The sequence below is a fragment of the Bombus vosnesenskii genome, unplaced genomic scaffold (assembly GCF_011952255.1).
Source record: "Bombus vosnesenskii isolate JDL3184/JDL3185 unplaced genomic scaffold, Bvos_JDL3184-5_v1.1 scf7180000014540, whole genome shotgun sequence".
NCBI lineage: Eukaryota > Metazoa > Arthropoda > Insecta > Hymenoptera > Apidae > Bombus > Bombus vosnesenskii.
In genome coordinates this window covers 424,618-678,129 of record NW_022883508.1, presented here as the reverse complement: position 1 = coordinate 678,129, position 253,512 = coordinate 424,618, and the positions used below count along the sequence as shown (strand labels likewise).

At 41.7% G+C, this 253,512-nt stretch overlaps 10 protein-coding genes and 3 pseudogenes across 22 annotated transcripts; 9 read left to right on the top strand and 4 right to left on the bottom strand.

Moving 5' to 3' along the window:
- Positions 1-10,474: 10,474 nt before the first annotated feature.
- On the top strand, positions 10,475-11,868 carry LOC117240076 (annotated as a pseudogene).
- A 4,825-nt stretch (positions 11,869-16,693) lies between these two features.
- LOC117240075 lies at positions 16,694-19,566 on the bottom strand. Its single transcript, XM_033505931.1, has 4 exons — positions 19,492-19,566; positions 17,838-19,227; positions 16,913-17,636; positions 16,694-16,775 (listed from the first exon to the last, which is right to left on the bottom strand). The coding sequence occupies exons 1-4, from the start codon at positions 19,564-19,566 to the stop codon at positions 16,694-16,696; spliced, it is 2,271 nt and encodes a 756-aa protein (XP_033361822.1).
- A 20,356-nt stretch (positions 19,567-39,922) lies between these two features.
- LOC117240074 lies at positions 39,923-41,503 on the top strand. The gene has a single exon (XM_033505930.1). The coding sequence runs from the start codon at positions 39,923-39,925 to the stop codon at positions 41,501-41,503; it is 1,581 nt and encodes a 526-aa protein (XP_033361821.1).
- Positions 41,504-46,173: 4,670 nt separating this feature from the next.
- On the top strand, positions 46,174-50,545 carry LOC117240072. The gene is made up of 3 exons (XM_033505929.1): positions 46,174-47,296; positions 47,834-49,566; positions 49,805-50,545. The coding sequence occupies exons 1-3, from the start codon at positions 46,174-46,176 to the stop codon at positions 50,543-50,545; spliced, it is 3,597 nt and encodes a 1,198-aa protein (XP_033361820.1).
- A 15-nt stretch (positions 50,546-50,560) lies between these two features.
- On the top strand, positions 50,561-51,700 carry LOC117240071. Its single transcript, XM_033505928.1, has one exon. The coding sequence runs from the start codon at positions 50,561-50,563 to the stop codon at positions 51,698-51,700; it is 1,140 nt and encodes a 379-aa protein (XP_033361819.1).
- A 14,633-nt stretch (positions 51,701-66,333) lies between these two features.
- On the top strand, positions 66,334-67,044 carry LOC117240070. The gene has a single exon (XM_033505927.1). It carries the CDS (start codon positions 66,334-66,336, stop codon positions 67,042-67,044), a length of 711 nt encoding a protein of 236 aa, XP_033361818.1.
- A 2,265-nt stretch (positions 67,045-69,309) lies between these two features.
- Positions 69,310-70,311, top strand: LOC117240069 (piggyBac transposable element-derived protein 4-like). Its single transcript, XM_033505926.1, has 2 exons — positions 69,310-69,430; positions 69,560-70,311. The coding sequence occupies exons 1-2, from the start codon at positions 69,310-69,312 to the stop codon at positions 70,309-70,311; spliced, it is 873 nt and encodes a 290-aa protein (XP_033361817.1).
- Positions 70,312-101,793: 31,482 nt separating this feature from the next.
- On the bottom strand, positions 101,794-104,907 carry LOC117240083 (annotated as a pseudogene).
- Positions 104,908-106,672: 1,765 nt separating this feature from the next.
- LOC117240068 lies at positions 106,673-108,649 on the top strand (annotated as a pseudogene).
- LOC117240087 (retinol dehydrogenase 14) lies at positions 108,354-111,491 on the bottom strand. 4 transcript variants are annotated; one of them, XM_033505959.1, is made up of 5 exons: positions 111,245-111,491; positions 110,081-110,348; positions 109,103-109,342; positions 108,651-109,033; positions 108,354-108,560 (listed from the first exon to the last, which is right to left on the bottom strand). In XM_033505959.1, the coding sequence occupies exons 1-5, from the start codon at positions 111,332-111,334 to the stop codon at positions 108,456-108,458; spliced, it is 1,086 nt and encodes a 361-aa protein (XP_033361850.1). In that variant the 5' UTR covers positions 111,335-111,491; the 3' UTR covers positions 108,354-108,455. The 4 variants fall into 4 exon arrangements, with proteins under 4 accessions (XP_033361850.1, XP_033361851.1, XP_033361853.1 ...); XM_033505960.1 differs by lacking the exon at positions 111,245-111,491 and adding an exon at positions 111,087-111,238 and having other exon boundaries at positions 108,456-108,560; XM_033505962.1 differs by lacking the exon at positions 111,245-111,491 and adding an exon at positions 111,087-111,220 and having other exon boundaries at positions 108,456-108,560; positions 110,081-110,246.
- Positions 111,368-113,110, bottom strand: LOC117240094. Its single transcript, XM_033505973.1, has 4 exons — positions 112,958-113,110; positions 112,591-112,878; positions 112,307-112,516; positions 111,368-112,211 (listed from the first exon to the last, which is right to left on the bottom strand). The coding sequence occupies exons 1-4, from the start codon at positions 113,073-113,075 to the stop codon at positions 111,931-111,933; spliced, it is 897 nt and encodes a 298-aa protein (XP_033361864.1). The 5' UTR covers positions 113,076-113,110; the 3' UTR covers positions 111,368-111,930.
- A 453-nt stretch (positions 113,111-113,563) lies between these two features.
- LOC117240090 (proteasome subunit alpha type-2) lies at positions 113,564-114,851 on the top strand. Its single transcript, XM_033505970.1, has 3 exons — positions 113,564-113,685; positions 114,043-114,375; positions 114,446-114,851. Exons 1-3 carry the CDS (start codon positions 113,573-113,575, stop codon positions 114,774-114,776), a joined length of 777 nt encoding a protein of 258 aa, XP_033361861.1. The 5' UTR covers positions 113,564-113,572; the 3' UTR covers positions 114,777-114,851.
- A 217-nt stretch (positions 114,852-115,068) lies between these two features.
- Positions 115,069-244,993, top strand: LOC117240085 (RNA-binding protein Musashi homolog 2). Of its 10 annotated transcripts, none has more exons than XM_033505958.1 (6): positions 115,069-115,293; positions 143,556-143,621; positions 171,974-172,095; positions 214,943-215,159; positions 230,650-230,890; positions 232,141-244,993. In XM_033505958.1, exons 5-6 carry the CDS (start codon positions 230,657-230,659, stop codon positions 233,014-233,016), a joined length of 1,110 nt encoding a protein of 369 aa, XP_033361849.1. In that variant the 5' UTR covers positions 115,069-115,293; positions 143,556-143,621; positions 171,974-172,095; positions 214,943-215,159; positions 230,650-230,656; the 3' UTR covers positions 233,017-244,993. The 10 variants fall into 10 exon arrangements, with proteins under 10 accessions (XP_033361849.1, XP_033361846.1, XP_033361839.1 ...); XM_033505955.1 differs by having other exon boundaries at positions 115,074-115,293; positions 214,943-215,216; XM_033505948.1 differs by lacking the exons at positions 143,556-143,621; positions 214,943-215,159 and adding an exon at positions 115,692-115,753 and having other exon boundaries at positions 115,083-115,293.
- The last annotated feature ends 8,519 nt before the right edge of the window (positions 244,994-253,512 follow it).

Sequence of the window (253,512 nt, the reverse complement as noted above, 5' to 3'; positions counted from 1 at the left end):
ATTATTTATTCTTATACCTTTATCCCTAGCAAAGTTATAAATTCGATTATTTAAATATTCTTTACCATTATCGCATCTTAATATTTTTAACCTCTTGCCCGTTAAATTTTCGGCTTCATTTACGAACTGTACGGAAGAATCAAAGACCTCATCTTTTGATTTTATACAATAGATCCTAGCTATTTTACTATAATCATCGATAAATGAAATGAAATAGTTTTCTCCATTGAATCCGGTAGTCTTAAAGGGACCACATACGTCCGTATGAATAATTTCCATTATTTCCCTAGCCTTAGTTCGATTATTTTTGAAAGGTAAGTTATGCATTTTGCTTTCTATACACACCCTACATTTCAAAAGTTCCTTTTCAAATTCATTCGGTATGCCAGTCACTAGCTGCTCTTTACCCAAAATCTCTAAATATTTAAAATTTACGTGTCCTAGCATCCTATGCCATCTTTCCTTTTTACTCATACCACTACGTTCGGCGCTGTTTACCAAGTGCTTCTTCCCTTTCAATATACTTTTTATTCTATATGTCCCATTCTCTTTGAACGCTACAGCTGTAAGTATATTATCCTCGTCTATTACTTTCGCAATATTTCCTTTGGAAATAACCGTATTCTTATTGTCTGTTAGTTTACATAAACTAATCAAATTTGCGGACATTTCTTTCGCGTACAATACTTTCCTCATATTTATTTTATTTTGTTTTCCGAATGCTTCAAAATAACTTATAACATTCCCAACTTTTGTCGCTATTATCGATCTATCATCGCCTAAATATATATTTACCGGTTCTTTTAGGTCGACAGATTTATCGAAATAATTTATATTATTAATTATGTGATCGGTACAACCGCTATCTAATAGCCACACTATTTCGTTCTTACTTATTTCATTCGTCTCACTGCTGTTTGCTGCGTGCGCCGTTGCTGTCCATATGCCTGCTCTTGAGTTTCCATGCTCGCCCGTGCCGGTTCTTCATTGACGATGAAAGTTTCCACGTCCTCTGCTCGTATTGCCTTCGTTCCCTCTTCCTCTGTTTCGACCACGTGTTGGTGTTAGGGAAGTGATACATTTATACTGTACATGAGAGTGTGTGTGTAAGGGTTAGAGGGCGTCAAGGTCTTAGTGGAGACAAAAGACTGTTGCCAGATGTTAGAAGAATCGAGGATAGTCGGTTGGCGACCAGCGTGCGTGCAAGACGTTCTTCAGAGAGTAATATAGTTGTATAACTGTTGTGTGGGAAATATAGTCAATTATTTGTATTCCCAAATCCTCGAATTTCCTTAACATGGTAGCAGAGCGTGGTTACTAGTTTTGCAAGATATTTAGTGCGTGGTCACGATCTTGCGAGTGAGTTTTCAGTAAAGAAAAAAACTTTCAGAAAAAAAAAAGAAATATACTTCGAGCACGTAGGAACGCTTGAGTAAGAAAAGAAAAAAAAGAAGAATCAATTAAAATGGAGAGATCGGAAATCATGATACCTATATTCGATGGTGAGGATTATGGAATGTGGAAGCAAAGTATCACGATGTTTCTCAAATATAAGGAATGCGAGGTTGTTACAACTAGAATGAAGAACGAAAGAGACGATGAAGACTGGGACAAGAAGGACTTGAAGGCAATTAATATAATTTATAGTGCAATATCGAACAGACAATTGGCGTATGTTAGGGAAGGAAAAACGGCGTATGATATAATAAAAAGGTTCGATGAAATGTACTTGAAAGAGTCGACGGCACTGCAGATCGTATGCAGAAGGAGATTGGAAAACATAAGACTGGAGAACTACAGTGATTCAGCATCATTCTTTAACGATTTCGAAAAATTAATCAATGAATTAAAAAGTGCGGGCGCACAAGTAAGTGAGAGGGAAAAGCTGAATTACATGCTGAATACGTTACACGAAGAATACAGCTACATAGCGGACATAATAGACGCATTGAAAGAAGAGGATCAAACGGTAGCGTATGTAAAAAATAAAATAGAGATAGCAGAGAAGAAAAATAAATCCAATCGAGGAGAAAGGCAAATCAACGCCTTTTCTGCAAAAAAGGAAGGATGCTTCAGATGTGGAAGATTAGGACACTTTGCGAGAGAGTGTCAAAATGGCATCCAAGCGGGAAGCAGTAACGGCTATTGGCATGGGCCAACACGTGGTCGAAACAGAGGAAGAGGGAACAAAGGCAACACGAGCAGAGGACGTGGAAACTTTCATGGTCAATCAACAACCGGCACGGGCGAGCATGGAAACTCTAGAGCAGGCATATGGACAGCAACGGCGCATGCAGCAAACAGCAGTGAGACGAATGAAATAAGTAAGAACGAAATAGTGTGGTTATTAGATAGCGGTCGTACCGATCACATAATTAATAATATAAATTATTTCGATAAATCTATCGACCTAAAAGAACCGGTAAATATATATTTAGGCGATAATAGACCGATAAAAGCGACAAAAGTTGGGAATGTTATAAGTTATTTTGAAGCATTCGGAAAACAAAATGAAATAAATATGAGGAGAGTATTTTACGCGAAAGAAATGTCCGCAAATTTGATTAGTTTAGGTAAACTAACAGACAATAAGAATACGGTTATTTCCAAAGGAAATATTGCGAAAGTAATAGATGAGGATAATAAACTTACAGCTGTAGCGTTCAAAGAGAATGGGACATATAGAATAAAAAGTATATTGAAAGGGAAGAAGCACTTAGTAAACAGCGCCGAACGTGGTGGTATGAGTAAAAAGGAAAGATGGCATAGGATGCTAGGACACGTAAATTTTAAATATTTAGAGATTTTGGGTAAAGAGCAGCTAGTGACTGGCATACCGAAGGAATTTGAAAAGGAACTTTTGAAATGTAGGGTGTGTATAGAAAGCAAAATGCATAACTTACCTTTCAAAAATAATCGAACTAAGGCTAGGGAAATAATGGAAATTATTCATACGGACGTATGTGGTCCCTTTAAGACCACCGGATTCAATGGAGAAAAATATTTCATTTCATTTATCGATGATTATAGTAAAATAGCTAGGATCTATTGTATAAAATAAAAAGATGAGGTCTTTGATTCTTTCGTACAGTTCGTAAATGAAGCCGAAAATTTAACGGGCAAGAGGTTAAAAATATTAAGATGCGATAATGGTAAAGAATATTTAAATAATCGAATTTATAAATTTGCTAGGGATAAAGGTATAAGAATAAATAATTGCCCAACATACGTACATGAACTAAACGGGACAGCGGAAAGGTATAATAGAACAGTGATGGACATGGCGCGTTGCTTGTTAGCGGAAGCGAAAGTACATAAAAGGTACTGGCCGGAAATAGTTTGTACAGCGGCATACTTGAAAAATCGAATATTAGCGAATACTATAGAAAGAAAGACCCCTTTTGAAATATTCTTCGGGAAAAAACCAAGTGTTAAAAATCTACATCTATATGGAAGTAAAGTTTTTGTAAGAAGGCCAGAACAAAAAAGAGTTTCCAAATGGGACAAGAAGGCAGATATGGGAATTCTATTAGGATATAGTGAAGTAGGATACAGAGTCTTATTAGGTGGGAAAATAACAATAGCTAGACATGTGGAGGTCATAGAGACAGACACTAAATGTATCGGTTTTGAGGAAAATTCATCAGAGGCAGATAGAAATGATAGCGAAGATAACTATTCATTGGTCGGTATGGATAAGGAAGAGTTAGAAGGTAGGAAAGATGAAAATAATAGTAGTATTGAAAGCTCAAACACTCCTAGGAGATCTACACGTATTAAGAAAACTCCAGTAAGGTGTCCAGAAAAGGAAAATATTTGCGAGATGCATGCAAATTATTGTAAAGTAGATATCCCTCGTACATTTGAGGAGGCGATTTGTTGTGAAAATAATGAAGTTTGGAAACAGGCTATGGATAAGAAAATAGAATGTCTCTATAAGAATAAAACTTGGAAATTGGTAGAAAGGGTAAAAGGCAAAGAAGTATTGATGTAAAATGGGTTTACACGAAAAAAATCAGAGGACAGGTATAAGGCTAGATTAGTGGTAAGGGGATTTCAACAAAGAAACGTAGCCGATGACATATATTCTCCAGTGGCGAGTAATCAGACCTTTAAGATATTGCTATTATATTGTTGTCAAAATGGATTAATAATTGAGCAAATGGATGTAGAAACTGCCTTTTTAAATGGTGAAGTAAGCTCGGAGGTATATGTAAATCAACCAAAGGGATATGCGGACGGAACGAATAGAGTTTGTAAATTATCGAAAGCGCTTTATGGGTTAAAAGAAAGTCCGAGGGACTGGTATGAGTGTTTTGATAAGTATGTGACGAGATTAGGTTTTAAGAAGAACAATATAGAGCTGTGCCTATATACTTATGGAGAGGGAGAAAGTGTTGTTTATTTGTTAATATACGTAGACGATTTGTTGATTTGTAGTAAAAACAAAGGGAAGATACAAAGTGTAAAAAAATTATTAACTGATAAATTTGAAACGAAAGATTTAGGTGAAGTAAAAGAATATCTTGGAATAAATATAGAGTATGATTATTTAAAAAATGAAATGAGATTAAGCCAAAAGAAATACATAGAATCATTAGCAAACAAATATAAATCACATAACAGCAAATTGTACTGTACACCTATGGAGACCAACTTAAAAATTGAAAAAGCTGAGATAAATAGAGAGGACATTGGATACAAGAATTTAATTGGCGCATTGCTGTATATTAGTGTAAATACCAGACCCGATATAAGTTATAGTGTGAATTATCTGAGTAGATTTCAAGATTGTTGTAACGAGACACATTTTAAATATGCCTGGCGAATATTGAAATATTTGTACCGGACTAGAGATTTAGGGCTACATTATAAAAGAAATGAAAAGTGCGAAACGATAGATTGTTATGTGGACGCTGATTGGGCAGGAGATCATATAGATAGGAAATCGACTTCTGGGTATGTAATTAGATGGTATGGAAATGTAATTGAATGAAAGTCTAAAAAACAAAGGTGTGTGACAAAAGCCTCGACGTATGCAGAGTATGTTGCTCTATCGGAAGCGGTGAGCGAAGTAATGACTGTCAGAGAACTAATGAAAATCTTCGATGTAAATGTAGACGATAACCCTGTAAAAATCTATGAGGATAACTCTGGAGTAATGAGTATAGCAAAATACGGAACTTTTACAAAAAACTCTAAACACATCGAAGTTCATTACCACTACGTTCACGAGTACGTAAAGGAAAATAAGATAAACATAATAAAAGTAAGTACAGAAGAAAACACTGCGGATATTTTGACGAAGGCACTGTGTAGAGAGAAATTTGAAAGGTTTAGGTCATGGATGAATGTAAAATAAGAGAAATGTAAATAAAGCGATAAATGTTAAATATTTTGTTAATTCGACAAGTATGTAAATAAAATTAAGTGTACAGTATAAATGTAAGGAGGCGTGTTAGGGAAGTGATACATTTATACTGTACATGAGAGTGTGTGTGTAAGGGTTAGAGGGCGTCAAGATCTTAGTGGAGACAAAAGACTGTTGCCAGATGTTAGAAGAATCGAGGATAGTCGGTTGGCGACCAGCGTGCGTGCAAGACGTTCTTCAGAGAGTAATATAGTTGTATAACTGTTGTGTGGGAAATATAGTCAATTATTTGTATTCCCAAATCCTCGAATTTCCTTAACAGTTGGCCCATGCCAATAGCCGTTACTGCTTCCCGCTTGGACGCCATTTTGACACTCTCTCGCAAAGTGTCCTAATCTTCCACATCTGAAGCATCCTTCCTTTTTTGCAGAAAAGGCGTTGGTTTGCCTTTCTCCTCGACTGTATTTATTTTTCTTCTCTGCTATCTCTATTTTATTTTTTACATACGCTACCGTTTGATCCTCTTCATTCAATGCGTCTATTATGTCCGCTATGTAGCTGTATTCTTCGGGTAACGTATTCAGCATGTAATTCAGCTTTTCCCTCTCACTTACTTGTGCGCCCGCACTTTTTAATTCATTGATTAATTTTTCAAAGCTGTTAAAGAATGATGCTGAATCACTGTAGTTCTCCAGTCTTATGTTTTCCAATCTCCTTCTGCATACGATCTGCAGTGCCGTCGACTCTTTCAAGTACATTTCATCGAACCTTTTTATTATATCATACGCTGTGTTTCCTTCCCTAACATACTCCAATTGTCTGTTCGATATTGCACTATAAATTATATTTATCGCCTTCAAATCCTTTTTGTCCCAGTCTTCATCGTCTCTTTCGTTCTTCATTCTCGTTGTAACAACCTCGCATTCCTTATATTTGAGAAACATCGTGATTCTTTGCTTCCACATTCCATAATCCTCACCATCGAATATAGGTATCATGATTTCCGATCTCTCCATTTTAATTGATTCTTCTTTTTTTTTCTCTTCTTACTCAAGCGTTCCTACGTGCTCGAAGTATATTTTGTTCCTCTGAAAGTTTTTTTTTCTTTACTGAAAACTCACTCGCAAGATCGTAACCACGCACTAAATATCTTGCAAAACTAGTAACCACGCTCTGCTACCATGTTAAGGAAATTCGAGGATTTGGGAATACAAATAATTGACTATATTTCCCACACAACAGTTATACATCTATATTACACTCTGAAGAACGTCTTGCACGCACGCTTGTCGCCAACCGACTATCCTAGATTCTTCTAACATCTGGCAACAGTCTTTTGTCTCCCCTAAGACCTTGACGCCCTCTGGCCCTTACACACACACTCTCATGTACAGTGTAAATGTATCACTTCCCTAACACAATTATCCCGCGTTAGGTTCAATCAGGTTAGTCCCACGCGAAATTGATCCAACCATGCGAAAACGAGTGTATTCTGATTTCTGTTGCAGATACTTCTGGCTTGTGCATTTCTTTTCGCTTTTCGTCGCTACTTACGACTCTTACGACTTACGTCTTACGACTAGGAACATGTATTGCAGTTTGAAACTTTACATGAGAATGATGATGATTGCGGTCTGTATACCGCCAGCATTTCTTTTCATCCTTCCATTACAGACTGGTAAGTTGATACTGATTAATTATGCGATCGAAATCCTATATAATGGCTACAAAAAATAATTGCATCATTATTCTCGTTTCCTAATGAATCGCTGTTTTAATCAAGTTTTATATTGCATCAAATTTCTGTAGTTACACGAAAGTACTAAATTATAGAAAACTTGATATACACGGATTAAATTAATTGATAAATTAGTCAATATATAGGCATTATTATTTCACGTGAAATTTTACAACGTCAAAAACCTAACATTCCTGTACGAGCAGTATTAATCACAAATTGTGAGAATGCCTACTGATAAGGAAGAAAGATAATATAGAAAACGCAGACTTATGGAAAGAGAATCCCTGACATTAGACACGAATACGCGATTTCACGAAATATTTTATGGTATATCTAAGATAGAGAATATATATAGAGTACATATAAGTATATATAGAGTAAGAATATATATAGAGTATATATAAGTATGTCGGAGATGAAAGAACACCGGAGCCTTTGGAATTTTGGATAATCCCGCAACATTGTAACCTAGAGTCTACTATAGCTGTAATTGAACAATTGTAGTTATTCAACCCGATTGTAATTATTCGAGAATTGTGATAATGAGCTTGGGCTCGAGGCGACAGTCAGTCGCCGAACGTAGCCGCGGTTACGGGATGAACGCTTTGTTTAACAAAGGTATGGAGTAATTCTATAGCTCTCCTTAAAAGAAATATTCGTGGCGACACGCGACAGTAAACATTCCAACGGTTTCTGTCCCGTGGCTCTCCACACGCAGACCCTATTCTTCGAGTAAGATGATTGCCAGATGTCGATGCGTCTCCGCAGTGCATGTTCGGCTAGCCCGAGGGCCCGTTATAAATCTTAAGGTTTAGTCAACTAAAGTCCTTCAAACAGACAAACAGTCTTTGTCCCAACTACGGGAAGATAGGGGAGACATATTTATCAACGAGCGGCGTCTCCCACTAGCAACTTTCCCTCGAGGGCGGCTAGCATCTTTTTCTAACCACCGATATGGAGATTGACCAATTAGCAACAACGTCAATTTCCCTTACTTTCTGAACGAAGGCTTTTCTCGACGAATCCGATGATCTCGTATCCTTAGACACACCCCATTATAGTTTTCCTCTGTGGCATCATCGGGACGGGAAAGGCATTCTCTCGCTCGCGATCTCACTGATGAAAGGAGTAACTCTTTACGACCAGTGAATATTACGCGTCCGACTTAGATTTTGTGAGTACGTTCATCTATCATCCCGTCGACCGCGGATTCGTTATTGAACCTAGGATCATTGTCATTAGTTTCTCGAGTACCTAACTACCACGGTTACTTGTCCGGTTCTATAATAATCGTATTTACACTAGTCAATGTCTTCTGTATTGCATAACGACAACGTGTAACCCAAACGCAGATTCGTTTCAAGCCCCTAACCCTAATTCTAATGTAAACCCTACATATATGATATGTAATTTATAAACAGAATTCATTGTAATGATATAGATAGATTTCTTAGATAGTTAAAGAAGGTAGTTGTTCGCAATCATGCACTTGACAACATATTCAAAAGTCATTGAAAGCGGAAAAGACGTTACGGTTCTATAGTTTCACCCAATCAATATTTATTAATCATAAACGAAGTAGCTATAAATCTTGACAATTCCCAGTTAAACTTAAAATAATTATTGCATTTTTAAAAATAATGAAAATTTATTATTTGCATAAGCGATCTAATGCTCATTCTTGCGTTCTTCATTGTAAATTAAAATAAATAAATTATACACTTTACTTTGTACCGCTTCGGACTGAATTATAACTTTACCGAAACAGTGCAAAGCATTCTTTAAAATTCTCTAAAATTCATTTGCATTCATCTGATTTATATACATATATTTATACATATGTTGAGTTGATAGTAAAAAGTACTTCAATGGAAATTATTTAATAATAATAATTATCTACTGTGCCCTGTTCTTTAAGGATTAAGTATGTAGTAGTTCCTGTGCTCACAGTTAGAAAATAAATTATCTATCTTGTCTTGTGCGTTCGGTTCCTCATTGTGTCTTTTGATGCCGTTGATGACACATATCACTTCATAGTGAAAAAAGCAACATTCAATCACGGACCAGCAACATACTCGAAATCTTATAAGGAAATTCAAGAAATTCAAAATAAAATAGAGTCGAACTCAATCCTAAAATCAAATGGAGTTATTATTACTCGACCGAACTATTTTCAATCAACTCTCATTGAGAATTATAAGTAAATTCTTTTGGCGTGGTACTGTAACAAGCAAAATTTAACATAATTTTGAGACGAAACGCGAAAGTAAATCGATAAAAAGGAGGGAGGGTTATATTTCCTCTTTCCTTCTTGAAAATAGGCCGAAATCACATTGAAGCGGATCAAATAGTACATATATACAATTACATAGTCAAATAAATACTAACAAAAGGGAAGCCAGCACCAATACCTTGGGCCTTGATATATGTTGACAAGGACACACTTCTGATTAACTTCCAGAAGATTTTAGCCATCACTCGTTAGTCCTTAAAAATTTATGAACAGAAGCATATTGCTACTACTATGTACAGCGTGTTAAAAAATTTATTTGTCAAAAAAGTGGAACGCCAAATTTCCTGAATGTTGAAATGGTTACCACTTCTAAGAAAATTCTACATCTGGTCTTTTTAGTTTTCTCAAGCACTGAAGCCATTGACAGCGCGTAGACAAAAGACTGCGACGAAGTCAGGCCATAAACAGTAGACAGGCGACGTTGGCTTCGGGGTTTTCAGTTATTGGGTAATGTCACGACCGGCATACTTCAAATCCGACGGACTGACGATAGAGATAAAGATGTGGCGGCACTCGGCGACAATGTATATCGCTGAAGTGCCTAATGAACCATCAACATCCCAACGGTCCTTCCACCGAAGGTTCTAGAAGAAAGAGCACGTGGCAACGATCGCGGACGTCTAGCAAATGCATGGACGGTGGGGATGTTGAGGGATGACAAAAGAAAGTAATCGGATCCGATCGAAAGTAAAATCATAAGAGTCAGTCATAGAAAGTCACGCCTAGAGTTCGGAAGTAAATTGTAAAGTGTATTGATGTTAGAAAAAAAATAAAGTTTTCGTTTTTTATTTTTTACCTCAAATTCCTTTTTTTATTTTGTTATTTTACATTTTGGCGATCCTGCCAGGATAGTGAAAAGTGTTTGTTCGGAAACCAAAAGACATTCATCATCTACGGAAGATCGAATTATTTGGGACTACGGTCATCCGCAACAACAAAGTAACTATCACGAACCAAGTGAAGTAACAATAAAAGGTAAACTGAATTCCTTTGTACGTTACCGTGAAAGAAAATTTAGCTTCAGTAGCCAAGACTCGTCTTCGTCTGAAAATTATAAATCAGCGCAATAATGTCTAAGGCAAACGAATCTCAAACTTCAACCTCAACTGGCCCAATGTTGCGAGCAATATGGGACAGTATTCAAAAACAGAACGAGAACATTGCCCTTTTACGAGAGGAAATGTTACGTTTGTCTATGCAAAATGACGAAGAGAACAGACACAGGGCAGCAAAAATCGAGAATCTCGGGAAAACCGTCGCAGCGCTACGGACTGGGTTCGGATCCCCTGCGACCGATGAATTTGCTTCCATTATCACCGAAGACAATGAAAGTGCGTCGACAGCAATCAATCGCACCGTGAATATGGCAAAAGCACGCAAACTGTCAGGGTTAGCAGCTCCAGACACCCCACTTGTCCACCTCGACATCGAACAACCCGAGGTGGAAGAAAGAGGTTATTTTCCGCCCGCTGCTCCCACTATACGAGCTAAGGATGCAATACGCTACATCCCAACGCTCAACGGAGATGATGATGTAGGAGTTGAAGACTTCATCAAAGAAGTGAGAAGTATGAAGGATCGCTGTATGGAGCAAGATCTATTGCTAAAAGCAATAAAAGTGGAAAAAATCGTGGGGAAAGCAGCCCAAAGTATTCGCAACATTCCTATTGAGTGTTACGGTGATCTGTACGACGCACTGAGAAATAACTTAGCAGCACAAGTGACTTCGGATGAGTACCAAGAACAATTACGAGAGTTGAGACAGGGACGCGAGGAATCAGTGCAAAGTTTTAATATTCGGTTTAGAAGAATACTCAACCGTTTGCTGTACGCAGTAACCAATGAGTACCCACAACCACTAACACGTAAAATTATGACTGAAGAAATCACGAAGAAGACTGTTCGTGTGTACCTAAAGAGGGACTCAGACGCGACATAGGGCGAATACTATTAAGCAGTGAACCCTTGAATCTTCCGGAAGCTGAAAAAAAGGCAGCCGATGTAGAACGCTACTTGCGAGAAGAACGACAACCTAATTGGTCATGTAATCGCTTACCTTCGGTTAGTAATCGCCCCGACAACCAGCATATGCAGGTAAGACGATCTAATGTACCATCAAGATCGCCTAACACGCCAGTAGCTCAGAAACCTGCTACATTTGACCAAGTAGAAAATAGATCACCTGCTGAACGCGCGCAGATGAAGTGCTTCAAGTGCGGAAAGCTGGGACACATTGCCAACAAGTGTCAAAATTTTCTACCACCGAGCCAGCGCGATCGACCACCCGCAAGGATTCAGGCAGTCCAGGAATGGGACGAAATACAAGAAACAACATCGAACCAGGAGATGGACGAACCGTACGAGACATACGAGTCAACATCGCCACGGAAAGATTACTCGCAATACCTTTGTCAACCCGAACCGAAGAGCGAGTATTTCTGGTCGACACAGGAGCAGGGATAAACCTGGTGAAACGTAACAAAACTGTCAACGCGATACAAATAGGGCCTAAACAAAAATTTTCTATGGGACGAGACAAATACGAAACTAACGAATACGTAACGAAACGAATTTTTGGACAAAATCACATTTTTCACATAGTACCGAACAATTTCCCTATTATCGAAGACGGAATCATTGGGCTACCATGTTTAGAGAAGTATAAATATTCAATATCCAATGACAAAATCCGATTAAACGACAAAACCATTTTATTTCAGAAACCAATACATTTGACTCCTGGAGAAAACAGAGTTCAAACAATCTATTTGGAAGGCAAACCAACTAAAGTATGTTTTATCAACACTGGTGAGCAAAACGTTGAAATTTCTAGCAATATTCAAAATTCTCATGACTTTTCCAACGTATCAAAACTAAAAAGCCTAGTGAGAACAGATCACATTGAAAAACCAATCCGTGAATCCATCGAAAAGATTATCCTGCATTATATTGACATCTTTAATTTAGAAACCGATCTTTTACCCTGTACTAATTTAACTCAGCACACAATTTCGTTAACCAAAGACAAAATTATTAACACACGATCGTATAGACCACCGGAATGTCACCGTGACGAGATTTCGCGACAAATAGGAGACATGTTGAAGAAAAATATTATAGAAGAATCCGAATCCCCTTATAACTCTCCGGTATGGGTAGTTCCGAAAAATTAGACGCCTCAGGAAAACAGAAATGGAGGATAGTTATCGATTTCAGGAAACTAAATGAACTCACAGAACAAGACGCTTACCCTTTACCTGATATAGACGACATTTTAACACAACTAGGAAACGCAAAATTCTTTTCGGCACTTGATTTATCCTCAGGATTCCATCAAATTCCAATGAACGAGAAATCTAAAAAATATACCGCTTTTTCGACACCGCAAGGGCATTTTCATTTCAATCGAATGCCATTCGGACTTAAAAACGCACCCGCTACCTTTCAAAGATTAATGGACAGAGCCTTAGCTGGACTTGTAGGAAAATAATGCTTTGTTTATTTGGATGACATAGTGATATTCGGAAAAACGATTCAAGAACATAACGAAAACCTCGCGATAGTATTTCAGAGACTCAGAGAATTAGGACTTAAATTGCAACCGGACAAATGTGAATTCGTAAAACCGGAATTAGAATACTTAGGCCATGTAGTTTCATCCAAAGGAGTCAAACCAAACCCCAAGAAATTAGACGCTGTAAAAAACTTTCGATTACCCCGCAATGCCACAGACGTGAAATCATTCTTAGGTTTAGCAGGTTATTACCGCAAATTTATTCGAAACTTTTCCAAAATCGCGAAAAGCCTTACAGACTTAACAAAAAAGGACACACCATTCCATTGGACTGACAAACACCAGATTAGCTTTGATACTTTAAAAGACAAACTCTGTAATTTCCCAATATTAGCTTATCTAGACTTTAACAAAACCTTTACCTTAACTACCGACGCAAGTAACGAAGGACTAGGAGCAATACTGTCGCAGGACGGTCATCCTTGTTGTTACATTTCAAGAACACTGAATCCACCCGAACGAAACTATACCACGACAGAAAAGGAACTCTTAGCCATCGTATGGGCCGTGAAAAGATTAAGACAATATTTGTTAGGACGACGCTTCATTATTCGAACCGACCACCAAGCTCTTAAGTGGCTACACAATTGCAAAGACCCTTCTAGCAGACTGATTCGTTGGAGACTTAGACTCGAAGAATATGACTATGAAATCGAATATACAAAGGGTAAAGATAACACAGCTGCAGACGCTTTATCTAGAGTTCACGCAGTAACTCGCGACGAAGTAGTTAACCTCGACCTAGTAATTGATCACACTAATTCATTCAACGCATGGAAAGACAACAACGAGAATCCGAAACTCTTAGAAATTAAATCAAATGACCAAACATTTTACCAATTAACTCGAAACGACTTAGGAGAATACGACGAGACACTTTGGATCAGAAGACTTTACAAAATTCTTAAAGATACAACAAAAATCGGCATAGGAAATAGCGATTTCACTGAATTAGAGAAAACACAGATTAAACTCATGCTAATATATTTTAACGACACGTATAAGAAAATTACTTATGCACCTAATCCCATCTTAAAACTAGACGAAAACGAAATAATACAAGCAATAAAGGAAAATCATAACGACACCGTAGGACATTTAGGGATACAGAAAACGTATCAACGGATCAAGGATAAATTCAAAATTTCCGGACTTTTAGAAAGAGTAGAAAACTTTGTGAAAACATGCGACACATGTCAAAAGGAGAAACTAACACGTATCAGACCCAAAGAATCCCCACAAATCTCAGACACGCCACTTAACCCTAACGACAAAATCGCTATGGACATCATAGGACCGATGACGAAAACCAAACGCGGAAACCAATACATACTTTCAATACACGATGAACTTACGAAATATCTGATACTAGTTCCCCTTAAAACGCAACGAACTGAATCCATAATTAACGCGCTCATTGAACACTATATTTACATATTTTCGGCACCAAAAACGATCCTAACAGATCGGGGACAAAATTTTGTTAGTGATTTAATGACGAAATTTGAAGAAGCTTTTAAAATCAAACACATCAAAACAACTTCATTTCACCCACAAAGTAACGGATCCCTCGAAAGAACGCATGCCTCAGTTAAAGATTTAATTCGTACTGCATTACACGACAATGACAAAGAATGGGATGAAGTACTTAATTTCATTTGTTTAGGGTACAACACCGCGAAACATGAAGGAACAGGATTCTCTCCCCTTGAATTGACCTTTGGGCGAAAAGCTAACTTACCTTCCGCAATATCCAAATTTCCCACACTTACCTATGATGATATGTACTCACTTTGGCAAAAACAGTTGATTAAATATTGGGAAACAGCTCACAAAACACTTATTCAGAATAAGCAACGATACAAGCGAGACCAAGAAAGAAAGATTGTTAAAACTCAGACTGTGTTTAGGAAAGGAGACTTTGTTTTAATTCACAACGACCATAAAAGAGATAAGTTGGACATTGAATGGTTAGGACCCTACAGGATTAACGATGTGAAAACTCCTTATTACATTATTTCTATCGACAATGCTAAGAGAAAGACACATGATAACCGATTGAAAGCGTACTTTTTTCAGGATAATGCTGACCCTAGCACTAGTAACAATACCCTTAATTAGTTGCCTTAAATTCACGGGATAGGAATTACGCTTTGTATACAAACCCAACCAATTCACGATCGAAAACTACAACATGATTACGCCTCTGAAATTATTAGCTTCTCGAACACTAACAAATATTGTAAAATTGCTATATTTAAGATTAACGAAATAACTTTTGTACCATCACATGCAGAAAATCAATTCATAGCGATCCCTGAAAAAAAAAAGCGTAAACATATCCTTTGATCTACATTTAAATAATTCCATTCTACTACGATCTTAGAGGACCAAGATCAATCTAACCAGGGGGGTATGTCACGACCGGCATACTTCAAATCCGACGGACTGACGATAGAGATAAAGATGTGGCGGCACTCGGCGACAATGTATATCGCTGAAGTGCCTAATGAACCATCAACATCCCAACGGTCCTTCCACCGAAGGTTCTAGAAGAAAGAGCACGTGGCAACGATCGCGGACGCCTAGCAAATGCATGGACGGTGGGGATGTTGAGGGATGACAAAAGAAAGTAATCGGATCCGATCGAAAGTAAAATCATAAGAGTCAGTCTTAGAAAGTCACGCCTAGAGTTCGGAAGTAGATTGTAAAGTGTATTGATGTTAGAAAAAAATAAAGTTTTCTTTTTTTATTTTTTACCTCAAATTCCTTTTTTTATTTTGTTATTTTACGTGACACCAGCGTCCAAGCCCGAACCCCATCAGGGGGCGCGGCCGACCCAGCACGCTTCGCCAACGCCACACGGAGTTCCCAGGCGATCATCCATCCAAGTACTCTCCGTGCCCGGCGCTGCTTAACTTTCGTGATCTGACGGAACGAGTGCTTTTTTTAAGCTGTTTATTTAAAACCCAATATACAATTTTGAATACATTATAGTGTTCACAATAAACGGTGAATTTATATAATGGTATCTTAGGCAGAGGTACCGATACGCAACGGTACTACGTAGCCATGCTGTAATATGTTGTTGACGCTTTACATTTTTCGTGTTGGATATATCTTTTGGTTTAAGCCGCTGTAGGAGCGGAGCTTCTATGTGATTTTGTTCTTACTTGTTGTTTTTGTCCTGGAAACTGGGTCGCAAAACAGGACGCTTCGGTAGTATATTTTTGGGTGCTGTGGTGTTTGGGGGCGGGGTGGGGTAAGGGGAGGGGGAGGGGGAGGGGGATATTGAATAAATAAGTTTCTTTTAAAAGAAGGCGAATTGCAGTGATTACGATGTTTGCACCTGTGTTGTACGGGGGCAGAATTGAGTTTTATCGGTTTAGAGGATTTTCTCTCTTATTTTATTATGGATTCGGTATCCACCAATATTTTTTTGAATTTTTTCTGTGTTTATCTTTGGTGTCTTTCAGAGGGAGGGCCATGTTGTATCTCCATCTGGTGTCTGCGGACTGGCCATCTAGGTTTTCTTCGTAGAGTATAGTTTGGGTCCCTATTTTCCTTTTTATATGGTAGATTATCGGGATGTTATTTTGGTCTTGTAGGTAGTTTTTTCCGTCAAGGTATGGGAAAGCTTCTGGCGGGATGTAGCCTGTTGTCAGAGTGCTTTTGTAGTATGTATCATTTGGAAATAAGCAACTGAAGATTAAACTATTTTCTTTTATCTTTGCCGCTTGCGCGAAGTGGTTTCGTATTAGCTTTAGGATGTGGCAGTCTATGCGGTGGACGTGGGCTAGGTCGTATATTGTTTTGTTTTTTATATATTTTTTGAATCCGCTGTGTTCGGATCTGTAGGTACTCAAGCAGGCTCTGATGCATTTTCTTTCGAATATGCGAATTTTTTCCATTTGGGAGGCTGATATGTTGTACCAGATTGGGCAGCCGTAGGTTATGATCGGTCTGATTAGTGCTTGATAGCATAGAATTTTTACTTTCCTGTCGAGATGTTTGGAGTGGAATAGATTTTTCATTTTCCAAAATGCTTTATTGGCCTTGGTAAGTTGAATTTCGGTGTGCTGCTTGTAATTTAATTTGTAGTCTATGTTTACCCCTAAGTATTTTACGCAGTTTTTGTGTGGTATGAGGGCCCCTTTGTCTGTTTTTTCTCTTATCTGAAATTTTTTGCAGTGTTCTCTTTCTGTTGGGCCGATTTTACTTGACTTGGGTCTAAACAGTATGGTTTCGCATTTGCTTATGTTGATCTTTAGTTTCCATGCGTGGTAATAGTCGTTTATTTTCTCAAAAAGTTCTTGAAGTTCCGTTTTTATAGTTTTGGTTTTGCGGCCTGTTACGTATATGATTAGGTCGTCTGCGAAGGCTATGGAGCGTTTATGGGTGGATGTATTGAGATCAAAGAGGTTTAGTAAGTCACTGTTGTAGATACTGAAGAGTAACGGGGAATTTACTGTACCTTGTTGTAGGCCGTTTTTTATGGAGAATTCTTTGCTTGATGAGTGTGAGCCTTCAGTCATTACGAATGTTCTGTTTGTGATCATGTCCCAGACCATTTTAGTCAGGTGTTTAGGGAACTTTTTTTTGTTCAGTTTGTATATGAGACCTGGGATCCAGACTGTGTCGAAAGCTTTTTCGAGGTCTATTAGACAGGCGGCTACTCGTTGTTTTGCGTTTAGGGCCCAGCAGATGTCCGACGTGAGTTTGTTTATTGCGTGGATTGTGGAGTGTTTGTGTCGGAAGCCGAATTGGTTCTCTGGGATTATGTTGTTTTTTGTGCAGAAGGAGGTTAGGGGGTTGTTTATGGTTATTTCAAATACTTTGCTTATGTTGGGGAGGAGACTTATGGGTCGTAGGTTTGCGGGCGAGGAGCCGTCTTTGTTTTTTTTTGTTATGGCTATCAGTTTGGCTTTTTTCCATTTTCTGGGGAAGTATGTGTTGTTTAGAGCATTGTTGAAGAGTACCGTGTAGTACCATTTTATTTTGTTCGGTAGGCGCTTGAGTAGGGTGTTTGGGATGCCGTCGAAGCCGGAGGATTTTTTGTTGTTTAGTTTGGAGAGGATTGTGTTTAGTTGATTGTAGTTTGTGAAGTAGTTTATTTCTGGATCTGGTTGTTTGGGATTGTCTGCGGTGTTTTCGTTTGAGAATGTGCAGACTGTTTTGTTTAGCATTTTGTCTTGTTCCATTTCATTTTTGAGTTTGTTTGTTTCGGCGATGATAATTCTGTTTAGTTGTTCTCGGCCCATGTGTTCGTTTTGCGTATGTATTTTGGAAAAGTGGGTGCCGATGATGTCTAGTTTTTCTATTGTTTTGGGTATTATGAAGTTGCCCTCGGTGTCTTTGATGGTGTTGTGTATCGTTATACCTGCTTCTTGGATGAGGGGGGCATTTTCTGGGGGCAATTTGAGAGGTGGGGTGGGGCCCCGTTCCTTTGGTCTAAAGATTTGATTTATTTGTGGGAACATGTTGGCTGAGTCGTTCTTGGAGATGTTTTTTATTTTGTTTGTCCAGTAATGGTTTATAGAAGTTGCGAATTCTTGTTTCAGTTGCGTTTTTATTCTGTGTAGTAGGAACTTTAGGAATTCTAATTCTTCTCTTTTGTCGTAGGAATAGTTGAGTTTTATATTGTTTATTTTGGACAGTATGTAGCTTTTATCTCGCTGTAGATCTTTTATTTTATTGTTTATACAGGGCTCGCATGAATTTTTTTGTTTTATGATTGGCACGGATTTTTGGAGAGCGATTTGTGTGTGTTTTTCTATTTCGTCTAAGAATGAGTCAATTTGTCTGTTTGTTAGGTTGACGTTGTTGTAGATCTTTAGGTCGCAGTTTTGTTCGAGTGTGTTTTGGAACTTTTTCCAGTCCGTCTTTTTGTAGTTGTACCTGGGTGTCTCGGTCTGGGTTTCGAGTGTTAGGAAGTCAGATGTGTTTTTGTTAATTTGAAATACTAGGGCGTTATGGTCACTGTCATAGGCTAAGGTTTTTACGGTATTATTTGGACGTAGGTTTTGGAATTTTAGTCGCGCATCTGCTAGGCATATGTCCAGGTATGAGCCTCCTTTTGGGTAAGAGGGTAGCTCGGAGCTGTATAGGTTTGTTTTGTAGTGGATGCTTTTATTGTCTAGCCAGTTTCTAATGAAGTTGCCTCTCGTGTTGTTTATTTCGTTTTTCCAGCTTGTATGTTTCGCGTTAAGGTCTCCTGCTATTATATAGTAGTTTTCCGGTTTATTGAGCTGCAAGAGTTCGAAGAGGTTATTGAATTCGCAGTTAAATTCTTTCTGGTTTCCGTGGGTTGCGTAGGCTGCAGTGATGAATAAATTTTCCTTATTGCTTATTTTTATTTTTATGATCGTTGTTTCTAAGGTTCTGAAACTTGTTATTTTATCAATTTGGATCGTTTTGTGTTTTATGGGGTTTTTTATGAGGATCGCTGTTCCTCCTCCTTGACTGGCGTTCGGTCTGTCGTGTCTTATCATGGTGTAGTTTTTGAAGTGTACCTTGTGTCTTTTGTTTAGTTTTGTTTCTGAGATGAGTACCATATCGGGGGCTTCTTTATTTAGTAGGGTTAGCATACTGTATCTTTTTTGGTTTGAGATTAAAGAGTTAGCATTTATTGCGATTATTTTCAGATGTTTTAGGTTAAGTTTATGTGTTTTTTGCTGTGATTGTTGGTTTGGCGTGTTTTGGTTATTCGTCGTCTGTGCTATTGAAGGTGCTGAAGATGGCGTCGAACCTTTCTTCGTGCGTTGATAGGGTGTTTTTTATTTCGTTTAATTGCATTTGTTGTTCTTTTAACGCTTGGAGGATACCTTTTTTAAAGTCTTCGATAACGTTTATGATGTTTAGATGGGGGGAGTTATCGGTTGTGATTGGGCTTTGGCTTGAACGCGGATCTAAGTTTGCTGATTGTGGGAAGATTTTGGTTATTTGATTTGGTGTTGTTTGCTGCTTCGCTACGTCGGAGAACTTTAGTTCTGGGATGTATTTGCGGCTTATTCGGGCAATCCGTTGTGTCTTTGCTTCTTTGTCTTTTTTGATTTTGTCGGCTAGCTTTTTACGAAGCTCTACGAGTTTGGGGCAACCTTTGTATGACGCGGGGTGTCCGTAGTTTTTGCAGTTGACGCAGAATATTTTGTCCTTGGTTACTGCGTTTTCCCTTTTTATTTTACAGTCGCCTGGGCCATGGGGCTCACTGCATTTAACACAGCGGTAGTTTAGGTTGCAGTTTTGCGCTGTGTGGCCTAGTCGCTGGCATTTGTGGCATTGAGTTATGTCATCCTGTTTTTTTATTATTTTTTCCCATTTTATCTTGTAGTAGTTAAAATGGTTTATTTTTAGTAGCTTGCTTATATTGCTGTCGGGGGATAGCTGTATTATGTAGATTGGGAGCAATATATTGTTCTCCCTTGATTTTTTTGTCGTAAATCGTGAGACTTTTGTAAACTGGACGTCGTCTATTTGTAGAGCTTGTAGGTCTGTGAGTATTTCTGTTTCCGTGTAGCTATTGTCTAAGCCTTTTAGCAGGTATGTATGGTGTTTCTCTATTTTGGGTGTGTATGTGTAAAAGGTTGTGTTCGCTGAGAGGAGTGTTTGCTTCGCTTTATGGAAGTCGGGTAGGTTTTGGAGGTAGAGTGCGTGTTTACCTGCGTGTATTCTTTTGATGTGAAATTGTTTAATGTCCGCTACTTTCTCTATGAGCGTTACGGTGTCCTTGGGGTCTTGTAGGATTATGTTGATGGGTGGCGGCCTGTTGTCTCTTGTGGTGGGTGGGGTGCTCGTGCGTTCCTCCGCGGAGCGTCCGGTGGGGCGTCCGTCCGGTGCTCGGTCCCCCCTTGGCGGTGTTGGAGGCGCCGGGCCTCCTAGGTTGTACGGTGGGGTGCGTCGCCCTTGCTGCGCCGATTGTTCCGGTGACGTGGTGAGACCGTGTCTTCCCGTTTTGCCTCGTAATGTTTCGTTTTTCTTTCTTATTTGTTCTAGCGTTGATTTCCAAGTGGGGTAGCTTGATGGTCCCGGTTGTGGATGGGGCTCTGGTTCAGCTTGTAATATGCTGAATCTATTTTTTGTTGCTATCGCTGGAGGCGAAGTAGCTCTTGTGGGCTTCATGTTTTTGGTTTCGTTAGCCTTTTCTTCTTGGTTGGGGTGATGATCTACAACTGTGTTTCCTGGGACGGTTGCTAGACTTTTTGCCCTGGCAACCAGGTTAGGTTGTGGGTTGAGTTTCCGCGTCTTTTGCGCGGGGAGTCTTAGGATACTGTTGATTTCCCTGGCTGTTTTATGTATAATTATTTTTCTCTTGGAGGCTTCTTTCATTGGGTCTACGGTGGGTTCCGTTTCGTTGCTCTTGGCTTCATAATCGGTGGCTTTTATTTTTTGGTACAGTTTTATTTTGTCTTATCTTATTTTATTTTCTTTTTGTTCTTATTTGTATTTATGGAGATGATGTCGATGCCGTATTTTTCACTTTTTTGTCACTATTTTATCACTTGGTCCTTCTACTTTAGTGGATGTTAGTCTACTCCGACGCGCGCTCCGAGGGGTCCGTCCTGACGGAACGAGTGCACTCAGCGCGGCATGGGCGTTGGCCCAATCCATGATACTACAGTATTTTGGGTGGGTCCTTAGGTTTATTGATGGTCTGACTAACGGTCAGCGGACCCTTAGCGGTCAAATAACGAGGGACGTCGCACGGTTTATATCACGCGACGTAACAAATACATTTCGGTAGTTGAAAAATGATGTCCACACTAAGCAGAATATCATGAATCTATGACTATGAGTTGGTGGAATAATTTGAAAGTAGAGGTGAAAGTAGAGTCCAAGGCTGTTTTCTGTGTATCCATTTTGCTCTCGCTTCTAATCGGATTAATACATGTATACGTGACGAAACAGTGTGGATATGTGTATTCGGACGAATTTGCGTTCTGTCGAATGAAATGTCCAAATACACTCAGAAAAATGTATACATATAGATATGTAACCTGACTAGATTGATATATTCCGTCACACGTGAATTCATCCGAATCTGCATCCACCAAGAAAGTACTCATGAAGAAAAACGAAAACTGGATAATAGTTATCTGAGGAAATATAGGGAAACCTAAAATGTAAAGGCGCGATCGATATATTTCAAATTTCAGTTCAATCGCAGGCAAAGACGCAGTGATTTTTACCGTTTCCTACACGCATACTGCCCGTATAAATAAAAATCTCGGCTCGATCATCTTGATTATATTTTTAATACGGCGAGTACCATATCAAGCTATCAGTTTGTAAGAATTCGTTCATAAAAGAGTATAGTACAGTATTTAATAAATCTGTACTAATAAAAATGGAAACGCATGATTACATGCATTTTGTAATAAAAATAAAAAAAATGGACTCACTATACCAGTAAAAGAAAAGATTTGTGAATAGGTTTACCTGAATTTTATAAAGTCCATATATAAGTTTCTGGAGACCCAAACATCGAAAGCCCTAAAAAATGACAACAGATCAGAAAAATTAAATGTAAGTATCTAAATTGAAGCACAATTATTTTGTAAGAGCACAGTTGAATTATATATTTTATACCTGTAATTAAGTTAAAATTCTTTACTATTCTTACAGTATATTTATTTATGAGTTATCATTCAAGTTATCGCTATAATATTCAAGAATCTACATAATATTACATCTGTTACATTTGTTAAAAAATTTTAATTTTTCTGTAATTTGCATGATTTAAGCAGATCCCGTTGTTACTCATTCATCAATCAAATTGATCATATTCTTAAAATCTGAATAGTTCTCAAGCTTATCCTTGATACTGTTGAAGTATTCGAAGGTTGTTCTACCCTTCAGTGTAGCCTGCTAGCGTTCTTGCCACTTTTCAATGGCTTCTCTGACGATTGCTCTCTCGTTGTTTGCTTCGTCTTGTCCTCTTATTTTCTTATAACATTGTTCTGTAGGCCTTCGTCACTTGGGGAGTGCCATCCTCTGCGACCTTATCAGCATGTTCCTCGTTTTCCCATTCAACAGGTCGCTCCAGCAGGCTACGGCATATGTGGTTATCGGCTCGAACACCCATTTGTACAAGGTACGCATGGCTGAGTGTTCGAGTCCCCATTTCGCCTTGGCCACTCTTGCGAGGCTGCTGAATCCGATCCGAGAACATCACGTACTCGTGGAAAATGGTCGCCGTCCTAGTAGCCATCAGTCTTTCCAGCAATTTGCCCACCATAGAAAGCAGGCAGATTGGCCTGTAGGACTTTGGACTACTTCTGTCCCGATCCGGTCCCTTCGGGATAGTGATAACATTCCCCACTTTTCATCTTCTCGAGAAGACCACCCAGGTGAGGCAGCCATTCATGAGCCTAAGGAGTTCTTGATGAATCCCCCACCCAGGCGCGTTGTATTGTCTCCGCTTCGATTAGGTCGTGACCAGGACAAATTCCTCTTCGTCAACCGTTTCACAGCGCCGCTGAGTTCTTCAAGCCGAAACTCTGGGGTGTCTTCGACATTCGGAGGGGTTGTCGTGCTCCGCCTGATCTCTGCGTGCTCTGGCGTATCTGCTTCTTCTTGGTCGTCGGGTAGGAGGGCGGACAACATCGCCGCTGCGATCGTTCGCCAGTTGGAAGTATCCCCTTGTGGCGTCCGTAGGGTCGATACTGTTTCTTTTCTCCTGAGTTTGCCCATGACCGTTCTATATTTGATACCCCAGGGTTCTTTGTTACTTGTTCGATCGCCCTTGAGTTGTCTCGAATGTATAGGCCTGCCCTGGCAGGTTAAGGACGTGGAGGCCGTATTGAGCTATAATGGCCTCTAGGGCTTCTGCTCTGTCGTCTATATTCTTGCTGCACCACAACGGTGATTTTGCTGTTGGCGGGTTGTATTTCGATGCTCGACAGGCGATCGCGACTCCTGGTCCGAGTCCAGGTATCTTTTCGTCGATGCTGTATAACTCTTGCATCAGCAAGATTTCATCGCCATCAGCTTTCATCTGCGTCCTGATCTCGTAGGGGACAGTTTTGGATCGCTGCATGTTATCCTGCAGGATCCGTATTCCCCTTTTGCTCCCATGTCCTGTTCTGTTCTTGTTTATGCTTTTTTTTCATAGTTAGTCCTGGCTATTATTGCAGATTTCGTAATCGACGCGGCAATATTTTGGCACGTGCCCATAGCCTTGGCATTTATAGCAGCGGCTGATGGCAATAAAATCGCGGACCTTGCATGCATTCTACGAGATATACATCTTTCCCTTTAATAGCTTTTCTCTTACCTGGGAGGGGGGGGGGTTTACTTCTATTATCCAATTGGTCTCCTCGGAGTCCCTGCGGCCCGTCCTGATAATTGTTGCGGCCTGATCCTTATTTATCTTCTTGCTTGGGTCAAGACAGAACGTTAGGACCTTTCTTACTATGTCCCCTGCTTGCTCACTTATATCAGGTATCGTCCTGATTGTATCAGGTGCTGGTCGGGATTCCTATTTTGTTTCCTTCTCTTCTTCCTCAATCCTTTTCCTTTCTTTCATTTCTGTGCTCTGTTTCTCCGGCGTTGAGCCCTCCGGCTTTTGCGTCCTCAGAGGTTGCAGCACCACCCGCGGCTTCTTGGCTTACGCTCGACATCCATCCTAAGTCATTGCCATTATCATATCGTGGAAATGTACGGCCAGGTCACTACCGGCCGGCGACCTGCTAACCGTGCTCGGCAGTTCCAGATGGGACTCACGTAAGCGGGGGCCTCAAGGTACAAAGTACCCGGGAACTTATCCTGACGGTCCCATCTTTGGCATCAGGATCGTGAGTGCGTTACTACCCAAGGCTACTGTTCGCGGTCAACGGAACGCGAATCGCAACATACGGCACCATTGTGATTAATCTAAACATGTCCCTAAGACGGGCATTTCGTGGTAGCTGATGTTCAAACGAACATCATCGGCGTGGATTTTTTTTTCTTTTTTTTTTTTTGAGCCACTATGGGTTGCTCGTGGACCCGCGAAATAGACGACTCCTCGACACGATAACCCAATTGTCATCAAGGGGAGGAGTGGGTGTGTGTAAAAAGTTTAGTGGAGTTTGTTGAATTACAAGCGTGAGAAGTGTAAAAAGAATTGGTGTGGAGACAAAGAAGAAAGGCAGCCATCTTTGTGACGCGCGACGGTTTCGCCGCCATGGTGTCCCTCGGGCGACTAATGAACTACTGTGTAGTGCTGGTAGTAGTAGTGGGAACTGCGTTATCGCCGACGGGAAAATTTACCGATGGTGGGCATTTACCGGCGGTGGGAACTTACCGACGGCTATAGAAAACGGAATTAACTTCATCGACGGTGAGTACAGGGTAAAATTCACCTTTGTCGACGGTAGAGAAAAAACCGGCATCAGAAAACCGGCGCTGAGGGTGCTTCTCCAGCCACTCAGAACCCAAAAGCTGGAGGGTAGGAATCCCGAGCTGAAGAAGAGGAAGACGAGCGAATGTGAGGAAAAGGAGAAGGAAGTGAAGCAGCAGCCATCGTTGCCACCAGTAGAAGAGAAGCCCAGCTCTGTCCGCAACTTAAGAGCACAGGCAAAAGAAATAGAGAGAAGCATGTTAGCCTTCTGTTTAGACCGAAATAAAAAGGTAAATAAAGAACAAACCGCAATTATTATGCGCTGCTTTACAGACATGAGGGGTTATTGTGGAGGAGCTTCTCTTCCACAACAGTTACCTCAATGATAAATTAGTGGGTAATTAATGGTAAATAATTGGATAATAAGTGGGTAATTAGTGGTAAATTAATGGTAAATAAGTGGGAACGGCTTGGTCGTGGAAACGACGAAGCCGGAAGGCCTAAGGGCGTTCACGGAGAACGCGAAGTTAAAGGAGGCTGGACTAAAAACCAGCACGCCTCAAAGGAGACTACCCCGTGTAATATTATACGACGTACCACGGGAAATCCCGGAAAAGGAACTATTGGTCTGCATCAGGAAGCAAAATCAGGACAGATTGACAGAAGAGGATGTTGCAGCCATTCGATTCTGCTTCAGAACTGGCCGCAAGGACTCTGAAGAAACCAATTGGGTACTGGAAGTACCCCCTCCCCCCTCCCCCAGGTAAGGGATAAATTAATATCTAACAAGGTATTTATTTCCTCGAATGCCTGTAAGGTTAGCGATTACATAGCCGTTAGCCGTTGTTTTAAATGCCAAGGATACGGCCACGTAGCAAAGTATTGTAGATTAAATTATGAAATCTGCGCACACTGCGTAGAAAGACCAGCAATACCGCGAGCACTTGCAGATCTTATTTGAACATTTAACCGCTTACGGTGTAGTTATCAGCCTCGCAAAATGTGAATTTGGCGTGAACGAAATCACATTTTTGGGATACACCGTAAACGAGAAGGGAATAAAGCCGCTAGCCGAACACGTCGACGCCATAGTTAAAGTACCGCTTCCCGCGACCGTTAAAACACTACGTACGTACTTCGGTATAATTAACTTCTACCGTCGTATCATACCGGGGGCCGCGAAAATTGTCCAACCCTTCAATGACCTGCTAAAAGGGGCGAAAAAGGGTAACGCGCCCATTGAGTGGTCGGAGCAATCCGAAATTAGTTTCCGCGTCTCGCTAAGGCCGCGATGTTAGCGCATCCGATACCTGGCGCACCTGTTAGCCTCGCGGTAGACGCATCCGACTATGCATTAGGAGCGGTTCTTCAGCAACGTGTCGACGACATATGGCAGCCGTTGGGCTTTCTCATCAAATCTTGACCCTCACGCAGCAAAAGTATAGTGCGTACGATCGCGAACTACTCGCTATGTACACCGCGGTCAAGAGATTTCGACACACCATGGAAGGGAGAGATTTCATGATTTTTACTGACCACAAATCCCTTACGTATGCGTTCAATCAAAGTCTCGACAGATGCTCGCCGCGACAATTCCGACACCTTTATTACATCGGACAATTCACCACCAACATCCGGTACGTAAAGACCTTCTATAATAACGTAGCCGACGCTCTGTCACGCATCGAAGCGATAGGGAAATCTGTGGATCACCAAACTCTCGCCGCCGCGCAAGAAAACGACGACGAATTACACGACATCGTCAACACCAGTATATGCGCGTTACAGTTAAAGAAGATACGTTTTCCTGATCACGACGTAGAAATACATTGTACGACCGTGCGTACCGAAATACTTGCGGCGCGACGTATTTAATTCGTTCTACGGACTTTCCCATCTTGGGATATGCACCACTCAAAACCTAGTGACGACGCGCTTCGTCTGGCCGTCCATAAACAAAAATTGCCGAACATGGACACGGCAATGCATCTCATGCAAACGATGCAAAGTCACAAGGCACATAGCATCACCAGTTGGAACATTTGAAGCGTCAGCAGGTCGATTCAAATACATACACATACACATACACATTATCGTGATGCAATATTCGCGAGGCTACCGATATTTTCTAACGTGTATTGACCCGAAGTGTATTGGCCCGAAGTCATTCTCATCGTCGATATGGAAGCGGCAACCGTTGCTTCGGCCCTCCTTTCTACGTGGATATCCTGTTTCGGCGTGCCTTTTAAAATAATTTCTGATCAAGGACGACAATTCGAATCAAAATTATTCGAGGAATTATGCCGGTTGCTGGGCGTCAATCATCTGCGCACGACTGCCTATCATCCCGCGTCCAGTGAGATGGTAGAGCGCCTACATTGACAACTCGAAGCGGCGATTAAGTGTCACTACACGAGCAACTGGGTCGAAATTTTGCCGATCGTTTTGTTAGGCATTCGAACCGCTACCAAGAAGGACCTCAATGCAACGGCGGCCGAAATGATTTACGGCATCGGTATACGATTGCCGGCAGAATTCTTTTTACCGACGAATCAACGGGCCAATTCGGAATACACGAACCGGCTAAAAGAACAGATGGGGAAAATCAGGCCACATCCAGTTACGCGACGTGGCGAAAAGAAAATCTTTGCTTTTCGCGAACTAGAATCATCGCCGTATGTATTCTTGCGCCATGGCGCGATTGGAGGCCCTTTACAGCCGCCTTACGACGGGCCGTTTAAAGTGGTCCGAAGAGGCGAAAAGAATTACACGTTAAAGATAAATAATCGCGATGTGACGGTCTCCGTAAACCACTTAAAGCCCGCCTTTATCGTATCGGAGGACTTCGAACAAAGAACCGCTGATACTCGTAACGTGTTGTTTCCGGTGAAGCTTCGGCACGAACAAGACGCCGATCAAACGAACGCCCGCGATGAGAGCGATGCAACCAACGACAACCAGACGAACGAAGAAAACAACCGGAATAGACACGTACGCGACCAGGGCGTAGAGTCCGATTCTCCGATTGATTTTAGGCAGGTTTCGGCTAGGCCGTAGTAAACAATAGTCTTTGGAAACTGATTTAGAAAAGACATTTGTTGGGTCTGAAGGACCTTAGCAGGCAAGTGACTCAGGTTTATGACGGGTGCTTAAGGCTATTGAGGGTACGCCGTACGGAAGAGCGGACATCTGGTGTCCGTCTGGCCCGCGGTGTGTGACCTGGGCCAGGCAGAGAGTCGCCCGGCGTAACAAGGAGTCTTGAATAAATTTCATCTGCACGAGTCGCGAGTCGAGACGTGTAAAGAAGCCATTAGTCGAGTTAATAAACACACTATTAAATAAAACTTCTTGGGTACCCTACGAGTCCTACTACCTCACGTTACACTTAACCAATCGAAAGAAAATAGGCAAACTGTTCATTCCTACGAGCACTGTGCTCCGTGTACAGTAAAGTATTTGTTTTTTTTTAGCTCTTGTATCTGATGATTAGCTTCGGAATTGTTCCAGTCATTCTGGTAAGACTTATAATAAAACAAATATTCCAAAGAGTCTCTTCACGAATCGATGAACGTTGTAATATATGTACTTGGATCGGTTCGAAAATTTCTGTTGTGATTTCTGTAAAACTATTCTATTGTAGCTATAGAGACAGTTGCGTCAGGTTCAGAGAACGAATCAGACTGCGTGAAAGCTTAATTCTTCGCGAGTAAATTCTCAGATCGACTCTCCTTCACCAAATTGTTCTTCGATTTTACATTCGCTTCATCGGTGTTAATAGTTAGATCATTGGTTGACAATTCGCTCCAGTGAATTGATCAAATTAAACAAGACAAACAGGGTCTTCCTATGTTCTTTGTTATCGATGGTCTTTTGATAGTCAGTGTATAGTGCATAGTCAGTGTATTTCATCATCTTCCTCATGAACTTTACCAAGTCTTTCAATTGCGTACGCATCAGTTCGCAATATTTTTTGGTCTTTCCGTTTACTTGGCACCGTATCTCTATAGCGATATCCCGTTCCGAAACTAGCTTCAGTCACTGTATGTAATCGACTTCCTTCTTCATCTCATTTTCCAGTGGCACAAGGTTGAGTACATAGCCTGTCATAGTTTTTCATGTGTACGATCTCGTCCGTGTGACATCAATCTCATTTCAACCATGAGATAGCGATCCCGAGCTTTGAACTCCTTTGGACACATCACTACCTTATCATCATAGCCTACACAGAAGCTATGACACACCTTAGTCCACATCATAGATAAGGGCTTCGACCCCTGACCTCCGACGCATCATCGGCTACACAGAAGCTATGACACACACACACACACTTTTCGGCTCACATACTCTGGCCTCTCGATTGCCACTCCTTGAAATATGGAACCGTACTTCTGTTTTGACGCTGCTTATCTTTTCTCGCGTCACTGTTACTAGGCGCTCTTGGATGTAAACAAACCACGAAAGACGACGTACACGGTGTTTTCTAATTTCAGCCGATCTCCAATCAAAGCTATTCTACGATATTACAGTATTGCATTTAGTTTCCGTTAAATAAATATCGTTTTCTGTCCAATTTATATTTGTATATTCAATTTAATATTAATAAATTGTAAGCAATCGGGAAAAATTTTCTATCTTTATTTTCCGATATTACAGTTTTATAAAGGAAGATTAGTAGTTGGGTTACGACTCAGCTTTCTTACTATAACCCAAGTATCAATTTTACGTGACATTTTGGCGATCCTGCCAGGATAGTGAAAATTGTTTGTTCGGAAACCAAAAGACATTCATCATCTACGGAAGATAGAATTATTTGGAACTACGGTCATTCGCGACAACGAAGTAACTATCAACGAAACCGGAAGAAACATTCATAAAGCATAAAGCATCTACGGACACTAGATCCCAGGATTGTGAAACATCGCTTCGTCTGGAAAACAAGGACATCCATTCCTACGGGAAGGACTAACTTGGACTACGGTCATCCTCGGCGACGAATTCTTAATTCATGAAACCAGAAGGCCTTTGGAACTGGAAGCATCTACGGAAGCTAACAAATCAAGGTAAACGCTGGATTCATTTTGCATATAGAGGCAGACTATCTAGCTTCGAACAAGACTCAAACAAAGAGTTAGAGACACTTAAAACGATGTCGAAAGATAAAGCAGGCACTGGTAGAGACGAACAAAGTATTGAGATATCAAACCATCTACAAGAACAAATCACGCAAGTACAAAGACGCCTGGACCTTTTGGCCCAACAAACAAATGGAGAGAACAAGCAAAGGGCCGATACATTCTCTCATACGTTGCTCGTAAGGTGGCGAGGCCACACATCGCCGCCGCGAACCACCTTACATGCGCATCGTGACCCGCTAGCACCATGCGTCCAGCTCTTCCTAGCCACACAATACGGATTCGATCACCTACCCACGTGCGCGTCTTTACAAAATCTATTCTCGTTCTGACAATATCATGCCATGCCACAAGTGCAATCTTGCTACCAGCACTAATTCAATTCATTATTAATATTCACTAAAACGCTCAATTAGCTATCTCTACGGTAAGTAACAAAAGCGTGTCCCATAAAGTGTAACGTGTGCGTTCGTATACTCAATAATTGATTTATAACGCACAACCACACGTCCACCAGCAGCTCACTTTAATTTATAACATTTATTATTACAACCACAGCTCTATACAGCTATGGAAAGTTTACTGTTCCCAGCTGTACTTGTATAACAATCTATTAGAGGCACATAACCTACTAATGTCAAGCAGAAGCATAACTGAGTCAAGAATAGCCACCTCAGTAAAACTACTACATATTCTTATACATTGCCAATATATCCCACTAAAAACAAGGTATGTATCCAACATGCTTCAACACCCGATAAACTATCTGAAATAAATAAATAAGGTATTTATTTCCGGATAACCTCTGACCCATCATGTGTCACCGTTGCCGCAAAGAATATTCCTACCCCAACGCTTATATATCTTCCCCATCAGATCAACACTGTTCTCTCCGAACTCCGGTAATAAGCTCCATCATACTATCTCAATGGTCAACTGCTTTAAATAATATATCCACCTTTATAACCTATATCCTAACATATGTGAAGAGTTAAAAGCCTAATTCGATAGTCAATAACTATATAAAATCCATAGTACTATTTCCCTAATCATCTACTATAAAATAATAACTAGTCCCCATACCTAATCCATAGTCCATCCTTATAGTAAAATAGTGAAATGAAGTAAAATAAACTAAACTCTATAGTACTATCCTGGAGGTCACTTGCTAAAATAATATAAAATCCACTTCATAAAGTAATCATTTGATACCTACTTTCAACATCAAAGCCTCATTCGCCTAACACTACGCGAGCATCAACTTAGTTCTCCCTACCTCTAGATGTAAGTACCTCCCTCTTATATGCCAAAAATAGAGAGTATATCACACCTAAAGCAACATAGAAAAATATGTGACAAATTTAAAAGCCTCCTTCACAAGACAATTACTAGTAATATACATCCATCGTACTATCCCAGCAGTCAATTAATATAGATAATATACTAATACATAGCTAAGTAAACTAACTCCATAGTACTTTCTGATTTCCAATTGTTAAAATAATATACATAATATAAGATTCACTTCCCAAAGTAATCATTTGTTACCTACTTTTAGGTATCGTAACCTCCTTCGCCTAACACTACACAATCGTCAATTAGTTCTCTCTACCTCTTAAAAATAAGTACGTCCCTCCAAAAAGCTTATAGTAAATAAAAAAATAAATAATAAAACAAATAATAATAAATAAAATTAAATACACATAAAAGTAGTTAATAGTTATAATGACATATAATCACTATACCTAATTCAAAGTCACTGTTTATAATAAAATAACCTAATATATAAATAAAATAAACTATACTCCTTTGTACTATCTTAATGGTCAATTATTAAAATATATATGGTACAAAATTTACTTCACAAAGTGTTCATTCAATACCTACTTTCAATAATGAAACCTTCACCTAGAGCACGCAATCATCAACTAGTTCTCTTACCTCTTAAAAGTAAGTACGCTCCTTCTTATATGCTTATAATAAAATAAACACCTAAACGTGCATAAATAACTACCTAAATAAGTAAACGACATACCCATTTTATTCTTACTTGTAGGTAACAACTCATCAACATACAAGCACCAAGCAGGTATTAACATTAAAATTCCTCCACTGAAACTATCAAGAGCTGCAGAAAGAACACAACTACATCCCTATCACGGCAACTGTCTGTCATTATAAATAATAATATTAATCACAATGAGCATATCACGTGGCTAGCTGCAAGCTCATCTCACTAGTCACCTACTGTTATAAAATAAGGTAAAATTCATAGTACATATACAGTATCAATCAACCCACACAATCAGAATAATCAACATAATAATCACCCTGTGCCTACTTCCAGGTATCAATATAACAAACCCCTCTGACACTCTCGCCCTATGCGAGCATCGATTCCACTATCTCTCACTGTTAGGGAAGTGATACATTTACTCTGTACATGAGAGTGTGTGTGTAAGGGCCAGAGGGCGTCAAGGTCTTAGTGGAGACAAAAGACTGTTGCCAGATGTTAGAAGAATCTAGGATAGTCGGTTGGCGACCAGCGTGCGTGCAAGACGTTCTTCAGAGAGTAATATAGTTGTATAACTGTTGTGTGGGAAATATAGTCAATTATTTGTATTCCCAAATCCTCGAATTTCCTTAACATGGTAGCAGAGCGTGGTTACTAGTTTTGCAAGATATTTAGTGCGTGGTTACGATCTTGCGAGTGAGTTTTCAGTAAAGAAAAAAAAACTTTCAGAGAAAAAAAATATACTTCGAGCACGTAGGAACGCTTGAGTAAGAAAAGAAAAAAAAAGAAGAATCAATTAAAATGGAGAGATCGGAAATCATGATACCTATATTCGATGGTGAGGATTATGGAATGTGGAAGCAAAGAATCACGATGTTTCTCAAATATAAGGAATGCGAGGTTGTTACAACTAGAATGAAGAACGAAAGAGACGATGAAGACTGGGACAAAAAGGATTTGAAGGCGATAAATATAATTTATAGTGCAATATCGAACAGACAATTGGAGTATGTTAGGGAAGGAAAAACGGCGTATGATATAATAAAAAGGTTCGATGAAATGTACTTGAAAGAGTCGACGGCACTGCAGATCGTATGCAGAAGGAGATTGGAAAACATAAGACTGGAGAACTACAGTGATTCAGCACTCACCTAAGCATAAGTAAGTACATACCTACTATAAAACTATATTAATAAATAAATGAATAAGTATCTAGCATAACAACACTGTAATATCATACTTGACTCAATAGCTCCTGTAATAGTCAATTGCTTAAATTAAAAATCTTTTATTAAAACTTGCAGAGAGTTGCAAGAAGGATAAGAACTACGTAATAATATCTAACGTATCACCAACCAGATGTATCCTACGAGCAATATCCCTATCACGGCAATATTATAATTGTAATTATAATTAGCAATACGAAATATAAAACATATAACATACCTACCCTTTAAATGGAAACCTAACCTATACCATTCATCATACATCCTATAATACTGTACTTATAATTGAATTGCAAATTTCTATCCATTATCTTAGCATTAAGACTTACATACTAATTAATAACTCAGCACTGTTAACACCCATATTTATTAAATAATTACTTCCATATTTAAAATTTAACACATATCCTATCAAGTTTCATACAAGTATTAAAATAATTATAACTTAATGCACTTATCTATCGAGTTAAATCATAACGTCCATTCCGCATCTAAATTACTCCTCCTTTTCATTTTTCATCCTAAAACATTCACAATTACCCCTCAGTCACTTATAATCTAATCACCTCAGTGTAACACACCAAGATACCACGTTACCACATATTACATCTATCACTCCTACTTAAGAGTATAAAACTCCTCTTAATAAATTAACTATAATAAAATTACATTACATTTATACATCGAAAAAATTTATACATCAAATTACTAACTAAATCATCCATACTAAAAATCTTGTTATACAAGTATCAGCTACAACAGGACTATAAAATATTCCTTCAAAATACAGTTAACATAATTACACCTTGGGCTTACTTATGCAACTTAATTACGCCAACACGCCAATTTATACATCAACTGCTCTTGCAATCACAAAAAAGTTCGCTTTATCAAGTGATTTCCAAATTAACGTTTATTTACGCTAGATACATAACCGCCTATAACCTAACTTCAAACTTTTTAATTTCCACCATTTATTAGTGGTTATAGGCGACTAATTGTCTCCTCCACATCACGAGCATATGCCACTGTCAACTTACTGTCCACTAAACAGTCTATTGTTAGTTATTTAATATATTTATCCCAAATTGTCCCTCCTCATCTGTCATAACGACATCATATATTACTTATTTGTCTTATATCTGCCCTCCACTTTCATTTCACTGTTTTAACACATTAATAATAGTAGTCTTTACATTTGTGTTACTATTACGTACTCACACGTCACCCTTAATTCTCAATAATTGTTAATTTCGGGAGCGCGTCACAAACACGTCCGCACACGTTAACGTCTCGAGCCGAACAACCTAACTATGAAACCTTAGGTACTATGAAATTTGAGGAAAAGTTGAAGAGTTCGGACAAGGAGGGTTGGTCCAACTGAAGTAGCAGTGCCTGTGAGAAAAGGTGTAATAGAATTCGATCTCACATCTACATATTTATGAAGGTAAAGGACACACCTAAACCTCAAACGGCGCCCGCTGGCGATGCCCGCGTCCCTTCGAAGGGGAAACGTGCACGGTTGCCACCAAGGTGGAAGGTCAAGGAGTGGGACGAAGATGTGCTTCGGGCGGCCGTAACAGCAGCTGCCTGGAGTTGGGAGGCATCGACGACGACGACGGAAAGAGAAGTGGAGGAGGAGGCCGACAACCTCAGACGAGTCGTGACTGCAATATGCGAGGCTTCCATGCCGCAAACCATGCTGGGCACCGGACGAAGCAGAGCCGTGTATTGGTGAATTCCCGACATCGCGGAGCGAAGGACGAGATGCGCTCGCGCCCGTACACGGTACCAGAGGTTCCGCCGCAGACGACCCCGCGACACCGGAGAAGTCTCCCTGTGCTACCGGGCGTACCGCGAGCTACGGCGCTCGCTGCAAAAGGAGATCAAGATCGCCAAGGACCGTGCATGTTCGGACCTGGTCGAAGCAGTCGAGTGCGGCTCATGGGGAAGGCCATAGAGGACGGTGATGCGAAAACTTCGCGCGAAGGACTTCCCGGCTACGACGGAGATGGAGCCGGCACTGCTACTGAAGGTTTAATCGCTGCAAGTCAACAAGCGACTTATTTATTTATTTAATCTTAGTCCGTGCCTTTCGGCTTTGGGCGACTTCCTGATTACATCTCTTATATTGCCTTTACTTATTTCTAACGCTTATCCTTCTTTGCCTTCTATCCTCTAACCTCATCTTTCTTTTCCTTGCTCTTTTCCCTTCTTGGCCCGTTCCCCAGTTCCTTTCTCTCTCCTTTATACATTCCTTTACTAATTCCTTCTTCGATTCCAAGGCTTTCTCCTCATACCTTACTGCTCTTTTCAGTGCCTTTTTTCTAATTTCCTCTATCTTGCACTCTTCTCTCAGGATCTAGTTTGGCGTTGTTGTGTCTAAGCCTAGCAACCATCTCACGTATCTCCATTTTACCCTGTCCAGTCTCTCCTTTATGTTCCATCCCCACACCTCAGCTCCATACAGCGCTACACTCTCTACCAGTGCTCCAAACATCCTCATTCTCTTCTTGTAGTCCCTTTTAAATATCCTTTCTCCTACGCTCCATGTCTTAGCAAGCGACTTAAAACAACGGTTAAGAAAACTGCGATGGCTGAACCAAAGCAGCCCTCGTACGCGGAAAAAGTAAAGAGCGGAAAAGTAAAGTAGCAAGGTCGGGTAGATAACAGTAAAACCACGTAACAGTAAAAAAAACAGTAAAAAATCTGCGCACACTACACAGAAAGCGGGCACAGCACGAGAGCGCGCACAAGCAAGGACAAAAATGCCAGCTGCGTAAACTGCAGGAAGGCAGGGAAGAAGGGGGATCATGCGGCCTCCAACGTAAACTGCCCAATGTACAAAACGGAGTTGGAAGCGACAGTTGCAAGAACAAACTATGAGTAAAGGAACAAATGAAAACAGAAGAGGACATAGGAGAAAAGGAGGAATAAGGATCTTGCAGCATAACATGCAGCGATCCAAAACCGTTCCCTACGAAATCAGGACGCAGATGAGAGCTGATGGCGACGAAATCTTGCTGATGCAAGAGCCACACAGTATCGACGGGAAGACACCTGTACTCAGAACAGGAGTCGCGATCGCCCGTCGAGGACCGAAATACTGTCAATGGCGGGAGTAGGCGTGAAATCAGAACACATAACGCCACTCGAAGTCGCCGGACTCTGTACAACGCACTGCGTATATGTGCAGATAAGTGACGGAGAAACGGAATTTCACATGATGAGCCACTACTTTCTGCCGACCGAAGACATCGGAGTCGGCATCGAACAACTGGATAAAGTACTGAGGAGGAGGAGGGGGCACGAAAACCATCATTGGCCTAGACTCAAACGTAAAATCGCCGTTGTGGTGTAGCAAGAGCATTGACGACAGAGGAGAAGCTCTGGAGGCCGTTATAGCACAATACGGCCTCCACGTCCTTAACCAACCAGACATACAACTGCATACATCAAGACAACTTGAGGGCGATCGAACATAGGACCTAACCATGGCGAGTCCAGAGCCAGTACCACTCGTGAAAGAATGGAGAGTTCACGAGGACGGAACCTCCAGTAACCACAGAATACTGGAGACGCGCCTGGATTTCGAGGAAAGAAGTACCACGCCGCAGCTTCAGGAAAAAAGGTACAACATGCAAATTGCCAACTGGGAGGTGTTCCAAAGAGTTGTCATGGAGGAGAAAGAGGCACTCCGAGAGACAACCCTCCAGCAGGCTGAGGACGCCGAACGAATGGCCGAACAAATGCAGGCAGTCCTGATAAGAGCCTGCGATGCGGCCATTACAAAGAAAAAATGGCACTATAGGTCAGTACCATGGTGGATGCCCGAGCTCACACGAGCAAAGAGGAACACCTACCGGGCAAGAAGAAGATACCAAGGGGCTAAGGACCTCGCAACGAGGGAAGAAGAGAAGCTGCGGTATAGGGAAACCAGAAAAGAGTACATGAAAATGATCACGAGAGCCAAGGTCCAGAGCTGGCAGAAATTCGTAACAAAGGAGGGTAACAAAGAACCCTGGGGTATCGCATATAGAACGGTAGAGAAGAGACAGTATCGACCCTACGGACGCCACAAAGTGATACTTCCAACTGGCGAACGACCGCATCGGCGATGTTGTCCGCCCTCCTACCCGACGACCAAGAAGAAACAGATACGCCGGAGCACGCAGACATCAGGCGGAGCACGACAACCCCTCCGAATGTCGAAAACACCTCAGAGTTTCGGCTTGAAGAACTCAGCGGCGCTGTGAAACGGCTGACGAAGGGGAAATTGTCCTGATCACGACCTAATCGAAGCGGAGACAATACAACGCGCCTGGAGGGGGGGGGGGGTCCATCAAGATCTCCTTAGGCTTATGAATGGCTGCCTCACCTGGGGGGTCTTCCCGAGAAGATGGAAAGTGGGGAATGTTATCACCATCCCGAAGGGACCGGATCGGGGCAGAAGTAGTCCGAAGTCCTACAGGCCAATCTGCCTGCTTTCTATGGTGGACAAATTGCTGGAAAGACTGATGGCTACTAGGATGGTGACCATTTTCCACGAGCAATATGGCTTTTGCCCCGGAAGATCGACGGTGGACGCGATTACCAAATTCCGCGAAAAAGTCGAGCAAATGAGCGAAAAGAATTGCGTCCTCACAATTGCACTCAATATATCGACAACGTATGGTGGCCGAACGTAATGCATGAACTGAAGAGAAGAGGCTACCCCAACAACCTGTATCGATTAACGAGGAGCTACTTTTCAGACAGAATCGTGCAAATCGTCGGGAAAAATGAAGCAGTCAGCAAGCCCGTCACGAAGGGATGCCCGCAGAGATCGATGTGGCGGCACGGGCCACGGAACTTTCCAACGGCTCTGGATACAAAGCGCTACGCCGTCAAAGCGCAACACCGACGTGCCCAATGTGCCATCGATATCTTCACGCTCTTTCCGCCGAATTCTCATACCGAAGAGCATACTCGTGCCAGCCGCGGCGGCACATCTAATGAACGCACGTTAGGGGAGGATATCGATGGACAACGAAGGGAAGATCCGTTCGATCCGGAACAGAAGGACAGTCAGTCTGTCTTGCGCCGTGAAATAAATAAGTCCTCAGTGACATTGCATAGCAACGCGTCGGTTGAACTCTTGGTGTCAATTGTTAGTTGTTAATCGTTACCAGTTATTTGTTGATCATATCTGTTACGCCGGGGGACTCTCTACCTGAGCCAGGTCATACACCGCGGGCCCGACGGACACTAAACGTCCTCTCCTTCTTACGGCGTATCCTCAATAACATTAAGCCCCGTCATAAATCCCATTAATTTGCTTGCTAAGACCGAACTCCTTTGCTCCTGCAGACCGAACAAATATCTTTCTAAATCAAGAAAGATATTGTTTACTACGGCTTGACAAAGGAAAGTTGGGTTTTTCCGCGTACGATGCTTCCTAATAGCAACTTTCTATCGAGGGCAGTTAAGATCCTTGCTAGTCCACCAGCCTTCGTTTGACCAATTAACAACGAAGCCTATTTCCGACACACCCATCACGAGCTTTTCTACGACACAGCATCGTCACTGTAACTCACTGCTCCTACGACCTCAGGAGAGTCAAGTCAAACTTCTTCTACACCGTTGGAAGAGTCAACTATACCGCGAGAAAACTCATCAACTAAGTCCAAATCTAACGCCTAAGCACGAGCACTCACTTCCTCTACTAAGTATCCTCTAGTGCTACGTCCACTAACATACGAAGTTCAAGTCTAAGAGCCTTGCTCCAGCGTGCATATCTATCGTACCTTCGGGCTACAAGTTGTCATCTAGGAATTGTATCTACTCAACAGTGTAACTTAAGTGTTGAAAATAAAACCTTATAATTCTGTGAATCACAGTGTTATACTAATTCAACCACCCCTATTCTCCTAACAGAAATCAGGGGATCAATCAACTCGTGGTGTCGATTGCTATAATCGTAACGGGAATTTACGACTCCCGTTGACGTCCCTCCTCGTGAGTTCGTCTCCTCGCGATTGGTCGAAAATACAATATCTGCTAATTTTTATTTGTTGATTCTGTGTGTTAAATCGTTTCTTAATGAACTATCGTTCGTTAAACATCTGAGTATTCTTTTCGACATCCTACCTATCACGACATCCCACCCCAAACTGGTGACTACCGACGTGATTTAACGTGATATATAGTGAAAGACGCGACAGTGATAATGCTGTCGCCTTTTTTTTAACCACCGATTTTGAGTGCGCCGCGATGATGGAAAATAATACTCAGGGAACTTTAGCCAGCCAGGTGGTCAGCATGTCTTCACTGCTGCCCACGAACACGGCGGCATGGTTCGCCCTTCTGGAGAGACAATTCGAGGCAGCGCGGATTACGGAGGACAACATAAAGTACGTGACGCTAGAAAAATGCCTCAACGATCAACAGCTTCAGGACGTCGAAGACCTGGTGACGAACCCCCCAGAGACCGGACGCTACGAAAAACTGAAACACGCGCTCATTCGCATATTATCCGATACGGACGCGACCCGGATAAAGAAGTTGGTGAAAAGCGAAGAGATGGGAGATAGAAAGCCATCTCAGTTTTACCAACATTTAAAAAAACTTTCCAGCCCGTCCACGCCCGATGATTTTACCCTCACGCTGCGGAGGAACCGATTACCCGCCCGCATCAGGCGTATCCTTGCTGCAGTCGACGACGCGGACCCGGGAAGGTTATTGCGGCAAGCGAATCTGATCGCTGAAGAATTCAAAGAAGATTATCAGCGCACCGCCCGAATAACAGCAGTAATGGACCCACCAACGCAAAGCGCTGGAACATACGAACCGATGGCCGCCGCAATCAACGTGTTGAGCGAGCGAATGTCACAGATGCAGGCACAGATAGACGAGTTGAGCATCACTAATCATCGTCGACCACGATCACGCTCGCGTTCGCGATACCACCGACGTTCGCGCTTCCGAGATCTGCCGCGGCAAGACGCGGTCTTTTATTTCTACCATGCAACGTTCGGAGAACGCGCGAGGAGCTTCTGTGGAAGTCGGGAAACGAGACCAGCCATCCGTAGACGCGGCAGACGACGACGGCCTAAGATCCCGCCGCATTTTCGTTACGGACAAGGGAACGAAGATCTCTCTTTCCTTGTAGACACCGGCGCCGACATCAGCGTATATTCCCGCAGTAAAATACATAGACACGTCAAGAAAAACGCGTACGAACTGTTCGCGGCCACCGGGACGCGTATCGCAACGTATGGTACCACTGCGATTTGCCTTAACCTGTCCCTAAAACGAGCCTTCAAATGGAACTTCGTGATTGCTGACGTTCAAACGCCTATCATAGGTGTAGATTTTTTGAGCCATTATGGGTTGCTCGTGGACCCGCGAAATAAACGACTCCTCGACACGACAACCCAATTATCATCAAGGGGATATGCTGCCATGACAGAGGAAATATCCATTAAAACCGTAATCGGCGAATCGGTCTACCATCGACTTTTGGCGGAGTTTCCGGATCTAACTCGTCCACCGGTCTTTGGACGAGAGAAAATCCGACACAGTGTGGTACACCATATTGAAACCACATTCGGGCCACCCGTCTACAGTAAACCCCGACGTCTCGCACCGGATCGACTCAAACAGGTCAAGGCGGATTTTGCAGCAATGATTGAGCAAGGAGTGATGCGGCTATCGAAGAGTCCATGGGCATCACCCCTGCACGTCGTCCCAAAGAAGGACGGAAGTCTACGACCATGCGGCGACTCTCGTGCGTTGAACGCTCGCACCAAACCCGACAGGTACCCCCCACCGCATATCGAAGATTTCGCGTAACATCTGTGCGGTAAGCGAGTCTACTCAAAAATCGACCTTTTCCGCGCTTACTATCAAATTCCGATCACGCCCGAAGACGTTAAGAAAACCACGATCACGACACCTTTCGAACTTTTCGAAGCAGCCAACATGATGTTTGGGCTTCGAAACGCCGCGCGAACGTGTCAAAGATTCGTCGACGAAATTACCCGTGGTCTAGAGTTTGTGTTCGCATACATTTCTTATGCGATTTCGCATGCGATTTCTTAATCGCCTCCGAAACCGCAGAACAACATCGCGAACACCTACGGATTTTGTTTGAACGTTTAAACGATTATGGCGTAGTCATCAACCCAGTAAAGTGCGAATTCGGTGTGAACGAAATCACATTCTTGGGACATACTGTAAACGCCGACGGGATAAAGCCGCTAGCCGAACGCGTTGACGCCATCGTAGAAGTACTGCTCCCCGGGACCGTTAAAGCACTACGCAGGTACCTCGATATGATTAATTTCTACCGACGCCGCTTCATAGCGAGGGCCGCAAAAATTTTTCAACCCCTAAACGACCTATTAAAAGGAGGAAAAAAGGGCAACGCGCCCATCAAATAGTCAGAGCAATCCGAAACTAGCTTCCGCGAGTCAAAACGCGCCCTCGCTAACGCCACGATGTTAGTGCATCCGATACCTGACGCACCTGTTAGCCTCGCGGTAGACGCATCCGACTAAGCAATAGGAGCGGTCCTCCAGCAACGCGTCAGCGACTCTTGGCAGCCGTTAGGTTTCCTTACCAAACCGTTGAACTCCGCGCAGCGAAAGTACAGCGCATACTACTCGCTATGTACACTGCGGTCAAGCGATTTTGACACGCCATAGAAGGGAGAAATTTCGTAATTTTCACCGACCATAAACCCCTTACATATGCGTTCAATCAAAATCCCGATAAATGTTCGCCGCGACAATTCCGACAACTAGATTACATCGGACAATTCACCACCGACATAAGATACATTAAGGGGTTAGATAATAATGTAGCCGACGCTCTATCACGCATCGAAGCGATAAGAAAATCTGTGGGCCATCGAGCTCTCGCCGTCGCGCAAGAAACCAACAACGAACTAAGCAACATTGTCAACTCCGGTACATCCGCGTTATGGTTAAAGAAAATACGTTTCCCCGATCACGGCATAGAAATATATTGCGACGTATCAGGTGACTTTGTACGACCGTACGTACCGAAATCCTTTCGGCGCGACGTATTTAATTCGCTCCATGAGCATACACGTGCCAGCCGCGGCGGCACATCTAATGAACGCACGTTAGGGGAGGATATCGATGGACAACGAAGGGAAGATCCGTTCGATCCGGAACAGAAGGACAGTCAGTCTGTCTTGCGCCGTGAAATAAATAAGTCCTCAGTGACATTGCATAGCAACGCGTCGGTTGAACTCTTGGTGTCAATTGTTAGTTGTTAATCGTTACCAATTATTTGTTGATCATATCTGCTAATTTTTATTTGTTGATTCTGTGTGTTAAATCGTTTCTTAATAAACTATCGTTCGTTAAACATCTGAGTATTCCTTTTGCACCTATCACGACATCCCACCTCATCGGTATTGGGTCCAAGTATTTGGAAACTTATATTCGATGACCTGCTGGCTGAGTTACCGACGAGCGCGATAGAGTGTGAACCTATCGCGTACGCGAACGACATAGTGATCCTAGTCGCTGGAAACGCGAGGATCGAACTACAGGAAAAGGGACAGGAATTAGTTACACGCGTTTCTACCTGGTGCACCAGGAAGAAACTATCGCTATCGGCGCGAAAGGCAGAAATGCTGCTAGTCAAGGGCGAATTGGACGCGGAGAGATCACCGGTCATCAAGATCAACAACAGGCGTATTAGAATGGGACAAGCGATCAAATACCTCGGAATGTACCTTGAGAGAGGCCTAAAAATCAACCGATATATGTATAAAGCAACCCATAAGTCCCAGAAACTGTTCAGCAGCCTCGCAAGAGTGGCCAAGGCGAAATGGGGACTCGGACACGCAGCCATGCGTACCTTGTACAAAGGGCTATTCAAGCCGATAATCACATACGCCGCAGCCGGCTGGAGCGACCTGTTGAATGGGAAAACGAGGAACATGCTGATAAGGTCACAGAGGATGGCACTCCCCCAAGTGATGAAGGCCTACAGAACAATTTTATAAGAAAATAAGAGGACAAGCCGAAGCAAACAACGAGAGAGCAATCGTCAGAAAAGCCATTGAAAAGTGGCAAGAACGCTGGCAGGCTACACTGAAGGGCAGAACTACCTTCGAATACTCCGACATTATCAATGATAGGCTTGAGAACCACTGTGTAAGACCCGACCACTACATGACACAGTTCATCAGTGGACATGGAGATTTCAACAGCAAACTCAAGACATTCCGTCTGAGCGAAGTGGACTCGTGCGACTGCGGCGAGGAAGAAACCCTTCATCATGTCCTAGAAAATTGTCCAATTTTCAATGTAGACAGACAGAAACTGCGGAACGCAATACAAGAACTGGACTTGCACTGGCCGGAAGAAAAGTGGGAATTTGTAACAAAGGACGTATACCCCCACTTCCGTCAGTTCACAACGAGCGTTCTGCAGGCAAAGGAGCAGAAGAGAAGAATCCTACGAGAGATGGGGGGTACATCGCAGCAAAGACGACCCCCAGAGAGAAGATCGACACAACCGGGTGTGTAGACAAGCCAGCCTCCAAGACGAAGCCCAAGGCTGGCCCGACGGGCACCCGAGCAGAACAGAGAAGAAGAAGAACCTACAGCACCGGAAGAAAGAACAACAACAGCAACAATAACGACAAAGACGACAACGACTAATAGAAGAAACTCCACGAAGCAAAACTCGGAACAACAAATAACACAGGACTCAAGATAGGACAACAAACATGAAAGAACCGGAAACAATGGACAAAGAACCATGGGAAAGAAAAATACGATAAGTACGAGTCGGAGAGGAGAGGAGAGGCGGCGCCATGCGTGTGTCACAAATTTGACTCCGATAAGATAGTTAATCCTAATTATTTTATCATGAGTCACCGCCAGGGTAACATCCAGTCACTCCAAACATGACCAAAGTCCAGAGTAACATCCAAACATGATACGACCAAAGTCTTTCTCCCACTCCAACCACTAAACTCATATAAATACTCCTCCCAAAATCACTCCAGCACTCTGCAGTCTGCAATACTCAAAACCTACCCAAAATCTTATCGTTGTGAACCTCGAATATAATAAAAAGTTTATTGTATAAGTGTGTGAAAATAAAGAGCTCGATCTCCTGTTTTGAGATCGACACTTTGTAATAATTTGATAAATTATTACGCTACATTTTGGCGATCCTGCCAGGATCCATTCGGTTCAGGGAAAACGAAATCACGATTTCGGCGTACGCGCATCATTGAAGATCGAAGGATCAGCGGACCACTACGAATCTTTGTTACTACGTGTTACGCCGCCTAAAACATCTGCACGCCAGCCCGCGCGACCGGACAACAACCGACCTGCGTAACGGCACTTCGACCCTCAATAAACCTAAGGACCCACCATAACTTTCACTTCCCTGCATTGTTTCGCCATATGTCTTCAATCCGATTGTCTTGAAGAATTGCTAAAGCTTAAAAATATGCTCGAAACACAGTCGGTTTTAGAGGTGTCCTTGGGTTTATTAGTCGCATTTAAAAACACGGAGAAAGCGGGTATGCACCCATTAGGAAAATCCGAATAGCCCTGTAATAAAACAAGCTAGGTTTTTCTCACGCACACAGTCATTTACGCACCACGATGGTAGGAGACTCCCTACTCATCCCTTCGAGCAGTAGTGCAGGTCATGACCAATCGACACCGCGGTTCGTTACCCTCACTTTTCCTAACGAAAGTGGGACCAACGAATCCGCGTTCTTTAGGCACAGGGGCACACCCACACCGAACTTTTCTTCCGTATTAAAAAAAAGAGCGACAGACAGTCTACCAACTAACGCCTAACGCAGCAGTCTACACATAGCGCGAGAGTTGCATACTTCACGCACATCTTTTGTCGGTTCTCGGTGTTGTCGAACATACATCTTCTCTCCTAAACATATCACAGTGCTAAGTCCATTGACACATTAATTTCCATTATAAGAGCCCTGCTCTAGCGTACATGTCTATCGCATCTTCGTGCGACAAGTTGTTAACTATTTATTTCTCTACGTCAGTGTAACTAAGTGTTGGAAATATATACTTTATAATACTGTGAATCCCAGTGTTATTCAAATTCAATCACCCCTTATTATCTCAACGGAAATCAGGGGATCGATCAATTCGTGGTGTCGATTGTTATAATCGTAACGGGGATTTACGACCCCCGTTGACGTCTCTCCTCGCGATTACGTCTCCCCGCGATTGGTCGAAAATACATGGTCCTTCGAGCCGGATTTCGTGCCACCAAAAAGTGCACTGACCAGTGACTATACAGTGTCGCGTGAGATCCAAGTTCCAATCACTTAGTCAACTGATCAAGGGAACCGCCATCGGAGAGAAGCATCTCCGTCGCTCAGCATCTACACGAGCCCACGCCGCATCGTAACGATTATCAACCGAATCCCAGATCAACGTCCATTTGATCAAGGTAAGATCGTTCATATTATCAAAATCAAATATGGCCCAAGCTGAATCACTCAGCACGTTACGGCGGAGACGAGGCGTCCTAGCCCGTCGACTTGCAACCATAAGGCGCGAACTCGATGAATACGAAGCGTCTGGGAAGGGAAACAGAATCTTCCTAGCATCTTGCCGCAGCTCGTTCGATGAGCTTTGGAGGAGGATACTCGATGTTCAAGAAGAGTTAGGTGTGGTAGATGAGGGGGAAGGTGCGCGGGTAGATTCGTTATCGCAAGAGCATCGGGAGCTTGACATGCGGCTCCGAGAGCTCTTTGAGCAAATATCAGCAACAACCCCGTCGACTACAACAAGAGGTGAGACATGCCGGAAACCAGAGCCGACCACCGTTCCAGAGGTCCGCGTGCCCCAATTCGACGGTGCCCTCGAGAATTGGACCTATTTCTACGACACGTTCTCATCCATAGTGGACCGTAACGAAGGTTTGACGAATGTCCAAAAGTTCCAGCATCTACGCTCATCTATAACTGGACGGGCCGCACAGAGTATCCAGTCATTAGAACTCACAGAGGCCAACTATTCCATCGCGCTTGATACACTGAAGGACAAGTTCAATTGCCCCCTCCAAATCTGCATGCGCCATTGGAATTTGATGCGCAATTATCCGGAAATCAAAAGGGAAACTCCAGAGGCCCTAGAGGATTTGTTGGAAACCATTAGCGTAAATCTAAAGGCGCTCGAACATCTAAAGGAGCCCGTCACATCAAACATAGCGATGATTGAGTTGATCGCGTCGAAGTTGCCCTCGTCCAGCCTGCGTAAATGGCAACGCACACTGCCGCGCCAAAAGGTGCTATCCTATCAGCATCTGATAGACTTTCTCAAAACACGGGCGAACGGGACTCAATTCCTCTCTAAAGAGAAGGAATCAAAAGGGTCAACCCACAAACACCACAGTCAGCGAACAACCATACCGCATGGGCGAACCCTTGCTACAACCAGCAGAACGGTGGTGTGTCCGACCTGCAACGGACCTCACGAGATCAGACACTGCAAAATCTTCAAGGCCAAATCAGCGACCAAACGTTTTCAGATCGTGAAGAAGGCATCGTTGTGTATAAATTGCCTAGGCACAGGACATTCGCCGACACAGTGTACATCGGGTTCGTGTCGTATCTGCGGTCACCGACACCATACGTATCTACACCGCGAAAAAACTCAGGTAGATTCATGGTCGTCGAGCGGTCGATCTTCGAGCGGTCGATCGTCGAGCGGTCGATCGTCGAGCGGTCGATCGGCAAGCGGTTGGTCGCCGAGCAGTCGGTCGTCGGACAGTCGCTCATCGAGCGGTCGGTCGTCGGGCAGTCGCGCACCGAGCGGTCGGTCGTCGGACAGTCGTTCATCACACAAGCGAGCCTACACCGAACAATCACCATCGGGATCATCGAAGTCGCGGTCGTCCCACAAGTCGAGGCGAACATCCGACACTTCACGGAAGCATACATCTTCGGCTCCAAGAGGTACGAAAGAGCATGCCTCGTACGAGTCACGCTCAGCCCAGATCCAGAACACCACCCCAACCTCCTCGTCCAAGTCCCAACCGGGGCAAAACTGACTATCCGAGACTACGACTGCAAGGGCGATCGGACTAACAAACACATCTGCCCACACCCCTCTGTATCATGATCTGTTGGCCACAGCACAGATCAAGGTTTTGAACAAACAGGCACAACCAATCCGAGTCCGAGCCTTACTCGACACTGGGTCGAGCATGAACTTCATGACCGACAAGCTCGCGAATTCCCTCGGTATAAAGCAAAGGAGATGTGCGATCCAGATCGGAGCCCTCGACAATTTGAGCACCACGGCAAAACGATACACCACGGCCACAATCACGTCGACGGACGGCAAGTATAAGAAGACATTGAAATTTCTTGTTATCCCGGCCATATCGATCTTCGTACCAAGCGAGCCCATCGATCCCTTGAGTCTGGGATTACCCAGAAATATTCAACTAGCCGATCCACAATTCCATTGCCCAGCCCCGATCGATGTCTTACTTAGTACCGGATCAACATTTGCGTCGCTGTGCATCGGGCAGGTCAATCTGGCACAACCAGGCGAACCTGAACTACGTCTACAGAAAACACGCTTCGGCTGGGTAATCGGGGGGAGTCCCACGTCCCAAACCGCGCTAAATACGTTCCACGCAACCACAACGGCTCTGCAAGAGGACCTCGCACGGTTTTGGGAGATCGACGAGGGACCGGCCACTATTCATCTTTCGGAATCGGAACGACTATGTGAAGAACATTTCCGAAACCATGTCCGACGAACCAAGGAAGGCAGATACATCGTTGCATTACCATTCAACGAAAAGCTTTCCTCACTAGGGTCATCGAAGGCCACTGCAATGAGCAGGCTCGCCTCTCTTCATCGCCGATTCCAACGCGACAAACAATATGAAACCGCGTATAGTGCTGTGATTCAAGAATATTTAGACTTGGGTCACATGACGAAGATCAACACGGATCACGCCACCGACCACGGATATTATTTACCACATCATGGCGTGATCAAGGAATCGAGCGACACCACCAAGCTACGGGTTGTGTTCGACGGCTCAGCCTCAAGTACCACGGGAGTGTCTCTAAACGACGCCCTTCATGCGGGTCCGAAATTACAAGAAGACCTGAGAAACATCCTATTGAGATTCCGGTCATTTCAATATGTCCTTACCGGCGACATCGAGAAAATGTACCGTCAATTCATCCTACGTCCAGAAGATCGTCCTTATCAAAAGATTCTGTGGCGTGCCGACAACGGAGAGATCGAAACTTACCGACTCAACACCGTAACGTTCGGTCTATCCGCAGCCCCGTATCTGGCCATCCGATGTCTCAAACAGTTGGCAGAGGACGAAGGACCTCGATTTCCGAGAGCAGCGCAGATCCTACGGCGAGACTTCTATGTCGACGATGCGTTGACCGGAGCCGATACGAAGGACGAAGCCCTATCAGTCAGGAATGATCTCACGAAATTACTGAAGCTAGCCGGTCTAAATATCCGCAAATGGGCATCAAACGATCGGGATCTGCTGCGAGGGCTACCTGAGGACGACACCAACCAGAAATTACATCTCGGTGAGTCATCCACGTTAAAAACACTCGGCGTCTTGTGGGATTCAGCCGACGATGCCATACTATATTCGGTCAAGACGAACAGTGACACTTCCCGAATCACAAAGCGATCAATCAGCTCAGTCATCGCACAAATCTATGATCCACTAGGATTGCTCGCGCCGGTAATCGTTCGAGCAAAAATGATTTTGCAACAAGTCTGGACATTGAAGGTAGATTGGGACGAATCCCTTCCGACAGACGTACACACAGAATGGATCAAATACCACACCCAATTGCCGTTGTTAAATGCGGTAAGGTTCCCTCGGAAGACCATCCTAGAATCCGCAACGAAAATTGAGCTACACGGACGCTAGCGAAAGGGCATATGGGGCGTGCGTCTACGTGCGGACGACGGACCGAAAGAACAACATTTGGACTCGACTCCTCACGGCGCGGTCAAAGGTAGCGCCGCTCAAATCGCTCTCCATACCACGTCTCGAATTAAGCGGGGCACTTATTTTGACGTCCTTGATTTCGTCAATACAACAGGCCCTGACGATCAAGATATCGCGGATAGTATACTGGACTGACTCCACCATCGTACTCCATTGGATCAGGTCTTCGCCGCACACCTTGAAAACATTTGTGGCGAATCGAGTCGCTGAGATACAGACCAAGACCAATATCTCCGACTGGCGTCATGTGCCTACCGACGATAATCCAGCGGATCTCATCTCCCGAGGCCAGACGCCCAAGGAATTCCTATGTCCGTCCATTTGGAAAAACGGGCCAAGGTGGCTCCTGCAAAGCGAAAGCTATTGGCCGGTCTGGAGCCCGACACCGGTAGTCGACCTCCCGGAGCAAAAGAAGACGATCTGTCTGAGGACGAGTGTTAACGACAACACTCTCCTCCATCGCTACTCGTCTTGGCCAAGACTAATAAGAATCGTCGCCCGGTGTCTTCGATGGAGACATAAGCAACACCGAACTGCCCATCTCACCCCAGACGAACTGACCGCAGCGCACAACAGACTAATAAAAATATTACAATCCCATCATTTCGCGCCTGAAATTCGGATCCTCCAAAAAAATCGAAGCGAGGATGTTGGAGGGAAACTACAGCCATTAAACCCCTTCCTCGACGAAGATGGGCTACTCCGGGTAGGAGGGCGACTAACCAACTCCGCCATACCCTTCAGCCAAAAACACCCGATCATCCTACCGAAATCCCCGGTGACAGAGCTAATTATAGAGCAAGAGCACCGGAACAATCATCACACAGGGACATAAGCTACACTATACGCGATGAGACTGCGCTATTGGCCGATCGACGGCCGTAGCCAGGTATGGCGCACTCTCAGAAGGTGCGTCCGCTGCTGCAGAGCCAACCCTCCACCAGTGGAATACTTGATGGGTGATTTGCCAGAGGCGCGTATTACCGAATCGCGGCCGTTCACGAACGTCGGAATCGACTACTGCGGCCCATTCTACATCAAGGAGAGGAGGGACCGCAACCGACGTAAAATCAAGACGTACGCCGCCATATTCGTTTGTCTGGCGACAAAGGCGGTCCACATAGAGTTAGTCAGCGACCTAACCACCGACGCCTTCTTGGCCGCGCTACGCCGTTTCATCTCGCGGCGAGGACACTGCGCAACGATCCTCACCGACAACGGCACCAATTTCGTCGGGGCTAATCGGGAGCTGCAAGAACTCCGGACCCTACTGCAGTCCGACGACCACCAGGATAGGGTACAGAATTTTCTCACCGACCGACAAATACAATGGCGTTTTAATCCTCCGAACTCACCACATTTTGGCGGCTTATGGGAAGCCGCAGTTAAAGCGTTCAAACGCCATCTCATTCGCGTGGTCGGCACGGAGCTCCTGACCTTTGAGCACTTCAACACCCTTGTGATCGAAATTGAGGCCATTCTCAATTCACGCCCACTGACTCCCATCTCATCCGATCCGAAAGATCCCCCTGTCCTCACTCCCGGTCATTTCCTAATCGGTGACACACTAACCAGGTTACGGGAGCGTGATTTCAGGACAGTTCCATCAGGCCGGCTATCCAGTTGGCAGCGCATTCACCAGATTAAGCAGCACTTCTGGAGCCGATGGTATCGAGAATACCTAAATGAGTTAACCCGCCGCAGCAAATGGGACAAGGGCAAACATAACATTCATGAAGGCACCGTAGTAATCCTCAGGGAGGACAACGTGCCCTCTATGCAGTGGCCTTTGGGCCGCGTAATCAAGGTCCATCCAGGAGCCGACGGAATCATCCGGACCGCTACCGTGCAGACGGCAACAAGCATCCTGGACCGCGGCGTCAAAAGACTGGTCCCCTTACCCATCCACCCAGATCCAGACGAGGCCGAACGCCCACACGGAGCGAAGGAGGTCACCAACGACACACCTGACTCCACAGCCAGAATTTGATCGGTGCCCTCTCAACGGGGAGAGGATGTTACGCCGCCTAAAGCATCTGCACGCCAGCCCGCGCGACCGGACAACAACCGACCTGCGTAACGGCACTTCGACCCTCAATAAACCTAAGGACCCACCATAACTTTCACTTCCCTGCATTGTTTCGCCATATGTCTTCAATCCGATTGTCTTGAAGAATTGCTAAAGCTTAAAAATATGCTCGAAACACAGTCGGTTTTAGAGGTGTCCTTGGGTTTATTAGTCGCATTTAAAAACACGGAGAAAGCGGGTATGCACCCATTAGGAAAATCCGAATAGCCCTGTAATAAAACAAGCTAGGTTTTTCTCACGCACACAGTCATTTACGCGCCACAATGGTAGGAGACTCCCTACTCATCCCTTCGAGCAGTAGTGCAGGTCATGACCAATCGACACCACGGTTCGTTACCCTCACTTTTCCTAACGAAAGTGGGACCAACGAATCCGCGTTCTTTAGGCACAGGGGCACACCCACACCGAACTTTTCTTCCGTATTAAAACAAGAGCGACAGACAGTCTACCAACTAACGCCTAACGCAGCAGTCTATACATAGCGCGAGAGTTGCATACTTCACGCACATCTTTTGTCGGTTCTCGGTGTTGTCGAACATACATCTTCTCTCCTAAACATATCACAGTGCTAAGTCCATTGACACATTAATTTCCATTATAAGAGCCCTGCTCTAGCGTACATGTCTATCGCATCTTCGTGCGACAAGTTGTTAACTATTTATTTCTCTACGTCAGTGTAACTAAGTGTTGGAAATATATACTTTATAATACTGTGAATCCCAGTGTTATTCAAATTCAATCACCCCTTATTATCTCAACGGAAATCAGGGGATCGATCAATTCGTGGTGTCGATTGTTATAATCGTAACGGGGATTTACGACCCCCGTTGACGTCTCTCCTCGCGATTACGTCTCCCCGCGATTGGTCGAAAATACACTACGAAATCCTGCAGCAACTTTCAACGTTTCACTACGGTGAAACTGGACGAGAGGACTACGGTCAGCGCAGAGTAAACCTACAAACAGGATTCGGGATCTAAAACCAATCAGAGAGGAAACACCCCAAAGGATCCTCAACTACTACGGTAAGCTGGAAATCTGGATTCATTTTTACGTTACTGTGTGAGAAAACCAAGTTTCTCAAGCGTTTCGAGTTCAATTAACAACGATAGTTCAAATTCAATAAACTCCACTAAAATCATGTCCACACCTCGAAAAGAAAAAATCGAAGCCATTAACACCGCTTCTGCACCCGGAGCTATGGATATATCGACTCGTACCATACTCGACGCTATGCAGAAACAAAACAAGCGAATCGAACTTCTTGTGCAATGTATAAAAGAAACACAACAAATGGCCGATAGTGAAAACAAAAAAACGTGCAACAGAGATTAACTATTAGGAAAAAATATCTCGAAAATGAATTTAGGACATGACGCTACTACTGAATTAGGCTCTTTCATTACCATAGACGAACCTAGTACCGCGAAAGACAGACCTCCTCCACCTATTCAACCAGAAGCTAACGATCACCCTTCCGGTGAAGACCGTTTATCGCAATTTACTTCTCCGAGCCACAGATGCGATAGCGTGTATTCCACAGCTAAATGGCGAAGACGATATCGGAGTAGAAGAGTTCATACGCGAAGTACGTGAAGTACAAGCCATGTGTAGCGAACAATCAATCCTACTCAAAATGATTAAGATCAATAAAATTACGGGTGAGGCCGCAATGGCCATCCGCAATATACGGATTAGTGAATACGTACAACTGTACGATGCCCTACGACGAAACGTAGCCACCCGAGCCTCCGTTCGGGAACAACTAGATCAGCTACGCGAAATAACACAGCACTACAACGAAGATGTTTAAAGTTATATCATCAGGTTCCGCAGAGCGTTCAATAAGCTACAGTATAGTATAATAAACGAATATTCGGACGAAATTACTAGACGAGTGTAATGAACGATAGAATGCCGAGAGACTCCGTAACCGATTTCATTCGAGGCCTAAAAACCGAAATAGGACAAGTATTACTCGCCAGCCCACCATACAATATCATCGAAGCTGAAAAGAAAGCTACCGACATTGAGCGATACTTCAGAGAAGATCGAAATCGACGACCAAGACCAATGGAACAACCAACGACCAATAATCCCAACCCAATCATCATTAAAAAACCAACTCCAACACCTAATCCAATGCCAAGAACCTTCCGGCAAGACGAACGAATGCCATGCTTCAGGTGTAATCAAGTCGGACATGCCTCCAGTCAATGTAGAAATTTTCGATCACCCGGCCAATATCCGAGACCACCAGGAGTCCATAGTATAGAGACACGCAAGGAGGAAACGGAGGAACCAATAGACTATACCTGCGAATTAACGCCACAACAGGAAGACTACCCGCAGTGCTTCTACGATCCAACGGACGACAACATAAATTCCTCGTCGACAGCGGAGCAGGAATTAACATATTCAAGAGAAGATGTGTGTTACAACCCAGGACAGTAAAAGAACAAAAATTCTCAATGAGACACTTTAGATTTACTACTAACGAACACGCCTTTGTGAAATTATTCGGTAAAACTCTAGAATTCTTTGTAGTAGATGACGACTTTCCAATCATAGAGGACGGCATACTCGGTTTACCAACCCTATCTAAATTCAAATTTGAACTCTCGAACCAAGAACTAAAGCTTGACAACAATATTCTTTTATTGCAACAGGAAAACAACGTAGCCCCGAAACAAGCAGTGTCAAACACAGTTTACTTGGAAGGAAAACCGACAACGATATGCTTTATTAATGGTGGTGATCCAGCCAAAATAACCAGTCTTGCCGAAAACTCAAATACATACGATCAAGTCTCCATATTTAAAGATTCAGTCAGACTCTCGCATATAGAGGAAACTCTCCGCGAACCAATCAAAAAGATATTGCTGTTTTATCTCGACGTATTCAATTTAGAGACCAACTAGACACAGATTCTAAAAAATACACGGCGTTCTCTACACCACAAGGACACTACCATTACAATAGAATGCCATTCGGTTTAAAGAATGCACCTGCAGCGTTCCAACGCATGATGGATACCGCGCTAAGAGGACTTATAAATAAACATTGCTTTGTGTATTTAGAGGATATTATAATATTCGGACAGTCGATTGAAGAGCACAATAGCAACCTTGCGATAGTATTGCAACGCTTACGCGAACTCGGATTCAAAATACAGCCGGATAAATGTGAATTCCTTAAACCAGAACTAGAATATCTCGGACATATAGTAACCGCAGAAAGTGTAAAGCCAAATCTCAAAAAATTAGAGGCCGTTAGTAACTTAAAACAGCCGCGTAATCCCACAGACATCAAATCTTTCCTAGGACTATCAAGTTATTACCGCAAATTCATCAGAAACTTTTCTAAAATCGCGAAACCATTGACTGAACTTACAAAGAAAGAGACGCCATTTCATTGGACAGATAAAACCCAAGAAGCATTCCAGACATTAAAAGACAAACTCTGTTCATCACCCGTACTAAAATTCCCAGACTTTGCAAAACAATTTACACTAACGATCGACGCCAGTAACGAAGGAATAGGTGCTATCCTATCACAGGACGGACATCCATGTTGTTATGTCTCACGAACTTTGAACCCACCGGAACGAAATTATTCCACAACTGAAAAAGAACTTTTAGCAATCGTATTAGTAAAATTAGAGGAGTATTAGTACGATATACAATACACTAAAGGAAAAGACAATACTTCAGCCGACGCACTATCTAGAATACATGTTCTGACGAGACGAAACGAAAATTTAAACATAGAACTCGGTAAAAAGTATCACGATTGGGAAAAATCTACCGACACGTTACCCAAAATTCTCAAAATGACTCCGAACTGTAAATCTTTCTATCAATTATCGATAACAGAGCTAGGAAGTTACGACAGAATCAACTAGTTAACCAAATTAAACGAAATCATTCGTAAAAACGATAAGATAGGTATAGGTGACGACAGTTTCACAGAAACCGAAAAGAATACGATCAAACGAATTTCATTATTCCTGAACAACACCAGGTGAAGGAATTAAATTTTGCATGGGACCCAATCCAAACATACAGCGACGGGCCACAAAGCAGTCCGATAGGGGACGAGGCGCGGTGTGACGTGGCCGCACATCGCTCCATTAGGGGACGTATTGTGCGCAGGGAAGGGCCCGGTGTGTCGCTCACATCGATTCCCGGGCCCCTCTCGATCGTAGTCGGGATAGTCATCGTGGAGGTTTTAGTCGGTTGGAGTCCGGCTTTTCCTCATAAGTGACCTGGTGTCCTGGGTTTCCCCCACGTTAATAAAAAAAAAGAAGAAATAAACTTTAGCATAAAACAATTTGATGGAACTCAAAAAGTCACAGACTGGATATCAGAGTATGAAGAGGAATGCAGAAAATATAAAATCAAAAGTGATGAGGAGAAAGTCAAAGGTTTAAAAAAGTATTTAGAGAAAACAGCAGCAAAATGGTACCAAACAAATCTGCTGAAGGCTGAAGGATACAACTGGGAAGACTGGAAAGACGCATTTCTCAAAACTTTTAACAATAAAGGTTGGTATGCAATACGATACGCTTACAACTTCAAATACGCTTCAGGTTCGTTCATTGAGTATGCCTTAGAGAAAGAACGATTAATGTTGGAAGTAAAGAGGAAAATGGCTGAAGACGTGAGGATACATTTGATTGTCATTGGATTACCTATCGGCATCCAAGATAAAATCAAGAGAGAAATTGTACAATCAACAAATGACCTAATGGGAATTTTGGGACAATACGAAGATCAGAGAAAAAGGAAAGAAACGCAAGAAAAAAAGATAAACCTGAACAAAAATGCAAATCCACCATCCAAGAAACGACCGTGCACGGTCTGTGAAGCACTGAACTTCCCGGGCCGATTCCACCCAGTAGAATTATGTAGAAATAGAAGCAGAAACGCTCAGAAGAAACCCAAACAGGTAAATTCACTAGAACTATTTAGTCAGTGCAGCCTCAGGAGCGAAAGAAATTATGTGGCTAAAGAAAATATTTCTTGAATGTAAAATAGAGATCCTTAAGTATATGCTATGTGTAGACAATACTAGTGCCGTGAAATTAATTATGAATCCAGAATTCCATCAAAGAAGTAAGCATATTGACGTATGATATCATTTCTTGAGAGATTTATACAATAGAGGCAAAATTGATGTAACGTATGTAACAAGCGAAGAGCAACTGGCAGATATATGTACAAAGGCGTTGCCAAAACCGAGATTTGAATATTTAAGAAAAAAGTTAGGTTTGAAAAGTAAAAAGGATATTAAGAGGTAGTTGTTTGTAAACATGTAGAGTTTTTAGGGAGGGTGTCGAAGTGATTATTACTTCTCAAAAAAAAAAAAAAGGAAAAACTCTACATGATCTGTTTAGTCTTCTAGTTTTTTTTTTTTTGTAATAAATTAATTTGTATGGAAAAGAGAAAGACGGCTGGCAAATGTACTTGAGAAGGCATTGACAAATTAATTTTCAGTTATTTACGACAAGAGTTAGAAAAATATTAAGAGATAATTTGTAAATTTGAGATAATTGTCCGTAGAGATGTAGAGTTTTAGGGAGGGGGGTGTTGAAGTGGTTACCACTTCTAAGAAAACTCTACATCTGGTCTTTTTAGTTTTCTCAAGCACTGAAGCCATCGACAGCGCGTAGACAAAAGACTGCGACGAAGTCAGGCCATAAGCAGTAGAAAGGTGACGTTGGCTTCGGGGTTTTTCAGTTATTGGGTAGCACAGCTAGCGCGCGGATCTAGACCAGCTCAAATTGTATTCTTACTTATTACACTTCTATTTAAATATATTTTCTGCCTTAGAATTTATCCACGTGTTTTCTCTGTTTACACATCGAATAACCTCAACATAGCAAATATTGGCCACCAAACAAGAACTATAAACAATATTACAAGGTACGATACGAAGCAACCACTACCGCTATTCTTAATAGAATTAGAACCTAAAAATAACAACAAGGAAATTTTCGATATTAAAAAAATTTTAAACACGTTAATTACAGTCGAGCCACCCAGACACAAAAAAGACATACCACAATGCATGATGTGTCAACAATATGGACACACTAAAAATTACTGCAACAAGAACCCGACGTGTGTCAAATGCGCAGGAAAGCACCTTACAGTGAACTGCCCACACACGGGCATAAATGATGTAAAATGTTACAATTGCGGTGGAAATCACCCAGCTAGTTACAAAAGCTGTTTAGTACGAAAACAACTTCAAGGTAAACTTTTTCCGCCGCTTCGTAACAGGATATACACTAACTCTCACACACATCAGGATAGCACAGTAACTGAAACATCAACAAACATACAGCATGTAATGAACATCAACCATAATAATACCAACACCTTTGGTAGTCGAAGCTACGCGCAAGCAGCCAAACAGTCAACACCCTTAGATAATCAAATCTAGAACAATAACATCGACGACGCTACAGAAATCAAAGAACTGATAAAGCTATCCATTAAAAACACGGAAATGTTAGCAAAAATAATAAGTGAACAAAACGCAATCCTTAAACAGCAAACGCAACAAATCACACTCATGTTACAGCTACTCACAAACACGCTAAGCAAAAAATAAAAATGGACACGCTTAAAATAGCAGCCTGGAACTCTAACGGCCTACAACAAAGGGTCTTAGAAACTAAAACATTCCCGTACAACAATAATATCGATATACTACTTATTTCAGAAACACACTTCACTATAAAAAACTATTTAAAAATACCGTACTACCACCTCAGGAAAAGCACACGGAGGGACCGCAGTAATAATAAGAAATGATATTAAACATCATTTACACAGTCAAGTTTGTAAGGAATATATCCAAGCAACCACCGTTACAGTACAAACTAGCAGCAACTATGTACCACCGCAACACAAAATTACATCACAAATGTGGGAAGAGTACTTTCAACATTTAGGTGACAAGTATATTGCAGCGGGAGACTATAATTCGAAGCACACACTATGGGGATCAAGAATCACTACACCTCGAGGTAGAACCTTGGAAAAATACATTAGAAACAATAACCTCAATATATTATCCACAGGAAGACCGACATACTGGCCGACAGACCTGAACAAAATACCTGACCTACTTGATTTTGCAGTTACAAAGGGACTAAATGCAAATAAACTATATATAGCACCCAGTCTTGAGCTTAGCTCCGATCATACACCCATAATAATTACATACACTAATCACAATCTAATCACTAATTAAATTAAATAATTTAATAAAAAGCAAAATTAATTCAAACAAAAAAAAGAAAAATTGGACAAAAATCGCAAAAGAAAGTGTGGAAGAGTACAATAACACCAGATACAGAGTCACTGGATTTACTCCGAATTACTTACTGTACGGGAGAAGAATTGAGATCGTTCCTAAAGGAACAATTGAAAATAAGATAGACTTAGAAAGAGACAGAGAAGAAGCATTTAAGAACTCAATGAGAAACTTCGAAATTAACAAACAAAAATATGATAAAAAAAAAAAGAGAGCATAAATTTAAAATTGGCGATATGGTCTTTACTCACAATGGGAACAAATTAAATAGAAATAAGTTGGAGGAAATCCGGAAAGGGCTTTTCAAAATTCTGAGAAGGATCTCAAATTCTATGTACGAAGTGGATAACGATAATCGTAGCCTTGGAGGAAATTTCTTCCATGCGAGTAAACTAGTCCCCTATGAAAAGGACAATTAGCGATGCAATTGTCAACACGAGGAGAGGAGGTGTAAACTCCCTAAGAGTTCAAACGCGGATAAACAAAGGGACTTTCTCTGTTTAACGGACAGTGTGATCTTATTTGTTGTTACGGACAACCGATTTGCCGAACAGTTATTTCACAGACGCAGAAGACTAAAAAGGAAACACCCAACAGATCTCACAAAGGACATAACCTAACATATAAACACTCACCACACTAAAGAAATAAATCAATCTAATTCGAAGATGGTATCTCACTGGGGATAGCCATCCACATGCTATATTATTATACCACTAAGCTATAATATTTTACCAACTGTCCTACTGGACAAATTGTAAAATGTAAATAAATAAAAAAAAATTAAATGAAAGTCTGCGCAAGAATACATACGAAAAATTACTAAGAATGGGCAGAAAAATAATCCTATTATATGTCGGAGATGAAAGGACACCAGAGCCTCCCCTTTGGAACTTCAGGAAAAAACCTTAAAATTATAATCTAGATTCTTTAGTCAATCCGATTGCATTTGTTCAATATTTGTAATAGTGAGCTTGGGCTCGAGGCGACAACCAGTCGCCGAACGTAGTCGCGGCTACGGGATGAACGCTTTGTCTAACAAAAGTATGGAGTAATTCTATAGCTCTCCTTAAAAGAAATATTTGTAGCGGCACGAGACAGTAAACATTCCAATGGTTTCTGTCCCGTGGCTCACCACACGCAGATCCTATTCTTCGGGTATGATGGTTACCAGATGCCGACGCATCTCCACAGTACATGTTCAGCTAGCCTGATGGCCGTTATAAATATTAAGATTTAGTTATCTAAAGTCTCTCAAACAGACAAACAGTCTTTGTCCCATCTACGGGAAGATAGGGAAGATCTATTTTTTCAACAAACGACGCTTCCCGTTAGCAACCTTCCCATAGTTTTCCTCTACAGCATCATCGCGACGGAAAGTCATTCTCTCGTGAAGTCTCATTAGCGAGTTACGTAGCGTCTTTACGCTCGGCGAATATTTTACGTTTTAACAAAGAGCTAGTTTAGTAATACTTGTATCGTAGACAAGTAAATCGAGTCCAACTTAGACTTTGGAAGAAAGTACATTTGTTATCCCATTGACCGCGGATTCGTTTTCGACCCTAAGAGCATTGTCATTAGTGTCTAATCACCGCGGTTACTTGTCAATTCTAGAATATCCACACTTATACTAATAATCATATTTGCACTAGTCAATGTCTTCTCTAATGCATAGCAACAATGTGTAATCCTAATGAAGATTCGTTTCACGCCCCTAACCCTAATTCTAATGTAAAGTCGACATATATAAACACCAGTTGCATGAATTGTTTGTGAACTGATGAGTACACATAAATGAGCTCGTAAATAAAAGTTGTTTTTTATTACAATCAAATACATATTGCTATTGTTATGAATAAAATGAAGTAACTTCGCAAAATGTCAACTTTACATTTTCAATTTGGGTATTTAACTTCATATATACATACATATGCTTTAATCTAATTACTATAATTATATATGCACACACAAACACACACACAGCATTTTAATGAATATATATATGTATTAATATATCCAAGATATATACATACATATTGCATTTTGATTAAATTTAAAAATAATGCATTCTAACTACATATTATATTCGGTTTTGAATGTTAAATGTAAATAATGATGCTAACCCGCGCTTTTGACTATACACTAAAGTATGCTTGCTTAAACTTCAGTGTTGCATTGATGAATTACTTTTCATAAATTGTTATCCGACGTACCAATTTCGCACGTATTACACTATTCGCTATATCTCACGAAGTGCATGAACAATCCATAGTATCATTCATTCATACATATGTAAGAATTGTACTGTTTCTTGCAATAATCTTAACTTTCGTATCAGAAGTTATTACGATATATTATCTTTAATTATAATTTATTATCATTCTGTTATTATATCATTGCAAATATGTTATCCTTTTATTATGTCATTATATTATTATCTCCTACTAAATGATTAAAGCCTTGGAGATATCTTTTTTAACAGAACACAGAATGGTAAGCCAAAGTAGATTCACAAAATTATCCAACTTCTTTCGTTTAGAAAGTGTAGGGAAATGAAGAAAAGTGTGAATTGTATTTTTATGTACGGTATAAAAATTATCAAGCTCTTATGTTTATGAAACATATGATTGACTGTCCAATAGACAACACTTTTGAATCTTGAAGCATTTAATAAATCAATTACACGGTTTATGAACTAACAATTTTTATAAATTCAACTTAATCCAGTGAACGAAGAAATTCCTTCACTCCTTCATTGTTTTTCTTCTTTCGGTATAGTTAGCATTTCATTATTTCACCTTCACTTTTATTCCACATAAATTGCGATCAGTTAGTGCAAGACTTTTAGGTACAAATACTTCTGCACAACATGTAGCTTTATTCGTTTCAGAGAAAACTGGAGAACTATATGTCTTCTTTCACATGATGTATTTCTTTTCGTTTATTAAATGAACTAAATGAAATCGTCTAACATTCTTAGAGATTTTTACGCTTGAGCTATACTCGATGGGAAGAGATATGCGCCCTTTTGCTAACATTTGGTGAAACATGCAGTTGACAATTAAGTTTAACAACTGCAAAACCAGTTAGTATATAACTATCCTCAACTTTTATTAAGCATTACTAATCCTGTTTGCAGACAAAGTAGTATGGCAATTACATTTCACACGATTTAATGAATCATGAATGAATCGTTGCCTTATTTATATTGAATAAGATTTACTTACTTATATTGAACAACTTGCGTAACAAATCTTCCATTAATTCACACTATTATAGAATTCTTGTATTACTGTGAATGTCAATTATTGAAATGATGCGACCATGAAAGAATACTGAAATACTCGTATACTTCTGCATTACAGTAAAATATCTGAAGCTCGTCTTCTCACTTGGTATTCGATGACAGATTTATCTTATATATAATATAATCAACTTTATCATTTTTGGGAGAAGTAATTCGCGGCTACAACTTCTCTGGTGACACCGAAATTCAATTCTTTATTATATCTGTTTGTAAAAGGTTGTGATAAAAATACACTTATAACACTTTCCTTCGTCGAATTTGAACACTATCTTCATATCACATCCAGTTTTTAAGTCAACCATAAGCTAGGACTTCCAACAATAACGTTCTGATCTCATTATTTACATCTATCGCACCCCAAATTCTTGAATTCACGATCATATTCTGCTTTTTGTTATTTAGCAGTTGATCTTTTGTTGTTATTTGTGATTTTTATCGAAACTTGTTTCCACAGTTTTTATTATTAATATTGTAAATTACAAGAAATGTGCGATCTATTACACCGATCTACAGAACAGTTATTGAGAATTGAAGCGGTTGCGAACGTCAGTACCGACAATAAATTATTAAATGATTCAATTTTTATAGTGTACATTGCATAAATCATTCACGTACCACTCGATTGTGTTCCACATACCAGCGATTAAGAATCGCTGGTGCATTACAATGATACTACATAGTTTGTATGTATTACTCAATCTGCGTGATAAGTAAAGAAATGACATTTTTTTAATTTCTCTTGAGCTTTATATATGTAGAGTGGTTGTAGCCAATTTGTTGAGACGGTTCTTCAATCATAGCTGATATTACTTGTTGTTTGGGCTTCTTTTCATCCCTTTTCATGCCGACATCGATTTTTTTGGATAATTTATCAACTTGGAATATGTATACCAATCTACATTCGGTTTAACTGTTAGTATCTTGCTTTACCATTTTTCTATAATCGTTGTTCGTATTGAACGCCACGTTTTAGTAATAGTTGATAGGCAATTGAGTCTTCAAAGCATATTTGAAAATTAAAGAGAATATTGAGCACATTCTTCGTGTAATTTATTATCCAGCATCAACATTCGTCTTTGTCACATAACATATTCTTATGTTCTTGCAGTAGCAAGAAATTTTAACAAATATTTCGTGTCTGCAATGCAACTGCAAAATGCGGTGTCACGTTATTATTAACAACTGCGTAAAAATCAGTAAAATTTTAGAAATAAAGGTATAATTTTGTTCCTGTTACGTATAATATATGAATGAACTACGAAAAGGTGCATAAAGTTTTCTAGCAAAATTTTATACAGTTCAACTCATGAACAACAGGTATTTATAACCGAAGCAATCTTTAGTTGCAATAATTAAATATGAAATACAAAGAAATGATTTACGCATTTAGTATATCGTCTTATGTATATATTGTAGCATGAATAGCATAATAACATAGTTATAGTAAATCATAGAGTAAATATTTTAGTCGAGTATTGTTGACTTAACTTTTTCGATGAAAAGTAAAGATGAGGATTAGTAACATAAGATTGATTTTTACTTCTTGTAATCAAGAACAGCATATTTATAAGATTAATATCTATTCATAACAATTCTATTGCAATAATTTGAGTTTACAAACTCAAGTACTTGAGTAACTTGTATAGAACGCACTCACTAATTGGTGCATCATTTTTACAACGATGTATTTTGCAAAAAAACAAATTGTATCAAATATGTCTTGTGTGTATGTGTGTGTGTATGGCGTTAAATAAGTAAATCTTATATAAATATAAGGTTTGATTACATGTTTACTTTTTATTTAATGTCAGGATCGTATTTCCTTAGTGGCACGAACCTGTTAAGGACTTATACTATATATTGCATTGTTGAGAATATAAGAAATGGAACTGATGGGACTAGAGATTTGTTTCACCGACTATATAAATGTTATGAGAGACGTTCTATAAATGAGTACTCTAATTTGAATGTTTTATATATTTTTGCATAGTACGAACACTTTCTGCATTTTGTATTTTGTAATTCACCGCAAGTCCACCAATATTTACAGTATAATCGTGAGTAAACTGTTTGCTAATTATAAATGCGTAATTTGAAAAGGAAAGATCAGAGAATATGAAAATATTTATTTCAAATTTTCTAAAATTTGAACGTTTAAACATTAAGTGTGGAAAATAAAAGTATCTTTAATATTTCCATATGGAAGCGGAGTGCGAGGATGGAATGTGTCAGCTGAATGAATGAGTCCAAAGACCATAAAAGCAATATATGGATAATATATGCATATACCAATATATGCAATAACGTGCTAAGAAAAGTTAGGTTGGTATGATCGCCGTGGCAGTGACTGGAGTGGTGGAGTAGCAAGTGCGGAACAAGTGGCCATTTTTGCGTCCAATGGGGGAAAAAGACGCAACCGTAGCGAAAGATAAGGAGGTAGAGGAAATCATCAGAGGAGGGGGTGAAGCGAAGCTGGTTGCTGAGCCATCACACGTCAGCACTAGAAGCATGACGAAGGCGGTCCCGCCAAAAGAGGGGTCCTCCCACTCCACACTGGACACGGAGAACCTACGGGCGGAAGAAACGACAGAGGAAACCACCGCCGGCGAAGCGCCCCGCGCGAAGAAAAGGAAGGCCGGCGGGTCCCCCGAACTCCCCACGGACCTAGAGATGCGAACATCTACTACGGCGGACATAGGAGCGGAACTGATCCGTCGAGCCGCCGAGGTGACCAAGGTTGCCGAGACATCTCGCAACCTCAAGGGCACGCAAGGGAAAACGCTGAAAGAAGCGGCGAGAACTATTGCTGCGGGCGCAACACAGATGGTGAGAAGAATAGACCCCGCCTCCGGCGCCCTCGTTAGAGCAAAAGGACGCATAGCGACACTAGAGGCGGAGGTCGAGGCGCTCCGAAAAGAGCTAGCCTCACGCCCCACCGCAAAGAAGAGCAGTGATACGGCTCGTCTCGCCGCAGTCGAACACGAGATAGAGGAGATAAGACCCTCGCTGCACCGGTTTGGAAGAACGCCTTCAAAACATAGAAAGGAGGGAAGAAAAGGAGGTCGTTCCTGACGAGAGCACGAGAAGGATCTATCCTAGGCTCTAGGCTAGAGTTCCAAACGCTCCAGTGACCAAGGGAGGTCAAGCGGCCGTCATGGAATGGCAAACCGCCGAAAGGAAAAAAAGTAGAAAGAAGAAGGAGGCAGAGAAGAAACAACCGGCGAAGCTAACCTCCGGGACAGGGGCGAAGAGCCTGAGGAAAGCCCCAGAGAGTAGATCGAAGAACACGCGAAGAGGCGGAGGCAAGCGAACGAAAGTCGGCGGTAACAATTACAATTACTAAGGGATAAATCGGGCCAATCCTACGCGGAAGTGTTCGCGGCGGCCAGGGACAGCGTCTCCCTGGCCGAGGTCGGCATCACCGCGATGAGGATGCGAAAGACCATTACCGGAGGCGTCATTCTAGAGGTCCCCGAGGTGCAGTGAGGAAACTGGCCCAGGCTGGCAAGGTCGCCATAGGTTGGTCGACAGCGAAGGTCGAAGCCATCGAGCGAAGACCTTTACAGGTGCCTGGAGATTGGGCACGTAAATAAGACCAGCACCGCCAAGGAAGACAAGGAGCACCTATGCTTCAGATGCGGCAAACCAGGGCACAAAGTGAAAGCATGCACTGCCGCGAGCCCGAAATGCCTACTCTGCGAGGCGCTTGGAGCACCATCTGTGGACAGGATGGGTGGACCGGCCTGCGCCTGAAGAGAGGAACAAAAGGAGCCACCTGCGGATACACAGCTGCAATCAGCAACGAGAAAGGCTCCCCGTCGCAAAGCGACCCTAAGCCTGTGAACAAAGAAGCTGGCACGGAGGAAGCCATAGAAGTGACGACACTAGGGGACTGAAAATGCGCATCCTCCAGACTAACCTGGGAAGGTCAAGGCGAGCGCAAGACCTGTCTACCAAACCATTCGGTAGCGCCTTAGCGGTGGTGGCAGAACCATACAGAGTTCTGGATGCTCCGGAATGGGTCGGAGATACGGACGAAATGGTTGCTGTCACCTGGACATCAACGTCGGGGGCGTTCGCCCACGGTGCCCTGCTGGAACGCGGCAACGGATACGTACCGGTCGAGTGGGCAGGGATGGTGGTGGTGGGTGTGTACGTGTCACCTAACAGCGGATGGGCAGCGTTCGAGGAATTCCTGGACGGGGTTGGCGACTGCGTCAAGCGACGACTCCAGGAGCTCCATCGTCGACATCACATGGGCCTCCCCCGATGCATTCAGGCGGATTTCAGACTGGAGAGTAGCCGAGGGGTCAAGACACTTTCGGACCATCTCTACATATTCATGGAGGTGGACACACCTGGACCTGGAACGGCGACTGCAGGCGATGGTCGCGGCCCGCTGCCAAGATGGAAGGTAGAGGAGATGAACGGAGATCTTCTCCGGGCGATTGCTATAGCAACAGCTTGGAGCTGGGAGGCCTCGACGACGACGACTGAAACAGACGTGGAAGAGGAGGCCGAGAACCTTCGCCGGGCCATGACAGCAATTTGCGACGCATCCATGCCACGTGCCACACCAGGCTCGGTGCGAAGCAGAGCAGTCTACTAGTGGAATAGTTCGGGTCTCGAGTCTACGAGTGAGAATAATCCGGGGGAGGCTATGAGTGTACCGATTGTGCCCAGGAGATCAGCAAGATTACATAAACCAAAGACATGTGATAGTTGTGCTACATGTGATAGAATTAAGGACAAATTAGACGTTAGGCTGCTAGATACAGACACTCAATTTTTATCCATCCACCTGAGTAAGCCAAACAGTACCACTGTCGTATTTGATCAATCCGTACAGATCGGTCAAATGCATATAATGTATGTCGCCACTGTAAATCGCCCTCATGTCGCGTGTGCAATAGGGAAATTAAGCCAAAGATGTGCAAATCCGACTGTATCCGATTGGAAAGCAGTGAGGCGGATTTTCAAGTACCTGCTGAAGACCAAAGACTTAAAGCTAGTATACCAAAAGACAGGACAACCTTTGAAGGTGTTTTGTAATTCGGATTTTGCGGGCTCTACGGTAGATAGGAAATTCAGGAGCGGGTATGTCTTCATACTCGTTGGTGGTGCAATATCCTGTCTAAGAAACAACCAATTATAGCTCAATCGACGTGCGAATCGGAGTTCGTGGCGATGCAGGAAGCAGCAAGGGAAACTGTGGATTTCCTTATTGTTAAGGGAGTTGGGTCAATATGTCATATCAAAGCTATGGGGCTTGTAGAAACTATGATCAAAGGGGAGCATTGAGAAAAGTTAGGTTGGTATGATCGCTAGTTACTACAAGCTAAGTTGGCACGACTTCTAGCGACGCTCTTTTGTCTTAGAAGTCGACTACGTGTTAATTGATCAAGTGTATCCTGTGAGTTGAGACGTGTTGTACGAGGCGGAGAAATATATAGAGAAAATCGAATCTGTATGAATCGATTAATTATCAACCCCAAACCTACATCAATTAACATAACGGTTGTCTATGTATATTCCCACCCATCAGCGTTACATATACATAATATTTCTGCATGATAAAAATCATTTTAGGAATAAGAGAAATTCATGCACTTAATAATTCCAGATATGAAAATTCTTTTATGAAGGTAGTTTACGAAAAATTTACCAATATCTATTTTCACGTAGATCTATTATAAAGTCGTATATCGTATGTAATCAGACTGTTTTCGCCTTTCTATTCACACAAAATGGTAACACCATTAGTTAAATTTCACCATTACTGATGATGAAACTACCGATATGCATCTGTAATTCAGAAACTTGTGCGATTGAATATTTTACAGGGTATATTGAAAAAAAGTTATTAAAATGGCACAATGTCGTAAACGTCACGACGTAAATATTTATTTCTAAAAATCTTAGTTTCTGTCGCAACGAGCAAATTCTGTTGCTTTTACCAACGTATATCGTTAATGATAATGTGGATTTAGGAAATGTTTATCTTCCAAATAAAGAATTTTCGGACATTTCCAAAATTATTAATAAAATTTTTGATATTTATTACCTGGAACTGTGCAACGAAACATGATTTAATAATGAAGGATGCATTCCTCATGATAGAAATATGACATATTTGGCATTAATTATCAAACTATACAAATATACAGTGTGGCTCGGCCAACAGTTAAGATTTGTAGGCTCAACTATGAAGACGCATTCAAAATTACTGCATTAAAAGAATGTTTAACCAGTTTCACCTTTTTTTTAACAGTAACTCTATATGCTTCTAGGCTTTGTAGTATTCTTCTTCCTTGTCTACATTTGCTAAGTCTTATATTTGCAGTATATGCAAATACGTATATGCGTATTGTGTTGCTATTTCGCTTACATTGTCACTTTTTCCATGTATATACAGAGTGAGCCAAAATTATATATCACGACCACCGTGGTCGACGTCGAGACCTCGATATTTTATGACAATCATAACTAAAATCATCAACGACCTAAGAAAAATCGACTTCTTCCCACTTCATATTGATTTGTGACCTAAAGATTGGACTTATCGTAACTTAATATACCTCACTTTCCCATTTTCTACTAAACCTTTCCCATTTAGGATAAGTAATTTTTAAGATATAAAGCAAAATGTAACAAGGATTCGTGTTTTTTACGTTTAATCAATATTTTGTTTAGGAAGCACAGGAGAATTGATTCAAAGCAGCTTATATTTTTCTAAATCCCGTTGCATATTAGGCAAAAACATTTCTATTATCAATTTGTTTCTGAATAAATATTAATTCGATTGGGCTAGAGAGGTTGATTCTGGTTTGGCCGGTTCTTAGTTTAACAAGGAACAATCCTTTTATTATTTAACATGCAAAACACAAAAGTTTTAAGTGAAAGCGATGACAAAGAATCCAGTGATAGTGACGTGTTTGTACCAATCAGAAAGCGTCCAAGGCGTATGATTATAGATGAGAGTAGTGAAGAGGAAGGTACGACGCGTCAATCATGGATTTGGCAGAAAGTAAAAAAACACACCAATAGTTTGGAAGTATTCTAAAGCTCGTGGCATAAAAGCGTCTGTTTTATCTCTAATTTAAGCGAGGATGCAAAAATATTAGACCTACTTTCTATTATATTTGATAACAAATTGTGGGAAATACTTGTTACGGAAACAAATCACTTCGCACATCAGACAATACACGACGAGCGTAAAAGACGGAAAGTGGACAACACTTGGTATCCTATTACCTTAGACGAAATAAAGGTCCACTATGCACTGTGTATTTTGATAGGTCAAATAAAAAAATCATTTATCCAACTGTATTGGACTATAAGAGCAGTAGTAGAAACACCAATATTTAGAAAAACAATGCCTTTCAAGAGATTTCGGAAAATTTCGAGATTTTTACATTTTTTTGATAATGAAACTGTTGATAGTAATGATCGACTTCAAAAGGTAAGACCTATCATCAACCTCTGGAATGAACAATTTAAAGAAATTTACACACCCACTGAATATGTCAGTATAGCTGAATCCTTGATGAAATATAGAGGGCGTTTAGCGTACAAACAATTCAAACCGTCGAAAAGAGCTCGATTTGGATTAAAAATTTACAAATTGTGCGGGGCAAGTACTCGTTTCTGTCATGGATTTAAAATATATACTGACCAGGACACAATTAATCGAAATGATAGTGAGTTGGAGAACGTTGTGATAAAGTTATCAAAATCTACAATAAACAAGGGATATACTTTGTTTCTGGACAACTGGTACTCTTCACTCAACCTCTTTTTAAAATTACACCAGAAAAAGGCAAACGTCATCGAGACAGTACGTAAGAATAGGAAAAATATGCCAAAAGACATTTAAAAGCGTATTTTTAAGAAAGGAGAATGTGTATGGAAGTGTTGCAATAATTTGATAGCTCTGAGATGGAAGGACAAGTGCGTCGCATATATATAATCAACAAAACACGAAAGTGTAGAGATGGTTGAGCAATCAGACAAAGAATTACAGACAGTAATGAAGCCTAAATGTATCCTGGAATATAACAAGGGTATGCGTGCAGTTGATTATCAAGATCAGATGTTATCCTGTTTCCCAATCATGAGAAAAGTCATCAAATGCTAAAAACTTTTCTTTTACACCATTAAACAAACAGAACTCAATTCTGACACCGCATAACACAAGTGTAAAATGTAAATATTGTAAATATTTGTAAATATTGTAAATATTTGTAAACAATCCTATTTGACATCCCCCCCCCCGCCCCATCCCTCTCATCCCACCCCTCCCCAAAGTTACACAGCATCCAAAAAGCAAGCTACCGAAGCGTCCTGTTTTGCGACCAAGTTTTCAGGACAGAAAAAACAAATAAAAACAAAATCACATAGAAGCTCCGCTCCCCCAGCGGCTCAAACCCAAAAATTATATTAAACACGAAAAATGTAAAGCGCCGACAAATATTATAGCATGGCTACGTCGTACCGTTGCGTATCGGTACTTTTGCCTAAAACATCACTACAAAAATTCACCGTTTATTGTGAATACCAAAATGTATTTAAAATTGTATCTTGGGTTTAATAAACATCTTTAAATAAAAATAAATAGAAAGAAAATAAATAAAAAGAAAAAGGTCCTTATGCACATGATTGCGAAGTACTCTGATGTTTTCTCTATAATTGTTTTGTATCGCCAGGCATTGCTTATACAAACTACTCGCTAATTACAATATATTGCATTACATAATTATTTCGGATTAAACTTCAACTAAAGATTGTACAAAATAGATTTGGGGTGTTTTAAAGATATCAGTCAGAATAGCATAGCCTTGCTTTCAGAAGAAACTCCTCAAATATTATAACTGTTGCTGGATAATTCCGTGTTATACAAAGAAGATGAAAGCATTGACGATAAGCATGGTAAATCGTTCTTCCTCAATAGTCGATACATCCATAAGCACATTGCCATGTTTTATCCACTTTCATGCAAGAGGCTAGAACAGTTTTCGAAGAGCAGAATCATATCGACAGTTCACAGAAAACTTTCAGAGAACTGAAAATATTAGGCTAAGGTAATTATAGCTTTAGTATAGATTAAAGCCACTTCTTGCAGATGTTTTAGATTTTTCTATTTTTTAATTTATAGAACTTTTTTATTTATTGTTTCTAATTTTTTAGTTGCTTTTTTCTTTTTAATTATATATTTTTTATTTAGTAACTTGGGTGTATTGTGTGTACAGTGCGCATAGTGCGTGTAGTGTAGCCGTAGTGCGTGTGTTGTGTCCAATATAGTCGTACTTTACATCCTCCGTTATTTATATCGCCTATTACAAAATGTCGTGATTTTTTGACCTGATCTACTGTAAAGAATCCCACATTTTTCTTTGATTGAATTGTAATACGATAGACCTTTATAAGAGTATTTTGGGAAATTTGAGCTAGTCAACGCCTTCTCTATTGCATAATAACAATGTGTAATCCAAATGCAGATTCGTTTCACGCTCCTAACCCTAATCATAATGTGAACCCGACATATACATGAAAAAACAGTGTGGATGCGTATATTCAGACAAACAGGAATCTGGCGAATGAATGATCTGAACTGCAATGCATACTTTCAGAAAAATGTATACATATAGATATGTGAGGTGTATAGGTCGTGATAGGTGCGGAAGCCTCACGGAGGAAGAGATATGGGAGGCAACCAGAAGAATGACCTCCCGCAACGTGGCACCGGGCCCGGACGGAATCCCTGGCCGAATCTGGGGGGGAAGTGATGGGGGTCATGGCCCCCAGACTCCGGCACCTCTTCACAAGATGCCTGAGGGAGGGAGTCTACCCCCGGGCGTGACGGACGGCGAGACTGGTCCTGCTCCATAAAGAGGGCCGACCGACGACCTTGTGACACCAATTACCTCTCAGAGAAAAGACATCGACTCCCGACTGTCGGACGCCAACCTCCGCAGGGAGGATTCGCTTTTGCGAGTCTATGCGGGCTGGCAAACCCACGGTCCCGCAGCCAGGGAGGACCGTCGGGACAAGCGTCCCGCTTACGTGAGTCCTCTATGTACACCGCAAGGAAGGATGCCGTGATGTAAGACTGTGTCTTCTCCACGGAACCTATGGGTAGTAGCGCACCCACGATCCTGATGCCAAGGGTGAGACCGTCGGGAGAGCCGCCGAGGTACACTTCCTCAACTCCCGCTTACGTGAGTCTCATCTGGGTCTGACCGTACGGTGTGCAGGTAAACCGTGCGGCAGATACGTGGCGGTACATCCACATGCGTGGTCCCACCGTTGACAAATGAACGGTACCACGGGCGGTCGAGTGTAGCCCTGAGGGCGTAGCGAACCCTTGGCTCGACCAACTTGGGCAAGGACTCGTGGTGGCAGTGGTTGTGGCCAAGTGCTGGCAAGAGGGCTGGATTAAGGGGGACAAAGTCCCCTGAGCCGCCTTCGGCGGGTGAGCAGCGTCCCACCTGCTCCGGATACCGTCCCGGAAGACGGAAGGGCTTGGAAAGCGCCCCGTTTGACCTGAGACGAAAGAGCCTCCTGCGGGCGAAAAATTAGGTAACCGGTACTGTGTACCGAGTGCGCTGGTTGGGCGTATCCCAACTCCGAAAATGGCTTCTAGGGTTGCCCGGGCGCTGTATAGATACTAAATCTCAGGAAAGCACCCGACACCAGGAACCAAACTACATGTCGGACGCCAACGCCGCGACGCATCTTAGTCCACATCATAGATAAAGGCTTCGACTCCTCACCTTCGACGCATCTCCGGCTACACAGAAGCTATGACACACCTCAGTCCACGTCATAGATAAAGGCTTCGACCTCCGACCTTCGGACTCCTTTGGACACGTCACGTTATCATCATAGCCTACTCAACATCCTAAACCCAAAGCGTATATAAACCGAGACTTCACCTAGCTCGAGTAGTACTTGTTCTCCTTCTAGTTGTTGTACAAACCCCTTTTTCTCCGGTTCAGTGTTTCTCTTGTAAGTGGTAAATCTTATAATAAAGTTTTATAAAGAAAAAATAGTAGTTGGGTTACGACTCAGCCTTCTTGTTATCATCCAAGTACCAACTTTACGTGACAACCTCGCCGTCAGCGTACCGGCCGATATGCCTACTGGACGAGGCCGGCAAACTACTCGAGAGGGTAGTCGCCGCCCGCTTGGAACGACACATAGCGGGCCAAGTGCCAGGTTTGCACGAAAGCCAGTACGGCTTCCGGAAGGGGCGCTCGACGATTGACGCGGTCAGACGCGTACGAGCGATTGCGGAGGACATGGTCTCCCGGAAAGGCGTGGCGCTGGCGGTTTCCCTGGACATCGTCAACGCGTTCAACACCATGCCATGGGACAGGATAGTGACGGCCCTGGAGCACTTCGAGGTTCCCAGCTACCTCGTCCGATTGATCCGAGCCTACCTCGACGACAGGTGGGTGTGTTACACCAGTAAGGAAGGAGAGGAAAAGCGATCCGTCGAGCGTGGCGTCCCGCAGGGCTCGGTGCTGGGCCCCATACTATGGAACGTTGCGTACGACGAGGTACTACGATGCCCGCTACCCCCAGGCGCGGCCATAGTATGCTATGCGGACGACACCCTAATCCTGGTCGAGGGTCGTGGTTGGCACGAGACGCTGCGCATTGGCGGAATCGCAACGGCCTGTACGATCCGTGCCGTGAACGAACTGAGCCTGAGAGTCTCCCCTGCGAAGTCGGAGGCCACCTGGTTCTTTGACAGGAAGAGGCGAGGGACACCACCGCCCGGCCTATGCATAAACATGGCAGGTAAAACCGTCCGGGTGGGATCACAGATGAAGTACCTGGGACTCACCATCGACAGCCAGTGGACGTTCGAGCCGCACTTCGACTCACTGATCCCGAAGGTGTCAGCGGCTGCCAATGCCCTATGCGGCCTACTACCGAACATCGGCGGAGCCGGAGACGCGGTGCGCCGACTTTACGAGGGCGTCGTTCGGTCACGAGTGATGTACGGGGCCCCAGTATGGGCGGACGACCTGATGGCAAACCGTCGCAGCATTCTGCTCCTGAGAAGGCTGCACAGAGTGACCGCCATCAGAATCATTAGGGGATACCGGACGGTGTCTCACGCGTCGGCGTCCACCCTAGCCGCGTCCCCCCCGTGGGAGCTGCGGGCGCTGGCGCTCAAAAAGAGATACACCCGCCGGAGAGAATGGCACCCGGGAGAAGACCCCACCGAGCAGGCGGCTCCAAACGACACAGGAACCGCCGAGGAGGACACATGGAACCTGTGGCGATCCCAACTGATCAACGGGAGAAGCGAACACCGAGGCGCGGATGCGGTCCTACCAAACTGGGAGGCATGGAGGAGCCGCCACGGCCTCCCACTCACATTCAGGATGACACAAGTGCTCACCGGACACGGCGTGTTCGGCGAGTTCCTGAAGAAGATCGGACGGGAGACAACGGACATCTGTCACCACTGCGGGGAGGGCAGGGACACAGCCCAACACACCCTGGAGCTCTGCCCGGCGTGGGAGCTGCCCCGCTACACCCTGCGACACGCCATAGGCGAAATACTGACCCCCTCAGCTATCGTGGAAGCGATAATGAGAGGGGCACAGGAATACGAGGCCGTCCGCCTCTTCTGCGAGCGAGTTATGCTCGCGAAGGAGCGAGCGGAAAGGGAGAGAAAGAAAAACTCTCACCCCTGCAGGGTAAGACGCTGGAGAAGGATGGCAGTCAGACGACCCAGAGCCGCCCCGCCAACACCCCAACGGACTACGACCAGAAGAAGTGACAGCGCTAGGGGCAACGACCTCCCCCTAACGCCTACTCAATAGCCGGCTCGAACAAGAGAACGCGAGAAGGGGGTGCAACAGAAGTTAATTCATAACAGGTTCCTGGAGCACCCCTGTCATACGCGTAGGATGGTCAACGTGGAGTTTTAGTCGGTAGGAGTCCGACACTACTCTGCTGTTACGCGATTATTGCAACAGCGGAGTGTCCATGAGGATTTCTCCACGTACAAAAAAAAAGGTGCGGAAGCCTAGTGTAGAGAATGAGATAGGTTCGGCTGCCGGTGTAGATGTAGATGCTATATTTTTCTTCTCATTTAAGAATCGTGGAAGGAAAAATCGGTCTACGGGTGTCGGGATTTTAACCCGGGTTCCGAACGTTCGTAACCGAAGGCGCTAACCACTGCGCTGCCGTTGTCCGGTGTTAATTATTGTCGAGTGGTGGTATTTGTGCTGTCGAATGCCGCCATATATATAACCTAATTAGATTGATATATTCCGTCACACGTGAATTCATCCGAATCTGCATCCACCAAGAAAGTACTCATAAAGAAAAACGAAAACTGGATAACAGTTATCCGAGGAAATAAAGAAAAACCTAAAATGTAAAGGCGCGATCGACCTCAGAAGCGGTTGGGTTGCATGACCCCAAAGTGGTGGGGATACATGGGAGGCAGAAATCTCCGGAAAACTGGGGAGCCTGGGCAATGGAGGTAACCAGAGTGGAGGACTAATGCCTGTGAGCGCAAAACGGGTGTGGATACGGGAAGTCCGGCTTGGACAAGGAGGAGTTAAAGCAAAACCAACAAGTGTGAGGTTAGGACGGTGGAGTAGTCATATTAGGACGCGTGACAACAGCGCCGCTACACGGGATACTCGAGGAACTACCCAGACGCAGCCATATTGGCGCGTGCGCCGAAGCGCGTTGCGCGGGCCACTTGAAAGTGACAGCGACTGGCAGAGTGGCAAGTGCTGACCGAGCGACATTTCTCGCCCAACGGGGAAACGGACGCAACCATGGCGAAAGAGAAGGAGGTAGAGGAAAACGCTAGGGGACGGAGGGAAACGGAACTGGCTGCGGAGCCGCCGCACGTTAGCACCAGGAGCATGACGAAGGCGATGCCGCCAAAGGAGGGACCCTCCCGCTTCACGCTGGACAAGGAGGGAATATGGACTGAGGAAACAACAGAGGAGGAGGAAACCCCCGCCAGAGAAGCACCCCGAGCGAAGAGAAAGAAGGCCAACGAATCCCCCGAACTCCCCGCGGACCCGGCTGAAGAAATGAGAACAGCCACAACGGCGGACATAGCAGCCGAACTGATTCGCCGGGCCGCCGAGGTGGCCAAGGCTGCCGAGGCACCTCGCGGCCACAAGGGCACGCAGGGGAAAACCCAGAAGGAGGCGGCGAGAACCATCACCGCGGGCGTGACAGAGATAGTGAGGAGAACGGACCCTGTCACCGACGCACTCGCTATAGCGCAAGGACGCATAGCAACACTGGAGGCGGCGGTAGAGGCACTCCGAAAAGAGCCGGCCTCGCGCCCCACCGCGGATGGGAGCAGCTACAGGGCGCGTCTCGCTGCAGTCGAGCACCATGTAGAGGAGATGAGATCCTTGCTGCACCGACTGGAGGAACAACTGCAGGGAACAGAAAAAGGAGAAGGAAAGGAGGTCACCCCTGCCGCGAACACGAGAGGGATGGAGCCTGGAGCCCCAAGCGCCCCAGCGCCCAAGGGAGGCCGAACGGCTGTCACCGAATGGCAAACCGTCGGAAGGAAAAGAAGAGGAAAGAAGAAGGAGGCAGGGAAGAAGCAGCCGGCGAAGCTGATCCCCGAGACAGGGGCGGAGAGCCAGAGGAAATCTCCGGAGAGTGGATTGGAGAACGCACGAAGAGGGGGAGGCAGGGGGCCCCTCCCGCGCGCACCGCGAACGTCAGCGGTAACAATCACCCTGACGGACAAATCGAGCCAATCCTACGCGGAGGTGCTGGCTGCGGCCAAGGACAGTGTCTCCCTGACCGAGCTCGGTATCAACACGATGAGGATGCGGAAGACCATCACCGGAGGTGTCATCTTAGAGGTCCCTGAGGACCAGGGAAGGGGGAAGGCCGCAGCGCTCGCAGCACAGCCGACGCGGGCTCTGGACCCGAACGAGGTCCGCGTGGCGACCCCCTTCCGAGCCGCGGAGGCATGGGTGTCCCTGATAGACATAGCGGCCACCAAGGCGGAATTCCAGAACACCCTGGCGAGGGAGAGCGGCTGCAAGCCGGAGGGCATCCGGCTGGCAGAAATCCGCCCCGCCCGGAACGGACTTGGCACCGTATGGATACGAGACCCTGCCAGTGCAGTGAGGAAACTGGCCCAGGCTGGAAAGGTCGCCATAGGCTGGTCAACGGCGAAGGTTGAAACCATCGAACGGAGACCGTTACAGTGCTACAGGTGCCTTGGGATAGGACACACGGGGAAGACCTGCACCGCCAAGGAGGACAAGGAGCACCTGTGATTCAGATGCGGCACCAGGCGAGAGCATGCACTACTGCGAGCCCGAAATGCCTGCTCTGCGAGGCGCTTGGAGCACCGTCGGTGCACAGGATGGGGGGACCGGCCTGCGCCCCCTCGAAGAAAGGAACGAAAGGAGCCGCCCGTGGATCCACGGCTGCAAGAGGCAGCGAGAAAGGCTCCCCGTCGCAAAGCGACCCTAAGCCCGCGAACAAGGAGGTAGGCACGGAGGAAGCCACAAACAAGGAAAGAACACCAAAGAACTGAGAATGCGTATCCTCCAGACTAACCTGGGAAAGTCAAGGCGAGCACAAGACCTGCTCCACCAAACCATCCGGGAGAGCACGGTCGACCTAGCGGTGGTGGCGGAACCATACAGAGTTCAGGATGCCCCGGAGTGGGTCGGAGACACGGACGGAATGGATGCCGTCACCTGGACATCAACGCCCGGGGCGTTCGCCCATGGAGCCCTGCTGGAACGCGGCAACGGGTACGCCGCGGTCGAGTGGGCAGAGATGATGGTGGTAGGGGTGTACGTGTCACCTAACAGCGGACGGGCAGCGTTCGAAGAATTCCTAGACGGAGTTGGCGACTGCGTCAGGCGACGACTCCCCCGACAAGTGCTCGTCCTGGGAGACTTCAACGCGCACTCCACGGAATGGGGGAACGCCAGGACCAACGCGCGCCCGCACGCTATCAAACTGGGCCGCGGGACTTGGACTTCTGTTAATGAACAGGGGCTCGACCAGTACCTGCGTGACGTGCAGAGGGAGCTCCATAGTTGACATAACATGGGCCTCCCCCGAGGCATTCAGGCGGATCTCAGGCTGGAGAGTGGCCGAAGGGGTCGAGACGCTATCGGACCACCTCTACATATTCATGGAGGTGGACGCACCTGGACCTGGAATGCCGACGACAAACGACGGGCACGGCCCGCCGAGGGGGAGACACGCGCGCCCACCACCTAGATGGAAAATAAAGGAGAGGAATGAAGATCTACTCCGGGCGGCTGCTATAGCAACAGCTTGAAGCTGGGAGGCCTCGACAACGACGACCGAAGCAGACGTGGAAGAGGAGGCCGAGAACCTCCGCCAAGCCATGACAGCAATCTGCGACGCATCCATGCCACGAGCTACACCGGGCACGGTGCGAAGCAGAGCAGTTTACTGGTGGAACCCCGACATCGCGGAACTGAGGACGAGATGTGTCCGGGACCGAAGACAGTACCTAAGGGCCCGCCGCTGGCGACGACGCGACAAAGAAGAAGTCTCCTTGCGCTACCGGACGTACCGCGCGCTACGGCGCTCGCTACAAAGGGAAATTAAAAAAGCGAAGGACCGTACCTGGTCCGAACTGGTCGAAATAGTCGAGTCGGACCCATGGGGGAGGTCATACAGGACGGTGACACAGAAACTACGCGCGAAGGGCCCCCTGACAACGGCGGAAATGGAGCCTGCGCTGCTGACGCGGATCACCGGAACGCTCTCTCCCCCACAAGGAAACAGAGCGGCGGAACGGCCACGGGAAACGACACGACCGCTGGAATGGAGGGACGACTGGGAAGTCACGGAGGAGGAGATATGGGAGGCAACCAAAAGAATGACCGCCCGCAACGTGGCACCGGGCCCGGACGGAATCCCTGGCCGGATCTGGGGGGAAGTGATGGGGGTCATGGCCCCCAGACTCCGGCACCTCTTCACAAGATGCCTGAGAGAGGGAGTCTACCCCCGGGCGTGGCGGACGGCGAGGCTGGTCCTGCTCTATAAAGAGGGCCGACCGACGACCTCGCCGTCACCGTACCGGCCGATATGCCTACTGGACGAGGCCGGCAAACTACTCGAGAGGGTAGTCGCCGCCCGCTTGGAACGACACATAGCGGGCCAAGTGCCAGGTTTGCACGAAAGCCAGTACGGCTTCCGGAAGGGGCGCTCGACGATTGACGCGGTCAGACGCGTACGAGCGATTGCGGAGGACATGGTCTCCCATGGAAAGGCGTGGCGCTGGCGGTTTCCCTGGACATCGTCAACGCGTTCAACACCATGCCATGGGACAGGATAGTGACGGCCCTGGAGCACTTCGAGGTTCCCAGCTACCTCGTCCGATTGATCCGAGCCTACCTCGACGACAGGTGGGTGTGTTACACCAGTAAGGAAGGAGAGGAAAAGCGATCCGTCGAGCGTGGCGTCCCGCAGGGCTCGGTGCTGGGCCCCATACTATGGAACGTTGCGTACGACGAGGTACTACGATGCCCGCTACCCCCAGGCGCGGCCATAGTATGCTATGCGGACGACACCCTAATCCTGGTCGAGGGTCGTGGTTGGCACGAGACGCTGCGCATTGGCGGAATCGCAACGGCCTGTACGATCCGTGCCGTGAACGAACTGAGCCTGAGAGTCTCCCCTGCGAAGTCGGAGGCCACCTGGTTCTTTGACAGGAAGAGGCGAGGGACACCACCGCCCGGCCTATGCATAAACATGGCAGGTAAAACCGTCCGGGTGGGATCACAGATGAAGTACCTGGGACTCACCATCGACAGCCAGTGGACGTTTGAGCCGCACTTCGACTCACTGATCCCGAAGGTGTCAGCGGCTGCCAATGCCCTGTGCGGCCTACTACCGAACATCGGCGGGGCCGGAGACGCGGTGCGCCGACTTTACGAGGGCGTCGTTCGGTCACGAGTGATGTACGGGGCTCCAGTATGGGCGGACGACCTGATGCCAAGCCGTCGCAGCATTCTGCTCCTGAGAAGGCTGCACAGAGTGACCGGATACCGGACGGTGTCTCACGCGTCGGCGTCCACCCTAGCCGCGTCCCTCCCGTGGGAGCTGCGGGCGCTGGCGCTCAAAAAGAGATACACCCACCGGAGAGAATGGCATCCAGGAGAAGACCCTACCGAGCAGGCGGCTCCAAACGACACAGGAACCGCCGAGGAGGACACATGGAACCTGTGGCGATCCCAACTGATCAACGAGAGAAGCGAACATCGAGGCGCGGAAGCGGTCCTACCAAACTGGGAGGCATGGAGGAGCCGCCACGGCCTCCCACTCACATTCAGGATGACACAAGTGCTCACCGGACACGGCGTGTTCGGCGAGTTCCTGAAGAAGATCGGACGGGAGACAACGGACATCTGTCACCACTGCGGGGAGGGCAGGGACACAGCCCAACACACCCTGGAGCTCTGCCCGGCGTGGGAGCTGCCCCGCTACACCCTGCGACACGCCATAGGCGAAATACTGACCCCCTCAGCTATCGTGGAAGCGATAATGAGAGGGGCACAGGAATACGAGGCCGTCCGCCTCTTCTGCGAGCGAGTTATGCTCGCGAAGGAGCGAGCGGAAAGGGAGAGAAAGAAAAACTCTCACCCCTGCAGGGTAAGACGCTGGAGAAGGATGGCAGTCAGACGACCCAGAGCCGCCCCGCCAACACCCCAACGGACTACGACCAGAAGAAGTGACAGCGCTAGGGGCAACGACCTCCCCCTAACGCCTACTCAATAGCCGGCTCGAACAAGAGAACGCGAGAAGGGGGTGCAACAGAAGTTAATTCATAAGAGGTTCCTGGAGCACCCCTGTCATACGCGTAGGATGGTCAACGTGGAGTTTTAGTCGGTAGGAGTCCGACACTACTCTGCTGTTACGCGATTATTGCAACAGCGGAGTGTCCATGAGGATTTCTCCACGTACAAAAAAAAAAAAAGGGTTGCATGACCCAAAATATTTCAAATTTCAGTTCAATCACAGACAAAGACGCAGTGATTTTTACCGTTTCCTACACGCATACTGCTCGTATAAATAGAAATCTCGGCTCGATCATCTTGATTATATTTTTAATACGGCGAGTACCACATCAAGCTATCAGTTTGTAAGCATTCGTTCATAAAAGAGTGTTACGACCGTTCGCGGAGAGACGCGGTCGCGTGAAAACGCGTCAGCGAGAGACGTAAATTCTCGCTACGATTCTGTTAATCGACGCCGCGAAATAGTCGTTCCCCTGTTTCGATTAAGATAACAGAGGTGGTTCAATGAATGTAACACTGTATTAACAGGTTAACATAAAATAGTATATTTGACAATAATATGATAAACACGCCACAAATTGTTTAACAATGAATACTGTAAATATGTTGCAGAAAGTCGACCGACTTTACGATATCTCTCAATGAATTCGTTAGACTATGCGTCTTTGATTTTGCTCCTCAGATCTCTCGATGTATAACGTTTGGCTCGTCAGAAGGGACTGATTGCCTTTCGATTATTTCTTTGTCTTCTTTGGAAGACGACCCCCACTATGCTCGGGTCACGCCACCGTTCGCGCCTATGATCACGTACGCCGCCTTCTTGTGTGGAAAACGTAACGGACAAAAATCGACGTTTCTAGATCTCGCTGCTTCGCGACAACTATGCGCTCATCCATACATTGTATGTGTTCCGTCGGGCAGATAAGACGATCTGCCCGCGACACTGTAGGACCGAGAGCGACGGTTAGAAATACAGCCAGTGGTAAGCCTCGTGGCGTAACAAAGAGTATAGTACCTTACCTAATAAATCTGTACTAATAAAAATGGAAACGCATGATTACATGCATTTCGTAATAAAAATAATTAAAACGGACTCACCGTACCAGTATAGGAGAAGATTTATCACGATATGCCTCACTGAGGAGTAGGTTTACCTGAATTTTACAAAGTCCATATATAAGTTTCTGGAGACCCAAACATCGAAAGCTCTAAAAAATAACAGATTAGAAAAATTAAATGTAAGTATCTAAATTCAAGCACAATTATTTTGTAAGAGCATAACTGAATTATATATTTAATACCTGTTATTAAGTTAAAATATTACAACAGCGTATCATTATTTGTTTAAGTTTCATCAAATACTTTTAAATAAGAGAATTTTAATAAAAACAAATAATTTATAGTACTAAAATTCTTTACTATTCTTATAGTATATTTATTTATAAGTTATCATTGAACTTATCGCTATAATATTCAAGAAACCACGTAATATTCGCATGATGTATCTCGTTACATTTGTTAAAAAATTTTAATTTTTCTGTAATTTGCATGATTTAGGCAGATACTTTTGTTAATCATTGATCAATCAAATTGATCATATTCTTAAAATCTGAATGGAGTTAGAAGAATTAATTTGAAAATACCGAGATATAATACTAGATCTAATATTTCATAACATGTACATAGAAAAAAATAATTTTAAAGCAATCCAATTTACATAAAAAAGAACATTATTACAATTTAACATTGTAAATTGTAATATATTCACATTTATAAAACTATTCATAAATGTAAAGGAAATAATCCGTCAACTGTTAATGCTTCATTTGGATCGTTTTGGGTGACAGAAATATAATTTCACTTGAACCAATTCTTGACAACTGAAACGATTCTAAAATCAATGGAAATGTATAATAATTTATAAGCTATGACGAAAAGTAAAAGATTCTACAAAAGTTCAATATTTCAATGTGCCATGCGTATTTATTACATTTATAACATATTGTATTTATTTTATTTATTTGCTGTTTATTATATTTATTACATATTATTGTTATTGATAGTGGTTCTGAGACAAACGGTTTTCAACATGTAAAGTTTACTTTTAATACGCATTAAAGAGAATTGAGTAACTGTGTTCTTAACATTATAGATATTAAAGGTGTACTAAATTTACTTGATATTTGTCACAATTCCTTCTTTATATTATAAATAATACATTGGGGCACCAATCGCTTAGGTGCTCAAATTACAGAACATGATCGGACAGTGTTTAGTACAGATAGATGTTTTTATAATAGTCAAATATACTACATTATTATTAAATATTTAACAAAAATGTTTAACATTTAATTTGCGTCGCGTATTCTAATTCTAAATTAATAGGTTTACACCTATAATAGAAGAAAAGAAAGAAATTGGACAGATAAAGAAGGTACAGTATATATACACACCTCAAGGACGTAATGTAACAAAAAGCGTATTCAAACGCTTGAAGGTGAACGATGTTCATATCGAATGTCCGGAAAGAACGTTATATGTTCAATAAATTCGGTTGATGTTTGAAAAACTAACCCTATACATCATACTACATAAAAACTTATGACTACTTTATCACATTTTGCATAAATTTATTAGAAGCATTAATAGTAACAAATTATTTTTAGCATATTTAATCTTCTATGTATATAACATAATATCGTTATAAACTAACATTAAACATTTATTAAATATTAGAAACTGTAACGAAATAGATTCTTTTCATAATTTTCTTCGAAATTATTTTGCAAAATTCTTTATATTTTCACGTTCTTTTATCTTATGTTATCGTTGTTGCTATATGATAAAAAATTAAATACTCTTTTTTATGTACAATAAATTAACAAGGTAGAGTCTTTTGTTAATAAAACAGTACAGTTTTAAATTTCTTTTAACGGAATGTTTCATGCGGACTATAATTTTTATTATGGATAAAATTGGAAAACAGAATTACGAAAAATATTATAAAAAGGGCCTGTAGTGTAAATAGATATTCAATGCATAAAGTCGAAGGATACTTACCTTTTTAATACACGATGCTGCTTTATTTCATCGTTATTTGTTGTAACAAGTAGATTTCTTGAAACAATAGCGGCATCAGTCCATGATGCATTCATTCACCTGAAAAATACATATTTTTATCAATACATTTAACATATATTTAAAAGTAACATGGTAAGTAATATAATAAAAAATAGTATATATTACAACGCACAATGGAGACACAGTGTTGGAAGTGAAAATTAAGTTACAATAATAACTTACCACCAAACTCTACTGAAGAACATACAGCGCAACGTAATGACTCAACAGCCACTGATATCAACAATCGAGATCGAGATCATCCAACGTTGCCGACTAGATTCCCATTTCTAGTGCGCAGGATTATATTGCTCGCAAGAACCAATAGCAAAGCAGTTTAAAAGGAAGAACGATTCTAGAAAATATTTTATCTTATCTTCATTTGAATTTTTTAAACAAAAAGAAATATAACTAAAGAATAATTTTAATTAACTTTGGGGAATAATACACATAATATAATTTAATATTATAATATATCTTTTGAATTTATTATTTCATTAAATGCATGAAGGTATTACCAACCTAAGAAATGGTGAACATACTATACAAAAATGAAATCCTTCTTTTGCTTGAAAAAATAGACATTTGATTAGACGTGTGAATATATCTTGCGTAAGTGAATCTAAAAATATTAAAGATTTGGATAATATATGTATACTGCACAAAATGAATATGTAAAATGAAAATGTTCTTACAATTCCGTGAAACGTGCCTCGAAGCGCCTTCTGAATTATTATAAAGTACTTCATTTTTTTACATTTATAAAGTATATGGTTCAAATCTCTCTCTCATTCTCGGATCCTCACTCTATTGGCAAATTCAAATAAAAAGAAAAGGGATAACGGATTATTTATTTCGAGTCAGTGATCAGTTATACATTTCAAGGAAAAATTATATATGCGAAAGTACTAATTAGAACTGGAACTAGGAAATAATTTTTTTCTGTTTCTAATATCATCCTTTCTTTACAAATATCAATGACGCTTTTTTTTCGAAGACTGTGCACAGATGCTTTGTAATGATATTCTCGGCTCATATGTACATAGCTATTTATATGGGAGAGACTTTATGGAGGTCGAAAAAGTTTTTGAATTGATGATAAACTTACAGTAACCTTCGAAGAAAAGATGTGGTCTACAGAAGAATATACACTTACTCAATCATATATATAGAATTCACATATGCAGCTTCTCTGTATTAATTTATTTTAAGTTAATTAATTTATTTTTAATTAATTTTCCTTCTCTTCGTGCCACGATTCACGAATGTACGAAAATACTTTCTAACGGTATTTTACAAAATGTGACAATTGTAATATCGTAGAATAGCTTTGATTGGAGATCGGCTGAAAATAGAAAAAACCGTGTACGTCGTGTTTCTGTGGTTCGTTTACATTTAAGAGTGCCTACGTGACTAAAGGCACGTAGTTGGTAGTTCTTACATAGGTATGAGGGAAACAATAGACAACGTTAGAAGAAGGACGGTTTCGCTATCCAAGGCGAATCGAAAAGTGTGCGTGTTGCGAGAATCAGAGCTAATTGAGTCGTCGAAGAGTAGAGTCGTTAGAGGTTTCGAGTCGTCGAAGAGTAGAGTCGTGAGAATTGATAGAGTTGTTAGAGAGAGAGAGTGTGTGTGTTAGATTCGGTTGTGACGAGAGTGGTCAAATAACTGTAAAGTTATTTGATATAGATACGAGTATTGCATTTAGTTTCCGTTAAATAAATATCGTTCTCTGTCCAATTTATATTTGTATATTCAATTTAATATTAATAAATTGTAAGTAATCGGGAAAAAATTTCTATCCTTATTTTCCGATATTACAAATGGGGGCTCAGCCGGGATCGAATAGGACAGAAAACGACACCTTTTAGCGGAGCTATTTGTGCTGGGGTAGAAAAAGAATAGAATAAAATGGCAAACGTTGAAGACGAACGATTGTCGGGTGAAGAGGATTTGACGCTGGAGGAGCTGAGGAGTAAGCTCGCACGCCTATATCCGGTGCGAGATCAGTGCTGGTTGCCAGGTTGAACAGAGCGTGCAAACCTGGTCGATCTACTCCTAAGGGTTCGAAGCGTGGCGAAGAACCAACAAACCAGCGAGATCTAAGAAGCAAGCAGAGAGCCGAACGCAGTCAAGAGGGAGAGGAAGACCTCGAGAAGCTGAGGACGAAAGAGCTGAGAGCGCGTCTCGTTAGCTTGGGGTTGAAGGTAACGGGAAGAAAATCCGAACTACGCGCGCGGCTACAGGCGGCCCTAGAAGGGAACGATGTATCGCCGGAAGAAGAGAGCTCCGACGAAAGTGAAGGCGAGGACGATAAACAAGGCGCGCGAGAATACAGGAGAGGCACGCGAGCGGTGTATCAGGACCGCGATGAGTATCACCAGAAGGTATGCGTCGGTTCGATGTTGAGTCTTAAAGACGTAGAAGACTCATTAGAGAAATTCAGCGGGGATGATCTGCTGAGTGTAAATCAGTGGGTGGAAGACTTCGAGGAAATGGCAGAAGTGTGGGGTTGGTCAGACTCCCACATGGTGGCCTATGCTAAGAAATTACTCGCAGGCTCCGCTCAGGCCTTCGTACGACAAGAACAATGCGCGAAGTCCTGGGCAAAGCTAAAAAGGGCGTTGAGGAATGAGTTCGAAAATGTAGTAAGCGACCAACAGATACATCGCGAGTTATCCCATAGAAAGAAGAAAGCAGATGAGAGTCTGCAACAATATATGTATCACATGTGCGGGATTGCAAAACAAGGAAGGGTTGATACGCAATCCTTGATAGACTACATTATTCAAGGCATTCCCGACGAGCTCACGAACGCGGTCACTTTGGCATCACCAAAACAGAAGCGTTGTTAAGGAGGGATTATTGGTTCAGAGGAATGCGCGAAAAAGTAGAAAAGGTAGTGCAGAGTTGCATCGACTGTATCCTTGCAGAGAGAAAGCAGGGAAAACAGGAGGGGTTACTAAATACCATCGACAAGGGGGAATTGCCGCTCGACACCTACCACGTCGATCACCTTGGGGCATTACCTTCTACAAAAAAAAGTTACCGACATATCTTTGTGGTGGTGGACGCGTTCACAAAGTTTGTATGGTTGTATCCCACCAAGTCGACGGGTTCTGCCGAGGTCATTAGTCGCTTGAGGAAGCAGTCTGTGAATTTTGGGAACCCGAGGAGAATCATTTCCGATCGTGGAACAGCATTTACGGCCGGCGCCTTCGAAGACTACTGCAGAGAGGAAGGTATACAGCACGTTCGGACTACAACTGGGATCCCGCGGGCGAACGGACAAGTGACAACGGAAAGAGTGAACCAGACGCTTATCCCACTGCTGACGAAGCTATCTGCATCAACGCCGGACAAGTGGTTCAAACACCTGGAGACAGCGCAGAGGTATTTAAATGCAGCTCCCAATGTAAGTACGAACGCTGCCCCGTTCCAGTTGTTGTTCGGAACACGAATGAGGCTGCGGGACGACCCACAGATCAGTCAGCTAATCGGGGACGAACAGGCCGCGGTGTTCCAAGAGGAACGAGATCAGCTGCGTGCAGACGCAAAGAGACGGATTGAGGAGATCCAAATCCGAAACAAGCGGACGTATAACAGGAGACGCAAGAAGGCGACAGCGTACAGGACGGGAGATCTAGTGGCAATCGAGAGGATGCAGAAGGGTCCCGGGCTAAAGCTGCATCCGAAGTTTCTTGGACCGTATCGGGTGATAAAAGTCCTGCGAAATGACCGATACATAGTGCAGCGAGAGGGGGAGCACGAAGGGCCACGTACAACTTCCACGGCAGCCGATCACATGAAATGGTGGAATGCTGACGATAGTGATGTAAGTGCGAGCGGCGCTGATGAGCACATCTGAGGGCAGATGTGATTGTCAGGAAAGGCCGATTGTAATATCGTAGAATACCTTTGATTGGAGATCGGCTGAAAATAGAAAAAACCGTGTACGTCGTGTTTCTGTGGTTCGTTTACATTTAAGAGTGCCTACGTGACTAAAAGCACGTAGTTGGTAGTTCTTACATAGGTATGAGGGAAACAATAGACAACGTTAGAAGAAGGACGGTTTCGCTATCCAAGGCGAATCGAAAAGTGTGCGTGTTGCGAGAATCGGAGCTAATTGAGTCGTCGAAGAGTAGAGTCGTTAGAGGTTTCGAGTCGTCGAAGAGTAGAGTCGTGAGAATTGATAGAGTTGTTAGAGAGAGAGAGTGTGTGTGTTAGATTCGGTTGTGACGAGAGTGGTCAAATAACTGTAAAGTTATTTGATATAGATACGAGTATTGCATTTAGTTTCCGTTAAATAAATATCGTTCTCTGTCCAATTTATATTTGTATATTCAATTTAATATTAATAAATTGTAAGTAATCGGGAAAAAATTTCTATCCTTATTTTCCGATATTACACAATCGTCGCTGTCGTTGGTTAAATGAGCAATTGTTTGAGATTTAATATGAATCGAACAACATATGAAATACAAAAAAGTAATGAAAACACGATTAGAAAAAAATGAACAGCGAAAAACAACGACTTTTGAATTTTATATTTTGTTTTTGTTTCTCTGTGAAGGATATCTTTTCTTTGATTTCTTTAAGTCCAATGGTATTTCATACGTGCTTATTTTCTTCAATATGTTGTTAGTATTGAGCAATTCTTTCGTTATTGCCTTCTCAGCGTTTTGCTTGTTTTTATTTGGCGCGGAAAGTTGTCCTAAAGTATTCTCCTTGTTTCGAAATGCTGTCTTCATTTTTATTAACTTTCTCTTCAACGTTTCATTTCTTTGTTTCAAAGCTTCTACTTCGTTTAGACCTAATGAATAATCAAATTTGTAAAAACGTATAGCAAAGAATTAAGAATATGTGATCTAAATGAAATTAATTTTAATGTAAATGTAATGTTATAAGAATTGTAATAATTTACAAATCATATCAATCTATAGTTATTACAATATAACTTTTGAATTAAGTTATAACAATAAAAAGATTTTGTAAAGAGGTTAATTTTTATAAAGGCAGTAAATGAAATATGTAATTTTGTAATGTTAAGTTACCTTCTAGCGGCAAAAACTATTCGCTATCGATTTCTCGATCTGGCCCATTGCTACTGCTATTATGTATCTTCATCGCTCAAGAAATCAATCATGTGATTTTCAAAGTGTCTTGACTGGTCTCATATAATATTGTAATAATAGCGTCATTTTCAGTCTTTAAATTCGGTGAATAACTTGATTTACTGCGTTTATTAATGCTTGAGTAGCTTATGGACAACCAGTATTGCGAATTCTAAAATGAATACAAATTTCAATTTTCAGTTTTAGCGTTAATATAATTTAATATAATTTTCGATTAATTCTTAAAAATAACTCAAATATTAAATCATTATACAATTTCTGTTACAATCATAATATGGTATTATGATTACATATTTATTTTATGTAGTAAAAGGAACTTGAGTATATGTTTATTTTGTCAATTATAGTACATCAAAAACGTCAGCTATTTCATGAATTAGTTGTTTAAAAAGAATGAAAGTAAAAACTATAAAAGTTAGAAAACTATATCTACAAAATTATTATTCAATAGATACATGAGTCCCTACAAGTACATTCAAACTTTCAATCAATTCCCTTGCCTTGAATGAGCTGTTTAAGACTAAACAAGAAAATGAAGATACGTTTAATAAAAATGTAAAAGCTAACATTACGTATATGCTTGATATTCTTGTACGTGTATACTTAATAGCCTCTGTAAATGTCGAAAAAACGTCACTAGAATTTAACACCAAAAACAACAAACGTAATGCAGCGAGAAATTCTTTTTTTGTAAGATATTTTATTTTACATGTTGTTTTTTATCTTAGCAGGCTATACAGATGTTATCCCTAGGCAAGAATGTGTTCAAAAGAAATAAAAACTTGCTGAAACATTACAAGATGATGATTTTGAAAATACCTGAACTTAAGACCATTTTTGCTCTGGTTTCTTATCTTATTCTCAGAGGTAAAAGATACATCGAAAATATATCCGACGAAACTATAACCTTTCTTTGCAACTACAGCTACTTTTTGATGAAAATCTCTTTTTATTATTATTTTGTTTTTTATTTATTCAATCCTTAAACCGATTATTTGGGTCATTAGGACTTCATATAACTTTAAAGGGAATTTTATTTGGTATATGAAAGGAAATTGCAATTGTGATTATAATAACCATTCCTTGTTCCAAATCGTAGACAGCTAATCTGGGAAATCTGTTGTATATTTCTGTTAGGTAGATGATACATTTACACTGTACACCTGAATATGTGCAAGCGTCAGAGGGTGTCCAGGTCTCAGTTGAGACAAAAGGCGATTGGAAGCCGTTAAATCCCGGCGATCATCATTGAAGAATAACTCCGCCTGTTTGTCCGGATAATGGTCTCCGGACCAATTTCCCTTAGGTAGTAGTAAAATTCTTCTAGCTTGACATTGGGAGAACAATATCCCCCAATGCAAAACACGGCGCTGACACAAATGCTCACTAGTCCGTTTCTGGTTGCCAGAGTACTTTCATCCCAATGTTTTCCTCTGAACAGGGTCTCCCACATCGATGCATCACCTTGTACCAGTAAGTCTGCTGTCGTTAGGGCTCAGTGATAAAGACCACGTCGACTTCGGCTTCGCAGACATACTGGTACATCAGCTCCTGAGCCAACCTGCACCCATTCCAATTTATTATTATAATTTTTATCCCCTGAATGTATTTCCTCTTCTCATCCTATCCTTCACCGCTGGACATGCTAGCGATCCCGTTATATGTCTCAGGTTGGCTCTTCTCTCCGCCGCGCAGATCGCATGCCTTGACGTCTTACCACAGCCGTTTATAGTGTGAACGCCATCGCCAAACCTCCGACATAGCTCCTTCCCAGGACTTAATACTGTTTATCTCGCCTCATTATGCCCCAGCATATGGCATCTATAACATCTGACGACATTCAGAATAACTCTAGCTGTCGTTATCGTCAATCCTGTCCTAATCCTCATGGTGAGTTTCCTCCTTGGAATGCTATTCGCCGGAATTACCAATAACGCTTGCTGGGTTGCCCGATGTGTCATTCTCAGCGATTTCTAGAGTCTATTTGCCAAGGGCAAAATTTCTATGTCCTTCTTCATGGTCGTCTTCAGCTTCTCTGCAACCTCGTCCGCCGATACCTTAATGTTTATTTCAATTAAGATGTGCCTTGCCCTGGTCTTCCTTACATCAGTTGTTTCCCTGAGCACATCTTTCGCTTCCTCTATTTCTCTGTAAGAGTCAATCAAGTTAGCGTCCTGGTCAACTTTAACCAGGATCGCCTCGTTCTTTCTCCTTGATACTATATCTCTTCTTCCTTCCCTACCGCCTTTCTACTTCTAGGTGCCTCCTCATAGGTCTTATCGGTTACACTCCTAATCCTTCTTCTCCTGCCGACCATTGTCCATTCACCCTCGCTTTCAACATTTTCTCTATTCCTACCACACGCCTCAGCATATGTTAGCTCCTCCTGCCTCGGCTTTTTCCTATCAGCCGTTGTTCTTTTCTCCCACGGCGAAATTTCTTTCCTTTTTGCCGACTGGCCGACTTCTGTTTGGACGGCTACCGACACTCTACCATGGTGTATTTCATCTCACTCCTTAGGGGTCATTTGGGTAGCCATCGTTCTCCTGTCCTGTCGTCCCTTTTCATTTCGGCATTAGTGTCCATCCAACGCCACACATTCATTATTTCGTTTACATTATCTGTTTTTAACTTCTCCAATATCGGATCTCCCTTGCTGGTACTGCTGATTCTCCTCATCATTCTCTCCATACTCCTTATAAAGAGTTCCAGACTCTTCGTGAGGTCCCCGATATCGGTTAGCCCTAGCATTCGGCCTCTGCCTTCGTCATCGGAAGACCCATCCTCCATGGCTACCTCGTTATTTCTTTTGACTCCTAACCCTTTCTTTTTTTCCAACGTTTTTTCTTCCTCTTTCACTCTCCCCTCTTTTCTAGTTCTGCTCGTATCAGGTGTGAGGTAACTACTTTGATCGGTCAACTCCGCTTGGGAGTCAACCTCCATCTCACTATCCTGACCCACCAGCTTCTCCTTTACAGTCGGGTTCCTTTCCCGTCTTCACCGCGGTTTGATGGCGTCCACCTCCTTAGTGCTCTCCTTCATTCCGATTAGACTATTCGGAGCCTCCCCTAATCCTCTCTCCGTGTCACTCTCCAGAAGCGCTTGGTCCTGGGTCGCTTTTACCGCGCGAGAGGTAGCCCTGGGACCGACCATCCTCTCGTCGTTCCTCACCCAGTCATTTGATGACCGTCGGGGCGAGTTTGGGGAGGCACCACCCGCATCACCGACGGGGCCTGGACGCTCCGAAACACACTAAGCAGTAATTCTTTTCCTTCTTACTGACCTGTCCATACTTTTTTTCTTTCTTTTTTCAGATAGCATAGTCCGGGGATATAGCCAAATTCGTCATGAATTCGTTCTTCCTTTCTCGTATCCATTACTGTTATCAAGGTCGTCATAATCATTATACCCTTTCCATGTAATACTCTATCAAAGTCCTCAATAATATTTCTAACCTTCATCCACCATTATACACATATCTGACTGTCACTTTATAATCAAAACGGCTACTCACGAATGCTTCAACAGAGCCTTATTTGAACGTTTAACTTTAAGTAAAGGTGACTCTCACCGGTTAACGTTCAATATAAATAAACGGTGTTCTCTTAAAAAAAATTGCGTCTTTGTTACAAACTTTTATAATTTTAGTAGATAATTAGTACATTTCTAAGGCAATTAAACAAATGTAACTTAAATAAAGAGTGGTTTTATCTTTTAAATCTTATAACAAATATGAATTTACATTATATATTTTTACAAATCACCTGCATTCTGTAATTGACGCATTTATAATTTTCATAAATGCTTAAACATCCATGATCTAGTCATTAGTATATAATATAATTAAAAAAGAAAGACTTTTAATAGGCTTCTTAATCAGCACTGTATTATAACAAAAATTCATTTATAAAACAAAAAATTTTAAATATTTTGTTAAGGTTTATCAGATTTACCTAAAGTTACCTAAATGCTAAAAATAAAGAAGACAAATACTAAGAATGCTAACTAATTTGCTACACTAAAAGACCCCTTGAAATATGTAGATATAATATATGATATACAGTGGATTATATATATTTTTATATTATTATTAAAAATAACATCAAACCACATAAACATATTTCTTAAATTTAATAATTCACAATTCATTATCAATTAATACAATTTGTATAGGAGCAAAATTAAACCAATAAAAAGTATATGAGCGAGTTTAACATACAAATACATCAAACATAAAACATTTTAATAAGATTTCGGAAGCCATATTAAAATATTAAATATACTTAAAAATACATAAATATTACATAATAATCGATGTTCGAGAAATCTATGACTAAAAATAAGTATTCTTTGTCTTTATGATTTTTAGCTTAAAAAGCGATTGTATAAATAGTGTAATAGTGTTTACAATGTGCCGAGATCTTAAAATCCATCAAGCATCAAGTTTTATATGTTACAGCGTTTGAATGAATGAATTCATACAATTCCTAATTTTGATCATAAAAGTTTCTTACAATATAATATACTAATTAAAAAAATATAAAACACTTGTATACCTTATATATTTATAACAGTTTCTTGAATTAAACATTATCTATTTCACTATGATATCTTGAAGAATCTTTGTACAATGTCTAATATTTGATGCAGCAAATACTATACGTTTATGTATTGTACAATAAAACATTAATTCTCCATTCATTATACATCTTCCATTAATATATTGGCCTAAATCCTATATAAAACACAAATAATAAACACAGTAACTCTTCATGCACATCGTTATGAATTAATGAATATACATACTAGGATTTGAAGGCAGAGAGGGTGAGGGTGAGGGTGAGAGTACCGCACCCTCACCCTCTCCGCGGCCTCTTTTTGAAGCATAACTTGCTCACAGAAAGAGGTCACGGCCCTCCTCCTTCTCTCGCTTACCAACAATGCCCCGAGGATCGTTGGCGGCGAGAGGTCCCATCCGATTTCCACGATGAGGTTGCAGCGCGGTCGCGCCCACGCCGGGCAGTATTCCAGTGTGTGCTGCGCTGAATCCACGCTCGTGTCACGTAATTTTTGGGTTGGTCGGTGAAAATAAAATATAGTCGAGTCGTAACACAACTATTTACTTGGTTTTAATCAACCTTTATTATGAATTCACCAATCACAATGTAACACGCACTGAATTAACATAAATCACAATTCACTCCAACCACGTTATGTAAGACTTAGTTACAACAATACATTAAGTACGCGACTTATAAGAGACCGACATAGATATGTTGACTATTCTAAGGATACAGAATAAGTGAAGTTTTACTGACGATACTGTGTCTGAGGAAAGCTAGGGGTGGGTGTGTCTAAGGACACGGGACTATCGGATTTGTTGATGACAATTTTGGTTAAGGAAGTGAGGGCAGTAGACACCATCTCCGATTGGATAATAGGACGGTTGGTGGACCAGGAAGGGTTTTAGCCGCCCTCGCGAGAAAGTTGCCAACGGAACATACCAGATGTGGAGAAAACCAACTTTCTAAGCTAACACGTGGTAGACAATAAACGTAAAGGGAAATTTAAGACAGGAAATACTCGCTTGGTCCGAAGGACCTTGACTATAAAAATGCCAAGGCCCCCTGGTGGGCACTTAAGACTATTGAGGGTGCGCGCCAAGGATATGCAGACATCTGGGTGCCATCCTGTCCGTGGTGTGTGGCCTGGTCTCTGATATGAATTGACGTTACACTCGCATCGCAGTGGTGGCAGCGCGCGGTCGCCTCCTTCCCGAACCCTGCGGGACACCGCGGTGTACAGCCCTCCCGGTCACCCCTTCGCCCGGAACGCCCGGATCACACCCCACAGGTATGCGGGCACCCGATGAAATTCGAGGGCCCGGCATATCTTGTCCCAGGGATGCTGTTGAAGGCATTGACCACGCCCAGCGACACGGCCAGCGCCACGTAACCATGTCGCTCGGCCCCCTCGACAAAGGAGCGGACGCGGGCGACAGCGTCGGTCGTAGATCGCCCTCTCCGAAAACAGAACTGGCCGTCGTGCAGTCCGGGCACACTCCGGGAATGCGACTCCAAGCGGGCAGCCACCGCTCTCTCCAGCAGCTTGCCCGCCTCGTCCAAGAGGCACACCGGTTTCCTTGGGAATCTGTGTTTCTGTTTATAGCTTTTATTTCATTTTGTGCTTTCAATGTTGCTTCGTTATCCGTTGTACTTTGTTGTTGTTGGTAGTTATCGACTGATCTATTGCGAAGTGGTGGAAACAGTTTACGTTGTAGTTGTTTCCTGATTTCACATCCTTTATAGCTGGCTGGGTGGTTTCCGTTACAATTATAACATCTAACTTCTTCTATTTTTCCTGTGTATGGGCAATGTATTGTTAAGTGATTTTTTGCATATTTAACACATGCCGGGCTTCTGTTACAATAATTTTTTGTGTGACCATATTGTTGGCACCGCATGCATTGTGGTATATCTTTTTTGTAGCGTGGTGGTTCCACTGTTACTATTGTGTTTAGAATTTTTTTAATTTCATAAATTTCCTTGTTATTGGTTCTGGGTTCAAGTTCTATTAAGAATAATGGTAATGGTTGCTTCGTATCGTATCTTGTCATATTGTTTATTGTTCTTGTTTCATGGCCAATTTTTGCTAATTCGTCACTTAATTTTTCTGTGTTAATTTTTGGATGTAATCCTCTTATAACTATTTTGTAGCTCCTTTCCGTTTTGAGCTGGTACGTGTGGTATATAGCATTTTTTTCCTTTAATTCTTTTATCACTTTCCTATAATTTTCCGGGGTATTTGTTTGAATTTTTACTTGTTCTAATTTTGTTTGTTTTATTGTGTAATTATCCTTCCCAACTATATTGTTTAGTCGATCAATAAGCGGGTCTTTTATTTGAGTCTCAACAAATATTGGTGGTGGTTTTGTAATGTGTGTTGGTTGAGTTGTGGTTTTGCTTGTTGGGTCATCGTCTATTTCTTTCGTTAGCGAGCTGAAGGAGTTTCTTAATGGTAATTCTTGCAGCCATCGCTGCTTTTCTGTATCTAGATTTCCTGTTATTTTTCGTTTTTTGTTGTAGCTCGCCACCTTCCAGCTTTCATCCTGAGTTGTTGTTTCTTTATTGGTTTCCATATCAACTTCGATTGTAACTGAGCAGTCCTGTTCTTGGTTTATTGGTTGACTTGGTTTTGATATGTTTGTTGTTTTATTTATGTAGTATTGTTCGTCTTTGTTAATGATTTTTATCGGTGAGATGTGTTTTTTCATGTTAGGTTTGCTTATAGTCTTCTTAGGAGAAGACACGGGTTTCCACCATTTAGCTATGGGCGTAGCCGTTCGTAACTTTCTTTTCCCCACTTGCCGCACTTTTTCGGAAGCACTGTTTTTTACGTCCGCTTAGCTCGGCTGCTCGGACAGAACTGATCTACTTCCTGTGTTTTCCAAAATACTAGAAAAAATAATGTGGCGGATCGGTATTAATAGGACGCAGACAGGTCGAGGCATCAACGCGGCGCAACACCTCCCGGGCGATCCGCTGGTACCAACCGCCAACACTAGAGGGCTACGACGACAACGAGTCTGTCTAACTCGCTAGCGGTCGAATATACGAGCGATTGATAAAAATACCGCATCTAGCGAGACTCCCTCTACGTCTAAGGCAGGGGCTACCGGACATAGCCTTACTGACGAGTCCACCGGTAGTCCCAGGACGAAACGCTAAACTCTCTTTTCATCCGCCACAATAATATACGACCACATAAAACCAATAATAGAGAAGGAAAAATTAATATCAGATCACCAATTTGGATTCAGAAACAAACACTCCACTATAAAGCAAATGCACAGGCTCATTAACGAAATAACACTAGCATTAGAAAATAAACAATACTATACAGCCCTCTTTATGGACATAGAGAAAGCATTTGACAAAATAAACCACGAAAGCCTACTACAAACAATCAGGAAACAATTCCCAGAGCAAATATACCAATTAATAAAATCTTACTTAAGCAGCAGAACCTTCGTAATAAAAATCAAGGACATATACTCCGAAGTCAAAGACATCAAGGCAGGGGTTCCGCAAGGAAGCGTCTTAGGACCAATACTATACACACTATACACGGCCAACATACCAACAATTACCAATAGCAAAATACTGACATTCGCGAACGACATAGCTGTACTAGTCAGGCACACTAACCCAGAAACAGCAGTCAAATTACTACAAGAACATATCACAAAAATAGAAAAGTGGCTGCAAGATAAACAAATAAAAGCAAACCCCGATAAATGCAACCGTATTACATTCACACTGCGAAAACAGACACCACCAAACATCCTACTGAACGGCACGCATATACCACAAACAAGGCAAATCAAATACCTAGGACTCCACCTAGAAACACAACTCAATGGAAACAGCATACTAAATCAATAATAGACAAAATACAGACAACAAGGAGACAAATGTATTAGCTAACAAGTCAAAAATCCAAACTAAGTATAGAAAATAAATTAAAAATATACAAAACGATCATAAAACCAATCTGGCCGTACGGAATACCACTATGGGGGACAGCAGCAATGCGCCATATAAACAAAATAGAGACAGTACAAGCTAAAATTCTTAGAACAATAGTAAACGCCCCATGGACCTGGGAATACCAACGGTCAAAAAAGAAATTAGCAGATACGCAGGAAAATATAAAGAAAGAATAGGAACACATCCAAACCGACTAGCTGTGGAAACGATCAACACCTCAAACATGGATAGAAGACTGAAAAGGAAACACCCAGCAGACCTCACAAAGGACACAACCTAACAAACACGAAGATGGTATCTCACTGGGGGTAGCTACCCACATGATAATCAAACAGCTAAAAAATTCTACCAAATGTCTAAACTGAACAAATTATGAATGTAAAGAATTAAATAAAAAAAAAAGAAAATTCCTATGCAAGTTCGTAGGAGCTGCGACTGATTGACAGATTTCCAAGAATTGAGTAGTCTTATCTCTATTTTTTAAAGCAGTTTTTTAAACAAATCCAAGTAATATTTTTTCGCATCTATAATTCGCTTCCAAGGGGCAAAAACTTCAATGAAAGTACAAAATCTGTAATCATGTATGACTTTTGCAAAAAACTATTGATGTAGCTTAATTTCTCTAAAAAGTACATTTCTATGAAAGCGCCTGGATTTTTTTATCTAAAGTAGTTTCCAGGATATGAGGACTTTATAGAGTTATGCTAAACTTTGATGATTTTTGTTACTCCTGTGAAATGAATCATCGCTACTAAAAAAAAAGCATCTGTTAATGGTATCATCATTCTGTAAAAAGTTAATCAAAATCGGTGTTTTTTAATTGGATAATTTTCGTAGACCACGGGGCCTCTCAAAACGCGGAACCGGGTTCCGGCGAATACACTGAACCTGCCTTGCGCCGGCCCTGTAGACATACAAGTATAGGCATAGCTTTCTAGTCTAGTATAGTATAGGCTACCTTTCTTTCATTTCCTCTTTCTTTTCTTCTTTCCAAGATTTCCGTCAAGCGGCAAACCTTAATCTTACGAATAAAATTGTATTCAATTCTGCTAGATCGAAATATCTCTTTCCTTTCTTCCCTATTCTTCCGCATACGTTTCGGGTAATCTAAAGTGAACGGAGCCTGTATATAGCGCCGAAAGAGTTTCAGGCGATGCTTTGTTCAAGTTCAGCGACTGATCAAAAACAGCGAAAAACAAGTTATCATTGTAAGTAATAGCTCAAATCACTTGGGTTGTTGTGACAAGAAGTACGAAGACGTGTAATATCTATAAAGTGATCACCAAGTCTTGAGCGAAGCAGTTATAACGTTGGCCACATTTTCGATGCATCATGTGATTATAAAAAATCGAAATTACCTATAGAGTATTTAATATGGTGTAAGCTTTGCGTTGGGCATGATCCAAAGAAAAGATGAACGTTTAATGCGACGAAGACATTTTTTTCTAATGCAAACATGGATTGACACATTTTTAAGCTGTTGACATCCTTGGCAGCGTCTGTGCGAACGAGTACCATGAATAGTAAAAATTACAATGCGAATATAAAGCTGATTATCAAATATCAGTCTAAACAGGAGAATGAACTAATACCTATTCGTGCAAAACGTGCGATAACATTAGTTATTTGTAATTTAAAGAATTTGAACGTTTTGATACGTAAATATTTTTTGCACATCCGTCGTTTAACGTAGAACATATCAACCCGTATTACTTTCTTCAACACGCGAGGCGAATTGGTCATCAAACGTGTTATGAACATTATTAATGAACACTTGTCTTTGTAAGTGAATGTCGTATTTGAAGCTGAATTTGTGTTACGAAACAGGATTTCGGTGAAGAGTTCTAACACAAAATCATGAGCTATACGCATCATCCGATTTACGCATGTGGTATTTAAGGACATGATGCCTCTAGGCATCGGTGAAGGAGTTTCCGGAGCGAGAGGATAGTTGGGCTGTTTCGAGGATATTGTATCTATTGGTAAATAGCAACAAGCACCAACCTCTATAGCTAGGTAACAGCCACTCCCTACCTTAGGCAGCACAATTGAAAAAAGCAGTTATCAATGTCAAATATGGTGGTGATGTGTGTCCATTTTGCGAGCGTGTTTTGCACTGACTGCAACCGTCTTTGTCACTAAATCGCATTGACAAGTTTAAAAAACGTAATCATATGTCCATAAACATTTACGGATGAAAAAACAAGATGATTTATCCGTGTGAAAATGGACAAGCATGTCAATTTGCTACTCGTTGAAAGTCAAAAGATTCCGTTGCACAATTATTCTGCCTGTCTTTGTGGAATCTTTCCAGACCGATTTCAATACAAATTAGCACTTACCGCTGTACAAAGTATATTTTCGACCGGTAACTAATATCAGAGAGATAAATGACAATTTCAAGCTTATCATTCTAGTTGTTCCCGTACTACTATTACACCATGCTATGGAGTACTCAGTTCAAGTAAAATTAGCATACACAAGAATCTGTAAGATTAGGGATCTTGCTCTGTTTGGTTGTAATCTAGCATATATGTATATACCTATGTATTTAAGCTTAGAGTTAGGGATCTGCAATGGTTGGTTGCACACTAGAATAGACAAGAATCTATTGAGTTCCATGCTACAAGAACTTATTTAATTGTACAATTCTACAGAAAAGTTCATATCTAATTTTCTCTATAAGATAGGCAAGTATGAGAATGACAAAATCATGCAATAGTGAAACTAATTGTAACTAAAAGAGAAATTAACCGTTTACTATATCTTTTTTCCCCTTTTCCGTGCGGTTTTAGTCGGTAAAAGTCTGACACTATCCCGCCACTACCCCAGAACAGTGACGGGGTGACCATGAGGATCTCCCAACATAAAAAAATTATTCGGTGTTATTACAAAAGTGTAAGTTACATGTTGGTAAAAGTTTCATAAGCTTTCGCGATCCAGCTGATTATTTGATTCATTTTAATCATTTTAGAACAATAATATCTTAAATAAACAGGACAGAGTAAATAGTAAGAAATGTATCTCTAGAAACTATTTATTACATATATATTATTCATATATATTTTATTCTTAAGATTGCATCGGTTTATGCAGGGTGAGGCAGAAGAACATGTATATACGGTACCAGCAGACGTAAGGCGATCCCTCATGAAAAATAGGAAGGAAATATAAAATCTTCGTATGACACTTCGTCTTTGCGAAAATCGAGTTTGAAAATTTACTAAGTATATTGGAACATTGCTAATTCCAGACTAGGTAGAAGTAAATAATCAGATTATTCTAGATGTGAAAATAAATCGGAAATGTAGAATAAAATTTATTCACAAGACAGTTTGTTTCCGAGAAAGACAAATTTGCAAATCTAACACACGTGTACACGAGGACAATTCTTAATTAAACGCGTTCAAATTCTATTTTCTTGAAAATTAAGCGGAAAAGCTAATTGACAAATTTTATATCACACTTTTATTCATTTTCGCATGCAGAATAACCTTCTTCTGACTGTTTATTGCACTCGGTAATTAGCCAAATTCAAGTACACTCGACAAATATTCGAACTCGTTTTTCTTGAAAACTAAGCCTCCTACTAGTTTTTTCCATAAGCAATTACCTTCATATAATACAATTACAGTATTATTTTCACAAACGAAATGCGTTAAAAGATTTTCTTATTATGAAACTTATTTACATTTATTACAGTTAATGAAATTATAAGAACCTTAAAAAAACGCTAATATAGTGATTACGGTCCTTTATATCCAAAGTCATCGTTGATACAATCGCACAAAATCATTCAAAATACCAATATTGCCTAAGAGAGGTAATATACACGGATTCCGGAATGCGCGGCTTATTCTATTACTATTACTTCTACCGTTTTAATTTCTCTAATTCACTCTGTTGCACTAAAGCTTCGCCAAAGATTTCTTGCACCTTGCGCTTAACTTTCTTCATCGTTCTTAATCTGTTGTTTTATTTGTAGTTTCGTTAAGAAAGCTCTGTTTCTTCGTATTTCACGCATAGCACCTTTCATTTCTATTTTATTCTTGTACAACAATTTTTCTCTTTCACTTTTCTTCCTAGACAGTCTTCTGTTTCTTACCGTCATATTTGTATAGAATATACGAATCTAATATAAGAGTAAGTATAAAAAGATCCTTTGAAATATCTATTTCATTTTTAATACGACATCCAAGTAGTATTTCAGACATAAATATTGCACAAGTGATAGTTACAGGATGTCTGAAATCATATGTTGGAAACATCAAAGAGACCAATTTGAAGAAAATAAGCTGAAAGAAAAAGATGTTTATTAGAAGATTATGATTTATGCTGTTGAAAATATATTTTTAATATAATTATACGTTGAACATACTATATCTAGGCCAGGGTAATTCTTATTTTTGTCAAAGTCATGGTGCTTTTCGTTGATTATTCCTTGTATAACAGATTTGGCATTCCATGGATTTAGATGAGCAAGATCGGGTAAGAAAGGAGACTAACTGAAATAAATATGTATATATAATATGGATATAATACAAGTAACTAAATTTTATTAGAAAGTTATATATTACCTATCAATAATTTGGAAACCTTTAACTATACTTTCAACATCATTTCCTATAACATGATCATTTACGTGTTGTAACAAAAACAAAAATAAATTTGATAACTTTTCTTTATCTGTGTTATTTGGTGACCAATGGTTACATTTAATTATACTATCTGCAATAATTGACTGGTAATCAGCGTCGTAATTTTGCAAAAATTCTTGTAACTCTTCAAAAGTTTTTAGAACTTTATATGTGTAAAGTAATTCCTTCCTTGTACTCTCCATGACGTTATTCATTTTTAAAAGACCATCCCCAATTTCTTGTTCTCTAGTCTCACCATCCAATTTCATAACACTTGTTTTTGATTTTCCTTTCGAACCATTTATCATATTGCTTTTGTTTAATTCCTTTTCTTCTTCGCTACAAGATTCTGACTCCTTTTGATAAGTTATCTCCTTCAGAACTTTCAGATCCTGAGATTTCACCGTTACGACTTTCAGCTAATTTCTTTTTGACAGAATTCTTTTTCTCTATCTTCCTTTCTTTCTTAATAAAGTCATTCATTGCAGTAGTATTTAATTGTTTATCTCCCTGGATATTTATAGTCTCTTCATTATTTGAACCTGATTCTGCATCTTTAATTGAATTTTTTTCATCTGCTGGGACTTGGTCATTTATAGTTTCTAGCATAAAACCATCATCAACATTTGTGTTTAATCTCATTACTTATATTATTTACAAGTCCTTTCATTCTTGCCAGCCGATCTGCTTCTAAAGCTTCCAATTTCTCCTTTTCCTCTTTTACGATCTCTTCTTCAGATCTTAATTTATCTGACAATGTACCCTTAGCTTCAAACTTATGTACTGCAATATCATAATCATCAGCCTTTGTCTCGGTAGTTCTTTCTTTAACATACTTATTAGTTGCTAAAACAATTGGAAGGAGATCCCTCCACTCAGAATCAAGTTTTTCCATTAAACTTATAGCTTCCTCACTAATTTTCTGCTTCTCGGCTTTGCGTTTCTTTGATTCCACTATAAGTTGATATATCAGCTCTTTCCTAGACTCTTCAGACCTTGATATAGACAAAATACCACCACCAAAGTGAACTTCACCAACAAACTTATGATCCAGTTTGCCGGGTCCACTTTCATCATCGCTATAGTCATCTTCGCTTCTCGGGTCATCAAATTTTTCAATTTCCTCTAATGTCTAACCTCTATGCGTTAATATTTCGTTGTCATTCAAATTATAAATATTCTCTTTTTTATAAGCTCTCCTACGTTCTACGATCTAGCCTAGGCTTTATCTTCTTTGTTCAGACACGAATTTCTTTCACCTATGCACCTATCTAAAAACAAATTATCCTTGTTTTTTAATTTGTACTCTTGAAGAAGCGTCTCTTTTTCCCCTCTTAATTGCTTTTGCACGAGATACACCTGGTAGACTTTCATCTGTCTTGCTCTTTCTACCCAATACATTTTGTTTGTTCCTATTTACATGCACCTCAAACGGGTTCGAGGATTTCTTCTTTTGTTCATTACGTTTTCGTTGGGAAACTTCCGATAATAACATCTTCTTTGCTTTAACCATTTTTATTTCCTGCCCTTAACGTATGTATCTCCCAAATATTTTAATTTAATTTTAAGAAATTTTAATTTTGTATTATAATTATCGTTTCGTAATAACTTATTGTTCGACCGTTATCCCGGAGAAACGTGTTCGCTGTGTAACTCGTCAACGAGAGTCGCAAGATGTCGTCTCGATACGATAATCGACGCCACGAATCAGCCGATCACCTATTTCAGTTAAGATAATAGGGGTGGTTTCAATGATTTTCACAGTTTAAATATCACTATTTATTTCCAACAACTTTTAAATGTGCGTTTAAATTAAGCGTTTGTGAATGTTGCGACCGAAGAGAAGTTGTAGTGTTATTCCCGTAAAGTTGATTGGAAGTGAAGATCGATGACGATGATGTCGAGGAGGAAAACTAGTGATGGGTTCTGCCTGCCCTCTACCAACTGTCGCTCGCAGGTAAAAGCGGCCTTCGAGTATCGTACGTGAGAAGTCCGCTTTTCTCATGTTGAACAGTGATGAGCAATAACCACAAGGAGATTCTCGACCTAATGAATATATTCTATAAATTTGTGAAGGGCCTCGACAGTAAAGTGAAGAACGCTAGATTTTACGACGGCCATAGACTTGATTGTCGCAAAGAGAATTTTAAACGTGACAATTAACGGTTCCTTGGGATTATTGTGGGTCCGTGCAAATATGTCGAAACAGCTGTTGAGCATCTTGACCGAAGGATGCATTAGAACATATGTTCGGGTCACAGGACGTAACATATATTATTGCGAAATATATATGGATCATTATTAACATCGTTTTTTAAATAAAGCGTATTTCTTTAAATGTTATAATCATATACATTTATAAATATAAAGTACAATATTGAATTCATAACCTATCTTATTGAAAGAGAGATGTATTAGATTATCCAATGATCGTAAAGCTATAAAATCAGAATACAGTCTTATTGAAAGAAAGATGTATTAGATTATCCAATGATCGTAAAGCTATAAAATCAGAATACGGTCTGTTTGTGATATTGCAAATTAAAATAAAGCGTCGTTATTCAATAACAATGTTGTCGAAGATTTTATTCGATAAGATTCTCTTCAAGTTTAAACGTGTTACCGATGCTCACGTGTATACGTATACTTCAGTTCGGAACTATCAGGAATCAGAAATCAAGACATTCTCACGGAATTGTCAAGATCTTATGAGTCATAGAAACACGTACATAAAATTTCTTTGAATATTGCTAATTTCAGACTAGGTAGAAGTAAATAATCAGATTATTCTAGATGTGAAAATAAATTGGAAATGTAGAATAAAATTTATTCACAAGACGGTTTGTTTCCGAGAAAGACAAATTTGCAAATCTAACACACGTGTACACGAGGACAATTCTTAATTAAACGCGTTCAAATTCTATTTTCTTGAAAATTAAGCGGAAAAACTAATTGACAAATTTTATATCACACTTTTATTCATTTTCGCATGCAGAATAACCTTCTTCTGACTGTTTATTGCACTCGGTAATTAGCCAAATTCAAGTACACTCGACAAATATTCGAACTCGTTTTTCTTGAAAACTAAGCCTCCTACTAGTTTTTTCCATAAGCAATTACCTTCATATAATACAATTACAGTATTATTTTCACAAACGAAATGCGTTAAAAGATTTTCTTATTATGAAACTTATTTACATTTATTACAGTTAATGAAATTATAAGAACCTTAAAAAAACGCTAATATAGTGATTACGGTCCTTTATATCCAAAGTCATCGTTGATACAATCGCACAAAATCATTCAAAATACCAATATTGCCTAAGAGAGGTAATATACACGGATTCCGGAATGCGCGGCTTATTCTATTACTATTACTTCTACCGTTTTAATTTCTCTAATTCACTCTGTTGCACTAAAGCTTCGCCAAAGATTTCTTGCACCTTGCGCTTAACTTTCTTCATCGTTCTTAATCTGTTGTTTTATTTGTAGTTTCGTTAAGAAAGCTCTGTTTCTTCGTATTTCACGCATAGCACCTTTCATTTCTATTTTATTCTTGTACAACAATTTTTCTCTTTCACTTTTCTTCCTAGACAGTCTTCTGTTTCTTACCGTCATATTTGTATAGAATATACGAATCTAATATAAGAGTAAGTATAAAAAGATCCTTTGAAATATCTATTTCATTTTTAATACGACATCCAAGTAGTATTTCAGACATAAATATTGCACAAGTGATAGTTACAGGATGTCTGAAATCATATGTTGGAAACATCAAAGAGACCAATTTGAAGAAAATAAGCTGAAAGAAAAAGATGTTTATTAGAAGATTATGATTTATGCTGTTGAAAATATATTTTTAATATAATTATACGTTGAACATACTATATCTAGGCCAGGGTAATTCTTATTTTTGTCAAAGTCATGGTGCTTTTCGTTGATTATTCCTTGTATAACAGATTTGGCATTCCATGGATTTAGATGAGCAAGATCGGGTAAGAAAGGAGACTAACTGAAATAAATATGTATATATAATATGGATATAATACAAGTAACTAAATTTTATTAGAAAGTTATATATTACCTATCAATAATTTGGAACACTGCTTCACAGAGTTATGGCGATGAGTTCTTCGGCTATAAAAGTAATAGTTTATTCGGGAATATCGCAACATGGACAATTGTAGCTAGCTCAAAGACAGGTACGATTATTTGATTGCCCTACTGATTCGACTAGTGCTATGGTGCGCTGTTTCCGCTCAAAACCTGCAGAAAACTTCACGGACATGTTTCGCGACTTATATGTGCGTTTGATATAACAATATAGACCCAGAATGTAAAAATCTGGTCAACTAGGAACGTTAGTGATATTATATTTTTGACAGGATTGGCGTGGAAATCCTATTGTGCTCTGGTCACCAGCTGTGGAACCGGAAGTTCCTAGTGTGTAAACGTTCCTGTTTGAACAGCCGTCCGACGCGATAAAGCACGGAAGTTTCTATCAAGTTCCTTTAATGATGGGAGTTACGGAAGTCGAATTTAGCGGTATAGCTGCTTGTGAGTATTCGAATTAAGATATTTTGCATAAATATGTTATAAAGATATGAAAATTGAGTATATCCAATTGTTTTACTGAATTGCGCAGTGTATGAAAATGCCACATTAGGAAGTACTTTTGTGTACCCTGAGTTGAACGATAATTGGAATACTCTCGCTCCGATCATATTTATGTACTATCGTAATACATCGCGAGCGAATTGCATCAGTAGGGAATTACGATAATTCTATTTCAACGATCAGCCACTTAGCTCGGCTAGCTACAGAAAGCTCGGTGATGTGCGTATCAAATTCTCTTCGTGCTCTAATTGTAATTTGTTTTCCATTGAAATCATAAACAAAATATCAAATCTTTTTCAGATATATGGTGACGCTATAACTAAATTTCCTATGTACCGAGTAATCAAGTTATTCGATACGTATTCGAAATTCCCGGTATACTTTTATAAACTTGCTTTCCAAGGACGATATAGCTTTTATATGTTGAACGCCGATATACCATTTGATAAAACTGTTTACTCTTCGTTTGTCTGGAAACACAATGAGGGCCATATTTTAAACGTTTTACGTGTCCTTCAGGTATATGTCATCATGACGATCTGCAGTATCTACAGATCTCAAGTATCTAAAGAGCCGCTTTCCATACTTCAACAGCGACGCACCAGAAATCCCTATGATGGAAATTTCTACCAGCATATGGTCGAATTTTGTTATGAATGGCGAACCGATCCGTAAGCACGATGGTCAAATCAGGAATGTATTATAAGGTGAGGTAGATTGGTATCTGAGCATGGCAATTTCCTGGAGCTGAATCTTCATCCATCGATCAAAATTGAGTTCTTTCCTGAGAATGGGAAAGATTGTTCCCTGCACTCTAGGTCTCAAATGCGATGAAACATTAAACAAAATAAATAAGAACCTATTTTTGTGATTGCTAATTCTATATTATATTATATTTTCAATAGAATATTAAGCGTGTGCAACATCAATGGTTATTATTTTTCTAAATCAAATTAGAATGTGTAAATGAAATATGAGGAACGTATTACTATTTCTCGATTATCACTTTGCGGGATAATTAAATACAAATCATTCATACAAAAAGTTTAACGAATTAGAAGTCTTTTAATTACAGAAAATTTGCAGCTTTTAAAATAGATTACATAGATTTTTTACATAGATTAACAAGATATGTTTATGTGAACTTTTATATTTTTGGATCTGTTGATTGGAGTTTCACCATGGTTTCGCTGAGTTCCCAAAATTTTTTACCTTGAGATGGATTCTTTATTCCGTGAGAAAGTTCGGTTTCCTAAAATTAATGATATGTAGCAGTAAACAATATCATCGTTATTTAAGAAATGCTATTTGTAAACAAAAAATTGTGGCAAGTTTTGCTTACACGACAATCCGAAAAATATTTGCCAGAAATTCCACTAACTTCACTGGACACTGCAAGATGTATCGTTGTTTGTGCGCCCTGTTCGGCTGTTTTGCAAAATGTGTTCAGCAAAAAATTTAATCCCCAAGAAAATGGAGGCGGAACACTTTTCCAGATTCCAGTACTTATTAGACCAGGATGCAGACAATTGGCTGTCACACCAGAACCTTCAAGACGTCGTGCTAATTCTAGTGTAAAAACGATGTTTGCATATTTGGAAACATAGTACAAATAGCCAGGCAAGGTCGTCGTTGGATTTACATTGTTTAAATTTAATCTCGCTAAGTAATACAGTCCCGATGCAACGACGATTATTCGACTTGGTTTCGATCGTTTTAGTAAGTCTGCAAAATAATTCTGCAAGTAGTATTTTAGGATGAAGAAGGAAATCGTTAAAAAAGAAATTGACGTACCGATCAAAAGATGTGTAAGTAAGAATGGACCATAGTGATTTGTTGCCATAGTCATTTCCAGACCGTCTTCCGTCACTTTTTTTTTAAATAGGTCTGCAGTTCCTGCGTTATGAATTAATACATCCAACGTAGACTCTTCACGGTTTATTTGTTGCGCAAATTCTCTTACCGAAGTCAGTGACGACAAGTTTAACTCTCGAGCAACGATGTTCTCGTTGCCCGATTCCTTTATTAATTCCTCTATGAAACAACAAATTTGAATTGTGAAATAAAAAATATATAAAACAAGAAGGTTTTGTTCTTTAAATATATAGCGACTTCCAACATACATGTTCATATACATGCTGTATACATGCTGAAAATTTCGATACCTGTCGCTTGTTTCTACATAAACTGATATCGATAAAATTTTTAGCATATACATAACTGATATAAATGTTCAATATGTGTTATTTAAATTTTCATTACGAGCCCAGATAAAAAAGTTGAAAAATTCAATCTCTACCTTTTTCTTCGCGAGCAATTACAATTTTTCAAAATCTTTTTTGTACGTCATTTAATAAACTGATCCTTTTAATTTCTCAAAAACCCAGGTCGTTGATCCAATTTTAAAAAAGTTATTTAGTTTCAAAGGTTGTTGCAACAGTTGTGGAAGTCTCTGCTTATAATTATATTAACAACTTAAAATTATCTATTAGTATCATATTAATATATCGTTTTTCCTCTAAATAGCTTTTTACAGTTTTGTAGTTAAGTGCTAACCAAGTTACAATTAGCAATACAAATGATTTCAAAGATTTAATGTCTATCTATAGTATAAACATAATCGTCTTACTTAATTGGAATACATTTGTAATTGATTATATTGCCTCATCTTTAACAAATCCTAAGGACTTTCTGTTTATTTAAAACGCAATAGAACTTGAACAATGATGGGGATTTAATTCTATTATGATAAAAGTAAGGTTTAAGATGAACCTTTTAATTTGTTCGCTGACTCCATATTTCGACAGGCCATGATCAATCTCGCTCCTCTTTTCGCGATATCTTTTGCAGTTTCTTTTCCAATGCCGGATGTGCATCCAGTGATTATAACAGTCTTTCCATCCATTCTGTTCTTACTCTTGCAAACTCCGAACGTGTACTGAATGAAAAAGTGGACCGCCGAAAAGAACAAAAATACAGCAAGCAATGCAGCTGCAGCCAGATAGAACGTCGTGCAATGTAGCATTTTTGCTAACATGAGCTAAATGGATAGTATATAAATTGCCAATATATTATAATAACATTTATTGAAATGTAATGAAGAAAAAATATTGCGAAGTAAATTTACATAGACAATATAGTTATAAAACATGTGTTAATTCAATTTTCAGATCTCGATGGACTTAACAAATTATGAAAAACAAAATTTTCTTCCCATATACATATGTTTATACTTGAGAACCGGAAATTTTATTCTTTTGCGACATATGCAGCTAGTAAAAAGTTGACGACCATGAACGCGAACGATTAGAGACACTGACAGTATGACGTTCTACCTGAAAGAATAAGTTGTACAAAGTAACGTGTAAAATAGCTACTCTTTTTAGAATGTAGTATCCTAATATTAAAATTTCGTTTCGTGAAACTTGTGCACCTGTGCATATCTTGTTACGGTAACGCATGTATATGCGATAAAACATTTTCTTCATACTTACATACTTTCCAATTATATGTAAATTATTCTGTACAAAATTATGAAATTTATATATAATTTCATGAAAATTATTAAATGGAGTAATTAATTTTACAATTTGTATTCATCTACAGACGTAGAAAGCTATTTTACTTGCAATAAATGAAACAATAGAATATATTAATGTGATTACAGTCGAATGAGAACGGTAGACGAATTTCAAAAGAACAGCGTTAAAAGTGTCAAGCAGTGAGCACAAAAAGCCGGCAGAAAAATTCTGTTAATTTAACGTTGAATTATACTCACACCAGTCGCTACCAAATTTTCATTCAGACCGGCTCAAGAGTCACCGTTTCTGGCGAAGTGTTGCCTCTGTACTGACATTGCGATACGTGACCCTGCACTAAGCATTACCCCACTCTCTCTTCGTAGAGAACAGTGATGAGAGAGTGGCTTTTACAAACCTTAATGTCAAGTTTCTCGTAGCCTCGTTTTGAAAAGGAACTCGTTACATTTTTCAATCCCGAACGTCTTGAGTATATATGTATACGCATTCACGTAGTTAGTCCATGTCAAGTGTGTTTCTCTTTGCCTTTACAATGTCGAATGTAGTCAAATAGCATGCGTTTTTGTTTTATCGTCTTTTCAGATCAGTGTGACAATTTTCAAAGATAAAAACTTCGTGTCGAGTGAAACATTATAGTATAAAGTGTTTTCTATTTTTATTTAAGTGCCACTTTCCTCCAATATCAATCGTTTCAAACTGATGATCCTTTAAATGTTAGCATAATGTGTCGCCTCGTTAATATTCATTATAACGTAAAAAAATCTTGCACGCATTTAAACATTTAAATATTCATATTTATGACGTAGTGAATATGAATTAGAGCGATCATATACAATTAGGAGTATACGAAACGAGTATTATTACACGAAGAAATTATCACTAAACGTTTCGTTGAAGTTATGTGAAAGTAAAAGTACATAAAAATTTTATGATTGTAACTAGTATATCTATATCATACGTGGAGAATTAATGTACATCATCTTAAAAAAAAATAAAGCGACAAGTATCCGAATTAGTTCTATGGTAATTGTATTTATTTAGTATCATTGGCACTGTTTCTCTATTTTTACTTTTTTCTGAACATTATGCGATCGAAGTTTGTGCATCGTTTATTTGGTTTTTTGCAAATTGCTTGGATTCCATAGTGTTGTCTATGATCTCCGACGTTAGGTTGGATATTCGCAGGTCTTTCAGCTTTATCGTGCTCTCAAGGTACGCAAGCTTGTGATTTAGAGTGCAGATAATATCGTCGATCTTCCGGATTTTTCGTCTTAATTGCGCGTATACGTGACGAGGAACAGCGTCTTCTTCGTTGATATTCTCCGATGTTCTTTGTGTTCTAGACGCCTCGGCATCTTCTTTCACTTTAACAGGTAGAAAAATATGTGGAATTCTTTCGCACAGGAATTCGTCTATATACTAACATCTTTTAATTTTGGTAGGTATACATACAACTTACACGAATTTTGATTCTCTAATTGAAACTTTATATTTTGAAAGTAATTCCAGGTGTATAGCCAACTTATGAGCCATTCCAATATAAAGTAGAACATTTCTTTGGCGCGTGTAAATATTGATCTCTTACAATCAAGAGCCTTCAAAATTGGGTGACCAGTAGGACTTGACATTGATTTCTTTGATAACTTTGCCATAACTTTTATATTGTTGCCTAAGTAAAGTATTATACACTTTGGAAACATTATGATTAAATTCCTATCAATATGTATCTAATGTTTGTATTACCTTTTTCGATAGAGTCATTTTGTGGTAGGTCCTGAAGATTCCGGGGCTCAATTCCATCTTTTATAATTTTCTTTCTTATTTCTAATAACATATTTTCAGCAGCTCCAGGATGACAGTTTACTAACTGATTAATAACATTTTTAGTTAATTTCATATCAATTTTATTTAGTACTTTTCGATTTAACACTTTCCAATTTTCTGTCTTCGTAGTTAAACTGTTGGCTGGTACGTAATTATGGAGGTCAACATAGCGAGGGTAATACATTTTAAGGATTTCCGCTATTATTACTAAGGAACAGGTTTCCTTATTATTTTAATTACAAGAAGCTAAATGAATTTCGGAATAATTGTTTCGTGCTATAACTACCAGCATCCGAAAGGTCTCTAGATAAATTCTTTGTTGATTTTGAAAGTGGAATCTTAGAGATCCATGCGTACAATTCTTCTACTTGATTTTTGGTATCCTTCTTATTTTCTTCGGCCATTTCTGTATGTATGATAGATATTTGTGTTACTATATTCTGAAATTAATTTAATAAACGCAATGGAAGAGATACAAGGTTGTATCGAAGATATTTTTTCTACAATGTGCAAAATTTTGCACTATACATTGATATAGGTCGTAGAAGAATTTATTAGTACGATAAATCTTATTTTTGGATGGTATTCGTTCGAAATATTTAGTTAAAAATCGTCATAAAATTGACATTTTTCTTTTATTTGAAGTTGGATCCTACTATATAGAATCATTTTTTGATCATTTTTTTAATCAAACACATACTTCGCATCGATAAAAGGATTTTTCACGGATTGTCTCGAGGAAATGCAAGATTTCCAAAATTTTGATTCATAATGGCAGAATTTAATAGATAATAGCAGATAGATGTAAAAAAATGTACAGAAATTTTGATTTAAAAGTATAATCACAAATTTATATAGCAGCACAAAATATCCCTAGTATAAAAATCCCTGTTGTTCGTTCATGCATGTTGCCAAACCTTGCACCGAAAGTTTCACTGTATTTAGTAACCTGTATTGTTGCAAAGTAATTGTCATGGCTTCGGAACGATATAGTTTCTCGTTAACAACTTTCAGGTAAATGTTGTCATTTCTTATAAGAATTCTTTGACTTCAACGAATAAATTCAACTTCATAATTAATATCGTCCACTTCCTATGGTTTAATAAATTAGTAAAAGTTCTCATTAACCTAACCTACAAATGAAATACATTTATCAGTTTACAGGATTTATTATTGAATATACATTAACAAGAAAGCAAATTTTTTCATATACTTTTATTTATCTAAGGCTGGTTATAAAAATTAATATTACTTGATCTATTCTCTTATTGAAAACAAATTGATTTCAATGGAGTATATAATGACTCGTCAAATATCTATATAGAATAAGTTTCAAAACGTAAATATCTCACAATATACTTTGTTACACAGCCCGTCTGGAAAACTGGTGCAGATAGAATATGCTTTAGCTGCAGTTGCTGCTGGAGCTGCTAGTGTTGGTATCAGGGCATCAAATGGAGTCGTTCTTGCTACAGAAAACAAACACAAATCAATATTGTACGATGAACACAGCGTGCAGAAAGTAGAAATGATTACGAAACATATTGGTATGGTCTACAGTGGGATGGGTCCAGATTACAGATTATTAGTAAAACAAGCACGTAAAATTGCACAGCAGTATCAGCTCATTTATCAAGAACCGATACCTACTGCGCAATTGGTGCAAAGAGTTGCCACGCTCATGCAAGAATACACGCAGTCTGGGTAAATATCATTTACATAATTTTTTAATTTATTGAACATTCAATACTACTAATATATTACAAAACTATAGAGGAGTCAGACCCTTTGGAGTCTCTTTGCTAATTTGTGGCTGGGATAATGAGAAGCCATGTTTATATCAGTGCGATCCTTCTGGTGCATTCTTTGCATGGAAGGCTACAGCAATGGGCAAAAACTTTGTAAATGGAAAAGTATTCCTCGAAAAGAGATATAGCAAAAGTTTGGAACTGGATGATGCTGTCCATACTGCGATTTTAACTTTGAAAGAAGGATTCGAAGGGCAGATGACTGCTGATAATATAGAAGTTGGTATTTGTGATGCAAATGGTTTCAGAAGATTGGAACCCTCCAATGTCAAGGATTACCTTGCCAATATTCCTTAACTAATTCCTTATATTACGTTGTTACAGTAATCTTCACACGATCTAAGGCGAATAAACTAGATTCTTATAATGAAATGTTTTATTGAAAATAAAGTTATTAATCCTTTATTTGTGACGTGTATATGGAAAAGTTCTTTTTTTATTTCTGAAAGGTCGATATATTTTTGCTTTATTGGGAATTCATTAGAAGATTATTAAAATAATTTTAAAGATATAAAATTTGTGGCCAATTAAAATCATATGTTGCATAGAATTCGTTCGTTAGATTCGATTTTTGAATTATATGAGGAAAATATAATACTTCTCTGATAGAGCGCGCCACGAACATTCATGTTGGTTGGGCGCGATCGTGCGCAAATGTGAACGAGTTTTCGTAGTCGGTGCGCGGCCGGCCGGTTGGTTTGTTTCGTGTGTTGTTGCATAGTGCTGTCAGTTTTCGGTGGTATTTAGTGTTGTCAAAAAATCGAGCAGAACACGTGACGGCCTCATCGGGCTATTTCTCAACGGATGTGCGTAGGTAAGTTCGCATTTCATTGCAATTAAAGTGCGTTTCGTGATGCTCATCTTGCCACTCGCAGTCTTGCTTCATCCCGATTACCGCAGTATTGTATGTACTTGTTTTCGATATCGAATATATATTCCGATCAGAGTTTTACTTTTACACGTGCTAATCTTCGCATTCGATACAAGATCGTATCTATCGAAAATGCAAAATTATTAGTAACTGTCGATAACGGTCGTTTATCGAATCGCGTTGCCGGTTGTTTGTTTATGTCAGCCATTAGTCACGATCGGTCGTGGAAATATTATTTATTATTTACTTATGCGTACTCGTCTTTTGCAAAGGTCGCAATAGTATGTTGAAATTATTTACGTGTAATGTTCTCGTCAGATCTAACACCTAATTTCTTAGAGGCAAGCAGTATACATAATACGTATGAGCCTCTTAGAAACCGGACTATTCAACTCCACTCTTTATAAGTTTCTCCATTTCATTACTTGAATACGTGATTAGTATTGAATTTTTGAAAGAAACAAATTATCTATTTCCATGATTTCATTTACCACAAGAAAATGATATATATTCCGAATACTTAAAAAATTCGAAACTCGTTTTTTTACTTTTCAATTTGTGGAGTTAATCAATATCGCTTCTTTATTCTTCTTTAAATTTATATTACTAAGATGACGAATTGTATTAGTAGATTTCTTTTTATCGTATTTCATTTATCTTTAATTACGCAAACCTAGAAAGAAGCATAACAAAATGTAAAAACTCATTAGGTCTGTGAATGTTAGAATTAACTATCATGGATTCTCGATATTTATGTTTATTTTTATATTAGCAGAATATTACGTCAGTTTATGAATCGCAAATTCGCGTTTTCTAGAGGACAGGCCGCGGGCCTATAATAATTTGAAATCACGAATCCCGGCTAATCCCCGATCATCCTTCGGTTTCTATCTATCCTTGTCTCGCTGCTATACCCTCTCTTTTTCTTACTAACTCACTTTTCCAAGCGTCGTCTGCATTCGAAACGAACAATACCAGACTTTAATATGACGCATCCACAGACGCGTTTCCACGAGTAACGTTGGCTTTCATTTACTGGTGCTCGAACAGTGTTTCCACGTTGGTACTTGAAGATTTCCGCGGACAATCATGCCCGTCCAAAGTAAGAGAGGGAATTGCGAGGGTGAAAGAGATGGCTAAAGAGAGACACACAGTCTCGCGAAGACGAAGGCTTGGCTGTGCTGGTTGCATGGTTTGCAATTTTAATGTTGGCATTACAAGAGGCCAGTCAGTTCTTCCCTTCCAGCTGGCGAAAACGCTGAATTTACATTTCCGCTTTTGCGGAGAATCGCAAGCGTGCCGATGTCGCTTATTAAAAATTCTAAAAAGCCATCGAGCTCTCCCTCTTTCCATTCTATATTCTTCGGCTTTTGTCTCGGTCTATTGGTCTCTTGATGTCGCCACTTCTTTCCTTTCTGTCTTCTGCCTCTTCGATCTGAGTGTCTTCGAGATCCGGCACCTTCAGATCTACCATCTTCGTTTAACACAGTCGCTGGTTGTTGCTCATTATACGGGGGAATAAGACTATAATGACGCAAATAAAAATTGTCAGAATTTTAATTCAATCATGTATTTCTTAAAAATATTTTTTAAAATCATCATTTATTTAGTTTCATGCTGGAAGATACAGGGTGTCGGAAATATTGGCGAGAGAAGTAGAGATAGAAAAGAAGTCGTTTAGTAGAATGAATTTTTTTTTTATTCTAGAGTTTCTTTCCTTTTTATTCTAGACGTTTGTTCTACGACCTTCTTTTATTCTAATAAAAATTGGCTGAGAATGAAATTCCTTCTAAGTATATATATATAGAAGTCGTGTTTAATGCTTTTCGGACTTTTGCTTCCGAAAGTTGGGGACATCTGTCGCGACAGTTTGAACCGTACTAGGGTCTAATTACGGGCATTTTTTTTATCCTTTTACTCCTTCTCTTTCATTCCTTCTTTATCAGAGGTCAGCCAGTTGGACTTTACGCGCGAGACAAACAATATGAGAGTGAAATTACACGCTGGTTAATTGCGTGTTAGGTATGCAAGACGCGATCCGCTTGCACGAAAAACGTAATGAGCGTTGACACTTTTGCGGACGGTAGCATAATACCGATTCGATCGTGTCCGCATTTGTTCCTTTGTAACATTCTGCATAATCGACATACCGATTAGTTCATTGGATAATTTTGAAAGTTGGATTCTGACGAACGTAACGCAGTTTGAGTATATTTATTAACTATATTTTTGCAAAATGTCGTTTTTAGGTGCTTCACCCTGTATTTGTAAAAAATGTATATTCTGAATTTATATTCTGAAATATTACGTTTTGAAACTTCAAAATTCTCGATACGAAACTGTTAGAATTAATCTCCGTTTAAATATCACATTTTATCAAATTTATAAAATATCAAATTTATGAAACATTAAGTACTTGAATCCAGCTCGTTAAAATACGAATAAAATAATAATTATATGTTGCTTTCACGCGCTAAAAGTTTCGTTTATTATTTTACTATGTAATATCAGTTGATTAATGTTTAATTAAAACCACGAGAAACGTTCATTTTTCTCGCCACGTACATTAACGAGTCACGAGTCGGTGAAGCGAAAGGATTTTCGTCGACAAGTAAATGAACTTTGCCATCGTCCCCTTTTTCCACGGACGTTAGTAGGTATCCAAAGCTATAATACCACGTATCTATATATCTATATATTTAGAGCTATGCTATATGTATATGTACACCGATCTAGTAGAACAAGTTCTTAAACTATGTCAGTGGTGTTCGTGTCCGAGAAGCTTCGGTTTAAATAATCGCGCGGTTAGTTCGATAACGATCATTCCAACTCCTCTTGTTACGGTTATAGCTGGCGATATTAGGTATTCGCTGTTTATTTGACACGTTGTCTGCATTGCAGTGACTACCGATATCGAATAAACGTACAAATAGGAGGCTGTTATCCACACGTGTTCGACACTCGGACTCTCGTAACGTTGTCCACGACGCAAAGTGGAATATTAGGCCACGTAAATAGAGAATTCGTCATCGATGGCTGACTGAAGTGGTTGTTGAAAATCAATCACCAATTACTATATAATCCTATAATACGAACAGCTTCGAATCTCTTCTGCCAATTAAACATTCGAAATTTTTTCACGCGAATGTACTGTGGAAGAATAGCAACGAAGTTCTCGATTCATCGACTCAATCTTGTCCCCTCCTGTCTTTGCGTTCTTAATCATTTATTCCTGCAAAAAAGTTGCAATGTCACGGAGAGCCATCTGTCGCATCCTATAGGTTTTTACTAGCGAGAAAGGTAGGTAGGTAGGAAGGAAGGAAGGAAGGAAGGAAGGAAGGAAGGAGGAAGAACGCAAGACAAGCAATTTAGTCAGACATTTTCGCCGGCGTCTTGCTTCTTCTCGGATGTGTCTACTTTCCACGTTTCGAAGCTTCACCGACGCTGAAGATAGATGGCGAATACACACAGAGAAAATGATAAAAGATTCCTACGATACTTCTTCAAGGTTAGACAGCATTTTCCCTGAAGAATCGTAGGTCTGATTTAACGCATCTTTTACGCGTTCTTTCGTTGCTTGATTCTTAATGGACTAATCTAGTCATCGGCAAAATTACTCGTAGAATATCTATTCTCTATTTAATTGAAACCTAGTTCAATGTGGTCGACAGGGAACCAAAACTACGGTGTACAGAAACCAAAATGGCCCGACATGTAACAAACAGGTCACGATTCCTGAAACGTTTCATTGGATCTCCGGTAAACCGATGGTCCATATATTTTCGACGTAGCTCGTGCGAGTAAAATATAATAGGCAGAACGTGTCCTTCTTCGTTGCAAGCGCAGCTAGCCGAGATGTCTTTGTCTCTGTTTGACGAGAAACGGCATTCGGCCGAGCGATCAAAGCTTCCAGGAGCTGACAAGCCCCGGATGACGTCGATCGCTTCGGTTTCCCGTCGTCGCAAGCTCCGATGAACAGCTTTTTTCATCCCGGCTTGCACAAGCCGCCCTGCAGAAGCTCGTTTTCCCTTTTCACTGTGTGGGAGACCGTGCCCTTCCTCTCGGTCCACGGATAAAATTAGATCGTTGCCCGATCTATCTTCTCGCGCCATTTTTCTAGCTCTAGCGGTTTTGCTCGCACACGTTCACCTTGCTTGCTAGCTCTGTTCCCTTCTAGTTTGTTCGCCGTGGGAACACCGAGTTCGTGCAGACCAATGATTGGACTTGTTATCGATAAAAAAAAAGTTCTCCCGATGAACTTTTGTTGATCGTTTGGTGAATAGGTACCATAGAAGCAGGTACACTAGCGTCCATAAGTATTTGCACATTTCGAAATTATTGCGAACGTGTGAAATACAATGAATCTAAGAGACGTAGAAAAGAAAAGTACGACGAAATGCTAATACTGTATCAAAATATTTCGAGTAAGCGGCACGATAAATTCATAGAAGTTGGCCGCAAATGTTGCAATACTTTAGTGTATCATTGTGTGGGCATGAATGGTTGCGTATACGAAATCAAACTAATTTTCGCTGTATGAGCGCGATGCAGATCACTCGCGTTACCAGGGAATTCCTTTTAACGTTCAAGGTGTCTTCGTCTTTGTCCTGGGAAACATAACTTCGTCCAAGAATACAATGAGCGGCGAACATCGTGGAATGTAATTAAGCCGGAGTTACTGACGGAACACGGCTGATGTCAAATTATGGGGTTGCCTTATCCTCTCCTTCCCTCTCGCCCTAGTTCGTCATACTGATTTATTTCCTGCCAACCAATAGCTTCTGACGTTTTGCGGCGCACGTTCCATCCTTTTATGTCCAATATCTTGGGAATTCTGTGTATCTGAAACTTTCCTCAATGACGGTGAAAATATTTTTCTAATTTTCATATTTTTCCACGGATAAGTGCTTTGAGTTATTTAAATTATCGAACAGAGTTACGCGGAAACGAGCATAGAGGTTTTAGATAGAGCGAAGAATGAAATTTCTCCGCTCACGTTTAGACGAGTTTGCTAGTGCAACGTAGTCACTAATACTGAAACCATACGGTAACCGACGTGCAATCAATACTATCGTCGCTCGAACGTTATTTCATACCACCTCAATAATCACCAGCACGCGCCAAGTTATTTTCGAGAATGTGTCATTTTAATTGAGATACGGAAATTTCGGAAGCTCTGTGGAATTCCTTTGATTTCCCAGATTGTGAATAATGAAAAAGAAACGAGTAGCAACGATCTTAAAGAATCTTTCCAAATTTACCAAGTTAATCATTACATTTCAACCTGAAAATCTTCGTTGCTTCTCTTTTACTTAAAAAATGCATTAGCCATTCGCCATCGAGGAAAGGAACTTTTCTTAATTACGGAGAAAAATTGCTCGGCATTTTGAGACTCGCGGATCGTAATTATTCCGTAACTCCATTGTCGCGCTTGAATCACGTCTACCGGTTTATTTTTGTCTTGACTTTGCTCCATTATTCAACAATATTTCCATAACTATCGCTCTCGTGCGCAGCAATTTCGAATTTTCTACGAATTCCCTTGCTATAGCTATATTTTCTAAAAGAGTAGGGCAGTTTCAATCACATTCGTAAGAGTCATGGTCGATTATTCGACTCGCGTTGGATGTAAATGACGAGAAAAAGTCGTGCTTTTAACTGCACGCCGTCCGCCCCTGAATTATAGCAGTTTCGCTGGAAAGTTCTCAAACAACACATCGTTCGCTCGAGTATGTGTTCCCGGCGCTCAAATACGAACGAATAGGTAGGAACAGCTCTGGATTTCGACAGAGGAGAACGATTCAACCAACACGGGAGAGGACTATTGCCAAAGTTTTGAGATATAGGAATACTTGTTTTTGCAAAAGCTCGCCAGACTCCCGTTTAAAGCGCCTAAGGCCTACGATTTCTCCGGGAAATCGCCAACAACGAATCGGTAATACGTTCGTGAATCTGTAAACATCGGACATTTTCCAACTTCGACGCTTAGATTATGAAAATATGATTCTCGAGCGTGTTTAGCCGAAACTACGATGTTGTCTGCTGTTTCATTTGCTAAAACGTAATTTACTGCTACAAACTGGTATAACCTGTATTTGATTTCGGCCGAACGAAAACTAAACGCAAGTGTTACGAGGTTTCTCGAATCGCTCGTTTGACTTTTTGCTTTTCAGAGAATAACGCAACAGACAAAAAATGGCCCCTGCAATTATTTTGTTAATAAACGTGTATACGAAACGCCGACGGTTATTTCCATGCTTCTATATATTGCCTAAAGTTTCGAAAGGATAAGGCTTGTTCTGAAATAAGAATGTATGCGCGGCATCCGCGTTATTTGTAACGCAAAATGCAGCAGCACTCGGAAAGTTGGGAACAACGTGGAAACTGAGTTACGACACTTGGCGCGTTCATCGAAAAAGTTACGGCGGTTGATAAATTTATTAAAAGGTAGCGCAGCGAGACGGTTGCTCGTGGTTATTACTTTCCCATGTAAATATTGTCGCGGACGTAATTTGTTAAAAAAGGATCCGGCGGAAAGCTGCTTGCGGCTTTTAATTGTGGCTCGTAAACAGAATGCACATTTTCCTGCGAGAAAAGTTTACTCTAGCCCGGCTTTTAACGGGCGTATTGCATGATGTGTACAGTTTTACAGGATAGAAAAGATATTTCGCAAGGCAATTTGAGCTTTCAGCAAATCGCTGTAACTTTTTTCGTTACGTTTCGAATTAGAGGCGAACAAATTTATTTCCCATACGAGCAAAAATATCTTTTAACGCGTGTATTCTACGAGGTATGGGGTTTCCAAAGACGGAGAGAATTCTTTATACGTGCGACAATTTCTATAATCTCTGCTACGTTTCAGATGAAAAAAGAAAAATTGCTTATTAATATAACTGGAAAATATGGGAATATTTGGAGTGGATTGATTTTACCGGTAGATGCTGGTGATAGACGAGTTTGTCTCGGGTTGAACACGGGATGCTAGGTTGCGGTTAGCCCTGCGCATCCTGTGGTATCAGTCCATTATCTCCTTTCCGCACGTATCGTAACATAGTCGCGTAGCAGCGATTAGTTTGCTATTTTATCGTCTAAAGCCGAGTTCATTGCGAGCCGCCCTCTCGATGCCGCGGGGTGAAAGATCGACGATGGTAAGTCGAACCCTTCGGTAACTTGAGATGTCGTTTCAACCACCGGTTACCACTCGTCAGCTTTGCTCTAACTACCACAAGATCACTCTTTGAATGCTTTCGAACCTTTAATGCAACCGAAATGTTCGTTCGCACCATACACGTCGACGTAGATTTTACTTTACGCGTAACGTCACGCTTACGCTTCATCCCTCGTTCAACGAATTAATTATTTCCTTCGACTATAAACATCGGAGGTTTCGTTTTTGAGAAAATCGAGTTTGGAAACTCATTAAATATTCATAATTCTGGTCGTATTTTGAACCACAGAATCTTGCTGATTTTAGTCGAATCACACGACTTACTATTTAAAATATAATTTTCCATTAATCGTCAGTACGATTTATTTGTCATCGTTTCCATTCGATAGGTAAGGTTCTATCTTTATCTCATAAACTTTTCAACTTCTGTCTGTTTCATTTATTTTCGCGTATACGAAACAACGATTCAAGATCCTATTCATACATATAAGAAAATTTACATCACGCTAAGGATGATCTTACCTATTCGACATGACGAATACGACGGCCAGGCGGTTCCTAGACAACAAATATCTGGATTCAGGCTTGCGTCAGGAAAGGAACTTCAAGCTCGGATAAAACAATGGAGATTCGAGGCGAAGACAATGCGGGTTGCCTTGCTGGTACACCGCAGCACCCAACAAGGTGCTCGAGCAGAATTCTGTTCATCTACGCGTATCTAAAGTAACTGCAGCTCCTTCCCGTGAGTTTAGTTTCACCTCCGTTCTCCTTGCGTTTTATGTTTCATCCTGTAGTCATTTGAAAACGATAAATCGCTTGATAATTAGAATCATCCACTTTCAAGCAAATTATTTTTTCTTCAAATAAATTTATACAAATATTCGTATGTTGGGGTAGGATCGTTCTAACGATTCTCGTTTTCGCAATTTTGTTATTTGGATCAGTGGCATAAAGTTGAGTGTCACTGATGTATTTTGGAATAATAGGTCGTTTATCATTTAGCGTGATTTGCTTCTAAGCAAATTGTTGTTTCCTTAGAAAATTCTAACTAGGTATTCGTATATTAGAAGAATATTATTTTTTCGATTTTGGTACCTGGACCGGTGGTGCGAAGTTGAGAGTGTTTTCTAGACGGATGTAAAAGGCGACGAAGAAAGAGATCCAATCGGGAGGAAACAATTTGCAGGCGGGTTCGATCGCGACATTCACCGTTCGATCATCCCTTATGGGCTGCTCAGGCTCGACCCTCGTAATTGACCAAAGTTCCTATCCCCCTCTACTCTCGTACCACCATGCGCAAGATTAATTTCCGTAGGTTCAAGGTCTTTCTCTATACCGGAATAACCGGTGGGCATTCTTAATCAGCTCGCCGAGCTTCGATCTCACCTTGTTTCATCACGTTTAGAGTCGTTGGGATGAAATTTTCATTGTCGAATAGGAACAAAACTTTGTCGGTGAATGCTGAATCCGCAAGCGTAATACAACGTACCATCAGTGTCCATTAATTTATGAATAATTTATCAGTTCTGGAAACTTGTCAGTTGTAACTTGTAAATTTCATATACATTATATTAATCATATATATTAATAAATTAGTCCAAAATGTACGACTAGGTAAAACGTACCACTTGATCGAGAAGAAAGTTATTGCTGGTCACATAAAAATCGTAGAGAAAAAAAATTATATCGATGGAATAAAAATGAGACGAGAAGTAAGAATCCTTGGGCTTTGCGCATGCTTTTCATCCCTCGTATCGGTATTTCCGCTTTTGCATCGAATTCTTGAGACCACCACGGAAGGATCTAGTAGGATCGATAACCTGATCCTCATGGAACCGTGAGTTACGTTCGCGCCCGACTTTACCTCTGATATTTCGTCGTTATTTTGCTTTTTCAAATGGAAACATCTGCGGACACGTTCCTGAGAATAGCGACTTCCTCGCGAGCTTATAACTTGGGTGAATAGAAATCGCGACTAGAGACCGTTAATTCGTTCGAGTAGATTTTTAATTAAAGTCTACCGTAATTGCTCGCTACTTGAAAATATTCTCAAGGAGCTCCGTGATCTTCGAAGCGTTTTAGTAGTCAAGACCGAAATGGGAATGAAATTTTAGTGGATTCTTATCGCGTTTCCTTATATCGTGTACCCAAATTGCCCAGACCTCCATCATCTGATGTCTAGAAGGCATTTTTCGGGCTGGTAGATTCGTGCTGTTCTGTACAATTCTGTACAATTCTGATCTGTTCAATTTTATAAGTACAAGTTTGTATCTATAGCTTCACGTAGCCTCGATGAGTCGATCATTATTCTGGTAAGTTTACCACTTTGTATTCGGCTTGCGAACACTTTGCTCGCTTACTCGCGGGAAATTATGCCGCTCGATTGTTTCTCCAGAAAGTGAAACGAAGTTTCCAACGTTTACTCGGGTACCCAGGTGTCTCCGGCAGAAACTTTCGCAGAGTCCCTTTAAGCTTCGTAAATTACAAATTGCCAAGTTTTTCTACCGATAGTATTTACTTATTCTGCTCCGCACTGGTCTCTCTATTCTTAGTCCCAAGAAATGTTTATGGACAAAATAGATATCTACGTATCGCATTCGTTGGAATGTTCTCAACGAATAAACGCAAGACTAATGAAAAGTATTTTTGACAAAATTTCCAAAGTCACTTGACATATTTTCATTTTAATTGCACCTCTTGAAAACTGGATGCAAAAATTCGCATCTCTTTTGATTAAAAGATTGCGCACTATGTTCTCTCGATGTCCTCTGAATTCGTTACACGGATAGCGATAGTTTGAACAAACAAGTTCTCCACTGTAATACGGTTAATTATTAGTTGTTTGTGTAGCTGCATGTGTACGTATCGCTTACGCGTGCACGCAAATAAATACAGGACAGAAATTATGATTGTATCGTTGTTAACGAGTCCTGGCACATGCAGGAAATAATCAGATTATTTTCTATACAGTTACTTAACTCGATTATTTTAACACGATGCGGCACGGGGCTACATTACGCTCGCTGCTGACGAGTGGCTTCGAAACACGTATTTTATTATGGAAAAATCAGTCGGAACGGGTAACCTAAAATGCAAAATATTCTTCTTACTTACCTAATTACTCGTATAGAGGCTTTCCAGTATATACGTTATTTGGTGATTTTTGCGCAGGAATTATTACTACAAATTAACCCTTTCGAGGTGGATTTTTTGTAACGTTGAATAATATAATGGTAGAGACTATAATACACAGAAGGTTGAAAAAATATAGGTCGATTATAATATTTTTAATGAGGTATGTGACTTCGTTTTTCATTTATAACGAGATTCTATGTTTCAGTAAGTCACGCTGACGCCAGAAATATTATAGCAATCCGGTAGTAGTATTCCTAAAAATTCTTTCGAAATTTATCGTAAGAAGTAAAGTGATTTATCAAAAAGTGTTTAGGGTCACCGTTTGTACAAAATTAAATCCATCAAGTAAAGTTAATCTTACTGAAACACCATTTTGCCGTATCATAGAGGACTTGTTGCGACTAGCAAGAAATCGCCGACATTTTGATATTTTTCATTAGATTCGCTTTAAACGGCGAGATTAAAATTCGTTATCGCCGTATCTGAAACACCTTTAAAGAGCTTTTAAAGGCTTTAACAGAGGGGCGGTGGCGTACAGCGAAGGGTGGATATTTTATAATTAACGTAATAATTTATCTCTCTCTTTTCGTCTCTCTCTCTCTCTTTCTCCCTTGCGATGGCAGGCACAAGAGCTACGACTTTTTTTCATAAAAATTCCGGGGTCAATGGAAAAATAAATAAAAAGAGGGAGACCGACGACCAAGCGGAGAAACCGTGGAAAATGATGTTATTAAAAGTAGCGCGATGGTGCGCGTGTATGCGCGTTTTTACACGCCCACACACGCAGCTTCCTTTCATAAATCGACCATGCTCGTATCCCGCTGGCTGTGAAAAATCTGCTGCTTCCAGTAATTAGAATTATCTCTAAATCACTTGATTAAACAATTAAACGAAACAACGATCGTCCGTTAGTTTCAAAACGATTCTCGATCGTTTTTGCTCAAACGCAAAATTTAAACGCCAACGCGACTCCGTTTTTAATTCATTTCAATATCAATTCGATTTCTATTTTGGAATTTTAATTATTCGATTGCACCGTTTCATGGAAGTTGGTTAACCGTAATTGTAATCTCGATACATAGTTAGTTGAGAGAAAAAAAAATGGTAAAAGAGGTCAGGTCGTGGCAAATTGAAAAACAATATTGATCGTGTTAAACTTGTTTAACGCTCGTAACTTACTGGTCCAAGGTAGTGGTATTTGTTTATGTAATGCAGGCGTCTCTACGATCGCAGCTGATGATAACAATAATGGATGGAACTGCCGGTGAACTTTACGATGTTCCCGCTAGTCGCATTCGCAATGGATGCTGCTCGAACAAGTTAAAGAACCACGCTTTGTTTTTCTGTCACAGAATATACATGTAATGTATAATTTCATTTTCGCGAGATGGCATCCACGGCGTGGACAGAATAGTCATGAAATAATTTTGGTTAAATACTGCGAAAATTGGCAGCGAGTTATCCGAACGAAAAAGCCGAAGTCCTCAGCTGAGGCGTGTTCTGCAGAGAATGGCCGACGCTGGGATTTCGCACGTTAATAATTTCGGTATAATGCGCCTATCTGAGATATATGACGAGCGATTTCTGCGTGCGGCCTGCTCGTGAAGTTTATCGCCGCCCCTTTCGTGTAGGACGTCGCTTGATGACAGAAAAACTGGCAGAAAGAAAATTTATACGATCCGTTGCGTCGACCCTCCTCGTACTAGAGGATTTGCTCTGCACTTGTCACCAACCTGCACATTCTTCCTTTTGATTTATCTTGACGAGGATTAGTTGAACTTTTGATGGTCTCGAGTCTAATGATATCGCGAGAAAGAAGAAGTTAAAAATCCCTCGTCGATAATATAACGGAGCCTTTCTGAATGTAAGATGATCAAGTTTTTATTAAGTCAACATCTCGAAACGGAAATCTTATTTTCATAAATTTATCTTAAGGGGATAACGTGAACTCGGAGGAAAATAAAAGGAGAATATTTGCAATTTGTCGTTTCATCCATGCGTTTAATTTATGAAGTTGATCGTGGCTTCTGAGCGACTCAGTTAATGAGAAGCGTATTGATCGAATTTTCCCGTGTGATATTCGATCGCAATGTCGAAGAGAATCTCCGCGTTCCCTTTTCCCTTGCTTTTCAAAACTTCTGCAAGCCCGGCCGAAGTTTAGTAAATCCAAGATACAATAGGCTGTGCAGTTTAATCCAACTCATGACTAATCCAGCCGAGAAACTTGCCTCCGTGGAAACTTCATCTTCTCGCTTGGAAAGACCGATGGACGAATGAGTAGCCATCGTGTTTAAACTTGAAGCATTCTAACTTCGACCGAGGCGGTGCATTTTTTTAGTTTAAATTTCAGCTGGCTGCTTGATTTAGAAGCTTGTTACTTTTCGAGAAAGAATCCTTAACATTTTATATTGGTTATCTCTCGACGAAATAACATATCTTTTAATAAAGCGAAAGGTTTAGTTAGGAAAGACGAGAAAAAGAACGTTATATTAAATCGTGTCTCTCGGTGGTGAGTTTTCTCCGAAGGAATTTTTTCACACAGCGACGCATCCCAGCAATTTGAACAATTAGGTAATTGGCACTTCTAGTAATTGTGTCTCAAGGAGGCGTTGCATAATTAAAATTGCGACCAGCGCTTGGGAAACTACTCGTATACCACCGAAAATCTTATACTTAAGTCTATCGATTAAATTCATTTTATACCTGCGGTGGTCTAACAAAAAGATTGAGTAGTACACAGGGAGGAATGTTCTAGAATAGAATAGAGTAGGTTCATCATCAATTAAGATTGTAAAAGAACGATTGAGATTTCTCTATACCTTGTATGTGTTTTATGAAACATTTTGTAGCACTGTAACCGCTGTAACGACTGTCGATATTAAATTCAAATAATTTCACCAGCTACGTTTCTAAAATCTACCGAGTTGAAAAATAAGTATTAAATAACGCATAGAGTAGTAAAACGGAGGCAAAATCACGACGCAGTAAATTCACAGTAAGCTGACGCACACATCCTTCCATCCTTAACGTTGGAGAGCCCTTCAGTTCCCGTGAAAATAACGCGATAGTGGCAGAAATGCTGAGCCCTAGTTCCTTTGAGTGCCAAGCGCATTTTAGGGGGTCTAAAGTGCTCGAGCATCCCGAAGGGTTCTTTCACACCCTTGTTCTCTGCGTTTCCTTCTTCGGTTCCGAAGAATGGAATCGTCACGAAGGACAGATTGCGAGAAGGATAATGAAATCTCACGCTCGACTAGAATATGTTTCGGATAACGCGTTTCGTGATAAACGTACAGGTTCCCGCCGAAGTCCACGAACTTTTCTTTGTGAATCACGCTCTTAATCTTTTCATCTCTAGCAAAAGATTGAAACGATCGATCACGCATGTTGGCGATGGTTCTTTCATCTTATTTTTTTCTCAAACTTAAGACACTCGAAGGAAGACAGTCTGAATTATTTTAAAATTCGGTACGTGTTTGTTAACGATAGGAAACTGCAATGAGCTTGAAAATGATTCGAAGAACGCAACAGGGTTATCTTTCGCACGAAGCACCTGTACTTTCGTACTTAGCGTATTATAGTATTCTGTAGTATTATAGTATAGCTGGAACAGTTTCAAACGATTGAAAGACGACTGATTACAGGGAACAGGAGATCCTTCTGAATGCGAGAAGACGTTTAAAAATCTCAGGCTCGATTTCTATTACGGTCACCGGCTTGTCAGTTTTTTCTGCACGCCAACGAAGCTCGAACAAATTTTACGGCTTCGTTATTATCGAGAGCGCCTCACATTGTTGGCTTCTGCTTTCAGCGACATGAACGTAACGATCGAACGTTCCTAATCATCGAGCACTTTGGAAAGCTCTCGACCCGCTGAGTGCAAGCACTAGACGATGCACTAGGCAAACCTTTGCATAGAGAGGAGAAGGATAGGGTGAAGGGGCAAGAGAGGTGGAACGAAGGGGGAAGAAGGATCGGAACTAAATGCGCTAGTATGTGCAAACTACCATTCAATCAAACAATTCTGCACAATGGACGCAGACACTTGTTCTACGTATCTACTAGGATGGCTCGTCTACAATTCCTTTGCCAGTCAACTCTATTTGCTGACTTTGTTAGTCGCTCCTCCAGCTGACTGGACGCTTTTTAATCCCTTAAATTCACCAACTCTTTGCACTCGTTCTGTTCTTTGTAGCTATTTCTGATCTATTGTCCTTTTTAGTTAAAACTTCGTATCTATCTACCATTTCGAAACATTCAAGAAAGCCGAAGTTTTATTATTTTTTGTATCATTTTTGTTTCTCTTCGTTCGATTGAAAATATTTAGTAGACGAATAGAAATATTCCAGGTTTTAAATAGTTGTATCTATGTAGTCGGTTAATCGATTAATATGGATGCTTTGGTTATTGGTATCTTTGATTGGAAGATATTCCCGCTCGTCGGATTTATTTATTAGCTGATTACGGGAAGGACAGGAGGAAAAGAGGAGCGTTAAAGTTTCGATTAAAGATGGACTAACAGTCAACTTTACGACCAACTTTAGACACGGAATCTCGACGTCTGAAACTTTAATGGATTCCGTGTTTCCATAAAATTTAAGAGACGCGATCTTTCATTGCATTACTCCTACACGATAACGTCTTTCGCGTAGTTCATTAAGCTTCTTAATCATGTGACTCTCACATCAGACTCTCCTAGACAACCTCCTAAATATAGGAACGAATTTTTACAGTTCTACGTAATAGTTATCGCGGCAGACTTGACACGAGTTGTGAATAAAATTATCGTTGGAGCCTGGATTATTCCTACATCACAATTTTATTTATTTACTTGTTATTTAGCGAACAGTAGTTACAAGTTTTATCTTCTTGAAAGCAAGTCGAAAGGAATCAATTCAAAGTTTTCGTCGTTCGAAACAACTTGGTCTCTTAGAGTTTCGTTAACTCGCGAATTAATTCACAGACCGTTGCCTCGTTGCATCAGCGTCGATTATTTATCAATGATGTCGAAATGACGGTCCATAAATCCGAATATAATACGGGGGATTCTTCGGTGCGAAGAAAACGGCACCGGTTATCTTTCCACGTGAGCAAGTCGAAGGAAAAGCGTATCGGAGGAAAGGGGGGTTGCCACTTAGGCTAACGAGTATATAATCGATGATATACTGCCGCGTGGCTTAATCACGCGCGAAGATAAAACCGTTCTCTTTATCTCCGGGCCCAGTTAAATCTAACCCTCGTGTCATCTGGCCACCCTTGCTTTACTTCCTCCAAGGTACGCTCATTATACGTCGCCAGACAGAGAAAGATTTTATTACCACGACGAGGAAGACTTTTTTACGGTCTGGCAAAAAGATATTTTCGCGCGCAGAATTTTCGCAACGACCGAGCAACTTGGCGATTCTTTAGGTTAATGTTGAAGTTGAGTAAACTTCTTACTTCTTTCTTCAACGTTCATCGTCTGTTTGTACGAATTAACCCCTGTGCAGCCAAGTGACTACCATTTCTTTACGTTTCTTTTAACGATTCTTTATCGTCCTATAAATCTAACGCAAGATCACTGCGAAATCTAAATCTTTGGATATTTTTACATTGAAACTTATTGGAAAACTTTTAGATATTAATCCGATCGCCCACGTAGGATCAAATACGTGTTCGAAATAGAGAAAGATTAAAATACCCCAATATTTTTTGCTTTTCATCGCATTGCGTGCAGGTCACCTATAAACACCGAGTCATAAAAACGCATTGTACTATTTGTGTGCAAATTTTACCTCCGTAGACGATTTTTACGACTGATTTTACGGACCTTCTCGATGCAAAATAGTCTCACAATCCATCCCTTTTTCCCCCATCTCGTTCTTTCGATCTTCCCCATTGTCTGCGAGGAATACTTACGGTGCATCAGAGTTTGTTTGCAGTTCGTGAGCTTCAACGAAGGTAGTTTCTTGGCTTGTGCACCTTGGTGGAAGATTAGGCACGACCACTGCGCCTTGTGCGTCTCACCTTTCGGAATAAGGAAAATCGAGTTTTTAAGAAAAAACATTGGAAACGATATCGTTTCTTTTACTTTTTTCTTACTCTAGAATTTCCATCCGATTAATTAACGTTTCACGTATATTATTAAATCTCTTATAAAGTACGTGATTCAAACTTGGATCAAAATTTTCCACTTAACTCGTTTTAAACTTTTTCAATGATTTTTAGATTAGGAAATTATGAAGTCAACGTATATGTAATTATTTCACTCTATAACTCTCGCAAACAGCTTTTATGTATATTACATTGTTATGTTATGCTATATGTTATTTATTTATTTACAGAGAAAAAGACTAACCCATTGCTTACAGTAGCCATGTAAGCACGCGTAATATGAGAAATACATGCAAATTAAATTTGCGAAGCTACATACCGACAAACAATAGCTTACAAGTTGATGTAAATTGAATAAGATACGACACAACTAGTTCTTAATTTTAAACGGTTGGATGGAGGAACAGTATCGACTTGAAGAATAGGCACTAGTGAAGTTTTATACTATACGGTTGACACCAGTATGCTACCCATACGTTGTTTTATGTGGGTTCGCATAGAGGAGACCATAATATCGCAGATTTCTCACAGAAACGAACGAATTGAACAATTCGAAGTTCGACAATTTGTGGGCAACTCATAAAGCTATTGAATACTTTGTAGGCATATTACACAACATTCTCATCAATCGACCGTTTTCCTGGCAATCTATTTAGATCGAATATGGTGTTTTGCATAAAAGACGTTCAAACACGCGTTGTAAACGGGGGTTGTAGGATAGAATATTGCCGAGAATTTGATGCGATTATCCTTAAATTCGTGGCAGCTCGCAGACTGCGAAGGTTAGAGCTTATTTCCAGCGGAACAGTTCGACTAGATTGCCGGGTAGTTCCACCCGATTCACCTAGTTTTACCCGACGAAACACCGGCTGACATGCACACGTCTCTGCATACTCATTCTGCCTGTAATTCACAGGCTATCTACTTCGAGCGGGATCTATTAGGTATTAGGTAGCCAAGTGGATATAGGCATTGCCTGATTATGGATTACCTTCCTGTCGGATGACATTCACTGGCAGAGATAACTGCAAGTAGATACGTGCACATGTAATATCTATAGGGAAGTGGAGTGTAGTCGGCGTTGTGCGCTCTGATAGATCGCTAGTAACAGCTTCGAACTACTCCTGTAATTTCTCTTCGAGAATGAAGGTTCTTGCGAGCCGATCCTTCCCCGCGGTAAGTTGTCCTTTCCACAAGAAAACCTACCTACGCTTGTAAATTATCTAGCGTCTAATTCAAACTAAACTTCGACTAACATTGGATGTCTTTTGCATTCGATGACGACAAGATACAACCAACACCCAAATAGACTCGATTAGACAATTTTTGAATACAAAATTTCATAACTTACAGTGCTCTATATTAACGAATAATTTTTATATCATAGCTACCTATTTTTATATTGTAAGATTTTCCCACGTTGTTCTACAATTTTTTGAGTTTTACGTATTCGCATTGAAATTGGTACCATACAGATTCTCGTCGTATGGAGCAAACACGTTTAATCGATTTATTGTATCATCGATGTGAATGACATTGATTAAGCAGCAGAATCATATATATATATGTATATGTATATAATAGATAATCGCAGCGCGTCGTCACCGAATTTTGGTTGTTATTGTTTATCCGATCGAAATCGGAATGGAAAGCCGCACAGATATTTCGCTGGTCGACATTATGCTCGACAGATTGACTTTGATTTTGCACATGACGCGCCAGTGATCGTTTCATACGATAATGGTATTGATGTATCAGTCCAGTTCGTGTAGGTATCGATTACTTTGGAACAATAATAGCTACGGTTAACACAGACTCCGGTAACAAATATTCAGTCGGCGAAATAATCATTTTTATTTGCTTCGAGTGAAACTAACGGCAGCGGTTCGTTTCTTCACGATGATTTATTTATGTTACGTTATTCCATCAAGCTTTTCGAATTTGCCGCGTTCCCTCGATCACGTACGATATCAGAGATCGCCGAGCTGATTACTCGGTGAACACTTACTGTTCCGTTCGAAGGAAATTCCAAGATCTTAATGTTTTAGCATGACATATTTCTTATTTTCTCCGCGCTTCGATAAAAGCTTTGGTTTGAACAACAACCGAAAAATGCGATGAATTAAAACGCTCGTCTCGCGGACAAACCGCGCGCACGTTCTTAATTAAACTGCGCGAGTTAGATCGATACGCGTTTTAAAGAACTTTCATATCTTTTTTTCCTTCTATGGTGAATAATCGGTGGCATTCCTTTTTAATTCAATTACATCGTTCGTGCGCACGATAATGAACCGTATTAAAAAAAAAGAAAAGAAAAAAGAAGAAGACGAAAGAAACAAAAACGAAAAAAGAAAATATATGCCCTGAATTATTCAGAACCGACGCTGCAGCGGCAAGAGTACCTAGACTCTTTTACGGCGTTACGTTGAAACTGCTAAGAGAATTTTATCGATTACTCGATTCACCTTTTGTTCAAGGCATCGTACTTTCCCGCGCCTTCTACAACAAAATTGACGATGTTTGCGATGGACGAGCGAGTCCGATTCTTTTCCAATAAAATTTCATTCGTTATCCAGATGTAGCTTTTCCATCAGAGCATTGAATGTATTTAAGTTACCGTAGGTAGCAGTAAATACCTCTCTTCAGTTTTTAATTCACGTTTTTAAAAATTTGCTATTGACCCAAGTCTTCTTCGACATCTATTCTGCTATTTCGTTTTTTTCACACTTTTTCTTCGCTTTTTTCTTCCGCTCACACGTTCCATACTTCGTCTGCTCTTCACCGGAAGTCGGTCCGAGTCTTGTTCTGAATCACTAATACATCTCGATAGAAGTTTCTTCTTCATTCCTTTGCGCTTCCCTTTTAAATCTTCCATTCTCTCAACGATGAGGGAATTCAATAATTTAACTGATTGAAAAAGAATTGCAAATGAAATGTTGCGTTAACGCTGACCTTTAATGGATCAAATCAGCTGTAATTCAATACGCGGGAGTCTAAAGCGTGTCCAGTTATGTGTTTTACTGGCGCCAAGATTTCTTTCAAGTCTTCCGTATTTTCTTTAATGGAACGTCCATTTGAGATTATGTTTTCCTGGAACTCAAATCGATTAGTACGCTCTGTCTCTTAATAAAACGCTTAGACAAAAGGTTCCATTGTACCCTCGATGCTTCCATTTTCAAATTTTTTCGAGGCACAGCCGACTATTATAGCCAGTCGATAAACGTTCTCTTGGAGTTTACTGACACGTAAAGTGGCTACTATTTCGTGGATCACAACGACTTTCGCGTTGCCAACTCGATACGTTCGGATATCGAGTTAATCAGCCATGCGAGAGCGGCCGTCTCGAGCAGAGTCGCGCTTTTTTTCGAGATTATCGAGCGACCCGTGCGGCCAGGAAGAAAAACGCTGCCAAGAAATTCTAGTATCGACGAAAGGAACGCTGGTCTGCCGTTGACTTTGCGAATAGGAATACGGGTCAACGGGTATCCCGAACAGAAATAATGCTTCGGTCATTTCTAGCGGCCAGCTCTTTCGAGCACGAGTCGAGAATTCGTCCAGCGAAATCTGCGAAATGGCCGAATTGCGAGGACGTTTTCCTCTTTTCGCCATTTTTCGCTCAACCTCGGCTCTTTTATGAAAATCTTACGTGAATACGCTTCGTGTACACACAGTAGAATCTCGTTTTTACCTACAAGCTACACTGTTCAGATTCAGATGTACGAACTGAAAGCTGAACCTCTATTGTCTGAACGAATTTAAAGATCAGACGCAATTTTAGTTGCATGAAAAAAAAAAAAAAAAGAAAAAAAAGAACAAAATAAAACACTTATCTTACTTGTAATAAGTGCAATCGTTTCTTCATAGCGGGATGATGCAATATAATTTCGTTTCCTTTGGATACGGGAATGGAAGTTGTTTTTATGAAAACTACGTTCAGTTGGGATTCCGTGAGTGCCGCAGGTGGCTCGTCTCTACGAAATGGACCGTACTTCATGACTTATATTAACTTCCGGAAACAGACTATTCGCAAACCGTCGGACCTTTTCGGTAGATTAATTCCAGATGTTAGTCAATATGCCTTGCTCGTATTCCTAGCAAATTTACGATCAGCCCGTAATTAGTAATGTAACGGTATTACGACGGAGAAGTACTATTTTAATTCCACAAATTCACAGAAATGAAGAAATATTTCACGAATACGTTACGTGCCTTAAGCGAGACGTTTTGAAACTTTATTGGCACTGTAACGAGATCCACATTGATTTTACGATCATTACGGTGCTAATGAAATTTTTAACCGTTTTCTATAATCTACGAAATAATGTATAGTAAAGTTTATGGTAATAGATACAAATACTTTTGCGAGCCATCGTATATCGATCCTTTGGTGAGCTGTAACTGCGAAAAATCGTAGTTCGTCGAAAGGAGACTTTTTCCCTCGTGTTCCTTGGTCTTTCCGCGCCGCGGGAGCCATGACATTTTTTCCGCGGAGATGATTTTTCGTGGTAGACGAATTACACGGTTGTCGGACGCAGCGTTGACTCGCCGGCGACTTGTCGCTTAATACAGAAACGGCGAAATCGAGCGTGATAATCCGTTTCTATCGTTCCGTAATAATTGAACCAGAGCCACCCTTTCCCTGACATTCATTCCGTTTTGTACGGTCGTGATCCTGCGGGAAAATTAACTCCCCGTTTTCGATCCTGTCGCTCAGGTTTCTTTGTGATTTCGACGATGCGCTTTACCCGAGGGGAATACCTTCCCACGGAGAACCTTTGTTTCCATTTTTCATTGTCACCAAGGTTTCGATCTTCGTTTTGGATTCGTGTTGAGATCTTTTTCAATTTATCTATTAAATCATGCGGGCTGTTGCGCCGATATTTATCCATACGTTAATCCATATTTTTACGAGCGTAGGTAGATAACTAGATATTATTACAAATATAGTACTTTAAATATTTTATATATTTTTGCGCGTATGATTTGCATTCCGTAGATATTTGCGTCCTTAAATTTCACATAAACGTATAAACGTCCGTAGTCTAGTAATAAGCTCATTCCCCTCGCGTCTAACATTCCAAACTTGGTTTAATCATTTCCTAACGACTGCTTCTTCTTTTTCTTTGAATGGCCTGATACTTGTAAACAGGGATGTATATGCGAGTTTGATTTAGGGGTGGGAATCTGTCCTTTTCTATGACTTTTCGTTGCAGGAGAATCCCGAGATTAAAGAAGTCTGGGGACGACAATCTTCTAAAATAAGCACGTGGTCCGTATGTAATTCGCGTACAAAGCGAAGCGTGTCCTTCCGGCTCGCGCGTCGCGCTAAGATTAAAATGGCAGAATGCTTTGGCTACGAGGATCTCGAGAAAGAAAGCAGACGGCGAATAAATATGAGTTTGAAGCTTTGTCCCATCCTCATCAATGAAATGCGACGAGATATTCCCAGAAACGTGACGGCAGTTGCAGACAAATTCTTTTTCCTCGAAAAATTCTACTTTTTTTATTTTTACGTTTTAATGCTAAAGTTGCGGGAAACGGTGAAACGTTCCGAAAGCAGAAAAACACGAGAAAAAACACACAACAAAAGAAGCAAAAATATTTAAAAATCTACCCTGTTGGAAGCTCGAGTTCGGACGAAATACGCGAAGGGGTATAGCATGTTAAGCAAACAAGAATCCTTCGCAGCGTGCGGAGTGGAGATATTTTTGAAAATACCTTTGACTTTGCCGATATTACTCGCGATCGAGATTTACGTCGCATGGAGAAACAAGAAGCGAGCGGACGCAGCGATCTGTCGATTATTACTTATTTCTGACGGTGCAGAATTTCTTCGATAATGAAAAATTTAATCGCTCGTCGTAATCAACCGTTCCTCGTTTCATTCTTTTGTTCCAAAACGACTGCAGACCTGTCCCCCCGCAGATATGATACTTGGAAAGTGAACGAAAAGTGTCTCGAGATTGCTATTGATATCGGAGCACGTATTGTTCATTGGTTTGAAAATGTTTCATATTTTTCCTTAACTCTTCAGTGCATAATACGTCAAACGTATTCATGTAGAACGTATCCAATATTCAATTGATTTGTTGAACGTATTCTATAGATAACTCAAATTTTTCAATATCATTCTCGGTGTTCGGAACGATTGTATCCTTTTAAGCTTACAGTTATAGCGCAACTTTATCTTTCAAACAAAGAAGTAATACAGTGGCATTGTTTGCTAAGAAATCCTGTTAATTTAAGGGTTAATTCATGCAACTGACAAATAAATATTTGCCAAAACGAGATACAGATTAGGTAGGAAAAAGAGAAGAAGCGTAACATACATACGCTTGTATTAAACTTTGGAAACTCGAGGTTTTAAAAATTTCAGTTGCAGGGGAAGAAAAGTAACTATAAAATATTTCAAAACAGGCCCTTCACGACGCAACCTATTTTTTCGCTGCGACGCGATGTCTTTTCTCCCCTTTTGTTGAGTGGCTGGCTATTCAAAAAATCGAAATGAGAGCGAGGAGTAATTAACTTCCTTTCCGTATTGTGCGCCACGTACGCGTGCTCCCAGTCGGAACAAAAATACTGTCGGGCAAACTTATTTTCGTTGTTCTTAAAAAAAAAAGGACAGATTTTTTTTTAACGAATCAACCGGGAATCTATTATTCGATGACCTGAATACAAGATTTAATGTAGTTTACAAGAATCTATATTAACACTCGTAAAAGTGTAATACGATTATAGCAGATTTGTTTCATCGATTTCATTATCGCTTCTTTCGTCCGTGTTTTGTAATCAGTCGTTGCAATTTCAGCGTAGTTTCAGTTTCTATTTAGATCACAACCTACAAAGCAAAATCAAACTGTGAATTGGTTGAAAAAATATTTAATTCGAAACGGAATTCAAGCGGCTATTTCGAGATTGAAGTTAATAGATTTTATGATCTGGACAAAATATTCCAGAACGCAAATTGCATTCCCATTTCTCTCACTTAAATTTGTAAAATGTTTATCTGTTCGTTAAATGATCCACTCCAACCAATTCATCGCTTTATCTCGTAGAAATAATTTCTACGTAAAACGTACATATATATTGAAGCAATTATAATTATTTTCTAAAGCAGCAAGTATGTACTCTGTTACGATTTTCTTCTCACCCTGTGTGTTCTCGCAGTATTACTAGTGTACAGTGTACCTCAAAGACTAAGCAACAACTATTTTTCTCGACGCTAAGCTCTCTTTATGGCGCAAACGCTGCCCTAACTCATTGTAAATTATTTTGTAGCTCTTACACGTGGACGTCTTGTACCTCAACCTTGTTCTCACTGTACCATAGAAAAATTCAATTTTTTATAGCAATAATTTTATTACTTCTCCGTGTCAAGAGCTAAAGGATATTGATTCTTAAATTTTTCAAAGCTAAAACGAGTAAAAACAATGTTACTGAATCCGTTGCATTCTAGAATATTCATATCTTCCGTTGCTCGTGTGTAAGCGCGGATGCGTTTCAGCATGGAAACTCTAGCGGCTACGTCTTTACTATATTTCCGTTGATGCATATTATTCTTCGTAGGCTTGTTCTCGTCTGGCGGAGCCGTGACTTCGCTCGTGCTTCAGATAGATGCATGTTTATTGCTGCATTAGCGCGAGACCGTAGCAAGATAAAGCCAGCAGCCGGTAGGATTCCGTTGGTTTACTGGAGGATTTCGTACTCCCCCGCAAAATATCCTACCCGGCAGATCTGCTCGTCCCGTTTTCGCGCAACCGCAAACAGCCTAGCATCTGAAGCTTCCAACAGTAAATCAGGATAACCTATTACAGTTATTGAATTTAATCTCATTGATAATCTCGAATAAACATTGCTACGAAATTCGAATAGAATTTTAATCTTTCGAGTGAAATAAGACTTATTTAGCAGCGTGTACCTTTTTCTTGTATAAGGTACCAGATTACGATATTCCTTTGTAAAATCATTACTGATGGAAATCGCTAGTTTAGAATGTAACGCGTGATGCAAAAACAAAGTACACGAGTCTAGTAGAGAGTCTAAACTGTAGAACCACAGGAGCAAAACAACGGTCCACCACCATGGGTATATTATTCCGCAATGGCGGAACGATTAGTCAGGCCTCCCCACGCACCGCTGACACTCGCACGCGCAACCTGCACATGATTAATAATCATAGCTGACCGTCGCGTCGTTATTGGCGCGGACGTTATCGTTATCTTCCGCCTATTTGCTCGCACTTTTGAGTGACGATCAGTCGTGACGCGACTGTCAGAAATTAATCTGCCCATCCTAAAACGTGATCAAGTATCTATCAATGTATCTCTACCAATTACTATATAGGCTAGCTATCTTTTAGACTTTTGGAGCGCTTGTTTTCCACCGCAAACATTCACTCAAAATGTACACTGGCTGAACAAAGTTTTCGAACCTTTGATTTCAGACGTGTCTCGATACAAGGCTAATGAGATTTTGAAAGATTTCATATAACACACTATATATATTGTAGTATTGTGGACAAATGTAGTATTGCGAGAAAGCCTAAGTGCCAACAAACCCATCAACCTGTCGTCGGTCTTTCAGTCGAATAGTTACGCGGAAAAAAGGCCTACGTGACTATAGTCACCGACGATTACGGAACACGTACGTGATGGGGCTATGAGAAAAGACAAAGGGATGGTAAGGGAGAAAGACGAATTAACAGTCAGTGTGAGTTGAGAAGTCAGCGTTGTCAGAGAGTGTGGTTCGCGTGAAAGAGAGAGTTGGAATCGTGGTGACGAGAGTTGTAAATTAACTATTTACTTGTCTTAATTATAACACATTATTGTATTTAGTTTACGTTAAAAAACCATGGTTTCCTGTTTAATCCATTTTAAATAAATAATTATAAAATCCTATAATATATACAGGGTGGTTGGTAACTAATGGTACAAGCGGAAAGGGGGTGATTCTACGCGAAAAAAGAAGTCGAAAATATAGAACAAACATTTTTTTTTAATTTTTCCATCGAGACAACGATCTGCAGTGAGATCCGTTATAACGTACCGCACGCGTACCGAGCGAAAATTCAAAGTCGAAAACAAAGCCTCAAACCAAAAATTTTTATTCTATATTTTCGACTTCTTTTTTCGCGTAGAATCACCCCCTTTCCGCTTGTACCACCAGTTACCAATATATATATATATATATTATATATATATATATATACATACACACACACATATATATATACGGTACGGTATATTATAGGATTTTATTCTATATATTTTATTTATCTATCTATATATATATATATATATATATATATATATATTTATAGATAGATAGATAGATAGATAGGTAGATAGGTAGAAGTTTTAGAGCGAATGTTGAAATAGTTTGCGCCTTTGTACATAGAAATATTTATTTCCAAGTTCCGTAGAATGGAATGAATTTATGGAACGATCGAGCGTTCGAAACACCTGTCTTGTATACGTGATTCAGAATAAGTTGATCGAGGAAATGCGTTCATAGTGCTTGAACGAATGACCGTCTAGTTGAAAGATCATGTTTCGCGAGGCGAATGCAGCAGAATCGTGATATTTGGTATGCAGCGACGACATGTGCGACGCATCTCTGCAGAGGGGCGGCAGAAAGGGATGAATTATTCGTTGTCTCCTACACTCTGCACCCCCGGACACTGACACCGCGTTGTCCTGTCTGCCGTGTCGACCCTCTGTCGCTGACACTGTCATCTATAACGTTCGCGAGCATCCACCGACGCGCACGTGTGTCGCTTTTTTTCCACCAAGTAACATCAACATTCTTACCCTCTGTTGTAAAAATTACACCACGCCTCTGCAAGCTGTCTGAGTCGAACCTTTGAATGTCATGACGAGCGGCTGCGTTATGACAAAGGTTCTCAGTACTCCTTAGTGACAATCGTTTCTTTTACAGTACGATTGTACGACCAGTTCTTTAATAGCGTCGCGCGCGATAACTTCCATAGATAAAGGGATAAAGGACTGACTCGAGCTCGTGAAAGATAAATATAAGGAACGTGATGTTTGAAATGTATCATAGTGAAAGCAACAGCGTCCCATCTAAGTAAAATTAAAACGAACGAACGCACGGAAATGACATTGCTCCGTGCAAAATCCAGTTCGGACTAACACGCACGAATTTTAGAATCGTTTTCTCGATTGGAGAAACGTTACATTCGCGTCTTGATTACCCGCTAGTGACTTGGCCTCGTGATCCTTGTGCATCTCGAGACGATTAAATCCACCATCTATTTCTATCGAAGCTGTCGTAAATGAAGAGATCGCGCGTCAGAAGGAGAACACGCTCGGAGTTAGCACAATACAGCTGCGAAGTCGGACGAATGCTTTCGCGAGGGGAAGAAGGGCGAGGGACTTAGAAAACGAGGGAACAGAGAGGGGCAGAGGGTGATTCGAGCGACGCGTTCCGGGGAGCCAGGAATATCTGAGCTCCGTGGCGCTAATTAATTGGTCCGTAAATTAGCACGCAACAATGCTCGGCCATCGTGTAACCAACGAATCACGGAATTGCCGGCACGCGTGCGAATGTAAGAATACGCGTGATCTACGAGGTATTCCAGGCTGCCTCGTCCTACCTGCAGCCCTCGTTCAATTTTCTCACCCCATGGTAGACTGGGGAGACCACCCTTCGACTTCTCCCGTTCTACGCTTTTTCGATTATCCGTTTTCAGGATGCAGACAGTTTCTATGGCAGGGTTGAGGTAATCCTGAGGTCGCGATAGGAAACGTATAACGGTATATTCGATGATTTCCGCAAATATCTCGAATACGACGCAAAATACTCCGTGAAAAGATTGAAAACTATCTTTAATTTTTTTAATCGTCAAGTTACCGCGTTCTTAAATGTAGGAGCAACTACGTTAATCTTGAGATTACTGTGACTTTCCTGCGTTGAACTTTATCGAACTCAGGTTTTTTAATTTTATTCCTAGATGAATCACCTTTTCCTACATCTGTCGCAACTGAGGTGGTGTTGGATGTAAATGTTCAAGAAATATTCTCGATGTTTAACAAAAAAGGTTTATTTAACAATCAACAGTCAACAGTCAATAGTCAACAGTCAACAGTCAACAATCAACAGTCAACAGTCAACAGTCAACAGTCAACAATCAACAGTCAACAGTCAACAGTCAACAGACAACAGTCAACAGTCAACAGTCAACAGTCAACAGTCAACAGTCAACAGTCAACAGTCAACAGTCAACAATCAACAGTCAACAATCAACAGTCAACAGTCAGCAATCAACAATCAACAATCAGCAATCAACAATCAACAATCAACAATCAACAATCAACAATCAACAATCAACAATCAACAATCAACAGTCAACAATCAACTATCACGCTTCTCGAATGTATTTGCTTCGCTGTTACGCTAGATCCTTCGCACTTTGCTGTTCGAAACGGAATGAATCTTTTGTTCAAAACCAAACGGATTCTTTTCTTTGTTGCCCCCCGATATCCATCCCCACTACGCACGCGGTTGTTAGACGTCCGCGACGGTTGCCGCGTATGCATTCTTCCGAATATTCCGCGGAAGAACCGTAGGGATGTCGATGACACATTAGGCATGTCGGCCTTACGCTTTGATGGTATAGCGCTTTGTGTCGCGAAGCCGTCGGAAAGTTCCGTCGTCGAACGTCACCACAAACTATTACGCGATGAATATAATCTTTTTTTGCGAACGTAATATTCTTCCATACGACTTTTGTACTTCTTTGACGTATAATTGTTGAAATAATTGGAAGAATGTTGATTTACCTCTGTTTCAGACAAGCCAGAAGCATCCTGTATAGCTGTCTCTTTTCTCGGTTTGATCGTAGATGTAATCTTCGCTGGTAAGCTACTTCTCTTTAAATTTCATCCATCTTATTTAAAAATTACAAACGAAGCGTGTAAGTACATTGTTCGCGAGAACTTTCATTGTGGGCTGTAAAACCACCGAAGACACGGAATAACCAGCGGGGAAACATTTGTGGAGTTTACGTTTTTTTCGGAGAAATGTACGGACCATCGAGAATTATACTTTGGGAAAGTTGAGCGGTCTGGAGGATCGCGACGGTTAAAAATTAAATGAAAGGCGAACCGAAACAAAACGTGCGACTGTAAATGAACCGAGGAACCGGAATGACTTTCTATTTCGTTTAGAGAGAACGTGCAGCGAACCGACAAGAAAAGATAAATAGATACATAAGTTGAAAAGAACAGGTCGGGAAGAGAGGATGTCCGTAGGCGCGTGCATCAACCGACAGAAAAAACACCCATGTGCTTTTCAGGAGATCTTCCGTCGTAGTTTTTAGTCCTTTACAGCTTCAATTCTCTGTGTATACATACCTGCAACGGCAGTCAGGTTGTAAAGGGTCGCGAATTGAGTGCACCTGTTGCGACTAGTTGCAGCCAACCTACACATGTAATGGGAAACAGAGTGGCAACGTTGTTTCGAGGAGCAGCCACAATTTCCTTTTCGTCTTCGTTTTCGTTTTCTTGCATATTATCACGTTAGCTGATAATTTGTGGGAATTCATAGTCATAAGAAAGAGAGAGAGAGAGAGAGAGAGAGAGTACAAACTATTATATATGGTTAGTTGATTATAAATATTTATACACTTATGGGCAATTTAAAGAGCTATAGATTTACATATAACGTATATATAATTCGTCATAATATTTGATAGGTGAATCGAATTTCTATTTAGCGTAACGCGATATTGAAATCAGCCATATATAGAACAGTTCTCAAATTTTGCCACCCTTAATCGAAATAGATTAACTTAGCATTGGTACAAGGATTAGGATTGCCTGTATTTATGCTCACCTAGCGATTATATAGTTACAATATTCATGAGAAATGGCACAGATTAATGTGTATTATTTATTCATAAACTACCGTATTCTATTTCCATCCCTTAAGAAGGTAAAAACCCGTTGCAATAAATAAATCCGTCGATTTCGATCGAATTAATTGCAAAAAGGACAGTGACGAAATAACAGAGTTGGATCGATGGGAATCGCCTTGATAGATTCCCATAGCTGGCAACAAAAGTTCCGCTCCCCAGGGGATTCTCACCACTGCAGCGTTCGCCTGTTCGATTTTTCATAGAGCGCTTTTTCAGTTTATAAGTGCGTTTAGTCATCGAGCGAACAGATAAGCCTTTTACCATGCACGCAAACAGGGCAGGAACGTTTTGAACGCACCGAGTAGAAACGTTTTGTTGGGATTGAACGCGGCGTTATTGACTGGAAGCTTGATAAGCGAGAGGCATCCTCGGAGCTCGCCACCACGAAAATCCATCGGCGATAAAAACTTAATCGTAAATGATCGTGAATCCGGGATACAGACTCATTGACGAGAGCAGAGAAAAAATCATTCCCGATGCAAATTGCTCGATCGAGTTCGATTTGTCCCGATCGTCTACCGTCATCCTGCTATGTATCGATTCGAATCAACTTTTTTAGTTTCGCATAAATTGCATTTTGATCCGGCAACGGCAACATTGTTGCTGTATTTGTTGGAATAGGCCAGGATAGATCTAACTCAGTTTATGTTTCTAAAAAACGGCGTGCTATACTTGTTATACTATAATTCTTGCAACAATTTAAACGAATTTCTGCTTCGTCCATGCATCGAATTATGATATTTTAATAACTATCCTAGTATTTATGAACTAGAGTATACTTATGTAAGATGACTCTCTCGGTAGTTGAAATTTCCAGTAGATAAAAATCGTAAGGAGTATCGATCGACGAGAGGAAATTGTTGGATCTGCCAGTAAAACTTCCTTGATTCGATACCGTGTCCAACTGTGGTCGTTGTCTGGCCATTAGCGAGCACCGGGCTTTTTCTCCTTTTTGTCGCTTCTGTTGGCCGTTTTTTACACCGACATGACACCACCAGTTCGGAAGCTCATAAGGTTTCTTGCTCGTTTCTGTCGACATTTCGTGCTGCTGAGCTAACGATTTCTCCCGGATGAAAATACGCTCCGATCTTTCCAACGAGTATGCATCGAGCGGAACCTTCCCGAATCGTGGCTAAATCGATCGGCTTTTTTGCCAATCCTATTTCGTATTATGGGCTATGGTTCTAGCTATTTGCTGGCTAAAATCGTTCGCAGTAAATAGGAAAGTGATGGTGATGTCGCGAATCGCTAGTTCGCAAGGTCGCGATAAAGCACGCGAATTCCTCGTTCTTCAGTTCGTTTGCTGGCTCGCGCAGCCAACACGATGGCTGATCATTTATTAAAAGCTCGTTCGCGAGTCTACCGCGCGTGGAATCACGGACTATGGTCTTTCTGCCAACGGTAGTCGCCACTATTATTAGCGTCCACGTGCATGACAATGAGTCGAGGTGCGTTCCTGTTAAGCTTGAGATGGTCATTCTCCGAGCGATTCCGCTCCGATTTTACATACAGTGGCTTTCGAACTTATTTCAACGCCTGTATAAACTTTTTCGATTGTATCGGGTGTTTATATAATTTTCCGTGTCTCAAATTTTTCTGCATAAATTGCAGAGATGTAATCGATAAGTGAAAATGGGAAAGAACCGTTACATGATGTTTCGCAATAAACGTTTATTGGAAAGTTATGAGCAAATATTGAGCACAACGCGGAATACGTGTATACCAATTCATCGTTAAATTAACGGCAGCGTAGTACTTGTATACATAATAAATTGACTGTAGTATAGCGCGATGCAACTTAGTTTCTCGCTGATATTCAACAAAATTCTCAAAGGACTTGAAATATAATAAATTCTATATTACATCGACGTCGAGCCTGGATCAACGTATCATTGTGATATTCTGAAATGAAAATTTAAGCACTTCCGCGAATGCTTACGGTACGAATAGAATAAAATAAATTAACTACGACAGACTTTTCATGTTCTGTAATAAACAGTCCATATTTCAATCTGCACTTGATATTTATTTATAATACGTTGTAATAAAATAATTGCAACAGAACGTCGTATACTCTTTTTCCTTGAAAAATTGAAAATACCAATGGAAACGCGCTTGAGGAGGAAAGAGAAGATTCTGTTTTATGATTTCGCGATTGCAGTGAATAAGTGCAAATAAGATGCGAAAAGAAATTCCGCGTGAAATAACGTATCTACATTCGGTTGTGTTTGTCTGATTCGAAGCCACAAACTCTCCAACTCTAAAGCCGATATAAATCGCGTACGTGTGATGAAATTAGATTACAGCCGTGACTCTAAAGTTGGCCGAATTCCGTACTAGCGAATCGAATTCGAACTGGTAACAAATGGTTTTCGGCTAGGACACGGATCGAAGAATTTTTGATGTTCGATAGAAACGAGAATAGACGTTCGCCACGCTGCGAGGTCGATTAACTAATACGCTTATCTTCTTACCTGATGATTTATTAATCTCACGTCACACCTCGATAAATCGTTCCATTCGAAACCATCCCACGTTGTACGTATAAGGCTTTTACATTTCGACTTCTGGTAAAAATATTTATTTACTTTGCATTCTTTTCGTATGCGATTAATTGCGTTCTGCGAAACTTCGTTTAATTTCGTTTTAACTCCCAGCTATAAAAGTTTACTACTAATTGCGAGTGAGCTCGAGTTAAATTTTTACCTGAACTATTTAATTTTAAAGCCTCAATTCTATATATTTGGGTGATAAATTCCATTGATTGCCTTTAAACATATAAAGTATAGAATGCAAGTTGATTCACTCGGTATCTGGATGGAGGAAAACGCAAAACGATATTTATACAACGCGCGTCGTTTTGTTTGATGTACCTACAGATACGCTGAATGTCTTTTAACTGATGCGTTTATTTCGTACTAGGTGCCCGGTTGCGTGAACTGGTTTATCGGTCCGTTATCGAATGTCAATAAGTAGAGTGATTTATGCACGGGTGTCGGACAACATTTGCGATTGCATTTGCTTGCATCGTTTCATCAACAGGACGAAAAGAGGGGTGCGATCTGCAAATTAATAGTTTGTCCAGTTAATTAGACTTTGTGATCGATTTGTTTCTTTAATATTTATCGTACCAAGATTTTCCTAAAGGCTGTTGTTTTCTGCGAATCTCGGAATGAACGGATTTGCTAATTTTATTCCTTGTTCCAAGGTACATCTTTTTTCTACGATTTTACCAGGAAAATGATCGTACTTTTACGGTTTTATCGTCGACGATAATATTCCAGAGAACATATCGTTATCTCGTCCGTTTTCCCTACCGGTTTGCTAGTTTCCCGAGATGTTCTGGAATCATAGCGAATCAATACCAACGGAATGTTCCACCCACGTTCAAGCAGCGCGCGCTGGAATGCAATATCTCACTGTTGCGTTATATTAAATAAGTTAAATTACACCCGTTAACAAGCCGATTGCCCGCAAATTAATGTCATCGCGTTCGATGCATCTATCCAACCGTTCTTTGGGGCAAACGACGTTACGCCGCTTTCCATTGATACTCATTTTCCGATTAATTAATAATAATTTTGCAAGATTTCAGCCGCGTTTCCGTTCAATTCTTTCCAACGATTTTTAAATCTATTTCTTACTTTTGGCGGACAAAGCAGCGAATTTACGAACTGAAGCTTTAAACAAATACATTGATCGATCTAATCACAGCTAGGACTATACGCATGTTCTGAACGCGTGTTCAGTTAGCAAACTCTATTCATAACTTGATATCTCGAACTGTTGCTTACAATTTTCAATTAAAATCACGCTGTGTCAACCCTCTATTATTTTATATCATGTAGTAATGATTTTCTCTAGTAAAAGTTCACTTGTATCCCTGAAAGAAAAATTAGCCCGAACAGCGAGCCGATGTTTCTAGCTGCTAACGAAAACTATTAGGAGCTATTTTAAGGCACTAATCTTGATATTCGTAAAATACGATATAAATTACCAAAGACGAACGTAACTTGGGAAAACATTAATGGACATAATGACGTCCGATAACACGTAGTTCAGAGTCACGACGTTATGCTTTTCAAACGTTTATCGCTCTTTTGATCCTGTCTCTCCGTTTCGATGACCCAAACACGTGTACTTTCAGGCCTGACTAATTTCACAAGCTCGTTATACGTATCTCTTGCACTAAACATATTGTAGCAAGAGACGTTACATAGTTGCACGTGTCGGCGAATTGCAATCGATCGAGTATCGATCGTGCAGCGATAAAAAAGCTACTCTCAGGCTTGGCTGAAAACATTAACCGCAGCTAACGCGTTACTCGACGAGTAAAGACTGCCACCGCGCACTCTGCTGTGTATCGACTCGCGGTATGGTCCGATTAACGTGACGGTGCATCCTTCCCATAAATACACACCGACACCAGGATGGTTAGCGAGACGCCGATGCGGTCGCCTTAAATTTGCCAACTAACGTTACCTTAAATTTTCCCGTCTCCCGGGAGCTTAGAGTGCTGGTCTACATCGTGTTTCTTGTTTATCGAATGGCCCGTTTGCCGCGACGATTAATTCGTTGGCTCGTGTCGTGGTTTTGTACCACGGAACGTGTCGATATTCTACGAGCTTCGGGCAGAAGCTTTTCTCCACTCTGTGCCGCCACGCTTCGTCTTTCTCGCGTTCTTTCATTTTTAATGCTGTGTTTTAATCGTTATCCATAATCGGTGGCTATCCGTAACTTTACGTTCGTTTATTTTCAATGTCGGATTTTAATTGCGTGTAAATTAACGATCCTGTTTCACAACAGCGCGAAGTTGGGCTAAAAATTTCTATTGAAAGACGGTTTATAAGATACTTAAAGTATACTTCACGTTACGGTGTGGATATACAACGTGGCTTTAATTGTAGCGCGATGCGTTTTATACGATCGATTCTCGGTAACCAAGCTCGGTTTGCTGCGTCAGCAGCTTCATTGAGTCTTCGGGTAAATAGCAATGTTTCTGCCACTTTTACGATACATCAGCGTATTTTCAGTAATAAAATGTCGCAAATGTATGTACGTGCTTGTCGAATTAAAATAGTTAATTTAAGTTCTAACTTCTTGCATCGTTACGTAGAGGATGTGCATAAACTCGCTGCAAATACGCGTGCATTGATTAAAGTCACATTGAATTTTGTTTAGCGGCAACTACATTGTTATCGCGTTTGCTCGTTACAAGTACACGATCCAAAGTTTAATCTAAATCCTACTTAGGCCGCGTTCGCGTAAATACACCGGTCGTCTCGTAATCAGCACAGAGTTGAATAATATCTTTCGAACAATACACTGCAAAAGCGACTAATGCGCCAAACAAACTTTGCTCGCACGCGTTAAATTCGAAATATGCACCTCGCTGAAGCAACAGTCGATAGAAAATATCTGAAATTTTCAAAGAAAGTTTATATATCCGATTGAGTCTACGAAAGAGGAATTGATTCTCCCGCCATCCTATTCAACGACGATATATCATTTTTGTCGTATTATATTCACTTCCACGTACAGTCACTAGGTATTCCATACTCTATGATTTAGTATTATGAGTTACGTATTTTCTACTTATTACTTTGTTCGTAACGTTGCATAACAGAATTGTTGGTTAAAACCATGATAACTCTCGACGTGACGCTATCGCCATACGTGTTAACTATTAGCGCGTGATATACATATTTATTTAAGTATTTTTCCCATTACCTTACTAATATTCAAAGTTATCGAGTCTTCTTACAAACATAACCCAAATTCCGACGCGCAATTTACTAAACTCCAACGTTGACAAGCAATTAAATCCAACAGAAGATCGACGACGTTAGTTGCACCGTTTAGAAATTCATTGTGCCGCTACCATGGCCGAACGACAGCACGCGAGAAACAAATTACTCAGAACGAGCTTGACCCGAAACGAAACTGTCGCAGGACAGGTGTGAATCAATGGATGAAAAATAAACGAGGGAAGAGCTTTCGTCGCTAGCGAGAGGGTTGCTCGGTTATATCGTCCTTGAGGACGCAACGTGGTATGTGCAAGTGGTTCGCGCGGCCCGACGGCCGGCCCGATCAGCGTGACACGGTGCATCGTCTGCGTAAATAGACGTCGAGGTGGCCGGTGGCACCGGTGCCACCGGTTGCCACTTTGCGGGCAAAGCATGCACACGATCGCCGGACGCACGCGCACTCCTGTTATGTCGCTTTATAGACACCGAGCGAGTGGTGCACCCTCCTTCGCCCGTGCACCCTTCGTCCGGTCGTCGATGCTGTTCCTAACCAGCCGAGTGGGGGTAGAGCTCTCCTCCGCGGACTATCCCTCGAGGAGGATATCAAACTCAGTCGCAAAGCGTACGCTCGCGCGCGTGTTCGTTCGTGCGTCTTCGTCGAGAGACCGCTGCTCGCCGCGTGACTCCAATCATTCTGAATACAACGCGGTTTCCTCGATTGCAAGCTTTGATCTCCCGAACGGGAGATCCGTACGTTCCTTTAACCCTTCGAACGACCGATTTAATTTACTTATGTGAGTGATCGAGCAGGAGGTGATCGAGGAAGTCGACTAATCAGTGACTTGTTGAACTTGCTGCAACGATATGAGGTGACTATCCGAGAGGTGTAAAGGGCGAAATGACATTTCATATGTTCGGAGGATTATTTAGAAGTTTCACGAGATACGGAGGTTTCCTACGTCCAGGCATATGACATTTCGTTGTTTGAGATGTGTTTGAGTCAAAGCATACGTAACTCGTTTCGAGACGTGCGAGTAGAATACGCGTTAACGCCTCTGGTTGCTTCATCGATAAATCGTACGGTATCCTACATGTTTTAACCATAATTTCTGCCTATCGTAAATCTGGAATAGAAGACGGAAGATGTGCATGATTTATATCTATCTGTGAGAGAAACGTGAATTACCAAGCTTTTATATATAAAGGTAGAAAAGTAAGAAAGATCGGCGTAGATGTTGTGCTTTGAGCTACCGATAGATCTCCGAGCGGTTTCGTCCTTCACCCGGAGAAGGAAATTGAAGACCATCGGGATACGGTTTGGTGCCAGAATCAATAATTCCGGCGGCAGGCGAAGGCTGAACACGCGAAATATTCTGGCAAAGTCGCGACGAATGACGGCGATCCGTTGCTCCCGTGATCAGAAGCCGTGAATCAATCCGTACACGCACGCATCAAGCGACCTAAATCCGCGTGAATTAGTCGCTCGATGTCGGAAGTGGCGAATAGTCCGGGTAATCGATAATCCGCCGCGAATCGCTCCAGCAAAACTTTTCTCCGTCGGAGAAAAACCGATACCAGTCGTTTTTGCTTTGATATACCCGCTTGGAAAGCCTGTTTTTTCGTTTTTATCAGCCGCTTTGCGAAGATCGTGAACTTTATGTTAAAAGGCGTCTCTGATCGAGTGGATTCGCTGCCGATCGATCACGAATTTTCGACGTCGCGAGTTATTAGGTTGTTGCATATGAAACGATCGATTTCACAAACGCGTGAAGATTTCAGGCTATACTAAAGTGACTAAAAGTGCTATTGAATAATGTTTACTGGATGCCGATGTAAAGCTTGAAGCTCGAGAGACGAGACGTAATCAGTGTTTTGTCGATCGTCTTATTATTAAAAGGGAAATTATGTGCATATCTGAGCGAATCGTGATTTCACATCGAATTGGAGTACCTACACAATTTTAAATCTCGACTCTAACAGAATAAAAACCATATTAAGAAAAGATACAATCTGCTGTTAACGTCGAGTGCTCACTAAAGTAACAAAACCTGAAGCCGCGTTAACGTGCATTTGATTTTAATGCTGTACCAAATTGACAGATACAATTTGTTGATTCCACTAGAAGATCGGTATTGCTCGGTATAGATCGGTAGTCATTGAGTTGAAAGGGCTAGCGCAGAAATTTTAGATCGAGAAATAGAAACAGAAAGATGAATCGAAATCTGATCAAGGATGATTAATATATCGAGATATTGAAAGATATTGGTCTTAATGATCGTAACTTTGTCTTACAACAGCCAAAATATATCGGCTCTATCAAATCATAATTCGATTATCGCCGTTTTCAAGGAAGCTACGAAAGGTTTCAGCCGTTTCACCCAAATCTAATAATCTAATAAAAGCGTACCTCAAAACTGTTGCATCCATCAAAAAGACCACGTTACGCGTGTCAAACTGCCCGCTTCCCTGCGCTTCCCTCACAAACACACAAAGTTAACTCGATAAAAACTTTGTTGCATCCCGTGCAAGTAACTCGATCGATAATATCTATTGCGTTCTTTACGAAAACGAACAATCGGTTTAAAGCCAGATACCCGATTGAAATTTCTTACGTATGTGGTCCGCAAGAAGCGTCGTAGTCGTTTAACAATGTTTCTCGGTCGCGTGCATTGAACGTTGCACTATGAAATCTCGCGTAACGTTCCGTTGGCCTTCGATTTCTCGTTACTTTTGCAAATCGTTTAGTCGGCCGTTTTTCATTCTCCGTTCTGTCTAGCTTTCGTTCACGTGAAATAAAACGTCGACAGAGAGCGAGAAGTATAGACGGAGAGCAATGCGAAACAGGTTACCGAACAATAGGGAAAATTTTATCTCCGCTCCGTACGAAAAGTTGGCGGTTTTGTTTTCCTGGCTTTCTATCGGCGATCCGGCCAGTTAATTTGCAATTATCGATTGAGCGGCTTTCGTCGGGATCCGAAAGCGTGTAAAGGCCGTCGAAACGTCGAACACGCTATCCGAGAGCAGTTTTATCCGAGCGAATTGGGTCACCAGTATCGTATTGCCAAAAGTTGATCGAGTCGAACTCTTCCGTCCCACCCATTCATCCTATCGTTACGTCAGGAGCGAGTCCCCTAGGTAATGTCAGAAGACACCTATCGAGCCTGTTTTATCGTTAGACCGGTTAGACAACCGAACGTAACTTCTTCGTACATGTTTCCGAGCAGTGAAATTGAAAAATTCGTGTAAATGGAGTTCATCGTTGTGGCTTTCGAGAGGCTACAGTCACAATTTCTTATTACAAATCTCGAGAGTTTATAGTTTAGCACGTACGGTGTACGAGTTTCACGTACGCAAATGAAAGGATTAAAAAATGCGGGTAAATTATGGAAAAAAATCGAATTTTTAAAATATATAACACGGGGAAGAATAAATATAATTTTCGAAGAACACAATGTCACCTGCCTGTGTTGTTATACCCAGTGACATAACCCGAGATAACGATGTGTTCCGCGTGATAAACCTTGAACTCGAATCGTTGAAGACCATCGACGTCTCGCTGTCTTAACGACTTGTTCTCACGTAAACTAATCTAAAGCTGTCTAATTTATTGGATTACGAATCCGTTCGAGAATCGTATATTTTTCGACAACTTTTTCTTGAAACGTATTGCTCGAAAGAATGGCGCAGCAGGTTTATACGTGGCAAGTACTAGACGCGTCTCAGAGATAAAGCGCCCTAAACACTTTCAGAAGAAGTTTGGAAAGCGTAAATATACCATTTTACTGGTTGCGTTATGACGTTGTTAAAATTTACGCCCGCTTGATTTAAGCCGCGCCCATACGAAACCGTTCAAGCAATTTACCAGAGAATTCGCGTTTCACGAGCATATGGATGGCTTCTTCGCGCGTCTACCTTTGCTCTATTACGTAAATATCGGATCACGTTGATACTATTTTCATGATCTGTAGGTTATCTCACTATTTTCTAATTAAATATTGTAAATCTGGGTCGGCCAATGCAGATTAAGAGAATAATAATACAAATTGCATAATAGGAAGTTTAATTAAATGATCAAATAGTGGTGGGTTATTTTAGCGCGAAGGAAAAAGAATTTCATAGTCAGTGGAGCGATCGTCGGTGGACGTCAGTGAGGAACAGTGGTTCCCTATTTAGAATTTCATTTTGATCGTTTAATATTCCACGCTATGCGCAGTATGCCGGTGTTTGCGGCACCCTCGTGCCACGGGGTGTTTTCCGCGCAATCTTGCCATCTACTCTTGGCGCAACATCGTCATCCTTCAACTTTGCGAAACTTCCATTGCAAGCGTGTCTTCTCGTGGCTCTGTTGGCCGTTTCCTTGATGGAAGACACAGTGTCGAAGATTTTGTGGTATCTCCATCCTTTCGCGCTTCGTGTTTCGCATACGCAGCATTCTAGATCGTATAAGTTGTTATTCGCTAAAAGATAAATACGTTTGTTAATACGTATAATTGGTACGACGATAACCAGCTTTCTTCGCGTAAGTTTCGTTTATAGCGCAATTTTTAATTATCTTTCCTGTGTTCAACGCGCTTTCGTACCGCACAAATTCTTTTGCCTGCAATTGCGGCACATTTCACCGTGAACTCTTTACTCTCGCACGTCAACACAAAAATTTTTCTATTTCGTGCAACGTTTAAATCGATCCTTCCTTCATCGAGACCACGTTTTTTCTTTTGCGTTGTCGAAAGATTCGCGGAACAACCTTTTTCGTCGGTATCAACGACTGGGCGAAGGGAAACAACTAGGTTCCTCGATTTATGAAATCGTCTATTTCAAACCTGATCGGGGGTTCATCGAACCAGAGAATAGACTAAACCAGATGCCGGCTAAATCCGTAGCGTTTGGCGACTTTGACCGCAACTTCAAAGCATCTTCTTGCGTTGGACATTGTCTAGAAAATTATTATTTCCCAGTCGAGAAATCATTTTAACCGTGTCAAGGTATCCGAGCCAGAAATGTCCTTCGCGTAGAAATCGTTATTAATTTCGACGAGATTATTGAAGCAGAGTATGAACGTGCGTGGAACGCGCGGGATTTACTCGGCCGTTTCGCCGTTTATTTCCAGCGTCATCTCGAACAAGCAGACGGGCTCGCAATGATTCAATCAAGCGTGAACGCGCTCGCTCCTCCAATCCGACAGTTTTATTGTTCTGGGGCGAAGGTGGCTGAACATGAAACTTAATGGTTGCACTGTTCTTGGCGGGATACCCTTGCTAGGATCCGCGTTGATTAATGATCGAGTACTGCCATAAACGCTGATAGATTCGCCGCTATGCGTGCGAACCTCGCTCGTTACAGCTCCGGGAAAATGAGGAGGAATTCCTGCGAGTTGTATAAGCTGACGTTTCCAAACAATACGATCACGATCGACGAATTTTCCAGTCGACGAAATCGTTGTTGAACGTCACATTTTTTCTTCGCGTCGCGTTTCTCCTTGTCTGGATAAGATAGGCTTCGACAGAGGAAAGATCGTATAGTTGCGAGCACGGCTGAATTTACGGCGAGTGTTTCTGACGTTTGAGAAACTGGCGATAACTTGGGTGCACCGGGGATGATCTTCGTTACTGTTTTCTTAACCACAGAATTAACGAGGCTACGAGTATCGATTTCGTTGATTCTGTTCACTGATCGAGTTAACACGTTTCACGTGTACCACGTGAATCTCTTTAGGATGCAGAATCGAATGTTGGAAATGCGAAGTGATGAAAAATCACGGCACCGTAGAAAAAATGTTTTACGATAACTCGTATGAAACAAACGTTATGTAAAATTTAACGATGCAAAGACAGGTATAGTGGACAGCGAATGTATGCAGTGAATGTTTACGAATGTATGAATGAATGTTATATATTTAAACTGAATTAAAAGGTGCAAAAGTGTACAGAAAACTCACACAAAGCTGTATAAAATATGGATCGCCGTAATATTCGATGGATGCGATTAAAATCTCTGCCTAGGTTGTATTTCTTTGGTCGAATTCACAGAAATATGATTTTGCGTATACGTTCGCAGCTGTAGATGAAAATCGAATGTGTAGCGATCTAATTAAAGAACTTTAAAGAAGTAAAATGTATTTCTGTGTACAGAAATAGTACGGAAGTTATAATCGTCCAATCGGTGAACGTGTTAATTGAAAATCGACGTGGGATTGGAGAGCCGTGTTTTTCCTAAAACGAGCATCGCTCTCCACGCTATGTTTAGTATTATAGAAACGGGCATACGAAGCGAATCGGACCTGTGTCTCCTTGCTAAACCGCGTCAGCTGGCTAAACTTGGAACTTAGACTTTCGTCTGGCTTCCGTTGAACGGCGCTCAGCGTACTCGACCATTTTTGTTTTACAGTTTATGTAATCCTTAACGCGAACATCGCTTTCAATATTTTTAGAATCGCACTTTTCTTTCAATGACTCGGTCTGGCGCACGCGGTCACCCGTCAATCTTCCATTTTCTATTCAAATCGTAAGAAACTGAATCATCGTTTCACGCGTTGCTCTTCATTTTACTTGCGAGATATTTATCGTAACGTTGATCGATTCTCCATTTGTACGATGCACCTTGCACATCATCCCATTATCAAAACGTCAGATTTTCGACGCTTGGTTTTTGAGAAGATCAAGTTTAAAGTTCAACGGATGCTATACACGTAATAGTACGTGTAATCGCGCTGCGCGTTATTGACTCTTAAAATGCATGTATTTATTCATACTGGAGATAGGTGTTAAATAGTTGCATCGAGCGTCTATTCTTCGCCCAGTCTTCGCACATAGTTCACTGCATCTCGAAATATTCTGTATACGCTATTCTCGTCCTCCATTATGCTCTTAAACGTCTCTATGCGCAGTTTGTTTCTTCGTTTTGAACGTCGCGTCGAGGAGAATGGGAACGTCGATTTTTATTTAAAGTAATCGCTAGACTGGCGTGCCAGTGGCAACGACGATGAAAATCATAGGGCCAGAAAGACAAAGGGAAGGCCGGCGATTCCGTGTGGGCAGCTAGGAGGCTGGAGATACGAAGGCCGAAACGAAAAACGTGCAGAAAGTCTGTGTTACACAGCCGGAGAAAAAGAGAGAAAAGAACGAAACTCTTCGGCTGCGTAGCTTTCTCATTATCGCGATTGTTCCACGATGGGTACCGGTCGACAATAGGCGACACAGTTTTTTCGTCGTGGAAGAAAGAACCGTGCTGTCCCTCCTTTTCTTTCTTCTCTTGGCTGCCCTGTCTCTTTCCTCGTCTCCGTTTCTATCTCTCTCTCTTTCTCTCTCATTTTGTCCTTTTTCTCCTTCCAGGCTCGTCTTGAGTTGCAATAGTTTCCATTGTACCAGTACGTAACTAGAAAGAGGTCTACAAGCCATCAATAGTAGGTCATCGGCTGGTTGTTGGTACACGCGCTTATTTGCTTCCTCTCTTTCTCTCTCTTTCTCTCTGTCTTTTCTCTGATGTTACTTTTCGAGCTCTGTTTCTCATTTTTCGGCTCAAGACGGTTTACGAAATAGATACAGAGAATAATTAAGATCGTGGCTAAATGAGAAAAAGGTAGCAGTACAAAACATTAATCGCACCTCTGGTCAAATATCATGCTCCATGTACCAATTTTTAGATTAAGCTAACTCCGAGCTCGAGATCTTGGAGGTTTCGAGGTTTCCTCGGAGAGTCGGTTGATGAAACTACTGATCCCCCTGTTATTCTTCGTGTGTAATCGTGTTCTTCCTGTGTAATCATGTAGTCCGTGTTTGTTCAGTATTCGTTACCGAAATAATTCGGAAGTAAGTTATTCGTGTCGCGGCGTATCAACTTTCCATGTTTCCTCTTTTGTTTCGCAACGAAAATATGTACCCAGGTTGAGAAATCGCCTGGATTACAAGGAACGCGCGGTAACAGGAAAAAACAACATAATTTCATTCCGGTGATAAAAGTATGACGCGTTCGCAGTTAGCTGAAAACAGCTCCAACCTTCTCATTTCGCCTTTCTCGCCTTGCTCGCTGGTGCTGAGAGTCTCGCAATTATATTTTGCAAATCTGCGATAAAATAGATTGCGAGTGTGAATGTTAAAAAAAAAGGAGGAAAGAAATACTCTTTGGGAATCCGGTTATCGCGTAAATCGAACAAATCTGTCGCTCTTTTTACCTGAGCGAGTTTGGCTTTGTGCAGGTAATAAACGAAAAAGTTTTCCCAAACAGAAAGCCGTCATTTCGAGTTGTTTTATTATGTATATAAATTTTGAAATTCTAGAAACAAAGGGAAGCAAGTCTTTCTGCCAACTTGTATGAAAATGGCGAAGATATAACAAATTTTTATGATAGAAAATGTTTCTATAAAATGTAAAGAAAAAAAGTAACTTAATAGTGGCGACAACACGATCGACTAACATGTGAAAAGGAGCGAAAATCTGAATTAAAATCATAAAGGGGGAAAAGGATAGAGAACGGCGCCTCTGTAGAGGAAAAGATAATGGGGATGCAAGGTACATGCAAGGAAAATTATGTCGCGGAAATGTCGAGAATCTGTCTTGCTCGGTTCCCGTCGGTGAACCTAAAAAACAGCCGTCGAGGAGGTCGAGGAGACTCGCGGAGACACAACGACGTCAACGAGTGAGGAGACAAGATGAAAGGGATGAAATGGTCTCGTGACGCAATCAGTGGCGTAACTCGCTCAACGAAAAAGTCCTTTCGCTGCGAAAATCCCATTCTTTATTCTTCAGAAATTTTTTCGTAGAACATGCACGGTATATCTCTGACCAGCAAAAAGTTTGCCCGATTCTTTTTACGCGGTAACAAAATTGAAACGCAACCGGAAGCTATAAATGATCCATGGACGAAAGAATACTTAGCGTGCGGAGCAGATGGCGTTACTACTTTCCAGTGATACAGGTCAACGCTAGGTCGGCATATCGCCAAGTTTCTATGGACATAAAAGAAGTGAAACAGAGATCAGAAATCGTAAACGTTTTCTCCTTTAATTTAATTGATTAAAATTTTTGTCCCGTTCATTGTAATTACATCAGCCTCTCGTGTGGGTTATTTGTTAGAGGTGCAAAGGAATACAAAGTTACGATTATAGATTATTATGTAATCTTAGAACATCCTGAGTAATATAACGGTTCTTGTATGGATTTATGACTTCGCATAAAGTCGATGAATTTGACGAGGAAATTGGAAGAAATCGATAATCGAAAAATTGGATTGGCGACGATACGCCACTGCAAGTTGCGGCAGACTCGATTTATCTTTAGCTGACGTCTTTATCTCGGAGAAAAACAGTCCGGGTTTTTCACAGACTCGTGTTTCCACTATTTTCGATCTTCCATCCCCTTCCTCGTCCTCAGTCGCAGCCGTGCATCCCCTTGAAGACAGCAAATGGCACACGGCGCATGCAACACGATCTCTTTGTTGGCGAAGAATGAAAAAGTCTGGCGTGTATTGCTCCACCGAGCGGTTCGTGACTACACAAGGTACATTAAAAGATTTTCATCGGGGATTTCTGTGCTACCGTGCACATTCCCCGACGTCGACGAAGAAAAAAAAACATTTCTGTGGAATTCCTGCGTGTTCGTCTGCGGTTTCATCATCAGAAGCAAAGTAATTACACATCTTGTTTTCTTGCACCGCGATTGATCCAACCTGACGATGGAACAGGATCGTTCGTCGAAACAACGAAGATTATTTTCATTCTTATTTCCATCTGGTTTATCGTACAGTGGCTACGAAACGTATTTGCGTGCAATTGTATTTACTGTTTATTGTAACAGCTGCATATTAATCAATCGCATGCAACTATATTAAATTTCGTATTACTTGATAGAATTTTTATGCGAATGGTAGGGATTCGCTTCATTAGATTAGATCGAGGGTAAATGCGAGTACTTTTTATTGGGCCATTATAAGTGAAAGGTAAATTTTAAGTATGGCTCTTTCGAAGATCGATCCAAGGATTTTCCGGTATCATCGTACTAAGGGATTAAATATTTGGCCAAGGTTCAAATTGAAAGGTCTAATTTGGCCGAGATCGGACCGTCCACAATCCCCCGTGACGTTTTCTTTCGCGTATTCCCTATGAACGGACACTTTCGATAAATTATACCGGGATGCTCGGACGAGCGGGCGTTCCACCAATCTTGGAACAAACTTTGCTCGTTTTTCCGAAAGAAAACTTGGCTTTCAAGAAGCCAAGATACATCGCGAGTACGCAATGCAGAGTACAGTTTTAAATCTTGTAAAATCATCGATGCCGAACTAGAAATATCGTTCGTCCGTATGAAATAACATTAAATCATCTCGAAGAAAAGTACGTAAGTTTTGACTATTTTTCTCGATGGTTGTATAGATAAAATTCAGATCTAAAGACTGCTCGTTTTATAAAAACAAGAGAAACGCACCACTCTCTCACCTTCTCTTTTTTCTTTCTTTTTTCTTTTTTTGATAGAAAGAAAAAGTAAGGACTCATTGACACAATTCAAAGTCTCGGCGTGTATGAAATTAAGTGGCACGTGAAAGCATACCAACGCTGGTTGGATGTCGGGGTCAAGAGATTAAAGCCTCGTGTACGCTACGCTACCTATATGTGATGCGTCGAATTAAGCTAAGCCACGCTCGAGCGTTTACGCCTGTTCGAACATCTTTCTTCTTTTCGGTCTTATCCGCGCGATAGAATATCTTCTGGCATTTAATTAGGCATTATACGTGCTCGAGAATTTAATAAGCGTTTACTTAGCCCGCTCGTTTTCTGGAATATGGCTAGTCCGCGTGGAAATGCGAATAAACTATGCTTCGAGGAGATAATTATTCTAGTTTCAGTCGAAATCCGGTCTCGAGGTTCCTTTTTACGGGACATTGCCCTATCTAAGTTTGCTCGCCAAATACAATGGCAATGGGATTCGGCTGAATTCCTCCAGAACAAGTTCTTGCTTTCTCTGTGAAAGATTAACGTTAGCCGTGCATATCGTACTCGGACTTTCGCGTAGCAACCATGTTATCTGACGCTTCTTCTTCCAAGCTATTTCATATCGCTTTGCCTTTACGATTTGTTACTATATCGCGAGATTGCAATGTTATCAGTCGTACGTGATTAATTCAATGACGTTTCGTAGCTCTGTTTCGAACCTCGAATTTTTATATCAGTCGGGGGCATGTACCGATATGCAGAATCGACTGAAACGACGAAAGGTTTTTAGTTACCCTTAGACGTTGACACGGCTAAACGTAGTTATAGGTTTTTATAGTAACCTCGTTATGAACGAAGCGAAGAGAATCGTGATTTAGCGATGTAACGACGAAACTGCATTTCACGCGAGTAGAAATAAGGCACGATAATAATTAGTTAGGTAATAACGTCGCGTGCTGAACGAATGTTCTCCTATCTCGGTAAGTAATCGCGGATGTGCACCACATCCATTCGACGCAAACTATGATAATTCAGATGTTAATTAATGTCGAGTAACGCATGGACACTGATTTCGTTCCATCTTCCAATTGCCTCGTCATTTTCTGAAATTCCTAATTAAGTATCTACTTCTCATTAGTATTCCAACAACTCCACTTAACGTGTACCCCTTTACTGAAAATCTTAATCGTAGATACGCTTTCTTCGCCCGCCAAAAACGCTCGTACCTCTGTCTATATCGTGAAAATCAACATGCTTCGTACAATTATATACATCGCCGGTGGATAAATGGAGGCTGTAAAGAATTGACGGAGAGCAAATTGGGTTATGACGTAGTTACATTGTCATCCATAAAAGTCGACGAAGACGTCCGATACGGCAAAATCGCCGATAATGTTCTTAGCCTCGACATAAATGCCATGTCAATTATTGGCTAGCTCGACCCGATAATACTTCCGACAAAAGTCAGCCAGAACGTTGTTCCGTTCCCTAACGTTTACCCGACATTCCGTAAGGATCATTCAGGTTAGCCGTTCATCTTTAACACGCTTCGACTGGACCGAAGCTGCGGGTTAAAGATCCTAATTTTTCCTTGTCAAGAAAGTATACGTCTCTCCTTGTTACTGCTTGAGTCTGCTTCATTAGGATAATCGGTTTCTTTCCTCGGGCTCGAATAGAAAAAAGCGGTGACGTAACTGTAAAAGATAAGCTGACTCGTGGTATTTGTTGTCACACAGAAAATATTTTTAAAACGAGGTAAATCTAAAAAATTGTTAAGATATTGTTAGAACGTTTGGGAATTGCTGCTTCGTTCGATATCGTTAAACTAACGTGAATAGAAGAAACTATATATTCGATGTTATAAATGGAAAAAATGAAACGTATTGTAATTGTAACACAATCGTAAATTAAAGATTTAACCTTTCGATGCACATACTTGTGACATGGTCAGCTATGAAAGTTGGAAAGGAAATATCGATGGAAGCTAATACGATTTACAGACAGAATCAAGGGAAACGTGGCACGCTTGGGAAATCCATTAAGATGTGTAACTTAATCGTTTTTCAGCTGGTTGACTCGGTGAAAGAGAAGAACTATATGGAAGACGTACAAGCGATACACCAGCCATGGCCAACGAGAAACCGTGCCCATTCTGGTTTGCCCACGTGTTCGTTTCGTTCGTTGACTCGTTTGATCGGTATAATCGGAAAAACAGTGTACTTTGTGATACATTCTTATTCACAAGAACACAATTTAAACAATATGTTATTGTAATCTATTTCATTACTTACAAACAAGCGCATGATTCGCAAGATTTTTTATTTATATAGAAATTAATATCATTACACTTTCGAATAAACTATTCCCAAAATTGCGATGAATATTCAGCCGCGTGGCTATTTACGCAAAAACAGACTCGAAGTATGCATTGTACGAATGAAATATAATTTCAGTAAAACGATATAATCCGTACGAACACTAGCAGCACTTTCCAATAAGATTGCCGATAAGTTCTACGACTTAGACTCGCTGTTACATATTAAATTGCGAAATTCTTCGGATCGGAACGGGTTAGCGAGCGAGCTGTAACCCGTGCTATACACACGTCGAGTTGCGTAAAACATTATGCGGTTGCTTCGTTTCGAAGTAGATATACGTTGATGTAAATAGTAAAGGGGATTTACGACTTCCTAGTCAAAGGCGATAGAGAAAGTGGACGCGATCCGCAAGTCGACGGCGCAACTTACCGTTTATAGTCACCAGCCGTACTCTCGATACGTCTTAATGGCCATAACATCCACGACATATCGCCCTCTTCCGACTTCGATCGCGTTCGCCTTACGACTTTCAGTCCTCGGAATTACCAATGAGACGCTCAAGCTTCTACTCGTATTAACTCTTTCGCTATGAGGCTTTCAGACCGTCAAATATTACTATTATAATTAACAGACGGTGTGAGTAGCTCATCCTGTACATTGAATTGCATTAAATTAAAGAAAAGAAGAAAACAAGAAAGTTAATATAACACGCACTGATATGATACATATTGTATTAACAAAGGGAGTACACGAATAAATTTTGTATACAGGAGGAAGAAGGAACTTTGCATAGTGATAGATTTCCTCACCCTGTTTCCATATATACATAAATTATAGGAGCGGATACTCGATATTGTTGAAAATATTCATGAATCTTGATTAAAATTTCATTACCGTGGTAAAATAATCATGAGATCATGTAATCGTTCGTTTAGTTCTCTGTAATATAGACTTGTGTTTATTTTCATCTGTATTTAACACGTTATAATTAATCGTATAAAGTATTTCAATGTTCATACGCGTATCATTTTCCTATTATCGGAAACCGTGTCGTTGTGAAGGCTAAAAATGCCTTCAGTTTCTAAAGCGCCATAGCGAGAACGATTTCTTAGAACAAGCGAGTCTAGTTTTTATTCTCAGTCGTTCGGTTTATTCCCTCGAACAAGTAATTGTAGACAGTTACTTGCGTTGGATGTTCGCGATGAAAAACGAAGATAGACACGCAAACGTATACATTCTACGACAAAGTGAGTCATTGGTACAAATACGAAAGTGTGCAGAAGGCATATTTGGCTGTTTTGCCTTGTAAAAACAAGGAAATCCACATTGAAAATATTTCCACTGTTTTAAAGCTATCCCTGGCACCGTGCCAATCTCGTTGACCACGGGATATCGGTAAAAACCAGATCGAACGTGAGTTGAAATCTGCCTGGTTTGTGTATCAAAGTCCAACAGGCTCAATGCGGAAATTTACTTATTCTCGCTTCTGTTTCCATACACTGTGAACTGATTCTAATGGCTCTAAATTTCAATCTTTCCAACGTTCTCCATGAAATTTATTTCATTTGATCGACGAAAGCGGTGCGAGAGGTTATTTAGAAATCTTTTTCATTCTGCATAGTTGGAAAGGTTTTAGAGGAGAATACTTTTTAAATACTTTGCAGTACTTTATCGCTAAATTCGTTAAAAAGATACGTAATCCTACCTTTGCACGGTCGGTAGAAACTGTAAGATCATAATAGCGGGATTATCGTGTCATCGTGAAGAAGTCGGAATAGAAGTAACACGCGTCGGGCTCTCGACGAAATTGATTCCGTAGAAAACTAAAGAAAGGAAGAAAAACAAGCCACTCGACGTTGTAACCTAGATTTTGAGTGCACTACGCTAACCGGAAGACACAAGCACCCGCGAGATCCTCCCCGCTCGAATACGATCGCAAGATCCTTTCCGGCTTTTCTGCTTCGCTTTTTGACCTTTTTTTCGTACGCGTTTCATCGTATTCAGCTCGAGAATTGCCGGACCGACTACTCTCTCTCCCTCTCTCACTCTCTCTCTCTCTCTCTTTCCTTCTCTCTCTTCCTCTCTCTCTCACTCTCTCTCTCTCTTTCCCTCTCTCTCTCCCTCTCTCTCTCTCTCTCTCTCTCCGGCGATCTTCTCAGGATTCTCCTTGCTCCCTTTTCCCATGTAAATCGTGCACCTAACCCGAACCAGACAACCGTTCGTGTTTCGCGGAACTCCGCGCCGTTTCGCTTCTTCGACTCGCTAGTGAAATTCGTCCCGAATTTCTCGAATGCTTTTCTCACGCCGTTCGTTTAGACTTTTGTGAATCCGACGATATATGTTTTTTATTTTATATGTTGAGAATTTATCTCAACGAAAGATTCAAGCTAACGCTTTTCGGTTAATGTTACTAAAGGCAATGCGCGAAAGTCGAGAGATGGCGAAGATCAAAATCGAAGGAAAACGCGAAAGAAAGGGTAGAATGGAATAGAAATTGGACGCGCGGTCAGCGCACTCTGTGAACTTTATTAATTCTTAGCTTTCTAATTGGATTACTCTCGAATTAATTGACACGATTAAACGGTCAAACTCGACATTACCGACGTCGACGAACTCACCCCCACTTTCCGATTTAAACACGCGGAAATTTATTACACGTCGTTTCGACATTGTTCGAGTTTTCTTCGTAGAGTCGCAGAAATCTCGTCATTCAACTCTGACCATCTCTTTACACAAGCTCGCAATTTTACGACGTTTCTTTAAATCGAACTGCATCGCGATAAAGGTTAAGATAAGATTGGGGATAATTTATTATTTGCCTTCAATATTAAACATTCGAATAAGCTCATCAAACGTCCGAACGACTCGTTAATTCTTACGAATTAAAGCGCCGAATAAAATTTTTATATCACGTTCCATTGATACTTGGGCACTCGCTTCCTCGATTATCGTCGTTTATCGATTGTTTACGAATTCTATAGCTTAATCGCTACAGATTGCGTAGACATTTATCGGCAATTCGGCAATATGTATTTAAGATATTTCTATATCGTTTGATCTGCCAAATCTGAAGCTTTCTTTCTAAATATTTTTATTTCGCAAGGCAGAGATACGTGTCGATATGAACGTAACTTAACACGTTGAACTTTGGCCAACCAGCCGGAAGTTAGCTTGGAAGATTACCAAAAGATAGTTTGTGAAGGGGGTGGGCGGCAGTCATCCTGGCGCCCGTACAACCCCATTTGACGATGACGAGAAAATAAAAACAAAGAAGAGAATGTAAGTTGCACGGATAGATTTGCATCGCAAGCGATTTCCTCTTGAACGCTTCTCATAAGCTGCTACACTTTTTTGCACCTTCCATGCTCCTCTTCTTACCAGTCCCTCGATTGACACAGTTATCGATTATCCATTTTCCACTTTTCTAGCACCCCATTCCCGTTAATTTATTGATCTCTAGATCAAGAAATTATATTATCTTTTGAAACATGCTTTATATTCAGAATATGAAACCCATTCTTTCTCTTCCAATAAATATAATTTCTAGATATTTGAGTTGCCTTTAAATATCTATGTGCTGCCTGCTGGGTCGCGCTTCGGCAGAATGTAATTTGAATGCAAGAACGAGAGATACCTATAGTCGTTAAAGATACGAGCATGTCTCGCTTCAACAGGTGCAGAAGGTCATTCTCTACGTAACAAACTTGTACGTCATAAACTACAAATCTAATGAATATTTAACCAGTATCATATAAACTACAAAGTGCTACTGTCAGTAGGAACACTCAACTGTCGTGTTACTTAACTGCGTCACTTAATGCAACATCCTTTGGAGATCGAACCATCGATTGACGATAACTAATCCCCGCGAGAAAGCCTCTAGCCGCATATAATAGCGAGTCTATGCACTCGCGCGAACTTTCTATTTGGTTCTTTCGCAGATTCTTTTCGTTCATTGATTTTAGGAATCGTATACTAACGTAATCTCTCGTCCTTCTAAGAACGAGTTCGTCGAGAATATTAAGTTTGCAAGGAGGTTGTGTACTCGTGCGTTAGATGTGATCGATAACTGGTCTGCAAATTCTCTGCGCTAGGAAAATAATAATCGGCCTGCTGCAATAACGCGCTATTGGTGAAAGGTTGCTCGAGTAGCAGTGGCAGTACCGGTTCGATTCTTACGAATCACAGCTCTTGACATTTTTTTTTCGATCGATTGTCTTATCGTACGTCGATGGTTAACCGCCTTGTCTGCCCGCTTTATGTTAGAATATTTTTAGAAAGTTGTTTGGATAATTCGAGATCCGATTGAAATTTTTTTAATTTACAACCGATAAGATGAGGTGTATGAAAGCCTAGGAACTCTTATTTCAGTGGTAATTTAGAACGACTATCGTACTAGTTGCGGATTAATAAGGAAACGATCATTTTCTAAATCATTTATCCTGAATCTTACGTCAACTTATTACACAGTCGCAACTTATTAATTCAGCCCGAGGCAACGTAATTGCTTACAGAGATCTAGAAACAACGTATTTCACGCTAATTTCGATGATGTTAAACCATTGTACTTCCATTTATCGCTCACTTCGCAAAACGCTGATAGTTTCTAACCATCCTTGAATGGAAGCAAAGTGGCAAATTGATGATCGTTGTTCGATCGTCTTGATGGAAGATCGTCGAAACGTGTCCTGATGGGATTCTCGACTCGGTTTGGATACCTCGGTCTATGAAGCTATTCGGTAGTGTGCTGATAGCCACGGTGGGGATTGTTCAGAGTCGCGTGACGCAACGGAGTAGGAGTAAGTAGACAGGGAACATAGTGGTCAGACATCGTGGCGCTATGCTTCCAAACGAAATTTTACGCTTCGTTACACTTTACTCTACGTTTTCGTCCTTCGATCGATCATCGCGCTCAGGCAAATATTTAATTTCCGTACAATCTTCGCGTAATATTCCCCTGTAATTTAGTAATTCAATGGATCATTTCATTCCGTAACATAGCATTTTTCCTAAATGTCACGAAATCGAACGATTTGGAAATTCGAAGACTTCTCATTTGGCTATTTTCACCTCCCGTAGATCATCTATTTCGAACTGGGCCGATCAGATGTTTCATTTGGATAGCTGCCAGTTTTCCTACGCTACTATATCTATAATAAGAATAGAATTATCAAGATGTTGCGATACATTAACTTTCCGATATAACAGCTGCGATCCGTTGAGTCATTTTGCACCGTTTTTGTGTAGGTTTTGGCTGGTTTTTGATCGTGCGAAGGTCGTATGAAACATACTCGATTCTTAAATATCAGTCGATGTAGTCGATGTAAGTATACATTTTAGATGTACGTACATAGAAGAAGAAGAAAACCTTCTCATCCACGAATGGATTCGTTCCATCCATATGCAATGGATCGTCTCCTAGGATGTTAATTAATCCGAAAACGGGCGCAGTTCGATGTACGTGTTTGTATGTATACGTGTTGTTCGATCGATAGAACTTCGTTTCGGAAGTTGGTGGTCCAGCGAGGATACACGCAAATGAGTTCCGAACCGAGTTATGGAGAATTCGAATTATTACCCCGAGATCGCATCGAACGCTGTGAATCCATCACGAACACAGCGTTGTCTAGAAACTTGTCGTCTTTTCCTTATCTTGCTTACCGTTTTACTTTTACTTCGGTAAATACTTCTTCGGATAATCAAAGCCAGAAAAAGAATATCGGATCCCTTTTATTATTTGTTCAATGTTTAATCCTTGACCAGAGAAGGCTGATCATAAATATTTTATCGTATGAAAAAATTCTCATACAATCGCTCGATTTATTACTCAAAGTTTGGTAGAATGACAAAAGTAAATATAACTTGGATTAGAAGAAACGTGAGACCAGAATGTGACCAGCCTTCGCTATTCGAGGATTAGATTTAGTTGTTGGAATGACTCGTAATGACAGATGATAAAACCTATCGAATCCAAAAAGGTTCGACTAGGCGTCCCCCGATTGGACACAATGTTCTCCAATTAATTCCGGAAGTCGAGCGCGCGCGTTTCAAAGCGATCGATGAACCATGACTCGAACAAAGAAGCCTCCCCCGTTTCGCCAACTATCCTCCAAAGATAATGCCACGAAACGCGAATCGCAACCCTTATCAACGACGCGCGAGCCGACAAACAATGGCGGCGGACAATGCCGGCGATCGATGACAACGAATTTCGTGGCTGTCGCTTTCTCCATCCAGTCGCCCCGTTTCTCGCGTTCCCAGCGTTCTCCGATGTTCCCGCTAATTAGTACCACCCCCTTCAAGCCCCGTTTTCGGTCCACTCATCGACGAGAACTCGGCTCTTCGAGCTTTTCCACGCTCGCTTTCCAACTTTTCGCTTACGATCGGCCTTACGATCGATGATCTATCGTCAACGTGCAACGATATCCATAGCATATCGCGAAAGTATTAATATTCGATTTAATGTTATAATACTATTCGAACCGTTCAGAAGACACACTCCACACTCAACTCCATAAATTGAAACGCAGGAAAAAATGGTATTGTTGCAAATACTTGGAGTCCAATCCTCGTGAATATTTCAAAATTATCAATTGTCGCGATATTAAGTAGACTCTTGATTTTTTTTGGCAGAAACACGGTGTATTTCTTATTTTCTTTTCTTTCTTTCTTTTTTGTTTTGTAAAAATTTTCGAAGAATTCGAATGCGATTAGGGGAACTTTCGCGTAGGATGATTCGAATTTGATACAGAGAAGGAATTCGTCTCGATCGATTTAAGCTTGTTCCACGCTGATCCAGGATTAATGCTTCTCCTCCAAGATGATCCCGAACACGACGAATTTCTCGCGAAATTCGTGGATGATCCATTTGTTATGACGTAGGATAGAGCAATCTGCCAAATAATTTCCCCATTAGTCGGTTAATTTGGATCGCGCCGACAAACATTCCAGGCTGCGTGGAATTTGCATGCTGCTCGTGTGAAATCTATTTCGACGTTCTTGAATTGCCAACCACCCTTTGAAAGGTTTATGTAGAAAGCTCTTCGCGCGTTTGTTTCTCGCGAACGTTTAGCGACTGCGAATACCTAGTTGCAAATCGTTTTCATTTAATCAGTCAAAGAAAAATCTGGCTGAAATGAATGGTAATCTATCGTGTTCTCCGATGACTTCCAATTTTACATTTTACTCTTGAACCGTCTAAACGAAAAGACTTAAGTTGAAAAAAAGTGACGAGAAGCGATTCACCGGGCAGACATCGACTCGTCGCGATGATGGTCGTTCGAAAATGGAATCTCGTTGCAATTTTAATGCGATATCGACCGAGTCCGAACGCAGAACAATAGACCGCGTACGAGACCAGCCTGAAGCATTGCCTAGAAAGGTTCCTCTCGGTAACAATTTTCTCTTCTTCCCCCTCATCTTCGTCGCCCTTTTTTCCACCTACTCGAACGCTCTATCTTTCTACATCAATCTTCCTCTCTCTATCCTCGCTAACGGTATCCATAATCTTCTTTGTCGTCCTATTCTACTTTGTCTTTTCCCTTCTACGTTTCCTTTCTCTTTTTCGATGCGTCCACCCTTCTCTTTTAGTCTGTCGGTTCTTTATGCTCGGCTACTGCGACTCTCTTCGCGCGATTCTTCTCCGTTATTCTCCACCCCTTTGCCCGGTCTCCGCGTGTGTTTCAACGATACAGAGAATCCTCCCCTGTGTTTCTGTCGTCGGCTCGGTTCACGGTGGACCCGCTAACTGAGCATAATAAAGCGATCCATCCAGCCCTCGTATCTGCCTATTTATCTTGCTCAGCCGGCTTTTTCCGAGGACGTAGCCGGCAGACAATCAGGTAGCCGCGCGATAATGATACACGCAACAAGAACGAAGTTGAGCTTACACGTGTAACAACTCTTTCCCGGCTAGCTATTGGTTCGGCTGGTTAAAAGCTCCCCGGCTCGGGGGAAAAAGAAACGACGCGATTTGAAAGCGAGAAAATAGCGGCCGTCGGAGAAGGAACGACTCTAAAACGTACGGAGAACGGGGCAAAACGCGAGATAAAAACCGGCCCTTGGAAAAGAAAGGAACGCGGAGTCGTTGGAGAAAGGGAGAAGGAAACGGGTGGTGGAAAAATAAAAGTAGGTGAGGGAACGAAGGAATAGAGAGAGAGAGAGAGAGAGAGAGGAAGAAATCCACCGATACGGAGGAAAAGGGAGAAACCGGGTGAAAGAGTCTGGTAGGAATCCATTAACGAGTGCCGTTTTCATACCTCTTCTATGCCATCGCTCTCTCTCTCTCTCTCTCTCTCTCTCTCTCTCTCTCTCTTTCTCTCTTTCTTTCTCGTTTTCGTTCTCGTTCTCCAGTTGCCCCCGCCTCCCTTACCTCGTCTCTTTTGCTGTCTGAAAGAGCACCTACCAGCACAATAGATCGTTCATTACCGATACCGGGTGCCGGTGCGACGCAGACCCAGCCGAAAGTAGAAAGATAATAATGCGAGAAAGGAAGAGCGTGGAAGGCGCGAGTTCTCGTCGCGGCTGTATGCCACCCCTCCGCGAGTATCTCCCAACGACGCTTTAAGTGCTAAATGGAAAATGTATCGCGGACATCCCTTCTAACTATACCCGTCAATTTTCTTCTCTTCTCTCTAACGAGCATCCATGAAACCTTTCCTCACGAATCAGCGAGAATTCCGCGTCCTAGGTCGTTGTCCATGAGGGCAGTACTTTTAACCGAAAATCTTGCAAACATCGTGCTAATAACGGTTTTAAAAGATTCTTCGCTTTTTAGAAGCTTAATGGGTCGTTTTGCTTCCGTTTCAGCAACGCAACGGAGCCGTGAACAGTCCCGGTAGTGACAGGACAGACAGGATACAGCCGCGTCCACCGATGGCGGCCGCGAGCTTTCCGCCAAACTTCTCGAACGTCGGCATATTGGAGAACTGGTAAGTGATTGTGTCACAGCTTGTCACGCTTTCGAATTATTACTAGAAGCCTCTTAAAAGTCTCGAAAGCTTCGTTAAGACTAGAGGTTGCCACGAGGCTAGAGCAGAAATTCGTGCAGGCGCCTCGATACCATTTTCTTCTCTCAATTTTTTCCAAATTGCGAAATTTAGGTTAATCCGTTGATAGAAAATTGACAGGAAATAAATGGTCGAACGATTATATCAAAGATTTAAATAGTAAGTTCGCGCCGCTTATCTCTTCAGTATTTATAAGCTTTCAACTTTCGTATTATTTTCATTTTCCTTAAATTACCAAATCGATATGAAACCTTCAGAACTTTAATAAATGCCTTTTAAATCGATAAACCGCTTCTTTCATTTGATTCGTTATGAATTTTATATTTTCGCGTCTACTCAACTAACGATATCCACCAATTGCGTCACGCTGTTGGAGTTAACTATTCGTGCACGATAAATTATTTCCTTTACTTTTCACGTATTCGATTATCGAATTTTCTTACAGGATAACGCAATTGGACAATGGCGAAAAATCACGATATGTGAATTTATTTCTCTAAAACGGCATCTGTAGACTAAATTTCATTGCATAAGATTAATCGTCTCGCACGTTTATCGTTTTGTGCCTATAAAACAGCCAAAGAGTGCATATATACACAACGCAACACGAGTATATCGAACGACCTAATATTTCCACTGTAGTTAACAGGGGATAATAACCGAGGCGGCTGCACGCGCTACCAACGTCTAACCGAACCCGTAGTGTCCCATTGAAAGCTTCGTTTGAGCATTAAATATCTATTCGTAGTGCATGCTGTTTGTGTATGACACAAGCGTCAATTAGAATCAACGAAGACGTACATGTTCGCGATGGAATACTTCGCTCGTCGAAAGTCTCTTTGTGCCGCGTCCTTAGCCGATACTTCTTCACGCTCGTTACGCTTTTCGATAACGATTACGTTTCGCGCTTTGAAAGGAACGTTGATCTCGAAAATTTGAAACTTGCGAAATTCTGGTTAGGTGTGTTCGACTCTGAAGGAGGCTTCGCAATCAACTTTGCCGTGGTTTCTTGATTAAATGTCGCAAAGTGGATTAGACGCGGCGCTTTTTAAATGAAATCTTCTCGTCTTAACACTGAGACTACCAAGGGCTGAAATAGAAGCGAATAAACAAGGTTTTATCCATATACTTGGGAAAGAATCGGTCGAATGCAGAAAAATACATCGTCGCGAATAGAAACTTCCGTCGACAATTATTAATTTAAAAGTTTATAAATACATCGTGATAGTTCTAGCGCCTGTTGAGTTCTAGAAAGGATTATGAATCGTCTATGTTCTCGCGCGTGTTAAAAAAAGCGGCAGAGGATAATATTATGGGAATAATACTCGAGTATTCGCGTTTAAATCGAAATTTAAACGATTCGTCTTGGCGTGCTACTTTTGAACAGCGGCCATTGTCAACCAAATCCGCACATCGCGAAGACTGAATCCACCTTAAAAGTCGTCTGGCGCACGGAGAAAGGACGAAAGCGTCAGAGGAGGCATAATGGGACAAAGAAAGCGGCAACGGGCCATTGTTGCGTGCAACGAAAAGCCCGAAATATACTTCAAAGAAAACGAAATACATTCGAAGCGCGGTTATTGGTACGGTGAATTTCAGATTTCAACGAGCTTGCGGGTATCCCGCAGCCTTTCTATGAAAGTGTTTTAACTCTTGCAGAAAGGCTGTAGGATACCCGCAAGCTCGCTGAAATCTGAGATTCGCCGTATCAGTGCTCCGAATGTATTTCGAGTTAAAACACTTTGGAGATTTCTCATGACGATAACTGTCGTTGAGATCCTTTCGTCATAAGTTGAACGCGTCGCTGGCTCTCCGTGCTTGCTCCTTGTCAAGGTAATTCAGAAGCAATTTCATTAGAAGATGAAACAACGAGAGATCGGCGAGCAGATTTCTTCGAGCGTTATTAATGGTCCCCGTGTGCACCGACGACGGAATTGCCGTGGCGCATTCGCACTCTCGCTGTTGATATCGCGAACAAAGTGGCACGGACAATACGTGATTGTCGTTAACCTTCAGACAACGTGACATAGCCGAAAGGTCAGACGAATCGCGTAGGTTTGGTCAGAGTAGCTAAAAAGTAGGTCTGCTCTCTCGCGCGCAGTTCTGATTAAAACTTGGAAGAAGGGAGGGGAGCACGTTGTAATTTTACAGCCGGGACCGTCCCTTTTTTTCGCAGTCCGTCGACAGTCAGGAAGTCGCGATTAACTCTTTCTTCGCGAACTTCCTTTATTACCGAGCGAAGGGCACGGAGATTCCATGGATCAAACGAGGGAAAGATATTCGAGCTTTGTGACTACGATGCGCTACGATCTCCAAGATGATGGCTTGCCCTGTTTACTACGATCCACTCGTCGTATTAATGGCGCCCATGACTTAAGCTCTCTATGATCGGTTACTTTCTCTCGTCGATCGTTAGATTCGAGCTAAACGAAACTCTACCACTCGTTAGTTTCTTCTGGACTACCCACACGATTGAATTGCATCAAAATTGCACACCAGAATCGTTAACGTTAATGCAATCGATGGGTATGAGTGATGTACGAAGAACGCGAGGAGTACACAATGGCGATCTAAGTATTTCTCTCGTTTTCTAACATGCAACGTTCCTTTATTTCTCTAAAGCTATTAATTCAATAGGTCGAGCTGGATCTCCGAGTGTACCGAGGCTTATACCTATTACTGCAAATCAACGAAAATATTCGCTACCGGCTCTTTACAACTACCAAGGAGTTGGCGAGTTGGCTAAATCGCGGTGTCAGCTTTTCATTGTATCATTCACCGCTGGGTATTCAGATCCTACGGTTGATTGCTCTAACGCTTAGTCGAAATAATTCCATAGAGGAAATAAACAGATAGAGGTGTAAGATTTTATGAGTAGTTTCACGAATTATATCAAGTTTCGGATTCTTTATATTCTGATCACGTCACGAGGACGATGGATATTTTTCTTGATCGTTCTCTTTGTGCGTGAGCGCAATTACTTCTAAAATTCGACACGGGAGATCAGGCATCGATCATTCGGGAAGAGATTAATGGCGTTCGTCCCAAGGAAAGACGTGCGCGCTATCTGCTCCGATAATTCGGATTGGATTCGATGGTTATTCCTACCATAATTCCCTGTTAAGCGAATATAATAATGGTGCAATTAGCCGTAATTAAACGTATGTCGAGGAAAGCGTGACTAGACATCGGTTTGTTAAGTTGGCGCACACCTGTGACACTTACTATTTTTAATGGTTCATTGAAGTAGGAAGAAGATGTTCCAAGTGACGGGCGTCATCGGGTTGACTGGCGTGGTGTTAATTTATTTCATGAGCGGAACACACGTACAGTGTCAGGTGCAGGGACACCCACGCGGTGTAAATTCGGCGACTGGAATAACGTGGGTGGCGTTCTGACTTAGCTAATGCCAACCAGAATCGTAGCCTATTGTCGTTGGCTATTTAACAGCGTTAAAAACGGATTTGAAAGTTTAAAGAGTTAGAGTGGGAGTAGACAGGGGTCAGAATCGTCTGATCGTCGTAGATCATAGAAGCGATGCTTGCGTTTTAATACGTGGCGTTTTAAAAGTTGGCGCTATGTGAAATAGAGACGAACCGATGAATTCGAAATTACTGGAGATCCTTCGAATTTTTTGAAACCGAATGGTTAGGAACCGCTCGTCGTATATTCTATTTGCACGCGATATGATCGGTGAATACTCCGCGGCGTTTCTACGTCACGCTGCCATTATCGTGAATATTGGAGGATGCGCGCGACCGTAATCCTTCAGAAGCGGCTCAGCTTTCGCAAATGGAGCGTTCGCGGCTATAACGATAGGCTTTGCCGATGCTTTCAAGATATGGGACACCGGCTGCTTTTCCACGACTTCGCTAATTTAGTGGGAAATCCAGTCATACCGCAACCGATACGACGAATTTAGTCGAGAAACTCTGACAAATCGTCGCGTCACGAGAATATAAGCTTAAAAGTGAGTTGCCCGGCGGCATAAAACTCGCGGCGCACGGTCAATTAGACTACAGCGAAAGGATTAATAACATAATAGCTTAGCGCTAAAAAGAACGCTGACTCGAGAATGATAATCGAAAGGTAAATGCGAGGTTCGAATATTTTTTTAGCGTCGAGAGACGAATGAAAAAATTTCCAATAGTTGGACGTAGACGAGCAGAGGCTGTCTGTGCCGCCCCACGTTTTAATTACACTTCGCACGAATTTCGACGAAATACCCGAGGAGCTGGCTCGCAATTTTGTGCCGCGTAACAGTAAGGAATAAAATAGCGAGGAGGTTTGAACGGTGGAGAGATCCGTTGACCTAAAATATGCGGCGATACAGCGCGGCAAATGCGCCGGGAAGATTCCTCGATAAACCCGTAACACATATCGAACTATATCCCCGCGGCCCGGGTATTTTGTGTTACGTGTATCGTAACTAATATGCCGCGTTCGAAACGTTCGCCGCAAAATGTGAAAAATTCCGAACCTTCGAATATTTTCAAGCTCATACTACTGATGTACAGCGGCGGACACTGGCCTCTGATACGCCGACTATTAATACGAGTATTAATCGACCCATGTGCCAACTGCGCCGTGAATCTCCAGCTTTTATTTTAGACTGTCGCTACATTTTCGTAGCCAGGATGCGTTCGCTTCAATCTCGTCTCGTTCCACTAGCAAACTTGCCATACTAAAGTTAGACCGTCAACGTGATATTAGATCACGATAAACGCACGGAATAAGTATTTCAGCCTCGACGACATATTTTTAATCAAGAAGCCCTTTGAAAGAAGTGCACGTAGGATAAGACGATGGATCGAGTGAATCTAGTTGGAAGTTTTAGTTTCAACTATTTAATATCAGTTGGGGTTATTTTATCTAAGTTAATATCAGAGTGTTATCTTATCTGTAGATTCTGTGATCTCGAGATTCTCGTATAAGACAGTTTCTAAGAGTCCTAATAATCGCGAACAGGATCGTATTTACCATAAATCTACAGACCTTTTTTCCAGAAAGGTCCTCAACTTCTTTTTCCGAATAATCATTAGGTTTTTCTAGGAGAAAGATGCTCCGATGCGGAACGACTTCTCGCGGAATCGCGTGTCTATCTAGATTCCGATTCCCGTAATTATAATTATCGCGTGCAGGTCGCGAGGGCACTTCAGCAAAAGGGAATTTCTTTCGTTTCAATTACGTTCGAGATAACAAGGTGATGCTTGCATCGGATTGATTGCGGAATAACGAAATTAATTATATCGTAATTGCGGTGTACAAGTTATATGTCGATAATAAGCGAGGGAAGTCGCTAATGGATCATAGACTATTGCAATTATTTCATATATTTTACATCGCGTTGCTTTCGATTCCAAAGTATTTATCATCGTAACACTGGATGAAACAGCATGAAGGGAAAACACGAAACATCAATGATACTCACCAATGAAAAACACACAAATTCATCGTGGCGAAATGGGCCACTGTTTACGAAACCATGATTCTTCCAGTCCCGAGAGAGTTGTAAAAGCAGTTTGCAGCCTCGTAATAGCGGTTCCTCTCGTTGAGACGCAGTTGCTTAGTACACTGCCACGATTTTGCTCGAGAAAACAGACGATACTGAATTGTAAAAGTCACAGCTCCCCTTCTTTTCAACGGTAAAGACTCGGCGTTAGAAAAATTATAAGATCGAACTGTAACATTTGTCGGTTCATCGATCTCAATTTTATCGGACAGGACGATATTTCAATTGCGATTGTTTTCCTCAAATTGTTTAAAATTAAACGAAACACGGAGAAATTTGATTTGAAGAAATATTGTTCTTCGTTGACTGAGATAATTAAAAATTGAATACTTCGACAATTTTTGATTGGATATAACATTTCTGCGAATCGAAGTGAAACAATTTCCATCTGAGAATCCTTAACATAAGCACTCGCTTATTGTTGCAGACACTACGACACAAAAGTTAACGAATTCTCAGTTTTTTTTTTTTTTTTTACAAAAGCTTTGGTCGTTCTCAAGATTCAGACTTCGTGATTCGACTTTGTTTTTCTCTCTCGTTGAAGTACCAAACTCGATGACGTTAAGAAGAGTAGAAGAATTCGATTAGAAACAGATGAAAAATCCGCGAGAAAATTATTGAGAAATACTCGCAAAAAGGAAAAGCTAAAAGTTAACGAAACTCGAAGTCGGCGAATGCCAGGTATCTTGAGACTTGGCGTTACGCTCGAATTAACGTCTACACGGATGGCTTCCTTTCTCTGCGTGATCCTCGTTCCTCTCCGTTTACCGCGGAAATGCGAGTTTAAAGAGTGCATTCGTCCCATCAAGTTGACTATAAATAGACGGCCAACAGACGTTTTACCGATAACACGCTATCCTTTCGATGTCTTTCTTTCGTCCGCTAAACTGTAATACGTTCATCGTTTACGAATAAATCGCCGAGAAAATATAATAGAAAGAAAATGGCAGAGAAACGTAAATTACATCAGGGAGAATTGAATCTTGCTCGCAAACGTCTTTGTATCGATTATTCGGCCTCACGTTACGTCCAATCTTCTTAGCTACCGACATAAACGCCAGAAAATCAACAAAAATGGAGTTATCTTACCTTTCTCCGTATGATCCCCGATTACAATTAATCCTATCAAGATGATCTTTTTCGCTGTAATTTCTAACGCGATCTTACGCTTCGATAAATCTCACTGGTACCAGAAAAATTATATTATGGTAACTAGCAATCTCGCTTAGGGCGAATTGTCCTGTTAGTCTCGTAAGGGTTGAACCAGTACGTCGAAAACGGAACACGTATACGTATACATATAATGGTATTTCGATCTTGATAAAAATCTGTATTGATTACTTCAAACACCTCTGCCCGTTTCTAAAAATTGTAGTAAGGTGAACATTGAAACGTGTCATTTTGACAGATTTAGCGATTCTACTTCTTTTCCCCGACGTCCGATTCTGACCGTAAGTCAAACCTCTCGGCCACCTTCCTAATTCCGATTTTTCTTGGAACGTACTCCCGGCGAGGCCACGACTCGACGATTCTTCGATCGGAATGACCCCGGGGCTGTCGATACTGGTTCCGGTGTCCGATAAGGGTAACGAAGACCCGTACTTTTGTCGTACGAGGAGAATACTACTTTCTCGCTCTTCCCTCTCGTTTTCCTTTTCCTTCCTCTTTCGCTCGGCCTATTCTTTCTTCTCTGCCTATTTCCTTTTCCTCCGCCTATCCCTCCTACCCATCGCCCACCCCCTCGTTCCTCCATTGCCGCCCTCTCTCCACTCTCTTTTTCTCTGTCCCCGTTCCTCCGTCCCTGCGTCTGTATGCCTCCTCGAATCGATACGGCATCAAGCTCGAAACAGGGCTGGAGAGTCGATGGTACGACAGGGTTTTGGTAACGATCTCGCCGTCTGATATACCTGCCAGGATATCCTACGAATCGACACGGGCTCGGTTTCGCGCGTTTCCACGACCTTACCCGACATCTCCGATCTCTCTCTCTCTCTCTCTCTCTCTTCCTCTCGATCCTCACGTGATTCTATTTCAGAGCGTAACACATTTATTGTCCAGAGTTTACAAAGTCTTAGATATTAATATACCCGAAACAAGAAAGTTACAAGAGCTAGAGGATCGATTTTAGTAGCGAATTCGTATAGCAGTTTCTTCGAGCCGAACTTTCTTATTTAGCCGGTGAAATGTCGGGGGCTTGGGTGAACTAGGGGTTGGGCGTGGTGGATGCAAACAGCGAATGGTAAACAGTAAATCGCGAAATGGCGGGAGGGATAGAAATCGTTCTCGCGCACGCATTCTCGTCACGATGTGCACCGGCTGGCACGGCGCACCAGACACAAGCCGTACTTTACTACTTACAGCCCCTACCCCTCGTTCCATCCGTTTCCTTCATCCCCCCTCACCCCATCGAACGCATACTTAACCCATTTCTGCGCGGGATGCCGCAAAATCAAGATTTCCTTCGTTTCCTCCCCACTCGTCAATCGATCGGTTGCTCGATCGATCGAATATAAATTATTTTATTTAACACTCGCGACCCTAGAGTCGTGCAAGCGACCCCGCTTCTTGCAGTTTATAGACCGTTGCCATTTTGTTTCGTACTTATAGATCGCTTTCGAGGATAATTTAGCGACTAGGCAAGCCTTTTGTTTCTTTAATTGCCCTTCGTTTTAAACGACATTATACAACGCAATTTAGGAGCGAACTGAGTGCGCTTGTTTTCGCTCATTTCGTCGAAAAAGCTAGCTTAAACTCATCATCCCCGTGGCCGAAAACAATGTCCGCCACTGAAGAACGAAATACGAGACAGCCGATAAGATTCTCGGCTTCTCGCGGTAATTGCGATCGTTGTCTTTGAAATGAGCCTGAATAGACGAGTTTTGTTAAATTTCTGCTGAAGTGATAAGGAGGGAAGAACGGCCATCGAAAGAAAAGGGCATGTATCATAGTTGATGGTTGGTCTTTTTCACCCTTTCCGTTTCTAAGTGTGTATGCTAGTAAATTATAACGATACCGCACTATACGGGATCAAGTTGTAACTTGAAGCGGAAGCACGGGAAGTTCCCACGACTGTTATTGTTATTGTTGCCGATTTCCGGAATAAACTGTCAGACCTAGGTTCACGGAAAATTGAACTTTTTTGGAATTAAGGAAACGATAATTCCGTTGCGATAGTCTTTGTTATGTACATATATAGTAGATATGTCTAAACTAAGAGGATACAGAGGATAGATTAAACTACATCTATGATCGGTTCAACTGAGATTTTTTCCAGATTTTTGCTCCATAAACTCATATTCTTATTAAAATAAGAATGGTACTCGTATGACTACAAGTACATAGTATCATGTGCAGTCTTAAATTAGTCACGTGAGACATTCTTTCAAAAATTTCGTGTAGCGCACGATTTCATTTTCCCCATTCAATGAGGCATAGGGAAGAAAATATATTCCATAGTTCGTCACGAGGAAATGTCGTTTGAAACTTGTACGAGATGAAATACGATATTCTCCCTTTATGGGACCCTGTAGTCTCAGGGTTTACATAGAACAATGTAATCCCGCATCGTGTTTCTTGGATGAATAACACGTATCACGTGAATCATGGCTAGTTTCCATATTTAGAAAATCGGGTTAGCGAAATATGTACTCTTATGATCTACAACTTTTCTTTGTCCTCTTTTCCTCAGCATCACTCTGAAGTACCTGGCTTGTCAATTTTCACTATTAAAACGAAAGCATTACTTCCGTTCGGATCATATACTTTCTCGCGTCCTTCTCTTCGCATCCTTGCAGCAGATTCGTTCCTTACTTTTCTCTCGGACGATGTTTCGGCTTCACCAGGGACGAGATGGAAACGCCGTTGGAGCTAGCCAGTTTACGCGCGGCAAGTTACGAAATTTATGGCAACGAGAAATTTATAGATTCAATTTCCGCGATATTTAATCGGGTCGTGTCCGAGCTCCTCTTAGAATTCAAGCAAAGCCTCCCGGTTAATCGTTCCTAGCCATTCGACCGAAGAAACGGTCTGCAACATTCGTGCCAACAACTTTTTTCCTCCTCGTGCAGGTTTAACCATGTATATATTTATTGTCCAAACATTCGGCCATTTAAACGCTTACGTACAAACTTGCCACGATCTTTGCAAATAAAAATTACACGGATAGAATGTAACAAGTAGTAGAATTTTCTTGATTTACTTTGACATAAAATAGTTGAAGTGAGATTGCAGAATTTTCTTTTGAATGGACTCCTGTTTTTCTTCACTGAATCTTTTAACATATTTATCATATATCCAAGGTTGTTACGTACGGATGAGATACGAGCTGCTTTTCGCATGATATGCCGATTAGTAGTATCGAACACACGTTAAAAAGGAAAAAGTACGTGTTCGTGAAGGCGATAGAAATATAATGAAGAAATAAAGACCAACGTTAATTATCCGAAGCGGCGAGCATCGTCGCGATCTCGATGTATCGCGATTTCAAATTACAATATTCACGGTTTGCTTGACACATACCGTGTATTAAGTATCTACGTGACCATCAATTAAGGCCGCGAGTTAATTAATAAGACTGATTAATTTATTCGTCGTAGCATTCGATTAGATTCAAGGTGATAAAGATACATGGAAGATTAGTGGATTGACATTAGTTTATGTCAAATTAAACAATTTAGATGTAATGTATTTCTGTTTTCCAACTTGTTTTCTAACATTCTGTGTATCAAGTAGATTGTAGCTTTTTAAGAATTCACGACAACGAGACTTGGTGTCGTATTAAGCATCTTACGATTAGGGTAATTAATCTTTCTTGATTAGTTAAAAATCGATCGTCGAGTTCCTTATCGCGTATTCATGAAGATCGGAATATTCCCGAAGAGGATCGTTGCGAACGAGTACCGCGATTCGGAGCTTTTAACGTCCTCGGGGTATCCGTTGGATAGATACAATTACAACATACTTCATTAGGTAGATCCGCGATGTTATCTCCCGAAGGAGGATCGTAGACGTGCTGCGTCGTATCGCGCAAATTCAATTTACGTAATAAAATCGCGCGTCCGCGATGTCTCGGTCGAAGTCACGGGAACGAACCGAAGCGTGAGGATAGGTTTCAACCGACGACGCCAGAAGCACTACGACTGTTCTCACCCCAGCTGTCTTCCCTCCCTCGCAAAGCTTCGTGTTACCGGACGAGGAAGTCCGAGAGTACTTCCTGCGTTTTGTCTGGGCCGAACCAGCTAGAAATCGTTTGCTTCGCATCGAACATCGAACTCATTTGCCGTGTCACGTTTTATATCCTTTTTGGCGATTCTAACTGATAAATAAAAAAATATTTTTGCGTTCAATAGACATCACTCTATCGCTCTGACGATATACCTGCGTATTACAACACTCTTCTACTCTTTACAGGAACTTTCCACTTTTTACAGGATACATTTCTTATATACACGTATTCTTATCATCTTTGAAAGAGAGCTGCTCGAGAGTTTCGACGAGCATTAATCATCGCTAATACCATCGGATAAAACAAGTTGTCGGAGAAGTTGTTCGAAGTATCGCTGCATAAAACATCATGCGCAAAACGATTCTTTAAGTAATTACACGGCCGGAAGTAAGCGAGTTTCGCCGTTTGTACGGAAATGGTATCTACTTCGCGAGATTAAAGTCACGGCGCTGTGTACTTGCGCCATTTAGATATTGCTTGGTTAGAACCCGTATCCGTGTTATTCGAATCATATTGATATTCGTAATATCCAGCCAGGGCTGATACGCGTGCCGAGTATCGAATCGAATGAAAAATACCTACAATGGGAACAATACCCTTGTTCGATCTTCATTCAGCAACTTTCGAAATAACCTAGATATACTTATATTTTTAAGCGAAAGGGACGGGAACGAAGGTTGAACTTGCCGCTGTTTTCATATTCGATGGCGAACACTCGAACGCCATCGCCTTCCTTGGCTCAATACAAAAATAAAGAATAAAGGGGAGACACGTGTGAATCATCGTACGTGGCAGAGCCGCCTCACGATAAGATTCACTGGCTGTCTTTTTGTTTTGTGTCTCGATGCGACGTACAGCCGTCAAATAACGTCGGCACATTTACCTTGTGTCGAGGCACGCACGTCCAGAATCTGGCCAGCGATTTGGAGGCCGGCCAGCTAGTCCCAGATCCTGACCTGCCCTCTTGACATTCCACCGTACAATTCTCAAGCAAAGTGGCGGCGACCGAGCGAATGTACGGTACAGGGGATTGAGTTGAAGGCCTGGGAAAAATGCAACGGCAATTACAGTGACAAGTTGGGTATACCGCTCTCGGTATATATATTGTGTGTATATATATATACACAAAAAGGCTGCGAAAGAGGTTGGAGCAGGTAATAAAAGTATATAACAGTGGGAAAAGCGTACATTCGAACTATCCAAGAAACGTATTCAGGTATTACTTTTCCAGGTTTTCGCTTCATACTTTGTGTTGATTGTTTATTCGACCGAACGGTCCTTTTTACTATATATAGCTTTTACTCTTAGCTGGTTTTATAGTCACTAGTGAAACGTGCGCGTTATTCAGTTGCATAAGTCATACGACGTTGGCTCGTGAGATTGCCGCCTGGTCTGACGCCGATTTCCCCACGTCAAGCCCACCGAGCCCACCTCTCTTTGTGTCAACGTGCACGTGTTAAAGAACGCCCAGGCGTTAACATTCTCGATCGTTTCTTCCCTCTTCGCTTCCCTCACGATTCGTGGAAACGCACCGACAGTTCTTCCGGAAAAGTGTATTGTGCCGCGTCTTCGGAGAAAATGAGCGAGCGAATGGTGGGAGTTAGTGGCTTAAGACTCGGCGATACAACAGTGGAAATTTTACCCGAATGTGAACTCGGCGTTCCACAAAGCTGCTGGTGAGTTAATTTTCACAAAGGTACAGATTCGAACACGTTTTGAATAGTATCCAAATGCATATCATCGAATTTCTCTGCTTCCATTGACAACTTGTACACGAACTGTCTCCAAAAATCTAAATCACATTTTCCACATTAACGAAGCAAATTTCATTAAAAGGTTGATCCCTTTTAAACTTCATTCACCAGTTTCGCCTGATTCGCTTGATTCGCTTAACTGCAAACCTAAGTGTATTTTCGACCAATCGCGGAGAGACACGATCCTCTGATTTCCGTTAAGATAATGGGGCTGGTTGAGAGGGTATAACACTGCGATTAACAGGGTTATAAACTATATATTTTTAACACTTAAGTTACACCGTTGCTTATGATATACGTCGTAGACAATGATTTGGCGTATAGAGATGCGATACACTGGCACAATATTCATTGGTAATCGAGCAAGGCTCTTAGAGTTTTTGTTATAGTTGACGTAGCAATAAGGGAAAAAACTAACCCGGTACTGACATGTTGATTATTCTAACGTTGAAGAATAAGTAATTTACCGATGCTATGTCGAAGGAAAGCTAGCGATGGGTGTGTCTAGTGCACGGAACTATCGGATTTGTTCATGACATTTTTGGTCAGAAAAATGAGGGCAGTATACAGTGCTTCTAATGGGATAAACGAAGGTTCGTGAACTAGAAAGGGTCTTAGCCGCCCTCGATAGAAAGTTGCTAGTGTGAAGTATCATGCATGAGAAAAACTAATTTTCCCGTGTCAAGCCGTAGTAGACAATAATATTTAGAAAGCGATTTAGGAAAATCGATATTTGTTCGGTCTGAAGGACCTTAGCTAGCAAATTCCTGAGATTTACAATGGGTCCTTAAGACTATTGAGTGGCCGCGGTGTGTGACCTGGTCTAGACCAGTAGAGTGTCGCCCGACGTAACACTAAGAGTACATTTTATACATTTAAAATGGAACCTTTTTATCGTACTGTTGTTTTTCCTAAATCTGCAGTTTCGCTCGATTCGTTTTAATACCAAAAGCGCCCAATATAATGTTGGTAATACGATCAACGATTGGCCAGCTTCCTAGGAGAAAGGAAACGCGTGGCACATACGAACGAGCCGTCGAGAGGCAAAGTGTGTCATCAATTAGAATCCTTAATCCTTTCCGTCTCCGGCAATGTGATTCGTTGCACGAACACGAGGGCTCTCGGCGGATGAAGTGGCCCTCGTAACAGGGCTCAGAATCAAGAGAAACACAGTTCTCTTTACGTACAGTGACTGACTCGCCAGTTCGTTTACATACTTCTAGCTTCTAGGAAATGCGCATTTATCTTCTTTTTAGATAAATTTAGAATGCGCACATTGCCGTTGCTATGTCTAATGATTGCAAGCAACAGTTCTTACTTATGCATATTTCGAAGTTTCCCTATCGAACTTTCTAAATAGTGAATTGTATTAATTAGTAGATACTTACTTTGATTTCTCGTTCCTTTGCAGTTATGAGGAGGATTAAAAACATGGAAATTATGTCGAATATAGGAAAAGGAAATAAATAGAATAGAATAATATCGTGTTTCGAAGCACACGACAAAAGTAACGAAATTCTGGTTGTCCATCGAGGGGTCTGAGGTCCTTGAATGGCTATCCCAATCGCCTGACTCAATTCCCATTGAGCACCTGTTGGGTTTATTGAAAAAGTCAGTGGTTGATTTTTACTGTGGGAAAAGGTGCAACTAAATTATACCATATAGATAGTTGCTTACAAGATTTCCCCTAAGTTTTTGTGCTCTTTCCGATAATAAATATCAGTTTATATTTATCAAATATATAGCAAATCAATCGAAATGAATACAAATCATGCAGTCTTAAGCAAAGCTAACTCTTCGGTAGATGTCAGCGTTGTTAACAGTAAAAGTAAAAGCGATCGTTTATTTATTCCGTCGCGTTTAGATTATCGATGAATGGATTACTCTCCTCGACGAATCTTGTCAGCGAACCACGAATAGTTGAAATTTTCTTGCAGCAGTCGAGTAACTTGAAAACCGCGTACGATTCGAAAACCGATATTCGTTGGTAAAAGCAACCGTTTAGTGGAAGTTGAGAAGCATTTAGTGAGCACCACTGCAAAGACTGGACTCCCGACCGCCGCGGAACAGCACGAGGCGTGGAGTCTTTTAGCGAAGGGCAGAGGAATTGCGAACAGGCATTCTGTCTGTGTGCGTGCGCCTGTTTCGTAGTACGCGCCACGGCCGCGTTCGCATAGGGGTGCGCTCGCTTCTCCCTCCAGGTGTCCCAACCTAACCTACCCCTACTTCGCGGTGTATCCCTTGGTTCGGCCAATTCCCCCTTCTCCGTTGTGCTCGTCGACGGCCCGTGCGGTCGGTTCTCCGTGCTAGAGATCCCTTCGCCTATCCCCTCTCTGCCTGCCACGGGTTTCCCCCACCAATAGGTCGAAGAGGCGAGCGCACAGCTGCCACACTGTGAAGTGCGAGGACTGGAGAGACGCGCAGCGACGCCGTTATCGTCTAGCCGGTCGTTTGGACTAACCTACAAAACTGTCGTGGAAAGAAGAAAGGGGGGTCGAGAGAGAAAGAAGGAAAGAAGAAAGCCGACCGTGAGAGGGAGAGGGAGAAAGAGAGTGGCCGGCGTGCGTTTCTCGTGTTTTCCGGTTCTCGCGGTGACTCGCGTCTTATCAATCGTGGGTGCTGTTACCGCGTCGAAAGCCGGTCCCCGACTCGCGCGGCTCGTCGTTCCTGTCATCACGACTCGCCGTTCCTTTCTTTCAGTTACTTCGTATGCGCAGGCAAAAGTCAGCGACAGCCTGTTCGAATACCGGCGTAACAGAGAGACCCTTTGTCTCGAGGAGTCGGCTTGTTCGAGTTGGCCGGTGTGTGCGGTTCTAATTCGCGAATATTAGCCGGTCCAGTAGCTGCGTTTTGGCGGTACTGTGATTTAGGTACCGAGAGAGGCAGCCCGTAACGCACGGTTGCGCGTCATCGTGGCCCACCGACGCGACATCCTCGTCGTTTGGTTATATTCGTATCGTCACGACCTTGAACTTGTGCGTCTATATATCGTATCGAGTGGTTGTGTGTGTTTCGTTTAACCTGTGACGTCGAGACATAGTGCGAGGAGAACGTAAAAGAGAAGGTACATCGAGAAGAGTCTACCGGTTGAGAACCGAACGACGACAAGGATCCTGGAAGTGACCGCGTCCAACGATGTTTCCCTATACGACATTCCCGGCAGTAGGGTAAGCAAACGACCACTAGTCCTTCGTTTTTCCTTGCGGTTCAAGTCGTTCGACGGCAATTCCCTGTCCGTTTTCTTTTTGTATGTCACATGCGTGCGTGTGTGTGTGCGCGCGCGCTTGTATGTTCACTGTACGAAAGACCTGCTTTTTCTCTGGCAACGAATACGCGTCTCGTCCTGCTGCATCTCACACGCTTCAACCATCCCGTGTCCTGGTGTTCGCATTCCTGTTCATGTTCATTTTCATGTTCATGTTCATGTTCATGTTCGTGTTCTTTCTTGTCCTTGCGTTAACCCTTTCATTCTGGACTGTTTGTTTTCGTCGTGCTCGTCTGTCATGCTCGCTTCGAATCGCTTGATAATGAGCTTCACGTACGTACACGCTGCCTGCGTATTTGATCTTGTGCCCATGCTTTATTTCGCGTAGAAAACCGGCCAGAGGAAACAAAAACGTGTGCAACTGGCATCGCGATGTGCGCGGGTGTATGTGTGCGCTCGATGTTGCACGTATGTATGTATTTCACGAATGGGAAAGAGATAGGACGCGCGGTCGGCTGTGTGCAAACAAGAGACGGAAAACGCTGGAGAGAGAAAGAGAAAGAGAGACGTATGCACGTTTCTACGGGATAGGAGGTACGCCCGAACTTCGAGCGCGTCGACGCTTTGTCCTTTCCCCCTTTGCTCCTTCTCCCTTTCTCCGTCGCACTTTCGCCCTCCTGTATCTTCCATCCCTGTCTCTCTTTCCCCTCTTGCCTTACTCGCTCGCTCTTTCAGCCCCGATGTATGTACGGCGTGCAAACGTGTAGATACGCGCGTGTATACCTACAAGGATCGTGGCTGAGCCCTTGTTGGCTGGTTTCAGAGAAATCAATCGTGTGCAAACGAGAATAGCTGCGTTCAGACCGATTCGAAAGTTGACAAAAAAGCTCACGTGTCGAACGACGACATCGGAGATCGTTCCGCCATACTGTCTTTTCGCTCGACGGACAGCCGGAGAAAGAGAGAAAAAGACAAACAGCCTGATGGTAAACGACGCAAGGGAGAGATGTAAGAAACGTTGAAGGTTCCATTGAATCACGATTCGGATCTTGTAAATTGCGTTTCGTTTAATCAAGAGGCTCCTTGGTTGTCCTGGCAACGCAACACGCCAATTCGACGCGGCTCGCGAGGGGAAGAAAACAGAAAGCAGGGAAAGGGTGCAGGAAGTAGCGTGACACCGAGGGCCGTTATGCTTGCAGTTAGGTTAGGTGATTGTGATTCCGATTTTCTTTAACCCGGTCGTCATGACGATGAAAAAGCAACCGACTGTGTATTGTGTATTGACATTGCCTCGACGGTAATCGAAAGCGAGGTCCGCGACAACTTTCCAAGCGAATTTCGCCAATCGGAATGGATAATTGGTAATTAAGCTCTCGTTACGTTTCGCAATAAAATTGCCTGCATCGAATAATCACTGATTTGCCATCGACAACTACGCGGCAATAAAATTTGTCAGCTTTTTTTTACTATACAGAAGCTACGTAAAAATATTTATTGGTACTTCCTAGCGCATTGACGTCGACGGTATATAGGATTACATAAATCTGTGTACGTCACGTAGTATTACCGTTTTTAATACTTTTATCGGAAAAGCATGAATAATTGCATATGGCTGTATTTAGCTATGTTCCATAATTAAACCTCGATACAAACTGTCGTGTCGTATGTTTGGACGCGGTACAAGTATGAACGAATTTGTTCTGGTTTCCTTAAATTACTTTGAAGGTATCGCCTTCACGAGATTTCTGAAAATGCCAACGACAATGACAGTCTTTAAATTCCTCTCTTTTGTTGTTGATGCTACAAAAGCTCAGGATAATTGTTAGTACGTAAGTACATCATACGAAAGATATTCTTACGAGGTCGTGGAAGGAAAACGAGATGAACAGCTGCATTTGCGCGAGCAAGGCGAGAAAAATCAAGCGAGGTCGTAAATTAACGCGTTGAGTGACGATACTCATTGATCTAGCCGTACGTATTGTTGTACGTGGCCCGCATGCATGCGGACACCTGTGTCAATTTTCCATAATTAATTTCCATCATTGTTAGTAGCGCAACAATGTGTCATTGAAGAACTGGTTCTTCCGAGCTATCATCGTTTGGCTTTGAACGAGGCTCGAGGTCCTCATATCTCTCAAAACGTCTGCAATTACATATGTACTTGTTTTGCTTCTCAAACATGTAAACTTTAATTCCTGATTGATTTTATGACCTCGCTGTATCGGCCCTATCATTTGAGACGGGTACATATGCACATATCCTTGTATATATATTGTACGTGATTCAAATGATGTATACGTTGCATCACGCTGGACTAAAGAGCCAACTATGTCACTCTATTTGTATTCTCTCACTAGCTAAACTAAAACAGTTCACGTTTATTCGGTTGCGGTCTTATAAAGATAAATTTTGTTTTATGGATTGTTCAGTCTTTCGCTCTCTTTCTCTTTGCAATTTGAGAAGTATAATTGGCTTTATAGAAGTATAATTTTCAAAAGATATGCGTTCAAGAATCATCCTCGGTGGAGTAGAACGGTAGAAAACGAAACTTTTTAGTTTACGGCAGGAGGAAACACGGTTACTGACGTACATGGCTAAAGTTTTAATTGAAACGTAAGCCTGACTGTTTTCTCCTATTGTTTCAATGAGTCATAAACAGTGGTACCATGAAAAAAGTGGTATCTACTTGCGTATCTGATGCTGCATGTACAAATATTAATTATTGGAATTTCTCTGATGTTAACGCAAAGACTCGAATGAACGCGAACAATATCGCATCAAACAATGTAAATTATCGCATTATTCGTGACTCGTGTAAAAGGTTAAGGGTAAAAGGCAAATGCGTAGTCAAATTATCGAAGTGACGCAAAAGCTACTCAGTGAGGCTTCATTAGGAACTGCAACCCCGACGTATCGCATTCGTCGAGTATTTGTAACGTTCATTCGACAAATCGTCGTGCATCGAATCGCCGATCCTCTGGAATGTCAACATTTTTGTGACGGAATTCGAACCGTGAATATCTCGTAATTAATTAACGCGCTCCCCGCACGCTTATGCCTGTAGGAAAATATATAATCATTAGTTGTTACAAATGGTAAGCCAATAAATTCCTGCACAAGAATCGGTTTAATGTTATTGGGGAGGGAGGAATTGAAACTATTGAAATGCAGATATTTCCGCATATCCGAATTTTTCTGGATACGACTGAAGGAATAGAACTTGAGCAAAAATTTTGATCGCTTTATGATTAAACTGGAGGAAAACTATTAAGCGCAAATCTTAATAATTGTTTAAAGTAACTCTTTTAAGATTAGTTGATAGATCAATCAAATTCTCCTAAAAGTATAAGTACTAAGGCAAGAGATACTTTTAAAATTTTGAAGAAGATAGAAAAAGATGCTATGCATGGAAGCAGGTGTAGATATGTGCGAAGTTTGGAAGGTATCAGAAATTGAGCTTAAATAGTCTCTGCACGGTTTTTCACTTTCATTTCTCTTGCCACGCAATTCCCGGACGCGATTCTCTGGCAGAAAGCCCATGATAAACGCAGACGGAGAGCCAGCGAGCCGTCGTTTGTTTCTCGATGGAAAGCGTGGCTTGTAATTAGTTTGGACGATAGGTCGGTCGGTTACCGAGAAGCACGAAACACGCAATTGGTTTTGCTAGAACGGAGAAAGAGAAGAGCGGGTCCGGGCTGCGCGGCGCAGCCAGATGGAAGCTTCGGGACGAAACAGAGAGGAACGATGAGAGGGATCGAGTCACGTGTTTTCTTCGACCAGTGGATGTCCGTCATTGTGCACTTGTGCAGTCGATAACCAGCGCGGCTGGCTACGATCCGCGAATGTTGTGTCAATAAATGTCCGTCACTGACATCGTCAGATGCTTTTAAACCGGGTCTGGCCATCGCCGCGACTGCTCGATTATTTGCCTCGCTGGAGTATCGCGCTCGAGGTGCTTTCGATGTCACTGCTGTTCACTTCTGTTGTGACTCCCACACCGGCCCCGATAAATATCGGGAAATTTTTCTTTGCTTCTCTCGGTCTTTAAAAGACACCGTCGGCTCGTGTCTCCGAGTGCTTCGCTCTTTCAATCTTTTGCGCACCGTCCATCGATCTCGCTTTGTGCCTCTAGAGATTCTTATTTAGACTGTTTGTACGGACTCTTTCAGAAAGTTGTGGTATTGAAATAATGATTCTATAAGGAAGCCGAAACATGTATTTGAACGAATGGAAGTCATATCGAACGTTGTGAGTTGTAATTGTAATCTGTCGTCAACGCTGTAAGCAGAGACAGTCGATATTTGATCGATGAAAAAGTCTTATAACTTTGAAACGAGTAAATGGACACATATCTATTGAAACTTTCTTACTAGTTTTGTTAAGTAATATATACCGAAGTTTGGCGCCAGCTGTCTGAAACTCTATATATTAGAGTCAAATCGAAATCGATATACACTTGCTGAATGGAAAAACAATGTGTATCTAACTTCTAGAAACATCGATTGATTTCGGTTTGATTGAAAGAATACGCGATAACGCAGTAGGTTGAAGATCCTTCGTGGTTTCAGCGATTAATCCTGGCATGGAATATTTTTTGGTTTGCCATATCCGATATCTTGATCAGAGCAACGTTCGATACGCAAGATATAGAGCTAGTTAGTCGTGGAACCGGGACCTCGTGTGCCTAAAAAAATAGCCTAGCAAAGAGAGAGGAATCGGCCAACTACCGGTGGTATCCAGAGACAAAGACCTCGGTCGATGCACGTGGTGGTACTATCGGGCTTCTCTTTCTCCTTTGGCTTCCCTCTTTCTTCCGCCCCCTCTTCTATGTTCCCTTCTTCCTTCCTTCTCTCCTGTTCCTTTTCTCCTACCCCTTCTGTGTCTCTTTCCCCCTGTTCGTAATTCTCTTCTGATCTACAACCTCTACGAGTGAGCTCGACTCGACTCCGAGAACTTCCCTTCGCGATATATACCGGGTGCATCCACCATTCGACCAATCGAGAGGGAATAAATCGTCGTCAGGTCGCTCGAGAAATTTTATCGCCCGATTTATTGATCCCGCGAACGAGAGGTATTCAATTAGAGCCATTCGCGGCTAGTTCTGTCCGTGATTAAATTTTGTTCGTGTTATTAAATCGCGATATTAAATATCGTTAATTTGCGCAACTTCAATTAAAGTACTGTTCAAAGTAGGCGAAATGTCATACAAATTTGACCTTCTTCGGCGGTGTTCGTAGGCGACGGATGTAAATGTCTGATACGGAGGAGTAGATCGTAGGTATTATTCCAGAAATTAATGTTCCCCCATGGAAAAGTAAAATTCACAGCTTTGACGAGAATAGAGGATGCTATTACGGATATAAACGCTGCGTCCGTAATGATGAATAGAAACAAGGAAACAAAGCGGATACAATTTAAAGTCCGATTTAGTGCCACACCTCGTAGATCGACTCTCTTTCTCCTTCGTCCTCGTACAGAGCTCACTTACAATCGATTTTTCACGAAATGTCCGCTTTCACTCAACACGTCCAAGCCTATACATACACGTTCACTCTAATAAAGTGGAAGTTAGACAGGTTCTCCGAAGAAGCAGATAAAAGATCTTCACAGCATATTGAAAGATATGAGAGCCTCCATAAAATATATTTTACGCTTTACATTCGCAAAATTGGAGAACCTATGCTGGATTAAGTTACATTAATACGATAAGAATGTATTCGTTATATTTTTTATATGCCATCTTCATACGAAACCTATAACTTTCTGCACCTTTCAATAAACGCAGTTTGAATATCGGAACTGCCACCTTGTTGCCGCAAACTCTTCGATTGTTCGCTGTTTAGCGTTTCAATTCTCCAAAGAAATAAAATTCTCCGTAGAAATTAAATTTCCAGTACGTACGCACGGCCGAGATAAAGATCAAGAATGTCGAAAGCAAATTATGGTAGACGGAACACGCACTCGTCGCCGTTCGCTCGTTGGACCGAGACGGTTCACTTTTCTCTTTTATTGGCGAACTAGCGCGCTTTCGGTTCGACTTCTGCTCGATAATCGAACTGAACCGAATCGAGCACCGGGATCGCGCTCCAAAGATTTATTCGTTACAATAGCGTAGGTTTCCGTTTGTTCGAGTCGCTCACCCGGAAAAACGTTATTTCTGTGTAACCGGTGGATACACGTTCGCAGCTACAAGTTCGTCCAAAAGTTCTCGTTAAAAATTCACGTTGCACGCAATTTTCCAACACACGCGAGAAAAATCTCGACGAAAGTCGTACAAGGGAAAAGAGCTTTTTGTTTCTCTGTGTCTGCGTACGCGTCCGTAAGATGTTGCTTTCGCGCCAGACTTCGAGTCAGAAATAAAGCAGCCTTGGACGATCACTAATTTTACGGCCTAAATTAACACGCGGTCCGCGACAAGTAACCAGAATTGTACACTCCATACTTCGATGGTCCATTAACGATTTTGTCGTAGTGTTTTTTGGCATCGCCGAAATCGCTTCACGGTCTCATTGGCAGTGACTTTACCGAAGGCGTGGATTCACTCTGGTTTAGGTCGGAAGTTACGGTAAATTTTAGCTTTCTTTCAGTAGCCAAGAAAGTATTTCGTGCTGTCGAAAGAACGGCTTCAAAATTTCCAAGTACGTATCAGCGATTATTCGTGAAGCAATCGAGGAATTTTCGTTTACATAGCACGTTTCTTGTAATCGAATTGAACATGCAACCTTGAATATCGTGGTTTAGTGGGATCAGATGTATCGATTTAAATCGTTACGACGACAATGACTTACATAACGTAGCTCGGTAACGTGACTCGATCGAAATGCTTTTCGAGCATCGACTTACTAGATTCGTTTCACCTTCGTACAGTTTTATATGTACATACGATCTGGGTCTTCCTGCAGTCTCGTGCGCAGTAACTCGTATACCTCAAAACCAGATTTCTTTCGATCTGAAACAATTACTCGTTAAGAGTTAGACTCATGCTCAAAAGGAGTAAGATCATTACATTCGTGTCCGCCAGTCTCCCTGAAGAACTTCGTTGCTCGACTGACTCGTCGGTATTTTCTTTCCTTTTTTGGTTCTTTCATCTCGTTCGCGAATCACGATCGCTCTTCGTCTCTCGAAAAGCGTTGGCGTTTGATACTTGAAAGCCATCGAAAAAAGGCGAGCGAGTTGCGTTTTCGACTCGCGTCGTTGCAAGCCCCGGTACTCATGCGATGAAAATCGTGTGCCTGATGGATTTCGATGAACGTCCCTCGAAAGCGCAAAGTAATGCTTTTTAGAATTTCCTTTCTTTTTCTTTCTCCCTCCTTCCTCCCTTTATCCGCTCTTTTTCCTTTTTCTCCCTGTTTAACTGTGTCACGATGCATTTGCATCACTGCTACATGCAATCGAGCATCGAAAACCGGAGCTGAATGCAAGATGCAACACATCGCTTGGAACACCGTTTCGAGAAATGCTTTCTCCGAAAACGAAAAATGCGGCTCAAGCGATCGATTCATACGACTTCAACGATGAAACGTGACATCGAGCAGCACTTAAAAAACGCAACTTCGAGCTCCTACGGTCTAATTGATTCTACGTAATGGAATTCCGTCGGAGATCGAACGATCGAGGCTTTGTAGTCTTTGCTCGAGTTAAAGTTCCTGTGCCTGGTTAATGAAGACTGGCCAGACAAATTAATAATGCAATCTTAAGATAAGAGCACGGCTTATGATGGCCCGTTTAAAAAGGTTAGGGTCGAGTCTTATCTGAAAAGTAGTTTTCTTTAATTACTACGAGGCAGTCTCTGGTTATTTTGTTTCGGTCCTCGTAAATGCGGCTCGATGGTAATTGGTTTAATACAATATTGTATAATTAACGATCGTTACGAGTTCAGACTTTTCCGCAACAATAAACGGGTGTTCGTTAGATCGAAAATTGTATACATGCTTAGTACTAAATCATGAATTGTAAAACGGTGGAGATTGAAGTAACTTTGTGAATAAGCGAACAGAATAAAAAAATGCCCGAAATGAATGGTGTGGGTAAATTCGACGGTATATAGATCAAGTGAAAAACTCTTGTTCTCTCGTATGTGCATTGGGTCCGTAGGTCAAGTTATTCGTGGTTGGTGCTCCAACACAAACCCATTTGTCGTAAATCAAATTTCGTCGGGAAAACTCGCCGTTCTTTCAGGTTAAGCGGGCTCCCGTATCCAAAGTTGAGACAGCCCAGAGTTGATGTGTAAATTTATATACCATCTCTCTACTTTGTTCCGTCTAGCGTCGAAATTAATTTACTCTTTTTCAAACACAAACGCGTGAATCCACCTCCGTTAACGCGATCATAAAAATAGGGCATGCGAATTTTTGTCGTTTATAAATCGGGGCCAAGTGATCGACATCTAGTTTCATTAATTTTAGTTGCCCCGATTAAACGTAATAAAACTCGTCTCATTATTTATAAAAATAAAGTTCGTGCGAATTCCCATTGTTAATCTTATTTTCTACAATTTATCGTACTATCTTGATTTTCTTACGGCCATGAAGTCTCTATAATTACCGAATACGGAAACAGCGGCGTCTCTTTCACTTTCGTCGCATATGTAAGACCATAGTGGGATCGCAAATTTTTTAGCCTGGCGCTGGTAATATCTGTCGGCGTTCCCCTTCGTCCGAGATTTTCTTTATAGCCGGCTTAGAATCCGTGAGCCGTGGTGCACGCTAACAAAGCCGAACGAACGAGGAAACATTTTACTGTCGAAGCCTTCCGTTACGTTCGCTCGAACGCTATCGACTCACCAGTTTCATAATTGGAAGAAAATTTCGTAACAACCGTTCTCTCTGTATTCGATGCTACGAAATTCAATTATCAACGTTCATAAATTACGAGCTTGGAATGCTGGGTAGGACTTTTATATTCTGTTTTCCTTTCCGTTCGTTCTCATTCACGTATCGTTGGATTATTTTCCTAGCAGGATGCGTACAAATATCGATAATTTTCTGCGGTATCTTTCTTAAGATTTTTCATCGTCGTTTTTCGGAACGTAAGAAAATGATCTGCCAGTTCTTACTTTCTGAGAAATGAAAGTATCTGAAACAGAATTGCGGTCGATACCATTTCCGTTCACAAAGAAATCATTGATGCGTTGCAGATGGAAAAAGTTCTAGTTGAAATCTATCCGTGCATTTCGCAGTAAAAAGCGTCGATGTTTTAGAGATAACGATACGAGTAACTGCGCGCGCGTCGGTAAATTCTTTTTACGTGGTCGCTTACGAAAGCCTGCGAACGCGCGCCATTTTCGAAATACACGTTTCACGGCGGCGCCGTGGTACATTGCTGCGTTCAATTTAAATTCATCGTGCACTCGCTCAGGCGTTATTAAAGCCGTCGGCATAAATTTCGGCAGAATTGGCGGCGGAATCTAATAAACGTCAGATGGTTATCGGCCTGATGAAATATCAAATCAAATTCGATGACTATCGCTGGCGGTGTAGCTAATGAACGTTAAGAATAACATACGAGGGTGCAAGGTAAAGAATTTCGTTCTATCCATAAACTCCTGTAACGTATAAATAGATGGAGTGTAGGAATGTATAAATGGACGACGTCAATCTTATTTTAGCGTGTAGGTACGCTCGTACTTGAAAAATCAATAAGACAGGATTTATAATCGACTACACCGATCTAACTACTTAACGCACGCGTTACCGCCAAAAAATGTGACTTCTATAAATATATTTTGTTACAACATCCGCACATCTGTTGGTAACTCGATGAGGTAACGCGTACCATGTACCTTAGCTTCTTTGGTGAACTACGTTCACCATGTAGTGTTCGGTCGAGAAGAAGTCTTTAACATGCATGACAAAGCAGATAGTTCACAATACTTTGTGAACTCTACTATTCTACGAATCCTATTATAGAATTTTCATCCAAGGCATTTTCCTTTAGCTCGCCTCATTGACTTTATTGACTGCCATCACAAAAGGCTGATATTACAATTGGTTGATCGACAGATCAGCCTGTCTTTCACTTAAAACTCTTTTCCACTCTAAACTTCTTCTCGACTGTAAAATTGCATCGCTTTTATTAATATTTGCGAACATTTCATCGAGGTATTAAACACCAAGATATCGCCAAACGCGCCATCTCCAACATGTCTAGCCATCTAGACCAGAGTGCAGTCAATCCTCTTTCGGATTGGAGCGATTCTACCCTACGTAATCTCGCCTCCTTTTCATCGTCCGCGAGTTTCATTGTCACGACCGGCTGCTCTCGGCGAGTACATACACTCCCACACTGGTGAAAATGTTGCTCTCCGAGTACCTAAGTACCTACACGAGGAGAGTCGCGGCGCGATGCGACTTCTATCCTTAGCCTCCTCGGACAGACGAGGTTGCGAAGCCTCTTCGAGCAGCCGGTAGGCGCCAAGGCCGAGCATTCCTTCACCTCGCCCGATTTTTACTCTTTTCTTTATTTTCTCTCCTCTCTCGCCGCGATCTCCCGTCGATTATCCCCTCGTCTCCTTCTTCTTGCGCTTCCTCTCAAGGGGCCCGATGCCCCTTGTCCACTAACTTCTTTCTCTTTCTATTTCTCTACCTGCGGTTTTCTCATTTGTTTAGCATCTCACGCTGTCCTATCTGTCTCCGTTTTTCTGTCGGCTCATGCAACCAGTACCTAGAAGAAGAATGGGACTCTGCGAAGTCCTTTCAAATACTGTACGCATGCTCGATACGCCTTTAGTGCCATTTCTTTTCTCTAGTTTGCTACATAACTGTCTATATTTGCTGTATCGCGTGGTTTAGGTCAGCTGAGAAGCGGATAGTTATTTTAAACATGGCGCGGTTTGAGAAGCGGCCGGACGAGCAATTTCGATGACGCGGTTATTGGCTGGTTTGGAATTTGATACAATTCGCGTCACAATAAGTTCATATCGCGTTTAATTAATTGACTAGCTCGTTATCAGATTACTTGGTAACGAGTTTGTATAACGGAGCAACGGTAACGTAACCGAGTTACAACGTTGTTAGTTACGTTAACGACTCTTAATACTTGGGTGTTTGTTGCTTCTCGTGATATATGTGCAATTTTTACAACGAGAAAGTTGTTAAAATCGATTTAAAATTGAAATGGGATCGTTTACGCGATGAAAGTGGAGTGCAATGAGAATTAAATTAGCGGTTAAGTATAAACCGCTTCGTTTACCAGGTTACTGTCTTTTCTGGCAAACGAGGCACGACCGGCAGTTATGTTATTTAAAAATGCATATGATTTCAATCGATGTTGACTTCGTCTTCGTCTATGATGTCACACACGAGTCGCTCATAACTATGCTGATCTATTCTATAAATAAAAAATGGTACCTTCTAACTGTATCTTTGGAATTTACTTTTTTATGACTTAGTATGACTTAAGTATGACTTAGGTAAAGAAAGGAAGAAATTTACAAAAATACAAGTTGGATGCTACCAATCAAAAGTTTGCAACTATTACATGTTTCTTATATTTACTTGACGAAAGATTTTGTCAAAGTAAACGATACTGTCATTGATATTTGCAGCGCTAACGTGTAGCACGTGAATGTAGGTATAAGCGCAAGTTTTTATTAGAGACCCGCGAGTTTCAAGTAGTTTTCTACCGAAACGAAGAGTTTATTTGGTTAGACTTCTCTTTTCTTTCGTAGTCGAGCCACGATCGCACTGTTTTTCCACGAATCGCATTCGCACAGTGGTCGAAACGTTCACAGAGGAATAACACGTATTTACGATGTACTTATTCCCGTGGAACACGAGAAAGCACACCACGCCCTTTTTAAGTGGCATGCCTTTCTTTTGCCAGACGCGCGCCGATGGTGTATACCAGATCCGCGATATAAACTCTTCTGAAGTGCTCCCTTCTAGCGGCGAGCGCGACAGAGAGAGGGGAACCGGCAAGGATTTTATTACGTACTCCAGCGAAAGTTCTTTCCGAGCAGTAACGAGGTGAAAATGAAAAGAATAGCGACCGCGATCGAGAGACACCGTAATAGCTGCTGCATCGACTACTTTCCTATCGTTTTCATTCGGAGAGGATATCCGATAATGCGAACAGAAAACACGTATTAATCAAACTCGCTGATGTTCCTCCTAAGAAACACGTTGACTATTGTACAGCGAACATAAACGCTTGCTCTGTGCGTTCGCGTGACGATAAACGCGCCACGATTAAACCAGCGACAGCCTGGAACGTGCGTATCTCGATCAACAAGTGTTAATCCGTTTAGAAAAAAGATTGGAACGGTTTTTGCTGTTCCGGACGCGATTAATTAACGGGACGAGGTAACGAGTTTGCGATTTTTCAACGGAAATTAAAGTTCGCCGTTGTTTCTAATGGAATGTCCGCGTGAATTAAGCCGATTCGCCACACGTGCGTGTTATCTTTGCGTATCAAACTTTTCAAATTCTTTGCAGTTTTAACGAAGTAGCGATTTAATACGTTTGCTGATATTCACGCATACGTTGTGTCCTCTTAACCTCTTAGGTGCGGCTTTTGCGCGGGGTTGTTTCTCTGTACGGTAGAGTTTGACGCGAATTACGCGTAAACGATACATCACTGTAATGTGTGACGGATAATGCCGTTCTCACCCAAGCACATTGGAACGAAGTTTTTGATAACTAAATTATAATTTTTCTTAAAAATGCGATGCATATACTTTAACTTTAATAATTTACTTTAATAATTAATAATATAATTGAGTGCGATATATTTTAAAGCACAGTACGACACATAGACCCACGTTACAATTTTCACACTCATAGCGCGATAGTGTCTGTCAAATTGTTCTTAATTTTCCATTTTGAAGCGACATTTTGAGGTTGAAGATTCTAAAAAATTATAAAGATAAGGATCGGCATGTTAAAAAGAGCATCTAATAATGGTATATTTATTTTAACGAAAAGCAACAATTAATACCTGACACTGGCATGTTAAAAACAAAGACCATATGTTGTCTGTATATTGTTAACACTGTTATAAAATGTTGTGAGGGCAAAAAAAGTGTGAAGCAAGACAAATGAAAAAGATCAGACGGTTCAAACGGTAAGCGAATGAATCAGTAGAGTGAACCACTATAGTGGCGCGTCGTAATATAACATGACATCCACGAAAATCACTATAGTGGCGTATCGTATCTAAGAGGTTAACTGTTTGAATCTCAAGTAGCCTGATCGCGCTGTTTAGATTTTGTGTCGAAAGGTCCCAGTACATTTGAACGCTACTGACAACTAACGGTATTTTGCATTTCATAGTTTTCTTCTCAATAATTTTTATTGAACAAGACCTGAAATATTTATAAACTAATAGTACACATATATAATAATATAGATATATTCCATAAAGTAACAAATGTGACGAGCGCTATTGTATCGCTTGTTTCTCTTCGCAATTGATTAAAACAAGTTCGGGATTTTTCGGCCCTATTCTTTCAATGACCCGTGGGACTCAAACGGTTAATTATCTGAAACTTAGCTATCTGACTCTCGTTGGTAGGTTATAGACGCAACTGTTGCGTCTTCGCTTTTGCGAATTTTAATGAAACCATTTGAAAAAACGAACAGAGCTTAAGCAATCGAAATGGAAATAGAAATTAAAATAGATATGATAAACTGAAGATATCTGAGACGAAATAGATAAGTTGTTAGGAGGGAATAGTTACGATATTATTTTTCTTATTAGCGATGTTTTTCAGTCTTTTATTTTTCTACATTACTAAAACATTTCAACTAAGAATTATCACTAGATTAGACAGAGATTATTGGTCTACGTGAGACACTGTTGCAACCATGCGATTGAGGTTACATTTTGCCGCGAGAAGGTAAGCAGAAGAGAAAGAAAGAGCATAAACGAGGCATGCTCGGTCGTGAATAGTGGCGTCGATTCACTTTCCCGCTTCGGCGAGCGAATTCGTTTTCTTTCCTTTTCGCTCTCGCTTTCGCGCACCGTCAGTTGCTGTACGCTGTACGGTATAGCAGGTCTGAGAGCCAGTCTGTAAATTGCTCGCTAAAAGGGCTTTTCGAAATGGACGGAAAAAGGGAACACGAACGCTCCTCCTTTTCTATCCTTCCTTCCTTTCTATTTGTCCATGCGAAACTTCACTGACATCTTTCGATCTCTTTCTTCATTTGTCGACTTTCGATCCGTTAGACTTGCATTCTGTCATTCGTTCATAGCCTCGGTCGACGAAGACAATAGAATGGACAGAAAAACGGTACTTGCATTATCGAGAAAGCAGTTAGCAACCTTCGTCGCATAGGACAGACGTGACGATTCAAGGAAAAGACAAAATAGCAACCTTAGTATCTCTTTGTTTCTTTCAATAATTTGTCGTCACATTCATCGCACAACCACAATATTTGAATTTGCTTACATAATTGAATTTTCCTAATCTCGAAATCATATTCTAACATAGTCTCCCTGTACACCATTATACTACAACAATACACATTACCATTCAATCCGGTCGAATCGATTCAATACGGAATAATTGTCGTTGTTAATCTGCGTTCAACCTGATGAAATCGATTCGATACAAAATGGTCGTGAATGTGTTAATTAATCGATGACGATTGCCCGATATGTCGGATCGAGTGGAAAAATAGTATTCTGAAAGCTTGATTGCAGGCCATGTGCAGAGAAGACAGAGAAGGCACAGGCGGACAGGCAGGAGGCAGGCTTGTTGCAGCGGCCTCTCCAGCCAAGGCCATTGTCCGTGGCTGAATGAGCTCTTTGTCCAGGCACATGCTGCCCCCGACGACGATGTCGGAGGTAACGCAGGCCTGGTCCAGGCTGCAACCTCGTGGAAGGGTCCACTTGCTGTACCGCGTTAAACGATCCAAACACGCTGTCTAATGTATAGCTCTGATGTATGGCCTCTCGTGCAGGGACGAGTAACAGCTGTCGCTAACCTACCTACCTTCCTACCTTTCGCCGCATTAAGGGAGCCCCTCTTAATCGCTTTGCACAGACTATCACCTGGCCTGACCTTCATATAGTCATTATCAATCCTGTTATATACTCGTTATATCGGAAATAAGCCATAGTTCTGCGATGGTCGGTTGTGTTTCCAATGACACAGTTTCAGAGTCCAACTTGTTTGCGAAGTGTCGGCCAGTACCTTTCTTTGTACCGTTAATGCCGAAGAATCCTACGCGTATACCTACCTGTACTTTTAACGAAGAAGCGATATTTCACCTCTGCTTATCGATTTCCCTAATGGGCGAAAAGAATTCTAGCGTTATCGTTAAGAATGCATCGTGCAAGGAACCAGGAAACTCCGAATATAATCGCGTTCTTATTTGGAATAAAATGATAACGGACGAAATCGCGTAACGCTTTGGATTTTATCCAAATTACACGCGACGACGAGCGTTTTATTCGTATAAAGCACACGATCGTTTGTTAGTATGCTAGTTACAAAGTGCTGGAAATTATCCAAAACTAATTCGAAGTAGCACGCTATACCCCGGTGAACAGGGTGAGATCATAGATCGAGGTCTGGATTGTATTATCGTTGCGAAATTATCTGGTTATTAGAAACGTTCGCGGTGTGTGCGAACGATTTAACCCGTCTATGGGACATCGATATCGAGAATAGACGAGCCCGCCATTCCGGTCAATGTTCATTCGAACGTATTTCTCCACGTGTTACATAATTTTCGACCGGGATAGAGCCTCGTATCTCTCGGTGTCCGCTAATCTGTCTTAGTCACGCTCGATTCGAGAACCGAGCGTGAATTATCGTTTGGAAATTGCTGGATTGCTTGGTACGTGACAATTTTTGTTTCCACATAATACGAACCCCCAGAAGCTACTGTAAATAGAGAATTAAACATTAGTAAGGACAAGTCAATTTCAATTAAATCGGTTTCGGTTTCGATCCTTTCAAACGTAAATACAATGTAATTTATTTTTAATGAAGATGAGTGAAGATATAGGAAATTCTAAATAAAGAAAGTGTCGCGTTCAAGAGATTGGTAATTCCGAACGACGGATTAACTGATTCTCCTCCATGTATTAAACATAACTGATTAAAGCGAGTTTACGGAGGAAGTGAATATGAATGACGTGGGTCTACGCGATACGCATTGCTTGATTGACATTCATTGACTAGCTTTCTCTTTCCTTATCAAATCGCCCTTATTGGATCCGTAGATCGAGAAATGTCTGTCTTTTGTGAGGTCTAATGCATCTAACGTATCGACATATTCCAACGAAAATTAAAATTGTCCCGCCTGCTCGAGACTGTATAGAAATGTTGGAGTGACGTGAATGATGCATACTCGCTCAGCAAGAATTATGCAGCAAAAAAATTTCAACAGCAGACCGAATCTCCCATAACGAAACGGAATAGAATACCGAAACTCTGGGACTTTGTAACGAGAAGCGCGAAAAACGAGAGGATATTACTGTTTTTGTGTATACGCGGAGCATAGTTGAAAGTGTCGAGAATTTTCATCGAAGCATCGTTTCACGGTACAGCTCTTTATAATCTCGTAGTGGAACGTGCAACAGCTGCCTACCTACGTTGGACTAGCTACCATCGGACATCAAAAGAGGGTTGCTCGCTTCTCGCTTTCTACAAACTACCACACACCTGGCGTGCCAGCTACGCGGTCCTCTTCCGCATGGATACAGCGTGTACGCTTCTTTCGCGTGGAAAAAGTTGGCCTATATCTTGAAAAAAATATTATTTCCTTCTAGCCAGGTCATACGTCAACTTATAAAACCTGATATCTTAGCATTCTTCGCTCGTAAAATTATACTTCTTTTCTTTTCTACTGTGCAACAAGCTGGATTCCACGATGTAACAGAATAGATGCGTTAAGTTTACATTTAGTTGAACGTAAGTTCGAAAGGAGAAATTATTTATTGGTATTTGAGAAAATAATTCGAACGCGATACAAGGTTTTCTATTCCGTAATCTTTAGCCGTGGTAAACGCATGGTAAAATAATCGTGACCCTTTTCTTCCATTATAGCGAGTATTTCCTCTGGGCTAGGTGGCGCAGTTTCGTCCTCGCCGATTTGATCGGTTTCATTTCCGTCCGCGTCCAGCATAGGCTCGTTTCTCATTAACCGGTACCGATTGTCCAAGTGAATCGCTGGCTTCAACTTGTGCCGTTTGATTATCTGAAAACGAAGGAACCATGTTAAACGTTATACTATGTAGGCGTCACTTTGTGACAACGTATGTGTAAGACTATGGTTACGATGAATGCGTGTTCTGATCCTATGAACTGCTGTTCTGACGAACGAAACACCCAGAGATCAAAATGTATGCATACATGCCTAAGAATCTATACGGAGTGTCGGAAGATACGTGAGGATGTTTATAGAGACTGTAGACATCAAAGCGGTGTAAAAGGTTCGCGTATAAAAATGTCCTTGAGCCGACGTATCTTTCTCTTTATTTTGTACTTTACTTACTCACGCTTCGTCTTTCACATTCTGTTAACGCAACAACCGAAATCCTATCCATATTCTATGTCACTTATTTAGATTTTTATCTCAAAGTAAAATGAAATAGTATATAACTTGAAAAATGACATCGTAGTCCAATTCCTTTCATAGTTTTATCTACAAACATTTTCTACATATTCTTTGATATTCTCTATGCATATTTATTTTGTTTCGATATATTCATCGAAATAACTGATCGTCAGAACACTCTTTTGCTATAACCGTAGTCTAAAATACACGCCCGACGATCGTTGTTAAAAAGAAGGGAGAAAGCGATAGAACTAAGGAAGAGGAGATGCACGAAGCAACAGAGTGGACGGTTATCCAAACATCTCTCGTGCAATGAAACGACAGCAAAGTGTCAGGAATAAGTGTAGTAGTTGACCAAGTTGGTCTCGATATTCGGGATGATACAAAGGAAAGAAGCTTTCGCGGATATGCCAGCCTTCATCCAGCGATGTAAGAGTTTTTCGGTAGAGATGTCTCGACTGCGCAGCAACTATCGGATAGAAGTCAACGTCAAACAGCAACGTCGCTGAAAATCCATACTGCGTCGCTCGCAATAAGCTGCTTACTCCGTGCCATCGCCCCTCTGTAAACCCTCAGCCCCAGTCCCGTTAGGAACTTTGTCGTTGCCATTGTCAATATTAAACCAAGCCCTGTGTTTCTCGCCGTCCTGCTGTACAACGCGCTTCTCGAATAATCATCCAGCCTGCATGATTGTTTCGTGCTCGCTGGAAAAATGCTCGAGTCGCCAGAACTGCGCGAAAGACGGTGCAACTTTCTATCACCAGGAAATTGTGTATGTCCTTTAAATTCATTTGCGGTCAATATCACCGAGGGAATACTTTTAGTAAATTCGACGGTATTATATCATGGTGTAAAGATAGATAAGAAAGGAAAAGAATTTTATTTCAGAAAGTATGGCTTTTGATATCGACCGCAGAAGTAGTATCGTTCGCGGTGCAACGATATTGAAATGAAAGGTCCAGTTGTTCTTCGTATTGATCGACGCTCGATTCGCGATTCTAATGATCGTAGATCTCGTAGGGTGACGCGATACCGTCTGCGTGGCGGCAATTATAATTACAAGTGCGCGTCCGTAGTCGTCTAGCCTTAATTAATTCCAGTTTCATTCCTCTGCTGAAGCACACATTGAAAATTCAACAGCCATCCTGACAATTTTTTTCGACGACGAGGAAACGGGGAAAGCCTGAAGGAATCATTTTTGCCATTGCTCGAATTCGAAAATCTGTTGCTTTGTTTAGAACGACGCGAGAGGATGCGAAGGTAATATAGCGATTTTGAAGAATTTCGTCGATCCGACGAAGCGAGGATTACGCCCTCGATGCTGCTGTTCTTTGCTGAGGCTTGAATGCGGCAGGGACGAAGAATGCCAAATAATGGCGGCGCCATCGTTCGAATTGGCGGCGTAGGAGGGGATTTGGTGAATTAATCCGCCACCAAACGAGTCGCCTTTTACCTTTGGGACAAGTGATTTTCGACAAATTATGTAACCATCTCTCTATTTGTCGTGCCTCTAAATAATGATCTTCAAATTACAGAAACGACTCTTTCATTTATCACACAAAGTTTCATTGTACGTTGCAACGATGGAAATTAGGATAAAGAATTAATTAATGGAAACACGCGCACAGAGATGCGATTAAGGTCTGATGTTACAATGTGAACCGTTTAATTTTAATTCAACGCAAACTGGACTGGCAAATCGCAAATTAGACGCGACTAATTCAGAAGACTAATGCGTAGAATTTCAGTTGAAATTCTACGTGTTCTCCACGAGGAATTATGCCATAAAACGCTAGTTCGGAGCGTGAAAAAACATTACCGGTGAAAACTAAATCATGCGACATTACGACAAGTTTAATTATGCTCGTTGCACTGTGCTCGATTTTAAAACGATTATTTGCGCATCTCATGCCGCGAGAAAGTATACCAACAAATGGTGATCGATCGTTATTGTTAGCAGGTTGTACACGTATGTAACTTGAATCTATTCCAAATGCATTTTGAATATCGCTGAAACTGCAAACAATGGCTGTTCCATCGTGTTCTACCTAAAAACTTTCTTTGCCCATCGTTGGCTGCGTTTTTCAAACTTTCGTTATCGAAAAACCGTAATTCGTTAAAAATCTATGTGGAACCATGTCGAAAGCGGTGATCTAATGAAACGATACATCGTACTCGCGATACAGTTGGCGATCGATCGATTGATCGGCCGCGTACTGACTTTGCTGCCGATTAAGCGGTGAAAAAAGTTTGTGTGAAAACATAAGAGATCTCGAGTGGAGCGGAAAGAGGAAGGAGAGACAGGAGGGGGAAGAGAAAGAGAGAGAGAGAAAGCAGTGCTTTGTGCAACCTGAAAATCAAATTATCTCGTTAGAAGCCGCAAAGCGGAGATTCCAAAGAGAGAGGAAACCTTTGGAAACTACCCTCGTAAGCCAAATGCCTGACCCGAATTCACAGGTCTTCCTCGCTCGTTTACTATGCATCCTTTTTTCCTTCCTTTTTCTTCTATGGCTTCCAAAGCGCGTGATATTCTAAATCGTTCGAACACCTGCGTCCGCCGATTCGTTCGTAAACAGAGAAACCTTGCTCGGCATTGTTACGAACAGCGGAATATTAGGCGAAATACGAACGAAAAGCTAATCAGATTGCGGATGTTTGTGCATACGTGGAAAAATCGAACGTAGAAAAAGTACGTAATACGCAGGATTGTACGGAATGTTCAGAGTACAGCGTGTTAATTATAATATTTGGATTCAATCTCTCTAGTGGAAACGTCATGATAATCTGAATCTGCGTGGATATTCACAGTTTATTAATCGCTATTCTAATAACATACTTCAATCCCGTTTTCCAACTACGTCGGAGAGTATACTTGCTTCAGCAAAGAAGATCGGTCAATTCGAATTGCGAAATGGAAAGGTATAGACCGTCTAAGAGAGAGAGAGATTAATTAAAGTTCCGAATTTTTACAATTAAGTTATCGAACTATGCACGTGGTCGTACTCGAGAAATTATTATGTATACGCTGTACCCGCATTCTGCTTGCACCGTGTTTCTAAATTATCAAGAAAAGCGGTGAAAATTAAAAGATGTAACCTTCTGGGGTATTTCAGTCGCGTTCCGTAGACTTACTGTCTACCCGTACGGTGTATTGATCTTAGGGGGGTGATTTTTAAGACGAGTTTCCCGACGACCGGCACAGATGGCGCCACCCTACGGATGGCACTCTCTTCGCCGAACATCGTTCTCGCCCTCGAAAAATTCTCTCATCGATCCGATCGCGTTTTTCTTATTATTTTTATTCGCGTATTCCATTTCTAAGAGAATATTTCTTCTATAGCCTCAACAAAATTTTCTGCCTCGTTCGTTTTTGTATGCTTTCAAAGCAGACAATATCACGAAATTTCATTGAAATTGTCGCGTCTACGGAATCTGGATCGGTCCGTTATAATTTCGAAGAACACAACAGCCGTAGAATACTCGCTGCTGCAGTTGAGGGGAAAACGCAGGAACGCGTTTCGAAGGAAGGAAGGTTGTAACAATTCTATCAGCTTGCTAGAGAGAGGATCAATAGTCAGGATGGTGAGAGAAATTTCTGCCGTCGTATCAGTAGTTGGCAGAGACGCGCGATACAATTTAACCAAGATATGACCGTCTTTAAAGAACGAAGATACGTATCACGTTAATTTTTGTCCACGGAGATAGTGCACGTACTTGTTCTCTGATGCGCGATAGACACGAAAGGAGATTCGGAAGGTAAAGGAATTCCGAATCGAATTAAAATTTCCATTTGAAACGAGTATAGACGAAGACGAGCAAACAAGAAGTTGTCGTAGCGCGTCGGCGACACTCGATAAAACGATGTCGTCGTTTCTTTTCTCACCTCGTAGAAAGGGAAACACGGGTGAAGAAGGAACGAAACTGTGATGCAACGCGGGAGAATAAGAGCTCCGGATACTCGTCGATCAATCGCTTCCTCTTTCATCCCCTCTAGAAATACAAACTCGTTCTTTAATCCTAGCGTGAACAATCCAGGCACTCAATTTTTATATTTCTTTCCGCGTCATTTGTGATCCCCGTTCTTCGAATACTTTTATTTCGACATTCACGCAGAATTGTTCGACATTAAAGCTATAGTTCGCTTGGAGGTAAATTTACCTATACGCCTTTAGTGCACCTACACGAAGGTTGACCAATAAGGAAGAAGAACGACTGAAAGAAAGTTTAGAAAGTAACGAGACGAAGTTCAACCCTGCGTTGCTATTGTTCGGTTTTAGAAAACGAAAATTAGTTACGAGTCTGACTGTATTTACTTTAAAGTACCCAGTTTTCAGCTAGTATATATATTTCGCGCGATAAATGTGATCCATGGAAACTGAGCTCTTGAAATTAGCGCAGAGCATCCTAAAATCAAGTACGAACTATTATCCGGAAGCGTTGTGCGTTAACTGTAACAGAACGATACGTACTCCAGCGTTAAAGAAGAAAATCAAAACTGCTATACAGCGTACGGAAATAAATTTAGAAGGTGCAAATAGAAAAAAAGAAGAAAAGAAGAGACACGTGTGCTATGTGAAAGCACGTTGATCCGAAACGCGATGGTAGCCGATTATGTCGCGGGCACACGGCACAGCGAGGTTATTGACCAGGAAGATAGGTTCGTTGGGGGTGGCCTTCGAAGGGAGGTGTCGGCTGTGGCGGTGGGGGAGACGGTGGCTCGAGCCGGGGGTAGAAATGGAGTTTGCTGGCTGGTCTCTCAAGAGCAGCCACCGGAGGGTGGGAGTCGCGAACGGCTCGGGAGGGGAGTTTTGCAACAGATCTACAATACTGCGCTCGCTCGCAGTCCTTTTGCATGCCGGTTCGTTCACCACCGCAGCGTTTCCATGCACGTGGAACGTACGCTCCACGGCTTCTTGGAAGGTGGAACGCGACGAGGGAACGAGAACGTTTCACCCTGGAACACGAGGGATGAGACGACGCTGGCTAGTGGGTTTGACTCTAAAAAGTCAGATGAGACGGTTCTGCAGGTGGTTCTCAAATCGTCGTTAACTCGTCGATGTAGCTGTCGCGCACGCGATGGATCTACCTCTCGCTTCTCTTCGTTTTTCTTCGATTCTCTGAGACTTGGAATTATACTGTACGAGAGAGAGAGAAAGAGAGAGAGAGAGAGATTTCTCAAGTAGAGGCTAGGATCGCATTGGAAGCGGCGATGCGAGCGAAGAACGTATTGGAACTCGATTTGGATCTAAGGATCGATTCCGTTGAATGCCGCAGGAAATATCAACGTCGAGACACGCGGCTGGCGCGTTCGAAAGGCTGCTCGTTAATTCGCGGCGCGCGCCTACACGTGCTGCAGCTCGTTAAGACGATGCAACGACCGCGTAACGTATGCTCGTTAATTCGCGACAGAAGGAGCACGTTTCTCACGAGGAAGATACGGCTGCCAGACGATGCTCGCGAACTCAACCGATCGCAGCAAAGAAGTGCCAGTTTAACGCAGTGTCGGACTTGAGACTCGTCGTTGAGATCCGTGTGGTAAATGTTCTAGGATTTATCGACTGCTTTTTTAATCGGTTTCGTTTGAAAAATAAAGCGGGAAACATTGCATATGAATGAAACGAGAAACATGAGTCGAGCATTTAATTTACGAGGTGTTAGGTAACTTGGTTTTGCATATTTAAATTATCGTAGTTAGGACATTAAGAAATTACTACAGTTGTCTTTGAAATTGTAATAAATCGTTTTCATTAGACAGACTTCAACAATTTGATTTGAATAATTGAATAATCTTAAAGTAAAAATCTACATATTTCAGTGCTTGTATTTCGATGACGCACACTTAGACAACAACAACGACGCGGTCGACAGATCGAATCGATGATGTTGAGGATATAAGATTATTCTCAGTTTACGATACGGACAATGTATCTGCTATTTTTGAGAAGTTGGAATTTCCAACATTGCAAGTTATAAAATTTACAACTCGGATCACGTCTACAGCTTAATTAGCATCCTATGCGCTAGAAGGGTCCGCTCAATAGCAAACGACGCGTCATAAACTCCGACAAAAAATTCATCGATTAAACGAGAATTACTATAAATACATTTTCGCTTATCGATCTCTCGCGTTTAAAACGATTAGAATCTCGCTGCGCTAAGGATTGTCGTTTAATTAAGTCGTGTCGCCGATATTTTCGATTAATTCAACCAAGTACCCGATCTTGCGGAATAAATAGCTGCCACTCGTCCCTACAGATTCTTGACTTTCTTTACATTTTCATCGCATTTGTCTCTCTCTCTCTCTCTCTCTCTCTCTCTCTCTACTTTTTTCTCTTTTCTCGTTCCGGGATGCCAATTAATTGATTCCATCCACGGGATGCCAAACAGCAGACAGCAAACAATTCCACAACAGACACGATGTAGCTCCCATTTCTTGAACGATTTAATTGCAAACAATAGCTTTCAGACAAATACCGTCCGCGCAACGTCGTTTTAAGGGAACGTGTTTATTTAACATTTATAGCATACCAAAGAGTCGATAGAATGACACGATATCAGAGATCTCATTGTATAAATACAACATTCGACCATTGGCAGAAACGTTTTTCAAGCAAACGTTTCCATTTTTAATAAAAGTACGCGAGCGAGCAAGTAAATAGTAAAACGACTTTGACCGTATCGCTGCATTCCGAATAAATGATTCAAAGTCAGATAAAAATCGATGATTTATGCGATTTTATTTCTGATTATCGTATCGTTTATTATTACTTGCGGCATTGGTAGAACAGACAGACAGGATCTCCTTTGCTTCCTCCCTTGCCTTTATTCCGGTTTACTGCAGTTACGCCTACGAAATTGTCGTGGGCCGAGAAGACGTGGGTTTGCACGCGCATTGTTCGATATCCTCGATTTATCAAGAGACAACAGAGGAAAGCGACGATTGTGTCGATACCACCGACCTTGATTTTGCAGGAAGCAATTTTATAAGTCTCCTTTATATGTCTCTATTCGCAGATAAAATCTCTGTTCCTGCATCAAAATCGAGACATTTCTCATTTGGTTGAGACGTTGAATACTAATCGTAATGATAATCCGATACCATACTGAATATTACTGAATATTACTGATTCCATACTGAATATTAATCGCAGTGAGACTGAGAGATTTAGAGGAAGCAAAGTTGATCGGTTTGGCTTCTAAGTGGTTTAATTGTTATTCGCGCATACGAGACCGAGAAGCTGCGCAACACTTGGCATCTTCGTGACCGAGTAACTGCTATGAATACCCTTAATCTGCTTTAGCATTACTCCTTTTTTGCATACCGTTGCTCTCTCTCTCTCTTTCTCTACTTCTTCTTCTTCTCCTTCTTCTTCTTCTTCTTCTTCTCCTTCTTCTTCTTCTTCTTCTTCTTCTTCTTCTTCTCTTTATTCGCCACTATACATAAGGTGGCCATTTTCAAGAGACATCAGCAGGCCCTCGTGCCTCTCTCGAGGCAGTCCTCTCAACCTTGAAGCAACAGGGTCATCCAGAGCCCTTTCAAGTTTTCCGCTTTTTTCCCCGCTTTTCTATCGTTTCTCGATTTAATCCGCGTATCAATTCGTCAACGTCGGAGAAAAGCGTGGGAAACGAGCAAACGGATCTGCTCGTTGTCAACGAATTTTTAGTTTTCTATTTCGTCGATTAACGATTCACTACGCAATTTTTTAAACGACTTTTTAAACAATTTAAACAACGATTAATTTGGAAACGAAAGTAATAAATATTCTTAGTCGTTTGTATTATATTATTTATTCTCGTATTATATTTTATTTATGGGATTTTCACGAGTAGATTTGTTACGATATTACGCGACACGTTTGATTAATCTGTGAACGAGCGTGTGCAAACTGTGCCGACTAGAATACTGGCAATTATTAAACGTCCCGATTATCTTCGTGTGTAAATATTAGTGAGAACGTTACATGCAAATCGGCAATCTAAAAGGGAAATAATGATAGTAACGCTAAAATTACAGACGATTAACGTATAAAACTTGCATCAAAGGAACTAGAAATTACCGATCAAAAGTTTGTAAATCAGTAGGTATTTCATGAAACAATCTTTTTATCGTAGAATAATTTCTAGTCAAAAATCGACGTTAATTTTGAATCGACAGTAGAATCGCAAGTTCCAAATTTAGCACAGCTACAATTGGAAAACCGATTACAAATTTTTCACCGGTTGTAAGAAACAAGCTCCGTGGCAGATCGGTAAAGCTATAAAAAATAAAATTCCTATGCAAAATTGCGAAATAATCGTTTCAACTGCTCTGGCAGTTCTAGCGTTAAATATCATAATCCTCGTGTCCCGATTAAACATGTGTCTAAATGAGCTGCTCGTTTAATGTAACACGACCGCGTAAAACCGTTTACACACGTACATACATATTATGACCTTAAAAGAAGAAGTACATATGTATGTATCGCGTTTGAGTTGAAATTAGCGTGGGCTTGGATTTAAAAAGAGCCGACAAATAAACCGATTCCTCGATCGATAGCGTATGCACCCTCTTTCCTCATAGGTTAAATAATATAGGTTAGTTCGCAATGGGAGCTGGCGTTGCAATTAATCATAGCGATCGACTAGCTGCAGAATTGCGTTTATTTGTGTATAACTGTATAGTAACAGCAATCTAACGATATCACAAGCTATACGGGTTATAATCGCTGTCTGTAGATCGTGTATACGTAACATATACATATCTCACACATTTATATATGTATATAAATATCGCTTGTAGTTGAAATATTCATTTTGACCTGCGAGAGCCCTTACTGGTAATTTAGTGCGACGAGACTATTGATATATCTGGTAGTGCGGCAGATTTGTCATAGAAACTATATTTTGTCGCTTCTCTCTCTCTTTTTCTACATATATATATTTATATATATACAAGCACATATACATAAACTAGAGCGATTGTCCTTTTTATTTTTCGATTTCATTAATTCTCAGTGTCATATATCGAGTAGTGTTTTCTTAGTATCTATATATCTATATATCGATGTAATTACTATATTGTTACTATTACTCGTCGTTAGATTTTTATCATTCATCTCTATTTTTTCTAACACCGCTCTCCACCAGAAAAGAAAAGAAAAGAAAAGAAAAAAAAGAAAAAAAGGAATGTTTCTTGTCTTATATAAATTTTGTAATTGTCGTGTCACCGATATATAATCATAGATCACCATATATCGTTGAGATCGCTAAGATCGAGCAACTCTTCCCGATCCCCTTGGTTAGTAGGCATATTATAACATTAGTGTTGTACGAGCAGTCGAACGATCTTGCTGTGTCCACAAACGGTTCGAGAGATCGCGTAATAGTCAGAAACGAGTTTAAATGACGAAATACCCTTCTCTCGACCGAGTTTGTTCTCTTCCTAACCGTTTTGTCCAATCGTGTCTTCAGCCTCCCCTTGATATCTCTTTCCTTCCACAGTACCCATTTTCTGTTTTTCTTTTTTCTCGAGTCTCTATTCACACTGTCTTTCGCAACGAAAACAAGCATCGACGATTTTCGCAGGCTTTCCACGATTCTTCTCGGGGAAGAGGATCAGAGGAAAGAGGGGAAAATGAGTTAGAGAGACAGACAAAGGCGCAGAGCAGCGACGGGCCGGGCTACACACGAGACCGAGCACGAGCCTTTTCACCCGAGAACCCCTGTTCCGTCTCTCTTTTTTTCAAGGATGCAGGTACGAATCCTGGTCGCCGGTCCTGGTGAACCGACGTTGGACCACCAGGTGCGAACACGAACGACGGACCAACGGTGACCGGGACCCGGTGCTGTATTGTCTCTCGTGAGTCCCTACTTACCGAAAACTCTCTGATCAATGATCAGGTAAAGAGAGAAAGGCAAACGGAAAGGGCTGCGGACCGTCCATAGCAGTATACACCGTGTTGTTACTTGCTACACTTCCCTGTAGCGATGGGATCTCAAAACACCTCGAATCGCATCGCATCTGCATATGCTACGTTTGAAGAAACGTGGAACTTTGAACACGAATCGAAGCATACGATCTCTTGAAAATCTCGATAAGTCTTGGAATTCCTGAATGTCTCGAATATGTTGGAATATCTTGATAGTTTGCAGAATTTCGGTAGTTTTTGCATTAGCTTGGTAAGTATTCGATGTTTTTCTGGCGTCTTCAATCGATACTTTTGTCCAAATAGTGATCAACATGAGGTGTTGACGAAGGTTTGGAACGTTCGACTTGTCATAAACACGTTTATTTATGTTATTCGTCTTTATAATTTCCGCTACTCTAAAGCTACACTTAAGACCTTGAAGACTGAAGAAGATCGAGACTTCCAAGACGAAGAGTTGCAAATATTCGAATCATGTTCGAAATTCTTCGAATATTCGTAGTCTTGTATAACGCCCATCGCTACTTTCTGCCGGCTTTGCTTTCTCGATTCGTTCGTTGCTTTGCCGTGCAGCAATTTTAGATTCTTGGTTAGAAAAACCGAGAATTTGCTCGATATGCGAACTTTTACTCAGCAAAAACAGCGTACTACGTATGTACAATAATATGAACGATACGGGACGATCGATTCTCTCGTATACTCCCTTTTTCCTTTCTCTCTCTCTCTCTCTCTCTCTCACCCTTTTCTGTGCCTTTCTTCTCTCTCTTTCTCTCCTCTTTTGCTCTCCTCTTTTGCAATTCTTGCTCTCCGTTGCTCGCACAATGCACCAGCAAGCTATCTCGCTTTCTTTCTTTCTCCATTATCGCGCACCCAAGTAGAATAATCGTTAAGCAAAGCAGCCAGAAGCGTGCGTTGAAATACAAGACGAGGAAAAGGTGATACCTCGTCCTGGACCGACCTAGATTGCTAGACACCGTTAGACGTATCCAACATCGAAACCAGCTGATAACTCGGGTCAACGCATCGTCTCTGTTCACCTTTCACTCTGCGATAGATAGCGAACTTCTCTACCGCTTATTCGTGCTACAGCCGACAGCTATTATCCGATTGTATCCGTAATAAACGAACGCGATCAATCACGATCGTTTAAGCTTCATTTTGTTTCTTTTATGGTAGACGTCCGTTCTATATAATACAGTTAAATCAATCTTTAGTTGGCACGCTGTTCGGCCGCGATTAGTAGATATAAAATCGTTGAAAACGAGAGAGCGTACAAGCGGAGCGCAAAGTAAGAAGCTCGATCAGTTATCGAGACGCGAGTAGAGGAAACAGAAGAAGGTCGATCAAGACGAGTATTAATCGGTTGATCGACCAGTTTTGGTAACCGATTTAAATTGCTAGAACCGGTTGTTTATCGGTAAATCTATTAGATGCTAGTCAACGTTACAGATGATTGGCGCCACTCTAATTTCTCTCGATTATGGCCAGGGGTGTGTAGTTACGGACAGAAAAAATTCTGTTAAATCTGTTTCGATGAAACTCGTTACGCAACTAAATTGCACACGCCAACTTTACACACTCGAGTTAAGAATACTAATTGTTGTCCGTTTGTTTCTTCTTTGCTTTCTTTCTTAAGAATATACGTATATTTTTAAGATAATCGTTAATTTTCTGTCTTTTCGAAGCTAATTTAAAAGTCACGGTGACGATTGCTGGCCGAGGCTGCGCTGAGAGTTTTCTCTCGGAGGGAACGAAAGATTTCAAGTGAATTTGAAAAGTCGGAAAAACACAGGGGTTGGACGATCGTGAGTGAATATTGGGTAGGGAGATGGTCGCGATAGCGCGTCGTGTTCCATGGTCGAGAAAAGTGCTGGTTGAAGATGAGTGATTGAGCAGAACCTCTGTACACGTCACGCCGCATCGCATCGGAAATGAGTCCTTTTCGATCTTACGAAAGATGCCGAACGAAATCCTGCATGCGAAGTAGCCTCGACACGACATAGACGATTCTTTGTACGATAAGTGAGTTTTGTGATTAACGAACTTTCTCGAACGCATGGAAGAGGAGTCTGTTACAAACGGTACGTATGTATGTTACGACTCGCGTAACGCGTAATGGCGCAAATGCGATTCTCTTGTCGAGGGCAATGTCTAGTCAGACAGTTCCTCGATACACTCCGTTTATGGACGATGAGAGAATCAATTATCTGGATTAGTTAATTACTTATCTGGAAATTGATAGAAATTGCTTTTAATATTTTTGCTGTATCGAAAACTGACCATTGCGTGAATCGTGTTCTTTTTATACGTTGAAAATTTGGTTTTATAATTCTTTTTGTAAAAGAGATCATCGTTAAAAGTTTGTAATTGATTTATAATGGTAACTTTAGCGAAAAAATCGACATAATATGCTTGAAGAAGAAGATAAGAAAAGGCAGGATTAATAAATTAGTGGTCGTGTTCGTGATCTTGGAATATAACATCATAGAGAAATATTTTCGATGGCAGTATTTAAATATGCAAATCGAAGTATCGTTATTTCCTACTTCGCGTAGAGGATACGTATGTAGTTCCGGTTTGAATGAGCTGTGGTAGAAACGAGAACTACGTTTCAAACGCTTGCTTACTCGGTAAATCGAAATAGGAGAGACGTCGGTAATGCAATACGTTTTGAGCATTGTAGAAATCGTCTTTATCGACTACCACAAAGGTTTCTACCGTCTTTCTATTCTACCTTTCGCTACGATATAGCGGCCTGCAAGGTATGTACGTCAGAATCGATCACTGTTATTCATTCTAATTCTTGATCCTCTTTTTTACATGAATATTTTTGTATACGTAAACAAACTATATGAATATTTTTGTATACGTAAATAGATTATCTCTTGTTCTACATTCTTCTTTCCTTTTCTTTATCTTCTCACATGTTCAATATTTGACAATTCTTTTTGTACGTACTTTAATGATATATACGTATTTGAATCTATAATTGCAAGGACATCATCCGGAGCGAATGTTCTCTCTTCCAGAGGCAAACAAGTGTTTTTAATATCGCATTCCCGTTTGAAACACTTCGTTATCATTTTTCTCTAGCGTCGTTTCTGTAATTTCATTCTACGGAGCATAGGCTAATTGATATTTACGAATTCCAGTATGATCAATTTCCGTGATCACGAGTTTTTACGTTCCGGCGAGTTTATTTCGGTCGATTATGGAGGAAAAAGGATTGGTATAGCAGTTTTCGCGATATGATATCGTGGTAAGGTGATTAATTAAATACAAACAGGACCACGCCCGCCTCAAACAGACGAGAAAACGCGATAGCCCGATTGCACGAAACGGCGACCCTCTAGACTATGCGTTCTTTAACAACGAGTTACACGTTCTGCGTCCTTTTCCTGCGATACTTTACTACTGCCGGAATACTCTACTCCGATCGCGACGAAAGCTTTTTCATAATTGGACTGGCTGGGTGCGGATGAATAGCCATCAAGTAACAATCCAATTTTACACACAGCCTTACACAAATCCACCGGGTAACACGCAGGTTACGTAAAATATGAGAAAAAGGAAGAAACGATACGTTCTTGAAACGGATATCGATCTATCTTGAATTTTAACGTTTCAAGAAAATCTCTACCAAAGGAAAGAAAGACATTAAAATTATAGAAAGAAACAGACTTCGTTATAACGTATGAAGATGGAGGATTAATTGCATCGACGAATGACGAGAGACATATGAGAGAAAGAATGTTCGGAGGAAGCGTGATTTCCAGCTTTTCTTTCCTTCCTCGCGATAGTTGGAGCACGTTGGAAGCACACGAAGTTTCCAGTACGACGAACGGAAACTCGCGCTCGGTGTAGAGCTGCTCGTTAGTACGCGAAACCGATGGAGTTGATGGGCTGTTCGGGTAACAAGGCTGGCTTAGATCGAAGAACCAGCCAGCGATGCCGCGAAGCAGCTTCGACTCGCCTTTCGAACACGCAAACGACTTTCCTCCTGTGTCAGCTCGTCCGCGATATCATTACCGATATACGTAGACGTTTGACAAGATTCGAAAAGGAACCTGCGATTGAACTGATCAACAGGGACAGGCGAATAGAAGACCATTAGGAAGACTAAAAAGAAAAGGGGTAGGATTAGGTGGAAGAGAAAATTGTTGAAATCGCGAGGACAGAAATCGCGTTTGATGGGGGTGTTTAACGGTGAGACGATCAGACTATCGTTGGGATCTGGGTTAAAGGAAAGAGTAGGTGTTCTCTGATTGCTCGTTTCGCTTTATCCATCCCCGTAACCTCAAGGCGAGATTGCCACGATCGTTCTTCTAATATCTTCACGAAGAGAACGATTTTCTCGCGCTTCGCTATTTCACTCGTTTCCAAAATGCCAGGATTCTCAATTCTTAATTCTTTGCAGATGAATTCTCCTTTTTTTTCAACGATAGCGCAGAGTATAATAAGCTAAAAATTAACGCAAACTGTAATTTTAAAAGTACTATAAGCGAGCGCTCTCATTTTTAATGGAATACTATCGCGCAGAGTTGAAAAGAAGCGGAGTAGGACGAATGCAAATTCATTTCTTATCCTAATGGATTGAACTCGCCTCAATCTCACACGCAATTTTCATTGTAGAGTATTATTGGTCGAAGCGGACTCACATCTACTAATTGCGCCCATTTCAAGCATACAATGTGGATTCTTATCCATCAATGAAATATTCAAATATGCCTAAATATAAAATATCCAAACTAAAGTAGCTGTTATTGTATTAAACGAGTGGAGCGAAATCAGATTCCATTTCCTTGCTTATGTTCACGAGCGTTGCAGGCTGCTCTGATCAGTTACTTCCATGTCATCTCGCTATTCTTCTCTCCAGCTTTTCTCCACATAGTGCGTATGTAAATCCCGATAGATTTCGGTGCTCACAGAAAAATTCTAATTTCTGTTTTCTAAATTCTAATTCTAAATTCTGGCAGTCTCCAGCTAGTTAGTCTCGAAAGGGTTAAGCAATAACTAATTCGACGCTAAAACCAAAGAGAACGAACAGAAGATATCCCTTCTGAGGCGGATATATCGCGTTGTTTTTCCGCTTTGGAGTTGCGCGGACGCGTCCTTATATACAAAAGCGCCTGTGCGATGCAGAAGGAGCCCCGTTGATGGCAGTGCTTGTGGTTTAGGAGGTTTGACGTAGGAGGGTACGATGTTTTCCATAGGCCGTCTGTCGAGGGCACCCCCTGCGGATTAAATGGAACCTAACCCTACACGTATTGATCCAATAACATGGGTGCTGGATACACAAACCGAGGGAGAACACTCTGGGAGGAATATCGCGAGGGCCAGTTGGCGGAAGACTGTGGAAGAGAAAAAAGAAAAAAGAAAACAATAGTACCGTTCAATCGACCGAATTAGGCGAGTAATGCTCGTCGCAACACTCCTACGACTTTTCTACATTTATACGTTAGACAGCGAAGATGTAAGGGAAAATTGAGAATATTTTTTCTTGTTTCTCTTGTTTCTCAATATGTTTTATCTGAAGTTAGGAAACAGCGAGGGGGGAAATCTAAAAGAATTCTATCGGAGAAGGAAAATTTGAACATAGACTTAATCACAACCGAGGGCCGGTTTTACTCTTATTTTTGATATATCGCGTTTAGTTTATCCTGGAGATACGTTGCCGCTTCGTTTCTAAAAGATACCTGTTATTCTAGTCCACAACGATAGTCCAATAGCTACGAAGTAAAGTAAGATCGTGAAACGAAGAACTACACTTTAAGAACCGAGTGTAAAGTACTCGGGTGGGCGAATACTTTTCCGATCAATCGCAATTATCTTTATCCGTGCAATCACAAATACAAAGTGTAGAGTGATGGACGTTTATCTATGAACGTTTACCTACGTGTTCTAGGCATTTGCGATTTATAATGCATAGAGTGTGACTATAATCGTGTACGGTCGTTTAGTCGTACACCTGACCCGATAGATCACGTACACAAGCACGTTCAGCAGAACGTACGTGTGCGTGTGTACGTACTTACGTACGCAACACGCGTACGAAAGAAGAGTGGCGAGGGTTAGGCCCTAATCGACGTATCCCCCTTGAGAAGCTCTCGCTACGAAGACTTTAAAGCCAACTTATTTCCATCCGGTCTCACCGTGTCACCGACGACACCCGCTGACGACGTGTTTCGTGTTAATTGCGTACCTTAATTAAAATTAATATCGTCCAAATTAAAATTAATTGAGCCGCTCTCTCGGTCGTTCTTTAAAAGAAGGAAAAAGAAAAAAGGAGAAGAGAGATAGCGGTAAATTGAAACGAACCGAGTGTAGGGGTTGTTTCGTGACGCGTAACATTTAATCCTTTCGATCACGGCACAGTGCAATTATTTTAATGGACGTTTATGCGTGTAACTTGCAAATGAGTCACCTCTTGTTGTCGCTGGCCGATCGTTCCGACCAACTTTTCTTCTTCCTTATATCCTTGATCCTTGATAATCGCTCTTTCGAGGATAATATTTCGTAGAATCGAACCGGGGAAAACTATTGTCGAACGTTTGACCGTTATTGGCGCGAATCGAGACGTCAGATAAGTCAGAGAAATTGTTCTGGGTCAGGAAATCGAAGCATCGAGATAGATTCGTGATTGAAACAACTTTGTTTCGATTTATTGAACATCCACCCCCGTTACTATTATTCGTACATACTCTAGTACATTCGTGAATTTTTTAAGAACCGATTATAACGTTGAATTCGTCTCGACGAGACTAGTTTCTGCGTGGTAAGATCGTTCTTGCCAGCGATAGTTATAAAAGATATAATACAATCTACGTGTGCAGTTCTATGATACGCAAAAGGCAGTGATACTTAACATATAGAGTTACGGTAACGTGTTTGCATCGCTTAACTGCATATAGGTCATTTGCAACGCGCAATACATGCAAATTGCGCGTTGTATGTTGCCACGGGATTCTGTTCGCTCGCCTTTCTCCTATGGATATTTTGTTTCTCAAAACGCGTCACGAACCATCGTAAAGCTTAAGGGAACACGCGTATACTTCGATTCTAACAAAATCGATCAAAATGTTGCCTCGCGCCGGTACGTGTAAACACACATAAAGAGCGAGAAAGAGAGAAAGAGAGAAAGAGAGAGAGAGAGAAAGAAATATATGCGGACGAGCGCGTGCGCACGTTTGTAAATAGATACGTGTATCCATGTACATAATATCAAGCGGAGTATACAACGAGTATCTAGAGCGAAGACGAAACAGTTTTTCGGCTAAAGCTATACTCTGTCTCTGTTATTTATATACATATATATATATATATATATATATATATATATATACTACATATGTATACGTATACATATACGCGTAAAAATATCAAATATATAATACATAGATCTCTAAGACGGATTGTATCTAATCTATAACAATGTCTACACAACAACGACATCTGCGCGTAACGGTGCGTACTCTAGGCTCTACACATCTATGGGGGTTTCTCTTGTCTAAGGTGTCTCTCACGGGGATGAACATGGCGGAGCGTATTCGGTTTTTCCAATGTTCTTCTTGCTGCTCCCGCTGATTGTCATAGACGTGTATGTGTGTGTAGACGCTTCTATATCTCGATGGTAGGTTTCTCGTACGATTCTTGAAAAGGATATCAGAACGTACACAATGTTCGAACAACCGGCTAAACACAGACGCGTTCTTCGACAACGACGACGACGACGATAGCTGCCGTAACGAACGGGGATAACCTGCAGCTTTCGTTTCCCCTTTTCCGTGCCCGCTCCCTCTACCACGTTTTCCTCACGATCAAACGTGTCGCCGCCTAGCGGCTGTACCCTCTACCAACCGACAAGAAGGTTAAATGACAGCCCACCCCATTCACCCGGCATACTACCACACCATCACCGTCACCACCAGCACTAGTAACCACCATAGGTTCTACCATCTCCACGTGCATCTACGAGACCAGAGCACGACCACCAATACTGTCACCACCACCATCACCACCAACACCACAACCACCGCCGCATCACCACCACCACTACCACCACCACCGCCACCTCCATTACCGGTGAAATCCAACTCCAACCCAACGACTACCTTCGCAAGCCTCCTCCTCTCTCGAATCGCAAACGTGCCGCGCCCGTTAATTCAACGGCTAATCAATTCTTACCGCGATTTCTGCATGCCCTAACCTACGCTCGGCCTCTTTTTCATCTTCCACAGCCCCTTCTCTTGTCTCTCTCCTTTCTTTGCCGGAGTCTTGGAACGTCCGAGGAGATTCGTTCTTTCGAATCGATTAAATTTTACAGAATCGAACAGGATTACGTTGAAATTACGACAACGCGGTGGTTGCAAGGGGTAGCCGAAGTACAGAGTTACTAATAGGATGCGATGTAGGGAACCCCGTAACATCCAGCCGCTAGAGTAAAACGAGACGGTGAATGATGTAACGAGCGTCGCGTGCCATCGATAATTACAGAGACGCGTATTCCTGTCTAGGTGGAAGATTCCCGCCCTTTTCTCCCTTTAACAACTACTCCCCCTATCGTATTTTTGTACTTAAACGACGTTGTCGATGTACCGTGTGTACAGTGACTACCAGCGAAACTCTGAAACAATGAAATCGATTCGATTCGATCCAGCCGGACCAGAAATTTCCAGCGAACGTTAACGTTTCGTGATCGCGGCCTGAGACTCGTCAACGAAGAACAACGAGCCTCGTGAATAGCTTCGAAGATCTGCCGATTCGATGAGTTCACCAGATTGTGCCATAGCTCGTTGTTTATAACGTCTGATGAATCGTTGGCGATGAGAGTGGGTGAATCGGTGGCGAGATCGTATTGCACGTGATGACGAGAAAAGCAATGGAAATTACTTGAGTTTAGGCAAAAGACTAGGGTCGAACGTGAGTTACGAGCATATCCGTGTACGTCATTCGGACACCGATCGAACGTCGCCGCTAGTAGAAACTCTGATCGAAACTGGGGAAACCAAGCAACCTAGAGGGGAGTCGATTAGAGGAAGAGAGGGAGGGGCGAGTGGAGGGAAAGAGAAGGCGTACGATCGACCTAAACCCGACGTTAACCTTTTCATCGACCCCGTTCGAGTTCTTCACTGCCCCGTCGTGGCGCCGCTTTAATTCGGTACACTGCGTCGAGGATGGAAACAAGCCTGATTCATTATTCAATAAACGACCGCAGATATTTCGGGGTTGAAACCACGGAAGATACTATGTGTGGACTACTCCACCCCGGAACTAGGCCAAGTGGACGAACTCGTCAACTGTTCGATCGCGATAATGCGTCGACGATTCTGTTACGAGAACGGATGCGTGTAACCACTTTGTTACGTATCCGCGAGAATGGAAAGAATTGCCTTTATTTATTGACGTGCGGCGTGGTCGAAACGAATCCATAGGTTCGATTCGATTGTTCGAAGAAATATACTTTTCACGAAATCCCTTAGATTCCGAGAACCACCCTTACGGGGATAGGAAAATGGAATCCATCGAAGAAAATAAGTCGGGGCCACGGATGATCGCTGGTTCGCGAAGAAAACACACCTGAAACGTTCTGACATCGCCATCTTGCCAATTCAGACATCACGATACGATTCCATTCAGAATCCATTCTACGGTCCACCGGTGCCAGTGATTTTAACGTTTTGGGAACAGTATGGACAGAATGGACAGTTCTGACGACTTTCTTGTTCGTGGAAGGGGAACGAGCGATTATATCGAATGGAAGCTTCGTCTGTTTTTTTTCTCTTTTTTTTTTAGTTGAACTTAAACGAAGAATTCCTTTTCTCGCTTCTTCCCATGAACCGAGAAGAAAGTCGTTCGATCAACCGTCGTAGCCGCACCTTCCGGAAGCTGCCTTATCGACCGGAAACGCCGTGATAACCACGCTGGCAAGAATTAAGAGACACCTTGGCAGAGCCTTCGCCCGTTACGGTCACCTGTCGAGGGACGCGGAGTTACTCTAATCTTTCACGAAGATAACGCTCGAGATTCGAAAGACGAAAGTTCACGAAATTTACGGAGCTTCTTTCGCCTCTTCTTCTTGTTTCGTGTTCCCTGTCCTCCGATACCTGCAAATATCCCATGAACTCTATCGTTCTTATTTGTTCCGCTTCTCCACCTTTGCAAATCTATCACGAAACACAAAGAGACCGCCAACACTTTTGTCGGAGTTCCTTCCACTTTGGAATCCAGAGAACACTGGAACGAATGAGACTGCGTTCGACGATGGCCACGAGACGAGGACAATGTCCCATCACACCAGTAACTCTTTAAAGGCGTACTGCTGTGACAAGACAATATCCCCGGCGAGTGGTTGAGTGGTTCGAGTCCTTTCAGCCGGAGAGATCCTACTTCCTTCGACATTCTCGAGGTCCGCGATTCGATCGGGATTTGGCGCGGTTCGCTGTTCGCGATGCAACCCGCGTCTTCGATATATTTCGCACGCTAGATCGATAGCGAAGGAATGATTCGCGCGAAGATCGTCGATCGTTCTCGCGATACATGACGACGATGATAGAGGCAGGAACGGAAGATGCCGAAGGTGGCGACTGGTGGTGTTATGCTTTGGTGTCGTTTCGCCGATGGCGGCGTCGATTCGACTCTTGCGAAGGCGGTATCGCTCGGTCGAGCGTCTCGACGGTACTGCATCGCTCGCTGGCGACGGTGCCTCCGCACCCTGTCCCTCCCCCACCCGAGGGAGCTTCTCCTCCAGCTTCGTAGTCCCACCAACAGCGGTAAAGCACCCTCTCCTCGCCGGTTCGAGCCCCTTGGCGGGCCACCGAGGGTGGAAGGGTGAAAGGGTAGCTGGTGCGCGCCTGTCTAACCGCGCATATTCCGCGTGCGACCGAGTACGGGCTCGAGGGAGACTCGGAGAGAACAAGAGGGAGAAAGAGAGAGAAGTGCGCGGCCAGCCCGAACAAGGGCGGCAGAGAATGGGAGGAAAGTAACCCTCGATGTTGCCGAGGGCCATCAGGGGGACGACGACTACGCGCAGCCATAGCCTGCTGCTTACCGATACTGGAAATACTGAAACCGTTCTCGCGTATCCAGCAGCTTGACTCTCTCCGTCTCCCCTGGCCCGTTATCCTCGCTTCCTGTTACACCTCGCGTTTCGGCCTGTCGCAAAACGATCGGGGTCATGACTGGAACGCGCTAACACCGCGCTTCGACCACCAGTTGTGCCACGACGTCGACTAGAAATGTTTAATCGTTGAGGAATTCCCTCGTGTCTATCGTAAACGCGTTGAGATAGATGGAGAAGAGGTCACCGGTAACGATCGATTTTCCAATCTTTGAATACTTGCTTGGAATTGGACACGCGGCCGAAAGAATCGCGAATATATGGAGAAATGAAACGACGAAACTTGGTAAAGTTTGCGACAGTTTCTTGTATCGGAAGGTTCCTTCGATCGCAAACAGTGAAGTCGAATGACAACGGAGATAGTTGCACGTGGAGAGTCGAGCTTCACAGGGATACGTAACGTAAATCGCATTGTATGCGAAGAATGGGCCGAAATAATTACACGATGTTATAATAGGACAGTGTATCGTTCGAATCTCACGTAACGCAGGGTTTCAACCAGTTACGTTCCTGTCTGCCGGTTGGATCTAAATTTAGGCGTCTTTCTTAGGCGAACGAGTTCGATCGGTTGGATGGCTGGAAGTCTGATTTCGTGATTGACCTTCCTCCCCGCTCTCTTCTGCCAATTGCGAAGACTACGCTCGAAAGGAGCTCGAAGGAATCTAACGTATCGAAAAGAAAGTAAATCGATGAAAGAACGGATCTTGAGAAATTTCAGTAGAGTAGAAGAAAGGAATCGTCTAGTTGGTTAAAGGACGCGGATTCGGACGCAATGAGGATGAAATGACCGGAAGAAGGCGCGGAAGAAAAAGCCGGCTAATGCGGAATGGCACGTGAGAGAGACGAGTTTACGCGAAAATTAGGCGGCGAACGAGAAAAAGCAGCGTCGCATCTCTCGATAGACGTACCGCAGGGGTGGAACATTGCGAAAGGGAGAGAGAAGTACGAAGGGGCGTATTGATCCACCAGCTGCGCGTTCTCTCACCCTCCACTCCCGCTCTCTATCCATCCTAGCGTCCCCCACTGGCCGACTCCCTCGCCCCGAATGGCTCGCCCCGTTTCACTTTGCTCTTTCCCTCCCCTCTTTCTCTCGTTTCGCTCTTTCTCTTTCTACCCTGTTCGTCCACAGTGACGGGAACGATCCGCTCACGACCGCCATCGACCGACAAAACTTTCGTTCGAATACTCCTCGCAGCTTCCTTCCAGTTTAACCAGCGGTCAATTCGACTCATTTTCTTCTTGCTTGCCAAGACAATCTCCATGAATCGTGACTCATTCCCGAATCGACAAATCTTAAAGCCGAAAATATCTAAAGATATATGAAAATTTTACTCTTCGAATTGCCCTGACGATTCTCCTCTGGAGAACTACGACAGGTTACATTTATTTCTGCTGCCCTCCGGTCCGCCAGAGATACGGCAACCGCGAATCCAGATGGGTTCGGGATAATTGATAAATTATTTGGATGCGCGCGGAATCGAAGCCACCGCTAGTCGCCGTTCTTCCTGCCCCTCTTCCTTTCGTCCCTTGTCTTCCATCTCTCTCGCACCCCGCAACCGTTACGAAGGTTATCTCCTTTTCTCGCCAACCATTCTCTCCCTTTGCCCCTGTTAGGTTGTGGGTGCACGTACACGCGCACATCAACATCCCTTCTTCTCTTTCTTCCCTAGCGCGATCCTCGGAACCTTTCCACCCCCGGGAGCTTCCACACTAGACCGCGCTGCGCCGCAGCCACGCCGCTCCCTCTGCTCTTTCAACCCCTCGCTACGCTCTGTCCACGTTCCTCGCGGTGATAGAACCGAATCGGAGTAACGTGCGGCTCTTTTACGTCCCCCCTAACCCCCTCGCAATCCGCCTGCGCTTTCTCTTTCTCTCCGACGAATGTTGAGCAGCGGGTCTCGACGAATCATGCCGGGAAGGGCAACGTACATCTCCACGACTTTGTTATAACCGCTGGAAACTACGTCTCTGGCTCTTTCTACTGGCTCGGGTCTCGCTCAGTCGGGATCGTCGATTAGACGATCGATCGAATTTCTTCGGACTTCAGGGGTTTAATGCTCGCGGGCGCTCTGTTGCCATTCAGACGCGTTACCCGTGCCATCTTGTACGGTTACTCGGTACTTTAGGGTTATGTTTCCGGAAGCTTGAATGGACCGATGGAATAGAGGAAGTCGTATGGTAATTCAGCAGTTTCTCCAGGTTTCTTAAGGTTTGGTGAGAACGAGTGAAAGGGGGAAAAGAGACAGCCAAAGGGGTGATAAGAGGCAACTGAATGTAAGAATTTGTACGATAATTCTCGGGATTTCTTTAATTTTAAGATGTGGTGAAGGTGAGAGAGGACAAGAGGCGATGGTAATAGCTGGTGATTGATAGTTTGTTACGTGACAACGATGGATGAGTACTACCATTCTTGCGATTGTTGGTGTCATTGTAGCGCTCGTAGGGAGACAGGCGACAAATCATTGGCGGCTAAGAATAATAACGAGAGGAAGGGCGAAAATAAAATAACGTTATGCATTCCTATCGGCTCAATCGAATCTTTCGAGTGGAAGGAGAAAGAAACATGATAGCTAAAATGTTTTTCCTTCGGATGAATTCGTTGGATAACGTTGGAGAACATTTTCTTGAATACAATTTTCTAATGTAAATCGTGCATCGATACAAGATCGCGGCGCTTACCTTGAGAATCCGAGGATTTCGTAGATCGAAAAATCCTGGAGGAGACGTTATCTCGAAACGACGATTTCCCGGCGGAATCCTACGTGTAAAGAATTTCGATTATTAGATCCAGGGTTGATTGTAATCGTTGGATTGCTAACGAGAACCCTTCAGCGTAGGATGTACATATATCCGATCTGATTGGGCTAAACTTACTGAACATCGATCGTAGTGACAAATAGTCTGTGACAGCACAGGATAGGCACGCCAATGATCATGAAAGCTTGCAGTAGTAGTAACGGGATTATCTGAAATGAAAAGAGAAAATGCGTCACCCGAGTTTCTCCTAAAACTCGGTAAAAGCAAATATCTTTGGAACCTATTAATTTTGGAAGTATCGGTTCGTAATAATTTTCCTAATAATTCGATAGATTCACGACGGTGGATTTTTCAGAATTTGAATAATTTTGCTCTTACATTATTTCTTCAGGTACTTTTAATTTTGATTTTTATGGTACAAATTTTACGCAATTGTAATGTTAGATGGATTCGTTGACCTTACCGATCGCTCGACTGCTTTCCACAACGATTTAAACGAAACGACGATGAGATTTAGTTTCTTTTCTTAAACGACGACTAATTTTAAACGAGAATTTCGCGGGCGACACCAGCTCGTCTCACAGAAAGCGCGAGCGGGCAGAAAAGTAGCAGGAGGGTCGATTCGGAACATTTCGACGCGTTTCAAGTATATATGTATACGTAGAATGTAAGGTACAAGTTACGCTTAATACCGTGCGACGCGTAAACACGTGCACGAAGAAGAAACGAGGGCCCAGCCGGTGGTTCGCGAGTCAGACAATAAACTGCCGTTGGGAAACCGTCGCGAGGAGAAGGTTTCTTTTTTCCATGCAACTCGCCTTACATCAGTAATTAAAATGTAACCTGCTGTTAATTACGTAACGACGTCGAGTTCCAGTTTTGGCCTTCCCGTTTCCTTTTTCACGCTATTGTGGCCTGATTTAATCGTTCGCAATGTCAAACGAGATTTACATAGATTTATCCGAATGTAAGTTTGTATGAAAGAACGAGATTAATCGGAGAGAGTGTTGAGAATCGAAGCTTCCGGGTGTATCACTGTACGCTGCTTCGAAAATGTTTTCTTTTATACGCTCGAGCTTGATGAACTAATAAAAGTTCTTTCCTTTGTTGGAAAGAACGTATCGTGATAAATATATAATAGCTAAAGTAATATTAAAGATAATTGTGCTTTCTCCACTAATAACTAAGTATGTACGAGAAATTTCAAGTCCCTTGCTGTGCAATTACCTAGTAATTTTGTATGTCAAACGTCACCTAAAAATAACGATTCTTACACCCTGAAAACTCGATTTCTGAAAATTCTGTTTTACCAAGCAACGAAAACCCGAAACCTCCGACTAAGATTAATCTCATGCCTTTTTCTCTTCTAATTTTTCTCCTTCTTTGTCACCCTATCCTCCTTCATATTTTATATTTCTTCCGACGATAGAAATATCAACGAATAAAAGTCAGATGCAATGTCTAATCGACGACGAATACGATGTGTGTTTCAGCGCCGGCATGGAGGCAGCGAACGGTGCGATCGAACACGATTTTCACAATGCCCTGGTGCCTATAAACGGTAGCCATTCCGGCAGCTCCGGCAGGAGTACACCGAATGGCGGCGACCCGGCACCTGGCAAACTCTTCGTCGGTGGCTTGTCTTGGCAGACCAGCAGCGAGAAGCTCAGGGAATACTTTGGCATGTTCGGTACCGTCACCGATGTCCTGATCATGAAGGATCCGGTTACACAGGTCGGTTTACTCGATGGAAGCTCTCCGTCGGCTTGTCCATCTCAGTCGCTGGCCCGAAATTTTCGTCGAGCTTCCACAATTAAAATCGTGATAATAGAATTTTGCCGAAATTATCAGACGTTTCCTGAAAACATCTCGCGTTTGAAAGATACCGTGAAAACGTAGAAAAGATGAAGAAGCTCGGGAACGGGCCACCGACGCGTTCAAATTCTTGTCCATTTCCTCCTCGATAGGTCAAACCGTTCGCATCGAAGGAAAAAGATTCGGGATCGGTAATGGGAAGGGGGTAAAAAGAAAAAAAAGAGAAAGAGAAAGAAAAAAAAGATGAAAACGCAATTCGCCTCGAGGAGATTCGATGCACCAGTTTCTTCCTTCCACTTTTGCACGAGACTTCACACAGTAGATCGTAGACAGAAAGTTGTACTAATCGATGTAACTAATTGCTGAGACAGTGTAAAGGAAGTAGAATCGTATTTTGGTATTTTACTGTATTAAAACATGTATTTAAAACTTGTAAAAGGTGGAAAAGAGGCAGAGGCTCGTTTCTAAAAGATACGTTCGCACGGGATTCGAGAGAAATCACGAACGAGGACTGTGGGCATAGATTATACATATATTACTCGTATTCGGTAGCGATGCAATTAACGACCGTAACTTCAGTTGATTCTTATCATATTTATTCGAAGTCCTTGTCTCACGTAATCCTAGAATGTTTGTCTTACATTGGCTTGGACAGTCTTGCATGTAAACGGTAGTTTGGTAGTAATTAGTTAACTGTACATAAAAGGAGATTTTATGGTACCTCTTTTACAATACAGAGTACGATATCGAGATAAACGAGACAGGATACTTTTTGGACGGAACGCGACGGTAATAAAAGAGTTTTCTCGTCACAAGCAAGTCTACTAAAAAACTGAACGATACGAAAATATTCGCGACGCGTTTGTAGCGCCGCGTGCGTTTTATAAAAGTATAGGCGAAATCGACGTCTCGCCGGATTAGATCGACGGAAAAACGAAGCAATATCCATAGACTATAGGCAGGTTGTCGAATACAGTTAAAGAAAGGGACACTCGATATAGGAAGCAGCGAAAGCGTGCGTACAGAGACTGAGAGAGAGAGAGAGAGCGCGTGTGTGTGCGTGTGTGTAAGAGACAGAGAGAGAAAGAGAGAGAGAGAGAGAGAGAGACGGGGAAGTTGGAAGAGACGGTCGTTGTGCATCGTGGCCGTTCTGGCTTGTTCGGTTACAGCGTAGTCGCGGCTTCGGTTTCATCACGTTCGCCGAGCCCGGTAGCGTGGACAAGGTGCTGAAGTGTCCAATCCACACATTGGACGGGAAGAAGATCGACCCTAAACACGCGACGCCGAAGAACCGCGCGAAACAGGCGAATCGCACGAAGAAGATCTTTGTCGGCGGCGTGAGTCAGGACACTAGTAGCGACGAAGTGAAGGCCTACTTCAACCAGTTCGGCAAGGTGGAGGAAACGGTGATGCTGATGGACCAACAGACGAAGCGGCATCGTGGCTTCGGATTCGTCACGTTCGAGAATGAGGACGTGGTGGACCGCGTGTGCGAGATCCATTTCCATACGATCAAAAACAAGAAAGTCGAGTGCAAGAAGGCTCAGCCCAAGGAGGCGGTTCAACCAGGCGCGTTGACCCTCGGCAAGAGGGTGGTTTTGGGAGCGTTGGGCGTTCGACTGGCGCCACAGCCTCCACTGCCGGTTGCTGCGGCCTCGCAGATCGTCGCGGCTCAGGCGCAGGCCCAAGTGCAAGCTGCCGCGGCTGCGGCTGCGGCTGCCCAGGTACAAAACGCCGTCGCCGGATACGGAAAACTGTTCGCCAGCAGTTACCCGGCTTTGTCCGCTTATCGATACGCGCCGTACCCGATCCCCGCGGCGGCGGTCGCCGCAGCCGCAGCCGCAGCAGCGCCGGCCCCAGCTCCGGCTCCACCAGCAGCCGCTGCCGCCGCAGCTGCCGCGGCAGCAGCCACTCCTGCAGCGGCTGCCGCGGCTGCGGCTGCGCCCGCCAACCCCTACCAGGGATACTCGCTCACCAACGTCGACATGTCCAGCTTCCAGGGCGTCGACTGGGGTTCCATGTATGGAATGGGCATGTACGTTTAAATGCCGTTGCTTCGGTCGCCTTTCACCCAACGTCGGCTCTGCGATCGGAAATCTTGCGCCGACCGAGTCTCCGCTGACTCTTCCTCGCGACGCGGGTGTCTTCGTTCCTTCGGACGATTCTCGGTTTCTTTTCCTCTTCCTCGCCGATTCTATACTTATCTAGCTGCCACTTTGAAAAATGTTTCGCGTTTGAGTCAGCGCGAAAACCTTCGCCATCGTCTTCCCGTTGAATGGATAAAAATGTCTGCTATCCTTTGTGTAATCGGTTACCGGTTCTACATTTGTTTTTGCTTTTGTCACGTATTTGCATTACGTGTTAAATATACTGAGAATTTATACGTTGAGAAGGATGAGTCGTGGAAAGCGGTGCGAGAAAAAGAAACGAGAAGGGAGCGGATACGGACATAAACTCGAAAGCGTCGCAGAGTCCGAGGTGGTGTCCTCGACCAGGGCATGAGGATTTCCCAGCCCGAAAACCGAAATTATTCTTCTTGCGTTTACTACTCGTCGTTATCGCTTGCCGATTAATTTATTAGCGAGAGAGTGTGAAAGGCAGCGAGGACGAGAGGCAGAACAATTGTATGTATGTGTGCATATGTAAAAGAGAAACAAGTCGCGCGTAATTCGATCGCATCGTATATTTTGTTGCGGTAACCTTGCATCCTTCGTTCGCGAATTTTCGTATATATTTTTCTTTTACTTTCCTATTTCCTTCATTTTCAATTTCTTTGATTTCGTCCATCGTAATTATTTCACGCGTTCCACGATATTCTCGCCACACATTCGGTTCCTAGTTAGATTAGCACGGTCCCTGGCAGAATACGCGCGACGTTGTTCAACCGCGCTTGCTCGTATGCTAATTAATTACTTAATTATTTAAACGATATCGGCGGTCGTTTCGCGACCGTTCCATTCTCAAGGATCTCGACCACGAAGCAATAAAACAGGGGAGGTAGAATGAGAAAACAGAGAGAAAGAGGACAAAACATTTGGATGTGTTACACCGTGAACGAACGACCTCGCGAGCCCGATTACTCACTGGATTCGTTCGCTTTGCTTTTCTTTTCGACGTTTCTTTCGTCGGCTCCATTCTATATCCTATTTTGTCGATTTACAAAAAAATCGCGGGGCGACGTTGTTGGCAAACCCGAACGAAAGCACGTGGAAAAGGAACGCTCCACGTTGTAAAGAGCGACACGATCGCGGTCCGCGACACCCCTTTCTTCCGCTCCAGAGAACGAGGCAGTTCTCCTGTTTGTCGCGCGACATACTCCTCCGCCTCGGTCAAAGTGCCAAACGAAGCATATGTGGAAACGTTCTAGCTGTTCGTCTGTCTATTTCTCTCTTCGCCCATCCGTTTGTCAGCTTTCGTCGCGATCTCGGCTAACTTTTCTCTTCCCCTTTTTCCCCTGTTTCCTCTTGTTTTGTCTCCGTTTTAGTTACTGCGCGCTTTCGTTCGGTGAACGACTGTTCGCGCGTTCGGTCACACGGTCGCAAACGCGCACGGTCAACCACGCGTACACGTAGAGAGAAAAAGCAGGCGTGCGAAACAGGCGTTACACGGGACGCGTTTAAATAAGATAGCGCATAGGTATACATATATTTTTCTTCGAGTAACGGAAGACAATATTTCTCCATCGCGCGAGTAGCACGAGCAGTCCGCGATTCAACCGCGATATACAGAGAAAGGGAAGGAGAAAAGAGAAAAGAAAACACATTTCTGAGGGATACTCGTTTCTAGGTGTACTAGAGTCGCGAGCAACGCGGCCAAGATAACAGGAACCCAAGATTGAGATTAGCTCAGCGTTAATTAAGCGATCCTAGTTGTAAGTTTCAAGCAGATTAAGACTAGAATTTTAAGGAGTTCGAAACAAAACGAGTCGATACTTAATTTATACCTATCCGTAGGCGTCACGCTGTTCTCGTTTTCGCGACCAGGGATCGATCGAGGCGACTGCATCCGCGGCTCGATCTTTCGCCGCTTTCGATCGACTCGCGCCTTTCCATCGGTGTATTCGTCTCGCGTCTCTTCGTCATCGATCCTTCGCTCTTCGACCAACTCTTTTTCGCTCGTGAAAATTTATTTCTTTTCCCTTTCACCTCATTCTCCCTTTGCTCTTCCGCCTTTCTTTCCTTTTTCTATCGACGCTATCACGAACGACCATTTTCCTCGACAATTGATAAAATATGATTTTTGTCACATTTATAGGAATATGTAGTAAACTGAGATAGTTGATTTTTCTCGAACCTCTAAATAATGGTAGAGATACGTCAATGCTTAATTCTAACGTGGCATCATCCGGTTGCCGTAGTGTTAAGAATATTGCGTCGAGTGGATATCGTCGATGCAGGAGCGCGAAGGATCGACCGAGCGGACGAGAGAACAGACGAGTTTCCGCAAGACTTAAATTAACGATCGCAATCCGCGATTCTTCTATTTATTTATGATACCGTTCTAATTCGCGAACGATTGGGCGGAAGATGGTCGAACGAAACGGTCCCGCGCATGCAGGCGCCGCGATTTGCCGCTAGCAAATGACGAGAGAGAGAGTGGTCGTCGGCGAGAGGAACGCGATGCCGCGAAACAAATGTGAGAAACTTCGAGCAATAAGCGATCTACTGAAACTGTAAGCTGTGTATTATTTAAGTTTAACGAGATACGATAAGCGTGACGACACGAATCGAGTGAGAAAAAGAAAAAAAGAAAAAAAAAGGGAGACGATAATCTGTACGCGTAAAGAGATATTTAAAGGAAAGAGATTCGCCGCTCCGGCGAACAGAGAAAAAGAAAAAAAAAAGAAAGAAAACGACGCGGCGAAAACGTGTTATAGCGGAGCGGGAGAAGTTCGAAGAAAGAATCCTCTTTCAAACGACAAGTAATATTCTTTAGTGATATATACTTTAAACATATACTTAATATGTACCGTAATATTAACGACGACAAAGCTCGCGAGTGATATTTATGACTTATAAGATGGTACTTAGATGAATAAGAAACAAAAAAAAAAATTTGAAAGAGAGAGTGGGAGAGTGAGCACGCGTGAGAGTGTGAGGAAGTAAAAGAGTTAGCGAATGTATGGAAGAGAGAGAGTGAGATAACGAAGCACGCCTTAATACGAGAAATCGCGGAAACAGGTACGCGTGCACGCGTGCGCGTAATCTAGCGAAAAAAAGCAAGCAAGAGGCGATGATTTGACTAGAGACCACGGTGCAACCGAATTCTATTTTCCACGGTCTGCGTACTTCGAGATGGTACGCAGTTTCGAGATAGAACATGGGTGCGTACTTAAAACTGACCTCGAAGACAACCCGATATCGGTGTATCCTATACCCCTGCAGCTTCCACTTTCCCTTTTCTTCTTACCATGCACCTTCTTCGTTCCATCGTGTCCCGCTTATTTGTTTCTTTCTTTGTTTCTAAAAAAAAATTGCTCCTCTTTCTATTTTGTCCTTTCCCTCTTTCCCTTTCAGGGAAATTGATCGTATATTCCGAAATGTCGGTCGAAAGGAAGGAAGAGAGCGCTTCCACGGTCTCGCGTGAAATACGTCAATCGTTTGACGCGAGAACGGAAGGACGCGTTCCGACGAGGAAGAAACGCGGGGGCACTCGATCCGACCGATCGATTTCCTCGTCGACGCGGAACAGAACCTTCTCGTCATTTGCAATCGACAAGAAAACGTCATCGACGACGATTAACCTGTTCCTCCTCTACGAACGTTTTCCTTCTTTTCTTTTTACCTGAAAACCTACCGAAAAGAAATCCCTTCTCATACATATGCCGGTGATTATGTATTTTATACGCTACACGCACATGCTCATACATAAAACACACGTACACACGTTAATGTACTTATTGCGAATGTCGAGAGTAATTCTTAGCGTAGTTAGTATTTTAATGATCGCTAACCATCCATTAGTTGAGAATGATCAGTAGGTGAAGCATGCTGGTTGAAATATCTTAGATCCGAATCCCGTTGTTCCTTCACCGCCCTCGTCGTTTCATTGTATTATACGTGTTTTAAGAATAGTATAACTCGCTGCTCTGCTTCCTTGCAGACGTTTCATCGCGACCGTGTCTCATCGGAACGATCATTCGATCGATCTTTCCTTTTCCCTTTTCTCTTGTTTATCTTTGAAATTATTTTTATTTTTTTTTTTTAATATTTTCTCGATGAATGTTTGTACGCGTACGCAGTACGTTTTACTTTTTCTTCCTTTAATTACAATGTTATCAATTTGAATGTACATTCGCACAAAATATTATCGATCGAATGTCTGCCACGTCAGCCATGCTCTGATACTTCAAATATTCGATCGTTTCTATTTTTCTTTTCTTTTCCTGGTATACTGGTATACTGGCTTTACACGGAAATTAAAATGCCCACCTTCCAAAACCCATCACTTTTAATCGTTTAAAACTTTCAATTATCCGATATAATTCCTCCGATACTCAAATTTTCAAATGACGAACGAAATACTTGATCGTTTATCGACGGAGCAGCAGTGAGTAGAGGATTAAAAGAAGAACTTTTTCAGAGAATCCGAGTCTCTTAACGGAGATCGATCGTTTCTGTAATAATACCGCAACTTTTTCTTAAACTCCCCTACCGCTGCTGCTGTTCTTTCACGCCAAAGCAGCGTTCCTCGAAAAATAAAAGGGAGGGAAAGAGCCTTGGGATAAATACCGTTTTTTCCTCGGCCAAACGACCAAGGCGGACAACGGAGCGAGAAAGAGGGATCGGATGAAAAGAGACGAAGACAAAAAGAAATAATTTACCCTCGCCGAGGCACGTATCAGACGTGTCTCTCGACTCGATTAGACGAGTCCACCCACACCCTACACAATTCTCCGTTTATGGCTATCCGATATTCCGTATACCTCGTTCTATCCTTATTACTATTTACTGTCATTATCGCTCTATTATTACTATTAATATTGTCATCATCATCGTTACTACTACTACTATTATCACCACACTTTATCATTATTATTATCGGTTATCATCGTTGATTATTTTTACCGCCGGTATCGTCACCCCTGCAAGTACGACTGCGATCATGGTTGCTGTTGCGTATCGTTGTTATAGTCATCGATCGTTGTTTTTCTATTTTTCTGCTTTCCATCGTAATCTTAATTACCGATGAATCGCGAGTTTCCAACGTATTTTAAGGGAAACTCGAAAGGATTGGAAATACATTGGTAATCGCGATGAGAAGACGGACGAGCGTATTTAAACGAACGCTCGAGAAATCTCATTGTCGATCTTCGTCTTCTTTCTTTCCCTCTTCAGTTTTACCTTTTATGTTCGTACTTTTTCTTTCCATTGTCATTCTTAGTTCTTTTTCTTTTTCCTTCTTCCAATCATTACTATAGTTGTTATCTTAATTTGGTTTCGCTACTTTGTTGTGCCATAAACGCGGATCCGTTGAACGAGCGATGCCCGTGATAGAAAAGGGACGATAAAAACGCGTGGTACGATACATGGACGATTCCGAACCGCGGAAGGATCGAGACACGGCACGATACACAGCAAGAGTACGCAGGGCGGCGAACGCGAAGAACGACGGATAATTAGTTTAGTTCCATGCCTAGATGAGTTGCCAATAAAGTAGTTCGTTTCAAACTTGTAGCTAACCTGTATTGTGTGTACGACAACCTTTTTTTCCCCTCTTCGTTGTTCCTCCTTCTTTCGTAATAGAAACCCCTTTTACGATCGTATTTGTACATCGCGGCTAACTATATCGTTTCTCTTACTTTCGCCAGAAGTAACTGTTTTTTTTATTTTCCTTGTTTTTTCATGTTGTGTAATACTTGACTCACGCACTCACGTATGTATTGTTTCTGTCTCTTCTATAACTCACTTAAATTTCGAATTAGCGTACCTGTCAGTATTTACCGCCATCCATGATGGCTCTCTCTCTCATCAATTTCTTTTTTGTATTTTTCCCCCTTTCTTCTTTTATTTTTTTAGTAGAAGATTCATAGATTTCTTTCCTTTTTTCTTTTATTTTTTTTTTTTATTCGCCGTTCGGTCGGTGGCGTCGAAGGCTGGCGCAACCGTCGGTGCCGGAGGCACAGTACCGCGGGCGCATCGCTAATTGGCTAATTAATATTAAGCCGTAATTAGCCTCGTTAACCCCGGTAGGCATTCGTTTCGCGCCGCTCTCTGGTTGGTCGGAACACGAGCGTTGCGTGCCCTTTGCATTCGCCGCGTTTGTTCACAACTCCGATTCACCTTGTACCGCGCATCCAACCCTCTACCCTCGGCTACTCCTATTTCTCGGGTGCTCGCGAATCGCCGTGACCTCGCTTGGACATTTTGCGAAGCGTTACAAAAACGTGACCGACACGCGTGAAAATCGCGACAAAATACCTTGCACGATATCCCCGAAAAATCCCAACGAACGAATAATTTCCGTTTGTATGGAAACGAATCGTCACTTGGAAGATTCGCTTTCGCGGAAAGAGTGAAATAAAAAGAACGAACAGTTTCCGTTGAACCGAAGAGCGGCGTGCCCTCCTCCGGTATACGTCACGCGTACGCATTACGCATTACGCGTAGACGAATAGAATTTTGAAAGTTACTTTCCTTTTTCTGTCGCTCCATGTTGCTTCTTAAGCGGTTTAAGATAGCCAGCGGATGTGTTGTAGCGCATGCATCTTAGTTAGACCACTCCTGGCGCACTCTAACCAACAAGTAAGAGTAAAGTTTAATAAATTCGATATGTACACAGTTTTTTTTTTTTTTTTGTCAAATCTCCAGCGGGCCCATCTCGCCCCAGACGATTCCTCGGCGGTTCTCGCGGCGAAGGGATCGCCCGCACTACTCGTTTCTCCATTCGATCCCGTTTTACCTCCCGTGATTTCTCATTGCCAACGAGAACGCGGAGGAGCGGCTTAACCGCGCGTCAACCCCTTTTAACCCTTTGCACTTGGTAGAGGGATCTTTTCGATCGAGTCTCCACACAAAACTGCGTTGATCTCTAGCTACGGATATCGAGGAGTGAGTTTTGTCGATCATTCTATCGAACAAGTGGGCCGTGCGCAAAGGGTTAATCGCGAGCAAATTGGTTTCGTTTCGTCGCCGATTTCGGAAAAAGTGACCGTCTTCCAATCCTGTCCCTTTCGATTCGTACGCTCGAGCGAAGTCTGTAATCCACGAATCACTGACGGTTACGCTTGTACGATTTAACGAAGCTCGATATGTCAAGGTCGATAGAAGCGGAAAAGGAAAAGGAACTCGCGAACGACATCGGGAGCATCGATGGTGGACTGGAAGTTCGCCCGAGCGTACGAATACACCTGGTACCCGGAGCACGGAGAAAGAACCTCTTCCGATTTTGATCGTTTCACACGGATGAACGAACGCGATTTCGGACGGGTCTGCCCGAAAAAATTCTCCGCGGTAAGACGCGCGAAAATCTTGCCTTCGAAGCTGTCTTAGATGAAAAGATCCCCGATCCTTTTCGAGGCTGGGATCGGTGTGTACATATCGTCGTCGAGTATTAGTTTAATACGAACCTTTAGAGCGTAGTTCGTTTTATACCTATACGCCGCGCTGTGATTCCTCACGTGTGATACCCCTCGAGCAAGAGGGCGAGAGGAGGGCGAAGAAATAGGGAGTGTCGAGCAGCGGAAAGCCAAAGTATCGCGAGTTCGTCGTCGTACTTAACGGACCAATTTGGTAGACGTTTGAACGTATTCCTCGAGAGTCGAGCGTTCCGTATATCCGAGCGCTCGCTACCAGTTTTTCAGCTGCGTCGGCCACACAGCTTAAATACATATCGACTCGCGCAACATATCATTTTACAATTTATCAACTAATTCGATTCTGCTGTATCTTCCCGCGAGTATCGATCCTCGATCATGGATCTTCGACGTGCCGCCGGGACCAGTTGTTCGTGGATCCGCGTCTTCGACTTAGAACGTCTATGAAAAAGAAAAAAAAAAGAAAGAGGAAAAAGAGGAGAGAAAGAAGTAAAAGGAAACGAATAGAACTGGCGCAGTTCTCGCGCAACAGATTGCACTTTCTCCGTGCAATCGGCTACCCCTTCCCCTCGTTTCACAAGATTATCGATTCAACAGAGACCCGAGTGCCTTAATCCGATCTCTATCTTGAGCCCCCTCACCGATCGTTCCCCCTCCGTGAAATTCGAAAGACAAAGAAATGAACGCGAGATTAAGAAAGAAAATACAGAACGATAGAAACGGAAAACAAAAAAGAAAAGAGAAACATATGTTGCACAAAAAAAAGAGAGTCGAAGAGAAGAGAAGCAGGAACGATTTAGACGCATATTAATTCCCATAGGCAGTAGAATGTGTCGATCGATAGAGAGAACGCGAGAAACTGAGACGCTTCCACTGATTCAGATCCACGATTTGGCGACTACGACGGCTGAGAATCAGGTAAGACTACTTTTCTTCATCCCCTTTTTACCTTTACTATTTTTCATGTATATATGTATACAGACTGATTCGGGAATCGTAGTACGCTGAGAAAAACAAAGAAACGACAATATACGCTTCTCTTTCCAAAGGAAAACTACTTTCCATATATTATGTAGATATATAATATATATATATATATAATATATACATATATATTCCATATATATTCATTTCTCCTTCTTCGAACGGAAGGACAGCAAACTACTCTCGGTTGTACCAAGATTTTCGACTCAGCCAGCGCAGATGGACGCATATGGACGCATTACACGTATTATTACAAATTTGCATTATTTGACCTTATCTTAAAAGTAGATATTTCGCATAGCGAGTGTAGACGTTGCGAGGTTTAGAGGCGTATTAGTTGCGCGCATTATTTATTGTCGATAACGAATCTCCCTGTGGCTTGTGATGAGCCCAGGAACGATACCACCTTCTACCCATACGCATTGTAATATATGATAAATGTTTGTAGTTACTAGTAGAGTTGAATATCGTCGGTAACGTAGAAGTAGATAAGATATGCACAATTGAAACGTTTCCTTTTGTAACTGATTCCAGAGCCTCGTTACCGCGAACGGTTGACTTCCGTTTCAAAACATAATGATTAGGCCCTTCTTTTCTCTCTCTCTCTCTCTCTCTCTCTCTCTCTCTATTTAGACCGGATATTTATTTAGACTGGATATATATATATCAATATCCAGTTCGTATGATCGAAAAGATTCAACCGTATCCCAGTAACGATGGTTCTAGGTATCATATGGTCGAGGAATTTTCCACGCGGCAACGTATCCGCAATCTTGCCAATCGGATTTGAGCAGAGAGTTCGATGACCAGCGTCTTTTCAAAGTTTTCTTGTTAACGAAACTCGCGAAGCATCAACGCGACCTCACTTCACGTTAACACCTTCGTAACCGTTCTCGGAACTTTTTTCTTAAAACCGTTTTTCGTATCGAAAATTAATCGTCTCCCGGTGAAAAAATTCTCGCGTTTACGATCGACCCCATTCGTTACCGCGTGGACAATTCAATGACAAGAAAGTACCAGTGTCAGAGCTATTCGTCGATGGCCAGTATCGAGGTTTACAGTAACGGTGTGTGTCGTGCATGTGTAACGACTTGTACATAACTAACATGTGTCTGAACGATTATCTCGTATTCACGCATGATTTTCACTGGATACTTGCTACTAACGCTTGAACCTTCGGAAAAAGAAAAGAAAAAAAAAAGAAAAAGAAGAAAAACACGTCAGTCAATTGAACGTCTCCGAGAGTTCGGTAGTGAAATGCTTGGTGATACGAGACAGTCGTGCCGGATCGAGGCAAAGCGCGAGGCCTTACCCAAAGTCACATGCGTGACTCGAGAAAGCAAAGAAACAGAGGAACAAGTATACGTAACTTTGCAATCGTTGATCTCGCTAAAATGATTCACCACTACTGCCACCATTACCATCCACTACCAAAAAACCATCGCTGCTACCATCGTTGTTTCCATCGATCGGAAAGCGAGAGAGAATGTGTGATAGGAAAGAAAGAGAGCGAGCGAGTGAGAAAGAAATTATCCGAAGATCAAAGTTGAAATGAATCGCTTTTATGACGGTGTGGTGCACTTGAATGTCGGCTTTTACGGTCAAGCTTTCCATCGTGTTTAACGGCAATCGAGATTCATAAATAGACTTTTCTTGCGTCAAAATTCTCATCGTAACCTATCGCGTTTGGAGAGCTTGCCGCGTGTAAAAAGGGACGCTCGAAACGAAGAAAGTCCAGCCAATCTAACTGGTGAAAAAATGCAAAAGATTGGTGAACGAAAGAAAGGAAAAACGCGAGGTCGTGCATCGTGGCTGGCCTTTTTTTCGTTTTTCAAGGCACTCTTTCAAAATGGGACCCACGCGTTTTACGTAGCGCTTCTTTCAGGCCGACGAATTTGTTCGGCGTCTTGTTCTTCCAGTACATATATACATATAAATATACATATATATATTATACATACATTCATACATACACATTTGCATACACGAATAAATTAACAAACAAATAAATTCTATATATATATGTATATGTATGTAAAAATATGCGTATATGTTAACGGATGTGTATAGGTAACCAAGAAAAAAACAAAAAAAGAAAAATCGGCGATCGAGCCGACTCTCGACGTAACTCTCGACACGAGGAGATCCTCCAATCGATATCGAGGGACAACGAACTATCGATCGTCGCAACGTCGTTTAGTAACAAAATTTTCTCGTCATTCGATAGAAATCGTACCGAGCGATTATCGAGAATCCGATGGATACGAACTTCAGTGCTAATTTCCCTTACTTCCCCCGAGTTTTCCACCTACATCACGTTTACTCTCCAGATCGACCGACTACGGCCTGTGTCTGTAAATAATTAATCCTGAATCGGTCGTCAAAGCGGTCGATCGATCATCGATCGCCAAAGAAGCATAGTTTGTGACGCGGGAGACGCCCAACGTTCAATCCCACGGAAATTTTAATACAAGTTTTTCAGGCATCTACCTCACTTCTATCTTCCGCTGCGTCGTATCGCAGCAACCGTTTCTAAACGCATAACGTCTCCTTTTCCACCTTTGCTACTCTTCCACGTTAACGCGATCGTCGCACAAACTATTCTTCTATCACGGGGCCCGCCAATGGGATCGTGTTTTTCTTGTCCAGCCGATGCGCAAGCTCGATTTTTGCGTGACGATCTTAAAAGGACGAGACTCTTAGAATCCGAGGAACGATCGTCGATCCCACGGCGATCGCGATCGGCGTTACGTTTTGTACATACGTACAGAGTTTTGATAAACGATATCGATAGAAAGTTTTTAGGAGGAGAGTTTAGGTTTCGACTGGAGAAGAAAACGGACGGGCCTTGATGATTATCGCGTGTGTCATTCGTTTCAAGGTTCGTTCGTTTCCCTCGGCTAGTGCTGTTGTTACCTAAAGTTTTGCCACCTGTACTTTATTAACGCTCGGTATTGATAAGTCGAATACGATATCTCATATTTTTTTATTCAACCTGATCGAAATATATCCTGACTGTTGGTAAAGAAAGAGAAGGAAGAAAGAGAGAGAGAGAGAAGGAACGGGGGAAAAGCGTCGAGGAAAAGGAAATGCCAATTAGTTCGATCGAGCTCCCAATCGTTCGATACGCGTATTTATCAGATTCTCGTACTCCCCCTTCGTTCACCGCGGCACACAGATTGTTTCAATTTTCTTGCTCCCTCAACAACGCGTACATCGACAGAGGTAAGCTGAAATCAGCTAAAAGACTCAGAGATGAGCTTTCAATGGTATATGCAACCGGCTTGAATTTACGCGATCGCATTTCAGCCCGTACGATCAAGCTTTGTGTACGTTTTGCGAGTACATTTCATACGAATCGTTTTCACGAGATGCTCTGACCCGTCGAGTTAACCTGTGTATTGTAAAAACGACGAAAAGTCGGAGAGCACGTCCCACTCGAATCGACGACCTGAGGTAGCAAGCGGTATATGCGAACCGAAACTCAAAGACGAAAATAGAGTTAGGAAAAATAGCGAAGAGAACGACGAAAGGACCTCGATCTCGCCGATTCGAGCGGTCGCTCGAGCGTTCGTTCGTTCAACGATACGTGACAATTATGGGACGAGGACACTTTGCAGTCTCGAGGGTGTTGAAAAAGTACAAACCGGGATAAACGTTAAACCGGGTCGACTAGTTACGACAGACCGGGAAGGACGGAGTCCCGTTTACGCGAGCCCTTGTCGATCGAGATCTGCAACCAAGTGAAAAGAGACGTTCTTCCAGGACATTTATCCCGACCGACCAGGCTCCCCGAACACGGGACTTTTTCCTCCCATTTAGCATGTAGCCACGCGTGTAGCGACATATCTCGCGTGACAGTTACAGGTGATTTTAATATCGATATTATGGTTAGTCATACACAAGTATTACCACCATCATCACCATCACACGTCGTCGTCTTCACCATCATCATCATCATCATCATCATCATCGTCGTCGTCATCGTCGTCGTCATCACCATACGTCAAGTAGCATTGAATATATTCTTTCGTCGAACGTGCCATTAGTTTATAATCGTTGCTATTAGCATTCTTATTTTCATTGACGTCACATTAGTGTTATTTGGCCGCGTAAGTTGCGCACCGAACGCTTCTATTCCTTTCAATTGACTCGAGAGTTAAGTAATTTACTGTTCGCAGCAAAGATTGCTATCGTATACAATTGGAATTGATGTTTCTTCTGTACTTCCCGTGTTCCGAGGACGAAGCTTCGACACAGCGTAAGCAGCATTCACCTCGTAAGCAGCATTCCCGCGGGCAACGATCTTACTGACTTTCCAATAACGACCTCCGTATTCGTTAGCTTCCCAAGCTGTTTCGTTCGTCGTTAGGGCGCTTGCTCACTTGTCCTTACGCGACTACCGTGACTTTCGATGCGACAACCGTGTATGATTTTTACAGAGAAATCGCCAGGATCGTATAGAACACGCGATAGATCTCTCACTGTAGAAACGATCGCGTACGATAGGATGAATGGCGCGTTTATTGGAAAGATCATGAAATCGTAGCCAGTAGATCAACCCAACTCCACAACGCAATTAGTATAGTGTCAGCTAGCTAGACAGCCGAATAGTAAAACACAATGTGTAGTCAACTCGTGTAATTTACTTACTCGATTTAAATGGGTAAGCAACAAAAAGACAGTAATAAGTGAGGTTTAATTAAGTAGTAGTCGAACGCGAGACATAGCAACAGCGAAGTAGCGGAAAAACTCTGTGCGTGTGTGTGCGTGTGCGCGCGTATTCGCGTATGTTTATCGAATGCGAGGGAGAGGAAGATGATCGAGCGAAAGAAGAACGTGAATGAGAAAGGGATATCGAAGGAATAATTATCAACGTATTTACTGCAGGTAAACTGGTTACTGTACCTGTTGTTGTTGAAAACATTAAAAACACTCTTATTCCATGCTAATAACGCTTAATATATTTTACCCCTTTCCATCGACTCTCCGAAATATTCGATCGACTAGAGTGAGATCAGACCCTTGGCGCACAGACTATCGGTCAAAGTTTAATTAATCGAATCGTTTTCAATCGATGGGATGGCGAGTCAACGCGATAATATCGATTCCTTTGGTAATGACGAGACGAAACTTTCAATTTCCAACCGATCAGAAATTTGCACGCAGCAATACCAATCATCGCGCGACGAACTTTCTTAGAACCACATCGAATCGAAGTGTAGTTCGAACGTTTTTGAATCCTTTGTTTCTTTAGTACGTGTACGTTATTACACTTGGCTGACGCTGCTTATTTCCAATTTTCGTAATATTCAGATTCCTTTAAGCCCGCGATAAGTTCGTATAACGATCAAACGAGATAACACGAAAAAACACAAGCTTGCGTAGGAACTCGATCGATCGGTATCCGTCGTATTCCACGTTCCTCTACTCTGTCAAATCGTACTTCATTCGTAATACATAAATATGCTATTATCCGGTAACGTAAATGAAGCGTCACGATTATTACGCAGTTATTGGTATCTCGATGCATCACGCGCCCGCGTGTGTACATATTATATATATATACACGTACTATAAATATTAGTATCTCTTTGTAGTAGTTAATTGGCCCCTTATTTGCGCCGCTGGCCGTATTTTCATACGTTATTGTTCCTGAAATCCAACGCATACCCTGTTTCTTTCGAGTCTTTTTTTTTTACCGTTTCGAAAGAAAAGGAGGAAAAAGAACAAAGAAAAGAATATTTCCACTTGTTGAATTTCCTTAATTTTTAAAGTGACGAACGGCCAGTAGCGCACATTCGTAGGAATTATGGTTTCTTCCCGTTCCTTGGTCGAAGTTCTTCCGAACGATACGATCGCAACCTGAACCGTAATTAAACAGAGCATGAGAACTGCGTGTAAATTGACTTTCGATTCGTATAGGGGTAAACAGTAGTATAATCAAATAAATAGATATAATGACCGCTGGTAATGAAACAGTATCTAGTGAAAGAACGGATGATACTCTGGAACGGTTGTTTCCGATTCGAGCAACGTGGGAATTTTAAGCAACTGAAGGTGAGTGACAATAAAGGGGGATTATTTTTACACGGATTTTAATGGCAATGAATTTTATCCCCCTGGTATCATTTTGTGTAAAATAGAGTTAGCGAGAGAAGAAAAACGTTTATTCGCCGGACGTGCCGAATTCGAAAATATCTCTGTGTAGCGAAATATCATTTCGACTCAACTGAAAAGGCTAAGTACAGTCTGTATCGACGAGTGTATGATATAACCTTAACAATCATTATTGTTTGAATGAAAGCGTAGGATGATGTGGTTCTACAAATATCTGTCTTACCCTCCTTGTTTCTGTGTCGACGTTTCTTGAATATAAACGAGTAGTTTGTTACTTTGTTCAATTATAGAGGAAACTAGGTTTTACTTGGACCGACGACAGGAAGAGTTTTTTTTTACGTGGCTTGTTTGATGATTGGTGCAAGAGTAGTGAGACTTTTATTGTAAAAAAGCAAACACTCAACTTAGAGTAATCGTCTATTTTATTCGATCATCGAACGAACGAACAGGGAGACCCCGTTTACCAATTACATAGCATACTCATCATTGATTAAATAAAATCGAACCAATGTCCCGTAAATGTTTCATCGTAACCGGATAGGTGCACGTCGCTGATCGAATAAAACTCGACGCGTTCGATTCTTTGTTATCGATTAGAAGAATTTTTCTTATCTGTATATTGGCCCGGTTTAGAAAAGATCTTGAGAGACAACACGCGTGTGCATGGAGCCATCGTCGAAATCCAAATGAAAATTCAAAGTTCCTTTCTTTCTCGAACGTGCCTAAGAAAAATGATATTTCGTAATAATAATCTATCTGTAACCATGAAAATCGCTCCATGAACATACGAAAGATGAGAAACGTACTCGTTTTAATTTCCACGATAAACCCTTGAACGATCAATTTTCTTGCAGCATCGTAGAAAAGTAGCACCCTTTAATACTTGAAACAATTTACACACTTTTAGACATAGTTGCAGCTGACGTAATGGATAATGTTTAGAATCTAGGTAGAGAAACTAGGTATTTTCGTCGAAAATCTGGACGATGGTAAACCCGTAGGATTAAAGAGAAAAAAGAGAAAGAGAGAGAAACGCCGCAAAGGCGTTCGATCCCGTTTCTGCAACGAATTTCCAAGAACGAGCGTATCGCGTGGCGTTCACCAACGAAAACACGAGTTAGCATGCGATATGCTAATGGAAGCTGAGTGGATCTTCCTTGTGGATTTTTCGCGACCAAAGAAACGCGTGTACATTGAATCTTACCCGTGAAGAAAGGTCGAATGCTTGCTCGCTGCTTCGACGAGCAAGATCGAACTCGATGATGCGCTCAATTTCCCTCGATAGCCCAAAGTACAGCAACGACGCGGGTTAATTCGAACGAGGGCTGGCCTAATTCGATTAATAAAAAAGATTTTGTTCCGCCGATGGTACAAAGTTGACGAGGAGCGAACCATTTCGAACTATAATTGGAGGAAAAAGAAAGAAAGCGAATAATTCTATGAAAGAATGAAATCTATTCCATGCGAGTATCCATCGCTTTGATATTGCATTTACGACAGTTTACAACGATTCCGGGGCGAGAGCGAGTGCACGCGTTAATGCGTATAAGGCGTTGAACAAAATTTTCTATCGATAACCGTTCGACGAGTCAATTTAGGAATACGACGAATTAATACGCAACGCTCTCGTCCCGAACAAACCAGACATTCCAAAACGATACTCGTTCGTGTATTATATGTGATAACGAAACCGCGTTGATGAATTTTGTAATTGTAATACGTTGTCGGGCTGACGGCTCGCAATTCTCCTAGCAACGAACGAATCGACATTTTGCAGGCGAAGAGAAACGGAAGATGAAAGCGACGCGCGAGGATACACAGGGAAAATAAAGGGCCTCTATCTAAATTGGCTTTTCGTGCCACGAAAACGGAAGATTCAGGGAAAGAGATACTATCCTACGAATATATTCGATCGAAAGAACGATGCGGCGGTCTCTTTTTCATACGAGAACCTTGTGATCCACCTTTCTCGACCAAACGTCGCAAGACTTATTTTGTTACGATGTTGTAGCATTAGCGAGTCATCGAATTACCTCAAGGTACGTTCAAAGATACAGTGTAAAGGAATCGATGCGGAATAAGCGTGAAAGAATCATCGATGATTGAAGATTGTACCGAGCGATGCGTACAACTCGCGACCGTTTGTATCGTTATCCAATATCGTTCTGTTCGATAGAGGCACGACTGTAGAAACTCTAGGAATATAAGCGCTTTTGTATGCCAAACGAGTACAAAATCTGTACATATCGTCACTGTATTATCATATGTATATATATATATATACATATACAGGGTGGTTGGTAACTGGTGGTACAAGCGGAAAGGGGGTGATTCTACGCGAAAAAAGAAGTCGAAAATATAGAATAAAAATTTTTCGTTTGAGACTTTGTTTTCGAGAAAATCGACTTTGAATTTTCGCTCGGTACGCATGCACTTTATCACGTCTCGTTATAACGGATCTCACTGTAGATTTTTAAAAAAATTAAAAGAAAGAAAAGAAAAATTAAAAAAAAAATTTTTATTCTATATTTCCGACTTCTTTTTTCGCGTAGAATCACCCCCTTTCCGCTTGTACCACCAGTTACCAACCACCCTGTATATATATATATATGTATAATATGAAAAAGAATGCTAAAGGGAAACGCGATACGAAACTTTGTGCGAACTTTACACGAAAGATGATGCTTTATGATTATTTATACATTTGTTTAATTTACGTAAGAACAACGAATAATGAGACGCGTTCTCGTCGATATCGTCTGTTCGAACCAACAGATTTTCGAATCTAGTCGTTTCTAGTCACATTGGAATCTACAGAAGTTCGTGATAAATCGCGACTAGTGTAGGATTTTGAGAGTTAAGAATTAAAGAGAGGGACTGGCCGACTTCCGTAGGACGGCACGCCTTTTTGAGAAGAAGAGAAGAAGAGAAGAAAATGAAACAGGAAAGCGGAAGGGCAGATCAGAGTACGCGGAAGACCTGTCCATTTGCCATGGAAGGAACACACAATTGGAAACGAGCAACAGAGTGAAATAAAACGTTATCAACTATTCATTTCTGAAGCGTAGAACTTATTTGTATACTTATTATATTTATTTCCGCCACTACCATTGTTATTACATATATTGCTACATTATAATATCATCGCCATTATTATTATTATTATTACCATAATTATCGCCATTATCACTCTAATTGTATATACAATGGAATTCAACCAATGTACATCTATATGTTTAAATACTACATTCCCATCGATTAAGTACATATTAATAAGTAAGATTATTTGACGATACTTTTTAAGAAAAAAAGAAAAAAAAAGTAGAAATAACAAATGACACGACGAGAGGTTTCCGAGCACGTCGTTGGTTTATCGAAGGTCCAAAGGAAGCAGAGGAAACCGGGAAGAAAGGAAATCGATATTTGGACCCCCAAGAGTACGCGTTATGTACGCCCCTGTCGGCTAAATTGCGACCGCTCTGGGAAAAAGCCTGCCCGGAAATTTTTCCGTACCCTTGTCGTTGATCCTACCTCCAGAGATATTAGGAAATATCCAGCGGTGCTTGATCGATACACTTTCCGCGGGAAATTCATTTGTCCAATTGAAGTACCTCTCATTTTCGCCACTTTGATCATTTTTCTTTTTTTTTTTTTTTTACCAAAATTAGCTCAATCTTCCTGCTTTAAGTGATTTACATTTCAGACTGACTTTTACCTCTTTATTACGACTTTCCGTAAGACATTTCGAGGGTAATATCAGTATCTCGTTATTTAAAAAGTTACGAGTAAAATCTTGTTTCGCTTTGCATCGAAAATGGAACACTTCGACGAATAAATTCTATCGAACTCTGTCTTTCATCTGTTAACGTTAAAATCATTTCTGGAAATAACTTGCAGCGCAACGATTAAATAATATTTCCTATCCATATTTAAACACAACGTAGAAAAGCTTTTAGCTCTTACAGGTTCTTCTAGAAATTCTATTTTTTGGAATGATTTAAAGAAAGCTAGTAATCGACAACAGCTGCACACGGAATCAGTAGTCCCGAGGCGTACCCAGCGGGAAAATGATGCCCATCGTTATTCGATAACATAAGTTCGTCTCGCGCGTTTTATATCTTCCCTTTTTATATCCTATTCCATCGATTGATATCGCAACAACACGGAACGGAGCGATATGAGGAGACAACCGGGCATATTTTCACCCTACGGATGCGAGTCGAGGGAGCAAAGGACATTTATACGCATCCCTCGTGCTACGCTTGCGATGTGCCGTCCTTCCTAGCCTATCATCGATGTATCGTGTCTTCTCCCATTCCCATTCCTTTTCTCCTCTCCTTTAATCCTGCAGCTGAGTAAAAAATGGATCTATTATACGGACGAAACATGTTGTCTCGCGTCTTATTTCGCGTAATTGACACGTACCATAATCGATATCTCGCGTACGACGCTACAGAAAGTACGAATAAAGGCATAGCTAGATTAGCGAGCAAACGGAAAAACGTGTAAAAGAGCCATCTCTTTGGAAAGAAACAAAAAAGAAGAAAAAGAGAGAAGAAAGACGGAGTAGCTGTTAGTTGGTAGCCTTTCCTTTTGTTCTTTGTTCTCGTTCGTCAGTTAGGGGAGGAGTAGCTGCGTCACGAAACCTGGTCACGCGACCCCTACGATCGCGTGGGTAATGATTTTTTATTTATTTATCTTCCGTCCGAAAATATGGGCAACTATCACTACCACCACGACTACCGAGGAAACTGTGTTTCGATGTCGTAACTGACTGAATTACAGCGATAAAGGTAAGTGAAATTTTTATTACGGCAACGCGCTTCCCACAACGAAACTTGCCTCTCGACGTCGTACACTTTGAAAAGGAAACGAATATTTGCAACGAAAACTGCGTTGGCAAACGATTCATCCGCGTCGAGATAATAGTAATGATGATATCACCGATCGATCGATCGATGTCGCTATTTTTGTGCCGGTTTATCGGTACTTTAGCTAGGCATAAAATTGCATTACTTAAACGGATCAGTGGCCGTAAGTAGTCTCCGTTTGCGGAACGATATTAGCTTAAGGGGGAAGTGGAGCAATTCATAAGGGTGGTTAACCAGCCTCCTACCTCTTTCCTTGCACACTCACTCTTCGCGATTTATTGTTCGTTTGTTGCCGGATCTAGACCATCGGTTGCAGATTCCATTTTATCGTGATTCCTGAACGATCAGACCACGTTCCACGTGAACGTTTATCTTCTTTGTCACTTTCAGACTAGGAAATAGTCTATTCACATACTTGGCTTAACAAGTAATTTCGTAACGAGTAACGAGTTGGACAAACTTCGAAGTTTGTAAGAAAACGTAGCTTAATTCGAATCGTTATTCAACCTCGGGCGCAAAAAGATATACAAAAAGATCGCGTGATGCGATATTTCTGCTATCGACGATGTTCCGCTAAATATAACTCGAATAAAACTGATATCCGCATTAATATCGTTTTTTGACATTCTACGATTACGAAATTGTTTCTTCCTAACTTGGCTAGGTTGTTCGGAATTTTTCAAACATTTACAGGGGGACGTGAGACCTAGACGTGTCCCTGCTACTCCACCGAAATACACATTCGCAGTAACTTGTTTCAGACTACTGATAAATAGTTCACTCGTTCGGTAGAGTCGAGACAGGGAGCGGGTGAAGAGGAGGATAGGCAAGAGACACTCTACACGAGTACGAGCGCAAAAGACGAGTGACGGGGTAAAGAGATGTGGAGCTTAAATCTTTGATGCCCTTAGGTTGCTTGGTCGGCTGCTCTGTTCTTTCTCTTCGTTACTTTTCCTCTGTTCTAGCGCTACGTGGAACCACGTGCCAAGAAACGTTGCGAGCAACCAAACTTTTTCCGAGTCTCCAGCCGA

Excerpts from the sequence above, each read along its gene's own strand:
- LOC117240072 (XM_033505929.1), top strand. The coding sequence starts at position 46,174 with ATGGCCCAAGCTGAATCACTCAGCACGTTACGGCGGAGACGAGGCGTC. Across the intron at positions 47,297-47,833 it reads GCCGACACAGTGTACATCGG|CACAGATCAAGGTTTTGAAC; the intron begins GTTCGTGTCGTA and ends TGTTGGCCACAG. Across the intron at positions 49,567-49,804 it reads AATTGCCGTTGTTAAATGCG|GCCCTGACGATCAAGATATC; the intron begins GTAAGGTTCCCT and ends TCAATACAACAG.
- LOC117240069 (XM_033505926.1), top strand. The coding sequence starts at position 69,310 with ATGCAAAACACAAAAGTTTTAAGTGAAAGCGATGACAAAGAATCCAGT. Across the intron at positions 69,431-69,559 it reads TGAGAGTAGTGAAGAGGAAG|ACCTACTTTCTATTATATTT; the intron begins GTACGACGCGTC and ends CAAAAATATTAG.
- LOC117240070 (XM_033505927.1), top strand. The coding sequence starts at position 66,334 with ATGCGCATCCTCCAGACTAACCTGGGAAGGTCAAGGCGAGCGCAAGAC.
- LOC117240094 (XM_033505973.1), bottom strand. The coding sequence starts at position 113,075 with ATGGCCGAAGAAAATAAGAAGGATACCAAAAATCAAGTAGAAGAATTG. Across the intron at positions 112,517-112,590 it reads AAATGACTCTATCGAAAAAG|GCAACAATATAAAAGTTATG; the intron begins GTAATACAAACA and ends TACTTTACTTAG. Across the intron at positions 112,212-112,306 it reads ATTAGAGAATCAAAATTCGT|TGAAAGAAGATGCCGAGGCG; the intron begins GTAAGTTGTATG and ends TACCTGTTAAAG.
- LOC117240071 (XM_033505928.1), top strand. The coding sequence starts at position 50,561 with ATGAGACTGCGCTATTGGCCGATCGACGGCCGTAGCCAGGTATGGCGC.
- LOC117240075 (XM_033505931.1), bottom strand. The coding sequence starts at position 19,566 with ATGCTAACCCTACTAAATAAAGAAGCCCCCGATATGGTACTCATCTCA. Across the intron at positions 17,637-17,837 it reads CGCAAACCTACGACCCATAA|ACCTCGAAAAAGCTTTCGAC; the intron begins GTCTCCTCCCCA and ends CCTGTCTAATAG. Across the intron at positions 16,776-16,912 it reads ACCTACGGCTGCCCAATCTG|CCCACGTCCACCGCATAGAC; the intron begins GTACAACATATC and ends TATACGACCTAG.
- LOC117240074 (XM_033505930.1), top strand. The coding sequence starts at position 39,923 with ATGATGGAAAATAATACTCAGGGAACTTTAGCCAGCCAGGTGGTCAGC.
- LOC117240090 (XM_033505970.1), top strand. The coding sequence starts at position 113,573 with ATGCATGTTGCCAAACCTTGCACCGAAAGTTTCACTGTATTTAGTAAC. Across the intron at positions 113,686-114,042 it reads TTCTCGTTAACAACTTTCAG|CCCGTCTGGAAAACTGGTGC; the intron begins GTAAATGTTGTC and ends TTTGTTACACAG. Across the intron at positions 114,376-114,445 it reads CAAGAATACACGCAGTCTGG|AGGAGTCAGACCCTTTGGAG; the intron begins GTAAATATCATT and ends ACAAAACTATAG.
- LOC117240087 (XM_033505959.1), bottom strand. The coding sequence starts at position 111,334 with ATGCGTATACATATATACTCAAGACGTTCGGGATTGAAAAATGTAACG. Across the intron at positions 110,349-111,244 it reads ACGAGAAACTTGACATTAAG|CTCATGTTAGCAAAAATGCT; the intron begins GTTTGTAAAAGC and ends CTATCCATTTAG. Across the intron at positions 108,561-108,650 it reads AATATTTTTCGGATTGTCGT|GAAACCGAACTTTCTCACGG; the intron begins GTAAGCAAAACT and ends CATTAATTTTAG.
- LOC117240085 (XM_033505948.1), top strand. The coding sequence starts at position 172,040 with ATGGCGGCCGCGAGCTTTCCGCCAAACTTCTCGAACGTCGGCATATTG. Across the intron at positions 172,096-230,649 it reads GTCGGCATATTGGAGAACTG|CGCCGGCATGGAGGCAGCGA; the intron begins GTAAGTGATTGT and ends TGTGTGTTTCAG. Across the intron at positions 230,891-232,140 it reads TGAAGGATCCGGTTACACAG|CGTAGTCGCGGCTTCGGTTT; the intron begins GTCGGTTTACTC and ends GTTCGGTTACAG.